Here is a 288358-nt window from a genome sequence, read left to right on the forward strand (position 1 = left end):
CTGACCAAAGTAAGTCAAATAAAGGCACTTTATTATATTATTTTGTTTCTTAAACTATGTCTTAGGTTTAGGTTCCCAGCAATAATTTAAAGAATAACTTAATTTAAATATTTTTGACTTACTTTAACCATACTTAGTTATTTTCTGTAGTAAGTCAAAAATAGCACCACCATTACAACTTTCAAACTTATCAATCAATTTATATAGGCTGCTTCTATCTGTGATAAAAAATTTTAAACTAAAGTAACCAGGTAAGTCAATTTTATGCACGTATTTTAATTTTTAGGGTCTTGAATAATTGTTGAAAAGTAAGTCAAGAAAAAGCACAATTGCCTCCAAAAATTTGGTCACCTTTATATATTTGCACATATGTCAAGGTATAAGGTTTAAGTTTCCATGAATATTTTAAAGAAATATGTAATGTGAATGTTTTTGACTTACTTTAACTATACCTAGTCATTTTCTGTAGTAAGTCAAAAATAGCACCTCTATCGCAATTTTTAAGCACCAATTTAAATAGGCTATTTCTACCAGTGATAAAAATTTTAGGCTAAAATAACCAAGTAAGTCAATTTTATGCACATTTTCAATTTTTTGGCCCTTTTTAAGAAAAAAAAATGTCACACTATTTTTTGAACTGATCATATACGGGCATTTTCGGCTTTTCAGCACCCTTTTGTCCTGATACACGAATAGAACACGTTAGGGATCGTCTCCAAGATTGTTTAAAAAAAATCGTTTTAAATCGTTTCATTTTTTAATTAGCATAGCATGTGATACGAATTTGAAACAATTTTAAAGTAATTTTAATTTTTTGAAATCGTTTCAGATCGTATGGAAATCTTTTCACTATTTTGTAAATTGTTTCATTAAAAAATAAAATCGTTTCATAATTGTTTTAAGATTGTTTTGTTATATTTACTTGAAATTGTTTCACATACCATAATTCGTTTCAAAATCGTATCAGCATAATTGTTTCAGCACATATTTATTTTAGATCGTTTCAAAATCGTTTCAAGGTGTTTCTTTTACATTCTTTTAACATAAAATTATTATTAATTTAGTAAAGGTCTATTAATAAAGCCTATGACCTGTCACATAGGTAAATTTCTATGTCATAAAAAATCGCGTATATAAAAAAAATTACTTATAAAGATTTGCTTTCGGAAATTATTGAAAATGATCTCAAAAAAAATTTGTATCACCATTTCTATCTATCACCGCATTTCGTTCTTAAATTTTTAAAATGCAATCTAAAAAACCATTCCTATTGTCGCATTTTGTTCTTAAAGTTTTAAAATGCAATCTCAAAAAGTTTTTCTATCACCTTTCCGAGTTTGTAAATTTTTAAAACGGGATCTAAGAAAGCATTTCTATCGCTGCATTTCGTTCTTAAATTTTTAAGAAGCGAGCTAAAAAAGCATTTCAATCACCACTTTTCGATCTTAAATTTTTTTTCATTGCAATTTTTTTCATTTTAAAGGAAATTGTTAGTTTGTTTGTTTATTTTTAGTTTTGAAAAACTGTTTTACAATATTTACGATAAAAGATATATTGTTGATGATGTGTCGATATTGTGTTGAATAAAAGAAAGAGAAACAATAATTTTACATTTATATATAAAAGTTTAATTGGTTTATAATTACATTCCAGTCCAGATGAAAGCGTACATGTACACTTAAGTTTCACACCTTTTTTCCCGGAGGCGGTAGTTGTTTGTCTTTTGTTCTTATTAATTATTTTGCGAGTCTTGTAAGTCATTAACTTGCGCGTAATAAACAAAAGATTATTGAAGAAAAAATAGCTTATTATAACTGTGTGTAACTATTGTTAAATAGTGTTAACATAACTATTCCCAACAGCATAATTGCAAATGTTATCAACTCTATCAATGTGACACAAACCGCCATTGTTTAATAGTTTTATTAAATAAAAGTTTTGCGTGGAAACTATAAATAAACTAGGGAGAAGGCATTGTTGGTTGCGCAGGTTGAATAAAGCTTCTAAGCGATAGAAATTATTATATTTGAACAAAGATTAAAACTTTAATTTTAATAGAAAAGCTTTTTTAGATCTCGCGTTTTAGAAGTTTAAGAACGAAAAACGGCGATAGAAATGTTTCTTTAGATCGCCTTTTAAAAATTTAGGAACGAAAAGCAGCGATAGAAATGTTTTTTTAGATCGCATTTTAAAAGTTTAAAAACGAAAAACCGCTATAGAAAAGCTTTTTTCGATCATGTTTTAAAAATTTTAGAACTCTTTCTTCGGTATTAAAATTTAAAACAAAATGTTCTCACAATGAGTGTTTTGATCTTTCCAGAATGTCAAAAGTTATATTTTCAGATTTTTTCTTTCTTCGGTATTAAAATTTAATTTGTTTTCAAAATCTTATCGCGAAGGGAAAAGTCCCGAACGTAGGGTTTTTCCATTTGCGTTGCTTAACGTTGCTTTTTATAAAATGAATTTTTAAAAGTTTCACATGTAAAAAAATATGTTTCGACGATAAAGAAATATTACTAAAAGTTTTAAAAGTAGCATTAGTTTTTTTTTAAATATTTGATCATTGGATTTGTTGTTTTTTGTTGTTAAAAGAGCTTGTTTTTAAACAATGTTTCTTGCTATGCTTTTGTTTTTAACACGAAGCAATTATTTTCGCGCAATTTGAAAGGAACTTGCTATTCTATTGTTTTTTGAATGAAAGCAATTATTTTTGCAAGTTGAGCGTACGTGTACGCTTACATCTGGACTGTACTGTAGTTCAACATCGTTTCAAAATCCTTTCAATAACTTCAAAGACATTTACGTCATATCACAAATAATATTTCTAATCGTTTCAAAGTTTCAAAATCGTATCACAATTTCATTTTTACGTAGTTTATACAAAATCGTATCGCAAATAAAATATGAAACATTTAATTTGTTTCATGATACGATTATGAAACGATGTAAAAAAAATATTGAAATGATTTATTAAAACTGAAACAATCTTGGAGATGATCCCTTAGTCACACAGGTCGCATAGGTTTCTTTTGTAGGAATTCCATTGTTATAATACATAGCACACATATAGGTTACTTTTATAGGAATTCTTACATATTGCAGGGGTATTCTAAAGTCGCTTCCTTAGTGCTAACTTCAGACTTCAGTTTTAGTTAGCTAACACTTTTCATGTGACACAATGCTCTAATTACGATGCATTAAGAACAATATGGAAGTGCACACTCGCTCATGTTAGTACAAAATTTAGCTTAACAACAGACCACACAAGTCAAAATAATCCATTATCCAAATATTCTGTTAAATTAGTATATAAATTTTTTGAAAAAACTTTCAATAATGTCACAAAGTTGTGACCCTTTTTTAAAGGGATTCCAAGGTACTTTTACAAGTTGTACTCATCTGAAAGATTTGCATGAGAAATGCTGAATAATATATTCACTTTTTGTTAAAACTTCATGTAACTCCAGATATAGCTTTTTCAATATTTATTTTTCTTGTCGCTCGACCGCCATTTTGGTTATCTTCGACCTTCTTCTTCGTTAAAAATTTTCATTCTTGCTCCAGTCTTTTTAGTGGCACGTGACCCTGTTACGTATTATTTTGGTAGCGCTTTAATTATTACTGACTGCATAGCCAGAACATATACCTTTGTGCGGCAAAGTGAAACGAAAGCTCTCTACGAACAATTATTTTTTTAAAAAAAAAATTAAAATAATTCTGCATAAAGTTCTTTACGAAAAAAATAGAAATAATTCTGCATATGTTCTCACATAGCTGAGCAATCAAACAAAAAATAAAATATGCATAGTTTTTATTTCACAGGACTTTTTATTTGAGATGCAAGTTGTGCATGATTTTTATTTCAAAGGACTTTTTATTTGAGACGCAAGTTGTGCATGATTTTTATTTCAAAGGACTTTTATTTGAGACACAGGTTGTGAAAGTTACTGATTATTCAACATGTCACACATTTGTGTATGGTTTTTATTTCAAAAGGATATATTTTGGAAGGCAAATAAAATATCAAGGTGTGACTATAAGCCCATAAAAAGTTATGGAAAAAGTTGAAGAGGGAAGGGAGAGGGGGCTGCATCACCCCTCCCCCTCCAACATGAATAGGATTAATGGCGGTAACAATTTTTGTAATTTGATACGGCACTCAGCATTTGCAGAGGTAACTACCGACATATTTTCAAACCAAGTACCTTTGCGTTGGCAATTATTTGACGTGGTAAAATCGCACTTAAAAAGTCCCTAGGCATGGTGCGATTAGACGTGTAAAAAATAGCGGAAGATATAACAGCGGAAAAAAGTATTTGTTTTTGCGCTTCAACTACATCATTAAAAACAGTTTGTCACCAATGTAGTTTGATTAAATTTAGAAGCTGCCATGAGTATTCTAATAAAGTGTGAATATAGCTATATATTTCGACGCTAAAAATGGCGAATTATGGGGGTTTGTGGAGGTGCAGAGCAGCGTTGACGAAGACAGGATACCTGTCTCTCTTTTCTGATCTCGCGCTTCAATCTCTGTCCTGCTTTTCTAACCCTGCTTATTTCAGCGTGCTTTCGCAAAAGGGAAAAATGATGAGTTTAGTTTACTATACTACGTTGATGTTTGCACTACATATTGAAAAAAAAATATCATAAAAACAAACTTTAATTAGACAGTAAATTCTGGCCTTTTTCTTATCGTAGGATGAATTAAAGTAGTATTCTTTGCTATTGATTTTTTAATATTTTTTATTAAATCCATCTACTGAGTAACTTAGGCAACCTCGTCCCCAAGGATTGTTGAGAACAAGGTTGGCAATATACTCACTTGAGCATCATACCCCGCCTAGGTCAACAGGTTATAGATCAGTAATTTTTACAACCTGTTTGTTGAAATAAATTCTTTGAATTTCCGCGCCCGAAGGCGTAGGAAATTCTTTAAAACCGTCGTTTTTTTCTTTCGGAGCATTTTTTGATAAAAAATCGACCCTGGGATTTCACGTTCCTCTGAGAGAAGGATAGTATTGGGATACCTGACTAACTAACTAACCCTGTCCCAAATGGTCAATTGCAACGTCATAGATTTAAACTTCGTACTTTTCCCAAGCTCCCTAACTACTAGTAAATGACGTTTCAGGCCAAAATTGGTATTTGTTTTCGACAAAATTTGGCACAGTAAACAAATAAAGTATGCTGAACATGATGGTGAGACCAAAATTTTGATTTTTTGCCACCTAAATGCCATTTTTGGCCAAATTTGGTACAGTTAACAAATAAAGTATGCTGAAAATGATGATGATACAAAAGTTTGATTTTTTGTCAATTAAATTTCATTTCAGGCCAAAATTTGTCCAAAAATCAAAACTACTTTATTTTTGACAAAAATTGGCACAGTTAATAAAAAAACTATGCTGAAAATGACGGTCACATCAAAATTTTGTTTTTTTGTTAACTAATTGTCGTTTAAGACCATAAACGTTTCAATCGCAAGACTTTCAACCATGAATGATAGGCTCTTTTTTTTTGTTAGCAATTTCTTTAAAAATGTGAGTTTATTAAGACACGTTTCGTTTTGTTTGCGTTTGTTGTAAGATATAATGTCACTTGTGTGCTTTATCTTCAGAGCTTCATGCACCAAACCTCTTCGAATGTTTGGCACAATAACACAACAAATTAGCAGGTTGTCATCAAATATTTTGGTAGCGAGCGGAAATTCTTAGAGCCCCCAGGGCTTCTTGTTTAAATTTGAAATAAAAGAAATCATGCAAACACCTGCTGCTAATATATTATTTCTTTGTTTTATTGCTTAGACGGCTAGTATATTATGTTCAATTATTTTTTAAAAAAACACAATCATTAGTACAGAGATCGATGTGGAAAGTTTGTTGAATTTTTTTAACTTGGTTGCGACAGTTATTAATTGTTTTTGGCTATGAAAGTCATTAATAAAAGCGAGTAAAAGTCATTAATTTTAAATCAAAAATATTTTTGTTGCCGTAAGCTTTTTTCTTGTTCAGACTCTAACTTATTTAGTTGCTCTACGGACCCGCCTGGCCCTAACTTTCACGATAAAAAAAAATATTAAAATATCAACAAACAAACATTTTCTTATCCAATCTCGTGAAAAAACGATTATGAATGTTGTAACGCTGCTTGCTAATATCTTAAATTTCTTAGTCGATATCATTTAGGAAATATATTCAATATCAATAAATCTTTTTCAATGATATTAGAAATATAAGTAAAACAACGTAAAATAAGCATGTCATAACACCTTCCTCCGTTATGAAATAAATGAATAATTTTAATGTCGCGAAAGACTTTAAATATTGTCAACTACATAAACTATAGTCCGTTAAAATTTTTGCACCTAATTGTTAATTTTCTTTCATTAAATCGTACATTCGCTAATTTAACATTTGCTAATACAAGCAAAACATACATAAAAAAATATGCATGTTGTAACACCCTCCTCCATTGTTGTTTTTTAAATTTTTTTGTTGACCATTTATATATTCTCGATAAAATTATTTTTATTTCCCCGACCGACAGACTGTAAACTATTATCTACTTTGCGCATAGAACAAGTAATTAAGTTGAAGTCACTTTATTTCTAAAATCCAATTTTCTAATAAAAATACAAGATGCAAAAGAATTTTTAAATGTAAAAAAAACAAAAACAAAGACACAAGATTAGCTATACAAACCTATTGATTAATATTTTAATGTTATTCACAATCCATCGCGACAATCACAATTAATAGTGACGAACGCGATAGCATCGTTATTTTTTTATACATTGCGACTATCATGAAGCTCTTTGTTAACATTTTTTCTATCGCGATGGTCAGTAGGATCGTGGATCGTTCGTGTCGCGCATGATACACGCTTACGATGTTAGGTGTCCCGATTCCAGTACTGTACCTTTGACAAACCGTTACGTTAATATTGTATATTTAAAGGATTTTTTAATGATGGCATCAACCCGTTCATTTCGAATCGGATTCAGGGACCCAGGTTTATGCAACTTACCCAAATTGGTCTCAGGTGATCCCTAGTTACCCACGCGGTGAAAAATGACTGATGTCATCAACCCCGTTTCCAAGTTATTTTGCCTCAAAGTTTTACGTGCTCTGTAATGACTTCACTAATCTTGATATATATACTTTTCTTTGTCGTCAATATTATTTTATCAATATTTTGGTAAATTACAGAAGAAATTTATAGGTAATGTTTTATAGACTTTATCAAAGAAAATTATGAAAACTAAAATTCACTTTGCAAAAGTCACATAAAGACACACGGAAGCTCTGTATTATTTTAAAAAAAATTCCCCCACCATGCCAATTAAGGGGAGAGTAATAGCTCCTGCTCATGCACAAACTCACCCAATTCTGAGAAATGAGAAACTAGCTGAACCATTAATTGCTTCCCCAATTCCACAAAAAGTTTTCCTGTCTGAGGAATATTAATTCATCCCACAAGGATACATAAAAAATATGATAAAATAGATGAAAATTATTTTATAATTAAATACGGATTTATAAAAAGTTATTTATATATTCAGTGAAGTATTCACCCAGTCCAAATTATTGTAACTTCGGGAGAGCAATTTATTGCTTGGGTGTTATTTTCTTATTGGTAGACTTACCTCACAATAATAACATTTATACTCAACTTGAGCTATTTTCTTTGTTGCCCTTGTGAAAGTCATTGAAAAAACACTTTTTTAACTGCTAAGATAAGAACCTTGCGAGTTGTGTGTCCTGGACATTGTTTTATTTTTCTCTTACTGCATCTACCCCTTAAAATTATCTATTAGCCTTCGTGTAGAACTTCCCACTTTTTTGTATCAATTTTTTTGTTATATAATATATAGAGTAAAAAACATGATTGGGAAAAATTCAGTTAAAGCTGTGATATTGGTGGCTGGACCACAGAAAGGTAAGCAGATCTTATGTTTATTTAAAACTTAAAAATATTTTGAAAATTTTGGGCATGTACAAATTATATTTATTTCAACCTGTACAATATCACAAGAAAATTCACACACAAAGTTATGTTGCAATGAAATACCACAAATAACTCCTTTTTGTTTGATTTCTGAGAAAATGAGGCTCATATACCTTTTGCCCATTTTTCGATTATATTTTTTCATATTTCATATATATATATTTTTTTTCTTACTTAATAAATTGTGAACGCGTTTTCTTTTATCAAGTTCTTTCGTCAAAAATTTTGGTGTTCAATGCAGTAATATCTGTTCTTTAAGGTCAAAAGTTACCGCCACATGAAATATAACACTTGAAATGTAAGCTGGTTCACAGCTTACCGCAAGCATTATTTTGCCTGTCAATTTGCGTAAAAGGTCTGGGGAATTCAAATAAAACCACATGATAAAAATCGTTTATATCAGTTTTTTGGGATAATTTTTTTAGTAAAAATTTTTATTGAGACTTTATTTTTTAGCTGGTTAGTTTTAATTTCAAAATAATGGTAAGAATTATAGCTGACTCTTGTGATGTTATTAAGTTATAAGATTATTTTATATTCTTTTTTTAATCTTTCCCTTTTTTTAGGTACAAGGTTTAGACCATTGTCACTAGAAGTGCCCAAACCATTATTTCCTGTTGCAGGTTGTCCACTAGTTGAGCACCATATTGCTGCATGCAAAAAGGTTTGAAGAGACATTTACTTAGACCAATGTATTTAAACATGACCCAACAATAGTAAATTTATAACAAAGTTCATTATTCTCTCTAACCATGATTTGTTGTTAAAAAATTACACCACAGGATCAAACTATACCGTCCACCATAAGGTCCTAAAATATGAAATAAAAGCAGACTGCTTAGCACCATTTTTATTAAGCTTTTTGTCTAGATATTTTCATGAATTTACGTTGACTGTGCTTTATCACTATTTACTTCCATAAGAAACAGACCATTAGCCCTTAGAAAATGTATTCAAGAAGTTGTTGAGTTAATTTAAACATGCAATGATTAACAACGCACCCAAAAGACATTTTCCAAATCTACTAATGTTTCTAAACAATGATTTCCTAATAAATAATTTTCTTCTTGTAATGAACACAGTTTTGATGCCTTAAGTTGATAATCACACAGTTTAGGGATATATGGTTTTTACACACCATCATAGACTATATATGATTGTCAAGTACGTTGCAAAGTTCCTCCTCTATTGGCAGTGTTGGATGTGCATATGATAAGTTCGCAAATGCTACAAATAGTCAACGTGTTGACCAGTCTATGCGTCTGTTTCATGATTTATTTATTTTACATTAAGCACTATGCTCTTTGCATTAGGTTGAAGAAATTGATGAAGTTATCTTACTGGGGTTTTATCAGTCTAATGAGAGAATATCGAGATTTATTGATGATATGCGTAGGAAGTACTCAATGAAGATACGGTAACATAACTTTGTCATTGCTGCTTTGGTTACTAGTAGGAAGCGGCTTGAACCTCAGGGAATTGGAGTTGTGGGTTTTCCTACTCTGAACTATCATTAATTTTCTAGCAGGTTTTTGGTAATTTTTCTTGGAACTTTATGAAAGCGGTATAAGTTACAGGAAAGTGCTGAAAATTATTGTGCTTAACTCAACTAAACAACTATATATGTTTTAATTTTCACTACCAAAACAAACTTGTTAATTTTAATAAAATCCAAAGAAACCAAATTAATCTTTTCATAACTTTCTCAAAAAAATTACTGTGGTAAAATTAAGCTGTTATTCCAATGCAACGAAAGTTGCATACATCTATTGGGATTTCTTTAATGGCTAGCCTTTCATATCTTCTAAATTAGCAAATGAAACCTGTAAGAGCTGCGTTTTTTTGACTTGCAGAAAATCAATGGCTTCAAGGCTTACTCCACTGTGAGAGTGGGGTTATAAAAATTTCTTATTTAATTTTTGTTTTTTTGCATTTCCCTGTACACATTCATTGTTACAATAACTAAATTTGTTACCAAATTATGTGAGATTTGTGGCACATTTTCATTTGTTTTTTTTGTTATATTTTGTTTGTTCTGTTTTGAACTAAGTCATCCAAATTACCTTTTCTAGTTACTTACAAGAATATCAACCTTTGGGTACGGCTGGCGGCTTGTATCATTTTCGTGATCAAATATCAAGTGTCGATTCATCTGCCATTATTGTTATTCATGCTGATATATTTTGTGTACTTCCATTAAAAGAATTGCTGGATTTGTATAGTGTGAAGAATGAATCCTCGCCAGGCTCACATGTTGTTTTGGGTACACAGGTCCATAAGGTAAATATTAGTCCTTCCACCTGATGATCTATTTTCTGTAACAATCATGGTTTTCAATTAACATCCACCAGTTTGTGTTTTTACTAAAGACTTAAAAATCAGGAACTTTGACAGGAAGCTAAGAAGTGTTAAAAATGATTATTAACAAGTAGTAGTATCAGTTGTTTTTATGTGTGCTGACTCTAATGCTGATCTTGCAAAAAGATTTTTTGGAACATAATACGAGAAAAAAGTATGAAAAAGGAGTGCCTTATCAGTCATTTTTGCCAATTCATGTAAAATATGAAGTTTTGTGTAAGAAACCGATTACATGTGACATTAAAATTGTTTCGTTTTAATCCTGAAACAGTATAAAAAATTGATTCTCTAGCTTGTAAGGGTAATACCTGTTTTTAGACACCATTATCCCAATCTGAACATGGTAATATGGTTATCAACAAAACAACTTCAGAAGTATGTTTGTTATTGTAAATTTTAGTACCCTAAACCGTGTTTATAGCTGCAGACTATGCAGCTCTTCCTATCAGTTAATTTTTTTGAATATATTCATCTGTTTAGGTAACACATTATGTTGAGAAACCAGAAAACTATGTAAGTGGCGTTATCAATTGTGGAGTATATGCGTTCCATCCTTCTGTTCTCGATTCATTAGCTGAAATATACCGCAATAATCAAGTTAGATTACGGTATGTTCGCCTCCACAATCTTTTCACATTTTATACGAATTGGAAAGATTATGATCGTTTCGAGATCGTATCATCATTTTTTAAAATCGTTTCATGAAATGAAGGTGAAACGATTTGAAACGATTGTGAAACGATTGAATTTTATTTCAAACTCAAAGCTTAAAAATGATACGAAGAGGAAGCGAATGGGATACGAAGGGGAAACGATTCCGAATCTATTTTGAAATGAATGTAGAAAAACCTTTTGAACTGAATTTCGGAATGAATTCTGAAACAATAAAAAACGTGATAAATTAACTGCTTGAAACTATTTTTTAACATTCCTTTCTCACTTCCATTGAATGGGGTGACAAAACTACTTAGTTTCGAAACCAACTATGGCTATATTTGATCCCGTTTTTATAATTTTTAAACGTTCTGCGGCGATGTTTTAGCTTCCTTCGACCCCGTTTTTATAATTTTTAAACGATCTACAGTGGTGTTTTCGCTTCCTACGATCCCGTTTTTATAATTTTCAAACGATCTACGGCAATGTTTTCGCTTGATACGATCGTGTTTTGATAATTTTTAAACGATCTACTACGATATTTTTCTTAGTTGTTTTTGCGCAAAAACCTTCAAAGTAGCAGTCTATAGTTAAATGTGTGCAAAGAAAGTGGCCATGTAGTAAACTCACATTTTGCGCCATTTTTGACATGCAGTTTTCACCGCTGGAAAGCATTAGACTTGTAGTTTTCCAAAATGGTATGATTTGTAATCAGATACCGAGTGAATGCAGGTTTGTCTGTATAGTTAAATGCATACAAAGAAAGTAATCGCGGGGTAAACTCACGTCAATTAAGTACTTAACTTAAATCGTCTACCACCTGTATGATTTGAGCCAGCAACACTGCCTTTTATAGAACTCTAATTTTACTTTCATATCAGAAGTCTATAACATTTCTTTTTTTATGTTAAGGGAGGAAGTTGACGGTAATGCTTCCAACCCAGAGATGATGTTCATCGAAAAACATTTATTTTCACACATTGCTGGCAGTGGTAAATTGTACTGTTTAATGTTATCGAATTCTTTTTGGGGATCGATGAAGAGCGCAGGGTATGGTATGTTTTTTGTTATCTGTATATGTTTCTCAATTCTAAGCCGTGTAGTAGCCTTCACCCAAAAAAAGGTTCACCAAAACGAGGGGAGGAAATTTTTGTGTATGGAAAGGAAAATGAGGCTGTAAGAACCTCCCCTACTAATGGAACCTTAGAGAATTAGATAGCTTTTAGGTATATCTCTTATAATAATACGGGGCTTCTGTCTGTCTTTGGGTAATTTTCCCAAACCTGGGTCTCCGAATCCGTTTCGGAATGGACGGGTTAACAACGTCATAAAAAACCTTTCAACCCTAATATCTCTGCAACCGTTTGTCTCAAGTACATGATCCTATACATTTTCTCGATCAGCGTTTGAAGATGTATACGATAAAGGCAAAGTGTATACAAATTTCTAAAACATTTTTTGTGGGTTTTACGGGCCATTTTTAAACCCTTATATTTTATTAATCGCTCATCAAAACCACACGATTATATATTTTTATTTCATCAGCAGTGTAATCATTAGCAAAAAATCTAAAACAACTTATTTTTACATTGTCATTACTCCACGGGCCCTATCGACTAGTAGCAATATAATGGTCTTCGATAAGTAATAAAGTGTGTACAAGCTAATATTTATATGTTTGTTTATTTGTTTACTGGAAACACTAGATTTCATTTTTTGGCTACTTGTTCATATAGAACTAATAAAAAAGATTTGTAATAGTTCACTTCTAAATGCATCAAACCCTTCCTCCTTCGCAACATGATTTTTCCTAATGAGTTTACGTCGTCGAGTTTGTATCATAGGTCTGCCATATTTGCAAATCGACAATATTTAGCCTCCTACAAAAAAGACAATTTTATCCAGTTAGCAGAAAATAGTGACGGGACTGCTGAAATTGTTGGTGAGTTTTTTTTCTTGTAGTTCGAAAAAAAAACCTTTTCTGGTATACAATACATATAAGGTTCTTTGCTTTTATTTGATACATAAATAACATAGAATTTCAAATTTGTAATAAAAGGCGGGGAAATTTTGACATCTTAAGGCATTGATAAATAACTCGATAGTCCGATTCGAGAAATTGAATCGTGTATCTAAACGAAACATCAAATATTATCATGTTTGAATTTGATTTTTAAAAGTCGGACCGGTTTAACCTTTTTAATTAAGCTGAAGATTTTATACATGTAAGACATTTTAAAACATGTTATATAAAGGAAGAATTTAACGAATCTTTTATAAGGGAATGGAAACAGGAATGTGTTTTTTCAAAAGTCAAGGCGACAAAAGTAGTGGTCAAATTTATGTAAGAAAGCAATAATGTTCTTGTCACTGTGTCTTGTTTCGAAACAACTTCTTCTTCAAAGTTACCAAAAGACGTCCGAAGAGAACTATAATAGTATTTTGCAGCTCTAATCTCAATTGGGCAATTGCATACCCTTAATGTACTCCTTTTTGGAGCCATTTCTTCGTCCACATAGCTATGACGTTTCTTGCGTTGTTTTGATTCTGTAGCAGTTGGCAGTATAACTGCAAAAGCAGCGGATTTGCAACCGATTTCACTCTCTGATGACATTTTGTTTAAAAAGTAATATTAAAAATCTATTTTCGTATTTCAACTGCCAAGATTCGATTTGTCGAATCGCGTATCACTGCCTCTAGAAATGCTGCACATTGCTACCTCTGCAAATTTTAAGTTAGTTTTGATGTTTTAGCATTTGTTTAATATTAAGTCAGTTAACATTTGTGACCACTATTTGTTTAATGTGTCTTATGCTTCAGGCGACGTTTATATTCACCCCTCAGCAATTGTTGATCCTACTGCGAAAATAGGTCCTAATGTATCAATTGGAAGCAACTGCGTGATTGGTCCAGGTGCCCGTGTACGCGAATCTATAGTTTTAGACAACGCTGAACTAAGGGTGAGTTTGTTTACGTGGTTGTTTGTCTTAACACTTTACTTTTTTTTAACAATTTTTGAGTCCTCCCCTTCCCCTTCCCAAAAAAAAAAGATTTTTTCCATTGAGATCATTTTTTATTATAGGAGAACTGCTGCGTGTTGAACAGTATAATTGGTTGGAAGTGTTTAGTAGGGGCGTGGTCACGTATAGAAGGTACAGCGCATGATCCAAACCCTAATCATCCTCATGCTCTTATATCCAACGAATCACTTTTTCATCCAGACGGACACTTGATCCCTTCAATTACTGTGTTAGGTGAGAATGATCATTGTCTGTTTGCAGAAATTGATATTTTACTTGACGAAGTAAAGAGGTTATTATGTTCGACGTAACTTTATAAAGCTTGACGAAATTCTACTATTTTTTCCATTCGCATATTTCTTCGGCTCGGCAGAGAAACTATGAAGAAAATCCCGGGTAAAAAAGTTAATTAGTTCGCTCTCAAAAATTTATCTGTAGAACTTTTTCCATACCTATATACTATACGCAAAAGTGGTACAAGTCACTAGGTAATAAGGGCCAAATAAATACCATAGAGTTGTTGTTTGATAATGTTGCATTTTTTATGTTTTTTTCAGGTTGCAATGTTGTCATCCCAAGAGAGGTGATCGTTCTAAATTCGATTGTACTGCCTCACAAAGAACTCAACGGTAGCCATAAAAATCAAATTATTTTGTAAATAAAATATGTCCTTGCTGATAAGCGTTTCAGCTACTTGTTAATTGGTGGAAGAATGTTTTAGTTATGGATAAATATATTAATTCAGATCGTTCAATTTTGGTGTTGCGGTGGTGATGGAATAATGGTTATTTTCCTTGAATTTGTCACTAAATTGAGTCTTCTATGTACATTTTAATCTTTTTTTTTTCTTTCTCACCAACCACTACAATAGAAAAAACAAGTTAGGACGTACAGTCGGCGCTTGATATCTCGAACTCTCACGGAACCGACGCAAATGTTCGAGATTTCGAAAGTTTGAGATAAAAGGATAGTCGAGACTTCACGCGTGAAAGGCCTTAAAAGTTCGAGATGGCGAAGTACATGTACTTGTTTACGAAAGTTTATCTTCTAGATTAGTTTGTTTAGCCGAAAACAAGTTCGAGATTACAAGATAATGGATATCTAGCGTCGACTATAGTTACATTTCCTAATTGAGGAAAACGTCCGAAAGAATTACGCCTTCCTTGTAAAAATGTACTGTACATGCTGTTCATACGATGTTAGTTATTCTGATTGGTCGGACTGGTTCGCTCTCGGAAAACCGTACATTTTGCCATGAATAAGCAGTACTTTTATATTGGTGTACGTATTGTCGTTTAAATGATTATATTGTAATATTTATTTATATATTTTGGTAAAATAAAAAAATTATAAAAATATCCTCATAGTAAATCATATCTCGCCAATATTCGATCTATCATTTTTTGGGTCGTTTTGTAACATCACCGGAGTTATTTTCTTGTGTTATTTCCCTATGTGTATGTGCGCATGCATTTTTCTTTATAAGCATAACGCTTCTAAGCAAACCAGACTCAGATAGGGAAATTTTTTTAAGCTTATGCTACGCCATGGTAAATCCTTCTAATGTGTTTTTCTTGTGTTATAGGTATTGCAATTAAACTCAGACTTTTCTGATTCCTTATACACAATAAGATTTTAATTAACACCACTACTGTCTCAACTAGGTCTAAGCCTGATTGCGTTTTTCGTATAAACATATCCCAGCAAAAAAACTTTCTCGATGCAAAATCAAACAATTTCGTCACGCCGGAACTATATGGAGACCAACCTAGTGGACTGTTTGAAATAAAGGCTGCGGTGCGAGACAACCGCAGCGCCGATGAGAGACAAAAAAAACCCTGGGGATGAGGTTAAAAGTGTACCTTAACTATATTTATAATAACTTAAGTTTTGGAAAGGAGAGTGACCGTTCTCAGCCTTTCTTTTCCTATCATAAATGGAACACGGAAACAAGGCAGGATAAGATGTACGAGATTATCTGTCTTCACGAGGAAAGGTACGGAAGTTCACTCTGAGAAAGTACGACGGTAAGGAGAAAAAAAAAAGAAAGTAGAGTCGAGGAAATAAAAAATTGAAAGTAAGGGCTAAAAAATTAATTTTCAAAGAAAGAGATCCGGTAAGGGGGATTTTCACGAAGCGAATTGAACGGCGAATTCGCTTTTTAATTTTCACGACAAAATAAATTAGACGCTAAATTCATTGTTTACATTGGTTAACCGCGTTCTGATTGGTCTAAAACTAGCAGCGAAACCTTTAGCAGCGAAAAAGTAGGAACTGTTTCTACTTTTCAGCGAAGCGAACATTTCGATGCAAAATCATAACAAACAAAACTGTGCATGCCCAGATACAATTCGTCGTCGAATTCGCCGCTCAATTCGCTTCGTGAAAATCTCCATTTACTCAATAACGGTGTAAACGCCTCTACAGAACTTTGTCTGTCTTAGATTTTTTATGAATTTAGATTAACGCTTCTGTAGTATCACTTTTAAGCACTTTAACTTGTATATAAACTCATTTGTTTTTTCAGACTATATATTTTACTTGTCTTGCTTAATGATTTCGAAATAAATCTATAGCAACCTTGCACCAAGGGTCTTGTGGCCCCTGAGCCGTTATACGGACGGCAAGAGCAAAGAATCTGCCGCTGCTCCGAGTACCGTTTTGCGTTACAGACAGAGAACGGGAAGGCAAAATGCTTTAAAATCAATGTGTTATTCTTCTTTGCTTACTTCTTCTTTGCACGTAGTCCCGATAACTGTCGTCTTGTAGCTTTTGAAGAAAAAACACCAAATAAATTTAAAACTGGAGAAATAGATCTCAACAATGGAATATAATAAAACATCTCATGATCTCAAAGAACTCTGTGGAGGAGAATGGATAAAAACAAAAAGTACTGATCGAAATAGGATTTATGACCACACTCTTTTCACTTTTGCCGGTGCCTATATTTCGTGCATCGCCCATAATCAACATTAAGGCTACCATTTTGGAATGATTAGTAATTCTTTCCGGTAAACGGTGACGAGAGAATATTTGCTTGACCTAATTAAAATCTTTTGGAGAATTTTATTGTTGTTGTTACCTTTTAAAACTTTTGTTTTGGCGATTAAAGTTGTGATCAGCTGATATGGTTACTTCAGCTGCATAACCAATTAATATTCTCCTTTTGGTTTGAGTTTAGTATTCGTTATGAAATAAAATATCGCTGTTGATTAAGTTTGGTTTGCTTTGATGGATTTTCAGCACCTGATTTTTAAATTGATTGGTAACCTTTTGATAATTATATTTTACCTTATTTATTTGTTTATCTGTTTGTTTGTTTGTTTGTTTTCTGTTTGTTTGCTTGTTTTTCTTCGGCTTATGAAAATATGCGAGAATCAACCACATCTGATTTCCAATGCCGAAGTCTAATTGGTATTATACTTCAGTCTACACGATAACGCATTGCAGAGGAATGTAACAAAATTTAACTCAGAGAAAGAAGTAACAGTCTGTATTCATAAACATAAAGAGAATTGGTTTTGCGCATTTTGTTCTACATCCACGCGGAATGCTTGCTTCCTCGCAAGCATAGAGTTCATCGCTGGTTCTTACTTCGTGGTAGAGCGTTTGGAAAGCCCGTGGAAATGTGTACCAATAAGTTAAGTTACCTAGGGTGTGACATGGTAACCTAGCAACAGGATTACACGAAAAACAAAAATGATCACTATCTGTAATGATTACATTCCATTTATAATAACATTCAACCTCATACCCAGGGCTCTTTTTTTTACTTTTTGATAACGGGATGTCTCAGGAATAAAAAATGAGTAAGAGCCATGGAGACGAGGTTGAGCAACGCTCTTTTATTTTATGCAGATAAATTTTCCTAAAAAACCTAATGCACATACTTTACCAAGTCAACAACAAATTGAGGTTCAGTGATTTTTTTTACCCATCAACCAGTTTAGTGATTTTTTTGCTATTTATTTTCTTATTTCTTTTAATAACTGAACTTTAATAACTGAGTGTATGTTGAAAATAAAATACTAACGTTACGTATTTTCAGTTTTACTTTTTTTAGTTTGAATTATTAAATAAAAAGTGAATTTGTAATAATCCTTTTTTATATATTTTTATAAAATTTTGCATTTTACATTGTACATTTTTTAACTCACTAAGTATTTACAAAAATTAGCCAACAAAGACGGTGTCATCTTTACAATAAAATTAAGTCGACAAAAAGTGACTAAATTTTTTGTGCAAGTGACTTGTTACATGTCAATCTTTCTTATCCTGTGAGGTTGGCTAACGTTTTTGAGTACTAGAAGCATTAGAATATATAGAGCATCAATTTTGATGGGTTTAAACCAAACAGTTGACTCCTGAAAACAAAAATCGTTTCATTTGAATTCTTATTAATCTCTTATACATATTTCGAACACAATTTATTTCTCCCTTTCTTACAACCCCTTCCCCAAGGTCTTATCGCCCTGAGCTGTTAATATATTTTGCCTCTTTCAGCTTATTCAACAAGGCAAAATAAATGCTCTGAAAACGAGGTTGACTTTCTAATATACTTTTAGCATTCTCCTTTAAAACAATCTTCTTTACCCAAGCTAAAAATCACTGTATTAGGAACCTCTATTGACAAACCATATCCGGATGTTTTTCTCAGCATCACGTCGAAATCAAAAACACAACAAAGATTGTAATAAAGAAAAAACAACAATATTAAGCAAAAAACCCAGGGTTCCAAACACGTTTTTAAGTGCTCTTTAATTTATAGCTAGTTCTTTATACTTATTTTTAAGGAACACACGTATTGTTAATAAACAACCAATGTATAGTATACAAAATAAGTCAAAAACTTTAATGTAAGTCACTTTATTATTTGTGATTTTATAGCGGTGGATAGTGGATTTTTTGCGAAGAAAAAAAGGTTTTTACAAATAGAAGTCAACGAACTTTTTGTGAAAGAAGCGCTTTATAAAAATAATTATTAGCTAATTTTATGGGAAAACATAGCACAAGTTTTATTACACGGTATGAAACGTCCTTGTACTTATTTTAACCTCCTCCGTCGTAGTGCTTCTTCTAATTTTTTTTAAAGCTACAAAAAGTCTTGCTAAATAGATTTTTTGCGTCTTCTCTACATTTTTATTGCAGTAAAAATCTCCTCTTTATGTGTATCGTAACATCCTGTTCTGTTGTGCTTATTTTAATTAAAAAAGTCGTAATCCATCAGAGATTTTTTTCCTTAGCTGGTTTGTCCGAATTTTCATGACATGTTGACGACTAAACTCAGTATGTATGGCCATCTTCTGTTAGCCACATTGAAGGAGCTTTTGAATCCAGTTTGAGGCAAATTTTTTTAAGTAGCTCAAGTGCTAGATGGAAAGGTTTCATTGCACAAATAACATTACAAAAAAAAGCAAAAGTGAAAGATAATACACGACGTTGAAAATGTTTACTGAAACAACATGGTTAAATTAACACTAATTTAAACTGTCTTGTAAAACTGTTTATACGAAAATATCCAAGATTTTTGACTCACTTTAACATTTTATCATTTTTATACTTGCGTGATGGTTCATTGGGTTCGGCTTCCAGTTCGAAAGCATTTATTGAAATGCAAAGTGAGACTTGACTTAGGATCGTATGAAAGGTTTCAGGCAAAGAAAACTCACTAAAGGGTTTTATGTAAACACTATGGTTTTTATAAAAAAACTTGAGATGAAAGTTTAAGTCATGGTTATACTATGTATTCAGCTTGCTACTGTGGTTTTTTAAAACATAAACATTTTTATTATAACTAAAATAACATAAAATACAGCCCTCTCAGTGCTGTTGTCATGATGGTAGACAGTTGATGACAAGATGAACTCCGGAGCAGAAGACTTACAGCTCAATACCGTTTGTGTCACTAGGGTGATTAAGTAACCTCGAATTAAATTTGGTGACGGAAAAAACATCTGTAATTTTTGTACTGTAAAATGAAGAAACAAACAAAATGTCAAAGAAATATGCTACCAGGATGCGTCTTGAAATATAGTGGACTGGGTACGAAGTTTACTTAACCACGTGACGTCGCATATTAAATTTTTAAAAACATGTAAATAATTTGAAGTTGTAAAATAACTCAAACAAATACAGTCCTCCTGATTCTGGACCAGACTTCTAGTCCATCGATCCGGCTTTAATTTTATATCGGATAGAAAAATAAAATAATGGATGCGTTAAGAAGGAATAAAATTATAATAATGTTAGAAATTATTGTGGAAAGTTTAACATTTCTTGAACAGGATAGTTTAGTAGGCGACGCTTTGAGAGATCCTTTCTTATTATCAGGCAAATTAAAATAATGTTGAGCATCTATTTGTATAATTGCAGAGGATCGAAATCGTATAAATTAACCAATCAGAAACAAGCTGTTAATACAGTTGAATACGGTAATTAACATTTTTTCGGATCTAGATGGAAGACAAACCAAAAAATATCTGAAAAAAATAGAGATGTTTTGAAAAACGTTATAAGCAGATAAGTAGATCACAGTGAGCAGAAGTGTTACTGCCAAAAAAGGAAAGAGCAACGGAAGAAAAGGAATGTTTGGATTTTTGCAGAGAAATTATAAAAAAAATTTGCTGCTTTAAAAGCGTTTAAAAGAAGAAATTATTGACATCGAAGATGTCGAAGAAAATATTGCACATATTTTAGAAGAAGGAACAAATTTTTGAAGCAAGCTGTAAAGCGAAGGTTAACTTGATTACTAATAAATGTAGCGAAGGAATTTATGAGAATAAAGTTAAAGACAGAAAGGAAACGAAAACCAGTTTTGTGAAACTTCCAAAGTTGGAAATAGCGAAATCGTTTTCAGAAAGTTGCAGCCCGTTATTGTCATGTTTGTTTTGTTTGTTTGTTTGTTTCAAATAATTTAAATTGCATTTCCGCAGAAGGACATAAATTTCTGAACAGAAGATTTACAGAACAGCTCAAGATCGCTTTTTATCATGTTTCTGCCACTGTTGTGTCACTAGGTGATCAGCTGACCGAGAATTAAATTTAGATGCGGAAAAAACAAATCCGATATTGATATTTGTATTTCTTGCGTCCAATCAAACTACTGCAGGTTAAAAAAAACCGCCTGACAAATTAATATGGTACCAGGATGTGTCTTGAAATACAAAGTGACTCGTGTTATACTTTAAAAAATTACAATTAAGTTGATTTGTTTGTTTCTTAAATATATTTCCACCAACCTACATTGTGGGTAGGTAGGTGAGTGCTTTTTTATTGATCGACTTATAATTCTAGTTATCACGCGAAAAACCAGTAGTAAAACTTAAAATTATAAAGTAGCTAAATTTTTAACAAAGGCCCAAAGCATTACAATACCTCTGATAGAAGAATTATGAAACACCGACAATACAAAATAAGGGATTTTCTGATCATGATGTTATATATCTTATTTGTTTTTATGTTTTACATGTTGACAGCAAGCGTGACCAGGATGTTCATTTGTTTTTTTATTTCACACTGTGTTTTAATCTATATGCTCTCCTCCTTATTATTTTACTTTTAATTTTAAATTCTTATGTAGATAAAATGAATATTAAATCTATCTTACCATGGATTCTATTGGCTATTGTTTTCTTTTGTATTGGCATTGGAATTGGATTTGCAGTTGGGAAGAATAAATACGACAAGGACGAAGAAAAAACAACGACACCGACAATAAAACTGACGTCGAAACAACTGGAAAAAGAAAGATTTAAAAAGCATAAAACCATTTTTGATCAAATGAAAGCAGAGAATATTAAGGAAAATTTGAGGTTTGTAGAATTCCAAAATAACAAGATTTGATGTTGTATGGGTTTAATTAAAAACACATAATCTCCGGTATTTTTTTAATACCAGGATTTTGAAAATGCATTCAATATGATTTAATTCTTACTAAAATCCAATTAGCTCTTGTACACGTTTAGAAATACGTCCTAATTAAGTAATTTAAGTACGGCATTAAAAAATGTTAAAAAAGGCTGATTTTTATCTAATATGATGATCAAGGTCATATTTCTTTTTTTTTTGTTTGTCTTAGGTACCTAACCAAATTACCTCATTCTCCTGGAAGCGAAAGGAACAAGGAGTTAGGAGAAAATCTTTTAAAAAAATGGAAAGAGCAGGGTTTTGACAAAGCTGAGTCTTTCAAATACAACATATATCTTTCTAATCCAAAAGCGCCAGGTGAGATATCGATATGGAATGGTTCAGCACTGGAAAGGAAGTTGGTAATCAACACAGAACCACCTTATGATAAGTCTGAAAGGGATGGAACCGTTTTATATCCGTTTAACGCATTTTCTGGAGCTGGAAGCGCTACGGTAAGTATTTTTCTGCTTGTCCTGCAGAATAAATGACGGTTAAAGAAAAATTTGGAAGATGTTTAGAAGAAAGTTGGACAAATTTTTTTTTGTATTATTTTCAATATAGGGTGAACTGGTCTATGGGAATTATGGCAGAGATTCAGATTTCAAAGATTTAGAAGATGCAGGAATTGACGTTGCTGGAAAAATAATGATTTTTCGATATGGAAAGACATCACGCTCACTAAAGGTTGTGTTTTCATTAGAATATATTTAAGTTACACGAAGATAGGAGAGAACACATTATTGATGCAATAAAAAACCAACTATATTTGAAAAAGCAAGATACATGAGATTTTATCAGAAATATTCCTTGTAGGTAAAAAGATCAGAATTGCGAGGTGTACTTGGTGTTATTATATATTCGGATCCCTACGATCATACATACCCAGGAGAAGAGTACCCACATGGTTGGATGTTAAACAGATATGCTGTTCAAAGAGGAACCATAAACAGACTACCTGGCGACGCCTTGTCTTTGGGATATCCATCGAAAGGTTTGTAACAATGATTGCTTATATTGGATGGCTTCCAGACTTGTGTAATTATTTGAGTAAGACGTGATGTGTAACTAGATTGCCTTCTATCACGTTTAAAATGTGAGAATATATATTTCCTGGTGGGTTAACCCTCTCAAGAGAAAGTAGCTAAGACAAAATCAGTGTGTAGCTAGTACACTAGACTGCTGCAGTATAAATGTATCTTTTGTTCGCTTTAGATGGTTATTTTCGGAAGAGTGAATCCAAATACAGTGGAAATCCAAAGATTCCATCACAACCTATTTCGTACGCACATGCGTATGAGATTTTAAGGTGATGTCACAATATTTTTAGTCTTACTATTCCTGGTCTGAATCCTGCTTTCTTATTTTTCCTAGAGTTTTAAGCCCTACCCACCCTGCTCCTGTATAAATGACTGAGCAGAACAGGTGTAATGAAACAAAATCAAATGTATTATGGGTAAACCCAGTTCAAAAATCAATAAAATAATATCATACCATAAGTTTTGATTGAAGAATTCTAAGCTTAAATTTTTTAGATCTGTTTTAAGTTTCGGCCAACTTAATTATTCCTTTCTGATATATTTACTAATTTCTTATCAATGCTCACTTAAAACTGTTCAAATTTTTTTAGGTCAATGAAGAATACAAGTATACCTCTACCATCAGGTTTTCAAGGTGGATTAAATTTTACATATGCTTTGACATCAGGCGAAGGAAGGTATATAAATAATAATTGTTATTTTTGTTGGTAGCCTTATCCTTAATTCCTTTTGAAGCGCTAGAAACAACGTATATGTATTTTTGTATGAAAAACAAAATCGATAATTGAAAACAATTATCAAACATTTTATCCACATAGGAATGTAACAGTGAAAGTATCAACAGAACTAGAAACTAAAGAATCATACACCATTTGTGCTACTCTTTATGGAAGTGAGGAACCAGGTAGGGGAGATATTTTAATTCTGTTGAAACTCGTTTATGCAAGCGCAGTGGCAATGTGTATTGATTACGTATTTCATTCACGAATTGTATTTTCTGCGTTTGAAATAAACCCTATCAAAGAAAATGGCAATACACAAAAGACTTTGTAGTCCAATTGGATTTTAAATATAAAGCCAAATCTATACCAATTTTTGTGAACAGATTTTTTCACTTATTTTTATTAGATAGATACGTGCTCATTGGCAATCATCGCGATGCTTGGACATATGGTGCATCAGATCCATCAAGCGGTACAGCTACCATGATGGAGATAGTAAGAATCTTAGGAAATTACAAGAAAACTACAGGTTATAAAATTTTTAGACTTGTCTTATAATTTCTGAATTTAATTGCAAAATTTAGCATGTATCCTACCTTATTCTTAAGCTCTTCTTCTTGTTAGAATAAATGTAGTCACATTGCTAATTACGTTGTGAAAATATGCATGCTTATTTGTTGAATATCATGCCAAAGTAAGAAGTATGTTAATTCTTAGAGTCCAATTGCCTCATTTACCACGTTTATAAGGTCAAAGTCCAAAATCAGTTCAATTTCTTCCTACGGTGGTCAATCGTTTCACTGTCAAAAGCAATGCAAGACTAGAGTAAAGACTGGGGGCAAAGCAAATTAAAGACTGGGGTAAAGCGAATTGTACAAGGTGCCCATAAATGTGATATTTGACGAGAAACGGGCACACTGTTTTAAATTATTTTGGTTATAATCATAATCGGGATCATTTCTTCCTATCCATGTAGCTCATAAGACAACGTTTCAGTTTTTAATTTGTTTCTGCAATAAACATAACGCATACATACTCTGAGCCTGATTGCGTTTTTCGCATGAGCATATCCCAGCCTAATTTCGAATTTTCACTTGTTTTTAAAAAAACATGTATATTTACCATTTAATAATCTTTGATGCCTTTCGAATTGAATCTCTATGTTTTCGGAAATAAAAATGTATTTGTAGATGCTTATAGTGGCTACTTAATTTATAAACAGAAGAAATTAATGCTTGAATGATTTGAATATTTGAAATCAGCATGATATGGATTACTTCTGCGGAATAACAGGGGTTTTAAAATTCTTTAAAAAAACTCTGTAGATATAATCAAATAAAAGAAGAAAACACACAAAAAATAATAGACCTTTCTCGAATTTCTTAATTATGCTAAACTCAATTAAAGGGGTTGATACTAAAAATTATTCATATCCCTAAATTCCTTAGCAAAAGGTAGAACAAATAACCTAATTTCGTAAATATTTCTGCTCGTTAAGTGCCTCAATTGCGAGCTGAAATCTACGATCAATCTCTTCATATAGCCTAGCTTCCTAAGAATAGCCTCGCTTTCAAAATAATTTTATTCTTTATTTAGAAATAAAACCAAACAGAAAATTATAGTGCTATAAAAAATTCAGTTTTTTTCATAATAATTTGATGTTCTATCTAAGTATCCTTATTTGAGAGCATAGAATCATTATAAAATGCTGATGACGTCATAATTGTTATAATTTATGAACTTCGGGAAAGGTGTATTTACTGGGTAACATTCCCGAATTAGGACATTTACTAAAACGCGAATTGCCATGTTGAAAACATTCGCTAGAAAAACTTTCACAAAGAAAAGCCGTTTTCCGCGAAACTTTTTTTATCTGAAAAGTTACTTCCTTTAAATGCACCAGAGGCATGGTTTCTGTGGAAACCAGTACGCGATTAAGAATATTTTCTCTTTCCGTAAAAGAGAAAACTAGATCCTATCTTTAATATGTAAAACGTTTGTTAAAAGCAAAATATAAAACTTGTTGCAGGTTGGAGACCTAAACGAAGCATTATGGCATGCAGCTGGGGCACAGAAGAACCAGGCATTCTTGGATCAACAGAGTGGGCAGATGTATGTTTTCAACGTCTATTTAAATCACTTCATTATTTTAGCTATCTCAACGTTAAAAAAGTTGCATCTTTTTAGGAGAATCACAAGTTTCTGACACACAAGGTTGCGCTTTATATAAATGTTGACATGGCTGTTGAGGGTAAGTGAATATAATGTTTTAGGTGTTGGTGTGGTGGAGGCCGCGGGTAGTTGTAGATGCTACGGAAGTGCTACCTGTTAACATGCAAAGTTTAATTAAGCAGCTTTTAAATTGCGGTAGCTGTATTTGTTAACATGGCTGGAATAATTAATCCTCGTCGGAGCCCAAAAAGTTCCCAAAATTGAAATCTCACCATGTTGACAGTAGCGACAATTAATATATTTTTAGCGTCTTCGCTGTAAACATTAACAAGCATAGAACAGCATAGAATATCTAGCATACAAATAGCCTATATACGTTCTTGTAAGGACGAACTTCTACATGTTCCACTTTGTCTCGAAATATTATTGGGGGTTGTGATATAGTACAGTGATCAGTGCATTTAATTTATAATTACTAAGTGACAGACCTTTGACTCTGCAGTAATTTAAGTAAAGGACAACTAGCTTGTGTGCTGATAAGACCTACCACCTTAGTTAAACTTTTTGTTACATCATAATTTACAACATTGTTGTTTCAGGAAATTTTACACTTCGTATAAAAGCCTTAAAGATGGTCAGTGACAGCATATACAGCGTCACAAAAGAAGTAATATGAATTATTTAAGGTCTTTTCTGCATCAATGAGCATTGATCATAACAAAAATTGAGACTTCGTTAATATGACATGTTTAGATAGAAGCACCAGATGATGCATCTAAAACGTTGTATGAAGATTGGCTAATAAAATCAGCACGGTTGAAGAATACCACTGTTGAAAAGTTGAAAAAACCGTCGTGAGTACCTTTCCATAATCTTGCGACGCTTGTCTCATTCATTCAAACCATCGCTTCGACTGTATAAGTACCTTAATAGTCCAAACCTTGTCGACCCGAAGTGACATACTTTAAGGTGACGAAAATTAGCGACGAAAGAAGATTAAGGTCGACTATAATATGGACAGGCTGCTAGTGAAAGTTTGAAAACGAAAATTATGGCCGAAATCTAGGCATGACAAAAGCGTAGTCCAACAAAGTCTTGGCTATTAGGGGACCCACTCCGTCATAAAGGAGGCGATTTCTCGACATAAAAATATGATATTAATACTCGATTTACACCCGCCTTGTGTATTTTATTGACGTTGTTTTACATGAGCCTTGTGTATTCAATGCAATGTCCCAATTGTTTTTTTTTTTTAACTTCAGATTGTCTGTCCCCGCTAGTGGAAGCGACTATAAAGCACTTTGGCATACCTATGGTACAACTATGACAGACTTGAGGTATCTCTTCAGTAAGGTAAGAGGGGTAACAAATGTTGCTTTCTTTGGCTAGTATGTCAGGGCTAGCAATGTTAAAGTAAGTCGTGTGGCAATTATTGTTTAATGACACTACTTCGAACATAATGTTTTACCTAAAAAAGATCATGTATTTACAGAAAACAAACAAACAGGCATTTGCCTTATCTAAACAGAGCATGCAGTCTGTACCAATATTCTTCCTATTAAGTAAAAACTTTTTTCTTTGTGAGTAAGAACTCGATACCGTGCGTGCATTTAGATTGATTATCCAAGATTACCACAGAATCCTCATTACCATACAATGTACGAAAGTTTTGGATGGATGTCAAAATTCGTCGACCCTGAATACAAATACCATTTGACGATTGGAAAACTTTGGATGGGACAAGCATTGCGTTTTGCTGACGCCGATATAATCCCGTTTGATTTACAAGCCTATATGGAGCAAGTAAAGGAATATTTTGATAGGTTTGAAAAAAAGTACAGAACTATGTTGAAGCCTAGAAGTATCTCTTTAGGTAACATGTAACTGTCTTTTTTCTTTTGTTATTGAAACTTCTAGTTATTAGCCCGTGGAAAAACACACGGGAATTCACCCATTGCTACTGGCAGCTACGAGACTTACATACTGCCTCATAAGCAGACAAACAGACGCACAACGAGCATTATAACATAGATTTCCAGAAAAGAATTTTTTTTCATTTAAACCGTGTTATACGATAACACTTTTTTCTAACATTTTTTTCACATTTCTCTTGTTTATAAAACGTTATACAGTGTCACACGATAACATTTGGTTTAATAGAATTTGTTTTTTAAAAAAAGATTTTATACATTTGAGACAGTTTGTGAGTGTTGTATAGGTTGTTAGGTCAAATCAGAGATCAGAGAAATGGAAGCACAATACACTCAAATTATCGAAGGAGATACCACATATGCCTCTCTGGTTATTTGTTCTTTCTCTGTTTTTTCTTCTCCGTTTTAATTTTCAGGGTCGGTGTACATAAGGGGCGGAATGAGATAGTTCTCGGGACAGGACGTTTGCCGGAATTCTATTTTGATCAATAATTATGTTAAAAATCACTTTTGTCCTGGAACAATTTTGTCCTGTCGCAGTTTAGCGGAATTCCGCTTGGACAGAGGGGGCTTAGGTAGGTTTTAATTTCTGTAATTTCTGTAATTTTAATCAAAAGAACAAAAAATATGCTCCATGTAAAGGCAGGCCAAAATCGTCCCAGCAAACGTCCCGTCCCGGCAATCGTCCTCTCCCAACTCTCACATAAACAGCCACTTAGCCGCTTTTTATTTCCATAATCTACGGTACAAATGTTTTTAAATCAAATGATTTTTTTGAACAGCTAACATTCAGGTTCTTTTTTCCTTCCCAGCGCGTGAGTATGTATGTGCTTGAGAGAAATGTTAGCAAAAATGTAAACTAAATGATGTTATCGTATGACAGGTCCAGCAAATTTTCAATTTTTATGCAATCCCACTATACATTTTGAGTTTATTATATTTTACATCTTACAGAATAAGTTAAGCCTGCAATCCATTTTCATATTATATCTGGCGATATTCATCATGGGCGTGAGAGAGGTAAATATATAGAAATAATGTATGTCTGCTTGTAAACTTATATCTTTTCGTTTTTATTCCAGCGATCGCAAATCAAAGTCTCAACGCTTTGATAGCAAAAACCAAACAATTTCATGAGATGTTGAGTGGGATGAAGAACAGTGACTACAAGTAAGGAACTTAAGTTCAACGTCCCATAAGTGAGACATCGTCATGCGTTTAGAAAATTCTATTATAAATACGCAACAATCTTAGTAAACACTTTAACCAAAAGATGGAAAGCAATAGACAATGACAGGCACAACATAATTTCATTCTCATTTCTTAATTTGTTTTATTAAAGTCAAACTTAATTATCGCGTACTAGTCGTTAGTCCGTGGAAAGGGTTCGGCGGTCCTTAGATTTTTGCCTATTGTTTATATTTCCCACATTCTTTTTAAGAAAATAGATTCAAGTAAAGAAGTAGATCGAAATAAAGCTGCGCGCAACAATTTGAACAGAAAACGCCTGAACAGAAAACGGCTATTATTATAGATAAAAACATTAGAGGGATGTTTTTGAGATACGCTGGCCCGGTTGCCCATAATGGCTTGGCTATTGTATTACATCTGTACTCGGTTGAATTTGCTTGGTTCTGACAAAGCGCGGTGAATTTTCCCAAATATATCATTTTTGCCGAGTTAGTCAACCTAGGCGAGGTGGTTTAGATGCTTACGTGTTTAATTTTTGTTGTTCGCATTGGGCATTATTTCATGTTTTTAATTCTTATGTTTACTTACAAACACAAGTTAAAACTAGTCCTGCAAGTGATCCAGCTCGGTTTGACGAGCCAGCTCTCCTAAACAGAAAATACATAGCAAAGTTTTCTACACAATACCAAATGTTGTAGGCGTATTTCAAATGTTCTATTTAGGCCTTACAAGCTTCGAGCCATCAATGATAAAATTATGAATTTTGAAAAGAATTTCATCCTGAGTACATTATCATCAGAAACGCTATCGGCAAGGTAATATTGTTCACGTACCACAGAACCTGCATACCCAATACATCCCCCTTGTGTAAATATGCTGCGCAGAGGGGCAAAATATTTACCCGAAAAGCTTTTTCAACTGGCATTGTAACCTACTTAACAAGGCTGGTTAGTATCTCTGTCGAGACAAAAAAACATATGACACGTATTGGAATGAAGTCTACCATTCTGTTTCAAATCTACAAGTCTTGGATTTAAATGACTAATACAAAATTTGAAAAGTAGTAACAATCTTCTGTATTATTTTATTTTGTTATTTTTTGTAGACATGTTGTTTTTGCAACAACCGGCAACAAACTCTACTCAGAAAAATTTCCTGGCATTAGCGAAGCAATTTTTTTCGCATCAAAAGATCCGGCAAACGATTGGGACGAAGTTCGAAAACAAATTACGTTAGTCGCATGGTGTTTCGACACAGCTAACCGATCTCTAAATTTAGACGAATCGACCATGTCAGCGTAGGCGATTGGGCGTTACTTCATTGAAAAGGGCGTTTTTTTAAGGAATGGGGTGGCATACTCTTAATCACATTACATATATAAACTTATTTTTTACGGACACAAGATGGTGCACCATATACTGTAAATATTGCACATACGAGTTAAGAAAGAAATGGATACTGATGCTAATGTATGATATGGGAAAGACATTGTGTCAAGTCTCACCACAATTGAGTCACAAAACATATATTTCCATCATGCGTGACGACCGTGTTTGCATGCTTAAAGGATAATAATATTGCTATAACAATGTAATAATTGTTTGACATGTTTAACATAACATGTAAAAATATTTTTGTTAGCATACCTTGTAGGTAAAGAAGTGACTACATTAGCTCAGTTTTTTCGCCAGTTTTACTTTTCCTATTCATAATGCATTGAGAGGTAAAATGCCTGAAAAAATCCAGCCTAAAGTTGAAATTGTTATATAAGCAGGAGAAGTTTCTAATTTTATCATTCAATTTTGTCTTAAAACAGTTCATTCTTTGAAAAAAGAATGATTCGCCATTAATTTTTCCAAAAAATCAGTTGGAAAAAGGTGATTATATCCGTTGCAGTTGATTAACATTTTTGTTGACAAAACATTTTTTTTAACTCTTTTACAACGCCCTTTTTCATTGATAAGGTGGCAAAGAAAACTTTTCAAAAAACAGTTTGGCCTAAAGAAATAAAGTTATCCTAACCTGAGACGTAGTAGGGTTTCATAGAGGTAAATTTTGGGAGAAATAACCGTGGGGACCGGAAAGAAGTGTCCGCTATAGACTGTCCGCTTTGGAGAGCTTTTATTTGAAGAGTTTTTTTAAGAAACCGTCCGGAACAAATTTTTATCCGGCTTAAGACGGTTTCCGCTTTAGATGATGTCCGCTTTGAGGAGGTTTCACTAGTGAAAAATGCTATATGTTGACACGAAATGCTGTATGCTAGGTATTTAACAACTTAAAAGAAAAGATTAGGGATATTATCAAATACTCTGTGACAAATTGCTCGATTTCACTCTCCTTGTTTTTATTTAATGTTAAGTTCTTACTTAGCTTACACAGCAATTAACTATTTGATTTCAGCAGGAAGATAAGAAAACGTGTTCCACCACGAATGAATATAAACGATCATCAATGAAGAAATGGAACCTTTGAGCTTCATGCGTCCTCAAAACCCGTTTTTTCAACTAAAATTGTGAAAGTATACTCGGCAAAAAAATACTGAACCTTTCAATATAAGGCTCACTTTTACCAGATTGTTGCGAGTTCCTCGTTGAATTTCCGTGTTTCAGTTGAATTTGAATTCAAAACAACAACAATAGACGAACTACATCTGTTCATACAATCCACTAAATATTTTTCAGTATTTTTATGTCTGAAATTTTTAAGATCGTATGTTGGAGGAACTTAAACTCAGTTAACTAACTCTCTGGTACAACACTGACGCAAGCTATTATGTTAAATCATGCTAAAGACAAGTTGAAGTACAAATTCGGCATGAATACATAAGATGAACTCGTTCTTGCCTCACTTTCGGTACAATTTAATCGCACTTTGTTGTTAGCCGGCCAATACGAGGCTGTTATCAAAAGAACCAAATGACTTGTGTCAAATGATGTGATACTTGCAAATAAAATATGTTTTGCTATGCTCTATTAATAATCATTTCTGAATACCTCACATGAGTTGATTTGTTTGCTTAGACGTATGAATGGAAAACAGCTAACCGAAATGAATTCTTGTGACAGCGATAAAGTATGTACAAAGTTTTGCTTAGTTTGTAGTAAAGGATCGAACCTTTAAGAACGTTTGCGGTTGTATAAGAAGTATCGCAACTTCTTTTTTAGTTACTTTTAAGAATTTTTCTTCCAAATAAAATTGTGTTTTATTTGCGTAAGAAACATACGTAACAACGGACAGTTTGTCTGAATTCCGCACCGAAAATTATGCAAGGTGTATATTAGCTTAATCTATGTCCTGCATATTAATATGCGGACGTAGCGTATAAAGGTGGTCCCTTACGCCTTATTAAAAAAGCTAGTTGTACGCCCATTGAAAAAAAACAATCTTAGGCATCAAAGTATTAAAGGGGCTACGAAATGGCTGTTAGTTTTTGACTTTAGTAATATACACGAAAGTCGAGCTGATGGCGGCAAAAAACAAACTGGCTATTTTTCCGGTATTTATGTAATTTACAGACTCGAACATATAGATATATCTAGAATTTCTATCTTCTTGAGCCATGGTAATGTTTTTATCCAAAATGAGTCTCGCTGAAATATTTCTTTGTAATATACTTTTCAAAAAAATATTAAACCAAAAAGCAAAGTGCGCTGGTCTGTTCATTGCACAAAATGCGTTTGCAGGATTTTTATTATGTGCGCAAGATATACAGAATGTAAGCATTTTAACGGTTCGTAGCCCCTTTAAAAACTAAACCTTCCCTTTATTCGAACATACTTTGTAAAAAGCTTCAGGCTGACATTTGACGCTTTGCTAAATTGAAAAAGAAAACTGGACGAATATCAGGCTGGTGAACAGGGCATGCATCATCAAAAAATACAATGCTATCGTCAGGTATGGTTTAACTAAAAAGGATTAAAGGGACTAGTAGCGTCATTCACATCATATGCATCACATGTATATGTTACATGTATATGTATTTAATTTGTATAATAATTTGCAAAATAGCTAGCCCTGACCCTGTATAATACCTGACCAAATTGCTTTAAATTGAATTTTTAATTGAGCATATTCCCTGTAACATATATACATAATGTGTAATTTATAGTTTTTCTTCACTTATGAGCAGCAACTGTCTCTCAACTAACTCAAGCTGCTGACAACATGCATTCAAAAATCATAAATCAAGCTAAGGAGAATCTGGCAACGTCAAGTTAGCATTTTTTCTCTATTTGAATGCTGTTGATACACTGTACAAAAAGCAGGCCAATTTCACTTCTTAAGTTGCTGTATATACCGACTGGTGATAGAGCGTTCGCTTCCAGTGCAGGAGGTTTTGAGTTCAAACCCCGGCGGAGTCATGCCAGAGACTATAAAAGTGCGAATCTATCCTTTCTGATTAGCGCTTAGCATGAAGGTAGGATTGATATCTTAGGCAGTTGTCTAGTTGAGCGATTGCTGTGCTTGTACGACTTTCGTATCTCAAATGAGAGCTTCAAATGCACTAGGACCCCCTTCGCAGGACCCTCGTTGATAGCAATGCCAAAAAGGAACTGAAGAGGCTGTCCTGGGTAAATAATTTCTATTAATTGAAAAAATAAAATATAAAATACGCAAGACAGCAGCAGATGAGCCTTTGTAAACAAAAATAACAGTTATGTATAAGGAAGTTGATTATTTTCAAACTAAATCTGCACCAAATACTTTTTGCAATAACTTAAATATTTGAGAAAACTCCACAAATCTAGGTAACAGCTTGACAGCTGTCGTAGCGGAGCATAATATTTTTTTAACTATTTTGTGAATTCCACCACATTAATTTCTTTTAAAAGACGCAAATAATTAAATTTTTTTTAAAGAAGAAAGGAAACGGATTTTTAGTTTTCGGCTTGTCCGCGTTTGTCCGCGCACGTATTTACAACAAAAGAAATGCATTGAGATAACAATAAAAGTTATTGACCCGTAACATTCGGAAAATCTTTAAAAGATTTTTGTAACACCACGCAAAAAAAGAATAATAAATAAAAGTGTCCAATCTTTAAAAACAAACAAAAGTTAATGGACACACAGATACAATTCTATCAGTTTTCATAATTTCATTATGAAAATAAACAGAACTGGTTTCAAATCAATTAAAACATCCATTTAGTTATATGTTGAAAACACTCGGAGTAATTACTTCTATATCTATGTATCTAGAAATACCAACGACGTCTTTGAGTTAACTAAACTAAAATTACAAAATCTCACTCTTTTCCACTTCACTTTTCTTGAAGAATCTAGAATAGCATTATTCTCGCATTCAGTCATGTGGAAAGACTTCAGTTTATGGCGTTACTAGGAAACCACGTGATCAAAATTAAATTAAATTAAATAACGAAAGGAGCACCACTTCTGTTAAACTACCGTAAATAGTAATTTTAATATCGCATAATATACGCTACATTGTAATAATTTAGATGTTGAGAAATCTAAATTACATTTATAGAACGAGAAAACATCCAGTCGGAGTCACAAAATAACCTGGGGCATTATCTCGTTTATCTTTTTGTTACAAGGAGTCGCAATTGGTTTTTTTGTGGGAAGATATGTTTATCATACTAGTGAAAAAACAGAACAACTGAAAATGTCAATGCAGGCATATGCCAGAGATGATAGATTAGACAGTAGGAACATCATAGCATCCATGAAAGCAGACGCTATAGAACGAAATCTCAGGTATGAGGACGGAAAAGTTCACTTAGAAAGAAAATAATCGTAAAATAGATTATCTCTGTTTGAAATAACGTGTTACATTATTTCGTTAATCCTATTCAGGCTGATTTCAACTTAGGCATCGTATATTTTGGAAGTTTCAGAAAATTATTAGGTGCAGTTTTTTGTCCCACCCATAGTTTAAATGATGTTTAATTTTTATTTCTTATTGGAAGTGTAAAAAAAGCACAAAAACACAAGCTAACCATTGACAAAATACAAAGGAACACAACATGTTATTTTTAATTTTTTGTTTTCATTTCTAATACTTTATCTATTCTCTCATTGCAAGCACGATACAAATCGCGAGGAGAGAAGGTGAAAAATTTTTTCGTCGAGATGAAATAAATTAATATAATCACACTTAGGTATTTTACGGAATACCCACACATGTCAACAAGTGAGAGAAGTAATATATTGGCGGAACAAATTACTCGAACATGGAGCGAAGATGGACTTGATAAAATTGAAGAATTTAAATACAATATTTATCTTTCGTACCCAAAAGCACCGGCAGAGATCATCATATGGGATGGTTCAAGCGTGGAAAAAAAGTTGGTCATAAGTAGTGAGCCACCAATCGATGCAACAGAAAACACTGGACGACCTGAAGAACTTTGGCCGTATTTTTCTTTCTCTCCTGCTGGTGATGTAAAGGTAGGTAGAAGCAATGCGTGTCGGTAAGATTCTCCAAAATTTCTTGCAAAACTCATCAGTCACCAAACAAAAGACAAATATACATGTCTTTATTTTATTTTCTCCTGACGAGGTTTCTGAAAAAACATCACAAAAACTGCCTCTGGTATTAAAAAAAAAAATAAAGATATTGAAAATTTAAACTTAACTTTAACTGATTGAAAATTTGTTGCTGTGACAGGAGTTTCTTGTTGAAGCATTAAATTTCGTTGACAATTCTTTGCTTCAGGGAGAGTTAGTTTATGCGAACTATGGGAGACACGATGACTTTGAAGTGTTGAGAAAACTTGGAGTCAACGTCAGTGGAAAGGTAGTCATTGTAAAAGATGGCAAGGTTTCAAGATCAAACCAGGTAACTAGAAAAAGTTGTTTTTTATCAAAATAGACTACAAGTTTCGAATTTTACTCCACCGGTGATTATGTAGGCTATTACTGTATTACATGTACACATTCAGAACTTGTCAACGTGTACTTGTCCGTGTTTAAAGAAGAATTAAATAAAAAATTTAACTCTTTCTGCTAATTAAAATCTTTAATGATTATACATACTCGTAATAATTTTAGACTATTGAAAATAAGCAACGTGTCAGCAATAAAAAAAGCAAAATAAAGAAAACTCTAACCTTAATTAAAAAAAGACGTACCATTTCCATATATTTATACTGAGAAGACACTTGGAATTTTTTTTACGCAGTAGTCACAAATTTACGCTAATTACGTTCGCCTAACAACACAAAACTGTGTCATCAGGAAAGCTTTTCTTATACAGGTACGGGAAGCAGAAAATTTTGGTGCTGTGGCAGTGATAATTTACCCCGATCCATATGATGTGGCTTATCCTGGACAAGAATATCCAAACGGCTGGATGATGAATAAACACGCCGTGACAAGAGGAACTGTAAACAGATTGATTGGAGATGCATTATCGACTGGTTATCCTTCAAAAGGTAAAAATCCTTTAAATCATAATACAGTACTTAAGAAACGATATATAATAGAAAAGAGACGATTCTCTTATGAGGAAAGACTTGAGGAAACTTGCTTACCCGCTAAAAAATAGCAGTCCTAAATGATGAATTATTTTGTAGATAATTACGCTCGCCTAAATGAGAGTAAATATAATGGTAACCCACGCATTCCATGTCAACCAATATCGTATTCGGATGCCTATATTATATTGAGGTAAGATTACATTTTTTTTATATTTACCGAGTTGTTTTATGGCATAAAAGTGACAAGAGTTAGTTATAGTAACTTGCACAACCTTAGTAACACTAATCAGATGTGAATGCACTCCTTAAATTTGCATTTCGTCTTGTCAAATAACAATGACGTGCCCAGGAATTTTTCAAGCAGCTTTTCTACGAAATGAAGGAATCAATCTTGAGAAAATAATATATTATTGATGACTTCTTCATTGGTAAACATAAACCAGAAACAATACTTCGAGAATATCGATTCTAAGCTTGGTCTTTTAAAAAGCAAAGAGGTCTTTACAGGACTTAAAAGAGTGTGTGTAACACAACCTTTGGATACTGTAATTAACAATTATTTCATCTTAGTTCGATGTGGAACAACACAATACCTTTACCTGAAGGGTTTCAAGGTGGTCTGAATTTCTCTTACTCGCTTTTGTCAGGAAAAGGGCGGTAAGAATGACAATATTTCTTTGTGTAGTCTTTACCAACTTGTTTTTTTTTAAAAAAATATTTTTTATCTTTCTAACAGCCACGTATCAGTTGTAGTCAACAGTGTCTTTGAAACCAAACCATGTCTAACTGTCTGTGGAACGTTGTACGGAGCAAGTGAGCCAGGCAAGTTGAGTGTTTTTGATACAATACTAATGCTTACTTACGAAAAATCAAAACTGACTACCATAAACGCTTAATTAAAACCTATTTGTTAGATATAGTTTTGAAAGTGGGGGCTTATTAAACGAATTAAAATTGTTTATTAGATGCAAAAATTCGAAACAAAATTAAAACCGAAAGGAAACTTTTCCCCTTAAAACGTTTAAATGTTTTTTGAATTAAAAATATGCGAACGAGGAATTAAACTCAGGCAAGCTGCCATAGAGGATTTTTTTGTTAGACATCGTTTGAACTTGCCTTTATATTACATTTCTTGTTTATTGTTCAACAGTTGAACTGGAAAAAATAGTATAACTTTTAATGTTTAATCCATTTGGTTGGAACGGCAGACCTCAAATGAAAAGTCACAGCTTTTTACCAAACCAGAAGCTATCAAATATTATTTCAAACAATATAAGTTGTTTTTTATTTTGCTTTCTCGATATTACGTTTAGATAGATACGTGCTCATTGGCAATCATCGCGATGCTTGGACATATGGTGCATCAGATCCATCAAGCGGTACAGCTACCATGATGGAGATAGTAAAAGCCTTAGGAAAATACAAGAAGGCAAAAGGTATGACTGAAACCACTATCAATGCCAAGACATAATCAAGTAATTTCTTACATCCATAGCTGTCTCTATCCCTGAACGTTTAATATTAAAAACTAGTCGTTAAGCCGTGGAAAAATAGACGGGGTCGTCCGTCTTTAAATTGCACGCTATGTCGTGTGTCCGTTGTGCATCATTTTTTTGCGGACAGACCGACAAAATACGGCTATGATTATAGAGAAGTTGATCATGAATAGAAAAGATGAAATTACATTGATCAAACAGGTATTCTAATTTAATCACATCTCTTTTTAACGCGATCGATGTAACAACAAAACCGAGGTGTTTTAACACTGTAAGACGGGTGAATAAATAAAGTGTCCTACCTTCAGGAAAATAACATTTAGGATGGAGACCACAACGAAGTATTATGATCTGTAGCTGGGGTGGAGAAGAAATTGGGACATTAGGATCAACTGAATGGGCTTATGTAAGACAGTTTGTGGTTTAAAAGGAAGTATAGTTTAGACACAAGTGCCTAACAACCCGACTCTATATTTTCACGCAGCACTGGATTACTAATAATGTTTTTTCTTTATATTATTCAACACTATCTTGTTTCTGTAATCGTTATATTTTTTATAGGAAAATCACAAATTCCTTACAGAAAAAGTTGTTCTATATTTAAATGTTGACTTAGCTGTTCAAGGTATGCATACAGTTGCATTTCATACTGTTGCATTTCTAGTTGATCAATTTTTGTTTGTTTTTATCGTTTTTACTATTTTTACTGTTTTTACTGCTTTTTTCCATTTTTATTCTCAGACAGGACGGACATTGATAGCAGTTTTTTTGTATTTATGTATATATTTGCAAATTACTGAAGTCCTCATCCTGTATAAATATTTTTAAATAAATAAATAAATAAATAAATAAATAAATAAATAAATAAATAAATAAATAAATAAATAAATAAATAAATAAATAAATAAATAAATAAATAAATAAATAAATAAATAAATAAATAAATAAATAAATAAATAAATAAATAAATAAATAAATAAATAAATAAATAAATAAATAAATAAATAAATAAATAAATAAATAAATAAATAAATAAATAAATAAATAAATAAATAAATAAATAAATAAATAAATAAATAAATAAATAAATAAATAAATAAATAAATAAATAAATAAATAAATAAATAAATAAATAAATAAATAAATAAATACGTATTACTTAAGAAAATAAAAGCACTGACAACAACAAAAACAACAGAACAATAACATCGCCAACAGCAACGACAACAACACATTTTGAAGAAAATACGACAAAAATGAAAAGCTCACTGTTGTCGATTTGAGCCATAATGTTTCCAAGTGAAAACGTTTTGGTGGCCAAATCATATCGTTTTTAAAATTTCTTTTTAAAGTACATCTGACAAGAGTTATAAAACAGTTTATGTATTTTCATGTAAATGAATTTATTGTTAAATATAAAAATTGTAAAATAAAAAAATTGTTTATAGGAAATTTTACATTTCGACTAAAAGCACAAGATATGGTGGCAGAAGCTATTAGGGAAGAAGCGAAATACGTAAGAAAAATATATGTTTCGATAATTTCGATATAACTTATTTTTGCCTACCAATTCGATCTTGAAAGGCCATGTCCAAGTCTAGAACAATACTCTGTAAACTAACTCTCTGGAGTATAATTATTTCTCCATTTAACCAAGAATATAACTTTTCATGAGATAAAGTGATGTATCTTCATATAACGTTCGTGATTCTGTTGAAAAGTGTACGCAAAAAATTTAATATGTAGATTCCTGCGCCTGATAAAGAAAACAAAACATTATACGATGATTGGCTGATGAAATCTGCCATCTTGAATAATACTCACGTGGATAAACTGGAGAAACCATCGTATGTTTTAATGTCACGCTGTTTTAATCAATCAGTTGCCTTCAAAATGTTTTATTGAATTAAATAGTGCATGTTACATAGTAAAAATTAGAATTACAATATCGATCATATCTTGTTTGTTTTTATTTTAAGGGTCACCCCTCTGGCATTTGGAAGTGATTACACAACACTTTGGTTCACCTACGGAATACCATCAGCAGATTTTCGCTACACATTTAATTCGGTAAGGATTTTTTGAGTTTAGCATATAAAATAAACATTTCAAAGATCCTCTAATTGCTAGACTTTGAACTAAACCACGCTGTTTCGTCGCCCTATTTGTGTTTCTTTACGCCGACCACAAAAAAAGTTAATGCTAACGCAACGTAAAAAAGGGCTTGGCGTAAGAGAATATGATATTGCAGTTTACATTTGAAAAAAGAACGATGTAAGACCGAAGTGGTGGAGGAAGCAACAGCGTTTTGTTTTTACAGGAGGAACGGTTGAGTATCTTAACAAAACTTGTGATACAAATAAATAATGAGAACATGCTTTACAGACATTTTTTTAGCACTACAATTAAAGTAGGTTTCGTTGGCAACCGTAGTTGAAAATAACATTTGCTTTTCATATTCCTTCATTACAAACATAAATAAACCATTTACTATGCACGGATTCATGACTATTTTTAGCTCAATTTCGTATCATTTTTAGCTTGATTTTCCAACACTACAGCACAGTCCTACATACCACACATTGTACGACAGCTTTGGATGGATGAAAAAATTTATTGACCCGAAATTCCACTACCATTTGACAGTTGGCAAAATGTGGATGGCTTCCGCTTTAAAGGTAGCCAACGCAGACATTATCCCTTACGATTTAACTGCATATACGCAGCAGATAAAGATCTACTTGGATGAGTTTGAAGTAAAGTGTATTGGTGTGCTGGCAAAGAACGGCATATCTTTAGGTATGAGTTATTATTTAAGGACTCGAATCTAATAATCTCATTTTTTAAGTGGTGTATGTAAAGTCCAATGTTATAAACTTCAACTTCTGCTGTGCCATCTCTAAAAGAAGAGGATGCTATCTTTAGCTAGACAATAGTTTGATGGTAGCTTCCATCTGAGATTCATTTTTCGGCAACAAAAGTGTCATTTTAAGATATGACCACACTCTCAATAATGTTTTCTACATTTTTGTTATTCTAGACTTTTCTTAAAGAAAGATTAGATGCTTTACTTTCGAAAACGAAGATGTTCCACCAACACATAAAAAATGGAGAAAATTTAAGGTAATTGAGCACTTTTGCTTACTAAGAATAGGTCAGGTTTAGTTTGCCTTTCAGAAAAAGACGTACACAAGTAACTGTGACCTGCCGTTAAACGCGCTTAATAAGAGTCGCAAACTGTGGCACACATTTAGGTGGACCGTTTTAGTACAGGTATGCAGTATGTCGTAAATCAAGTGAAAAAAGGGACACAACAGTGTTTTGGGTGTAATATATTTTTCAAAAAATAACTTTACTGTAACTTTAGGGGAAATAAAAACACAGTAACCTGTTGTTACCCAGTCATAGGCTATTATTTATCAATATTTTTTGTGAGAATAAGTTTCCGTGAAAGTTTAAAAATCAATCGCTACACCAGGTTTAAGCGTTTAGTACAGGTAAACCATGTCGCACATGCGTACAGACGTAATAACCTTTTTAAAAAATGCTTTATCAGCATCAGTTTAAATAACTAAACTGCATTTTGCTACTTTCACCTTTTAGCCAGAGGTAAAGAGCTAGCTGGATAGCAACAACCCTAACATGAAAATAAATAATGTTGGCTAGGATAAAAAGCTCTTTACCAAACTGAACAAAAACCATAAATGCAAAAAATAAAGCCAACTATAGCTAGCTAGCTGGCTTTAGGATTCTCCCTCAAAATCAGCGTTTGTAGCCAAAATCTTAAAATGGGTGGTTTAAGAGTTTTTATGTGGTTAAAAAACGAGACAATGTATTTTGTCTGAACAATTGAAAACATACTGAAAACGAATATTACAAAAACCAAAAGTGAATTTGTTTTTAAATAGGTGGCGTACAGCTTTTATTTCTTCAATGTTTCCCCAATTTTATAGTAACTAAGAGAGTTATTATTTTAGTATGTAATTGTAGTTTTATGTTTATATTTACGCCGAAATGATGTACCTAATACAATTTTACCCGTAAAATAAAATTGCTGGGAGATTTTTTTCTTTCTTAAAAAAAAATTAAACTTGAAAAGAAGCTGTGAAGACGTTCCGCACGGATGTGAGACATGTTCTACATCGTGTTGCTGTCAATTATCTTTTGAACTTACTGGCAAATTAAAAATATTGGGCGACTTTTTTTGCTATGATTGTGGCCTGTGTTTTTATTTCAGCTATTGTTCTCGAGCAAAGAGGATTTCCGTCCAACATAACGCAACACCACAAACGTTTTTACCGATATTTGACACATTCTCTACCTCTTTTTAATTTATGTAACTAGATTTCTCCACGGGTTTTAACAACTCGCCTCCACTCTATTAATAAAATTTGTATTCAAAATGGTACCCAAATTTCTACCCTGTGCTAGGCTTACACGAAATAACGATGTATGAACGAAATAAAGATGAAGGTCCAAAACCTGAAGAACCCGTAGATTTTTTACTGCCTTAGGACTAGGAAATAATAATTTCCTCTCTCTATGTCAGAAAAAGTAGATGTGTCGCAATCCCTGAAAAAATACTCGCAGGATTTAATAATTTTTTTATTTTTGTTTGTCTTTATACTACTAATAAGAAATTGTTACACAATAAATTTTTTTTCAGCTGTAACAAACGTCGTGCTATTAATGACAAGCTGATGAAATTTGAACAAAATTTTCTTGTCGAAAATATCTTATCATCAGAAAAGGCTCCCAGAGCAAGGTAAAGGTTTTGTCGTACTTTTTTCGTCATATATTTTAAATTATATTATTAATTATATTATATACTTTTAGTTTTCTGGATCTATAAGACACGATTCTGTTTTGTGCATTCATATTTACTTTTCCTATTTAAATATCTTTTTGGAGAATAAAAAAGTGTTTGCTATACATTTTATGGACGCCGAAAAAACCCGCTAAAAAAACAATTGTACAAGTGAAGGAAATTACGGCCAAGGCAAAAACAATAAGTTATTATTATTTTTCTTTCCTTAGACATGTTGTGTACTCAAAAACATATTATAAGATACATAACACAAAGTTTCCAGGAATCACCGAGGCAATATATTTCGCATCAAATGATCCGACGAAAAATTGGGACGAAGTTCGACGTCAAATCACATTGGTTGTATGGTGTTTCGACACAGCTAACAGGTCTCTGAATTTAGATGAGTTGACTCTTAGCTAGCAGATTACTTAGGGAATCATATCTATGAAATAATTCGTGATATAATGCAATTAAAGTTATGTCAGAACATAACCCTTGATCTTTTAAGAAAAAAGTAGAAACAAAATTATTAATTAAACTTATAGACATATTTTTACAATATTTTAAGATGCACACTCTTATATAGACCTTTTCGTAATCATCAATATTTTTTACTATATTTAATATATATATATTTAATATTATTTCAACTCTCTTTCTTTTTGCCTTAAAAACGAAGCTTGGTTACTATACACTTTCACCAGCAACAAGTAATAAAATAGATGTGATTTTTTTTCTGAGACCTCTTAGATGAGGGATAGAAGTGTTGTAAGCACACACCTTCTGAGATTATTAATGAAATTAAAAGAGTTAACAATAACTGATAGCGAAGTTATAAAATTAATATTAGTTATGATGTTTAAAAATACAGCTGTTTTTCGTTCTGCATTCACAGAAACAGGTTTTTTCTAAATAAGATTTTTGTCTGTCTCCAATCACTGATTGCGTACTTTAAAATCAAGAAGAATTTTTAACATTGCAAAGAATGTTGGAAAATAATGCATAACTCCACCCCACCCCTTGCGCTCCTTAGAATCCCCTGGATAATTGATTTGTTATACAATCATACAGTGTCCAAAAGTTGTCATGGTGTTTTCCTTTATATGTGTCCATCAGTTTTTTTGATAATTTGTATAAAGTTGTTTAACTCACATTTTATTGTAAGTCCTTTACCTTCTGGTAATTGGGCAATTTGAAAGACTTTTTAATATTTTAAAGACATTAACCATTGTTGGAACTTATTCCAAGTTATTTATTCAATAATTTAATCTCAGGGCACTCCAAAAAAAGTAATATCCGCAACTCGCATGAAATAAATGTATAACATGATCAGCTGAAATATTACTTTGTTTTTTAGTAAGTTAGTTAGAGAACCTTTTTTAAACAATCCACCTTTAAATCTTAACAATCTTGCTTTGAAATAATCTTACATACATTTTTTATAACAATACCCTAGAAAAATACTAAAGACTAGTCGGTGGCTCGTGGAAAAATCCCCGGGTTCGCCCATCAATGGTCTATACAAATAATATATGTTATAATGAAAAGACCTTTGGGCTTAACCGGGATTTGAACCCGGGGCCTCTCGCACCCAAAGCGAGAATCATACCACTAGACCATTGAGCCACACTGTCTAGATGTTACTAATGGTACTTCAACAAAAATATTTACTCATAATCGGTATTAACATTTTCATAAATCATACAGAAATTTTCGAATATAGTCAACTGCCTCAGGATTTTCATTTACGATGAATTTGTGTATATATATTTTCACTAGGATTTGTTCGATCAGGTAAACTGATAAAGCCAAACATGTGGGTCAAATCTGGTGATCGAGAGGGACTTAAATATACCACTTTACTTACCATATAATTGCTCAAATCTCACTCCTAAGAGTTGAAGTCTAAAGAAAAAATTTATTTGCTTTAAACCAATCAAATTAATTTACTCAGTTTGGTGTTAGTAGTTTCAGACAGGACGTTCAATCTTTATAAGTTTATCAGCAAATGAAATTGAATTTACGACTCTAAATGTATTATTGGTGTAAATAAAAACAATAGTGATCTTAAAATTGACCCTTTGAGGTACTTCACATGTTAATAATCTGTATTAAATATTCCTTTATCATAAGAAATAAATACTTTTCTTCCAAAGGTAATTCTTAAACCATTAAAAGTTATCGTTACTTACTCAGCTACCTTCAGGTATTTCTTATGTCATAATATTTTTTCTGATAGAATCACATGGTTGACTGTATTAAATGCCTTGCTGAGATCAATAAAGACCCCACTTGTAAAGTTATTGTCATCAAAGGCTTGAAGTATCTCTTGACTCGACTGAATGATTGCGTGATCAGTTAAAATGACCTGCTTGTAAACCAAATTGCTTAGTTATCATACAAATAATTTTTGCTCATAAAATAATATGCTCTGTTGTACACAATTCTATCTAAAATCTTCGAGAAGTAGGGGAGTATTGAAATTGGTATGTAATTAGATACTTTATAAACATATCCCGCTTTAAAGACTGGAACAACTCTAGCATTTTTCACTTTTTAGGAACAATACCTGTAATTAGAGATGAATTTAATATATGCAGTGGTGGAGATTTTAGATAAGTGAAACAGCCTTTTAAGACAGTACTGCTGATTAAATCAAAACCAGGACTTTTGTTGATTTGCAGAAAAGGAAATTCTGCCTCTAATTCCTCCTCACTTAGCTGTTTTTTTCTCCATTTCATTATCGAGATATGACAAATACGATTTGAAAGATATTGCACCATGACCTACTTTAGTGAAAAAATTGTTAAATTGTTTAGCTATTAAAAATGGATTCACAACCTCATTTTTGTCGTTTACAGGTTTTGAAGAGTTATTACTTCTAAGTTTTATTTTACCAATCACTTCTTTGATTATATTCCATGTCTAATGCAGCATTCATTATGGATTTGTTCACTAAAATAAAAAATTTTTCAAGGGTATTAATCGCCAGCAATAGAAGCTAGTAATCAACTGACGATCTCTTCTTTTAGTTAGCCCAACGAGTTATTAAATTAAGCAACATGTGATAACTTTACCAAGTGTTAGCCATCGTGCTTTAATATATCAAAGTTTGGTAACAAGTTCAATGTTGAAGTTACAAGTATCGACAAAAACGCAAATATTTGTAAACGTACGATCGTATAATCAATAAAACGTCACATGTAAAGGATTATCACAACCCTAGCACTTTGCTAATTACATTCCTTCTAATACAGAGCATTGTGCATGATTTCCACGTGTGCATATGATCAATCTAATTTGTGTTCAATTAGATTTAATACTTTCTCTTAGGTATCGCCCCAACTGTCTGACTTGCCTTCTTCCCACCCATATATACGTAAATTGTTTCGTTTTTGTCTATCTTATTTTTTTCTCAATCAAATTGTTTTTTACGATTCAGCTTTCATTTTTTTTTTGAAATTTTCTTCTTCATATTTTGTGTCACTGTCACGCTTTCCACTATATCTTTGTTCGTTAAAATAACCTGTTTTTGATTTTAAAACATCATGCTGAAATTATCACGTACCATTTTCAAAAAATTATATTGACTTTGTTATATTCCATTATGCTTTTTTGTTTCCATTTGCCTGAATTTTTAATTCATGATAAATTTCTAACCTTATTATATTTTTAATTATACATATAATTGTAATAAATAGTAATTAGAAAGGTAAATATAACATGGGTAAAATATTCCCAAATGAATAATTACAATTTATCATAGAAATAACAATTATTATAGATATCAGAATTCTCATTATAGAACGACAAGCTCTACTTATTTTCTGAAAAAAAAATTTATGACCTGACGTGACAACACTTAGATCATTGATGTGTTAGGTTTTTTGACAAACTTAACATTTCTAGATGTTCAAGACGCCCTTAACTGTCAAAAGTCAGTAAATTTTTCCAAATTAAGTAGCATTTTCTTTATTATACTTAAATTGGCAAACTAAGTTTGAAAACAAATCTTGGAAACACCTTAGACTTAAAAAAAGATGACAAGCTAATTTGTGAAATAAGTTGATCAGTCTGCGTTCCGCGTAATTGTAAATGCAAAAAAATTACATTTTTTTTTACTGTACAAGATTCAGATTTTTCAAAATGAACTTCTTAAACACATCTACTGATAAATATATCAGAATATTTATTCTTAGGTAAAAAGTTAATTATATTAAAATTGGTAGCAATACAATATATCCGATTAAAGAGCCCCACGGGGGCAATATAGTCCAATTTATATTCAACAGCAATAAAGCTATCAAAATTAGTGGAAGCACAACTAAAATTTTCTTTTCCCGGAAACTGAAACAGAAAATATTTTAGAACTAATAAAGCCATATGTTGAAAGTCAAGCATTTGGGTGGGTGATCATTTCTGAATGTGTTTCTGCATGATATTTGAAACAGCAAATGCCTATTGTGAGTAAATGTTTTTGTTTAAGTAATATCAGCAACTTCTATATAGTGTGGCTCAATGGTCTAGTGGTATGATTCTCGCTTTGGGTGCGAGAGGCCCCGGGTTCAAATCCCGGTTGAGCCCGAATATATTTTCATATGATTAAATCTAATTTGTAAAATGACACATAAAATAAGTGGCGTATCATTATCAGAAAAATATCCCCAACATAAGAGAAGAGACGTGAATACAATATATCACAATAATATCATAAAATCAAGCTTGCAGCAGTCTGGGTAGTGAAAGAACAATAAAAAAAGTAAATAATTTCGAATGTTATCAAAACAAAACTTTTGATAAGAAAGCTCTTGTATTTGTAAACAAACGTTTTTTTTCTCTCCAATTTTTTATATTTGTTTATGACATGCGAATCTAATCTTACTGTCTGCAATTTTGTGACGACGACCACGATGTGTAAAGTGTTCTGCATTTTGTAAGCTTGAATATTTGAAAGAAATAACCTACCACAAACTGTTTTAATTTATTATGTAATAGTCGTGCTAAATTAACTTTTATCACATAGTTGAGTTCTTCCCGTATTTTGATTGGCTAATCTATACGAAATATATGCTATATTTTTGTTTTCTACCGATAAAAGATATTTATTTCTATAATCCAAAGACCTTATACTTTTCCTCTCAGTGGCTATAGAATGCAAAAAGCTATTATTTCTCTGATTCGCTATAGCATGCAAAAAGCTATTTTTTCTCTGATTAGTTACTAGTTTGTTCATTGTTGTCCCTGAAAAACAAGAAATTTTTAGATAATTTATTCCATCATTGTCTCATATAAAAAGAGTAATTTTATGATATCAACAACATTTAATCATAAATATTTACTATTTTTCTTTTCTTTTTTATATTGTCATTAGAAGTTTTTCTGTGAATTTAGATGAGCAAGCTTAAACTTATAGCACATTAAAGGAGTTTTTTTTGAATTTAATTATCTGTTTTGTTATGTTCGGAAGATAATTTAAAAGCCTCTTTGTGTTTGTGTTCTTCTTAAGATATTTTAACCATTAGCGAATTTGTAAACGTATTTTGCAAATGATTATTTAAACGCATGATCCAGCTCTTTATGTTCTTTCAAAGGTTTAAGACAGACAAACAATTACTTCGGTACGTCGTAAAGTTGCTAAATACATTTTAAATTGTTTCTTAAAGCCCTGTTACTTTTTAATTTATCCAAAAGAAATACTAAACTTCCAATTAGCCAAAAAGACACATACATTTGCGAGTTCAGAAGACTCTTTGGAAAAAATTTGCAGTTTCTGTCTCCCAACACCATGCACTCTCTCAAACATTCTCAAAATTATCCTTCACAGACAAGAAAACATTCTTAATTTCGTTGACCTGCAAAGAGAAAGAAAAGTACTGTTTAGGCTATCAACTTGAATTGGTTGGTTATTGTTTCTCCGCAGCTTAGTATTTCTTAGCCTGGATTAAAACTATTGCATTTAATTTCGATCCACATTTTAATATCCCCCCCCCCCCCTCGGCTTCCCTAAAATGTCAAAAAAATTTAAACCATTGCTGAAAAAATTGACAGAAACGAATATCGTTCTTAGATTTTTCTAACTTTAGGAGAAAAGTCTATTTGAAGTGGGCGTCTTAAAAGGGAGCGTTTATTAAAGTTTCCTAATATGTCTTTATTTCAATAAATATCGTATTACAAGAAAAATAATTTACGTTACACCAAGCCCGTCATTGTCGTTGTCGTCCATTATGTCAAATTCAAAACTGAAAGACTTTTGAAATATGCCTTAACTTTCGAGATAATCGCAGAAGAATCTCCTATCTAGGGAATTGACACCAACAATACACGCCAATTACGTTACGGAGCTCACAGTTATACTGCCCCTATCATTTTTATGTTGACATAGATTTTAATATAAAATGTGGCTCCAAAATATTGATGAAATACAACAAAAAAATACATTTTTAAATTTAGTTATGAGAATGAGATATTTCAAGGCTATATTTGAATTGTTTTATAAGGAAAACCCTATAAACTCTTCTGAAAACCACCAAGACGCTTTATTACATGTGTGTTAATTATCACCATCCTCAGAAGAAATTCTCGAAACTGCCCGACGAATTCATAAAATTGTTTTTGAAGTTGGTCAGTGAAGTACTTAAACGTTTTGCCAAATTTTAAAATGCTTTGCAATCCTGTATTTACCAGCCGTTGTAAGAACACCTGAAGATGACATCCCAAAGTAGGACTTTTCCTAACACTTCTTTATACAAAATAGCGTAGTATATGCTGAAGAAAATTTGAAATTTAAGCAGCTGGGTGGGTGATCATTTTTGAATGTATTTCTGTATGATATTTAAAACAGCAAATGCCCATTGTGGGTAAATGTTTTTGTTCAAGTAACATCAGTAAACCCTATAGAGCGTGGCTCAATGGTCTAGTGGTATGATTCTCGCTTTGGGTGCGAGAGGCCCCGGGTTCAAATCCCGGTTGAGCCCAAATACATTTTCATTGAAGATTATTTTTCTGATAATAATAAGCCATTCTTATCAGAAAAAATATGTCCAATGTGGCTAAGACAAGAGACGCAAATACAATATCTCATATTTTTCAGGAGTCTGGATAGTGAGAGAAAAAGCAAAGAATGTTTAACAGAAGATATCCAATTTTTGAAAACAATTTCGAATGTTAAACACTTTTGAAAACAAAACTCTTGCACATGGAAACAACGATTTTTCCCCAAATTTCATCTTTTTTACTCTGACATGGAAATGTATTCTTATTGTACATAATTGTTTGACGATCACAATGCGTAAACTGTGGCGATATCTGTGCTTGCATGACCTTCGTAGCTCAGATGGGAGCTTTAAATGCACTAGGACCGCCTTTTGCAAGACCCTCTTGGAAGGCAACACCAATAGGAACTGAAGATGCTATCCTGGGTAAAAATTTTCAATAAAAATAATAATAATAAAAGTAAAATGTTCTGTATTTGATAAACTGGATTTTAAACCACCTATTCGAACTAAATTTATTATGCAATAGTCACGGTAAATTAACTTTTATCAGACAGTTTTGTTTGCATTTTGATTAGCTAAAATTTATCTATGTTCACCTTCTTACTTCTATATTGGGAAAAGAACTTAAATTTTCTGTGGAGCGTTTAAACTAAAATACGTCTGACTTACACCTTTACTTTTAGCTCTAAAAAACATATTACACAAGACCTGATGACGCAAATAGACGTAGTAAAGTCGAGACAATCGCAAAAGGTAATCCTATATAAGTGATGCGTACCAACGATACGCGCCTGCTACGTTACAGAACTCACTGTTATACTACCCTTTCCACTTTTTTGTTAACATATTATAATATATTATAATGGATGAATTAATATTGATAAAATATTACAAAAATATATTTTTGAATTTTTGATATAAGTATGGGATTTTTCAGGCGAATAATTAAAATGTTTTATAAGGAACCTCTATAAAACCACCAAGACAGTTTATCACGTGTGTTGATTATCAGCATGCTTAGAGATAATTCTCAAATCTGCCCGACGAATTCTCTAAAATTGGTTTTGAAGTTGGTTGGTGGAATACTTGAATACAAGTATTTCCAAAATATATCTAGCGTCTGTTAGACATTCATGCATTTTTATAAATTTTGATCAAAATTTATCGTTTTCTAGGCTTATTATTTTTTTTAATTATATGTATAATTGCAATATATAGTAATTAAACATGGGCATGTCACATGTGTTAAACTTCCTAGGCAAATAATTGCAATTAATCGAAGAAATAACAGATATGACGCGATGTTGTTGTAAGGTTCAGAAAAATTTCCAGATGTTCAGAAGCCGGTAACTCTCGAACGTCAGTTAATTTTTCCAAAATAAGTAGCATTGTTGTTATTGTTCTTGGCAAACTTCGTTTGAAAATAAGTCTTGGGAACACCTTAAAATTTAAAAAATGATGATAAACGAGTCTGTGAAACGAATTTACCAGTCTGCAGTTATAATTAAATACAAAAAAAGTTACACGATTTATTTTTTACTACTCCAGATTCTGATTTCTCTAAATGAACATTTTTAATAAAATGCTCATTGTAAATAAATATTTTTGTTTAGGTAACATCAAGAACACCTATAGAGTGGCTAAGAGAAGAGACATAAATACAATTTCCGTTCTATTTTAAAAGTAGCGGTATTATAAAACTACAAATATCGGAGATAATTGTTATACATCGGTTTTTAGAGCACATCTAAAAACATCAGTACAGTACAGTTAGTCTCAATATATCTAACTCGTACGATGCTCCTAATTTACAAAAGCATATATAATATCTGGGCTAAGAATCCAACTGTTTTCAGCTTGGCAACCATTTTTTCAGTTAAAAACACTTTATGAATAAAACGACGCCTACCAACGATTCTTGCGGTATATCTAATGAGTACCTGACTTCCAGATTATATTTCTGAAAATAAATCTTTACCTTTAAGAATAATGAAAAGTTAGGTAGCTAGAGCTACTTTGTAACTTGGTGATCATTTCTAAAAATCATAGTTGTATGATATTTAAAACAGCAAATGCCTATTGTGAGTAAATATTTTTGTTCAAGTAACATCAGTTACTTCTATATAGCGTGGCTCATTGGTCTAGTGGTATGATTCTCGCTTTGGGTGCGAGATGCCCCGGTTGAGCCCCTTCATATTTTCCAAAGATCAGGTCACATTAGTATAATAGGTAACACACATATATAAAATTGTCTGGCTAAACAATGATGTAAATGTGGTGACGAATACTTTAAGAGCAAAAACAATCGTGGGCTAAAATGTTCGCGTTTTTTGTGTTTTTGTTTTTGAAATTTCCGACAAAAGTAAATCCAACGAATATTTTAAAATAAGTAAAACGCGCAAGTTTTTAACGCGAAAATAAGGCTTTATATCCAAACACGAAAGTCTTTTCACCTAAAAGGAAATGAAAATGAAGATAAAAAAGACTGACTTAAAGGCTAAAGAAGTCAGATCTATCTATTATCTCAAAAATTTATCGTAAATGTCAGAAATGTATTGTAAATGTCCCGCTAAAATGACTAAACTTTAGCGGGGACACTTGAGCTAAATGTTGGTGATGATAATGTTGTGGATGATGTTAGAGTTGGGTGACAATACTATTGGAAGTAACACTATTGGATGAACTATAACAGATGATCACCTTTTGGAAGTCTGCGATGTCACATTAAAGGAGTTCCAATTGTTGTGTGAAGGCAGAACATCGAGAATGGGAATGCAATGACGGTGACTGACAATGAGACAGATTCTGAGTGAAAGGAAGTGGGAGGTGAACCAATTTTTAATTTTAATTTCCTCTTTTGTTTTAATATGTTTTGAAAAAATATCTTACGATCGTTTACAAAAGTTTTTTCCTGATGAATTAGTTTTTTAGGTGTTCGCGAAAATCAACACGCAAAGTATGCGACACATGTACGGTGTATAAGTAGCTAAAATTAACCAACGAAATTCAGAATGCGATGCAGTAAGCGACCTTAAGAAGAAGCAATTACATTTTTTTTGTTGACGCCGGTAACAAGAAAGTAAATATTTCAAAAACACCTATGACTTGTACATCTTTGGCTTCTAATTTGGTCTTTTTGCATTGAACCTTCCTCCCTTTATTTTACGTTCTACATTTTTTTGGTAAATAGTAGTACAGACTATTTGGGGGAATATAATTTGTGAGTCAAGTGCTCACTGTATATGCTGCAGGAATTGTTGGTAGACGTTGTTTTATTATTTTTAATCAATAGAAAAAAAGCACTTATACAAAACTAACAAAAAATCTTAATTGTATTCAAGATAAGAAAAACTAGCTATTACTATGAAAATTGGTACAGTAACTGGGAAGACAGAAAATTTATTGTTGCCGTCAAGTATAAGTTACAGTTTTGAATTGGACATGACTGTGTCCATAGTTGTAAGCGCTTCAAACCGGTTTGCGGCATAATTCTGAAACTTTCACAAGGACAAAATAAAAAAGTTTTGTGTGACTAATTTTGCTGTGGCAGGGTAAGAACAGTCTTTATTTTAGCAGATGTTTTATTTAACTTATTTTACAAAAAATATATATAACCCGAAATGCTGCAGCGCTGGAAGTACTTTAATAAATTTACGTCACATCGTGTATTGGCACTACAGCAATCCACTCATAGCTTACCAGCACTTAGGCGCTCAACCTGTCGTTCAACTAATTCTAGTTTTAAGTTTATAAGTTTTAATTATTCCTAAATGTATTGACAGAGGCAAAGTTATTTTTTGTTAATAAACTCTAATTTCTGATAGTAGTAACAACTCGGAGGGATCAGAAATAAGTGTTCTATAGTTACGTCCGCTCCACTGAATTAAGCGAGGAATTGGGATGATTAATGAAACTGACAAAGCCATACGTTGTCATCACAAGTTGACCAAGCCTGGTGGATCCAAACAATATTCAAAATCCAACTCAAAAATCATAAAAAGCTAGCTGGTTCAACAATTTACTTAATCATGATCTCACACAGACTTTGTTGTTTTTATACGTCTTAATTAACGCCAAGATAAACGCCATAACACATTTGGACTCAACTGGTATTTGAACCCGAATCCTCTTGCACCCAAAGCGAGAATCATACCACTAGGCCATACTCTCCTGCCGTTGCTGAAATTACTAGAACAAAAATATTTACTAACAATAGGCATTTGCCTTTTCAAATATCATAGAGAAATGATTTTTAGAAATGATCACGTACCCAGCCGCTTGAATTAAAGATATTATTAAAGACTTGTTTCTGCATAATTATATCTCCTTAGGTTTAATAAAAGTGTGAAAGATGTAAAAAATATATAAAAAGCAGGTCTCAAAGGCTTTTATAATTAGATTTTAACAACAGAAAATGTAAATTATATAATAATATTGCACAAAATATAATTAGCGGGTTACAGTCAATGACAGCAATTAAAAAAGAAAAATTATTATTGAGGCACACAAAAGATTTGTACATTTACTGGGTGTATAATAAACCGTATTCTTATATTACAGAGTTTTAAGGCATTTTGATTTGCTTCATTATTCAAAATTTTCTCCGACTTGTCTCATATCACGAAGACGGGATAGCCTAATAAAAAGATAACCTAGAAAATATTTTTCTGTTTAATATTTATGGTTGTTAAGATTAAAAAGTATAAAATGTGATTAATTCATGAATTTGTCGAGTCTAATTGAAATTAATGTTTAATTTTTTTGTCAAGTTGTTATAACAAGGGTTTCCTGACACTTCTTTTAATCAACTGGGTGGGTCATTTTTTCTAAAAATTATAGTTGGATGATTTTTGAAACAGCAAATGCCTATTGTGAGTAAATTTTTTTGTTCAAGTAACATCAGTAACTTTTATATAGCGTGGCTCAATGGTCTAGTGGTATGATTCTCGCTTTGGGTGCGAGAGGCCCCGGGTTCAAATTCCGGTTGAGCCCGCTCATATTTTCCAAATATCAGGTCATATTGGTATAATAGGTAACACACATATATAAAATTGTGTGGCTGAACAATCATGTAAAGGTGGTGGTGAATACTTTAAGAGCAAAAACAAGCGTGACTAAAACGTTCGCGTTTTTTGCGTTTTTGTTTTTAAATTTTACGCGAAAGGTAAATCCAATGATTATTTCAAAATAAGGTTTTTAAGCGAAAATAAGGCTTTTTTTCCAAACGCAAAAGTCTTTTCACCTAAAAAGAAATAAAAATAAAGATAAAAAAGACTGACTTAAGGGCAAAAGAAGTCAAAACAATCTTTCTCTTTTTTAATTCATCTATTACAATGATATTCTCCTTCTTTCCTTCTGCCATCGGTTTTCTGATAGCTCAATGTCCTGTGACGTTACATGATGTTGCAGCATTTTTCTTGCTTTTACCGGTGAAAATGTTATTAAACAATCGGTCAAAAGAATGCTTTTACTTACGTATCGTAAATGTCCCTGTTAACCTGGATAAATTTTTTGAACAACTTGATCTAATTGTTGATGACAGTGTCACTGGAATTTTTAACTCCCTTAAATAATGACTTTCCAGTCATAATAAACTAGTTTATAATGACTCCCCTCCCAGTTAAGATAAACTAGTTAATAATAACTCCCCAGTCATAATAAACTAGTGAATTGTTACCCCCTAGATTCAACATTTTCTAGGAAATAATAACTCCATAAGTTTATTTCGACTCCCTTATATTTCTTTTTTGATAGATCGGTAGAAAGTCGGTTTGGTTACTAAATATATATGACCAAAATTTTACCCGACTTTATCACACGACCAAGATCTCTCCCCGAAATTTTTGCTTTAACTAAAACATTAGTTAACAAATATTTTTTGCATCTTTTGACGTAAATTTGCACTTTGAACTGAAAATAATAAAGAGAGGGTAAAATGATTTGAAATATCTAGTTGAATTTAATAATTATCAAAGTTAATCGGCGAGAAGTGAGAAAACTTATTGTAAAAAGCACATGACTACAGAATATGAAGTACAGTACATAAGAATTTTTTCTCGAAATCCTAGCAAAGTTACAAATTAATACAAATAGAAAAGAATAAAGACACTGTAGTCGTAAGGTAAAGTTAAGATGTTTTTTTTATAAATGCTAAAAACGTCAAAAAATGATAGAAATAGTAGAAAACATAACAAAGGTTTTTTAGAATGAGGCTAAGATCAAAATGAAATAAAAATCTGTTGGAAATTTGTGATGCCTTTCATGAAAGAGTTGTTAAGTGTGTATTTTTAGTATAAAAGTAATATGAGAAAAATCCTTCAGTTTGCTTACTTTTAATGACATGAAAAAAGTTCTTTTTCTGATAAATAAAAGAGGTCAAGAAATATTGTAGAATACAAAAGCATGAAAACTAAAATAACGTCAAAGTGGATTAACCCTAAGAAAAAGTACATTCCATCTGGATAGTTTTTTTGTTTCAAGTATACTTTAATTTCACTAAGTGGCTTTGCCTTTGAACTTTTCCTTAAAAAATAAGGGAAGTGTTTATTAACTGGGGGAGTCATTATTCACTAGCTTATTTCTACTCTAGGGGAATTATCACTCTCTAGCTTATTTTAACCCCGGGAGTCATCTTCTACAGGAAGTTAAGATAATCTGCTACAACGGTACTGGGGTGGACCACATTCAAGTCGGATTATATGGGACGTGGCTTAAGCCTATTAAAGTTAGTTGGCTAGTAAAATCACTTGACCGTTTCAAAAGGAAAATCGATCATTGGCAGTGCATAGAAAACTTTTATTTTGATGTTAGTATGCTTGTGTGAGTGTAAATTTCACTGATTAATCCGTTACACAGAATAGACGTAATACTATTCGATGAACTATAACGGATGATCACATGTTGGAAGTCTGCGATGTCACGTTAAAAGAATTCGAATTGTTATTTGGAGGCAGCATATTTAGAGAATAGGAAAGCAATGACGATGACTGACAGTGAGACAGACTTTGGATGAAAGGAATCAACCAATATTTTATTTTTAAGTTCCCTTTCTTGTTTTAAGATGTTTTGAAAAAGACCTATGATCTTGTTGAGCGCCAAAGCTTTTTCCCCATAGTTTAGCTTTAGGTGGTCGGGAAAAATCTTTCAGCAGAATTTTTGCCTTAAATAAAAATTCTGTTTCAACACACGTGTATAAATAGGCACTAAAATTAACTAACGACATTCAGAAGAAGTACGGTAACCGAGGTTAAGAGGAAGCAATTTCATTTTTTTGTGTTTTTGCATGTTCATTTAAACTAAGAAAAGATGATTTTGACACTGCTAACAAAAAAATAAATATTACAAAAAAACTTATACTTGTACATATTTTAATATGCTCTTTTTGCATTGTACCTTCCTCTCTTTATTTTACGTTTTCGAAGTTTCTTATTAAATGCCTTATTGCTGCTATATTTTGTACCTTGTAGCTCTAGCTACCTAACTTTTTATTATTCTTAAAGGTAAAGATTTATTTTCAGAAATATAATCTGGAAGTCAGGTGCTCATTATACATACCGCAAGAATCGTTGGTAGGCGTCGTTTTATTCATAAAGTTTTTTAACTGAAAAAATGGCTGCCAAGCTGAAAACAGTTGGTTTCTTAGCCCAGATATTATATATGCTGTTGTAAATTAGGAGCATCGTACGAGTTAAATATATTGAGACTAACTGTACTGTACTGATGTTTTTAAATGTGCTCTAAAAACCGATGTGTAACAATTATCTCCGATATTTGTAGTTTTGTGTTACTGCTACTTTTAAAATAGAAAGGAAATTGTATTTATGTCTCTTCTCTCAGCCACTCTATAGGTGTTATTGATGTCTATTAAACAAAAATATTTATTTAAAATGAGCATTTTATTAAAAATGTTCATTTAGAGAAATCAGAATCTGGAGTACTAAAAAATAAATCGTGTAATTTTTTTTGTATTTAATTATAACTGCAGACTGGTCAATTCGTTTCACAGACTCGTTTATCATCATTTTTTAAATTTTAAGGTGTTCCCAAGACTTATTCTCACACAAAGTTTGCCAAGAACAATAACAACAATGCTACTTATTTTGGAAAAATTAACTGACGTTCGAGAGTTACCGGCCACTGAACATCTGGAAATTTTTCTGATCCTTACAATAACATCTCGTCATATCTGTTATTTCTTCGATTGATTGCAATTATTTGCCTAGGAATTTTTACACATGTGACATGCCCATGTTTAATTACTATATATTGTAATTATACATATAATTAAAAAAATAATAAGCTTAGAAGGCAATAAATTTTGATCAAAATTTATAAAAATGCATGAATGTCTAACAGACGCTAGATATATTTTGGAAATACTTGTATTCAAGTATTCCATCGACCAACTTCAAAACCAATTTTAGAGAATTCGTCGGGCAGCTTTGAGAATTATCTCTAAGCATGCTGATAATCAACACACGTGATAAACTGTCTTGGTGGTTTTTTAGAGGTTCCTTATAAAACATTTCAATTATTCGCCTGAAAAATCCCATACTTATATCAAAAATTCAAAAATATATTTTTGCAATATTTCATCAATATTAATTCATCCATTATAATATATTATAATATGTTAACAAAAAAGTGGAAAGGGTAGTATAACAGTGAGTTCTGTAACGTTGCAGGCGCGTATGGTTGGTATGCATCACTTATATAGGATTACCTTTTGCGATTGTCTCGACTTTATTACATCTATTTGCGTCATCAGGTCTTGTGTAATATGTTTTTTGGAGCTAAAAGTAAAGGTGTAAGTCAGACGTATTTTAGTTTAAACGCTCCACAAAAAATTTAAGTTCTTTTCCCAATGTAGAAGTAAGAAGGCGAACATAGATAAATTTTAGCTAATCAAAATGCAAACAAAACTGTCTGATGAAAGTTAATTTACCGTGACTATTACATAATAAATTTAGTTCGAATAGGTTGTTTAAAATCCAGTTTATTAAATACAGAACATTTTACTTTTATTACTATTATTGCTATTGAAATTATTTACCCAGGATAGCCTCTTCAGTTCCTATTGGTATTGCTTTCCAAGAGGGTCTTGCGAAGGTGGTCCTAGTGTATTTAAAGCTCCCATCTGAGCTACGAAGGTTATGCAAGCACAGATATCGCCACAGTTTACGCATTGTTATCGTCAAACAATTATGTACGATAAGAATTATATTTCCATGTCAGAGTAAAAAAGATGAAAATTGGGGAAAAATCGTTGTTTCCATGTGCAAGAGTTTTGTTTTCAAAAGTGTTTAACATTCGAAATTGTTTTCAAAAATTGGATATCTTCTGTTAAACATTCATTGCTTTTTCTCTCACTATCCAGACGATAAGAGTGGCTTATTATTATCAGAAAAATTATCTCCAATGAAAATGTATTTGGGCTCAACCGGGATTTGAACCCGGGGCCTCTCGCACCCAAAGCGAGAATCATACCACTAGACCATTGAGCCACACTCTATAGGGTTTACTGATGTTACTTGAACAACAACATTTACCCACAATGGGCATTTGCTGTTTTAAATATCATACAGAAATACATTCAAAAATGATCACCGTCCCAGCTGCTTAAATTTCAAATTTTCTTCAGCATATACTACGCTATTTTTTAAAAAGAAGTGTTAGGAAAAGTCCTACTTCGGCATGTCATCTTCAGATGTTCGTACAACGGCTGGTAAATACAGAATTGTAAAGAATTTTAAAATTAGGCAAAGCGTTTAAGTACTGCACTGACCAACTTCAAAAACAATTTTATGAATACGTCGGGCAATTTCGAGAATTACTTCTGAGGATAGTGATAATTAACACACATGTAATAAAACGTCTTGGTGGTTTCCAGAAGAGTTTATAGGGTTTTCCTTATAAAACAATTCAGATACAGCCTTGAAATATCTCATGCTCATAACTAAATTTAAAAATGTTTTATTTTTGTTGTATTTCATCAGTACTTTGGAACCACATTTTATATTAAAATTTATGTCAACATAAAAATGATAAGCGCAGTATAACTGTGAGCTCCGTAACGTAATTGGCGTGTATTGTTGGTGTCAATTCCCTAGATAGGAGATTCTTCTGCGATTATCTCGAAAGTTTCATATTTCAAAAGTCTTTCAGTTTTGAATTTGACATAATGGACGACAACGACAATGACGGGTTTGGTGTAATGTAAATTATTTTTCTTGTAATACGACATTTATTGAAATAAAGACATATTAGGCAACTTTAATAAACGCTCCATTTTAAGACGCCCACTTCAAATAGACTTTTCTCCTAAAGTTAGAAAAATCTAAGAACGATATTCGTTTCTGTCAATTTTTTCAGTAATTGTTTAAAATTTTTGACATATTAGGGAAGCGAAGGGGGGGGGGAGAGATTAAAATATGGATTGTTTACAAAAATTATTTTTAGCGTATCGAAATTAAATGCAATAGTTTTAATCCAGGCTAAGATATACTAAGCTGTGGAGAAACAACAACCAACAAATCCAAGTTGATAGCCTAAACAGTACTTTTCTTTCTCTTGGCAAGTTAACGAAATTAAGAATGTTTTGTTGTCTGTGACGGATAATTTTGAGAATGTTTGAGAGAAAATGTCTTCTGAACTTGCAAATGTATATGAATTTTTGGCTAATTGGCACTTTAGTATTTCTTTAGGTACATTAAAAGGTAAGAGGACTTTAAGAAACAATTTAAAATGTATTAAGCAACTTTACGACGTTCCGAAGCATATGGTCTTAAATCTTTGAGAGAACATAAAAAGCTACAATGCTGGACATAATATTATTAAAAAAGGCTGATATTTGGCTATTTCTCGAACTGGCTAAATGGTATCGCTTGTCAAAACTATGCAGCCGGCAGGCTGCAAAATCTGCGCATTGGGAGATGTGTAGGCCAGGTAAATAGCGTTGAAAATGCGCTACTGGCATTTTTTGCCATGTTTGCGATTCGGAACAATCAACACTACGAACCTCTAAGGTGCTAAAATCCGGGGTAATGAGATGTGCTGACGTCAGCAAAAATTAGTATGGGTTAAGAATTTGAAACTAACCAAATAACCTAAGTCCGTTGCGATCATTAACAAGTGAACCTTGACAAGTTCGTAATGCCTTTGTCTTTTGTAGAAACAGTGTTTATAACTGCTTGTGGGACGATAAATTAAGTCTGGGGTTGTAGATCTAGTGCTAGTTTATATGATCATTTGCAAAATACGTTTTCAAATTCGCTAATGGTTAAAATATCTTGAGAAGAACACAAAGTACGTACAAGAGGCTTTTAAATTATCTTCCGAACATAACAAAACAGATAATCAAATTCAAAAAAAAAAAAATTCCTTCGATGTTCTTCAAGATTAAGTTTGCTCATCTAAATTCACAGAAAAAACTTCTAATGACACTATAAAAAAAAAGAAAAGGAAAAATAGTGACTATTTATGATTAATTGTTGTTGATATCATAAAATTACTCTTTTCATATGAAAAAATGATGGAATAAATTGTCTAAAAATTTCTTGTTTTTCAAGGACAACACTTAACAAACTAGTAACTAATCAGAGAAAAAATAGCTTTTTGCATTCTAGCTATAGCCAATAAGAGAAAGTATAGCTTTTTGCATTCTATAGCCAATGAGAGGAAAAATATAAGCTCTTTGTTTTATAGAAGTAAAAATCTTTTATCGGTAGAAAACAAAAGTATAGCATATATTTCGTATAAATTAGCCAATCAAAATACGAGAAGAACTCAACTATGGGATAAAAGTTAATTTAGCACGACTATTACATAATAAATCAAGACAGTTTGTGGTAGGTTGTTTCTTTTAAAAATTCAAGTTTATAAAATGTAGAACACTTTACACATCGTGGTCGTCATCACAAAATTGCGGACAGTAAGATTACATTCGCATGTCACAAACAAATATACGAAATTGGAGAGAAAAAAAACGTTTGATTACAAATAAAAGAGCTTTCTTATCAAAAGTTTTGTTTTGATAACATTCGAAATTATTTACTTTTTCTATTGTTCTTCACTACCCAGACTTCTGCAACCTTGATTTTATGATATTAATATGAGATATACGTCTCTTCCCTTATGTTGGGGATATTTTTCTGATATGATAAGCCACTTTATTTTATGCGTCATTTTACAATTTAGATTTAATCATATGAAAATATATTCGGGCTCAACCAGGATTTGAACCCGGGGCCTCTCGCACCCAAAGCGAGAATCATACCACTAGACCATTGAGCCACACTACATAGAAGTTGCTGATATTACTTAAACAGAAACATTTACTCACAATAGGCATTTGCTGTTTCAAATATCATACAGAAATACATTCAGAAATGATCACCCACCCAAATGCTTTAATTTCAAATCTTCTTCAGCATATGTTACGCTAATTTGTAGAAGAAAGTGTGAGAAGACCATTAAGGTCATGTTTCGACATGCTCATATCATCGTCAAGTGTTTTAATCCTAATAATATATACACAAAAGTGTTAAAATATTTTAATTACAACAGCAAGTAGATGCAAAAACTTTTCTAAGGTAATTTATAAAATAAAAAAAAGAGTAACCATCTAAAATATATGTAACAACACTCCCTCAAATAATGTAATTATCCGGTGGTTAAAATGATAATGTAACAAATGCTTTCTCGTATAATCCTTTTATTTGTTAAGATCAAGCAGTTCTTAATATAATTATTCAAGCATGGCTTTATTAGTTCCAAAATATTTTTTGCTTTAGTTTCCGGGAAAAGAAAATTTTAGTTGTGCTTCCTCTAATTTTGATAGCTTTATTGCTGTTGAATATAAACTGGACTATAATGCCCCCGTGAGGCTCTTTAATCGGATATATTGTATTGTTACCAACTTAAATATATTTAACGTTCTACCTAAGAATAAGTATTCTGATATATTTATCAGTAGAAGTGTTTAAGAAGTTCATTTTGAAAAATCTGAATCTTGTACAGTAAAAAAAAATCGTGTAATTTTTTTGCATTTACAATTACGCAGAACGCAGACTACGCAGACTTGTCAACTCATTTCACAAATTCGCTTTTCATCATATTTTAAGTCTAAGGTGTTCCCAAGACTTGTTTTCAAACTTAGTTTGCCAATTTAAGTATAATAAAGAAAATGCTACTTAATTTGAAAAAAATTACATACATTTGACAGTTAAGGGCGTCTTAAACATCTGGAAATTTTTCCTGTGATTGATAAGTTTGTCAAAAAACCTAGCACATCAATAATCTAAGTGTTGTCGCGTCGGGTCCTAAAAATTTTTTTCAGAAAATAAGTAGAGCTTGACGTTCTATAATGAGAATTCTGATATCTATAATAAAATTTCGTCATGTTTGTTATTTCTATGATAAATTGTAATTGTTCTTTTGGGAATATTTTACACATGTTATATTTCCCCTTCTAATTAATATATATTATAATTATATATATAATTAAAGAAATATTAAGGCTAGAAATTTATAATTTTTTATGAAAAATTTATAAGAAATGCATGAAGGTCTAACACACGCTAGATATGATTTGAGAGTACTTGTATTCAAGCACTTCGGCGACCAAGTTTAAAAGCAATTTTAGGTGCGTATCTTTGGTACGGCTTAATCTATTTAGGAGATTCTTCTGCGACTATCTCGAGTTTGCCACGTCTAGTCGCGTAATCGAGTTTTGTGTAATATGATTTTTGGAACTAAAGGTAAAGTTTTATGTCAAAAGTCTTTCAGTTTCAATAAACCACAAAAAATTTAAGTCCTTTTCCAATTGTTGTCCTGGCCGTAAAAGAAAGAAGGCGTACATAGAGTAATATTAGCTAATCAAAATGCAAAAAAAACCATATGATAAAAGGTAATTTGCCATGACTATTACATAATAAATTTAGTTTGTGTAGGTTGTTTCTTTTCAAAATTCAAATTATATAATACAGAACACATTACACATTGCGGTCGCTGTCAAAAAATTGTGGACAATAAGATTACATTTCCATGTCACAAACAAACAGTCGAAATTGGAAAAAAAATATTTGTTTACATGTGAGTGTGTTTTGCTTGCAAAAGTGTTTAACGTTCGAAGTTGTTTTTAGACACCTTCTGTCAAACATTCGTTACTTTTTCTTTCATTACCCAGACTCCTGAAAGTTTTGCGAGTTATATTTTACATGAAAAATATGAGATGTCGTATTTGCCTCTTTTCTTTTAGCCACATTGGACATATTTTGTCTCATAATAATAAGCTACTTTATTTTTTTGTGTTATTTTACAAATTAAATTTAATCATATGAAAATATATTCGGGCTCAACCGGGATTTGAACCCGGGGCCTCTCGCACCCAAAGCGAGAATCATACCACTAGACCATTGAGCCACACTATTTAGAAGATACTGATATTACTTAAACAAAAACATTTACTCACAATAGGCATTTGCTGTTTCAAGTATCATACAGAAATGATTTTTACAAGTGATCACCCACCCAGCTGCTTAAATTTCAAATTTTCTTCAGCATATACTACGCTATTTTGTAAAAAGAAGTGTTAGGAAAAATCCTGCTTTGTCATGTCATCTTCAGGTGTTTTTACAACAGCTGGTAAATACAAGACTGAACGAATTTTGAAATTTGAAGTAGATTCACACCTTCAACATGCAACAATATCGCGAAAAGTATAATTAGCCAGTTGTAGTTAATGAAAGAAATTATAGAGAAATAAAATATTATTGTGCTCCGCAAAGCAAGCGAAGGATAAGTCGGTATATAGTGCATTTTCATACTTTATAGTTTTTTTTTAGATTCTTTTTTTTGCTTCATTATTTAATATAGATCCGTATGTGTCTTTCTACTATTATTGGATATTTGTTACGATTAAGCAATAATAATTATTTAATAGGTGTTTGATTATTGCGCAACTCAGTTATTTTTTGCCAATAGCTAATGCCCACTGAAACATTATTGATAGTTCGAGTATCAAAATTAAATATGGTAACCTTAAATGTAAAGAAGAACAAAGCTAAAGAGGAAAACATCAAAAATGAAAAAAAAAGATGTGTAAAGAGAAAAGAACATGACATTCATCTTTGGGATTGTTTACCCAGATAAGTAAAAACAAGGTTGCAAAGCTTGCGAGAAATCTAAAATTTATAATAACATCTCCTGGAGATAAAAAAAAAGCATGAAAGTCTTAGAAAGTAGATATGTTTTGGAGGCATTTGTTGCTTTGGTAAAGTGCTTAAGTACTTCACTGACCAACTTCATAAACATTTTTATGAATTCGTCGGGCAGTTTCGAGAATTACTTCTGAGGATGGTGATAATTAACACACATGTAATAAAACGTCTTGGTGGTTTTCAGAAGAGTTTATAGGGTTTTCTTTATAGAACAATTCAAATATAGTCTTGTAATATCTCATTTTCATAACTAAATTTAAAAATGTATTTTTTTGTTGTATTTCATCAATATTTTGGAGCCACATTTTATATTAAAATTCATGTCAACATAAGAATGATAAGCGCAGTATAACCGTGAGCTGCGCAACGTAATTGACGTGTATTGTTGGTGTCAATTCCCCAGATGGGAGATTCTTCTGCGATTATCTCGAAAGTTAAGGCATATGTCAAAAGTCTTACAGTTTTGAATTTGACATAATCGACGACAACGACAATGACGGGCTTGGTGTAACGTAAATTATTCTTCTTGTAATACGACATTTATTGAAATAAAGACATATTAGGAAACTTTAATAAACGGTCCCTTTTAAGACGCCCACTTCAAATAGACTTTTCTCCTAAAGTTAGAAAAATCTAAGAACGATATTCGTTCCTGACAATTTTTTCAGCAATTTTTGACATTTTAGGGAAGCGGAGAGGGGGGGGGGGTAGATTAAAGTATGGATCGAAATTAAATGCAATAATTTTAATCCAGGCTAAGAAATACTAAGCTGCGGAGAAACAATAACCAAAAAATCCAAGTTGATAGCCTAAACAGTACTTTTCTTTCTCTTTGCAGGTCAACGAAATTAAGAATGTTTTCTTGTCTGTGAAGGATAGTTTTGAGAATCTTTGAGAGAGTGCATGGTGTTTGCAGACAGAAAATGCAAATTTTGTCCAAAGAGTCTTCTGAACTCGCAAATGTATGTGACTTTTTGGCTAATTGGCACTTTAGTATTTCTTTCAGGTAAATTAAAAGGTAAGAGGCCTTTAAGAAACAATTTAAAATGTATTAAGCAATTTTACGACGTACTGAAGCATATTGTTAGTCTGTCTTAAACCTTTGAGAGAACATAAAGAGCTGGATCATGCGTTTAAATGATCATTTGCAAAATACGTTTACAACTTCGCTAATGGTTAGAATATCTTAAAAAGAACACAAAGTACGTACAAGAGGCTTTTAAATTATCTTCCGAACATAACAAAACAGATAATCAAATTAAAAAAAACTCCTTCAATGTGCTATAAGTTTAAGCTTGCTCATCTAAATTCACAGAAAAAAACTTGACAATATAAAAAAGAGAAGAAAAATAGTGAATATTTACGATTAAATGTTGTTGATATCATAAAATTACTATATTTATATGACACAATAATGGAATAAATTATTTAAAAATTTCTTGTTTTTCAAGGACAACAATCAACAAACTAGTAGCTAACTAATCAGAGAAAAAATAGCTCTTTGCATGCTATAGCGAATCAGAGAAAGAATAGCTTTTTGCATTCTATATCCACTGAGAGGAAAAGTATAAGCTCTTTGGATTATAAAAATAAATATCTTTTATCGGTAGAAAACAAAAATATAGCATGTACTTCGTATAGATTAGCCAATCAAAATACGAGAAGAACTCAACTATGTGATAAAAGTTAATTTAGCACGACTATTACATAATAAATTAAGACAGGTTATTTCTTTCAAAAATTCAAGTTTACAAAATGCAGAACACTTTACACATCGTGGTCGTCGTCACAAAATTGCGGACAGTAAGATTACATTCGCATGTCACAAACAAATATAAAGAATTGCAGAGAAAAAAAGCGTTTGTTTACAAATACAAGAGCTTTCTTATCAAAAGTTTTGTTTTGATAACATTCGAAATTATTTACTTTTTCTATTGTTCTTTCACCACCCAGGCTTCTGCAAGCTTGATTTTATGATATTAATATGAGATATTGTATTCACGTCTCTTCTCTTATGTTGGGGATATTTTTCTGATAATGATAAGCCACTTTATTTTATGTGTCATTTTACCAATTAGATTTAGTTATATGAACATATATTCCGGCTCAACCGGAATTTGAACCCGGGGCCTCTCGCACCCAAAGCGAGAATCACACCACTAGACCATTGCGCCACACTATATAGGAGTTACTGATATTACTTAAACAAAAATATATTTCAAATATCAAATAATGTAATTACACGGCGGTGGTTAAAATGCTTTCTTGTTTAATCCTTCTATTTGCATTACTACATACGGCTTTATTAGTTCTAAAATATTTTCCGTTTCAGTTTCCGGGAAAAGAAAATTTTAGTTGTGCTTCCTCTAATTTTGATAGCTTTATTGCTGTTGAATATAAATTGGACTATATTGCCCCCGTGGGCTCTTTAATCGGATATTTTGAATTGTTACCAACTTTAATATAATTAACTTTTTACCTAAGAATAAATATTCTGATATATTTATCAGTAGATGTGTTTAAAAAGTTGATTAGGAAAATTTATATATTATAATTATATGCATAATTAAAAAAACAATAAGGCTAGAAATTTATAATTTTTTATGAGAAATTTACAAAATATGTATGAATGTCTAACAGACGCTAGATATGATTTGAGAGTACTTGTATTCAAGCACTTCGGCGACCAAGTTTAAAAGCAATTTTAGGTGCGTATTTTTGGGACGGCTTATTCTATTTAGGAGATTCTTCTGCGACTATTTCGAGTTTACCACGTCAAGTCACGTAATCCAGTTTTGTGTAATATGATTTTTGGAACTAAAAGTAAAGTTTTATGTCAAAGGTCTTTTAGTTTGAATAAACCACAGAAAATTTAAGTCCTTTTCCAATTTTTGTCCTGGCCGTAAGAGAAAGAAGGCGTACATAGAGTAAAATTAGCTAATCAAAATGCAAGAAAAACCACATGATAAAAGGTAATTTGCCATGACTATTACATAATAAATTTAGTTTATGTAGGCCGTTTGTTTTTAAAATTCTGATTAAAAAATACAAAACACTTTGCACATTGCGGTCGCCGTCAAAAAATTGTAGACAATAAGATTACATTTTCATGTCACAAACAAACAGTCGAAATCGGAAAAAACATCTTTGTTTACATAGGAATGAGTTTTGTTTTCAAAAGTGTTTAACAGTCGAAGTTGTTTTCAAAATTTATATACCTTCTGTCAAACATTGGTTACTTTTCTTTCATTACCCAGACTCCTGAAAATTTTGCGAGTCATTATTTACATGTAAAGTATATGAGATATCGTATTTGCCTCTTTTGTCTTGCCACATTGGACATAATTTGTCTCATAATAATAAGCTACTTTATTTTTATGAGTTATTTTACAAATTAGATTTGATCATATGGAAATATATTCGGGCTCAACCGGGATTTGAACCCGGGGCCTCTCGCACCCAAAGCGAGAATCATACCACTAGACCATTGAGCCACACTATTTAGAAGTTACTGATATTACTTAAACAAAAATATTTACTCACAATAGGCATTTGCTGTTTCAAATATCATACAGAAATGATTATTTGAAATGATCACCCACCCAGCTGCTTTAATTTCAAATCTTCTTCAGCATATGTTACACTAATTTGTAAAAAAAAGTGTAACAAAATTCCTAAGGACATGTTTCGGCATGCTATGTCATCTAGCTACAGGTGTGTAGCCATTCACAAATTAAGTATGCAACAATATCCCCCCAAAATAATGTAATTAGCCGGGCGTAGTTAATGACAAAAAGAAGAATTTTTATATTGCACTCTGCGAGGCAGGCGAACACTATTCAAAATAATATCGACATGTCCTTTTCTTGTCTTGTATAACAAAGACAAAAGATGATAACGTAAAAAATGTTTTTTCGTTTAATCCTTGTTCAAAAGCTTTAATATTGAATGTGGATTACTGCAACATGGCACCCCCTTTACAAAGTATTCACTAAAAATTCTTTCTTTTTGATTATTCCAAACGATTAGCTAAGTAACAATTGGTACCAGAATAGCAAAACAGGTTGAGGTATCTTGCTCTGTGCCATTACCACTTTCAACTTGCCTTGTGTCATTCATTCGCCCAACAACAGCACAATAGTCAGAAGTACAATACCAAATACGACAAATAAATTTAATCTTAGCAGCGAAATTACACTTCATTGACTGGCTGCCAGTTAGCTAGCGTGTTTTTTTTGTAGGCTTGATATTCTTAAAAAAATATGCCAGCCGCTACGTCGAATTGGTGTATCGCCAAGCGTCAATTGTAACAAAAGAAACAACAGAATTAAAATTTTAAAAATATTTATGAAATTAAAGACACTCAAAGAAGTCGTCTTTTATTAGCCATGTGAACAACTTAAAGGAACTGCAAAACAGCCTAAGAAAGATATCTATCATTGATGCTACGGTCCATCCACCTACATTCTGATTAACATTGTGTAATATAACCAGACAACTATATGTTGAAATATGTGACGCTCACTTGCTATCTTTTATTTAGTTGTGAACCGGTGGTTCTATTATTTTATGTTAGAACTGTCACGTGCATTATATTACGCACATTTTTTTTATTCTCTACGTTTTTCTGTGATCAGCTTGTTCTTTATGAGAAAAAAAGTACTCTATGAGTGAGAAACTCTGTGTGTCTGTTTTTATCAGGTTATGGGCCCAGACACTTTTTAATGTTATATCGAGTACTGAAATATTTTGTTTTGTTGAATTTGATTTTTTACGATGGCAACCGAAGACGCAACTTTCAAAATTGAGAAGCTGACTGCTGAAAATTATCATTCATGGAAATTCAACATGAAAATGTATTTAATCGGAAAAGATCTTTGGGAGATTGTAACCGGTGATGAAACCACAGAGGATGATATGCAGGAGGCTGAGAAACGTCGAATCAAGAAACGCGAGAACCAAGCGTTTGCCGCCATTTGTTTGGGAATTTCAACAAACTTACAAATTTACGTTCGCTCCACGAAATCGCCTAAGGAAGCATGGGAAAATCTTGAAAAACATTTTCAGCAAAAAACACTTTCAAAAAGGATTTTCTATCGGAGAAAATTATATTCAGCAAAGATGGCTAGAGGTCAAAATGTGACTGAACACATAAACAACATTAAGACATTGTCAGAACACCTGGAAGCGATTGATGATGCTATTGCAGAAAAGAACCTAGTTATTCTTCTTATTAGTAGTTTACCCGAAGAGTATAACTATTTAATAATGGCGCTTGAAACAATTGCTGAGGACAATCTAACCTGGGATTATGTTAGGGACAGGCTTATTCACGAAAGCGAAAAGAAAATGCCTGCTGAAGCTGAAACTTCTGGTGATGCCCTTTTTTCGTCAAAGCCCAACAACAAGAAATCCGGTAAATGTCATTACTGCAAGAAACCAGGACATTATGCTCGTGACTGTTTTAAGAAGAAAAGTGACCAGAAGAAAGAAAACGCAAATCTCGCTAACGATGATCACGATAATGAACTAGCTCTGAAATCCTCTGAAGTAAACGAGGATGAGTGGTGGATTGACTCTGGTGCTTCTTCTCACATGACCCATAATTTGAAAAGCTTAAGAGACTATTCCAGTTTTGAAACGCCTATGAAGGTAAAACTCGCCGATGATCACGTGATGAATGTTTTTGGGAAAGGAAATGTACATTTGATTATTTTGAGCAAAAATGAAAAGGTCAAAACTGTGCTACACGACGTACTTTACGTGCCGAAGATCCAAAACAAACTGTTCTCTCTATCTTACCTAACCGATAAGGGAGTCGATGTGCAGTTCAAAGGCAAGGATTGCGATATCACCAAGGAGGGGAAGCAGTATACTATTGGACATAAGTACGGTAAACTTTACAAACTTAACACGATAAAGCCACGAAACGAGGAAGCGTGCTGTATCGGGAAAACAATCAAACAGGATTCAATCGAGCTGTGGCACCAACGATACGGTCATCTGGGATACGACAATCTCAAACTCTTAAACGATAAAGAGATGGTAAATCGCTTGAATATCGATACCAAGGAAGCCGTCGATCGAATCTGCGAAGGATGTGCAATGGGGAAACAGCATCGCAAATCATTCCCAGAGACATCGCAAAGCACCACAACCAGATTGCTCGAACTGATTCACAGTGACGTGTGTGGACCGATGGATGTACCTTCAGTGGGAGGTTCCAGGTACTTTGTGACTTTTATAGACGATTTCTCAAGATACACTACTGTCTAAATGATGAAGCAAAAGTCTGAAGTGCTTGAAAAGTTTGGGCAGTTTGTAAACCTTGTTGAAAATCGCACTGGATTGAAAGTCAAACAAATACACGTGGAGAACGTAACTATAAAACGCCTTCGCTCAGATAATGGTGGTGAATACTTCTCAAAGGACTTTGACGAATTCTGCAACAATCGAGGAATTCAACGTGAACCGACCATTCCATACTCTCCACAACAAAACGGAGTTGCTGAACATATGAACCGCACCCTACTGGAAACTGCACGATCAATGCTCCATCACACAAAGTAACCCCTTAAACTATGGGCTGAAGCTGTATCTACCGCATCCTACACACGGAACCGAAGTCCTACTGCTGCACTGAAGGGAGCAACGCCTTATGAACTTTGGCACGGTAAAAAGCCTGAAGTTAGTGGCCTGAAAGTGTTTGGCTGCAAAACGTACGTGCATATTCCTGAATCAAAACGTAATGGAAAACTTGGATACCCTGCGAACGAAAACGGGTACAAACTGTACAATCCTGAAACGAGACAGATGCTTCGAAGTCGTGATGTCATCTTCGTAGAGAACGCTTTTGACATCGAAAAATCGGACAACGTAACTCACGAATTTTTCACTAGAACATTCAGAAAGCTGAGGCAGAAGCTGAGGCAGAAGCTGAAACGGAACAACCAGGAAACAACATCGGTGAACCGCAAGTCGCTGTCGAAGAAGATGCCAGACCACAACGAGCAAGGAGACCACCTGACAGACTGAACGTTCTGACAGGTAATTGGTGGAACCTGATGGAGGCGGCATCGGTCGCAGCTATGGACACCGAGGAGGCAACGACCATTGAAGAAGCTTTAAGCGGTGTGAGCTCAAAGCTATGGTCTGAAGCACTTCGTAATGAATTTGATTCGCTGAAACAGAACCAAACCTGGGACTTGGTTGACTTACCCCCCGGTAAGAACATTGTTGGCAGTAAATGGGTCTTTAAGCACAAACGTGATGCTAAAGGCGAGATCACCCGGTGTAAAGCTCGTCTTGTTGCACAGGGATACTCTCAAAAACCCGGTGTCGACTATGACGAAGTTTTCTCACCTGTCGCAAAGTATAGTTCTATTCGTACTGTACTAGCCTTTGCCAATCAACTTGATTTAAACCTCCACCAAATGGATGTTAAAACAGCATTCCTTAATGGAGATCTCGAGGAAGAGATTTTCGTTAAGCAACCGGAAGGCTTCATCGACAAGAAACATCCGAACAAGGTTTGTCGATTGCGAAAGAGTCTCTATGGCTTGAAACAGTCTGCACGGTGCTGGAACAAAACCATCGACGAATACCTCAAGGAATCAGGATACATACAAAACGATGCTGACCCTTGCATCTATCTCAAACAATTCATCAAAAACGGACAGGAAGTTATCCTCCTTATTGCTGTATACGTCGACGACCTGCTGATTGCATCAAACAACGACAAAGAACTCCTCTCCGAAAAGAAACAGATAGGTGAACGTTTCGAAATGGGTGACGAAGGGGAAATTCACTACATTCTTGGGATGGCCGTCAAACGAAACCGTAAGGATGGGGTACTTACAATCGACCAACACGCGTTCTTATCATCTGTGCTGAAACGATTTGGAATGGAAGATTGCAGGCCAGTAGCTACTCCACTCGAACCCAACACAAAGTTCAAAAAGCTGAGAGATGACGAAGAACCAGTCAATCTGAAAGAATACCAATCTGTCATTGGATGCCTGACGTACGCATCGATTGGGACCAGACCAGACTTGTCCGCTGCAGTGGGAGTGCTTAGTCAACACATGTCGAAACCTGGAAAGCAACATTGGGTTGGTGTTAAACGAGTTCTCTGATACGTTAAAGGAACCATCGACTATGGTTTGGTGTACATGGGGAGTAAAGCTTACGAAACGATGAACTGTTTACGTGGCTTCGCCGACGCTGATTGGGCTGGAGATGTGGTAACACGAAAATCGACTTCCGGTTACGTATTCCAAATCGGAAATTCCACGATTTCATGGAAATCGAAACGTCAGTCAATCGTTGCACTTTCTTCGACCGAAGCTGAATACGTTTCATTATGCAGTGCAACACAAGAGGCAGTATGGTTGCAAGTCCTGCTTGATGGTATGGGGTTCAAACAGGCAAATGCTACTACGATTTTTGAAGACAACCAAGGTGCAATCGCTCTTGCGAAAAACCCCGCACATCACTCACGAACAAAACACATTGACATCAAGTACTATTACATACGCGACGCTGTCTCGACCAAGGAGATTAAGCTGAAATACTGTCCAACACAGGAAATGATTGCCGATTTATTGACAAAGGGACTCCCTCGACCACAGTTCGAGAAGCTTCGCTTAGAACTTGGAGTGACCAAGATACATTGAATTTGACATTGACGAAATGACTATCGTGACGGAGTGACCGTCAAGTGGGAGTGTTGAAATATGTGACGCTCACTTGCTATCTTTTATTTAGTTGTGAACCGGTGGTTCTATTATTTTATGTTAGAACTGTCACGTGCATTATATTACGCACATTTTTTTTATTCTCTACGTTTTTCTGTGATCATCTTGCTATACCAAATAGCCTTGAAGGCGCTACAAAACAAGGTGTTGATTTTTGACTTTAGTGACGAACACGAAAGTGGAGCTGATGGCGGGGGAAGAGTTTACGAACAATGAGGACCAAAGCAACATCTTAAATCATCTTAAGTATCATGTTAACGCTAATATAACTGAAAACCATAGAAAATTACCTTACAAATATTCAAAGTTGTTTTGTAAAAGAACCTTTGAATTTTTTTGACCTAGCAAGCCAGCTTTTTTTCACAATTATGCACAATTTATCAGAAAACTTGATTTAGATCATGGTAAGTACTTTATGTTGAATAAATTATAGATATAAAAAATTTGTAAGGTACTTTTCTTTCTATTTTAGTTTTTTTTCTTATTGCTTATACACTTCTCCCCGCCATCAGTGCGACTTTCGTGTAAGTCACTAAAACAGTATTCGTAGCTACTGCTTGAAATGATGGAGTTTTTTTTATAGTCGACTCCTGTATTTGGTGCAAAGATCCATGTCGATTATAATGAAGATCCGGCTTTAACAGCGCACATTTTTATTTTTGGCAATAAATTACTTTTCCTTCGTCGCATAGCTACGTATTCATTGAACATTGTTCTATTGTCCATTCTTGTAGGTTAAGTAGCGTGCAAACAAATTTGAAGAAGATTCATGAGTTTTTCATGCATAACACTCACCCTGATGGTTTTTATAAAAGAGCACGTGTTAACGTTATTAATAAAGCGAAGGAAATGACACTGGTGCGGAGTGTAGCATTCTTGCGCTATAATTGTTTTGTTTATAAATCTTTTTGTGTTTATATATGCTATTTGATTAACGCGCAGGTATATCTACAATCGTAAGAATAAAACTTTTATAAAACTTGTTTCGTCTTTGTAAACTGTTGATCATATGTAAATGGAGTAATTTGAAAGGTAAAATAACAACTTATTAATAAATTCAGAACTCGATGCAACATCTTAGCGTAAGGCGTAGTGCTCTATAGTTATGGTAGTTTTGTCTAATTGCATTGGCTGTTTGAATATGCTATTTATATTGTCTAAAAATGATATATGACTGGGATTAATTGTCTCTTTAATAATAGTCGTTGTCTCTCTGTCGGTAAAATTAGGTCGTGCTAAACCGCGCACGAAATCTTCAAGTTGCAAATAGCAAATATGTTATATTCTTATTGAGTTTTGTACGACCGACGAATTCCCGTCGATTGTCAATGGGCTAACGACTAGTCACTTTTATAAAACCTGCACTTTGCCTGTCTGCCTGCGAGAAAAAACAATTCGTGCTACAAACTCACAAAATAGAAAATGCAATATATATTTTATCAAATTTATAGCTACAGGCGAAATTTCGTGGATTTCTTCACGATCTTAGGACTGCTTTCTTTTTTAAAAAAAAATGTGTATATCACAAACCATTGGGCTCAACCGGGATTTGAACCCGGGGCCTCTCGCACCCAAAGCGAGAATCATACCACTAGACCATTGAGCCACACTTATAACGTGCCACTAATATTACTTATAAAAAATATCTTACTTATAGTAGGTATATTTTTGACCAAATATACGCTTGATCGCTTATCATTCAAATTTGTTTTGTTTTAACGCAGCCGATCAAATTATTTTCGGCATTATCAACTCACCTTGTGCAATAGTTAATAAAGCAGAAAATTTGCAGAAGGCAGGGTTGCGCAGACGAGATAAATGTTAGCGTAATTTTTCGCAAACTACTCGAAGTAGCTTTTACCGGATCTTTTACAATATGTTAACGTTCTCCGAAGTTACTTTACGATCTTTTTTTCGAATTGCGGTCGTACGACTCGAAATAAAATAAACAGTAAAAATAATGTCATAACGCTATGATGGACATGTTAAGAACACTAAGTGGAAGTACTTAAATTCTAAACAACCTTAACATTCTAAAACATTAAGCTATAATCTTTCATATACACTATTTACCCTTTTTAACAAATTGCCACTTAAGAATCGCATTGTAAAGAATAAACAACGTTTTGGTGGTAAAGTCCACCCATAGCACTCCACATTTATATGTCTTCAGAACTTTGACGCGCATTGACTATTTTTAATTGAAGTTAGCAGAAGTAAATTATACATCTCATTAAAATTATCCAAAGACTATTTAATTGGTTTTGTATTAGGAATACGTAAATGATTTCAAAAGTCAAAAGTGTTTGTTGAGAAATTGGACCTTGCCAAAAAATAAAATAAAATAGACTTTAGCTACTAAATTAGATCTTTTACTAGCTATGTACAAACCAAAGCTAAAGGAGAGGAGTTTAGAATTTATAGCATAAAGAAAATCTTGTTCATTCTGTCTGTTGGTTTATTTTCGTACGTATCCATATTATCCACATGGCCGGTGCTGAACATCAAAGGAACACAGAAACCACAAAAGTTATATCATAAGAGGTTTATAATTGCTCTTAGTCAGAGTTGAAGTATCTGCCGTTTGGACAATAGAAAGTAATTGATAAAAAACTGCAATTTGGATGGTGTTCTCGCATGAAAAAAGTTGTTCTTAAAACTAGAATGTTTTGAGAAGAAAACGAAAGATGTAAAAGTTTGATGTTTTAGATTTGATTCTTAGTGTTTTATTTATTGTTATCTTTACTCAATTCTCTATTTACTTGTTATTTCGTTGTTTACTACTTTATTCATACATCAGTTCATATAAATAGCAACATTCCTGACCTTTCATTTTATTTCTTTTCCAGAATCTTATTTTTTTCGTGTCAGTTCGTATCATTTTTAATGGGCTACCGACTGGTAACCTTGTGTTAGAGCGTTCCACTTTCAAGAGGCTTGTTGATAGGTCATATTTGACCAATCAACAAGCCTCTTGAAAGTGGATGTCAAATCCTATGATTCCATTAATCCAAACAGAAAGATGGAGCGAAATATTTGAATGTTTTTGACAAAGATGAAGGATGTACTAATGTTTAACTTTTAAATCTTTGAATAAAAATGCATTAATGAACATTAAAGAAAGCACTGTATGAATATGAAAAAATGACAGAAAAGCTTTACTATGAAGCACAGCTAAAGTTTACTGTTGTTAAAGGCTCTATAATGACAAAAAATAAATAAACAACATTTGGTTGAAAGAACAAAAAAAGGTTTAGTTATGTTTTTCTTAACAATAATTCTTTCGCTTTCTTATCTTTGTCGTTGCTTTGAATGCAGAGTAGTATTTCCAAAGCAACTGGCTCTTCCCAATCTGCAAAGATATCGTATCTATCACATACATTTTTGCGCTATTTCTTTAATAGCTACCTTGAAGTCTTTCTAAAAAATTATTTGTTGTTGTTGTTTGTTTAATCATGTGTAACTAAGTATTGTCTGCACACAGTCATATATAAAGTCTCTCTTGAATGAACACGCATATTAATTAGTGCGAAATTGACATGTACATGCAAATGATATAGAGTGATTAATCAGTCCTCCATTGTTGATGTTTTTTTCAGCGTAATACGCAATGAAACTATTATGTTTTTAAAAAGGATACCCGTAGGAGAGCTGCTTTGCTTTGATTCACTGTGACAATAAAAACGTTTATAAATTGACTCGACAATGAGTTATTAATTGTTAGGACAAACTTTCACATTTTATTATCTTGTCTTTTGATGTTATAGATGAGATGAAATGAGAAAACAAGATGTCTTTCCGCCGTCAAAATTTGTGGCCGAATTCGACAACAAAGACAGAAGATGCTGTATATACAATAGTGCTCCATCCTGATGTTATTTTGTTTAAAGCTGGTGGCAAAATACAGGGTGATGTGTATATTTGCTTTAAAGACACTAAGGAGAAGATCAGCTTCGACGTTTTAAAAATATACATCAAACAGAATGTGAATTTACCTGAGGGGACTAGTTCTAAGAAAAATGTGACGTCAAAGGTACTTGATGAACAAATTTTGGTTGATCGAGGCAAAAGTAGAGACGATTACGACCTTTACATCAAAGAAATCAACAATTCAAACGAAATAAGAGTCCCATTTGAGTTCTATTTGCCTAAAGATATCGCTGCCTCGTTTAACTCGAAACAGCTAACGACGTGTTATGAGTTAAGGGCGGAAATCACGGAATTGCATCTTTGTGGAGATATTTGTGATATGAGTACGAACCAGCCAATTGAAATCAAGGAATTCTTAAGTGAAAATTTCGGGGACAAACTTCCATCTGCGCAGGTTCAGCAGACGTTAAATTCTCGATTAGTCACTTTTTCTGCCAACACAAATAAAGCAGTCTATCACACTGATGATGAAATGAAAATAGATATTTTGCTCGATGTCCCAAATTTGATTGAAGTGATGGTGCAGTTCGAAATAGTTCAGATGATCGAGTTAAAACAACATTCGCAATGGGAGACTATTACTAACAAACTAAGAGAAACTTATCCAAATGATAAGTATGAAATAATCAAGGCTTCGCAGGTGATGTTTTTAGAAAATTCCGTTTTTAGTTCCCAACCATCTGTGTATCATAGTGATTTTATACAAGTAACTTACGCAGTCAGGATCACAGCATATATTTATAATGACCAAATAGAAATTGAGATTCCAATAATGATAGAACGGGAACATGCTCTTGGAAATTTATATCAAAAAGCTGTTTCCACAGCTAATCTGCCATTATTACCATTAAGCGTAACGGTTAACGAGCTTAAATCAGATGGCTTGCAGTCGTATATCCCACTGAAACAAAGTTATGAAAATCGGAGACTATCAGTACGAAAAGGGAATTTGGATGGATTGAACGCCATTTTAACTATCGTTTCAGAGTCGTATAAACCGTACACGAAAGAGGATAAAATCAAAGGTTATGTTTATCTAAAGATTAAAGACTATGAAAAAGATTTGGAATTTAGTAATTTACTTATTATCTTAGTAGGGGTAAAGAAAAATAAAAATGGTAGCACGTTGCGTTCAAGAAATGGCGAAATGTTCTTGTACCAACGAAAAGTCTTGAAAGGCGATAAAAATGAGAATGTTTCTTTGATAAAATTATCAGGTAAATCAGGCCTATTAGTTGTTGAGTTTGAGTTTGATCTGAGTACTGTTGCCAAACACCTACCCCCGTCTTTTAATTCTAATGACGTCAGCATTTCGTATGAGTTAAAAGCCGACGTATTTAACCTATCCATCGGAAAATCAAAAGCATCAATGTACACTACTTTGCCGATTATAATCAAAGAGGATAGAAGCAAAATGGAGATTGATGTTTCCGGTCTTCGAAGCCTGTTAAAGCTTAACGGGAAAGAAATCTCTATCTTTTTAAGTACCGATAAATCGATTTATCAACATAATGACGTCATTCAAGCTAGAATTAATATTGACAACAAATCTAAGAAACAACTGGCTGTAAAAGTTCAACTTATTCAAGTTATAGAAAATGTGGGTTTAAGCCGAGTTGTCAAGGAAACTGTAGTTTCCAATCCTATTATTTTGTTAATTCTTCCAAGAAGTAAACTATTGTCCACTGAAGCAATATCGTTAAAAAATTCTGTCTTCCACTACCAACCTACTCTTTCACAGTACGACAACATGCAAGTAAGTTACAGGATAACAGTTGAAGTCCCACTGTTGAATGTAACGGGCACAAAAGATGGTGTGCCTATAAAAATAATTCGGAGGTATGGTCACGCAGTTAAAGAGTTAACAAGAGAAGGTTACCCATTACTTCCTATCACTTTGGAATATTATGGCCGGGAGAGAGAGCGCCTACCAACTTTCTTAACTGAATATTCAAATAGAGGTATAGTGAAGGTCATGAACAGTTCAACTTGTGTGGACCGATGGAAAGGATGGAAGGTGAAATAATTCTAATTTATTGCAGAAGTATCGTATCACGTTAACGCGATTTGAAACTGAACCAAGACGAAAGCTAAAGTTTCTGTCTTTTGACATGATTTGTTTAGCAGGTAAAAACATTGGGAAAAGAACATAACGATTACATGGTAATTCGTAATTATCAACAAAAGAAGATATTTAGTATTAATGAATTCCACCATTGATTTTCCATATTGGATTGTATTTCATTTTTTGAACATAACGTGAAGTGTGTGTTTAAGAGCAATTTTTAGAAATAATAATCGCAGCTGAGTGAGCTTTACAGAAACAAAAACTACCAACAATTTGAGATTAGATTAATATTTCCTACATAACTTTTCCTATTCATAGTTAGAAACAAGAGATCTGTAAATGTAATGTTCGGAGAGGCTTTGATACGCTAGAAATTACTACTTTTGTACACTGTAACTGAAAGTTTGTGAACAGCAAAATTTCTAGTGTTTTTTTTTTATGTTTAAAAAACTAGTTTTCCTACAATTTTTCATAAAAAAAAAACACTAAACTGAATAAACAGCTTTTTGGACCTGTCAATGCTTCTAGTGATTTTGTGAAATAGCACCGATATGTGCTGACGTAAGCATGCCTCGCTTTTCCAAAATTTTAGGCCTTTTCAAGTCACACTGTAGATGTTTCGTATTCCGAACGAGCAACGTGCGCATCTTAAAAGTTGTTTACCTGGCTTTCGCATGTGTCAAAATAGTAATAGAGAATTGATGCGAGTTTCGAATTTAGGGAATTTGAAAAAATGCCGTTTTTTTCACATTTTTACCGAGGATTGTAGTTTTTCAAAAGAAGTATTAAATAAGTCATGTTGTTTTTAAATTTGAATATTTTTTTAACAATGACATGGAAAGTCAAAAAGGTTGGAATAAAATAACTCACTAAAGAATGGAGACGTAACTTGAAAAATATCAGATAGACACAATTTTTTCTGTATAAAAATAAAGACTCTAAACTTAACGTCAACAATATACAACAGCTACAAAAAGAATTTTTTTGCCTTTTGTTTTTACATTACTTACTTTTACATTACTTTACATTTCGTTTCTTTGTTTTTGTTTTTGTTTTTGTTTTTATTGTTCAGTTTATTGAATTAAAAATGATATTAATTGTGTATTGTAAATAATAGAAATATGATTTGTATCAACAATTATTTCTTTTTCATAAACACGTAGTAACAATCACGAACCTAAACCACGTCTGTATCGCGCGGAAATTAAAAATTGGCTGACCATTTGGAAAACTAAAGAAAGCTGGGTACTAATCATAAACTTACTGCGTATAATCGTCCTCTTTTTCACCTGTACTGACATGCTTTTTGACTTTTAAATTTGGCATTCCCAACAAAGATCTTATTTTTAGCATTAGATTATTCCTAAGTACCTACAACCAGTGATGATAATTGGCCAAAACTAGTTTTGGGGCATTTTTTAATGTTAGCCAGCACACTAAAGCCCATAGGGTGCGAAAATACAACTTCTGTAAATGCGTAGGCTTTCTTAGAATTACGATATGATCCACATCAGGTCCCACTAATTACCGAAATATCGGGGAAAAGGCGTCATGGTAAAGTGAGCAAAAATTTGAGTTTGGATTTAACCAATTATCCTAAGCCCTAACTTCGCTGTGAACATTGACAAATAAACGTTAACGAGTTCAAATTGTGCAACATAGAAATAGTTTCAATTACTCCGTGTAAGAAGGACTTACTGCATGAGATTATAGCAATAGAAAATGTGTTTGGAATGCTGAAATATGGTAAAAAGGCAATTTTGAAGATTGGTAGAAAGAAATATACAGTCCCACTGGTCGTCTTAACTTGCTAAAAACCAATCAATGTTTAACGAAGCATATATTTTCTTCTTTTAAAATAATGTCCAATCTGTCCATTCTGTCCATCGGTTGTATAAGGTAGACATAAAGCTAGATTACGGTGTACAGGTAAGTCAGGACGACATTTCATCCTGTTTTACTGTTTCCCGCCTCCCTTCACAAATTTTCATTAATTTAAATGCAAGATTGCTAGCCGTGATTGCGTTTTCAGCGGGATGGAATTTCTTTATGTAACAGCTTCATCAAGCTAGCCTGGGCGGAATGCAGCATCCACGCATGCGCATTTTTCGGATCGTTTTTGAAAAACTTTAACTAAAATATGGCGAAAAAAGTAGGTTTATGAAATATATTTTGGGATATATCTAAAAAATGATATAAGCAATACGTCAATTTAATTTTTCCGTACATCATTTTTGTTGTAAACAATTACATAATTCTTAGGAGCAAATTAAAAAACTTTATGTTACTTTGATAATTCAGTTTAAAAACATAATACATTCTCCGTCTTTCACCAAACGGGTGCCTATTCTTAAAAAAATGGTATTTGAAGCCCTTTTTTGTTAAAAAAACTTTTTCTCTGTTGTCTTTTACTTGTCAATACATTCAAGAAAATTTATTTTGAGCAAAAAAAAAGCTTTTATTTGTTTAAAGGTAAGCTTCAGAAAAACAAAAAAACATGAATAATTGTCATCAGATTTGTTTTCGATATCGGAAATCAACAGGGAAGTCTTTAATCATAAAACTGACCTTAACAGATTTTTTCTGATAGAAGAAGAGAACGCTTTCAGATGTCAGAGTTTCTGTAAATAGAGTTTTTAATGACTTCATACTATTTAACTATATTTATTCTTTATTACAACTAAAAAAAACTTAAAACATGCAAACCAATGTCTTAGCAGAGGCACAAAGAAAGCGAGCAGCTTTGGTCACATGGGCCAGGATAGTCAACTCTTTGTCGCGAGGTAAAGATAAGCTTTTGGATATAAGTTTTGTTGTTGTGGCGAAGCCTTTCGTCAATTTTGTAACATGATAAAAATTAGACAGCATTTTAGAAACAGGAATCACACTTGCTTGTATAATGCCTTTGATCACCCCATAGATTGCAAAAAGATGGATGTCGACAGGATAGTTATTGTAAGATTTTGCAGAATCCTTAAAGAAGAACTAGGAAAAACCAATGCAACCTAAGCGTAAAGAATGCACTGGATAAAAGATTTCTAATAATATTTTTTGAAATCGTTTAAGGATTAAACAGGAAGCATTATGTTAACAGAAAGAACATTTTAATGTAAGCAACACAAGATTTTTTGAACTAGAATTAGTTTTTGGGAGTCCGGTGGTCCAAATCATGATGCTGTATGGTTGCAATCAATTAATCTCGCCTTCACTGATCAACGATTCGTGTATGTGAAAAAGTAAAAGCAAATATCTGGTCTGATCCCACCGATAGTTCGTTTGTGAAAGCCAGTAAATAACCAAGTCCATTTACATTGGATGTGATTCTATCCTTAGGTTGCCATTTTACAGGGTTAGAAATTAAAGGAGCAACAGCGTGGTGGTTGTCCTTTTTTTAAATTTAATAATTTTGACCAAACAGAAAGATGTTTATCAACAAAAAAATTATCTCCAGGATAAGTTATTTTATATTCTTAAGCATATTCCACTTGATCCACAGACAAAAAAAGAAAGAAAACTGCCAATATTTTTATCAATACTGCGATGCTATTTATGCTTGAAGAAATATCTGAGGCCTTGCTAGTAAAACCAACATCTAGCCGTTTCAAACCCAGCCTTGCTGCACAGCTGACTAAACTGTGCCGCACGCCTCTGCACTTCTCGACTGTGTAAAACCAAATACCCAGACATATGGGTACTGCCATTTATTTGTACCTAACAAAGTTCAACTATACCTCTTGAGTATCAGAACCTAGGCATTCTAAATGAGGGTGATAGGTTTTTTGTAAAGAAAATTATAGAAAATAATAATAGCCAGGCATTTTCTTGGAAAAATTTATTTTAATAATTCTTTTAAAAGCTAAGAGAACTAAAGTAAATATAATCACTCTTTTATGGTGGATTTTCACTCAGAAATAAGGTAGACCGGATTGCAATAGAACGGAACAAGAACAATACTTTCTAAATTTGATTAGCAATTCTGTTGATCATTCTTCAGTTATCATTTCAGTTTAGAACGGAAAAGAAAATTTTATGAACCAATCAGGGTCCAGAAATTACAGATATACAATCTGATCCATTCCATTCGTGAAGCACAGAATAATTCTTAATTCTCTTGTTTATCTTTATATTTATTTTCTTTCACAATCAAGCATCCGTTGTCTTAAACTCATTCAAGTAAATAATTAACCTAAAAAAATTTTAAACGATCTGCTTAAAACAATGACTGATTACTATCATAAATCAGAGAGTAGTATTTTTTTTCCTCTATTTTACTACTGAACCGGTAAAAAGCATTGTAATAAAGTTGGTAAGCATCAGGGCAAAGCCAAAAGGACAGTCTACTGTCAATTTTATGAGGATTTGTCTGCTTTTCTTGAGCATTACTTCCGTTTTCACATCAAAAACTGTTTGTTTGAGAGAAAAAAAAAATCAAACTTAACAAACAGAGAGAAATTAAATTACTACTATAGAAATGTAAGAAAATATGTACAGTCGACCCTCGATATCTCGAATACCTGTGATCTCGAACTTTCGCTGTCTCGAACTTTTTTCCGGTCTGCATTCTCTTGTAAGCAAAATAACGTTCTATATCTCGAACTCCGTTTTCGCAAACTTTTGCTTTGTCGGACAATTTTTTCAGTCCCTCTAGCTCATTTCATCACGTTATCTAGAAATTTCCCTTATTTTTCGAACAAAAGCATTCGATCATATAAAAAGTTCAATTGATACATAAAAGAACTTTCAAATATTTGCAGTTTGGGATTTTTGAAATTTATTTCAAAAATAGATACCAAGCGGAAGCTTATGCTAAAAACGTTGGCTGAGAAATTCGTCTTTTTTCGGCTCCCCATCTTTGGGTATTTCGCTATCTTGAACTTTAAAGACCTTCGACGCTCGAAGGTCTTTAAAGTTCTCAACTATCCGTTATCTCAAGCTTTTGATATCTTCAACTTTTTCGGTCATCTGAGAGTGTGAAATATATTTTGACTTTGCGGTGAAAACATATCTTCTTGTATCGACTGTTGATAAAAAATGTTTATAAAATGCGAAATTTTGAAAACAATTTTGGGCTCAACCGGGATTTGAACCCGGGGCCTCTCGCACCCAAAGCGAGAATCATACCACTAGACCATTGAGCCACAATTATCTAGTGCTATTGCTGTTACTTACAAAAAAATTCTTTACTCATAATGGGTACAAGCATTTTTGTTAATCGAATACGCTTGATCGCTTATCATTCAGAATTTTTTTCAATTAAACTTAGGCTATTAACTCACTTAAGGCATTAACACTCCGTCTTGTTCGCCCTGCGCTTAAATGCCTGCAACGTTACTAGGTTACTGCTACAGATTGACTACCGCCCCATACTTGGACATTGCGTTATCTGTTTTAATGGGTTATTATACCTATTTGAATAAGTATGCTGGGATTTGTAACAATGCAAATGGAATTTAAATTCAACATTTGCGATTTATCGCAAATATTGAATTAATAATAAAACTCAATCGAATTATCTGAAAAAGATAAGGTTAATGCTGTACCTTCTTTTTGCATAACTGACAAGGACTATATGCATGATGATGTATATATAGTGGGAAAATTATATTCCATTGAGAAAAAAAATGCAATAGTTTATTAAGACTACAGCATGTTTCTTCAACGTTGTTTTAAAACACCACGACGATTAAATGGGCGATATCCAACCTATTTTGTCAAATATGATTTATTGAATCGGCAATTTTTTTTGTGTAGCTAGCTGCATAACACATTTTTTTGATTCTAGCTAGCTACTTGCTTTATTTGAAGTTTTTAACAACTTTTGAAATCTGGAATGTAATAAATTGCAACAAAACTACAGCTTGTTGTTGCCACACTGTTAGAGCTAAAACACTCATCCAACCCTTTTATTTTACTGAACCCGCTCATAAATCAAGTTTATGTGTAGAAAAGTAAAAATTTCTGTTGCGGATATATATCACTTTACAGTCAAACATTTTTGTGTCTGAAAAACCTCTTGACTTTGCTCACAAATTATATACCCTAAGTACTCACACTAATTACATACCCGTTACTGTCATAACCCACATAACAGTTGAAACGTGCTCTACATAAGTATGTACAGTCGATGCTTGATATTTCGAATACCCGTTATCTCAAACTTTCACTGTCTCGAAATTTTTTCCTTTTATTTCGAACAAAAACATTCGATTTTATAAAAAGTTTGATTGATACATAAAAGAGACTTTCGAGAATATTTGCAATTTGGCATTTTTGAAATCCTCCTCAATTTAAAAATGGCTAAGAAATAGAAGCTCATGGTAAAAATGTTGGCTGAAAAATTCATATATTATATCTTTTTTTTGTTCCTCGTTTTCGGCTAAACAATTTAGCAAGAACGTAAACTTTCGTAGACAAGTACAAATAACTGACTTTAACGGGCTTTGACGCTCGATATTTCGAATTTTTTCGTCGGTCCCCTGAGAGTTCGAGATCTCGAGAGTCAACTGTATGTACCTATAGATATTTTTTATTCCAATGAACATGTTCAATTTTATTTGGGACAAAGCATATCTACGTTCTATATCGAGTGTTCATATAAAAGTGTTTATAAAATGTGCAATTCCGAAAACAATTTGGGGCTCAACCGGGATTTGAACCCGGGGCCTCTCGCACCCAAAGCGAGAATCATACCACTAGACCATTGAGCCACAATTATCCAGTACTATTGCTTTTACTTATAAAAAATATTTTACTCATAATGGGTACAAGCATTTTTGTTGATTGAAAACGCTTGATCGTTTATTATTCAGAATGTTTTCATTTAAACTCAGCCGATTAACTCACTTAAGGCATTAACAACCCGTCTTTCTCATAACAAAAATTGTTCCCCGAGCGCCCACTGCCCTGCAATTCTAAAGTTCATAAAAACTCAATCGAAACATCTGAAAAAGATATGGTTAATGCTACATCTTTTTTGTATAACTGATAATGAGTAATATACTCATTATCAGTAGATGATGTGATATGTGTGAGAATTACGTTCCATTAAAAAAAGAAATATACAATAGTTTATTAAAAATCACGGCATGTTTTTTCATGTTCTTTGAACGGCGATTAAACGGGCGATACACAACCTATTTTGCCAAATATGATCCATTGATTCAAACTTTTTTTTTGATTCTAGCTACTTTGTCAAATTTAAATTTTATCTCGAACAGTGTGATTTGAATTTTTAAACAACTTTTGAAATAACAAATTAAATTCGACAAATTATATCAAGAAAGGGTGATACACGATTTAATTTGTTGAATTCGACAATTTGAATTTATGAACAAATTTATCGGGTATCGCCCGCCCTCGCCTATGTTTTTTTTTCACAAGATAACTCTATCGCCACTTCTAATTACATTAAACAACGCAAACTACAGCCTGTTGTTACACTGTCAGAGCTGAAACAGCCTTTTTAATTTTACTGAATCCGCTCATAAATTAAGCTTAAGTGTAAAAAAATAAATACTTCAGTTCCGGGCAATCAAACAATGTTGTAAAAAATCTAGCTTGCTAGTACACCTTGATAAACGCATTCTGAATTTCAATGTTACTTAAAGTATTTACAAACTAGTATTTAGTCCCGTGGAAGAATCTACTTAAGACACCGAATAAAAAAAACAACGAAATTCATTGCTCTTTTCGTCAAAAACGCTTTGTTGTTAATTCCATCCAAGAGGAAATAAATAAAATCAATATGTTTTTCATATAACAGTAAACATTAGACACGCGCTTTAAGGAATAATAAAAATTAATTACCCGTGACTTTTGTGTAATAAAGTTTTACATCATTACACAAAGGTTTTTATGAAAACAATAAAATAAATTAACCGTGATTTTTTAAAACAAAAATTTTAAATCAATTTGAAGAAGCACATAAAAGACAGAATAAAAATAAAATTTTAGCAAAAGTGACATGTTACCAAAAAAAACACATCCACTTTGCCCGTTAAAGACACACGGAACTGGCGTATTATTATTATGTAGATCCTTGAAGATGTAATATTCTTGCAACACAAGGTAAAGAATCAACTGTTCGAAAGCTGATACCAACAGCTATACGATACACATACCCGGTTATATGGGGAATAAAATCAATACAAAAACCTGTCTCGATTTTTGAAATAATTAAAGTTGTGAGACTCATGTCGGCCTTATCCTTTGATTACGGAAGCGTGGAAAGCAAAATCAAATTGCGAGATCTGTTCTTTTCTTTAGGACGTAAGTATCTGGTGCAATCACATAAATTTTGTCAAAATAATCCAAATAATTAGAAGTAAATCAAAAACATAAGGTATTAATTTCTTTCAACATCGAAAGCGACTTTCATCAGTTGAATGTCCGAGGTATTGCGCTTCAATTGTGACATTGTTTTTTACTTGATTTTCAACAGTGTATCTACATGATGCGTCGTCCAAGGCAAGTTAAATTCTAATTATTTTGATGATTTCCATCAGTAGTAACTACTAAAAGATTAATTGTGTTACCAGATGTTTAAAATATAGATAAGTATCAGCTAAGCACCAGCAAATTTGTATGTTTTTAGTCTCATTTTTTCAATGTATGCAACTTTACAACAACGTTTTCTAACATTTGATACATACATCTTTTTGTTGCAGAAATGAAACTACCATGTTAAAAAACACATGGTAGCATTCAAGTAATGATGAAGAAAAATATATCACAAAAGTTACTCATTTCTTTATTCTGGAATATATAGCCATTGCCAATTATAAACAAACACGTAAACAATAAGAAAGGTTAGATTATTTAGAAAAGCTATTCTTTTTTTGCATTTTCCTTTTGACAGTGTTTGTTCTCCAGCAAAAAGGAGATGGATACAATATTAAAAATTGATCTCCCTTTCCTTGTTTCAATCACAGGCATATCGACTCCATATTATTATAACGATTATCTGTCTGTAGTGAAAAGATGGCAGCTGTGAGTAGCGAGAGTGAAATGTTTCAAATCTTTTTAAAAATCTTAGAACTTTTCCAAGTTCTAGTACAATCCTGCTGTGCTACAGCAGGACCTCAATATTAGACGAAGTACGAGAAAAGTCAACAAAAACAATCATGTCACCAAACATGGAATTTGAAACGCTGGATTTTGGCATATCGACTCGCTATTATAATAACGATTATCTGTCTGTAGTCAAAAGATGGCAGCTGTGAGTAGCGAGAGTGAAATGTTTCAAATCTTTTTAAAAATCTTAGAACTTTTCCAAGTTCTAGTACAATCCAGAGTATAATGAATAATTGCCTCTGTTACACACATTTGTATATTACCTGCTATTGAAAACTTTGCTGCGTGCACCCTTGAGATCAACTTAAATAAGAAATTTTAAAAAAATTAAGAAATTCTGCACAAACAAAAGCATAACTGCGCTCTGATGTGTTTATGAAACAAATGGTTATTGATTTTCAAAACAATTTGGGGCTCAACCGGGATTTGAACCCGGGGCCTCTCGCACCCAAAGCGAGAATCATACCACTAGACCATTGAGCCACACTTATCTAGGGCTATTGCTTGCTTATAAGAAATATTTTTCTCATAATGTGTACAAGTTATTTCATTAATTGAATACGCTTGATCGCTTATCATTCAGAATTTTCTCTGTTTTAACTCAGCCGATCAACTCACTTTAAGCATTACCATTTTTGCGCTTCCCTAAACTTATTCCCCTCCTGCTGTCCCTACAATGTTACAAGATTATAGTTACAAACTAACTGCCGCCTCATACTTAAACATTGAGTTACTTGTTCGTATTGGTTATTGTATTTATCTGTTAAAGTATGCTGTGATTCAAAACAATGCAAATGTTGAGTTTCATGGAAATTTTAGACAGAAATGTTTATTTCATATTACCCAATCGAAATATCTAAAACAAGATATGCTTCCCTTTTTCCTTTGTATGGCTAATCGACAATGACTATATTGATAATTATGTTGAAATATGTAAAAATTAGGTTCCATTGACAAGAAAAGAGAAAAAAATTCAATAGTTTATTAAAAAATTACGGCATGTTTGTCCCACTTTCTTATGAAAAACACGGCAATTATACCGGCGATACACAATTTATTTTGTCAAATATGATTTATTGAATCGAAAACTTTATTGTGTTGTATTCTTTGATTTTACTTGTGAAAAACACATTTTATCTCGAACAGTGCAAATTGCAAATTTTTTGAAAAAAAAATAAAAGGATTGGTGTTTCTTCGACAAATGTATTGAAATCTTGAATTTAATAATTAAACTCGACAAACTATATCAAGAAATGATAGTTTAATGGGATGATCAAAGAAGGTGAAGAGGAAACTGTAAGATCAATATGGGTACTATTTAACAAAATACTAAGAACGCTAGAGATACCTCAACAGTGGGAGAACATGCGAATAAGGTCAGTGTGTAAGAATAAGGGCCTAAAGAGACTGTTGAAAAACAGAAAGGGAATACCTTTTCAGGGGAAAAAAATTCAGAGAAAAGTGACTAAATTTTGTGCAAGTGACTTAATTTTTTGCCGACCAAAATTTTCCTCCATTATTTTTTCCCAACCAGTACTTTTCCCCGATTTATTTATACCCAACTAAGAATTTACCCCGACATTTTTCTTTTATCCTAAATTTTTTTTATTCTTACCGCCTTAATAAATTGCAAGGAAGATTACAAAAAAGAATCGGGGACATAAAAAACATAATGGAAACAAAAAGAAACAATATTTTGTGTTTAAACAAACATGAAACAATCATACAACTCAACATCAGTAAATCGTTTAAGTCAAACAACGAATGTTCTTTTAGTTCTTTTCATTTCAAGAGGCGAGGAGTGGGTTGTCAATTCTATGATAGAATTAGTTAGCCTCTTCTACGACTTCAGTGATACCTGCTACTTTAAAGCCATTAAAAACCAAATCATTACGCCCTTGCAAGTACTGGTACATCTCAATGATCCACTTGACATGTAAGGGTTTGACTTGTGACAAATTTATTCTTGTTTTTTATAACTATCGTAGGGAAAGATTTGAAAAGATTGTACTACAAAAGATACAGGACACAATGGAAATAAATAAGCATTAAAAAGAATGATCCACAAAACAATAATGGACAAAAATAGGTTGCAAAAAAGGAAGACATATGCTGTTTGCTGATGCAGAGAAGTGCGCTTTGATAAACTTTGGCTATAGTACTGTATCATACACCTGATAAAGGATTGATTAGGAAAAAAGAGGAAGTGTTAATATATGGACTTAACCAAAACTTAACCAAAAAGTAACGATAATTGTTACACCACTTGGAAAAACAGAAGAAATAAATGTTGGAAGCGTGGTGAAACAAGAAACATTATTCAGAATATAGCTGTGCTGCAGCAAGACCTCAATATTAGACGAAGTACGAGAAAAGTCAACAAAAACAATCATGTCACCAAACATGGAATTTGAAACGCTGGATTTTGTAGATGATAGAGGACCAGTTAAGATAACGAGACAATAGAGGAAGTAGGAAAGAACCTTGCAGAGATGAAAATAAAAAAAAAATTTAACATAGAAAAGATTCATGATTCATGAAATAAGAACCGATAGAAAGGGAAAAAAAAGAAGCAGTAATATACAGCAAAAAGGGTGGATCGACAAAATAGAAAAGTATAAATACCTGGGGAAATAAATTGGAGGGAATGGAAAAATTAAGGCACAGATAGATGAAATCGAAACACAAGGTGAAACTAATATAAAGGAAGGAAGCAAAATTGGAAAGAAAGAACTAGTTGGGAGTATGACAACAGAAACCGTACTGCTACTGCATGAAAAAACTGTAGTAGGTTCCATAACATACAATTTAGACTGTTGGACGAAAAAAACAGAAAAGCAGAGAAAGATACTGACAGCAATGCAGGGAAAAAAAGTGAAAAGGTACTAAAACCTCCAAAAACAATACCATACATGGGGCTGACGAAAGAACTTAGCTTATGAACCACCGAGAGAAAAATTTATCTATTAAAGATTTATGCTGTATCAAAATCTGATGCGGTCTGATGATAAAAGGGCTTGATATTTGATGACCAAAAGGAAAGTGAACAGAAAGAATGGCATAAGGAGACGGAAAGGTTACGATGGAGCTTGACAATGTGAATACAATGACGAAAGCAGAATAAAAGAACTAGGTCACGGAAAAAAGATTGAGGAAGAACTATATCTCTTGTTACCTGTTTTCATCGCTGATCGTCTCTATATTATAATGATGGCCATCTCTTTATGATCCAAAGATGGTAGCTGTGGATAGCAAGAGTGGAATTCTTTCCGAATTTGCCATGGGTTAGCGACTAGTACGGTAACACACGTAAAAAAATATGGAATAGCATACAAGTACTTGCACAAATTTTAAACTTACATATCTATCGTATCAGTTTTATCTTTAATTCGCTTCTTTATATTACCAGTATTTATTTTCTTTATGATTTTACGAAAAAAATTTAACGATTCATTAACATTAATTGGACAATTGAGTTCAATCATTAAATTTAATTTTAATGAAAATAATTTCGTACATTTAAAAATTTTTATTGCTTAAATGCTACAGCAAACGTTGATTCTCTTAAATTGTTCAAAAAAAATTACAACTTGTACAAGTCTTGCAAAAGCGTGCGCCCAATGAATAATTGCGACTGTTACACACAAACTAAGTAGACTAAGTAGAATAATTTAAGTGGGGATATTTTTAAAGAAAGCAGCAACAATATTGAATAACTCGACTTGAACGCTAAAGAAATCGTTTAATCGTTTATAGAAAAGTGATCAATCAAAAAGAAAAACAGACTGAAGTGAATGTTGTTTTGTGTTAAAAGCGACTCTGAAAATTTTATTTTAATATATAACGGCAGTATTGATCGTCCATTGAATGGAAAAAGTATGAAGAAGATCCGAGAAATATTGAATTACTATTATAGAAATGTTAGACCATGTATAGAGCCTATATTTGTTTTTTATTCTCATTAATTTGCACATTTATTTTGTATAAACACAAAAGCATCTTATATTAAGTGTTTAGATAAAAAAATGTTTGTAAAATATGCAATTTTGAAAATAATTAGGGGCTCAACCGGGATTTGAACCCGGGGCCTCTCGCACCCAAAGCGAGAATCATACCACTAGACCATTGAGTCACAATTACCTACTGCTATTGCTGTTACTTATAAAAAATATTTTACTCATAATAGGTACAAGCATTTTCGTTGATCAAATACGCTTGATCGTTTATCATTCAGATTTTTATTTGTTATAATTCAGCCGATCAACTCACTTTAAACATTATCATCACGTCTTTCTACACTTCTCTAAAAATTTTCCAGTTCCCCTTACCATTACATTAAGACTATCCCTGCAAGTGCCTTCCCCTACTCAAACATTGAGTTATCTATTTTAACTGGTTACTGTCTTAGTCGATTTAGCATCCTAGTTTTATTCGAGACAGAAGAAAAATGTTAAATTTCATGCAAATTTAAGACAAATGGTGAATTAGGAATAAAAATTAAAGTGACACAATATAAAAAAAACCAGATTGGTGGACGTTTTTTTCGGCAAATCTTAGAAGTTAAATATATTTAAAATCGCGACTTTAACAAATTAAAATCGACAAATTAAATCAAAAAAGCATCACTCTCTTTAGGCATTTTTGTAAAACAAACTTTGGTGTCATTTCAGTCAAGTAACACTATCGCAACCAAAGCAGTCATCTCAAGCATGAGATCGTGATTTCTTTTTTGTCTGCAATATCCGAAAAATGTCAAAGTACTTGAAACTGTGTCGTTGCTCGTCGAGATAGACGTAAATTCAGATTTTCGTGTTCGCAAGGTTTGTTGCAATTGTAAAAATTGTTAGCAATCTCATCTGGAATTTTTAATGATTTCGAGATCTCGTCTTTACAGACAAACGGCGACGAGAATTAACTGGCATTTATTGTTATCGGCACCCATGTGGTTCTTGTTCTTTTGGGGCTCATAAATAGATACATGGATGGGTTTTGCATATCTATTTCGTAGGTGCTAAAAGCTAGCCAGCAAAACAACAATTATATGTATGAGAACGTGTTCAAAAAGTAGAGTTGCCTTGTTTCTAGGTTAACACTAGTAATATTATATATTGCAATCTAAACACGCTACGTAATATACTATCGCATTCGAAAGACAAAGAATGTCTATGGAATCAAGGTAATATTGTCTGCAAAATTCTTTCTCAGAATTGTGATGCTCTTTATGTCTGTAAAATGAAACGAATGCTCAAACAACGTGTATAAGAGCACAAAAAGTACACACAAAGAAGTCATTGTGGACCATAAATGGAAGAATAATCATATTATTGACTGAGGTAATAAAAAGATCATAGACCGAAAGTTTGGTTGGACAGGAAGAAAGGTGAAAGAAATCATGTATAGACAGAAGTACTCATTTATATCAATAGTATTTCTTATTAACTTTCAGAAATATATGGTTATCCGCATTTCGCAAAGGGAATATTAAAAAAAAGTGGAAAAGGCTTCGAGGCAAACGTAACAGAGAGCAAACTTTTAACAAAAGTAAAGATTTTAATTTAATTCTATTGTTTCCATCCAATTTCGTAAAATGTTACTTTAAATGCTGCAATATGATTGATTGATTTCGATCCTTTAATTATCCCCTCAACTAATAAATAGTCATGAGATGATTTTTATCATTGCCCGTCGATGACATCTATAGTTGTTGCAACATACCCTAGTTCGCTTGTTCATGACATGATATATCTGTTATTGGTTGAACAGATAATTGGTATTATTCTAAAGTCACTTATTGTTGTATAAAATGTTTACTGTTGATGATTGTAATGTCGTAAAGACATGGACGATGAAGAGGACTTGGGCAGAAGAAGAGGGACAATTTTGATGACACGAGAGTTATGATAGTGAATAGAGAGAAAGAGATAAACAGAGATATATTGTAAACACGTGTTCTTATTTAACCTATTTTCCCGATATTAAAATGGCTAATATTTCATCATAAGCTCTAATCGCTTTTGGGACGGCTTTTGTCAGATTTAACAACAGAGCATAAACGGTATAAGTCCAATTTCCCTACATTTTGCCTGTAGTTTTCGAATTTAGGTATCCCACTTTCCATTAAAAATGATCAAGTACTGGGTAAGTGGAGTATTGCATATTGCAAATATACATATTGAAGGGACTTTTAAATCAATTTCCAGCTACGCACGATTCGGTTCCTTAAATTTTAGGAAAGAATGACTGGACTATTATTTTCGTTGCTGTACCGTCTAATAGTGATCCTCGGAAAAGAACTGTCCGTTTTGTTGATGGGTATAATAACATCAGTATTCAATACACATGTTACAAAATGAAATTTCAAGTAACTGCAAGTACCCTTAATAAACTACTATCTATTTGTACAGTGCATAATTTCAATGATTGTGACGTGTTGAATGTTTACGTGCAAATCTGTGAAAGCAACTACGGTAACTAATTGGATTTTCAAACGTTTAAATATCCCAACCAAAAAAGAGGTGGTCAGAGCTTCGTTTTATGGTTAGAACCGAAAGATGTAATAAATATTCTAAAAAAATAAACAAAAAAATACAAAATATTTATATATCAAGAACTAATACCAAGGAAGGTGATGACAACATATTACCAATTGAGGATCGTGTCACTGGAATAACAAACGTAAAGATAAAAAAGACAATAAAGATAGAAAAAAGGTTCTTCCAGAAATATTGACGCACGTGTCATTAAATTTGGTACTTTTTTGTAAAACGTTGCATTTAAATATGCTCCAAGTAAAGAAAAAAAATAGTGAAGTCATTGGTATCAGAAGTGCAAAATATCGGATATATGAGGTTGAAACATTTTAAAGGTTGTTTGTTTACCAAAAAAGAAGCTATATGTAGTAGGTGAAATCTTTCTGGCCGTAATAAAAAAACAATAGTTGGCCAATTCATTTTAGCTAACGAGGACAGTATTTTTTTAATTCAGAGAATACAGGTGGTTTATATAATAACAGTTTAATTTTGGTTTATTATTTACGGCGTATGATTTGAAAATTATCGCGAGAAAAAACAAATGAAATTTCTTTATTTGGAATATTTTGAAATATAAATTTGCGACCTAGCATAATTTGAGATAATTACGTAGGATAATTTGAGAACATAAAACTAATTTAGTTGTGTTTCTATGTATTCTCTTAAGTGGATGTCCTTAGTTTATTTATTTGTTGTTCAAGTTGTGTTTAAATATAGATTTATGCTCTATGTCAATTAACTTAATTAGTTCATGTTGTGTATGTAGTTTTATTTAGTCTATCGTGTTTTATTTCCACTGTGTACCTAAGTGTTCCCTTAGGGAGTTTATGTAGTGTGTATTTTTTGTATTTCCTCAGGGTATTCATGTATTGTGGTGTACAGTTTTTTTGTTACAATTTTAGTTGTTTTACGTTAGAGTGTTTTGTATTATGCCTTTTTGTGTCAGTATACAGTAGACGTCCGTTAATTCGAATGCCGCTTCATTCGAACTTTCCGTTATTTCGAACAAATTCCCAAAGTCCCTTGAGTTTGGTTTAATAAAGTCTTATATTTTGAGCTGCTTAATTCGAACTCCGCTAATTCGAACATTTTGCTAATTCGAACAATTTTTTAGTCCCAAAGATGCATTATGCTCCCTAATTCGAAATTTTGTGTATCGATAAATAAAATCTTAAGGGAAGATAAAAAAAAAACGTTTTCATTTTTATTCATTTTTATTGCATCAATGGTGGCAAAATTTCTTTTAATTTATCAATTAAATGAAGTGTACAAGGAATTTGGAGGCCTTGCCCATCACCAAGCAAACAACGTTAAAAGATTTTCATAAAAAGTTGTAGTAAAGTTATGATAAAGTTTTATTAGCATAACACCTTCAAACGTTTATTAAAATTCTTGTTTTTTCTGAACTTCCGATAATCTGAACATTCGTTAATTCGAACAAAAAATTTAGTCCCCTGCGTGTTCGAATTATATAGTATCATGGCATTTTGTTTTATACTCTGCCTGCTTTTTTTTGTTGGTTTTTATATTTAATAAAAAAATTAACGCTTAGTTAAAATGTAAATAATGAAGCAAAAAGACGTCTAACGAGATATGAAGAAGTTTTATTGCATCGCCATATTGTGGAAAGGGGATGGATACGATGTAAAATGATTTTTTTTGTTTTTGTCTCGATTCAACTTTTTTATGTCGATATGCTGGATTGAATTTCTGACTTAGTTACGTATTCTAGTGTTCTGTAACACTAGGATAGTTAACTTAAGAATTGGTAGGATAACAAGAAGAATGCAAGGTGCTTTTAATTCCAAAAATAAAACAGACATTTACAAAAAGTGAAACAAAGTAAAGACACTAATAAATAACAAGAAAAACAACAACAACAGCGCAAAAACAATTTTCTATTTTTAATAAAAGCTTTTTGCAAAGAAGAAAAAGAAAAGAAGTCAAACATTGCAATTTATGATCACGTTCTCGGCTTTTTAATGGCTGAATATTTTTACTTCGTTAACATAGACTTTCTAATATCCCACGTCGTAAAAATTACAATTTATTTTAATTTAAAAATTACAAAACATTTAATTATTATGAAATATGATATTGTCAATGCAGAATATATTATTCCAGGACTTTTTAATACTTCCCTGTGCCGAAAGTGACTTGTTTTCGTATGTACTCCACGATTGCAGCTTTGACATCGTTTGCTTGCTCTTCTGTCATGAAATGATTCAGTAAACAGGTCATCATTGTCGAGAAATTTCTTTTCGCACCATAAGCGCACTCTCTTAAAAATTTCACATACGCTTTATGCAACGTTGCTACAATAGTAAAACCATCTGGACTTTGGTGCATAAATCGATACATCTTTGCCATTTTTTTGATAGTATCATAATCTCTCAGATTCAAATGTGTGTTAGATTGGATGACATTGTCAAGCTCTACAGATGCTAAGCATTTGTTGGGATTGTCTGTTGGAAATAGACCAATTTCACTGATGTCAAAGTTAGCAGCGTTTACGTTTCTCTGCGACTCTTTTATTGCTTTCATCAAGTTGACGATATCAATGTTGAAACAAACATTGTATTTATGCTTGGAAGATTTGTTTTGGTGCAGCAATAAGCAATAAAATAGTTGACCAATTAAGTCAGAATCAAACGCTGCAATTTTTCCTTCGTATACATCACCCTTAAGGGCAGATTCTGGGTTTGGACAGGAAACATATTGCATTGAACGGAATGATATGTTATCAACAAGAACTTCAATGGTAACCTTATGGTCAGTATCCTTGTAAAAGAATTCTCGGGCTACAAAAAAACCATCATCCTCGTCTAAAAATATAGGACCTCCTTCCTCCTTGATATTTATTTGGTGTAAGTCGTATTTCCTTGTTGTTGTTAATACTCTCACCGTTTGCTGCTTTTTGTATTTAAGGAATTCCACAATATAGAAATTACAATCAGAATACATGCTGAGGTCAAAGCTCGTGAACTGGACGTTACCTTTTGAATTCTTTGCAGCTTGTCCCAAACCAAACGTTGGAGAGACAACTAATACACCTTCGTTATGTAAAGGATGCAATTTCTGCTCTTTTACAACTGAGAAGGTAGTTAATGGCTCATAGGTAATTCCATTGTTTAGGATTAGAAAGGCATTTTCAATGGTTGTGATGTAGGAAAAGCCTTTAAATGGTTTGTATTTCCTAAAGGTTATAGTTGGCTCCATCCAAGTGTAATATGAAGGGCAAGGTTGTTTCTGGTCATATACATCAGGGATTTCAAACAATTCATACCATTCCCAATTTATTCTAAAAAATTAGGGAAAATTTTTAGAAATATAAATGTAGATGAATAGTTAAAATATAAATATGGATAATTCTCATCACCAATTTATTTGCTCCTATGATGTGATTTAAGGAGAAATGTTATCCTGTTGTTCTTTTGGTTAAACACAAGAATTATTTATTAGCAATGTGAAAGCTACATTTAATAAACATACTTGTTATTCTTTTCCTGTACTTTCTTGTTAGCTTTTTTTGACATTTCTTCTTTCTCACAATTTGCCTAAAAATATAAATATATGAAAAATGGTGAACAATTACTATGTTGGTTATTTGTTGCAAAAACGTTTTTTTTTTTTTTCAACGAATATTCTTGCATTTAACGAATTAAAATTTTTATAATTCAATGAATATTTTTGCGTTCAACGGATTATTTTTACAAGTTATTTTTGCACATAAAAAATTGAAAGTTGGTAAATTACTGAAAATGCAAAATCTGTTCCGCGGTATACAAAACAAAATATTTACTTATTTATATTTGACGTCATTGTCGCGGAAAAGCACGTTATACCTACCAACAGTGACGTAAGTGATGGACTGGAGTTTGCTGCTTCATCAGTTTGTAGAACAAATAAAAGAGCAAAAAAGCAACTGCAACTATGATAAATTATGGAATATGAAGGCGAATTTAGAAGATGTATTCTTCTGTCATGCCTTTTGCATATTCAATATTTAAAAAATAGAAACATGGACCAAAATATATGTCTTTTCGTGCATAATCTTTAGATGGTGTTTTCTTGATACACAAAGTATGATGAGACACAAAAATCAAACGAAGGTGGAAATATATACTGTTCGTACTGAGTTTGAGGATTCTATTCGTGGAAGAGCAAAGATAAAAATGGAAGAGGAGATTTTAGTGTGTTTTTGAAGCTTGAGTTTTAAGTGGAGAGATATAGCGTTAATGTTGTTGGACTGCATGGTGACGCGTGAGGGAACTAGGTATCAGTGACATAACAGGTTATTTTTATATTAGTGAAACAGAACTTGACTTGAGGGAGTCTAATGCAGCATTTCATCAACTATTTACAGCACTACTCTTCAAAACAGCTGGAGCTATTTATGGTGTCTGCCACAGGAGCACCTGCTATTCTTGGCTTTGGGCTTGGAAAAATAACTATTATATTTGATAATACTATGACATTGTTTTCATTAGAGTGCACTGAAGCGATAACATGGCTCATAAATTTTGGGAATGTCGGACTGTGTTTAACTAGTTTTTTAGTTTATAGAGACAAACACATTTATTTGTTTCTACTGTATTTTTTCTTTTGATCGCTGAACAGGAAGAGAGAGAGGAGCTTTTCAAATATTGACATTTGTTTTGGAATTTTGACTTGCCATTCTAAGGTCCATTTTTGTGTTAACTTAGGCAGTTTTTTTCTTGAATTACTTTAAGTAGGAATAGATTTTTCTAGCAGAGCTTTTTGTACTGTTTTATTTTTTTTGCTTAAGAAATGTGAAATTCTGTAACCATACGTTTTCTTGACCCTGTTGAATGTTATAAATACAAGAAGTTAATCATGCTAGTTTTTAAGGGTGTGTCCTAAACAACTTCGTTTAATAAAAAGGGACGAGAAATGTTGATTCCAAATCTTGACTAGAGGAATAATATTGTGGCAGGAAAAAATAGATTTTGTATTGACTAGAGATTAAATTTCACTTCGAAAAATTGAGATTTGATTTAATTTCTCAAGATAATTTGTTGAATATAAATAATTAGTTGAATATAAATAATTTGTTGAATGTTAAAAAAAGCCGTTGAATTCAAAAAAATAATTCGTTGAATTTAAAAGTATGATTCGTTGAATGCAAAAATATTATTTTTGCAACAAATAACTAACCATAAAATACATATAATCGTTACTTCCTAGAAATGCAATTTCACGGTTCTAAAAACTAAAGATATAGAAATCCTTTGCTCTCTTTATTTATTTATATATTATCAATACAGGATATTTACATTTTAGATAACAATCTGCTTTACAAATGTGTCCTGTAGATCTTTGGACAGCTAAATCAGCGTGTGTAATTGTTGTTGTTTTTTTAATTTGGTTTTAGGGAGTAAGTGGTGATTGTCACATTAAATTAATTTCTGAGTTCTAATGTTATGCTTCAGTTTAAAACAGAAGTCAAAATGACATGAATTGCCAGGTTATTTCTGGAGGATTGCCTTTTAAATTTCAAAGTCGACCTAGTTATAAGTGCAGATTTTGAAAAATAAATCATTTTCATAACTGTTTTTGTTTTACGAAATACACATGCGAAAACACAGAATAACATAAAAACAATTAAGATGTTTTGAGCTGATTTTTACTTTGCGGCGAAGTAGTTCAAATATGGCGTGTTTACTTGCATTATCTGCAGAATTAATTTGTCACAAGGTCTAATTATTTATTAACATTTTCTTGGTATAAAACTAGCTAGAAAACTAACTTAAATATGACATGTATAGGGAAGTATCTCCCTTTTATATAAGAATTAAAAAATAGAATACTGTCTTTAACTTCTTATCGTGATTGGGCAAGTTGGACCCTTGTTGAACGAGGAAAAAAGAAACCTTGGGAAAGTCTGATGACAAATAAAAATTAAGAATTCTTTTTGTGATAATCATTCCAACAGAACAGGATTCGCAAGCAATTGTCGAACTCATATTTTTATATAGCCATGATAGAGAAACACTTACAATGTTGACTATTTAAATATTTCTACAAAAAATGTTACTGACCTGCCGCTTATGTCATATCTTCTTAATCTTTTCTTCCTTTAATCAATATTAAATATTTTATGTTTTAATTCTTTTATCACTGTTATATAGTTGGAAGCGTGTAAAACACAGATCTATATTAACTTTTAATGCACGAATAAAAACATCACCGAATCACATTTTTGTTTATGCGACAACTTGTTGGAACTATTTTGTTTGATTTAATACCAAAAGATTTCTCACAAGTGTTTTCATTCAAAACCTTGGAGAGATGTCGTATTTGTTAAATTAACCGTTTTTTATCGATCGATAAATAAACTTAAATAGATTCAATTATAAAAAGGATTTGAAATATTTATGGATTAAAAAAAAAACTATATTAAAAATTCTAAGGTCAGGAAAAAATCTTGTTGTTTTTGTCATTGGTGCCTGACTGCAGGTTATTTTCGTAAATTGAGCTTTCTCTTCACCATCTAATCAAAATCCTAGATAGAGTACTGGGAATCTTGTTCGCTTTCATTTGCAGGGTCGACACTAGAAAAGGTCTAGAACTTTTCTGCCCAATAATATTTTTTTAGAAATCAGATATCACTGAATGGTAAAAAAATAAGGGTTTGCATTTAGTGTTAAAACGGCCTACTATAGCTCATGCTGTAAAATGCCGTAATCAAGCGCACTTGGTTATAAGGGCACCCGTAATTAAGCGCATCAAAGCTTTATCAAATTTTTATTCTCGTTTAGAGAAAGTAGATATCGAAAACAATGAAAATAAAGCATTTTAGACTCCGTAAAACGCAATGAAAGTCAATCAAGTCGACGCAACGAATTAGTTTTAAATGGGAGATGAAACGATAAACTACTTTTCATCATTTTTATCATCACAATTTTTACATTATGTTTTTCGTTTTTACAAGCAAATAATGACTGGAGCAAGTAGAAGACATACTTTGTCTTATCATCAAGCCCCATATATAGCTGAGATGGACTAAAGAGAGCAGGTTACAATTAATGTAAGGAAAATATATTTGCATTTCTGTTTCCAAGACAGGTTTCGTCAATAAAAACACTTCTTCAATTCTTTGTTTACCGTAGTATAGAATGTTTTGATATCTTTATAAGCGTAGAATTAGTATCAACTGCAAAATGATTAAGGTGTCGTTGCACACGGAAAATCAGGAGAAGTCCTACTATAGAACGCGCGAGCCGTATTTGACGTTTTGACCGCGTGATTTGTTGATGGACCGTTTTGAAACTTAAATTACTTTGTGTATAACATCATTATCAACAAAACATATGTAAATTCTATTTCACATATGTGTGTAGTACTGAGATGGACCTATAGTAAGTAAAATTCTTGCGATGCAAAGTTCTTAATTAAATCAAACGCATTATTTTCGACATTGACAGTAGTTTCATTTTATTCCGTATCCATGGAGCCCACCGTGAGTTGTCTAATACTATCGAATTACATGGAACTGTTGTCCATACTGTCTGCACCAACTTTTGGTTTTGTGGTTGAATGTTAGCCTCCAGTGCGCAATCTTGGTTTTAAACCTCATGTCAGAGACTATATAAATGGTAATTGATCCTTTCTGCTCAACGTTCAGTATGAGAATATGGTTGATATCTTATGCAGTTGTCTAGTTGAGCGACTGTTGTGCTTGCACGACATCTGTAGATAAAACAGGAGTTTTGTTGTGGGATTTTTTTTTTTAATTTTACATATGCTAGGATGGACCTATTCTACAGGAATCACACGTCTAGAATTCGAATGAAAAAGATAGTCACACTTTAATACGTTAGAACTATTCGAAGGAATAAAATATGCACATGTATTTCCTGTTGTATAAAACTTTCAAACAAAAACTATTTTGATATTCATTAATAAGTAAATTCATCAAAAGCTTCATTAATAATTTACCAAACTTTAAATTTGGCTCACTAGTGAAATCTTAATACTAAATTTCACTACAAACATACGTGCTGTGTTGATTATTGATCTTGAACACGCGAAATAGCAGTGTCCTTGTCAAGATATATTATGCCTGACTTTCATTTTTTTGTTGTTTAGCACGCTCGATTTCTGCCAGCACCACACGGATCACTATCTTTTAAATAAAAAATAAAGATGGAGGCTAGATTAGAGACAGTGTGTACAGTCCAAAAACATTTGCCAAATTTTTTATATAAATTTCTTATATATGTATCATTATCTTTGTTTAGCTTTAATGTTGTTTTTACAACCGTACGCCGTACGCAGGTCATACTGATGTTCTATAGTTTGAGTTCGAGGGAATATTGCGTAATGTCGCGCTTAAGCGGCCTCTTTCATATTTGATCTTCAATTTTTATTTTTACCGAAGCGCCTTTAGCAAATAATAACAGAACCTGTGAAATCTGATAAAGTATTTGTAAGAAATTACCAAATATTTGCTACACTGTGGTATTAACTGATTTAACAAATTATAAACGAAAATGAGACAAGTCAATAAGGTTTTTTGTTCTGGTGTATTCTTTAACGGGCTAGCGCGTTTTGTTTTCATTTTTCTCCACCACTGTTCTACGGAAAACATGTGTGCTTAGCCGCTCATTCATGCGGAATTATTCAGACAAAATGGCAGTCAAATGCTTCACAAGGGAAATGAAAAAAAGAAAACAACTTATATGAGTGTAATAATATTATAAAAAAATCCACTCAGGCAGGATAAAAAATTTTAATGACGTCAGCAACCCATCCACTAAAATAAATTTAGGATTTTGTTTCACGTTGCCTCTATTGTGGAGAGCTTAAAGCGCTGATCAAGAAAATGTATATGATCATGTGCTTTTGATGAGCGGTTAATGAGATATAAGGGTTTAAAAATTTTGCTGACGTCAGCAATGGCCCCGTCCAAACCGAAATTTTTTTTTTAGAAATTTGTATACCTGTTGCCTTCATCGTATAGATCTTAAAACCCTGATCAAAAAAATGTATTGGATTATGTACTTTTTACAAACGGTTGCAGAGATATTAAGGTTTAAAGGTCTTTTAATGACGTCATCAACCCGTCTATTCCGAAATGGATTTGGGGACCGAGGTTTGGGAAACTTACCCAAATTGGTCCTAGGTGGTCCCTAGTTACCCACCTGGCGAAAAATGACTTCACCACTTCGTTACCAAGTTCTTTGGCCTCAAAGTTTTAGGTACAATGTAATGCCTTCATTAATTTAATATAGGATATTGTCGCTAAAGTAGTATTATTGACATCGCGCTGTAACGTCATAAAATTTAACATTTTAGACATTTTTCGGCGACATTAAAGGAATATATCCAATATCCACTATGACCGTCACATACACTTCGTATTATTATATAAGATATTATTTTTTAAAAGATGCAGATATTCTTAAATAATAAGTACTAATTAGTTGATATAATAAAAATTATTTTTTTATTGGACAGTCCTTTTAAGGGTAACGCATTGGACATGCTCACGGTAAAGTATGTGATAACGTGGATCAATATGGCAACGTTTTGAAAAGTATGATTGTTTTTCTTTCTGTTATTCTTGGTTTGTTTTTCTTTCTGTTTTTGATATGTTGAGTGTAACTTTTTTATTACACTTGCGTGACTTGTTAGCTTTCTTGATTTTTTGATTTTATTTTACTTTAAATCAAAATTCCTCAAGTAATCCAATATAAATATAAATAAGTAAAAAGGGTATTTTATTCTAATGGTTAACAACTTATAATATGCGTAAATGATATATTGTAACATTGCGCAGAAAAAAAATGCTTCTTAAAAAAGCAAAAACAAATGACAAAAAAATACAGTCTATATGTGTGGTTTTACTTTCAACGCATGCATCGCAATAAAGCAGCTCTCATTCGTCTGATATGATGAGAAGGAAAAAGATGAGAAGCGAATACAGTTGTTGGCGCTTTTATTCCACACATGGTGGAGGTGGTTCGACTTAAGTATTGTTTGTGAAGATGGAGAAATCTCATTCTAGCAGTGGCGTGTTGATACTTGTTTGGTCAGGAACAGTCGCAGCAGTGTTTAACATCTGAACTGTAGTTGCTAAAATAAGAAGTAGAGAGGAACTGATCATATATTAGATTAACGTTTACGAATTGTTGAGATTTTAGTGTTTCCTGCGAAAGTAAATCCGCGAGGAAATAAAAATATTGATACCCGAAAAATCGAGCTTGCACCAATATTTTTTTTACTTATTGTCTAGTCGTTAGCCCATGGAAGAATCAATGGATCCTCAGATGATTTTTGCCTGCCATACGTTTTCCTGCATAGCAATCTCGTGCATCGTAGCACAAAATTACGATTCAATGCCGTTTTGCTAGTATTAAATGGACTAGTTGGGGACCTGTGAAAAATCTACTGGTTCATCTATCCGTTATAAATCGCATTTGATGTTCGTGTTTCCGTAGCACAATTTACTAACTCAGCGGGGGTCTGCGCAGAGACAGACAGACGACGGCTATTATTAAAGAGACTAGTTGTTGCCCGTGGAAAAATCCACGGGTTCGCCCGTCCTTTATATATCGCACTAGACGGAATACAGCTATTATTAAAGAGATACAGAATAAGAAATAACAGTAGCATTTTAATAATAAATATACTTAGCAAATACTTTTTTTGAGCATCGACAGCTAACATTGTTCAGGCAACATAACACGCTTGCGATTACCGACGATACAAAGATAACTGTATCGGCTATATTATTGGCAATCACTATACAGCCTACACGAACGGAGTCACAAAGGTACTGTTCGGAAGCATCAGCGCGATCATTGGTAAGGCGTAAATTGCAGTTGTTATGGAATATCCCATGAAAGTTGTATTCAAACAAGTTAAATGCATACGAAATGACAGCACTAATCCAATGATGCCTGTAGCAATGGAGACTATTCCAAACGATGACGTAATATATCCAAGAAGAGTAATGCAGATAGAAGAAGTTTGTGCAAATATTCCAGCGACCATTTGTAATACCACTGTAATAAAAATCAAGAAAGATTTCAAGTAATAAAAATTAAATAATACTATTTAACTTGTTCAGGAAAAAATTGTTCAGTTCCATTTAAAGAAATGACAATGTCGTTGTAGCGAAAACTTGTTCGTGGTCCCAACTCTCAGTGTCCGTAAGTTTAACCTCTATGTAGCTACATTACACAGGTGCACGTCACTACATGCGACTTTATTTTCCTGATACTTATACAAGGTAACCATTTCACCATTTTAACTTTTCTGGAAATTTTCGAAAGCTAAGTTACGGATACATCACAAATAAAAATAAAAAATAAGAATATGCTAAAGTCAGTTAAATTTTAGAAAATATTTGGGAGACATAAGAACTGCTGAAATTGAATGACTCACCGCATACTCGAATAATGATCACATGACGTCACAAAATGACGATTTCGTTATTGTGCGTCGAATATACATTGGCGCACCATCTTTAAGCCCCTATTCCTTCGGTGTGATTGGTTGCATGTTTATCAATTTCCGTAGCTTTCGGTGCGACTAACAAGCAACAAGCAAGCATAATTGTTTTATTTTTTTATAATAAATTGCACATCAACTTGAATGTTAATAAAATTATGATAACTGAAATTTTACAGCGAAGTGTGTTTCTATTTATGGAAAGTCGTACGATGACGTACAAAAGGGAAAACCCGATGTTGTGAAAATGATTAAAACATAACAAAGGGGAAAACCCGATGTGTTGAATTTGATTAAAACAAAGTATTTTTATAATGCATGGCTTTTTTTTATTTCTTTGACTATTTATAGTAAAACAAAAAACTTGTAAAGTTTGTGTATTTTACATTAATAAGTTTGAATATGTTTAGAGGAAAATTTAACTTCGCCCATTAAGCAGGGACCAATATTTGAACTGCTTTCAAACAAGTCACTCTTAAAAAGATGCAAAAATAATCACTTATTTAGTTGATCCAAAATACCTGCTTTTTGACAAAGACAATTTTTTTTAACAAATGCATTTGTTAATGTCACAAGGAGCAGTTTTTACGTTTCAAGGTACTAAGAATAACTATGAGAAACAAAAATCTAAAAAACTAACTGTTATAGCCAGATCTTACAAGTGATGGTAGATGTAGGAAACTGGTGGCTTGTGAACTGTTGTAACAGATGACCAGTGGCGGATCTTCAGGGATTTTTTCTGGTTAGGCAAAATTTGATAGATTTTTTGGCAAAGTAATATCAAGGGTTGTGGTGTTGTACGAGGTGAAGCAGGCGTTTTGTGTTTTTGATGTAAAAGTTGCTAAAATCTTTCCAAAAGTGAGATTTTTAGTTATTAAAAATCCTTCCTAGATTAGAAACGAAAGTTTCTTTACAGCCCAATAAATAAAAGCATTGTTTTCATTTGAAAAGTACAAATTGTATTTAAAAATTTGCCCAAGCTTGTTCTCGTACTTATGGCTTTTTTGGCCAGTTGATAAATTCATAACAATCAAATCATTTTATTTTCCCTTTAGCAAGGTGAACATGACAAATGTTTGATGTTCAAGTCATTTAGGCCTGCTGCAAGTGAGAAAACGGCAAGTGAGAAAATTAAAAAATTTGGTAATTTTACTAGGCAATTTTACCAAGAAACGTGATGAAAGTTTTCGAATCTGGCCAAATCATTCCAAAAGTGTTTCCAAAAGAATTTGATTGATGCAAGGCCAAGAGAAAATAAATCACAGTTTCCAGTCCTAGCCATAAAAACACATACCGGAAAATGTCATTATCTTATATGTTATTTTTCCAACCAATAATCAGGTAGGAGAAATTTTACATGTCTTGCATAATTCAGTTACCTTGAATTAGGGTGAAAAAACAAAATTTTAAAAGCTTCATAACACTAAGTACACAAATACAAAAATATTACACGTCCTTAACTCATCTTAGGGCTTAATTATCTTCTTTGGTAAGACAAACCAGGTCAAGCATATTTTGCAATCAGATCATTTTAAAAACTGTGCTGAAACATGTCTTTCATTATAGTAATAGTACCTTGGATAAAAAGAGGATTCTGCGTTTAGGTGAAAAAGATGATGATGACTTTTGATTGGCTAATAGGAAACAAAATGGAAATTTTTACATGTAATTTTGCATAACTTTAAAAATAACAAACTATATGTTGCTTAAACATGTGAGTGAACAAGAAACTGTGGTGTAATTTTCCTTGAACTAATATTGCTGAGAAAATTCCAAAGTGTCAAAAATTAGAAATTACTGAACACAAAAGTTACGAAAAACACGAAATTTAGTTAAGGTCAAGACACCCTAAGAAGCACTTTGTCTAAACCAAAAGAAAAAATAAACCTGAAAGAACAATGCAATATAGGCGAAACAAGAAGAAAGGTTAAGCAATGAGTACAAGAACATATGCGCACAGTGAGAAACGGAGATGTGAAGAAAAACGAAATTGCGGACCACAGCTGAAGCAGAAGTCATCAATTTAATTGGGATGAGAAGAAAATCATTGACAGAGAATCCAGAACAACGGCCAGGAAGATTAAAAAACCATCAACAGTGTAGCACGTAACAAACACATAAACAGCATCTCGTATCAACTTCCTGAGATTTGATTACCAGCCCACAGAAGAAGTAGTTACCTACATCTAGGTCCGAAAATGTTAATTACCGTAATTAACTGTAACTATCAGCTCGTTTCTGATTGGTTAATTTTTATGAATTTCGATCCTCTGCAATTATATAAATACATGCTCAAAATCATTTTACTTTGCCTGATGATGAGAGAAGGATCTCCCGAAACGTCGCCTACTAAACTATCAAAACTGTTCAAGAAATGATAAACTTTCCACAGTAATATGAACACTGAACAGACAAACTGAAATAATATCTTCAATAGTTAAGGTCTATTATGTGGTTTTACATTCTTAAAGCGTCATTCAAGAGTAGTTTTTATGTATCATAACTTAACTATACCACATTATAAGCTCATGAAACACAATACAAAAACATAGGGTTGTAAAGAAAATGATGAAGCCCTAAATTTTTTTACCTTTTTAAATATTTTTATATATGTCCAAACTTAACCTCCCAAAAACAGTAATTACATTTACGGTCACCACCAAGTCCACTTGGTCATTCGTGACTTCACACGGCGTACATAGATCACTTCTTGAAAAATTTTTTGAGAGGTTTAAATGTTGAAAATTTAACAACATGCGAAAGTAGGTAAACAAAGTAAAACTTCTAGGTAAAGACACTGTTTGATAAAATAGTTCAGATTTAGAAGTAAAAAGACGCTAGCAAAAACAGTACAAACGTTTTTAACCACAAATGAGTAAATGAAGAGGTGTATTTTCCCCTTTTAGTTTTGGATTGGCAACTTAAATTTATTTCCACGATGCAACAAAAAAGAAGCAACTGGAGTTTTAGGAAATATTTAAGAATAGCATAATAAAATTTAAAAAGAAAGAGTTTTGTTAATACTTGTGGATTGAGTTTTCCTCTTCTGACTTGGGGCCGATTCAATATGGGCAATTGAATATTGGATAGATATTTATTTAGTTAACAGTAACATAATATATACAAGAAATAGTTATACAGATGTCAAGTGATCCTACCGTTGGGAGACCGCCATTATTAGCTAAAAGCTATGATTGCTAATATGCTATGCTATTATCATAGCCCCGGGTTAACCCAAGCCAGGTGAGGGAAATTGGGAAGATGGCGCACTGTGTGGGTCGTTGGATGTTGCGGAGAGTTGTCTGGCAGAGCGCTGACCCTAATTGAGTTTGTGTAGTTCAAGGAGAGCATTAAATACTCCAGGACTCCCCGTCAAATCCATGGCTCCTCCTGGAAAAAATAGACAGGTTATATCCCTCGATATTTGTGAGGCTAGCTATGTAAAATATGCGCATCTATCTATCTATCTGACTGTAGCTAGCTACATCAAACCAAGAAAAAAATAACATTTCAAATCATCAATACCTTCGCAACTCACTTTTTTTCAGCTGCATGAAAAGGATACCACAACATGCCAATTTTAAGCTGATAATTTGGTACTTTAAAATTTTGTTAATGAAGCATTAAATATGCCATAATAATCCGATTAAGCGCCCAGCATTTTTTAGTCGCCCCCTCGAATAAACGTCCTGCACTTATTAGGCGCCCCCCCCCCCCCCCCCTCGAATAAGCGGCCACCTTTGAAAATTTTACTTTCTTATATTGAGAACCCTAGAAAGACTAAACTTTATATTGTTACATCTCTTGGTTATTTTTATTTTCATGAATGAAAAACAAATTGAAAATTACCGTTGTCTTTAATTTGTACAAAATTAGGAAAAATTTATAAGCGCCCAGCTTTTTTTACGCAACCCCTCCCCCTCGATTAAGCGCCCATGCAAAAAATCCCAAAATTTGATAAGCACCCAGGGCGCTTGTTCGGATCTTTACGGTAACACGTTTTTGCGCATTATAAACGTTCTGGGGTACGAAAGACGGGGGGTAGGGGGTACAAAGCCTTTTTATTGCCATTTTTAGCTAACTTTTATTACAGCTGCTCGGTCCAAAACTTATTTTTTCTAGTAGACAAAAAAACTACTTTTTCGTAAAAAAATATTTCCTTACGCTGATTTTATATGATTTTTTTTCTATCGAAATTTTGAGAATCCCAATAATTCTCTTGGTACACTTCGTGTAGCAAACGTGCTCTACAATTTCTCTTTGCAATAAACGTAATCAAATAATGAAGATGATCAAGAAGGAAGTGAAAGCTCGCAGAAAAGAAAATAGACAAGATAGCAAACAGTATTCGAAACGATAATCAATCAATAGCAATGTTCAAAGCAATAAAATATCTAAGAAATCCTCACAACAAAAATAAAAACACTGAAACATGCTGAAAATCAGAAAGTGATTAACAAAAATGATCAATATAACACTTTTGGAATGACCAACATGAAATGGTAAATCAATTTGAAGGACCACCTAGACCTCTTAATAATCCAATAAGTAAAGAAGAAGTAGAAAAGCATGAAATAAGATGAACAATAATAAGGCACCTGGAGAAGATCATATACCTGCAGAATTATTAAAACACAGCCTTGAAGCAGTAAAACAAAAAATTAGCGAAATATTCAACGAAATATTAACAACACATCAAGAATACATCAACATAGGAAAATCAAATCTGATACCAATGCAGAAACAAGGTAAAGAAGAAGGCCCAGTAAAATGTAAAACCAATAAACTTGCTGAATACCATCAGAAAACTGTTCCCCCTTACAACCCTCAACAGAATCCAGCCCAAAGTTGAGCAATACCTTTCACAATCACAAAAAGTGTAAAGCCTAACAGATCAACAGGAGACAGCATATGGGCCCACTATTATTATTATTATTATTATTAACAATTTCTTTTACATTGACGTGTAAAAAAAAAAAAAATTCTAGCTTCTCGGGAAAAGTCGCTAATTAAAGTCAATGAAGAAGGCAATTAATTTAGTTAATTTGACAGATTTCTAACAGCAAAAGCACAGCTCTGCCAAGATCTTGAAATAAATATACTTGTAATAGATATATCCCCCGCCTTCAATACCATCAACAGAAATGAACTAATGAAAGAATTGAAAACCTTCCTTGATGAAGATGAATGTAGAATGAGCCAACTACTACTCCGCAATACAAGCATTAATGTGCAGTTTGCAGATAGTCCTCCAGAAGACATCAGCACAAACGTAGGAGCACCACAAGGAGATGCAATTAGTGGAACATTTTTAAATATAGCGTTTAAAAAAAGCCTTAGAACACTACAAAGGAAATATGAAATACTACTTCGAAATTCCCAAAGATGCAAAGAACTTTCCAGGAAACAAACGAATTACTTTACCAACTTCTATAGATCAAGATATCAAAACCACTCTCAAAAATAACCCAACACTCCCTGTTAAGCAATATACAACAACTGATGACCTTCACACACTTAAACAGATTGCACAAGGTAGAAAATGATGGAGTGATTTATCTCAAGTCATTTTCCTCGCCTAAGATAAATAAAACACTGTCTTTACAAATCGAAAAGGCATAGAAGAAGAAGAAAGAAGCAGCAGCATAATCTACCAACTTCTTGTTGTCGGGTCGTTTTAGGCGTTTTTGAATAAACTATACGCCGCATCGTCATGAAGTCGAAATTGGCGGATGCCAAAACCAATTTGCAAAAATAATTCTGTTTTTTATAGATTATTCCATCTATCGAATTTCTTTTCTAGAAAACAAAATTAGGCAAATGCCTAGCCTGCCTTCTAATGACGTCACTAAATACAGGTGCTTAGCCTTGAAAACAAAGATGTATGCTTTTCAAAATGGTTGCTAAGTACTTTTCAAATGGTGACTAAAGGTAGGTTTTCATACGACTGCATTTTTGGAAAGCCACGAGCAGGCGCAGCAAAGTAAAATGATCGCTGACTTGATGAAATAAAAACATACTCTCTAGCTTATTTCAAAAAAGTTGAACTCTTTCGACAAGAGAACAATTGCGCATTCTATTTTATTCAAAAAGAATATCAAGAAAAACAAAAATCTTTTCCGCCCTAACTTTTTTTTATAATAGTTCTCAAAATAAACATTACCTATTCAGAGAAAGTGGACGCAACCTGGATCTAAAGTCTTCTCGTCTCTCTACCAGGACATAGAAGAAAGCTCTGGGAGGTTGAGCAAGAGGCCTGTTAACATTAAGCTAAAATCTTGGTCAAAATATATTGACACAAGACAGCTAATTTCGAAGTCAGGCACTACAAGTAATTGCGTAGGCTATTACTATATTAGAGTTACACTCACGTTGAACTTGTAGAGGGAAGGTTCAGAGTGCACTTAGGACTTAGTTTATTTCGTTAAATCTGAATTACTATAATGTGCTAATTGTTGCTGACGTCAGCATAGTCATTTTTTACTATTTTGTGAATAATTTTAATAAGCGGGCGTAATAGAGAATGTGATTAGCAACTTTTCAACGCCGGGCTGGCCAACGTATGTCAAAAGTAGCCAGCCTGCTACAAAGCGTTGACTATTTTACACTCCTGTCCATATTTGAAAAATGAGAAAACACTGCCTTTGTGTAAAACTCAAAACGACTACTCTTGGGGAACATTAATAGATATTGAAAGAAAAAATATTCTGCGCGCACACACAAAAAAGGCGGGAGACTTTTTCCCGACTTTTTTATGAAGGAAAGTGTTCCGGGATCCCTGCAAAATTTCCGTTTCGCCTCTCATGTAAACAGCTTTTAGTATTTTGGTTAGTTTGGAGATTTTGTTTGAGAAAGGTTGCTGTTTCTCGTTGAGCAAAAAGGATGATTTTTTAAAGGTGGAAGTGTTGTATGCGAGACAGCAAAAGACTGGAAGAAAGGAATAAATACATGGAAAAAAGTAGCAGGATCAAAGTCTTTCTCCTGAAACTCGAGAATTAGACAATAATGTTTCGGGAGATTACTTTATTCCCATAAAAAATGCTTCTTTTCGTGAGCAATTCATTAGAAGTTAGGTTATTTACATCTGGGAAAAAAGATAGCAGATATAGTGAAATAAAAACGCATGGAATAATCAAAGCAACCAATTTTTTGCCTCGTGTAACCCTAACTCTAAATCAAAGGTTTACATCAGAGGGTTTAATAATGTCAAGTTTGTTAAACTATATGACAAAAACATAAAGTCTATATGTGTGGTTCTACTTTTAGCGCATGCACCACTATAAAGCAGCTCTTCTTTGTCTAATATCAATGCAGTTGTTGGCGCTTTCATTCCACATATGGTGGAGGTGGTTCGACATCGCTATTGTTTATGGAGATGGAGAAATATGATTGTGGTAGTTGCGTGTTGATACTTGTTTGGTCAGTAGCAGTATTTAACATCTGAACTGTAGTTGCTAAAAAACGAAGTAGAGAGGAATTGATTAGATGGTGTTAGTTTGAATAAATTAACTTTTACTAATTGTTGGCATTTTAGTGTTTTCTGCGAAAGTAAATCCCCGAGTAAATACAAAATATTGATGCTGAATATTGAGCATGCGCAATTTTTTTTTAACCTATTGACTAGTTAGCCCATGGAAGAATCAACGGAACCTTAGATATGAATAAATCCACGGATCACCCGTCCTTTATTTACCGCATTTCGCGGTACAATTTTGCGCAGGGAAAGAGAGACGACAGCTATAATTATAAAGACTAGTCATTAACCCGTGGAAAAATCCACTGGGTCGCCCTTTCTTTATATATCGCATTATGTGTTTCCGTAAAAGATTTCCAAACAACAACAGACGGCGGCGATTATTGTAGAGATACAGAATGAGAAATAGAAATAGTATTCTTTAATCATAAATATACTTAGCAAATACTTTTTTTTGAGCATCGACAGCAAACATTTGTCAGGCAACATAACACGCTTGTGATTACCGACGATACAAAGATAACTATACCGGCTACACCAACGGCGGTAAAAAAGCTACCAATCGGAAGCATCAGCGCGATCATTGGTAATGCGTAAATTGCTGTTGCTATGGAGAATCCCATAAAAGTTGTATTCAAACAAGTTAAATGCATACGAAATGACAGCACTAATCCAATGATGCCTGTAGCAATGGAGACTATTCCAAACGGTGACGTAATATATCCAAGAATAGTATTGCTAATAAAAGCAGTTTGTACAAATACACCAGCCACAAATTGTAATCCCGCTAAAAAAAACAAGAAAGATTTACATGTATGTATATATATTTTTCGTCAGAATAATTTTTTTTGTACATGTTTGTTCGTGTTTACAATCAAATAATGACTGGAGCAAGTAGAAGACATATTTTGTCTTATCATCTAGCCCCATCTAGTTGAGAGAGGTTAAAGGGAGAAGGTTGAAATTAACTTAAGGAAAAAATATTTACAATACCTCTAGAGTTGTGAAAAATTACAAAAATGCGATACTAGAAATATCACGATAATCTAAATCATAAAGTAACGAGAAACTTTTTGTGGTTTTCTTAAAATGCGTCAACAAGCAAATAGTTTTTTTGTCTTCATCTAAAATAATAATGGCCCACGACAAGATATTGAGCATCGAGTGGTCACTAGAAAGGTCTTTGGAATGTTAGTTTGTTCAATATCTTGTGTCATACCTGTGTTTTATTTCTAGAAACTGATTTGTGAAGGCCTTGGGTGCAATGCCATATGTAATTTTATACATAAATAACAAAATCTGGTTTATGTTCAATTTATAGATACTCAAGCCGTAAAAAGAAAATAATACTGTTTAAATTTGCTCATGAGAAATATGTTCGTTCCATTTAAAGAAATGACATTGTCGTTATAGCAAAAACGTCTTTATGGTTCCAATCCTCGGTGTCAGTAAGTTTAACTTCTAAGTAACTAGATTACAGATCCACGTCACTACACGCGGCTTTCTTTCTGATACTTCACAGGGTAACCATTTTAGTCTATGAAACACTGTTATCAATGTAAGGTTGGTATTCTGAATATGTTAGATATACACCTGCGTTGGCTTGCTCTATTTGCCCAACATGGCATATATTGACTGTAGCTGTTGTTGTGGCGTTTGCTATACATGCATGTGTTGTGAGCTGAACTGATAGAGTTATGATTATTCGACCACGCTCCGCTAACGCAAACAATTGTCCGTTCAGGTAAAGGAAATTAGATAAACTTTATTTCTTAGTTTTGCTAAACGGTTTCTGCTTTTTATTCGCATATTAGCTACTACGCCCAGGTAATCAGTAGGTTGCCCAGGAGTACAGGGAGAGACAAGCAGCTGTTTTATTGTTGAAGTACACCTCTTGAAACTTAAAACCACATGTTCTTTCAGAAGTGCAATTGAAAACATTCAGAAATTTCGACTAAATAGTCGCAGGGTGTTGTTGAATGATGTCATATTTTAGATTTTAAATACCTTGAATTTCTATATCTGGTCTTTAAAATAGACATGAATAGACATAAATGCAAGATAGTGACATTAAGAAGCTTCTGTTATTAAATTACATTATTAAAAAGCATTTTAGCTTGTCTGGACATTTCAAGTTAAGGATACATCACAAATAAAAACTAAATAAGAATATGATAAAGTCGGCTAAATTTTAGAAAAAGTTTAGGAGCTATTAGGACTGATAAAATTGAATGACTTACCGCATACTTGAATAATGGTCACATGACTTCGCAAAATGACGGATTTTGTTATTGTGCGTCGAATATATGTTTGCGCACCATCTTCAAGCACCTTCTCCTTCGGTGTGATTGGTTGCATGTTTATCAAGGTTGGTAGCTTTCGATGGGACGAACAAGCAAAACTATCGTTAAGTGGTTTTTCTGAAATAATGTATAACTTTGAATTCGCAGAAAGTTTTGGTGTAAGTATGTATTTGTTGTGTGCTAAAACATTTTTTATATCAAACTATGCATCACCTTCAACGTTATTGAGGTTATGATAACTGAATAATTACCGTGGAATGACTTTCTATTTATAGAAAGTCGTACGATGACGTAACAAAAGGGAAAACCCGATGCGTTGAATTTGATTAAAACATAACAAAGGGGAAAACCCGATGTGTTGAATTTAATTAAAACAAAGTATTTTTATAATGCATGGCTTTTGTTTATTTCTTCGACTACTTTATAGTAAAACAAAAAACTTTTAAAGTGTGTTTTTTTTTCAAATCAATGAGTTTAAAAAGCTTTAGAGGAAAATTTAACTTCGCCCATTAAGCAGGGAACAATATTTAAACTGCTTTCAAACAAGTCACTCTTAAAAAGATGCAAAAATAATCACTTTTTAGTTTATTCAAATTACCTGCTTTTTGACAAAGACAAGTTTTTTTTAAAAAGTGGTATGTTCAAAATAATTTTAATTTTACGAGAAGCAGTTTTTACTTTAACAGAACTAGAAATAACTATAAAAACAAAAATCTAAAAAACTAAATGTTATAGCCAGCCACCCAGTCGATAATTTTTGTAAATATTATAAACGGGGGTGTTAATAAATGGAACGAGGTGCATTTTTGTAGAAATCCATAAAATGGGGGGGGGGGTCATTAGCGGGGGAGGAGGGGAAAGGGGGTATTTTGGTTAGATTTGTTTTTCTTACGCTAATTTCGAACAATTATCTCAAGTGGAAAATGTGTTCGAAATGGCTTGAAAATGATACCCTTGCATGTTTGTGATCATAATTATAAATGTTGAAAAATAATAGCAGCACTGTGTCCTCACGTGGTACATGTGATGATAAATCTATATCTTTAGATGGAATATAGGGAAAAAATACCTGCTGAAAGTAATATTTTCTTTCAAAATCCTTAAACTGGAGGGGTTGCTAATAAATGGAAATGGGTGGTGATATTTTCAAAAATTGCAAACGCCCTCCCCCCCCCCCCCCCCCTTACAATTACCTGCCGAAGAGTATTCAGAGAAAGTGGACGAAACCTGGATTCAAATTTATACACCGGGAGATAGAAGAAAGCCCGGGGATCAAGGTTGAATTTTATGGTGTTAGGTTGAGCGTAAGGGCTTGTTAACATTAAGCTACAATCTTGGTCAAAATATGTTGAGACACGACAGCTAATTTCGAAGTCCGCCACCACAAGTATTTGTGTAGGTTATTACTATATTAGAGTCACACATTTTAAATTCTTATATATTCAGAGCGGCCTCTGACTTAGGTTATTTGGTTAAGTCCGAATTTATAAAAGGTGGTAATTATTGCTGAGCTTTTCGCACCTTTTTTTTATGAAGGAAAGTGTGCCGGGATCCCTGAAAACGTCCCGCTTCGCTTCTCATGTAAACAGCTTAATATTTTGGTTAGTTTCGAGATTTTGTTTGAGAAAGGTTGTTGCTTCTCGCCAAGCAAAAAGGATTTTTTTGAACGTGGTGTTGTTGTATGACAAGACAGAAAGAGACTACAAGAAAGAATCACAAAATAAATGCATGGAATCAAGTGACAGGATCAAAGTTCTTCCTCCTGAATCTCGAGAATTAAGATTATGTTTCCTGAGATTTCCTTTTTCCATAGAAATACTTCTTTTCGTGAGCAATTCATTAGAGGTTAGGTTATTTACATTTAGAAAAAAAGAGACATCGTGCCTGGCACTGACTTGTTGTCACTTCTCAATTTGCGTAAAAAAAGCTCGTTTAAAATGTAGACAGCACCCATTGCGGACTTAGTTAGTTGGATAGTTAGGAGTTGGAATGCAATATTATCCTCGCAAGCGAGATAGTAATAATAAACCCGAAAGGAAAAAATTATTTCTAACAATGCGCAGAAAAAAAATGCTTCTTAAACAAAGTTTTGCCCTATTAATATACCTTCAAGAATGCAACCTCGTTCTCAGCATCTCACCGTAACGGTGGCATTCTGATAAAGGACAAAACAATAGGCGCTTAAAATGAGGTTGCTAAGATAGCAGGTATAGCAAAAATATAAAGATAAACAGCAAAAGAGACAGCAAAAGACTGGAAGAAAAGAATAAATCCATGGAATCAAGTGGCAGGATCAAAGTCTTTCTCCTGAAACTCGAGAATTAGGCGATAATGTTTCGGGAGATTACTTTTTTTCCATAAAAAATGCTTCTTTTCGTGAGCAATTCATTAGAGGTTAGGTTATTTACATCTGAAAAAATGAACATCGTGCCTGGCACTGATTTTTTGTTGTCATTTCTCATGGTTATTTCAAGGGGCTTGTAGTCGGGGTAAGGGGGTTTACGGTACCTTCTATAATTCGTCAGTGCTACCTCTTTCCTATATTTTCAATATTGATATAGTAAGATAGTGGCTTCATGACTTGTAAGCTTCGTATCTTTACAGCTTCGCGGCTGCAAGTACATATAATTATGTACAACGAGGGTGCCGACTCACCGAAAACATAAGATATGAATAGCCTATTTAAGCTTTTCGATAAGGTTGTCTTCTGTTACCACCTGGAAATCCCGTTAGATACTGTCTGGGCAACCTCGTTCGCAGGGCATTTTGCTATTGGTTGATCCGAAATAACGACTCGGCGACCATAAGATCATGGGGATGGAGTTGACTGTCCCGGACTATTCCCACAATGCATGATTCGATTGGATTAATACCAAATCGCTAATGAACTTTTATGTCAAACCTTTAAATATAAATATAAAAAAATACTGATTTTTGGTATAATCCCCATGATCTTCAGAGCTAGCAGTTCTTACAAAATCATTCGTGATAGTTTTTAGCAAGCCAAATAGCTTGATGGAAAATAATATTTTTTGTTGATTCTGTCATTGTTAGAGATACTTTGAGCAAATTTGAATTTGAAAGAGAGCCCATCGAGGATTCTGCTAAATTACGTGCCTGCGTGCCTATATGCCTTAATTTTTTACCATATGTCCAGAAATGCAGAAGAAATACAGTGATAGAAACTAGAAAAAACGTAAAAAAAGCAGACAGACAGACAAGCATTTTTCGACAGACCTCTATCTTCATAATAATTTTAAAAAATAACGACAAGCACGCAATGACGTCATCGCAAAAATAAGAACAGATTGATTGGTATTTGATTTAAAAAACCTAAATTTAGATTTAGAATGCAAAATCATAAACTGGCCTCATACGATATCTCTCATTTGAGTAAGGTGGAAATTATCTTGAAATTTTGCTTGCATCCTAAACGTATAAACTGGAATCCTTCATTGATGTAAAATGTCTTTTTTCGGATTTCATTCGATGAATTTTTTTCTAACAAAATTTTGTTCTCTGTCAGTCGAGTTAAACTGATTAAACAGCATATTCTAACTTGATCAGCATGACAAGCGGAGTAGTCTAGCATCTGTTTAGCTATTTTATGCTTGCCCTTCATGTTCTTCTAGCATGTTCCAGGTTGTTCTTAGGTTGTTTCAGCCTGTCTTAGGTTGTTACTATTTTTAGTATGCACAAACTAGCCTTTGGTTAATCTTCTGGCGATTAAAGGCCAAAATTTAAGAATGCTTAATTGGAAAATTTATTTATTTTGTTGTAAACTCCTCGTTATTGCTAAAAATTCCAATTCTAAATCGATGAAACATTACGCGTTTTTATTGTTGTTGACATTTCAATGGTAACTTCACACTCCACACTCTGAAAGTTTTGAACAAAAAATTATCGCCACCTACGCCTATCATCAAAATTAATTCTCGAAAGAAATTTGCCGCGCAATTTTAAGAGGCGTCTTTTGCAAAAGTTATTCTTTTAAAGTATTTATACTTTATCAATCCATCCTTTTTATCATAATTGTTTGCATAAATAATAACATGAAAAGATTATGATCATGAAGTTGTTCACAATCTATATTATAATGCCCGTATACGTCTGTCCGTCCGTCCGTCCGTCTGTCTGTCACGCAAAATGGTAGCTTAGCTGCAACGGGCGAACCCGTGGATTTTTCCACGGGCTAACGACTAGTTTACTAAAATTATTCTGTTCATATAATATAATAAATTTAATATCGACATGAACTAGAAAAAAATATTACAAGATATCTTTTTTCTTCATCTTCCTGATAAATGTAAATGATTATAATTTTTTCGACAGAATAAATAAAATGCATGGTTTTCAAAAAAAGTGTCTGAAAATAGATATACAAATTATTCAAACTACATCAAACGCATTATGTAGAAATATAGAGGTACAAGGTTTTTAAATTGAAGCAAAAATTGGCTAAAGCAAATGTTAAAATATTTTGAATCTCGGTGTGCACCCATAGATAATATCTCTATGGGTACCTTAAATCCAGGGGTTTGTCTTATATATTTACCCTTGTTTATATTACCAAACTTAGGTGGTACCAAGGCACGTAAAAAACTAAAACACGTAGACACGAAGGTACGAGAAGCACGTGGGCACACACGTAATTTAGCAAACTTCTCGTTGATTCTGAGGAAAAGGGGGAATTATTTTTAATACCTATTAAAAAAATTTCAAACAAAATTGAACCTTTCATGTCAGGCTATTTTTACTTTGAAGAAATCAACTGCTTTACCGTCACTAAAGTCTTCCAAGGAGAAAACTTTAAATAGTGGTGTTGTCTATAAAATTACAATAATCACCTTCAGTTGATTAGCAATGTCTTTGCGCAATAAAAGAGAAGAAAACCAAACTGTCTAGATAAACTTCTTCGTTGTATTTCTTGAACAAACTGGCAAAGCTTAAAAAAATGCAACTAAGAAAAACTTTTGTTCGAATTATAGAGAGATTCGAATTAATAGAAAGACTCTGTAATTCGAACTTTAGCTTCAGAGAGTGAAAATTCGAATTACAGAGAAAAATTACGTTAACTTTAAAATCAAGAAAACATAATTCAAGTTTCATTCAATCTTTATTCTCATAGTTTACACAAAAAGAAACTTTATTTGAAAAACTGTTGAATATTTGATTGCTTTAAATTGGAGAGACGATCTCGTTCGATAATACGAGTTGCATCACCAAGTGCTTTTCTCAGGTCGACACCAAACGACACTCTAAAATTCGAATTAGGGAGAGAGCCATGCTACAAGGACTGAAAACCTGTTTGAATTATAGAAATGTAGAAATTTTTTTCTAAGAGTTTCTTAAGGAAAATTGACGGTGACTGAGCACTCGTTCGAATTATAGAAATATTCGAAATATAGACATTCGAATTAGAGGGAGTCAACTGTAAAATGTGTAATTCTGTGCTGTGAACTAAAGCTGAATTTCCCATCAAGCATAAAAAGGCGGAACAAAAAAATACTTTGTCTATCTGTTAATTCTTTTGTTTATATATATTTTTTTTCGGTCCTGTCAGTATGAATCAAACGGAAAATTTTATCTTTTTTTCGACTTAAAGTTATTATTTTGATATTCAAAAATGAAAACTAAAATAATAGCAGTTTTCTTTTTATTTAACTGCAGGAAGTGCTTCTTTGTTAGCGCTATGGTAATGTAATTTTGCGTCGAGAACAATGGACATGCGCACGCAAACAGACAGGAACAATATATAAACAAGAGATTGCATCGATCGAAAAAAAATAAAAAAACAACTCGCAATGAAATAACATAACCTCTTTTAAAAAGAAAAATGATAGTTAAGAAAAACTAAATCAGTTCCTCAATTTTCTGCAAAAGTAAAAGAATTTGAAAAATATACGCCATATTGCACTCGGCAACGCGCGACTTTTTTCACGAGTTAACGGCTAGTTAAAAAGTCGTTGACCAGCAAGTAAGGTAAAAGTAAAATAAAACCAGGACCCGCCCCTATTTGTTGACTTAAGTGTAGTTATTCTTCACGATTAGAAACGAAGCTTAACTCTCGCCCATGTAAATACCATATTCCTCTTCATCCGTAACAACAAAGAATGTCTTGACCACCTTCTTCTTCTCATAGTACGGATACAGAGAAGCTGCTGGAGTTGTACCACCACAAGCTTTCACTTCATCGCATAAACGTAATACCTACAAAACATTTGAAAAATTGAAGTTTTGGATGACAAGAAAAGTCGTAAATAAGTAACGGAAAGTTTAAATGTCTTTGGGGATTTAATCCTAACGGCTGGCAAGTAACAAACCTCTTCAACGTTAGAAGGAATTAAAGATGGGATCAAATTTTTAGAGTCAAAGAAGACAAGGTCAGCATCAGTGAGAGATGTCAAGGAGCTCGCTATAATGTTACGGCAACACCCATCGAGCCGGACTTGCCGCCCATTACTACGACCGGTGGCTCAAGGTTGAAACTAAAACAAAAATAAAAAAAATAATACAGCATTAAATCAGGCGCAAAATGAAACAACGTCCGTCATTCGAAGTTTTACCTGATCCTTTTGGCCCTTTTTTACGTTTCGGCAATTAGGAATTTCAAATATTCATCCATCTTTCTTTTAAGTATTTTTCCATTCTCACTGTCAAAAATTGACAATGAGAATGGAAAACATCATTTTGATGTAACCTTCTTGTACATCAAACATCATCTTTTGATCTACAAGAAAGTTACTTTTTGTATAAACAAAAAGTAACTTTCTCGGTAATCTGGATGAATTATTATGAAATTTTAAATTTTTGGACTTTCTGGAGGAAAGATGGAAAGTGTTGTTCTTTTCTCCAAGGTTGTATGAATATTTTTATGCACATAGTAAAAATGTACTGGGCTTTTCGATTAGCATTTGAGGCATTCATTTTACAGCTACTTCAAAGAAAAATGAACATATCCACTATGCACAATACAGATGAAATTAGTCTATATAAGAGGTTTTTTTACATCTAACTCGTTTGCAAGATTTTTTACCATTTCCAACGTTTATGTTTCACCATATGGCTTGTCATCAGGTTAGGAAACATAAATATGTCATCTTGGACTAAATAATGTCATTTTTTATTCTAGCTGTACTCTACTGTGTTAATACACATTTGCGCCACATTTTGTGTCCAGCATTCCAAAAAGGGTTTGCAATTTGTGCTTCACAAATCTTTTTTTTGGAAGTTGGGAATCCAATTATCAAACTATCAGTAAAAATCGCAAGCTCATAAACACTAATATTATATATTTTATCAGTTTTTTGTGTCATGATGCCACATTTGTTAGTCTAGCTTGTATTTTACTAAATATTGCAAATATGTCAAGCGTAAATATAAATACAGCTGGTATGATTTTGTTCATTAGTTCAGAAATTTGCAAAACTAAACTGATTGGTTTAAAAAACAATTGAATTAAAAGATTTAATCCACCCAGCTGCTACACATGTTGTAGTATAAAAAAAATATGACACATCGCAACTTTGACTTAATCAGATATGGACAATAACTGACATTCTTTTTATAATGCATACCCAACCTCTCCCATGGCCTGGTTGTGCTTGTATATAACTTGTATGAATGCATTTTTCTTGTAGTGTGCAAAAGGGATTGGAAGGTTGAAGTCTCGCTTTTTTGAAAATTGTTTAAGCTGTTACATGGTCAGTAAATTTAATAGTGGAATTAATATATACTAGTAAGTAAGTAAGTAAGTAATAATTGAGTTTGTATTCTTGATTTAAAATTGTGGTTAATTAAACTCCAGTTAATCAAAATTCAGTGAATTAAGGCCTGAATATGCACAGGTTTATTCCAACATATTCCGAGGACTCATCTAAGTAGGTAGCAACTGTGATGATGAAGACAGAAGATTTTGTTTACTTACTGCTAAAGCTTGTGCTTTCAGTGTGCCTATACGAGACTTAAAAGCCGCCAATTTCTTTTTCTTGTTGCATCCTTGAGCTTCTAGACGGCACAAAAGTTTCTCTTAGGCTCTTCCCTCCCGTCTTAAATCCAGCATGGTAATTGCACGCAAGACTTCCTTGATGTGAAACATTTCATTAGGTATCTTCAGCAAAAAATTAGCCATGGGGTAATCCTTTCGAGCCCAAGCAGCAGCAAGAGCTAACCATTTACAATTCTCCAATAATTGAATGTTACTCGTACACAGTACATGTAAACATGCAAAGTACCTTTGTGGGAACTTATTTTGAGCTTCATATATAAAGTGTGATATAAAGTTTGAAGGCCAAGTAAAAAGATTTTTTATAGCAACATCAGCATTTTCATCATCTCCTACACAAACATAAAATGTAGAATAGGCAACAGACTGCAAACAACAATGTACAATGTTAAGATTGCTTTTTCAAAAAGGTTTAGACCTTTTTTGGTCTGGTGTATATCACTGGGAGGGGGGGGGGGGGGGGGGTGTCTGCACAACATAAATTAGAAATTACTTATGCTTAGGTGGCAAATTTGTAGAAAGACCTAATACCAACTACAAACAATTTCCAGGTCAAATTTAATTCTTTACCAGGATTCCAGCCAACATAATTGCCTTCCTCAGTGTTCACTTCTGTAAGATTAGGTTCATCACTAGGTACTGTATGTGGTCTTCTTCTTTTTCTTCCTTGCTTTTTGACACGTACCATGTTGATAAAACTATAAAATTTGTTAATAGATGACTTGCCAATGGATACAAAGGTGCATGAAATGTACACGTGCTTGTATAGGTATAAAGCAGAGCCATATGGTGTAAAATATCTTCTATTGGAATACATGCATACCTCTTAGAAGCACAAAATCCAAAAGGCACAGATATCCGTTTTTCTAACAATTAGAAGCGAATACTGAACTGCTGTTTACATTTTCTACCCACAGGAACAAGTGAAAATGTCCACTGTTAACAACAAATCAAAAGGGAAAGTGGTCTATACTACCTTTTTAACTTTTTTAGTGATTGACAATCTGATGTTAATTTGTATTTTATTCATTATCGCCCTTTCAAACTTGAGATACTTACGCCTTTAGATGGCAGAATAATAGAGACAAAATTCCATATTTATGTTATCCGAAACAAACCATGGTTGAGTATATAGTATAGCTGTTTGGTATCAGCTTATTAAAGTTTTGTCTTATATATATGTTCCGTAAGTATACATACTTGAGTGCAGGGGTGTAATAAGTTTCTTTCCTTTTTTTTAGGTTACAAATCGCCAAGACTAACTAGGTGATTTGTTAACTAATTATGCTACTAAAAACTATGATTTCTTTGATTATTTTTAAAGAATCTACAGCAATGCTCTCACTTTCTACAATCCCAGTAATGGTTTTTACAAGATCTATGCTGATGTATTTGCTTACTGCAATCCTCTTTTAATTATTCTTATAGGATCTATGGTGATAATATCGCTTCTTACAATGCGATTTTGAGATTTATAATACAATTTGCAGCAATATTTTGGTTTCATGCGATCCCATGTTGCATGACCATGCATGTGCACAGGCAAAAAGTTCAAAAGTAACGATTAAATATATTAATTAAAAAACAACTGAGATTTTGAGATTTATAATACAATTTGCAGCAATATTTTGGTTTCATGCGATCCCATGTTGCATGCCCATGCATGTGCACAGGCAAAAAGTTCAAAAGTAACGATTAAATGTAACGATTAAATGTTATTAACGACTGTTTTTTGTTAACAAAAGCATCACAAGGAATGGCAAAAAACGCCTTATGTAAAACTGTTTTCATGGTCTTGCCTATCGACCCCCGTGTGGTTTAGCCTGTTGCGCCATCACGCGTAATACTTTCGATAGATGCTTAGAAGTGTAAAAATAGGACTTAATAACCTTAAAAATATGACCAATGTATACATCTAAATATATTATTCGAAATATCTGTTAAATTGGAATAAAATAATAAACTTAAGATTAGCTAAAAAATTTATAGAAAATTTATATTACGCTTGTTCTAATAATAGCTACTGCATGCTTTGTAGTCAGTAATTTTCACTGGATTTTCTTAGAACAGAAAGAAAAATGGCTCAGGCTTTATTTAGCAGCATTATAGGGTATATATGTATTTTAAGTGGATAATTTTGTTTTATTTTAACAAAGACACAGCCTAATAGCTAGGTAGTAACGAAACAATCACAAATAAAACAGTAATTTTGAAATTTCGTTTAAGGGGATATTCTGTACGCAGTCTTTTACGTTGTAATAAGACTATATAAAGTTCAAGCCGTGGAGGTTTGAAACGAGGCTGTTTTTCATTCAATGAAAAGATATAACTGTTCTGCCCAATCTTAGGACGCTACCCAATTTTTGGACATAAAATTGCCCAGTCTTAAGACTGGCCGGCCAGTCTTAAGACTGGGCAGGGCGTCACAAGATTGGGCAAAAGAACATGTTAGGCCCATCTTTGGCGGCGTTTAGATTTTAAGGAAGGGATGCACCACACGAGCTCTGTTTTTTGCGACTCCCAACAAACATTCTTAGGCACATTAAAACATCATATTTTGGGTACTGTTGAATTGACCTGGCCTGTTTTTGGACACATTAGAGTGAAAATCGTAGCTAGCTAGCTAGGTAGCTGGTAGAGGAGCATGTGTTATACATTTAGCATTTATATACAGCTTAAAGTAGTGGCTAAATTTTAAAAATAAAATGTTTATATTTATGAAGTATCAGAAAAATCGTATTCAACCATATTATTAGTTAGCTAGATGTAATATCATAGTCTATAGAAGAAAAACTATGCTAAAATGGTTGAGTAGTTTCAATTTTTTATACATAAAATACATGGTATATATAAATTTTTGGCTTTTGATTTTCCAAGAAAAGTTTCAATTTAAAGTTCCTATTAAGAGGTAAATTCTAAAAATTTTATTGTTCTGTTTGTCTTCCACAATTGTTCTAAGATTGGGCATGTACGTCCATAGATTGGGCAGTCCAGTCTTAAGACGGGGCGCGTTTCAAGATTGGGCAGAACATAACCATCACTTTTTTATGACAACATCACTTGTTGTTTACTGCTGTTTATGTTGGACCACCAGTGCACGTTTTTATTAACTTGTAATGGATGTTTTTATGTAAGAAATCATTGATTAGTCGTCTTTCAAAGGCTAGCTACCTCCCACTTTTTCTCATATTCTAGATAATGTTAAACCACTACAGAATTTAATAATTATTTTGCATAATTTGTTAATAATCACTTAGCTAGAAATATGGCTTTCTTTTTTGTCATTTTTTATGAAATTTGCTACCTTCTTCCGTAATGGTGACTTTTTCTCCAAAATGATCTAGTTCAGCGGACACAAGAAAAATGTAAACAAATGACGCATATAGATTTCAACCTCTTTTCCAGACCCTGTTGTCTTTTTCTTCATTTATACACAGCAAGATAAACCTACCAATCATTTCCTAATTTGCTGTAAGAAGTAGGATCTTAAAAATCGCTGTTTGGAACAAGAAAGCAATCCTGTGAAGGTTATAACTTGCCATGTTTTGTCTCAAAATGACCAAAAATGATACCACCAAACTTCAAAAATGGCGTATTTCTTTCTAACTTGCAAGTAGGCCTTGCTTTAAAGGTTAAAAATTGCTGTTTCGTTCAAAAAAAGACCAAAAAATGATACTATGAAACTTAAAATTGTCGTATTTTGTTTGAAAATAAGAAGAAAACAATCCTACAAAGCTTAAAAGTCCCTGATAACTCTACGAAGCCTAAAAATTACCTTAATTTTGTTCTAAAATGGTAAGGAAACCATACCAAGGTGTTTAAAAATTGCTGTATTTTATGACAGAAAAAACGTCCCTTTTAAGCATAATGTCATAAATGAGAGCAATCGAAGCTGCTATTTTTAATTACAGTAAACATGTGTTGAATACGGTGCTAAATGAAGATTTTAATACCGTAGCAAAACTTTGCCACCTTACATGTGATATTGTGCATGAGATTCCAATTTGAAGCCAAAATTTAGTTTTCTGTCAAGTTTTCTGCAAAATAAAGGATATTCTTTTTTTAAAAAAAAGGATTTCAACTTTTAAAAATTATTGGCTTTCATATTTTTTCCACTAACTTACCATGCTGACAAAGCAGCACAAGTTTACTTCTTGAATTATTCTGACTTTTGATGAAATAAAATTTATCAAAACTTCAAAAATCAAGTCTTTTAAAAGAAAAGGTTCAGAAAACAATAAAGTCTAAAAAGTTTAACAAACAAATTTTTGTTGTCCTTTTTGCCCAAATTTTTCCTGCCATTTTTTTTTTTTTTTTTTTGGTTTTTAATGTGGTGATAGTAAAACAATTCAAATACTATTATTTTTTCTCTAGGGAAACAACACAGTAACAAAATTACCATTTCTACTAAATTTTTAGGCCTGAAAATAAATTATTTTTGAGTTTTGCATTCTTCACACTTTCAAGGTTGTTGTAATGGCAGTGACATCTTGCTTTGTAAAATGTAAACATAAGTAATTTAAATGATGTTTCTGATCAAGTTGATAAAAATAGTTTGATGGTTTAAATGAAATATCCAAAGCCTTGATTATTTTTAGGGTTTTAATTTTCTAACCATTGCTTCGAATACATGTTTTTATTGTTATGGAAAAAAGCATAGTTGAATATTTTGGAAGCCGTGGCTTGAACAGATGTGGATATTGCAAATCAGACAATACAAAAGCTAACCATGGTAAACTTTTTATTGTAGGACCTGGGTTTAAGTGAACAAGCTGAGACAGAAATATTTTTTTTTTTTAAAAACCAACTTACAAAAAATATTTTTGCAAATTAAATTGTTTACTTTATATAAGTACTCATCTGCCAAAAGATGTTAAGTGGATAAATTTTGGCGAGGATTAAATTTGTCGAATTTTAGAGAAATTCGCAAAATTAAATACCTGCCAAAATTTTGATAAATGACTATTCACCAAATTAAATACTCGCCAAATTTAACATAATTTACCATTCACCAAATTAAATCCCCACCAAATTTTTAAAAAATCCGTTTTTTTTTAATTAAGAAAAGAAAATGCTTCTTTCCCCCAAAAAGAACTCTTTTTATATTCACAACAAGTTTCATAAATAAAAGTATTTTTTTACTATGCCAAATCTTGTGTCTTAGATATACGTTTATTTTTATTTTTTATAAAACATTTCAAGACATAAAAATTGATTTCTTTGTGTCATTCGCCAAAATAAATCCTCCGTCAAAATATACACTTTTTAGTACTTGCCAAGTTAAATCCTCACCAAATTTTGTAAAATTTATCATTTGCCAAATTACATCCCCGCCAAATATTTCATTTTGTTCATTCGCCAAATTAATATATACACCTTTGGAGATGAAATTTTCATAGGAATTTAATTTCCCAAATCAGAAAAAAAAAAGATTTTGTGCGAGAATTTATTTTCGCAAGTTTGGAAAATGCAAACTTTTTACAAGAATTTAATTGGATAAAATGCTGAAAGTCAAATTTTTCGCAAAAATTTAATTTCACTAATTCAAGCTTACTTGGCGAAAAACTCACAAGAATTTTTTCCCTTAAAGTATATATATATATATAGATTATAAAACATGGAACTGGTGAAATGGTTTTTACTTTTTAATTCTGGTGCTATGTCTTTTATTTTTTTATGTATATGTAATATATTAGAAAAGAATATTTTTAAAATAACTTCGTAATGAACAAGAGCATCGTTGAGTATTTTGGGAATGATGGGGGTCATTCTTGTGGTTATTGTAAAAAAGATGACAGTAGCCTATCTAATGGTGAGTACCAAAAATATTTTGCAGAACTATAAACATGAGTGGTCTCGGAAAGCAGAAAGCACTTTAGAAAAATTTATTTTCATTTGATTTTAAGCTGTTTTGATTTATCCAGTTTGAGAGTATATACATTAAATAATCAAATAATTCTTTTCATGATTAAAAAATTTAAAAAATTGTGGCCAATCAGTTTTAAGACATTTTTTGCCATATTTGTGTTTTTTGTAACATTGTATGTGTTTATATTGTATAGGAATGTGGGCACATCAGTTGACCTGTCAAGATTATCAAGATCTCCTTAACAGAGGTTGGAGAAGGTATAAAATTGTATGTTATAAATATTTTTAAAGATTACGGTTAAATGAGTATAACAGTGACAGTTTCCTTTGACAAAAATGTTCATTGACAGTAATTGTAACATCATATTTGTCATTTTAAGGCTGAATTTTTCAAAACATTGCTATTGTACAGGATTTTGCTAACATAGTCAAAACCAAAATCAATTGTAGTTTTTATTGTGCTCTAAATGAATTTTACGAATTAACCTTTAATTATAGTGATGAATATTGTAAAATCAATCTGAGGTTTTCAAATAGAGTTCTTATACATGTGGGGTTCTTTTAAAATTCCTGTTAAAATAAATGTATAATCTGTTTTTAATGTTCATAAAGGGTTTATGTATTGTATTATTCATAGGAGTGGCAAATACTGTTACAAACCAACAATGAATAAAACTTGTTGTCCACAGTATACAATTAGGTTTGAATGTTGCTAGCTTTTGTTTGTTTGTCATTTTGTTATGTGCTTTTGGGTGTGCATACTAGTCCTTTAAACCCCCTAAAACCAACCTAATTAAATTTAGGCACTTAAAATAAGGGCCAATGGTCACTGACTGCCAAAATTTGACATTTGACCATCAGGTTACAAAAGTGCACAGTTGAATTTACTGGAAACTAATTATGCCTTTCCTGAGCAAAGAGACAGAAATTTAAGCAAGCATAAAAGTAATGCTTTAAACTTCTATATAACACAACTTATGGGTTATGTTAAGTTTATAAAAGACAGGAGTGTTTGTTTACACTAATTTTTCAACCAACCAGTGAGGCAAAATAAGCATGAAAGTGAAGGCACAAAGCTATATTATCTATCTTGTTGACCTTTATTGATATTAGTCATTATTAATAATTTTTGAAGTCTCGCTGGCTAACATCTTCCACCCTTATTATACAAAAAAAATTCATCCTTATCAGACAAAAGTATGTGGTAAAGTTTTCATCAAACTAAATTTAATTTACTTTCATAAATTGTTGCTTTTTTCTGACATTTTTTCCCCGATAATTATATGATTATGATATATAGTACCTTCCTTTATTTATTGAAACAAAAAACCTTTGGTTACAACATGTTAGTTTTTGTACAATTTTCTTACCGGTGTGATTTTTTGATCATTTAGAGGTTGCTATAAGATACTTAATCATTTTAGTTTTTATGTTAGCGTTATTCTGTAAAGCCATTATAGACACTGCATGATTTTTATTGTTAATACATCGAATATATCAAAATACCATTAGTGCTGTAAATAGCTTTGTTGAAATGTTTACATATTGGTCATTACACTATGCCCAGTATCTTAATTGCAGACAAAAAATCTTCCTACTTTTTTGTTAGCCATCTATCATATAGGTACCACATCCATTTAATAAACTCCACTAATCCTCTAAACGTTATTAAAAAAAATTCACCTAAAAGAGTTGTTGAAAGGTTGTCTAGGAATTTGAATATATATTTAAAAATTCTTGATTGGTTCTTTAGAACTTGGAGTAAGAAGATTCACTAATTATGCATGATGTCACAATTATGCTTTGCAAAGTGTTATATTTAACATTTTTAACAAGCCATATAGAGTTAAAAAATGTTTTCTGGCTGTTTAATTTGACGTGTTTTAAACATTTTACATAAATTTCAATATTTAGTTACCATAATTATGCTCAATGCTAACTCATGACTCCACAATTTTGCATAATTAGCGCAACTTTTAAAACAATTATCTCGAGAACGGATAAAGATTTTTCAAAAAAATAAAAAGATTTTTAGAGAACTTTCAAAGATCCTTCATATTTGCTCAACTTGATTTTTCGCAGAAGGTAACCGTTAAAGTTCCACTAATCATGTGTATTTAAAGTTATATAAGTAAGGTGTCAATATGGGTGTATTTTTTACCTCTTGGCATTTTAAGGGTAACAAAATCACCAAATGTTGTCTCCTGTGTAAGAAAGCCCTTTATATTATTCCTAACTCGTGATACTATAAATAGTTATCAGCTTTATTACTTTCTTATTATATATAGCATTATATCAAACTTTTTTTTTTTTTGCTTTTTTAACCCCACCTGACTATCAACATTATTTTTTCATTCAGATGTGAAGTGTCTAAAGTTAAACTCTCAAAATCACAGAAAAAAGTTATCAAGCGATTAAATACATACTTAATAACTGGAAAAAAGCCAGCTGAACCAGTTCAACTTGAAAATAGTGACATCATTCCTGACAACCAATCATCTTCATCTAAGTTAGGTGGGCACAGTGAATCTGTTGAATGCTCTCAAAACAGAATAACAGCTGGTGGGACGAAATCAGAGAATCCTGTCTCAAAAAATATTCAAGGTTTGAATTATAAATGATTTGGAAATGTTAAAGGAGAAGTTAATTGAAAATTGTTTTTTTGATACTTGATTCAATTAATAAAAATTAAGAAGAATTGTCGATTTTTTTACTAAACACGTCTTGTACAGATGGTTTGTGATGTAATGTTTTCCGAAACAAAAATTCCAAGAACAAGTATAAGTAAAAACAAGAAAACCGTCCGGTTTGATCACATTCGTATTGTACACAAACTTTATACTTAAATATTGCATTGATATGTTTACATATATTGTATCTATGGCAGCGTTCTTGTTTATATAGACCTGTTGTTTTAATTTGTACACATTCACATGATATCCAAGTTTTAACATAAAATATTGTCAATCTAGTTTTAAGTCTCATGTAAAAACAACAAGAACTAAAGCGGTTTAAACACTCACACAACACTATAATGATAAATAATTAAAATGTATTTATTAAAATATACAATGATAAAATTTGGTATTAAATATTAAGGCACAAACTTGGAGAAAGAGATGATGATAAATTGAATCATATTAAAAGTTGTGACTATTTTTTGATAACTGAGATATGGCTGGATAGCACACAGCTTGAGTCAATCTCGAACATTATAACATTGTCAACATACAGTAAATCAAAACAATCATTTCAAGACAATTAACACCCTCATTTGATGTGAGATTTCTCGAAATTCGAATAAAATATATATCTACTGGTTTCATTATTTTGGGTATACTATATAAAGCTACACGATAATAAGAAAGCAACAAAAAAACACCTGTTATTTGCAAAAAAACAATACATAAACAAAAACTTTTGGTCAATATAGCACACTATTTGGAGTGGATTTCATTTTGATATTATTCGCGTCCCTTTCAAGTTTTTTAGCAACAAAAGTGTCTGATTACACACTTTGAACATCAGAGTGATTTTTAAAGTGTTCTTTAAGATTTTGAGCCTTTTAAAAAGAATTCTTAAAAACCACAACAGTGTATACCAAGTTTTAGATATTATAAAACATACTTGTTATTTATTTATTATAAGTAGCAACAGCGACAAAATAACACTGATTTATCCAGTGGAAATTCGATACAGGTATGGGAGCCCAAACTCAGACACCCAAAAAATGAATTCCAATTGAATTTTTGAGATGAAGTTTTCATTTTCTACTTAACGCTGTTGTTAAATTAAATCCAAAAAGCAAGAAAAGAAAATGATCAAATTCTTAACAGTTTTGCCACCATGTTTATTTCATTAGATAAATCAAGTTTAGCCTTGGTCATATGCGTAAAGAAAAAACCCAGAGCCATTAGTGCTTTTCTTAGAACATCATATCATGTGCATATAAGTGTAAGTTACGCAACACGTTACGAAATAGGAACAACATCAAGACGGGGGTATCCTAATTTAGTACAAAAGTCAAGACTTACAATGTAGTGCCATATTTTTTTTCATATTGCTTTGGGACAAGTGGAAATCATTATTACAAAAATCGAGTCATTTTTTATTTACAAATAATGACGGTTACATGTTCTCAGAATGTTGCGACTTGAATCTCTTCACCCCCTAGCCCTTCTTTGAGCATAATAGCAGCATGATAATCGAAATTAAAACTTAAAGCAGGCTCTAGAAAAAGGAAATAAGGAGAGATATATATGAATGTTTTTCGCAACATTTTAAAGGTAGCTATCACACTATTTTTTGCTATTTAAGGCACTGAAAATTGCTAAAATCGGACACACATGAGGCGTTACAGCCGCCCATAGACCCCCGCTGTTTTGTTTCAGCAGTTTGCTTTCCCCTAACGTTGCTGGATAATAAAAATAATTTTTTTGATAACTTCTCCCTTATAAAATTGTTCTGTCTTTTGACTTTTGTTGTGATTAGTGCTTGAAATTGAGTTTTATTTTTATTAGGAGCAGACCCAAATAAACCGCGTTGTAGAAAGGCGAAAGATCTAAGAAAAGAGAGGAAGCTCAGCAAACAGCTAAAGGGAAAATCCGATGGGGTGGAGGTGATTAACTTTTGTTTTGTTTTGTAGTATCCTTATGGTGCAGCTGGTGTCAAAGAAACTTGCAGGGCAATAATGTTATACACCCCTAAATAATGATGACTTAAGCTAATGGTCTAAGTATGCATGTTGTGGTAATAACTAAAACAGGTAACCACCAGTCTTCGCAGAACTACCACAGAACCAGCAGAAAACTACCAGTCTCTTTGTATGTTGTGTGATAATAAGTCTCAAACAAGAGAGAATAAAATACACTTAGCTTATTGTAGGTTTCCTTAGTAACAATTCGGATAACCAGGTTATGTTGTATTTATTCACTAGGCTAATGCATCAACAGTTGCTAAAGGAAAGAACAATGAGAAAAATATTGAGCAACTGATTGAAGACCTTCCATCTGAATTAGCTCACAATTTAGAGGTAGTTATGCTTTTGTTGCTACTACCTAGTTTTAAATTGAGTTAGGTCTATGTATGTTATATTTATATACTTTTATGCAGCAGTGTGACGGATATTTGCTTGTTGAAAAATATTGTTTTAATAAAAGTTTCAAAAAGAAGGCAGTTCTGTTTTTGTTTTTAAAAAATGTCTATTATCCCTATTTATACTGAAAGGTGCAGTTACTTTTTTCATAAATCAATCATGGTTGGCACTAAAAAACGTGCCATCAGCATCATTGTAGAAAGATGCTGATGTTAGAAAAATTTTCAATTTTATACACGCTATACTATATTTTTATCAACAGAGTCTAACCCATCTGAAACTATTCCTGTTTATAAAGAAAATGCGTGCGTAACCGTGTGTATATTCTTTTTCATCATTCATAAATTCTTGAACGCATTTGTACATTAGCTGGTAACTCAAATTACTTAAAAAATGATAAACGTGTATATAGCTCAACTAACCTAACAAGATATAACCCTTACTATCAGATAACGTGAATAAGTCTATTATTTTTTTGAGTGACATTGGCAAACTGAAACCTCCATCGCTATATATCATACATACTATCTTTAACTAAAAACAGCCCTGTTTTGTTATATTCATTTTTTTTACTAAGGTAACTCAGAAAGTTTAGACCTACAAAAAGTTTCAAACTATCAACAAAAGTTAATACCACAGTTTGTCCTCCAAAATAAAAAAATTTTATCCTACATGGTGTGTGCTTGATTTTTATACACTTTCCACAACGTGGTTCTCCTGTTATTTTTTTTCTCATGAGAATCCTTACAAAAAAACAATTTATGCATCTTGTAAACAAACTTCTTGTATACATACAGTAAAAATAAACAATTTAGATCTCACTGGTAGCTGTATGTAATAACACAGCATTTGATGCTTACTTTGAAGCTGGCTTTGAATTATTTTGCAAGTATCAAAAAGATGTCCATCATGATCCTCCACATAAGTTGAGTAAGAAGAGGGTAAGGTGCAACCAAAAAAAGGGATGATGTTGTAAAGGCTACTCAGGTCTGCCAGTCCTGATTTACCTAAAAAAGAAAATTGTTCAAATTATTCTAAAGTTCCTAAATTTTCATGATTTCTTTTTTAATACGTTTCATATTTTACCTTTATAATATCAAAACATGTTCTTTCAGCTTTGTTGTGTTATTTAAATCGACTTTGTGTATTCAAGATTGTTACATTCAAAATTAATATTACGTTTTCGCACTGATTATTTTTTTTTATTTATGAAAGACTTAATTTACTAAACATATAAGAAAAAGCCTTCGAAATATTTCTAATTTTCCAAAGTTTCTACCAAAGTTTGTCCTTATTTCCAAAATTTTCCTTTTTGGTAGTCCTATATCATGAATGAGTATTATCCTTGCTTCATCATTACTTTTGGTTTTTATATTTTACCTTAACATTTACCTGCTTTTCGTTTTGCTTTCGTTCAGGTGACTCTTGTTTGCTGTAGTCCAATATCACCAGAGTTTCAAAGTGTGTACGAAAATGAATGTAAACTTTTTAAGAAATACCAAATGAACATACATAAAGAGGCACCCGAAGATTGTGAGGAAAAGCAGGTAACTTGTGCTGTTTTGAAAAATAAAAAATGTTGTAAAATGTGATGTCAACATTACCAAATTTTTTTATGACTTCTCATAGGTGCTGTTCTACATTTTGTAAATCGTACTTTGTCTTTCATTTCAGTTTAAAAGATTTCTCGTGGATGGCCCCTTAGTGGTATTATGTTTATACATTTAAATTGTGTTTGTTTGAATTTGTGTCGCATGAGGCTACTGTCTGAAAAGTTCTGAATGACCCCAACTTTATCGTTAACTTCCCCGTCATTTTTGTCAATTAGTTGCATTGGTCAGGCCAAAAACAAGCAACAATGCTTGCCTGCAATGTTTCTTCGACCTGAATGATATTCTCTTGCTTGCTTGTCCGGTGTATATTTGTGTAACCACACAAAGCTTTTTTAAAGAAAACAAAAGATGTTTAAACTTTTGTTGTGGATCCCAAAAATTGGTTAGCAAGTCTTTTGAAAATTTGAAGCTGTAGAGTGCTCAACAAAAATATAAAGAGCCTGGTACGAGTAAAGTATCAGCATTTTGAGAAGTTTCTTAACGTTCTCCACCTTTTTTCTGTAACTCTTGAATCTCTACGTTGGAATAACATTCAAAAATCTTTAATTTTGTAAACTTGTAAATATAAGATTTTTGAGGCTAGTCCAACATGGTCGACTAATACAACAATATACAACGCACTTACATAGATGTCCGCTATTATCAAAATTGAAAAAAAACCTGCCCAAGAAATCCAGTACCTCTAAAAACGTCACAAAATCACATGCACAAAAATGCTAGTCCATGTTACACATATGTCCATTTGCTTTTATAGCAATTTTATTTTAAATTTAGCCTGTACAAAAGGGTACCAGGGAAGATATTCCAACACCGGGTTTAGGAGCGTTTCATCAGCTTTATCACCTTGATGGTAAGTCATTGCTAGACTCATTTTCACAACATGGATACGTAAATAGTTAATTTTATGGCGAATTTAAAACCGTAGATGCAATTGAAAAGCTTACTTGTTTTAAGTTCACATATCAATAACATTTTTGCAAAAATTAACAACTTTTACTGCGTTTTAACTGGCATTATTGAGCTACGAAAGTAGTTTGACTTATTTGCATGAATCCAAAAAAGAATCAAAACAAAAAAGCAAAACTAGCGACATTCGCTTTGTAAGATATGTTGTTGTTAAATTCTTCTTGTAGAAATCCACTGTAGAGGTATTTTTTCGGTGTTTGCATTCTCTGATTTCAAAGACAGGGTTCAAATTCTGCAAATCTGGCGAAATGTTTGGCTTCTATAATAGTCGCATGTTAGAATTTGGGATTGACGCTGTTTACCAGCTTTATATTTTCTTAAGAATAGTCATGTAAAGAGTTTTAGCCGATCAGTTTTCTGATAAAGCCGATAAACTTTTATTTTCTGTAGCATCACACTATGATAAAACATTCGGCTAAAGTTGTAGTTACGCCGCAATGAAGATATTTTCTTCTTGTGTATTTCTAGGGAAATTGATTGCTGTTGGAGTGTTGGATATTTTACCAAACTGTGTTTCGTCAAAGTATTTTTTTTACGATCCTGAGTACAGCTTTTTGTCACTTGGTACATATTCTGCTTTAAGGTTTGTGGTTTGCAGATGTTTTGGCGCATTTGATCAACATAACGCGAAAAGTATTTTCGTAACTTTTACATCTCTTGTATATTACATATCTTGTATAACGATTTCTAGTGCAATGTATTTCATGTTCACGTCATCGAATTTCAGTGTTTCTTCAGCCATTAATTTCTTCTTTGTTTTTTAAGACCATAACATAGGCAAAACGCTGATTTTTTTTCTATTGAAATTACTGAGTTTTTTGGCATCTGCGAAAAAAAATACCGCAAATTTCGGGATGATTGTAGTCATAATATATATTTTGCCATATAAAACATTTTGTGACCACTTTGTTCCTTAATAATTAGATAACAACTTATCTGTGAATGTTTAAGTTTCAGAAACTTAAATAGAACACATGTCTTTTGTGTCTTCCCTAAGCTTTGGTCCATCATTCTTACGTTTTGATGTTTTTATTATTGACAAGCAAAAAAATTAAAATTTCGCTAAGGAAAAATTTTGCGCTTACGCTCACGTCATTTTAGGAGAGATTTGCGTATTTAATCCAATGGCGTTGTTGGTCGTGGCGATCGAATATCAATAACAGACGTCACATTTTTGTATCATTTTTACATGCATGATAGTGGGAATTGTCTTCTTAACCTAAACAAAGTCTGGTGTCATTTTATAAACTAAACCAACTTATTTTCTTTGTGCTTTTCGTTTAGGGAGATTTATTTTATTCGTTCGTTACAAAGAGACTGCGCTGCTATAAAGTATTATTACATGGGTTATTACATCCACTCGTGTCCAAAGATGAGATATAAGGTGAGTCGTGTGGTAGCTTGCGTTACATCAAACACATACGGTTAAGCTCTGTTTCCACTGGTGACCTACGTGAGGTAACGTGAAAAAACATTTTTGAACATATTTTTTTATTTTACACAACAATCGAATTTATTGACGCGTGAGTGAACTTAATTTTTGTTTTTTTCTAATTCGCCATGTTGTACTTCATTTTAAGTCCGATTCAGCTGTGAAACAAATCTTAGGAGGTTTTGATATTGCGTGTGAAGTTTTAGATTTTTTTGCTAATGTGAACTCCCAAATTGGGAGTTAAACGTAACCATAAACTGTTTTTGATGCTAAAACACGTCTATCCAAGTCTTTGGCACCTGGAGTTAAGCTGACGATAACCCGAGTGCTAGTCCGTAGCACATGGATAAATGCACGGGTTCGCTGGTCCTTGAGATATCGCATTTAGCGTTTCCGTAACACGACGTTTTTCTGATAATACGGCTATTACTAATATAGGGATTTAAGTTTTACTGATTTTGTGTCACTGTGTTTGAAGTTTTTGTTTTTCCAAATTCGGAATATTGTTTTCAACTAAAGCCGCTGTGCACCAAAGCTAAAGAGGAGTCTCTATTGAGTCTTTCACTCGTATACGTTCGTAAAAATGTAAAATACAGTGAAATTTGAAAAATGAAACAAAAAGAAATTTACATACAATCCAGTATCTATCAACTATTATAGCCTCGTTACGCTTCCCATACAGTATATTCCTGAGTCCTTAAGAATGAATAAAAATTATTTTTTCATCATGGATGAAGTTCAATTTACTTTTTCTATTTTATTGCTTGTTTTTTAAATCAACAAACAGAAAAAATGTGTCAGAAAAGTAAGCGTTTAGGGAACAAAAAAATCACAACCAAATCACCAATGAATTTTTGGAGCCACATTGTTGGCGTGGTGTGCGAAAATGTAGACTATTTACAGCAACAGAATCAACTTCATAAGGCTATACATCTTCTCTCTTATAGGGTCGTTATGATCCGTCCTATCTACTCTGTCCAGAAGCATATACTTGGCAGCCTTACCCGTCATGTGTTCCCAAGTTAGATGCCAACAAATATTCCAGGTTGGAAGAAGATGAAAGCAAAAGTAGGTGACATGTAGCCTGTCTTTTTTAAGAAAACAAATTGAAGTGTGATTATTGTAATTGTCTTAGTTGTGTTTAATTGATGTTTCAAGATTTACGTAAATTGTATTTTTTATATTTTTCTGAAGTGACACCCAAACCTGAATGGATGTCCTATTGCCTTAACACCCTGCTACCTGTTAATATTAAGCGTCTTTTCAATTGCAATGAAAGATGTCATTCTGTTTATTACAATTTTTCTGTTTTTAATTCTTCAAAAATACATTAGCCCCTCTTTGTTTTTTACCAGTGCAAGTTGTCACTTTAGCTTACAATTCATCTTTTTTAGAACCAGTAACCATAGATGTGAACAGCACGCTTATTCTACATCAATCACAGGCAATGCCATTTTTTGTAAGAATCGTTTTTTTCTTTCTGGTACACGAGTAAGGGTCCTGATATATCAGTTACGTGTTTCATTTTTTGTTTCTTTAAAAGAATATTTATCAAGTTTTCCAGACGTCATGACTTCGTAACACTGAAATAAAATCATGTTGTTACTAGAAACGTAAACTTCTTTCTCTGTCCAACTCATTTTTTCTAAGATTCTTTTTTGTTTAGATTTATTTATCAATGGTGAAACCTCGTGATAAAAAAGAACAAACCAAAGAGGTTACAGAATATTCGAATCTTGCTGGGATCACGGCTAGTAGCATGTTGTTGTATCGCAGCTAAAATTATTGCTGTTTTTTCATGGACGGGTTTTTTCGCAGTGCTCTCTTCTTTACAAGTATGAGGATTTCGTTCGTTGAATTATAGAAAAATGAATGATAGTAAATATTGCTTTCAAGAAGTTGTTCACCCTCAGCAGAACCAATTTAAGGCTATAACCGGTCAGCGTTTGTACACGCTGTAGTTTTGTGTGTAGTTTTGTGGGGAACGGCGAGTTGCAACACATTTCAAGTGTAGTTTTGTGGCGACGTGTTGCAACAGATTTAGTGTAGTTTTGTTGGTAACGGCTTGTTGCATCACATTTCGAGTGTAGTTTTGTCGGTAACGGCGAGTTACAACACATTTCGAGTTCGAATTGTGTAGCTGACGACGGGTTGTATCTTGGCAACAGGATTTATACGCACAAGTTCGCAAAGGGGAACATAGAACACATTAAGTTAAACGTATGATTTTTTTCGATACAATAAACTTTTTAAATACGTAAATAGATAATTTGTAATTATTTGTACAAGCTTATTGTAAAAGTAAAAATACGCTTCACTTACTTCCCTGTTACCTCTAAGATTTTACTTAACACATTGTAGGCTGTAAAAAACCCATATAAGTACTGCACCACAACAAATGACGTAAAATATGATAAAATCTGAGAGCAAGTGATGAAAGCGGGAAACACAATCGTTCGGGTTAAATTTCATATTTTTACGATACGTATAAGCGAATCGAAGCTTTTTTGTTTTGTATGAAAACCCGCTAAAGCGGACATTGTCTAAAAAATCAGACAGCTCTATAAGACGGATAGTGGTACTTGGAACGGATAAGGTACTCAATAAACCGTCAATTTTTTGTACTAAATGAAATTTCTCACTATAAATGCTTCCTATAAAGCAGTAAATTTAAAAAAGAATGACAAAAAATGTTCATAATATAGATCCTACCGTAATATTTTTGGAACTTTTTGTAATTAACTTACTTGGGCAGTGGAAGAGATACTGTTAAGTTTAGAATTATTTGGTGGAGGTATTTTGTTAACGATATTAAGATTTTAACTTTTGAAATTTAAATGAAAAGCCCTTGCAGGCTAAATGATTTCGGATTCTTATTCGTGTGTAATTTTGTTCCCTATACCTATGTCGCCAGTAGCCTGTTTTGTACAGAACTTCTACAATGTTATTCGGTTATTTGAAATAAATAGGTATTATCCCATGGTATTATCTTGAACTTGCAAAATGTTTCATCTATTTTATAATGCCCGTATACGTCTGTCCGTCCGTTCGTCCATCTGTCTGTCACGCAAAATGGTAGCTTAGCTGCGACGGGCGAAGCCGTGGATTTTTCCACCGGGTAACGACAAGTGTAGTACAAATATACAAAAAGTGATTTGTGAAAATTAATACTTTAACAATACTGCACTACACTTAACAATCATAAGAAAGAAATAAAGACGTTTAAGAATATCAATTTATTAAATATCATTGCTTGGGGTGTAGCTATATTTTGGAAATGTTTTATTATACCTGTGACATGACTAAAATCTTTATCAAGTTTTAGCTATCTAAGAATTGACCATAAAGTTGGATCCTACAAGTGAAAGGTTAAGACTGCGTTCATTAGTATAAAATTAACAATAAAGACTAAATCCAAAATGCGATTTCGTGGTATTATTATTTAGACTTGCCGGGGGACCCGGAGTCGAAACGTGGGCTTAAACCACAAGTACCTGTGTTACCTGGCGTTGAACGCCTGAAAGGGCGATTGATAAGAACTGTTAACTGTGCCACACATTCAGGTGAAGCGCTTTAGTATAAGTATTTCATAAATTGAGTGAGGTGCAGGACATTATGGTGTTTCAGGTGTAGCGCACAACATTATGGTCTTTTCATTGTAATATATTTTTCAAAACAACTTTTCACAACTTTAGCTGAAATAAAGACACAGTTTACAACTCGTTGCTACCCTGTTATAGCAAAAACTGTTGGCCAACCTTTTTTTCACAGAACGTTACCGCTAAAAGTTCAAAATAAAAATTACTCTGGAATGAGGATTAGTACAGGCAAACAATGTCACATATCCATATAGACATATTATAACCATTTTTGAAAAAAAAACTACTTCGGCTAAACAGAAACTCAGGAGACATCTATCGTTAACATTGGCTAAGCGCTTAGTACAGGTAAACTGTGTCAATGCGTCTAGGTTTAATACCCTTTTCAAAACAACTTTATTGCAACTCACGGTTTAAATTAAGAACACGGGAAAACAGACTGTCGTTACCCTGTGCTGCTAAAAAAATCACTCAGCAATTCTATTTTGCGGAGTAAGTTTTCATACACTAATAAAAGGTGTCGCTACCTACCTACTGCATTTAGCATAAGAAATATTGATTAAGAATTTTGTTGTAGCTAGCCAAAAACTGCATTTGGCTACTTTTACTCTTCAGCCAGAAGTAGGTAAAGAGCTACCTAGAAGAGAGCCACAACCCCTACATAAAGATAAATAATAATATACCAAACTTTAAAATAGTAACAATCAATAAGGCTAGCTGCTGCCTTTAGCGAGATGCTGCCTTGAAATCTACGTTAGCTAGCTAAAATTGGGAAACTGGTTAATTTCAGATTTACGCATGGCTAGAAAACGTGATGATATTTTCATCTTAATATGTGAAAACATAGACACAATGAAGAGAATATCTTAAACGTCGATAGAACTGAAATTTAGACAGTTAAATAATTATATTAACCCAACCAAATATTCTTTCCAACTAAGACTTAGCCTATAGCAGCACTGTAAGGCTTTGTTATAGTGAACTTTTCGGTTTTACTAGTTGAATTCAGAATTTCCTAAGCCAAGGCTGAAGTTCCATGAGCCTGGAGGCATTACGTCGAGTTTGAGAAGACTTGTGGTGCGAGTTTGTGAATTTTTTTTGTCAAAAATCGAAAAGTCTCAATATTTATGTGGGTGATTGTCGGTTTAATTGAACAAAATCCGCCTCGTTAAAAACATAACTGGAAACGAAAATTTAAGGAGTATCCCGCATAGCTCATCAAATAATATTAAAATAACAGTCTATAACAATAGTTGTGATCAAATTCGTAACGCAGTTTTCATTCTTTTCCCAATTTAACGAATATTAAGATACGCACACAGCCGGAGTAGCGCTCGGTCACGGGGTCAGATAGGACTTTAAATGTCGTGACGTTACGGCAATCGGTTAAAAAATCGGCCGAAGAAGGAGGAAAAAAAAAAGACCGCCCGTTTTAATAAGATCTCGGATGTTATCCGAAATCTTAATGACTTTTCTGCAAATGAAATTTTGACAATGTCAATGTGATGAATTTCATCTTCACAGTGTCGTGACGTGTATTAGAATATTCTCGGTTGAATCGAACATTGCGACGGACTTTTAACGTAAACTGTTTTGTCTGGATTGCAAGCGTCAGTACCCACACAACAACTGAAAAAAAAACATTTGATTTACAATTGACCACTGTACAATGCATTTTCGTTTTTGCCTGACGATTTCCAATACCGCCAGTGACAAAGGCGCAAAACATTTGAAGCCCCTATTTATTGAGTTGTTTTTTAAAAAAAACAGAACTCATGTGATCAGCATCATATTTCTAACAATTTCTTCAGATAAGCATGGTTTGGAACTTTTATAAGATTACAGGCAACCTCGTTCCCGAAACCTATACCATTTTTTATATGTGAATCAAATGCGTTTCCATTCTCGACCCCGGAGCTCTTTGAGATAAACCTACTTTCGAGGTTTTAATATCAAAGAGGTCTGGGGATGAGAATGATAATAAGAATTTTTTTATTATAAAGATATTTTTGGTTTTAGGGTCCTTTTCATTACTTTGGGTATTTTGATAGGCTGATTGGCTATTCGAAATTTCTGCCAATCAAAAGCAGAACTGATTTCTACTTTTGAAGGTCCAGTAAGCTCTCAACCAATGAAAACCTGTTACAATCCCTCCCTAAATTGGATACATCACTTGTGACGTTCTTAGAAGATAAGTATGTCATTTCGACAAATTAAAATGACAATAGTAAAACTACGAATAATTTTGTCACCCTCTTTTCGGGGTTGTTGGGTTTTTGTTATATTTGGGTCCTAAGTACGAGCTACAAATGCGCATGCTCAAAGACGTACAGTAAAAATGTCAACTTACTTGCATGTTTTGTCACAATATGTTTTTGATTCTCCTCCACAACATTTAATTGCAGACCGACATTGAATCGCTAAAGTGTTTAAAAAATAAAAGTTTTGAATAAGCTTCACAGTTACTGCTTTTTAGTTATTTTTTCGTTAAATCACTTCCTTTAGGGTCAACCCCTTTGCAGCTTAAATAAATATGATGGAACGTCAAAACTTGCACAAATGTGGTCCAACCACATTCTTAGTGTCTTATTCCTCGATCCCATGATCGATATTGGTGAGAGGTGCAACCTCGTTCCAAAGGATATTCGAGCTTTTCGAAATCGGAAAAGAAGATAGAAGGTCATGGGAACGAGCTCGTTGGGAGATGCTGATTAAATGGGCTTCTTTCATTGAAACCCTGGATAAAATTTCCAGAGTAACACTAAAGAAAACACATAAAATGCTCTTCTTCCAACATCGAACGGGGATACGAAATTTTCTTCCTAGCTGTTCTGATATTAAAAAGAGAAAAAGTCCCGGAATCGAGGTTGTTTTCCTACTTAGCCAGTTTGTGATTCTAGCTAACCTAACAACATTTAACCGCATTAGAAAAGAGTTGGAAACTGCAAGTCTGATACAGCTATCTCTGTTGTACTAGTTCGTTTCATTTTTGATTATTGTATAGTTGTTACAAAAATAAATGTTTTTTTCTATTTTGTCTTATATCTATATTCTCATAAAGCAACTACGTTTAAACACCATTTTCGTCCTCAACCTCCTCAAAGAGCTCTGGGGGCAAGAATACTTCAGGCTTCAGTGACAAAAAGTTACCTCGCTGCTGTCGTTTTAAACTTTGCAAGTATTTAAGTTACTAACCTTAAATTATTTCAAATGTCTATACGAGACTAAGTGATCCTAAATCACCCTTCATGCAGTTGTGAATAACCTCCTTTTTAGGACTTTTTGCCTATCTATTACCAAAGCGAAAAAAACGCCTTAGATGCGAAGTTGAGTTGTCAAGAGAACTTTAGCAGTTTTGAAAAAATGTCGCGGTTACATTTCATTATATCAGGAGCCACCCCCAGAAAGGCAGGTATAAATGCTAAAAGACATAGCCACCTCGTCCCAGTAACCCTTTTTTCTTTTTTATATTCTGGCCGTGTCCAATATAAGAAAGGCAAAAAGGGGTCCTTGGGAAGAGGTTGATGGCATGACTCATCATAGTAGTTCATACATACCTTCACAAACATGGGAACAACTTTCGTTGCAAAAATAAGGTACACATCTGTATCCAACGTTACACCTGATACCATAACAAGCGTTTGAACACGGATTATTTGATATAGCTAAAAAAAAAGGTTTGAATTGCTAGATATATATAAGCGTTACAGTAATCACCCAGTCTGGGGCAATCTCATACCCAGGGTTCTTCTAAGCAGATGATATTCTTACGGGAGTCGCTTCGTCGTCCGAGTATCATGGCGTAGAAGAGCTGTAGGGACGAGGTTGCGAAGAAGGCTAATCTTTTGTTGTCAAGCTGGAAGGTGTAGTCTTGCTTCTTGCATCCAATCTCGTCCCCAGAGCTGATTTTAACTTTCTGACATGCGCGCTAGGAACATATCAGCAAGATAAAAAAAGAATACATAAATAGCATATGATGTTGCGAAACTGTATGCTTCGCTTTGCGAAGCACCGTTGCGTGACGGAATCAGAACTTTAACTTATTTGCCTCTTCCATCTTCTATCACCGAAACAAAGCTAATTTTTGCAGTTCAAATTTAAGAGATAAGTGATCTTCTTGTCATAAGAGAGTGGCTGAAAACATTCGAAAAATAACTAGATCCACGCAAAAGAAAGAGTAACCAACAATATTTACCTTGTTGAAACGCAGCACACCAAAACAATACTGTAAAAAGCATGGTGGACATTCTATCTTCTCGCAAGTGACAACAATCCTGTTTTAAGGACTTCTTTCTATTTACTAACCTCGTAAATATATTTTTGTTGCCCAGAATTAAATTGCGAATAAATTCTATTTGAAAAAAAATTATGCAGGTGTAAAACATGCCACCTTAGTTCAACATTTACACCTTAAGTGAAATGTTCACTCGAGTGATTTGGTTTTTTTGGAGATCCTCGGCCCAAACCTCACCGCTGCTATCAAATTCGTCAAAAAGCCCGGGGACAAGGTTACCTTTCTCCCATCTTTGATGTCTGATGCGAGAGCCGTTATCGCTTACTTGACAGTTTCTTCTCCTCCAGCCTCAATGCCGAAAAGGATAAGGCTAGAAATCTTTGAGATTTTCAAAGGGTAAGGGTGGAATATTTGCGAGAAATTTTTGATTGTACAATTTCCGCAAAGTTATTAGTCATCAAAATTAAAGTTTTAATATTTATTAGATATAATTTTTTCTCTAAAACATATAGGTTGAACTAAACTACAGTTAAAAACAAGGAAGCATTTACAAATATGTATATACTTTAAAAGAATTGTTCAAGGAGATTAAAGTGCAGAAAAATCTTCCCCTCTGGATTGCAAATTGTTGAAATATTTTCTAACCCCCCTCATTATCCGATACCCCATGTTCTCCATAATTTAATACCAAAGAAAACCGAAAATAACAAGGTCTTGTATTAGTGAAGATACAAATTTTAAATTTCTACGTAAAATAACCGAATAATAAATAAGCGTGAAGCTATCTCAGATAACTCCGTAGAATGGCTGCAGCCTCTTGACGCCCACTTGAGGCGTAACACTATAAGGCGTAGCGGGTTTGCGAACAGCGGTCGATATCGATCTCTGAATCGTTTTACCTTCCGGCGTAACTGGGGAGTTTTCATCTGTTTGTTTTCGCGTGCAAGAACTAATATTTTTTCTCCCGTGTAAACTCGACTTCGATGTAGAAGAATCGTTCGACACATCTGCATTTGGTGACGTGTCAAGTGGAGAAGACGTCTTTTCCAGAAAGGCAGTGTTAATTTCTTCTTCGTTAGTAGTAGTTACTAAATTCTACAAAAAAAAAATCCAGTGAATACACTGAAGCACATATTAACGTTGTGCAACAGCATTAAAAAAATCCTGACTTTAGTCCACAATAACATAAACCCTGAAATCTCACCACTGATTTCAACTAATACACAAACACAAAGACACTAAAATCATAGCACAGAAAACTATTTCGTTTTTGACAACATATACTTTCAAATGGTTGCATTTACCGTCATGTATCAAGTACTCAGAAAACCAGAACCAATTTTTTTTATTTTATAAAAGTAGCCCCATAACCTTCCTTATAAAAACGATCACAATCCCGTTCCGGATTTTGATCGTGAAGAAATTTGGGAACAATAGAAAATTCTTTAAACTGAGTAGCAACCCTGAAAAACACAAATGGAAAAAAACACACTGGTAAAAAATAAATACACGAAACTATAACAATAGAATAGTGAAAACAATGATGAAATGAGCAAACCTTAGACGCCTCTGCTGCCAGTTCTATTGGCGTTTTCGGTAACACACGACGAATTCTGTTTGAGCTGAACAAAAAAGAAGAATTTAAATGATTCCCGGTTTTAACCTCGTAGTTTCATGTAAACATAACACATAATTTGATATTGGTACTTTGGGTCGTTCACAGCTGACGTTAATGTAACTACGGAACAGAAAAATGTTGTGAAATAAAAAACTGATGTTCCTTTTCTATTCACGTGAAAACAAAAACTTCCATTATTAACGAATTTGACAACAAGTGGAGTTTCAGAAAAATACATATAATAAAGGGGTGGGTGCGGAACACAGTAGCGTCAATTGTGATCAACCCTTCCGTTTGTCAGTGTGTAAAATATATACCGTATTTTCTCAAAAATAAACTGCGGCTCATTTTCTTTTATGAAATGACATTTTTCAACCTACTTTTGAATCAGCTTTTTTTTGGAAGTGTTTTTTGAAAAGAAGAAAACAGTTTGAACAACAAGATTTTTTTGTAGAACAATACCAATGTATATAGTATTTCAAATATTTTATTATAGGACTCTATCAGCTTTAAACTACCACTGTAATTTACCTGCTTTTTTAAAAAATTTTTTAAATAGATTCGAATATTTTAATTCGAAGATTTATTCGAGTGACATAAAGAAGCGTGCGATGCAATGACTTTACTCAATCTCGGCTTATATTCGAGGTCGGCTAATATTTCTTGAATTTTTTAAAAAACTTTAGCCTACTTTCATAGTTCGGCCAATTTTCGAGAAAATACGGTATTATATAAAAACAGGTTAAGAAAAAACAAGTTGCCCAGAATCGAAGCGTGAAACGTCGTGGCGACTGTCAACTGAACTTACAAGTGTGTCAAGATGAATTTCTGCTTATTATTATAAATCAGTATGTATCGTGAAGGTCAAAATTAAAAAGGGTTCGCTCCTATCTACGACAAACATATTCTTGTGAGAAATTCTTTCGAAAACATTTTTTTTTTTAACTACCACGGTCATTTTTATAAGCCCGTTATAAAATACTTAGATCATTAGGAGTATCCAAAGATATTAGCGAACCGTTTCGTTCTGCATGTTAAAGGAGAAATTCACCTTAAAACTGCCGAATGTGAAAAAACACAGTGCGTTCGAAAAAAGATTTGTGCAGTTGCCAAGAGTGCATTCCTTAAACTCTGACCTTGCGTATCGCGCTCGTCTTCTGTCCATGGAGGAAGCTCGTCGAGACTTCCTAACATGCGGTTTCTGCGTAGAGCGGCTGATTTTAGGTTGAGGTATAGTAAGTTCAGTCGTGTTCTGTGTGGATGGCATATATGTGTTACTAGACTTTGACCTGGACAACTTTATGTTAGATTGTGAGGCCTTTACTTTCTCAGACGTTGCACGAGTGAATTCAAATTTGGATGGCAGCACTGGTCCTTTTAATTTCTCCTTGGTCTCCCTCTGTTGATTGTTTCCTACAAGTGATTGATAATCAAAATTTTACACTATTTTCTCTATACTAACGTGGATTGATTCATGCAATTCGTCTACACATGTGTAAATTCTAATTGACAGTTAACATATCGAGAACAAGTAACGAACATTTCTTATCACCATAAAAATTCGTTTAAATGATATTAAAAAACAGTTCTAACTCAGTACACCTTTTTGCAAGAAAACTCGTGATAGTATAATTGCAGAAGTACTTCAAACAGACCTAGACAGACACCTTTCAAAACACCTGGCATCCTGCATAATACTCGTCAACTAAGTTAAATCAACTAATAGTGTATTTTTAAGAAACCTATTTTGCAGGAAGTTTCAAATCGCGATCCACAGATTCCAATTTTTGCTAAAGTATTTTAAAACGTCTATTTAAACAAAGGGATAGATCAAAAAAGGAAAAACACTGTTCTTACTTTGTGAATTCTCTACAGGATGAAGATGGCGTCTTGGAGTTATATGTACTTGGTGCGGCATTGATTTCAACGTGGGTGGTGAAATAACCAGTTTGTGAGCAAGTCTTGGACTATAAAGAACGCGTCAACTGTATATATATTTTTTTTGCGAGGTTCAACCATGAAGTTATAAAATATTAGGCCACAACTAACTACAATCACACACGTAGAAAGCACTTCTACATACCTTTTTCTTACCGGACTAATGTTCGTCTTTGTGTTGCTAGGTCTTTTGGTGGGTCGATCTATTCTCCATGGTTGATCTTTAGATCCTAAATAATAAAACCGTATTGCTTTTTCTTTATCTCGGATTACAAACAAAAGCAGTTTAATGCAACAGCATGCGTTTTTTTTGAAAGCATGACGTTTATAAGCATATTGCTCAATCTAGGAAATTCCTTCTAATGAGTTTTTTTCTTGTGTTGCAAATATTTTAATAAGACACAAGACTTGCTTATAAAAACAAAAATCGGAAAAAGGGGGTCAGTAAAAATTTTTAGTCGACTACACATTACTGGATAACACACTCACGCATTAAGGAAGATAAAACAAAAAAAAACAATATTTTGATTTTGCCATGCTTTTTTGTTTGTTTGTTATGCATTTTGGCATCTATGAGGCAAAAACAAAATTTTAATCTCACAGTCATGAAGCATATTTTTTTTGTTCTCTGTGCCAATTTTTTGTCAAAAATTAACTACTAAGTCAGATCTATAAACCACTCAACACACATGTCACAATAAAAAATGATGCTATGTTTAAAAAAGCATATGACTGAAAGTAGGGCAAGAATATTTTTTTACCATGATCGCAGAAGCCGGTCTCTATTTTGGGGGTCCATTCATAGTGAATGATAAAGTCCCGCTCGTTGACAGGCAGTATGTTAGCAATGCCCACATTAATATCTGATCGGGGTGAAACATTCTCATTGAAGAATGAGAAGATGGAATGAGAAGAGGTAATCAAAAGCCTCACATCACTAGAAATATAAGGAAGGCCATCATGAAACGCTCTTACTACAAAAATAAAGCTAATAAATCAGGTGACTCTAAATATATAAAGCTTTATAAAAAACAAAGAAACATTATTGTAAATATGAACAGAGCAGCAAAGAGATCATATTTTCATTCCCACGGGACCAATTCCAAAGACTTTTGGAGCTCTTGTAAACCTTTTTTTTCGAACAAATCTCGCGGTAGTGAAAAGATTTCTTTGTTAGATGATGTTAAAAATGAATTCATCTCTGATGAAGGTGAAGTAGCGACAATGTTTAATAAATATTTCATAGATCTAATAAGGAAACTTGATTTAAAACCCTGGAAATCCAAAGTGGTCTCTTCAGTATCTCTAAATGAACTTGATTCTATCCTTCTCCATTATGCTGATCACCCTAGTGTTTTAAAGATCCGTTCAAAAACGAAGAGAAACTTTTCCTTTTTACCTGTTAATCCTGAGGAAGTTCATAAAGTGATACTGAGCCTAAATGCAAAAAAGGCAGTCAGTGGCCCAATTCCAACGAGAATAATTCAGATAGTTGCAGACAAAATTTGCTTGCCACTTACTAACTGCATAAATTCTTGCATCACTAACGGTATATTTCCATCAGTACTAAAACTATCTGAAGTTATTCCCGTTTTCAAAAAGGGTGACAACTCTCGGAAAGAAAATTATCGACCAATTAGTATTTTAAATAGTTTTTCTAAAATTTTGGAACGGCTTCTATTTAATCAGATTTCTAGCTATTTTCAATCAATATTTTCATCATTATTATGTGGTTTTAGAAGTAAATATAGCACCCAAAATGCTCTATTTCGCCTAATTGGTAAATGGCATCAGTGCTTAGATAAGTCTGGGGTGGTGGGAACTGTCTTAATGGACTTGTCCAAAGCATTTGATTCCATAGATCATGGCCTTTTAATCTCAAAATTGGCTGCTTATGGTTTTGATAGAAAAAGTCTTTACCTTATGAAAAGTTATCTCTCTGGACGTTTTCAAAGAACCAAAATCTGCAGTTCTTTTAGTGAGTGGCTCTCAATTGTTTTCGGCGTTCCACAAGGTTCTATTCTCGGTCCACTTCTGTTTAATGTATTTATAAATGACTTATTATTATTTATTGAAAAAACTGATATTTGCAACTTTGCTGATGATAATACAATCTACACTTGTGGATCTCAATTAAATGAAGTCATTGCTGACCTTCAGCATGACTTAAATAACGTATTAGCTTGGTTTGAAAACAACCAATTGGTTGCTAATCCAGCAAAGTTTCAGATGATGTTTTTAGGTTGTCCACACAGTGATACTTTATCGCTAAGAATAAACAATAACTTCCTAGTCGCATCGGAATCTGTAAAATTATTAGGCATTACTATTGATAGATGTCTCACTTTTAATGAGCACATATCTAATCTATGTAAAAAAGGAAATAGCAATGTCAGATGTCTTTACAGAATAAGACGATTCATTAGTTTTGAACAATCAAAGTTATTGCTTAATTCTTATATTTTATCAATATTTACCTATTGTCCCATTATATGGATGTATTGCAGTGCTGTGCAGTATAAATTAATCATTTCAACACACAAACGTGCATTGAGAGCTGTAACAAAAGACTATCATTCCAGTTATCAGGACTTGTTGGTAAATTGTAAGTGTGTGCAAATTCACGAACTGCATTTACGTATAATCTGCGTAGAGATTTATAAAACATTAACAGACGAAAATCCGTCATTTATGCAGTCTTTTTACGCTATAAGACGTATCAGTTACAATTTGCGCAGCAAAAATAGTCTACTTTTACCATCCACAAGTTCAACACGCTTTGGTACTAGATCTTTTTTGTTTCGAAGTTGTTTGTTATAGAACTCTTTGCCTGACAGAGTGAAGAGTTCTCTCTCCATCAAGAGATTTAAAAAGAACTCATCTCACTTAATCTTTCAGATCTCTGCACATGTAGGCTACATAAGTCGGCTATTCTCGTCTCTTATTTTTAATGTTTGGTACATCTTTGTGTTTTTTGTTTATTTATTTTTTACTTTAGTTGGTGTAAATTAGTATTTACCATTTACTATGTAAAACCAACTTTAAATAAATGAAATAATAATAATGCATTTACACAATGTTAACATTGGAAGATCGCAGCTTGAATACTCCCTTTAAAGAAATCTAACCTTTTACATTGGACAGCATGTCATTTTCAGAATTTCTTTTCGTCAGACTGTTCTTTCGTGATGTTTTTCGCAGTGATACAGCCTTCTCGCTTCTTGATCGAGCATGCGGTTTAGGAGTCCCTCTCTCGTTTTGTTTAAAATTACGCTTTAGAAAACCTGAAACATTAAAACTAAACTTCTTAGAAGATATAACAGCAAAACTAGTTATATATATGAAATAGCGTCTGTGGAAGATTTAAAAACTGTTTGGTTGACACACACTTATTATCGTGTTTGTAATTTGTTGTCTAATTTTCTAATTTTCTTTCCTAATTTAAATTCTATTGATCTACAACAAAAATTGCTTTCTGGATCAATAAAGACTCTTGAAATTGGGATTTTTTTTGCATTGCTGTGTTAAGCACAAACCTGAATGCAAACGGACAAAATAACATACAAAACTGAGAAAAGATATCGCTTGATAATCAAACTATTTGATCAGACAAATTGATAATTTGAATTCTACAGTTGACTCTCCCTAATTCGAAATGCCACGGGAAAAAATTTTTGTCCGAATTATAAAAAAGTCTCTGTAATTTGAAGTTTTCAAATTAAAATCTTTAATTATAAAATCAAGGAAACATAATTCAGGTTTCATTCAATCTTTACTTTCATATTCTACATAAAAAATAAACTTTATTTGAAAAACTGTTTAATATTTGATTGCTTTACATTGGAGAGACAATATTTTTCAACAATACGAGTTGCATCACCAAGTGCTTTTCTCAGGTCGACACCAAGCAACACTTTAAAATTCGAAATAGGGAGAGAATCAGGCTGAAGGGACTGAAAAACTGTAGAAAGTTTTTTATAAGAGAATTTCAAGGAAAATTGACAGTGACCGAGCACTCGTTCGAATTACGGGATATTCAAAATATACAGATTCGAATTAGAGGGAGTCAACTGTATTTAAACCACAGTGTTTAAACAGAATGAAAACAGTCAAGATGGAAGAGAATTATTTTTCGCAGAAATTAAATGAGTTTCTCTCAATTTCGTAAAAATTAGTTCCAGCTAGTTAGAAAATTCGCTATTTGGTAATTATTAGGAATTTCTAACTTTCCCAAAATTACTTTGTTTTTGTTTTCTTAAAAAATTCTTAACGAAATTAATTCCATTGGTATAAAATATAATTACCGGTAATTGATTTGCTACGGTCTCTTTTCTTATCTGACCTTGCTAATGTTCGTCCTTGTCTTCCACCTTCATCTGCAGTATCAAGTTCATCTCCGGAGGAACTGTAAAAGCCACCTTCAGTATTTACATTTACTGCTTTTGTATACAAGGCATCTGGTACCATTCCAATTAAATGAGAATTTTTGAATAATAAGTCAACTATTTGCGTGGCTTCTTTCATAGACTTCTCGCTATTTCGATCTTTTGCAGCAGTACACATTAAATTCGGTGCAAACACTATAGCAAGATTATTTAACGTCATTTTTGATTCAACAGAGTGGTTGGCAACTTCAGCAATAAACTTAGTAAAATACTTCAACACACGCAAATTTTCGTCTGGCAGCAATAAACAGCACAATGCAATAGCTGATATTGCGTCGTTCATATTATTTAGTGATAAACATTTGATAAATAAAGGCGAATACCGCCCTGTTAATAAAGAGTCTGGAAGTTCCCGAAAGAACTGCTTTACAAGAGCAGCTACATCATGTGGCTGGACAAAATCACACGAACAACAAGTTCCATCGCGCTCTAATATCTCCTAAAAATTAAAGGGAATATTTAGATTTTTCATGAGAATTATGCAAAAGTGAACTTTTAACAATAACATTCACTAAATCACATTGACTGCATTGCAAATCTAAGATTTGCAGTTTTAGTGATCCTGACATTTAGTTAGCCTATGATTTTGTAATATTTATAACTTAGAATTTGCATGAAACCACATGTTCCGTAAAACTGTATTGTATTTTCCTGTATCAATTGTTTCTCGAAAAAAATTAAACAAAACAAACTTACTCGTAACATTCTTTGTCGACCAACAGATCCAGATTTTCGAAACAGTCCTTCAACTTTGACATGTTCATTTAGGTACTCAAAGGCATCAATCAAAAACCTAAAAAAATCATTAATAGATTTTTATTAAAGTAAAATTGCGAAAAAGGTTGACATATTGGAAGAAAAAAAGAAAAATAATCTTGCTTTCTTTCGTTTCTTACGGATAAAAATTAATACACACAAAAAGCCATAATGACTGACAATGGGGAAATCTTTGTGCAATATAACAACAGTCTGGAAAATGGCGTAACTACTTTTGCGATTACAAAATTTATCGCATCGCTCATTTTAGCTTTATCGCAACAAATTACAATGAAAATCAACTTCCAGTGGCCTTACCATTGGTGGTCCTAAAGTAACGTTACTGATTCACCTTGTTTAGTATAATTGTAGATTGACATTCAACCAACAAAAAATGACATCATTGATTATCTTCGCATCATTATATTTTCACGAGATGGGATGAGAAAATTTTTGGTTTTTTTTCATTGTTTTTTTCTTTAAAACTTTTTTGCTTGATATTATTATTTTTTTCGTTTTTGTGAAAATTAGGGTCAGTAGGGCCCATAGAACAACTAATTAAATAGGAGTTGCCTTAGAAAAAAAATTAGGTGGCAGAGTAAAGCTAGTGTCAAGCCAACATTATTTTAGGGCCAGCAATAATATCTTTGTTTGGTTTTAGAACAAAGCAAATATAAAATGTGTGATAAATGAAATCAATAAACATTCTTTGTACCAACACTTTAAGTAGGTAAGAAGAAAGAAAAATATATCAGCGTATATTACTAAGATATGCGGACAATATCAAAATATTTTTTCAGTAAAAAACAGGTAAATAAAACACATAAGGTCATGCAGATTCTCTTTTATAACAATCCACCAGTATTTGAAATAATACAGTACTTACATAGGCACTGAAAAGTATTGGTCGTCTTTTATGCTTTTTGATGGTATTTTGTCAAGGGGTACACCAAACAACTTACTTTCATTTTCCCCATCCTTCAATCAAATAAAACATAACATTTATCAAGTGGAGTTGGAGCTGTGAAATCTAATCATTGAAACATAGGTGTTACTTTTCACTAATTTATACCTGACATTTGTTAAGCTTCTCTTTGGGAGGCTTTATTGCAAATTTCTCTTTTAGTTCCGTTCTTACAACTTTTCGAATGGCATCACGGAAGTCTATGCTGAATATGTCTTTCATATTATATCATTTCTAAAAAAAAAAATAGATAGGAATATATATGCAACATAATTTTTGAAGGACACATATTTGTGTCCCCAATGTGTTTTATGGTCATTTCCTACTGTATGAAAAGGACAACTGTCTAACATGACCAACAAACACTATTTGTCATCCAGCCATACAACATAATCTAGTCAATCACATTTTTCAAAAACAGAAAAAAAGGGCAATTTTTTGTGATCACCTGTTGGTTGAAAGTATTGAAGATAATAAGAAGAATATTATCCAAATTTAATTTTAACATTTTTTTTATATTTTAAACGCATTTATTAATTCAGTGCTGGGCATTAGGTTGTGAAAAACATGTCAATAACAGCTAAAACTATCAGAGGCAAATCATTTCAATATGCTGAATGTAATTGCTAAGATATAAAGAAATTAGAATAACATTCCACACAAAAGAAAAAAATGATCTTCAGGAGTGTGTTCTAGAGAGAGCATAGGAATCGCAATTAAAAGAAAAAATCGTATGTTTGTATGTTTTTGTACCAAAAGAATAACATCAGTGCAGTGTACCGGGGTAACGGAATCTTGTTCTTCTGCTTTTTTAAAATTTAATTTTTAAGATTGCACATACACTGAATGTGCGGAATTGAGGCGTGTAATTCATCGCACACATACCTAAAATATTACGAAATTGCCTGCATACTTGTCTACGTATTACTTCCTTTATATGATTTATATGATCCTATATATTGCACTGTATAACAACGAAACAAAATCTTTACTACACTACACTATATTCTACTACAGAGAAATATGCTTTACTACGCTCTACTGCAGCCTACTTCGTTCCACTACAGGCTACTACGCTTTACTACAGCCCACTACACTCTTACTACAGGCTACTACGGAGAAATACGTTTTATTACAGCCTGCTACAGAAAATAACGTACTGCTACAGAACCAGATCAATTCGGTCACACAGTCAATTGTTTCACTGTTAAAACCACTGCAGCCTAGTAATATCGGAAAATATCACTAAATACATGTTGGTACGAATATGTACTGCGATCGTTGTAACTCAAGCGGACTGATACCGTTAGAAAATCAATGAAATGTAGTTTTAGAAACTGTGTCTATTTCTTCGGCGCACGCTAACGGCTTGGATTAGTCCCACTGTCTATATAGGTGCTTGAGTTGCTGTATTTGAAGACAATTATATTAAAACTCAAACATCTAAGACATTCCAATGACATTATTAACCTGCCATTACTAGCCTCCTAAATTTGTAAGAAAAAAAATTAAAAAACAATTATTTCATGCCAAATGAGTTACAGTAGTCTTTACAGCTCCCTCCAACAAGAGCAAACTTGCTAAATAACGTACTACTACACATCACTTCTTAAAATTACGCTGTACTACAATCTACTACAGGGAAAGGAAAGTCCTGCTACACTGTAAAACATACATTGATGCGCCTCACTAGTGTGCTAGGCTATTGTGTGGTGAAATTGAAGCATATGGAGAATGGGAAATCATTATCTCAACAAGGTTTGGGAAAGTACATAGGTCTAAAGCATGTTGAATGTGTGATCTCCTTCATATTCAGGAAGTAATACGTGGATGACTTACCAGAGTTTACTGGATAAACTTTTTTTGCGACTTGAAAAATTAACAAAATTTCTTGAGATAAACTTTTGTGAATAAACGATTTCAAATTTTTTGTGAGATAAACTTTTGTGAAAAAGGTCGAATTCATGAAAGTTTCTCTGATTCAAGTAGTCATCCTCTATGTGGTGAGACGTTACAGTCAATTGCTTTGTTATTAAAACCAAAATCTGGGATAGTCTTCAAAATTTTCCATATGTAAATCAGTTAGTATCTTTTACTACGTCGTTTAGTATGATTTTTAACGAAAAAAATTTAGCAAGTTTTTAAAAAAAGTCACAGAATTATGATGCGTAAAATCCAATTTATAAATTTAGTGTGAATCAGTCCCCATGTAATAAAAAACGAAACTTTTGAAATTATTATAAAATGCTAGTTACATTGAAATGCGGCAGAAACATTGGAAAATGTACAGACCCGAAAGAAATTACAGCAATCTTGATGTGGATTTACTAGAAGCAGGATTAGTAGAGATGCAGGAATAATAGAGTTTAGGGATCGTCTCAAAATGTTCGTACGTAGTTCGTATAAAAAACTTCGTATCGATTTATTAAATTTTTCGTATCATTTTATTTTTATTACGAACTTTTTCGTATCATCAAAATTACAAGTTCGTATAAAGTTCGTATCATTTAAAATAAAGTTCGTATGTAGTTTGTATCATTTAAAGAAGTTTGTATAAAAATTTGCTTATACGAAGTTCGTTTAAATATCATGAAAACAGGATCGTAGAAAGCGAAAAGATCGCCGTAGATTGTTTAAAAATCATGAAAACGAGATCGTAGAAAGCGAAAAGGTCGCCGTAGATCGTTTAAAAATCATGAAAACGGGATCGTAGAAAGCGAAAAGATCGCCGTAGATCGTTTAAAAATCATGCAAACGGGATCATAGAAAACGAAAAGATCCCCGTAGATCGTTTAAAAATCATGAAAACGGGATCGTAGTAAACGAAAAGATTGCTGTAGATCGTTTAAATATCATGAAAACGGGATCATAGAAAACGAAAAGATCCCCGTAGATCGTTTAAAAATCATGAAAACAAGATCGTAGAAAGCGAAAAGATAGCCATAGATCGTTTAAATATGATGCAAACGGGATCGTAGAAAGCGAAAAGATCGTCGTAGATCGTTTAAAAATAATGAAAACGAGATCGTAAAAAGCGAAAAGGTCGCCGTAGATTGTTTAAAAATCATGAAAACAGGATCGTAGAAAACGAAAAGATCGCGTAGATTGTTTAAAAATCATGAAAACAGGATCGTAGAAAACGAAAAGATCGCATAGATCGTTTAAATATCATGAAACAGGATCGTAGAAAGCGAAAAGATCGCCGTAGATCGTTTAAAAATAATGAAAACAAGATCATAGAAAGCAAAAAGATCGCTGCAGATCGTTTAAAAATCATGAAAACGGGATCCTAGAACGGGATCCTAGAAAGCGAAAAGATCGCCCTAGATCGTTTAAAAATCATGAAAACGGGATCGTAGAAAACGAAAAGATTGCTGTAGATCGTTTAAATATCATGAAAACGGGATCATAGAACGGGATCCTAGAAAGCGAAAAGATCGCCCTAGATCGTTTAAAAATCATGAAAACAAGATCATAGAAAGCGAAAAGATCGCCGTAGATCGTTTAAATAACATGAAAACGGCATCGTAGAAAACGAAAAGATCGCCGTAAATTGTTTAAAAATCATGAAAGCGGGATTGTATAAAGCGAAAAGATCGCCCTAGATTGAACCTATGAATATGCAATTTTTTTTCAATATTATACTTTTTTTATTTCTGGTTTTGTTTAAAGTTCGTATCACTTCTTTACGTCTTTTAAAAAAAAATCGTTTATTTTTTGTTTTTGGTTTCGTATTGAAATAATTATGCACAATTACGCCGGTACTTTTGAAGTTCGTTTCAAGATTGTATAGCAATTTAATTTATTCAAAGTTTGTATCATTTCATTTTGTACGATAAAAAAACTTTGTTTAAGTTCGTATCATATATTAAAAAAGTTCGTATAAACTTTGTTTACATTTTGTATTTTAAACGAAGCACTTCGTATGACATTCGTTTCACGAAACGAAGTTCTTCGTAGCGTTCGTATAATTATACAAAAAAACATACAAACATTTTGAGACGATCCCTTATACAGTAACAGCTGTAGCAACAAAGAGCAATTGTACCAAATGTTACACTGAGTGTGCTCCTTATTTTTTTTGTGCATATTTTAAAATTTAATTCTCTACCTAGTCTAACAAACTAAACTTGTATTTGGGTTGTGAAAAACATGTCAATAACACCTAAAAATGGTACCTGTCATACTGCTCCATTATCAGAACCACCATTCTCGGGGCAAAAAAGTCACATGACGATTACGTAATTTTTCGGCAACATTATCTACCATCTTAAAGGGGGGCGAACAAAACATAAATGGCTAAAAAAAAGAAATGTTTAAGTGGCTCATCACATGTGGAGTTTACAAACGTAAATGTGTTTTGATTCAGACCACTTGTGACCACAACTTATCTGTTGAAGAATCTTCTTTTCTTCTGATAGCCTTTAACCATAATATTCTTCGTTTTTCATTAGCAGGCAGTATATAAAATTTCAACGTTGGATTAAGATTTGCTAAGCAGCCATAAACACAACAGCTTTTAACCATGTTTACCTACTAGCGCAGTGGCTGTTTCGTGAATGTCGCCCCCATGTCAAAATAGTAGACTTTCAGACAAATTTGATGACGTGGCATTTGCCACAAGAATGGCTTAGTGGTTGTAACTCTTACACTTTGTGCAGGAGACCAGGATTTGATTCCCTTTGATGGCAATAATTTACTATGGGCAAGTGGATGTTAACGTAGCCCAAAGTTAATCCAAGACATGTGAAGGAAATTGGGGACAGTGGGTCGTTGCGTGTTGCAGGTAGTTGTCTGGTAAAGCATGGGCCCTAATTTGGTCTGCGTAGCTCAAAACGAGCATTAAATACTCTTGGACTTCCCATCTAAGCCATGGCCCCTCCTGGAAATAATAGACATGGTATACCCCTCGATATTTGTGTAAAATAATATCATCTAGCTAGCTAGAATTATCAGCATTTCTTATTAAAAACAAGTAACAGAAATACAGACACGGGTATAACTATCACTTCTTATTTTAGTTAACAGTTTTCATATCATATAAAAGAATATATATAAAATACAGAAAGCACGCAGATTTGTAGGATTGAAATCGAAATCATTTTCTACCACCAACAACACACACCACAACATTCTTAAATTTTGGCTCCAAATTATATGATTGGCTTTGCTGGTTTAAATCGACTTTGTTTTGCTGTCCAAGCTGGGCATCAGGCGAAGTACGTACATATACGCTAATTTGAGCAAATTCCTCATAGGTACGGCTTGGCTAACTCGGGGGAGAAAATTCAAAACATTCTACATGACAAATATATAGAAGTTGTTTTCGACCGCAAAAAAGTAAGCATGGTTGAAGTGAAGAAGTAAATGATTTACATGCGTGGGTCTTTTAGTAATTTGTTTTGTATTTTTTGATATCATCATAAGGTTACAGTGAAGGAAGGAGGTTGAAGACCTTGCTTATGCCAGGTAATTTCCGTTATGTCCTCCCAACTATATTACGACCACAAAAACATACAAAAACTAAGTTCGAAGTTCAAATCAGTTATAAAATAAAATCTTTAAGATATATAGTTTACACGACATTATAGTGGTATTTGAAAGAAAAATTTTTAATTATGGTTAGTGTATTTTTGGGTCTAAATATTTTACAAATAATAGTTACATAAACAGGTAAAGATTTTCGTGAGAAAAGGAGAATTAATTTTTGCAAAATTACACAATTTAATTAAATATTTTTCATTTTATACTGTTTTTATGCAAGACCCATTCATTTGGGGACATATGATAGGGCCACTATTGCAAATCTGTCAAGTTCACGTCCTGTGAATTACTTGCAAAAATGAGTTGGTCAGTCAGCTTAATTTTTCGTTTTTTCATTTTTTCCGACTTTTGGTTGCGAACATAACACATTTTTGATGGTGGTCTTGAAATATGATAAAGATTGAAATACACATGTCTATTGTATTAGTGAATAGCCATTGTCTGTCTGTCTTTCCGCAGACCCCCTGCTGAGTTAAAAAATGATGTTACGGAAACACTAATATCAAATGCGATATATTTTTTTCCACTTTGTTGCGACGGGTAAATATAAAGGTCGGGCGAACCCATGGATTTTTCCACAGGCAACAACTAGTCTATTATATTAATAATATCTAGCTATTTCAGACCATCAACCCTTCCAGTCTAATAAATATAAAAAACAAATGGGAAGGAAAAAACATATTTGTGTTATATTTTTTAATTTTGGTTTATCCACTGAGTAAGAAAATATCTAACTGTTCTGGCCTGAATGCCGAATTATAGACAGGCAAAAAGTAAGGTTTATAATTTCTTGTCAGAATTCCATTTGGTTCTGTTCTCCCAGGAGATCCTGTTTCAACTAAAAAAAAAAATTTTTCTATCTTCTGATCATGTAATTTACCCAAATCTGGGAAATTGTTAAAGTTGATGAAAGTACTGATTAAAAACAAATTTATTCTAGTGTTATTAAAGTGGATGTGTGTGTGAAAGGGTTTCATGTCTTTAAAAGAGAAACCAATTGTTGACACCACCACTAATTTAGATTTCAACTTCGAACTTTCCACTTGTTTTCTAAAAAATGATTGTGTACTTTCTTTTTTAGGCTTTTATTTTCTTACAGAAGGTTGGAAGAAATCAATTTAGCTATAAATAATTTTTGGGGGAAAAGGGACCCATGTTTAACTGTAGAATTTTATACAATGTTCTGTTTGTTATGTTTCACTTTCAAGGAAAAAAAAGAAACTTAGTTTAAACTAGGACATTTTTGTCCATGTTTGTATTTATTTGTATATACTTGTGTTTATATAAAGAGAAATTGAAAAATAAATAAATAAATAAAGCTAGTGTAGAACCACCATCGCCTTGAGAAATGTGTGAAAAAATTGTTTAATAATAAGAGTTTGCAACCATGTAAAATTTGCTACTTAGTTAATGTTAACTTTTTAGAAATTTTATGTTCAAATGGATGATATACTATTTGAGGAGGAACCATTTAACGATGTTACAGTAAAAGCTGCTACAATTGACAAGCTCATACAACATTGCCTAGAAAAATTTGGTAAGTTTATCTTCTTGTAGTATATTTTTACTTTGTAGCCCAAAAGCATTCTATTAATGTTGGCATATGTGTAAACAGAAGAAATTTGTATTAAACTGGTGTAACTACTTTATAGACAATGCAAATAAATTAAATTTGCCAAATTGTAATATATTTTATCTACAAATTTCATTTCCCCCTTTCTTAATTGCTGTTTTATGAAGAAAAATTAATAACTTCTTTAAACTGTGTTATCACAAAGAACATACTAACTACCCTTTTAATTAAAAAACATTTATTTTAATGAAATGTTTTTAACACACTTTGAATAAAATTGTATAAATTTTTTTTACTATAGCAACTAGGATCTAGCCCAACACTCAAAGTTGCTTATGTTTTTCCCAATCATTTCAGCAGTAAAAGTTTCTTACCAGTTGATTATGATAAGAATTTTTTGAATAAACTAAAAGTTCACAAAATTGTATATGAAATTATTTATTATGCCAGTGTTTTTATTCTCTATTTATTGACTTATTCTGTAATATTTGTAGTTTGTTGTTCAGAAAGTTTTTCAGGTCTAGATAACTTTTTTATCATTCCAAAGCCTAAATTCATTTAGTTAAATTTTTCAATACAATTTGCCCTATGAATTTGACCATATAGTCTTTTCAAATTATGTATTTTTACATCTTACAATAGGCAAATATGACATGTTTTCAATTTACCTGTATTTGGAACAGGAACGTCTGGCCCCAACACAGGTGTATAAGACCTATTTCAAACATAACTTGTTTAATCATACTTTTTATGTTTTATAACATTTCATTAACTTGTTTTTTTAGAGGGAAAGTATGGAAACCGTGAATCTGATGCATTTGTTAACGTCTTCTTTCTTACATATCATTGGTATATGAAAACTGAGGAATTATTATCCCGGTTAATGAAACTGTATCTTTTTATTGTCTAGCATTTATGAGTCAGAGAGGCTTTTGCAATGTTAAAGTGACTTAATTTGTGTTTAAAAACAATCTTCTGAACTGTGTTATAGTGAAATGAGGAAAAGTTTGAACAATCAGCTTATAATTACATAATAAACCACATTTTTCCTGCTATCAGAGACTGTGAAATATTCTCATAATAGGAATATATTAATTGCAAAAGTGTTTTATATTCCTTAATGCACACATAGCTATGAAGAGGCAGAGGACAAAAATGTGGCATATTGCACCCAAATTTACAAAGCTCTTAAGTATGTATTTTTTTCTAATATACATGCAAAAGCTCAGACAAAATCTTTACGCCTGAACATTTTTCATCACAAAAATTTTTTTACATTTTCTGTACTTAATAATGGTATGCAATTGCTCTCCGTTTTATTAATTTCTTCACTTTGTATGCAAAATAGCTGATCAGTTTGTATGACAGGCTATGCTTGTAACACCAAGGATGTATCAACAGTGATTTAAAAATACCTAAAAAGTCATTATAGCGGACATTAAAATTTTAACAAAAAAATAAATAAAAAGATATTTAAAATTCTTTAAATTTTCAGATAGATAATATTTTTTCCGTATTATTTTTTCTGAATTTTATGTCAAATCTTTCATTGTGTAAAGTGTTGAATAAACCAAAATGCTGTACAGGAATGGGTGTCATCAATGGGAGCCATTTCTTTCATGGATTTACCTCATTGCAACTGTGACGATCCGAATCGTTAAATGATTACAAAGCTATGTTTGTAAGACCACATATTCACAGATAAACTAGAACTTTTATTAAAAATGGTACAAAGTCCTTTTAATAGTAATGTAATAACATCTGTGGCCACTAGGAAAATATAGTTGCAATATGATTGTTCTTTGCTGTCATATTAAATGACAAAATACAGAAAGTGATGACAGATGTGTTTTTAGTTAAAATAGGTTTAGGGATAATCTTAAACTCTGCTTTTAAATATTTAGCTATGATGAAGTTTAACATTATTATAATTTTAAAGTAAGCGTCTTATAATTTCCTGTGTTATGACTCTGTAACACTCTGCAACACTCTGTAACACAAAAAACACTTTTTACAATACATTCAAAGCAATCCAGATTGCCTTAAGAACTAATGATGTTTTTTCCCATGATGTGAGTTAATTACTATGTTTAAAGTTTCAAGGAAAAAAAATGTGTTGAGATCCCTCTTTTTGTCACAAATTTTCATTTCAAAAGGACTAAGGTTCTGCTATTTTTTCCCACTGTTTTTGCAATGAAAATTATTTCTATAAGAACAGGAAATAATTATTCCTCTGCATAGTGAATACTTTTCAAAGAGTTTTAAATTATTACTATAGCAACTATCACCCCACAGGTTACATTCACAAATATTTTAAAGTTTTCTTTGAAAAAAAACATTCAAGGTGTATTACCCAAATGCCAGTGTTTCATTTCCCATTTTTTTGTGTTCCTAAGAGATATTTTATAAATTTCAAAATTTGACATTGTTGATAAGTTGATGTATATGTCAGAAATTAGTGTCTAATAATTATGTATGTATATATGTGCATATGTACTATATATGCTACATTGGCTAAATTGATTTTTGATCTGAGTCTTTTGCCTTTCTTTTTTGCACACTGATCTATAGCATAGCTATTTTTTATTAGGTATTGGCTAGATAGCTATGGCTGTGATTTTGAAAAAAATGAAGACGCAAAGTCCATGGTTAACATAATGAATACGAAAATTCAAAAAGACATTGGAGGAAATGGGCACTCTGTAGCACTTAACTTGGACGACTGGTAATACTTTCAATCTCTTTGTTGTATTCAAATCTTTTTGTACTGAAAGTAACTAGCTATATGAGTTTTGCAAACCAATATTTCTTAAAGCTATTATGCATTATACTGTTACTGTTACTATAGGAATGCTGCAAAGAGATCTTCAAAGATTCGTCTAGAAAGTGATAAAAGAAGAGAATCTCTAAATTTTAATGACATGTCCGGAGAGGATATTGGGGAGCAATTATTATACTTGAATTGGAAGAGCTTGAAAAAAATACCAGTATGCATAATTTGAATTTGTTAAGATAATTAGTTATTGTTCTGCAGCCAAATTGCAACAAAGATCCTGATAGATTTTCCTGTTTCTGTGTCTAATGGACATTACCATTTTTATTATTTTTACCATTCCAATACAAGGTTTTTGAATTTGCGAATAGAATTAATAATCATCATCTTCGCTATGTCTACTATAGGTTGCAGAATGGATGCACTATGGGAAAACTGCAAAAACAGATGATACACCATTCTTAAAAGAACAGATTGGAATTTTTAATGATATCTCAAAATACGTCATGGCAATGATTTTAAATAAATTGTCTCCTGAAAACCGAGCCAAATCAATGGAGAAATTTGTCAAAATGTCAAAAGTATTTTATTCTGATTTGTTTGCAGTATGCAATGATCATTTCAATGATGACACAAAAATGTTAAGTATGGCTTGGTTTTAAATTAATATAATTTTTTTTATTTCAGCGATTACTTGAGTTAAATGATTTTAACACATTGCTTGCAATTTTGGGAGGTATGGTGCACAGTACTATCAGTCGACTGCAAAAATCAAAAGAATTTTTGTCTAACGAGGCAAAATTGGTATGTTGTGTTGGGAACTCCACTTTTAGTTAACATCATTGTTAAGCATTCGACACACCAGCAAATAGTTAAATACAAAGAAAATGTTTTGACAATTTTAGCAAAACATTATTTTAGCTTCTGGTTTCTTAATTTGTTTACTAATCAGAGCACTTTAAAGTAAATGATGAAAAAAAGAAAGTTTGATCTAAATAAAAAAATGCCTAACCCTTTAAGCGACATTTGGTATAAACAATAAAGGCAGGAAGCTTGGAAATAATGTTGCATGAACCATGTGATTTATATTTTAGTTTATCAACGAAACAAATGAGTTATTGTCATCAGATAAGAACTATAATAAATACAGGACCAAGGCTGACGCAACCTATGGATTTGTGATTCCTATTTTGTAAGTGATGCTTTTTATGTGAAGAATTTGATGTCTAACATCTTTAAAGTATAAAAAATTTTCACAATTATCTCAATGTTAATAACCTAGAAAATTTCTCTCTTCATTGCAAGGTAAATTTGCTAACATTGTGTAACCTATAGAATGTTTGTGATATTTTAGCTATGTTTTTATCGGAATGGCTTTAAAATCACGAAATTTTCTAGATCATCACAAATTTTGACATTTTTTTGCACAAAATCTCTCTAAATTGTCTGATTTTACCCCCTTACATAGTTACTCCTGCAACTTAATTACACACATTTCCGACTTCTGGACTAATTCCAAAAAAATTAATGCACCAAAGTTGATGTAACGAAAGCCTTTATACTTGTCACTTGACAAAAGTTTTTTTCAATAAAAAATTCTGCATAATTGTGTCAAAATTGCTCAAATGTTTGTCACATGTTTTGATTTTTAGTTTTACTTCTTGACATTTGCATGACATTTGCATTTGCACTTATATTTACAAATTAACATGTTTATATAATAACATTCCTAATACCTTTCTTTTCTTTTTTTTTTATATTAATTGTATTATCCTTCATTTCTAACAGAGGTGAGTTCTCGAAAGTTTAATTTTGTAATCTTTTGTTATTTTGTTCTTCATGTAACTCATTTTGTTGTTAACATGTGCATTGTAATAATTAGGTTGTTTTTGGTACTAAGTATCTTTCTTTGGTTAGGTTACGCTTGCTTTACCTGAGTTTATGGAATATTTCTCAGACTCGTTTTAAGATTTCTTAGAAAAATGGGTTTTTACTAGTAAAAGTTTATTTGAACTCCAAAACACAGCGCCTGAATGTTGTTTTCAGTAAATACAGTTTTCTAGCCTAACAACTTAATAGTTTACTTTCAATTAACTCATCTCTTCTTTCCTGTTTTACTTTTAACAAATTTAAAAAATAATAATGGTTTTGTAGAACCCTGACCAAAGTAACCTGTGTACAAATTTTTTTGTATACAACTGATCAACTGATTTTATGTGTTGTTGTGGGGTTTAGATTTCCTTTATACTGAGATATTCCTTTGCTTATTGACAGCAACTACTTTTTGAATAATGTTGTAACTTTCTTTTACGTTCCAATAAGCCCGATCAGTATATATATAATATAATTCTGGTTACTGCTTTGTAGAGCACTAAAGAAAAATCCTGTTTTCGCTTTTTTTTATTATTACATTCTGTGCTGTGAGGTATATTATTGTAATTCAAACATTTAAATTTTATCTTAAGGTGTTGTGATGAAAGATTTAGTGGCTTTGGAAACTGCTGTGAAAGACTATGTAGATAATAATGGTGTCAAATTAGTCAATTTTCATAAAATGGTACAGGTAGCGGGAATTTTGGAACAAACATTGCGGTCAAGACACATTGTCCCCTTAGTACATCCAAAGAAGGAAGTGTTCAATGTTATTCGTGTAAGTAACGCAATATTTATAGTTTGGCTTATGATTTGCAAGAAGAAGGTTATAAATTTGTAAGTGTCTAGTTTTGCTTAATTGTCTACGTTTCTAAATTCTTTTCTTCTTAGCAAATAGGGGTAATTTATGAAATATTAAATATTAAGTCTGCAAGTGTCATTTTGTACGTATTCTAACAAACAAGTAACAAACAGTTAAAATTTGCGGTATAACTAATGCTTTCTTCAAAATCGTGCGAGGGAAATTTTAATGTTAAAGCAGTGCATAATTCCAAGGTCCCCAAAAGTATCCTGGTCTATGTTTCAGTATATTTCTTAGTACTCGTTGTTTTATAAATTAGCTTCTTATAAATACAGCATCTGCCAATTTGGACTTTTCATAAAGCAGCATTCACACTCTCTTCAACTAGATAAATCATGTAAACACTGCCTAATGTACTGTTTCTGCTTTTGTTTTTGTTTTCTCTCTATCTCTATTCAAAAGATCTCGCTAAAAATAGAAGATTTAGATTTACCCAGAAAGTCTCAAGAAATTTAATTGGTTATCTGTCCACGACATGTAAAAACCTTTCATATCACTTTCTGTTCTTTTGTGTGTTTTTATTCATCAATGTTGCAACTAAAAAACGCTGAATTCAAAAAAAATATATTAAAATTAAATAAATTTAAAAGAAATAGTAAACAAGGCAACCCTAACATCTTTTCCTTGTCTGTTTGTCTGTCTGTCTGTCTGTCTGTCTGTCTGTCTGTCTGTCTGTCTGTCTGTCTGTCTGTCTGTCTGTCTGTCTGTCTGTCTGTCTGTCTGTCTGTCTGTCTGTCTGTCTGTCTGTCTGTCTGTCTGTCTGTCTGTCTGTCTGTCTATCTGTCTGTCTCTTACATTATATATTATAGTGTAAGCAGACTTTCTAATGTTTTTTTTCCGTGAGCTTTGTAATTAGAAAGTGGGTTTTGTAATCAGAAATGCCATAATAATCGCACCTATAATGATATTTAAAACTCCCTTTCAATTAAATTTCACTACTTTATCAACACAACCAATTTTCCACAAACAAATGACCAGTTATTTAACATTATTTATCTCTGGCTAATGATAAATGGCAAACTCGTCAACTTCATTTAAGATCTTATCACGCGGTATGGTTTATTGAAGTTGTCATAAGTACACACATGCTAGATCATGTGGTTTCGCCAGTTAGCACGACTTGTGTTTTATCTGTATTAAATTGAGAGTCATTTGACGTAATAAGGATTATATGCTGACATTAAGTTTGTGGTTTGGCAACAGTAATTAAAAGCCGTTTCGATGTGTCACTGATTTTTGTGTTCATTTTAGATAAAGATGAAAATTGTTAACTTGATGAATTTTTCTAGGTCTCTAGAAATAACATGCCTCGATAAAAAACATTTCCTTACCATAACAAACTTTAGAGAACTTATAGGCATTAAATGTATTTTTTATTCTTAAATTCTTGTAGTTATCGTTGAGGTCGCGCTACTCTGAAGATGATTTGTATGAAATGTCTCTGCAACGTGAACCACGGTCCTCTCCTGTAAGTAATCCTAGTACAGCAAAAACATTATCATTTTTCTTTTATTCCACATGATTCATTTCTGTTAAAATAATATTCCCATTTTAATTTGTTTTTCTTAAATTTATATTTAACCAGGGATCTACAAAAACACCCCTACCTAAAGAGAGGCCTGTGTTTGCGGATTGGGCGTCTGGTATTTCACAAGTTGCACCCGATCGTGAAACAGTGGAACGCCATGTCACAGACATGGTGGAGGTAGGATAAACATTGAAGTATTTTTGCAGCTCCTGTCTGTACCTATATGTAGTTCTTACCAGAGTCTTTTTTTTCTATTTTAGGCTGTCTTTAAAACTTACGACCTCGATAAGAATGGTTCTATTAACAAGAATGAGTTTGATGCGTTAGCCTCGAATTTCGCATTTGTGGATAGCTTTGCTGTACTCGATGTTAACGGGTATGTACACACGCTATTTACAATGGATGCGAATTTGTGTGATTTTTTAAAACTGAAAATCTCTTTTAATATGTCATGGTTAGTTCTTTGTTTACACACATACTTTTGTAAAAACGTGGTAAGAAAATGCGGTAGAAAAATCAGGATACTTTAAAGAACTAAATTTTTAGTATTTTAATTGCAATAGGCTTAAAAGTTTTTGTGGCGCTGTAAATTTTTCTTGTTTTGAAATTGAAGTGCTTTTTTCCTTTTTACTTTTTTTAATAAGAAGCACAAAATTTCGACTCTGACGTGTCTTATTTTGTTCTTAAATTTTTAACCCTTCGTTTATTTATTTTACCGTACATTACAAAATTGATTCAGAGAAAAATTCTGTCTCAAAAGATATTTCTCCATTTTTTCGTGTTTTTCAAAAACGGGGGGTATTTATTCTTATTTGTTCATCCAATGTCAGCCTATTTGTTTTTATATTTAAAATAGTTTATTCCAATTTTTATTACTTTGATTATGAAAGTAGCTTGAAAAGAGAAGCGGTAACATCGTAGATACTTTCCCGCCAAATATATTGTAGATACTTCCTGCCAAATATGAAGTCATAGATGAATTCCCGCCAAATATAAAGTCGTAGATACTTTCCCGCCAAATATGACTATGTTGACATCCTTTATAGTGACGGTAGTATCAGTCGTCAAGAAATGGTGAATTACTTCATGAACGCAAGCTCACAAGAGATGACAAAAGAATTTCTACACGACTTTCAAGAGCAAAGTTTTTATTCGCCACACTACTGCGTCTATTGTATGGGATTTGTAAGTCGCCTTTGCTTTGTTTTGGTTGGTTGTAGTTTATATCAAAGAAGAACTACTTTGCTCATCACTAACACACTGCCTGGCAGTGAGCGGCATTCAAACCGTGGTCCCCAAAACTGGGAACCACAGGCAAGCCCACTACACTACGTGCGGCAATATGTTAGTGTTGCACGCGATAATTTATTCGGATGGCGTATCATATTTTTTATCATTGTGCACATATTGTGTGTGTGCATTCTCAACAGAGAATGTTTCACCCTGATCAGACCCTCGATCATGACATGCGAGTATAATCGCTTCGAATCATATTGGATTAGTTCGTTTGTAGCCATTTATTTTTATAACAAATTATTTATTGCCTAAAAAGACAGTTTGAGGGTTTTCTATTTTATCTTGCTTCTGGATTTCTATCAATATTTATTTTCATGTCATTATTAAGAATACAAGGCAGCAGATTAAAAGACATTTACGCTGGTGCTTGTGCTTTTAATTCGTAGAAGAATGTAGAGGGATTCTATAATAAGTAAGATAATATTTATATGTTGGTAACATTTTTGTTAATGCCGTCTAAACCAGTTGCTATCACTTTTGTGTTGCATTTTCATAACAAATAAAAAGCATTGTGAAATAAACCTCAATTCACAATACATCTCGATATTAAGGTGGAATTCGGGAAATCAAATCAACTAACCACAACTATTTTTACGAAGGTCTACTTTCGATTTAAGGAGCAAACGCCAACATCTCTGTGTGCTAATTGATTCTCTACCGGAAGTTTAATATATCAAGGGTGACAAGATGACAGGTAATAGTGGGATGACATAATTAGGATTGTCGTTAATGCCTTCTCTTAAAATTGATCAATGTTTTAATTTTTTTGGCATGATTCGCATTAGAAAATATGAACTATTGGAATTGCTTTGTGTCGTTAAGATCTGAACTGTTCCTCTATTGCATTTTAACAGTTTTGGACCAGGCTAGTTGTCCTCAATTTTTTAATAAAATGACGCCGATATTAAAAGGGCTGCATCACGAAATTCTAAGTACCAGTTTTTCTTGCAGAGGAATGTAAAATTAATAACATTTGAATTATTTTTTTTTTACAGTTATATAAAGGAAACTTCTTCCCAGAATGTTGAGGTACCCTGCAACCATAGGACTTGCAAAAGTTTCACTTATATCCAAATTCGAATCCTCGGGATATTTTGTTTCAATCAACCTTTTTGCTTTGAAGAGAAATCTGTGCCAAGTTTCGCAAGTGTTGTAGAAACACGTCCAATAAACAAATACACGGCGGTTATTTTTAGCAGACTGGTTTTTTTTTAAACATAGATGTATTTTTACTTTGTGTTTGTGTTTCCTGTTTTTCCGCTTTTTTTTATGTGTCGTGAAGGTGTTTTTCCGTAGACGTTTTGATCGACGTTGTCGGCCTTTGTTGTCAATGTGTATTGACGGCGTATTCAGCCTCTGTCGTCATGTCTTTGTCGGTGTTGCACTCTGTGCTTGCTGTGTCAAGTTTTGCAAGTGTTGTAGAAACACGTCCAATAAACAAATACACGGCGGTTTGATCGACGTTGTCGGCCTTTGTTGTCAATGTGTATTGACGGCGTATTCAGCTTCTGTCGTCATGTCTTTGTCGGTGTTGCACCCTGTGCTTGCTGTGCCAAGTTTTGCAAGTGTTGTAGAATCACGTCCAATAAACAAATACACGGCGGTTTGATCGACGTTGTCGGCCTTTGTTGTCAATGTGTATTGACGGCGTATTCAGCTTCTGTCGTCATGTCTTTGTCGGTGTTGCACTCTGTGCTTGCTTTTGATCAACTTAATTTTAGTAATAATAATAGAATTGTTGACATGTAGCTGCGATAATTGTCTCAAAGAAAAGGCTTTCCTCGTATTTTTAAACTGTAATAAGTATAAATATTTGTTTGAACTTTTAAGGTCATATCTTGAGAACTAATCGTGCATATAGCTAAGGAGAAGTTCCAGCCTATCTTCCTCTATGAGTGGCACAGCTCTAAGAGAACAAACGCAGGAAGATTGTACGCTAATCCAATAAAATATACTTAACCACCCTTCAATACATCCATCAACATTGCTCAGTTATCAAAACAATACGCTTCTATTGACACATACATAAGAGAGTTAATCCTATATAAACTTTCTACATCTATACTCTTTTTGTATGCTGTACATAATAACGCATCGTGATATATTAAACAGCGATAAAGATTTTATACAAAACCCATAGGTACACAACAACAGAGCAGTGGAATTCGATTGAACTTTGTATAGTCTCAAGGCGCAATTTAAAGCTACAGTTTTTGTTAAAGCTTACTTTGGGTCAGCCTGCTTGGAGCGTGTAGTGTAAAAGTTTCGCACGGGTTATTGATTGTATAGTATCGTAAAGCGTATTTAGTTGCGACGAAAATTTCATTGCGGAACATTCCATGCATTGAATTCTCTAGAGGGTAGTTTTGAATTGAATTTAAGCAAATCTTTATTCGGCACGATTTTGATGAAAATTGGAATATTGACGTGGATATTCAATTTGCGAAAAGTCCTTGGAACTTACATAGCTAGCTACCGACGTATGCGTGCTTATGGTATAAAGGCTTTTTGCGTTATGTATGCACGATGCAACAACTATGAATGTGTAAATAACAGATCTCTTTATTACATCGCTTAAAGAATGATTAGGAAATGGGCTTCGGAACGTAGTCATTTGCAGGTAACGGAGAACGTTTTATTAATTACGTATTTAACTGGAGGAAAACGTCATTTTCAAATTCCGTAATTTTTGGATATCTTCATTACTTATTATCAATGTTGTTATTGATTTTTTTATTTTTTTTGTCAACTATGTTTATCCGTGACCCTTTGTGTTTTAACTATATTTCGTGCTTCTGGTACGTTTCCTGTCCACCAGGATTTTCTCAGCGTTCGGCATGTCCGCAATAAATTCGTGCCTATCCTGTTCATTTAGCTAGTTGAGTTAGGTAAGATAAAGAAATTTCATAGTTAGTTATCACGTATGTATCGCTACTGTGAATGATAATGTAGTAACATTGTTCCTATTTATTTTTTAAAACACTTGTGGCATTGACGTGATAAAGTGAAAAGCATTTGAATAAAAATTCATAATAAAAAAAGCACGATCCATCCTTCCTTTAACCTTGTATCTAAAAATCGTGCACGAAATACGTCGCAAGGATGTTCCTTAAAACTGGAGATAATTTTGTGATACGCGCTTATACGTTATTTTGCACGATCTGTTCTCTTCAACTCTCCTCCGCAGCTGTCAATTATTGCAGCACGCAATGAGCATGTGAAATCATCCATTTGCAACCATAATGAGTGATTAACAACCACGAAATGTCTTGTGATGTTTGTACTCCACATTACAATTAAAAGCTGGGAAAAACACGTCACACACACCTGGAAACCACAAACACACTATTTATCGATAATCTTATATCAGAACATGAGAACATCTTAAAAGCAACAGCAAAGTTGATATTTTGATGTTTAGTATTCCTGGAGTATAATTTAGTTCTCACATTCTATAGGGTATTAGCTACAGAGTTTCTGCGCAGTGCTATTACATAACGTCAAATTTTTTAAAACGTTGGACTGTACAAAAAGTGTAACTAGTGGATATTCCTCTTACGTCTGCATCCCTTGAATCAATCCAGCTTGATTTAAAATAATTAATCTCTACGGTGGAGTGTTTGTTTTGTTATTTACTCCACCGTCCCAATAACATGTTTACAGACACTATGGATATCTATGGATTAATACCATGCTAATGTAAGGTTTTGTTTCTAACAAGACTGAAAATGTCGGTTTTTATCCGCGAGACTTAACATCAACGAATCTCAGTGATGTTTCTATGTATGTTTTAGAACGATAGAAAGACCCCCCCCCCAAAAAAAAAAAAAAAATAATTTTAGATGTTTGTCTCCGCAGCCCTGAGCTACTTACATAAAATGGATCCGTTGGGATCCCGTTACCTGTCTTTGCTTGTGCCTGTTAATTTTAGCGTTCTGTGCTTATCGAGGCGTGATCTTAATGTTAGTGTCGAAATCTGTGCTTATCGAGGCGTGATGTTAATGTTGGTGTCGAAATCTGTGCTTATCGAGGCGTGTTGTTAATGTTAATCCACTAGACTGTTTAAACTAAAGTGCAACTGGAACGTCAATAGCATCGAAAAACTTCCATATGAGGATTGTGTGAAGACTTACAGCTGTGTATAGCTTACACGCAGGATAGTCTGTGTATAGCTTACACGCAGGATAGTCTGTGTATAGCTTACACGCAGGATAGTTTTACAACAGATACAAGAGCCCTGTGTTGGCGAAGGTTGTATGTTTGGTTGTTGCATGAAAAGGCTCTGATTACTCTCTCTCGAGAGAGAAAAGATAACTAAAGGCGCATTGTTAAGATAGAGAGACTATTAAAGAATTTTAAAAAGGGTTCCTCTTCTTTTTGTCTCGTCTAACAACTCCCCTGTTATCTTACAATCGGTACCGTAATATTGTCTTTCTATTTTTAACCCGACTTGGTTTGCTTGGGGAATTGCAATAAAGGTACTAAGTGTTCTGTTGTGTCATCTTGATGAGAGATTAGTCAATCAATCATGCTATTATGAGCTCAAGTAATTATGTTCAAATGATGGGGATTTAAGTTATTATTAGCGGTTCCGTTTTTTGTGTGTTGATATTACATTTTTATTGTGAATTATTTTAATGTCTAACAAGAAGTTGGGAGCTTGTTTGGAGACGTTTCGTTTACGGATATTTTGTTCGTTTTACTGAGTGTTATTGCAGTGCAGCAGAAATGAGGGAAAGGCTTATGGTACATTTACATTTCTGTGTTATTGTGTGTTTTTTATTTCGTTGTTTTCATATATATATAATATATATTGGTGTGTCATTTCTTTATTGTTGATTTTGTAAAACATTTTCATTGCAATATTGTGTCATGCTTTTGTCATGATGGATTTATGGTTTGCTCATTAAAAGTATATTTTGATCTTTGCTTACTGTATCTTTTCTCACTTTCTTTCGTATCTTGTTTAAAGGCCTATTTACACAAGGCGGATTTCTTTTGTGATGAATTTTATCAATTTTTTCTCTTTTATGTTGATTTTTTAAATATTTTTTCCTGCCAAAACAGACCCTTTTTGATTTCTGCCACTAAGAGCGCACTGACCGCATGACCGTTCTAAAAAGATCTTAAAACTCGCTTTTTTTGTAACAGGAAAAAACGAAACTAAAAGTTGTCATGTTGTGTTTGCATGTGTAATAATTACCTTTTGACGAAAGTGCTATTTTTGTCGGTTTGTAATAAGCATGACGTGCGACAAATTGGATTAAAAATTGCCATAACTTCGACGGTGACGCATACTGTGACGTGACTTCGTTTAAAAGAAATGACGGCATTTTTTTTCGAAGAAAATATATTGAATGCAACTCTTAAGAATTCGGAACACGCGAATAAAAGAATTTCTACCATGATGTTATTTTTGCACCAAACAAATCAATATGTTGTATTCAGGAAGTTCTAATTATGTTCCACATTGTTTTTCTTAGTTCGTGTATATATTATACTTGATTGTAAAATCGTTGTGGTGTTGTTATCATAAACACTTTGAAAAATCACAGCTTTTTGTAACAGAAAAAAGTTAACATGTTTTGAATCAGTATACTTAAGAACATCATCACGTTTAATTAGCTGGTCTATTCATTCTAAGCGAGTGTGACAGTTATACTACGCTAACGAATGGTTTTGTTATTAACGATTTGGTTTCGTGTAAATAACGTGCTGTAGTTTAATTATTTTACGTGGGGTGCCAACACACAGCTAGTCTGCCATTATGAGTTTTAAAAAATTCCTTAAAGAAGTAAGTAATTCTGTTTTATGCGATATGAGGTGTACATGTTTTTTTATAAGTCTGTTGAAGAGTCTAGGATCCAAAGTTTCGTTCATCACTACTTTAGTTTCAAAACGTTTAACGAGCATCTGATTATATATTTGTTTGTGTAATTTTGTGTATAATATACGGCAAACTTTAGTTGTTTTCTATTCTCCAGGTTATAACATTTGGCACGGTCTAGTACTAAAATTGCATATAGACCAGATTTTTATTTAAAATTGTAAAATTTAGGTGTTTTGAAAATTACTTGTGTTGTTTTAAGATTCACTGTAAGTGAAAGATTGAAGATAATATTAAGGACATCACAAAGTGAAAAAATGGTAGTTGTTTGCTCGTCCCAGGCTCTATAATTAAGCAGGAGTGACTTAAAATTAAACATTTCTAAATGGACCCCATAAATGAATGAATACTTTGTGAAAATATATAAACCTTTCTTGCGTCAGTTAACGACAGCTCGTGTGAAATTCACACCGATCTTAAAACGATTATATAGACTAGCACGTTACTATCTTGCAGCAAACCTCTTTAGAGAAATGTAGGATATGATTTTGGGAGTCAGTAACGATTAAAAATCACCTTATTCGTGTTAAAATAACCTGACATTTTTTTGTAGTGTGTTGTGTGTTTTTTTTTTCTTATCTTTTCACTCTATTCACTCTTTTTTGTATCAGCATATTTATTGGATTAATAAAAATTATCGTTTCTCGCTCTTATCTTAATAACTTTTGATTGAAGCGTGTGTGGTTTCTCTAGCAATTTGTATAACTGAGATGGCGTAACGAGTCTGTCGCGGTACTTATCGTGTAATAGGTTAAACGCGATATGTTACGGTATCTGCAAGGCAAGCATTTTATCCGAATCATGGTTGTCTGATTTGCGTGTTTAACTCATAGATATGCTGCAGGGTCTTGGTAACTAAGTTTTCACTTACAGCATCTTTCATGTTTTACTTTATTTTTTAGTTATGGGGAATCGGAAAGTCTGGTTATCGATGCAAAGGTAAATAGTTGACATTCTTTACATTCTCTACATATGTTTTTGCGATGACGTCATCACTTTGAATGTTTTTGATTTGGGTACGCTTGTTCATTTCTCCTTATATGGAGATATCATCGCATTGTAAAATAACAACTGCCGGAATTAATCGAAAGCAAATATGATATCGAAAAATAACTTTACTATAGCCTGTATCACTTGAGATGTGGTTTCCCTCAAAAATTCTATATTTCATCGGATATCCGATTCGAATATGTATTTATTAAAAATAATAATATTGAGAAAGAAAACACTATTTTGTTAATTATCTAATTAAGAGAGGCAATTACTTTTAAAGAGGTATTTAACAATATGCTGATGATGTGATTGCAGTGATTTTGGGATTGAAACAGGTGTAAACACTCCCTCCATCGCAGCTGTTTGTTTTTTTTATTTCTAGCGTTTTTTTTTTTCACATATTGTTTTTCTCTATAGTTTGCCAGATTTCGTGTCATAAAGATTGTAAAAACCATGTTGTTATGGAGTGTCGACCGAATCGCACGCTGTCACTTAGAGGTAAGACAGCTGTGGATAATAAATATTTTATATTTTTTTCGAGTTGCTTTTCTTTATTTTCACTAAAACCTGTACAAAGTATTTTATTTCTGTCTTCGTCCATCAACTTAAACATAGCTAATTTGAAATGTAGGCTCGACCTATTACTGTTGAAACTGTTTTAAGTCCTTAAGACTTTTGTTTTGTTGACAACATATCTATATATAGTCATTTTTTAACAATAATATGAGAAATTGAATTTTGCGAGTGTTTTACTTAATGTCTCTTGGAATTTTCTTTATTTTTTCCCTTTTTTAAACGTTTTTCCCCTGGATTTCTATTTGTTTCGTTACTATTGTAACTGTTTCTTTTTCCACCGAGAATAGAATAGAATAGAACTGCTATTAGCTAATTAACAAGAGTGTTTCAACAGACTCTCTGATCACTTTTCCTTTTTATTCCCAATTTAGAAAAACCAAGTAAAAGTCAACGAAAGAGATTAAAATATGTCGACATGGACTGGCAAGGCTCGACAGACTCTCAAATTTCAGCAAGTGATACAGACACTGCCGCTTCTCCGTCGATTTCTCGCAATTCGCTAATAATGACGGACGTCTTCTCGCATTCTTTTGATGTCGCCGACACTACTCCGTCGTATGTGGGAAGGTTAAAGGACAAAATAGCAAGACTTGAAATGGTACGTGTGTTTTTGTTGTTGTTGAATGATCGTGTAATTCGGGCCTAATCATGTACCTCTACTTTGTGCTTTTTAACAACATCTGGTTTCCTGTAAAGTTGTTAGCATTTATTGTACAAATATTCAGCGAAAATAAACACATTACACCGGGTTGTGTTAGGTTGCGTCCATCTATTTTACTTCGCGTTTATCTGCGCACGCTTTTTAGCAATCCTATACAACCTAACGAGTTCCCCGTCAGCAACCCCCTAACAAAGTCAGTGCTTTTATCTGAGGGTAATACTTATGCTTATCGTAGGAAAAAGAAGCATTGAAGAAAGAAAACGGCTCTTTAAAGAACAAACTCACGTCAGCCGAATCACAAGTGACGGTGCTACAGTCACAGTTAGGTCTCGTACGTCAACAGTCCGTCCGATTCATGTTGGAACAAATGGAACGCTTGAACACGTGCAAGGAAACGGATGTGTGATATGATACCAGCTGTTCGTCGTCACATTTTGACGTAATGTCATTCTAACTTCCGGAAGAATCTCATGCAGTTGTGTGTGTGAGTGAAATCAAAACGCACTGAATAAAATGGTGGTCATGAAGCAATACATACCCTCTTGGAGTCACAACCTCATGAGATTAATGTAAACAAAAACTGAATACAGGTATAAATAAACGGCATCAACCAGCACAAGCGACTGGAATCCAGTACAGTATATATGTACAAAGTATGCAAAAAGCATTTTAAGCGACATTTAATTTTATTTATATTTCGATTAAGTTGTGTGTATTTATATGGAGGATTAGAATTCATGTTTTATAAGGATTATATCTTAACATTTTAACAATTGTATATATGTCTTAACTTCTTTTACTTACGGATTTTGTAATGCTTCCGTTAAACGCCCAGGGCGCTTTTATAAATTTAACCATTTGTGGGGCGTTCATTTTTAAGGTAACATCTCAATAATATTATTGTTAATTCTGATATTGAGTTAATTCTTCACTAAAAAGACTCCGTTTTAGACTTTTTGGGGCGTTTAAGAGAAGCGGGCGTTTAATGGAAGTATGGCGGGAACTAGTATTGGAGAAAGTACATCCTTGTACACTGCACATAAAAAATTGACAGTGAATATTTTTTAGTAGATGTGCATAGAGATTAGTCCGGAGATCAAAAAATTTATTTTTGAAGGAATTCGACAGAATGCAAAGAAGATCAAATGTTTTTTTATGCGTCAAGTTAATAAAAATAGTGTTTCACCAGTACTTCCTGGCGTTAAAACGAGCCCTTATGTTAAACTGCAAGCTAAAAGGATTCATCACAAACTCTTATGAAAAAAGCTCGTTTTTGATTTGTTATTGGATGAAGATAACATGTTATAACTAATTTTTGTAATAGCTTTTAGAAAGTTATAACGTTTCAAGTACGCCATTTTGAATTCCGGTTTTAGAGCACGTGTTTTACTGTTGTAGATTGTTTTACATATTGTACAGTATTATATGAATTGACAAAAAATTATAGTTCTTTTCTTGGCGTAGTTAGTTGTAATAATGATAAAATTCTACCGGGATACGCAGTCAATCTGGAAAGTTTTAGAGGATTTTAGAAACAGATCATTGTTTGGTGAATTTCGGGTAGTTTTAAGGATTGATAGAAGCAAGGGAATTCTGTTTGGTGTGGACATATCTTGAAAACTATGACATCAATACAGTTCTGGATGCCATCTTGAGCACATACAAAAATCCATTCGATCTGCTAGAAGCTATGGTATGACAAAACAACATGATGAAGACGAAGTTAACTTGACAATGATGCGTGATTTGCTAGAAGCTATGGTATGACAAAAAACATGATGAAGACGAAGTTAACTTTGACAATGATGCGTGAGCTAATTCTATTTGTTGTGGAATAAATAATGAAAGAAGTATGCTGAAAATAATACAGAATGGCAACAGGGCTAGAAAAGTTTAAAAAACATTAATTTTGTTTGTTTCTTTAATGTTTATCAGACATTTAGCATAATGTAAAGGGAAGAAAAATTTGCGCAATAAAAGATTGCGGAATTACAGATTGCGAATTGGAGAATCATGATCGCTTGATAATTTTTTTTTCATTTCAGTCGTTAAGATTCATTCTTTTGAAAATTTCTTTCGATGTAAATAATTGAGGGATTTCCTTCACATAGCAAAACAACGACAGAAATAACTTCCTTATTCATAGAAATTGACAAAATTAGATTTCGAATTTTATTTTATTTTTTGAATTGCAAAATTTTGGCCAAATTTGCAATCTTTAATTCCGCAATTGAAGTATATTCATGTATAAATTGTATATGTGTTCATATGTGTATGAAACCTGTATAATATAATTACTTTATAATAATAATAATAAAATAATAATAATAATAATAATAATAATAATAATCTAATTTTGTCAATTTTCAAGAAAAAGACGAGTTATTTCTTCCCTTAGGGTATTCTATCTAATTTAATTCTTTCAGGTAAAACCCAGATCTTTCACTCATGCATATATTTTGATACCTTTTTATATCTTTCTTCTACAGGCGATTTCTATTAGTTTGATTAACCTCACCTATTATGTTAGATGAATACACTACTTTTTTAAAATAAGCATAACGTTTATAGGGATTTATTGAGGCTGATAAAATCCCTAAAAATTTAGCAAAGTGAAGCGCAATCTCTGCTTGGGGCACAAGCATTGAGCGTGAAAATTTCCAAAAAATCTTCATAGAGATCGTTCGAAAATTCACATTGTAAGTACATTTTAGACTAAAATAAGAAGAAAGTATATTTTAATCCCATGATTAGCGATGACCAGACTATTTAATCGGTGTGGAGTTTTCACAGATTCTCTTAGCTGGTGAACCCGCTTGAAAACTGGATTGAGCGAACCAATCCGGTTTATGTAATCTCCCGCTTGAGCTACATGGCTGTTACATGATATAGCTGCTTTGTTTCCATATGAAAAACAGTGCATTGTTGAGCAAGTTTTGTGTCTACTTTGGTACATCAATAGTAAGCTAGAAACTCCAAATAACTACCCTTGTCGATTATGTAGAAACTACATAGAGGGTGTTGGTTTCCTTTAATTTTTTTCTTTTTGGATTACGTAACGGAGTCGCTCTTTCTGTTTTTGTTTCTTAGTATTTAAACCAGAGGGGAAAAAATAGAAGGAAAAAATCCTTTTTTTCTGTTTTAACTTGTCTTCTTGCATTTAATTTTTTATGTTTAATATCTACTTTTCTATGATGTGTATATATAGTTGACGTAAATTAGCGCACTTACTGAGTACAGCTATGTATAATGTACAAGAATGTATATATTTGCAGTATTTGTCAACTGAAAATAAAGTTTTAATAATAATAATAGTTGTGTTTATGATTCAACGGAGTGAAAAGGTAAAAAAATTCAAAGTACATTAGGAACCAAAAATTGCCGAAATTTGTAATTTTTAAGAGATTTTTATAAAAAACCATATGAAACATTGGAAAAAGAAATGATCAATCGGTGACCTAAAAGGGGCATTCAATTTTCATTTTAAAATGAAAACAAATTTTAATATTTTTATCAATTTTTCTTTTTTAATTCAATACAAAAAGGAAATTTCAACTCAATTTTCGTTTTTCGTTTTCAAATCAAAAAACAGAAAAGGAACTTCATATTTTGGCAAAACAGTACGCTTTCCTTCGCAGATTTTTTTCTTCTACAAACACAAAAAATACTTTGGGTCATTTGGTGCTAAAAATCCCAAATGTAATATCAATTTCCATATTTTTGATTTTTAATAGAATTTCAAATTTGAAAATTAAATTCATTTTTTGATGTGTAATGAAACGTGTACTATTAAACGTTATCATTAGAGGAACTTCTAAATCCCCTTGGCGTATGGAGATGGCCGATATTTTGTACTTTGGACTGATCCTTCGATTTTCCCATTTTCTACTTTCAAAAAGAGAAATGTGTGTCTGAATATCTTTCTAAGAATATGTCATACTGTTGTTAGTTGTGAAGGCTGTTCAACAAATGCTTTGATCGCACAGCTATATGGATCACTTTTGTGGAGTCATCCCTTTACAGAAGTATGGTGGCTCCTTAAATTTAACGGAAAGATGGGCGACAAATATATTGACAAAAATAAGTTGGGCAAAACACAAGGGAACAACAGGGAAGGTTAAACCATCACCTTTCTCGCTGAAGAGAAATTTTCGTTTCAGCGAGCAATATCAGCCGCCCTCTTGGAACATGACATCCCAACACCACTGGTTATAAATCTAGATCAAACACCGTTGAGCTATGTTTTTCCAAGAAAGTAATTCTTTCTCAGTCACATTCACCAATAATCATTGGTCAAAGACCGAAAAATCGGTGGAGTTTTTTGAGGAAATCATCTTTTCATACCTTAATAAAGTTAAAATGGGAAATTGGTATCTCCAATTTGCAAAACTAATGCATTTTCACGTCGACAGTTATCATGGTATACTTTGGCTGTTGAATTTGGAAGATACATCAATTTGACGTGCTTATTACTAGCAGGCGCGGGAATGAACACTGACAGTGCGGTATTAATAGGACGGTTATACAGCAGATTTACTGGTGAAAATTCACTGGAGCTGTTAGTATCACCCGATGTGATAACGATTAACAACCTCTCTGGGCTCAACTTGGTCCACTACTGCAGTGTGGGCCACTGTCAGGAGCATGAAAAGAGCATACTCCATATTTTCATATCCATTAAAAGGAGGTCCATTCTCTGATTTGATACTTTTGGATATGCCACAAGTGTACATTATTCGGTCAACTTTTAGCAAGACAGTGGCTGAAAGGGAAGGAAGTAGTACTGGTTTCCGAGCGGACCTTAAAATCCATAGCCAAATTTTATCATGATCTATCAGTCATTAGTTTCATTAGTGGGCTCATATCGACGACTTGGTGTTGCAGCCAGAGATAGAAGGTAGAATTTCACATAATCCTTAATGATCTTGTCCATACAAACGAGAGCGAATGTACTTCTTCATTTTAGTTTCTCCCTGGTGTTTTTTGTGTGCTGTTCCTGGGACTTCTGGAATCAGTGCCTGCGTAATGATAATACGTTATCCTTTCATCAACAACTGCTCTGACATATTAAATTCTCCAAAGACATGAAATCGCATTAGTTGGTAGTTTTCTGTACCATATTCACTGCCATTGCATCGGAATCGGAATTCCCGCTGGTACAATCAGGAACGGAGTTTTATATAAATGACCAATCAGAAACTAAAGCTCTTTATATTTCTTAGCAACGATTTTTACGTTATCGGTCCGACATTTGGCAAGCAGATTGAACCAACTCATTGCTGGAGAAAGAAAAGTTTCTTACCTGTTTGCTTTATTTTTTTTTTCTGATACTTTCATTTTTGTAACATTTGTTTTCTATATGTTTTTACATGTTAAGATAAATATATTGTCACGTTTTCTAGCCATGTACAAATCTTAAACGCACCATTTTTAGGGTTTTTGGCTAGAAACGAAGATTTTGAAGGCCAGCTAGCTAGAGCCTTACTTATTACTATTCCGTATAGTATAAGAGGTTTTTATCCTCGCCAACATTTATTTTGGTGTTGAGGCTCCTGCTATTTAGCTACTTCCTTAGCTATATCTTTGACTAAACAGTGAAAGTATAAAAATGCTGTTTGACTACAACAATAATCTTGAGCAATAATTTTTATGCTAAATGCAGTACATATATTATTATTTTCCTGCAAACTTTTTCTTCAAACTTTTTCTTCAAATGAAATGGCTGAGCGATTGTTTTGGCTGGAAGGGTAACGACAGGCTGTTCCCTGTGTTTTTATTTAAACCGAAGTTGCAATGAAGATTTTTGGAAAAGGGTAATACGCCTATACGCCTGTTAAACTATGTTTACCTGTACTAAGCCCTTAGCCCAGTGTTAACTACAGACTGTTTTTTTGGAAAAGGTTGTTACACCTATGCGCATGTGCAATGTGCCCACTGTAACAATTATTTCTTAAACTTTCTCGGTAATCACCCCTATACGGATGTGCAACACTTTACCTAGACTAACCGCTCAGCCCTGTGGCAATGGACTGTTTATTGTGTTTTTAAAAAAGGTATTATTCTTATATGTCTGTACAACACTGTTTAACTGTACTAAGCGCTCCGCCCGGTGTCCCGATTAATTTTTGAACTTCTAAAAAAAAAATTCCACAAAATAAAATAATATTGACCAATTGTTTTGTCTATGACAGGGTAACAACGGCTTGTAAACTCTGTTTCTATTTCAGCTATCGTTGCGGGAAAGTTATTTTTTGAAAAATATGTTACAGTCGCAACACTATAATGGTGTATGCGCTTCACTTGATTTACGACATACTGTGTACCATGCTGTATACCAGTACTAAAGCGCTTCACCTGATTGTGTGCAACTGTTTACGACTACTATTAATTGTTCCACCGGTGTGTTCAAAGCTGTTTGCCTGTACTAGGAGTTCAACCTGGTCGCACAAATAATTTTAAATTTACGTTGAAACTTATTCTGCGAAATAAAATAATATTGACCGATTGTTTTTGTTATGACGGAGTAAAAATGGTTTGTAGAACTCTGTTTTTATTTCAGCTATTGTTGCGGGAAAGTCTGAGGAATATGTTACAGTCGCGACACTGCAACGGTGTATGTGTTGCAATTGATTTATAACATACTGCATACCTCTACTAAAGCGCTTCACCTGATCGTATGAAACAGTCTACAACTCTTATTAAGCGCTTCACAGAATGTTCAACGCCGGGTCTTACCTTAATTTGTTCCTTCCCCGGCGTTCGACTTCAATAATATACTTCATAAAACATTCTAATGTGGTAACTGTGTCGATATCTTTGTGTCCGAGCGCTTCATATATACTAGCAGCCACAGTAGCCAGAATTAAATCAAAGTAAACGTGAACGGTAAGAATCTAACGTACGGTTTGCAAGATCACATAGCGGATTCGATTAGTGTCTATCAAAAACAAAAAACAAGGTCGACCTCCTCTTCCTGATATCTCAACATGCGCAATTTTTCAGCAAATAAACGAGTCTATACTCGTCGCCAATGTTTTCTGGGGCGTCTGCGGCCGTAGGGCATGTAACGCCGGTATAATCTGTTCTTCAGTTTCGTACTTTACTTCAATAAGCTATGACCAAAAACTACGATGATAAATGAATCACAAAATTCTATCATCAAAGAAAGCTATTTATGTTGGGAAAACTTGAAACCACGGAACTGGCCATTTTTCCATCAATTATAAAAATGTTTTTTTCTGGTCGAACAACGTCAGTGGTTGGAATAAAATGCTCATTGTCGATCTAAGTAGCGTAGTTACGTGATTCTTTTTGTTACATGCCAGTTAGGGCTCCGCAATGGTCCTTCTTTCGAGACCACAGAAGCAGTTAAATTAAGTGGTTGCAACAAGTCCAGCAACCAGCAACGTATTTCACGCAGTATGGTAATGATATCGTCACATTGATGTCCAGGCCTTTAGATATATTCTTTTAGTTTTGTCTCCCTTTTTAGGCCAAAAACCGTCTTAGCCACCATACAAAAATTCATTTGACAAAAAATCATTTGACAAAGTTGACAAAGCCAAAGCGTTCCTTCTCTGCAGGATGAGTCTTCACGCCGCGCATACAATATCCAGCTGGTACCACGCAAATAGACACAAGTCCAAATCCCAAAACGTATTTGGTCGGGCCAATATCCAATTTGCTTCGCCTAATCGCTCGGTATTTTCGTCATTGCTTAAATCTTACCTTAATGAGGAAATTTTCGCCAATCAAGAGTCCGAAAATTGCGATTTTCACGAAAGAAACTTTTGCGATTTTGAACTAAAAGTCAAATTTCGCGGAAGAAATTTTTGGGAATCGAGGCTATAAGAAAATTTCAGGACAGCAAGTGTGGACATTTTTCAAAAATTTATTAGATCTTTTCGTTTTCAAAAGTAGGTTTCCAAAAATTTCTTGGGCTATTTCTTTAATATATTTTTACTCAAAAATAATATTTTCTTCGTCTCATGAGAGATAGCAAAATGTTCGTTCTGGCACAGTCGACGGACGACAAGGGAAATTTTCGAAATCCCGAAATCCGAAATCCCAATTCCGACAAATCCGAAAACAAATCCGATTCCGATAAAATCCTACGCATGCGCAATAGCGACTAGCGGGAATAATGCTGACATCAACAAAAAATAGAGATTGCGCAATTGAGTAGGGGAAAGTCCCACAGAGTTGTGACTGCTAATTGATGCTAGGATGTAATACAAATATGATACTGTTCAAAAAAATTTATGACATCGTATCAGCTCTACTATCGGCAATTCGCGAACATATCAAGACGCAAGAAATGTGGGTCATGGAGGTTGAACGGGATCCTATGGCATTCAGATTTGTTCCGGACCATTTCAAGACCCAGGAAATGTGTACGGGGGCCGTGGATGATGATCCCGAGATACTCAGGCTTACTCCGGAGCATCTCATGACCCGGGAAATGTGCATCGGGGTCGTTGGGCGGATCCCGTATAAGCTCCGGTTTGTTCCGGACGCTTTCATGACCCGGGAAATATACGCAATGCTTGTTGAAGGGTATCCCTGGTCGCTCCAGTTTGTTCCAGAGCATCTCATGACTCTGGAAATGTGCACTATGGTAGTTGAAAAGGATTCTGGGGTATTCGAGTTTGTTCCGGACTGGTTTATTACCCGAGAAATGTGTACCAGGGTGGTTGAAGAGGATCCCTCGCTGCTCGAGGCTTATCGTCAGCGGAAAGCGGTGAAGTATAGGATTAACAAGGAGTTGCTACCAGTGGCCTGTCATCCCGACAGAGCTATAGACCGGTGTTTTTCGGAGGATGAAAAGGCGGACCTTAGGCTCTTGTGGAGTAAATAAACGATGAAGGAACACTGCGATGAGTGTGAACGCATGCTCGATGGGTATGACAGATGCTCCTGTGGACAGAGATTCCTCATAAAAAGTAAGATGCTCTGTTGGTACTGCTGGCAGGAGTATATCACGTATAATGGTGGAAGCTGTCCTTGTACTAAACCCTAGTTGAACTCCCTTATCACAAAAAAAGGATGTTCAAATTCGGCAATGAGAATGTTAACTCAAGAGACTTTTATGCCAAAGCGACTCCACTAAATATCGAAGATGTAAACATTGAAAATATCGTGCTAAGCGACCCTATTCCAACAAGCAAGGGCAAAGATGAACGCTTCGTCATTGGCTATAATAATGACAATAAACTATCCCCTCTATTGATCAAAACACCTAAAAAGCTGTATTCCAATGGTGCCTCGCGTTACGATGAGGGCTGCTCTCTTACCATGTCGTTCGAAATCTATAACTACCCCGAGTGGTTAGAGAAGTATGAGAGCATCCTGTCCAAGGTACAGTCCTTGGAGGGTTATTGCTTCACCACCCCACCTGTGAAAAAAGGGAAATACATCACCATCAAGGTGAAGGAGTGGGAGGGCAAAGTCAGAACCGACTTCCATCCCAAAAAAGTACCACTAAAACAAAGCTGCGAATGCAAGGCCATCATCAAGCTATATGGCATCTACAGGCAAGGCTCAAATTACTACATGCAAACCTACTTGGAGGAGTGTAAGTATAAGGTTGTCGAGTTTTATGGCTCCCGCTACCTTAGCGATTCCGACGACGATGACGAATTCTTCGTCATGCTAGAGTAGATATGAGAGGTTTTGATGTGCTTTGAACAGTACTTCAAAACAAACATGAACGACGTTAAAGCACTGAAAAAGGAAGCGAAAACACTAAAGGTCCGTAACCACTCAACTATGAAAAAAGCTGAGCTCCTCAAAACGATCCGCAAGGTCAAGTACAAGGACGCTTCGACACAAACAGACGGCCCCTACTGCGAACCTTGCGTCACGATCGCTTGGCAGAAGAATCTCGAAGAATACTCGAGAGAGCTCTCCGAAAAGCAGCGACGTGTCGTACATGATGGTGACCGCATCATCGATCGAGACACTGGAGAAGTACTCGAAATCAAGTAAGTGATATAGTATGTTGTTCAACACACTAGACCCTATGAATAAGCTGGCGGCTCCTCCAAGTAACGCTGACATACTGTACAGACTGCAAGTTTTTTATCAGCTCCTGTTTACCCTCTTTAAGCCCTTGCGCGATCAGCTGCTGTCGCTCCCGTTCATTAATAGAATCCACGTTTTTGCGTGTTCGTTGTCGGGCTTGCTCCTTCAAAGCCATGTAGTTTTGCTTCTCCTGCATGATTAGGCTGAACTCCTAGTCGCTAATCACACCATTCTCCACAGCTTTCGAGATCAAGTCAACGATAGAGTTGAGCTTGGTCTCTGCTAATAGTCTGATGCTCTCATGCTTCTTATTCTTGGCATCTAGTCTCTTCCCGGCGTTCCGTAGGCCCGCTTGTCCCAACCCTACATCAATCGTAATTCCACCCATAGCCACGGCTAGTGGTACACCGATCCCAGATAGCATGCTACCAATACCAACGCCAGAAGTTATCACGCTTACCGATAGAAACCCGTGATCCGTGTATCTAACCCAGGTACCATATGTGTCGTTCCACGTGCCCCTCCTTTGCAAATCTGTTAAACGCCTGAATACTATTGGCGTTATCGATCACCACAATCTCCTTAGACTTGGGGTATTGATCCTTGAACCATCTTCTTTTAGTGGGCAAAGCACGTCTTTGAACGCGTGCGCAGTAATATGGGAGGTGGTGAAACTCATCCTCATCAGGAGTCGTATGTTTATTATAAATCATGATCACATTATCCTTTCGGGGATCTTTAGCATGTGGCACATACTTTTCACGAAGTCTCGCATTTTCTTGGCACTGTACTTCAAGCTGGCGATCCTTTTCCTCAAAATCGTCATTCAACACCACAAGCTGCCTATCCCTGTCCTCTAGATCATCATTAAGCAGTGCTAGGGCCATATCTCTTTCTTCGATGGTCACGTCCTTTTCCTCAATGGATTGACGCTGTTTTTCAACGGTTTCCGTAAGTTTTCGCATTTCTCTGGAGAGAATGGGTCTGCTTCAGGTCTGCCACACCTCAGGAGGAAGCAATAAAGGCCTGCTTCCGTCAGTAAAACCGTGTTTGGTTGGGTGTACTTCCATCGAAGTATACCCCCGAGGTCTGTCTCGAGGTTTGTAATAACGTCACCAAGCCGTATTTTATACTTGCCAGGCACATGTCTCTGAATGGCTTGCACCCCGTCCCTTCGTTCATACCCTACAGCCCTCCAAACATCAGAGGCCACGATGCATTGACCCTTGCCCTGGAGGGGAATGATTGCACTTGTTTTCCTTCAAAAAATAATCAACCACAACAGACATATCTACTTTTAATTTTTTTGATCCGGGGGGGGGGGGTCGTGTTGCGAGGACGGTGATTGTAATTTTTGCTGACAGCTAAGGTGAACCTGTGGCTCACCTTAATACTTACCTTACCCCAGGGTACCATCTAATGGGACGTCGTGTTATATGCATCTATAAGTGTCCGCAGTCTACCCTGAATATCGGGGTCCCTTGTATTACCCTCCATCCACTTGAGTCCTTCGAGGGAGATGAAGATGTCGTTAGGATTGTCGTTGTTACTTCCGAGCTGCTGGCGGATGTTTTGAAAACGAGCTGCAAGGGCTCTAAAAAGACGATTTATCTTGGACTCAACGGTATTTTTCATCTTGTACTTTTTAGAGTCATTCCAACCAGTTGGATGTGGACGGTGCCCACACTTCTAGCGCCGTAACACCCGGGTCTTAATATTTCATCATATAGTGGATCATGGTAAGAGCCAGCGACGAGACGCAGGCGATTAAAGCGATCCGGTCGTCGTGTTTATCCCTCTGCCACATCTTATACAGCGACTGATCGATTTCCTCATGTCTCACTTCCAAGTTCTCGATTGTTTCCTCCAATTTCCGGATCTCTCCCTCAAACTCCTCTCGTAAATTTTCGATACAAGACATATTTATTTAGTTGAAAGTCGAGGCAAAAATGCTCTAAATTTCAGTTGTACCTCATCCACCAGCTTTATGTCGCTCCTTTCGTGGGGTACTATATAAACAATTGCTTCTTTTGACGCCTTAGGTTCTTTGGCAAGGCCGTATAACACTGCGTTAATAACCACAAGCTGTGCTTCCTGTGCCTCCCGCTGATGGCAAGCTCGAGCAAGGGTTGACGCTTCTTATCCAGGCTCTTGTCCGCTATAAGATCATCAACAATGAACAGAGTCCCGCTAACAGCTTCGATAGTTGCTCGAACCAGTAAAAGAGTTGACCATCCGGCTCTATCAGGAACACGTTGTCATCCTTCCAAAGCGATTCTCTATCGAGATAGGTCTTGTTCCAGCGGATAGTGGGACAGAGTATGACAACTTTGTGGAAATGGTGCTTGTACTCGTTCTCTAGTAGGTCGAGCACTCGTTGGATCTTGCTTCTCCCTCTCTCCTCTCCTTCTCTTTGGGTGAGTCATTAGGTGCCTCCAGAAGAGGTTTTGACTGTAGATTCTACAGCACCCTCTTGTTGCTGCAGATCTTCCTTCCTCTTCTTCATAAGTGCCGCCAACTTTTGACCTTGCGCGACTCTCCCTGGGTGCTTTACTGGCTTTGTTATGACTGTTACTTCTTGCGTTTGAACTTCGTCCATTTCTTGTAAGTCATGAGACTTACCTTTGGGGACATCTACCTGTATATACGTTCACGTTCCTATATGCTCTCCTCTCTAAAATACACACATGCGCTGGAAAGCGATCAGCTGCCAGTGTCAGGATTTCCAAGTCGTGCACACCGAGGTCCCCAACCATGCCGCACCAAGACGAATAGCTCATGGTCGGGAATTTGCATGAAGTGGCAGCCACGTCAGCCATACTATCCCTGATAATGGGATCCTCCTTGATGTCTTGCCTCAAGCCTTCGGGGCTATCGAGGTGAACTACGTTACTTATAGCCTTGGTGTACATGCTTATCGCATGTCAGGAGAGTGCCTTTGGTGTTTTCTCGCCTTTCTCTTGGATTTCGCGCTGGGTGTAGTCAGCATGCATCTTGACGATTACTTCATCCGATGATTTGTCTATGAAAGCTTTGGTGCACTTTTTCGGCAAGAGGTGGGCCTTGCCTTTGTGTATTGCATCTTTCAAAGCCTGGCGTTTGCCTATAGGATTTTCACGTTGCTCAAATGCTTCTGCGGGAGTATCAACAACATCAAAAATTTCAGCTAATTCAGACATCTTTCAACCGAAGATGATCAAGACGTATGGCAAAATTATGGCGATCAGTAACAGTACGTCCAACATTTATTGACATCATGTGTTCAAAAGTGGTGCTTGACAACACCTTTGGAATCAGTAGATACAATGCTTGGGCATGATACAAGCTCTCCTTAGACGCTAAGCGATGATGACCCCTGGTGATCGTTGTGATCTGGTCCGCTTGTACGATCCGCTTGGCATCTGCCCTATTGAGTGCCAGCTTGTTCACTTCCTGAGTACAGATTTGATACAGACCCAGGTTTTGTATATATCAATACCCTCCTCTAGACAGCGCTGATAGTCTTCGAAGGTGATGGATTTCTTTGTGACACACTTCTTCACACCATTCGCTTTGCAATCCCCACCCTCTTTCGTGATACTCTTGTAAGCATACAGCTTTGCTCTCAGGGTGATGAATTCTGCCATGATTTTACCGCTTAATTCATCCTTCATCAAGCCCACGACTTTCTTGTTTTTGCCAATGGGGAGAGGTCTGCCATCATCTTTGCCATAGGCACTCGTGTCAAAACGTGCTTCTACATCGTCGGCAATGTCGTGATAAAAATCCTCCGTTTTGATGTGATAGACGAAGGAATCCGTGTCCATATAGCATAAGCGCAGCTTGCTACCATACTTTGGCTGCATGTAATCATAGTGGAAGTTGTACATTACGATTTTCGAGTTGTCTAAAATGGCTTGGCCAATATACACGGGCTTGTTCACCTTTACCTCTGTTTTACACATTTCCACGCCCATGAGGTGGCTGCTGAAGTAGTTCCCGCCCTTGAAATTGAGCTTTGTGTACTTCTCTTCGTTGGTAACCAACTGGATGTTGTGATGGTTCCTCAAGTTCTCCATGGTCTTGCCGAATACGGAAAGGTTCATTAGCTTGTAGAAGTTCTTTTCAAACTCGTTTTTGACGGCTGTTCTAAGCCTCGTGTTATGATTTAACCAGAAGCCCTGGCTCTCAGCCAGGGCTTCTGGTTAAACTGGATCACTCTGTATACCTTCCTGATCTCGAGCCCATGCTTTAAAGCTTGATGAAGGACTCTGATATGCACCATGTATCTCCGCTTGTGCTCGAGATTTGGTACCAGTTTCTCGACCCTGTGAATCATCTTGCGCTTCGGCAGGAAAGGGAGCTCATTGTGCTTGTCGTGCAGGCTCTTTGGATAATCGATGTCAAACTCCAGGATGTATCCATGCTTGTTGTCAGCGACGAGTTTCTCGATCCTCTTCTCTGTAAAGGTCTCAACGTTCGACAGCTATTTGCACCCGTGCGTTGGTAGGTCTTGACGCATGGCCCAGCCATACAAATTGTTGGCATCGAGGTACTGCAAGTATGACAACTCAACCTCTGGATCGTATTGATCCCCCATGTACTTGTTGTTGACTTTGGCATATCTGTGCACAGCTTGAGTTATACCTCCACGGATACCTCTTTCAAACATCAGGAGCATGTCGGGATACGTTAGTAGCTCTAGCTTGATTTCTGTGTACTTCAACGCTGCTTTCCATGCCAGGCCTGGTGCGCTGTAGAAATGGGCAGGATCAAGTATAAAGCTTGTAGTTCTTCTGGCACACTCCTCGAAAGCTCTCGAATACGTCTGCTAATCCCCTTCATGTTCAGCTTGCTATAGAAGACCTCCTTGGGAGGTAGCTCCATCTCCTCAAATCGCTTCCGACCATCCATATACTCATAGGGGTAGACACCCTTTCGAAGCATCAGCCTGAGGACATCATCTCTGTCGATGAATTTGGTCATGGATGGTACGTTTGTCTTTAACTGCTCCATATCTAGCTGCTTCGTTGTATTTGAGTCGCAGTTTTTACACCAAAACCTTGCCATATACTTGGCGTCGATGCTCTGAAATTCCAGACATGTATCCGCACACTGCTGACATTTCATACCTGCCGTGTTTGTACCAATGAGGTTGCTTGCCAATTTGTCTAACGAGGATCCATAAAGCGACAGCTGTCGATGAATCTGATTTCTATAGTCTTGTACGTATCACAATCATCGTGCCCCATGTCTACAATGGGTACCCCGATTTAAACGTTGAAAGAGATGTACTTTTTGGTGTTTTCAGCGATGCAACCAATATCCTGGGTATCATACTTCTCTCCGAGTCCTCGAATGAACAAGTGTGCATCTTTCCATGATTCTTTGATGTCTCGCTACCCAGGAGCCTTGAGAGATTTTTGATGGCTATATAATGATTCTTTTTATCATCCGTGAGGAGTAGCAGATTAACCTGTTTCTCGCGTCCGCTGTATGTAGATCAACGCAGGATATTGAAAGTCTTCCCCGCCACGTACAAGACGTTCACCGCGATGTCAGGGCTGTTCTTCTCAAATTTGGATATGTCCTTGATGCCTGCCAGCTGTACTGTTCCATGTAGGGTCTTAACTTGCTGATTCTTTGCGGGTTCGTCCCTATCTCCTCGTGATGCAGAGCAGCTATGATGCTCCACTTGAAGCACTCCTCGTCTTCATTCATAGGATTAATGATGGTCTTTTTTGTGGCTATCCACTTGGGTGCTTTGATATATGATGAACCCCTTGTTAGCCGTAGCTTATGGAAGTCCACGTCGAGATGCATAATTCGACTGATTGTAAAGCCACTCTTGGGCAGCGTGGGATTCTCTACGTGCGTCCTGACCTGGGCAAACATCGTATCCAGCACCTCATCCACGACGGCACCCTGGAAGAGCGATGCATGTTGCTGTGGAAGACCTTATCAACTTCGATAAACTCGCTTGTGCTGTCCACTGCTTCTTCCATAAAATCCAGAGGGAACACAGCACCTTAGCAGACCCCATGTCTTTAACCTGCTTCTCAACCAAGGTTTTCACGTCTGATTGCACCATGTCCAAGTACCCATCAACATCCGTACCGTCTATGCCAGGGATGCGGAAACTTCGGAAGGTTCTATGATGAGCATGCTTATGTTCCTGGGGAGGGAAGTCTTGGTTCGGTTGCTGCTTATCTTCAGCATGATCCTCCTTTGTCTCTTGTTCAACTTCACCTATCAGGGTCTTTCTTGCCCCATCATAAAGAGCAAGGATGCGATTTTTTACTGATGCATATATACTTTGCACCGGCTTTCTAATACCCTCTGGTACATAGTTCACAAGCCAGTCATACCACATAGGACACCTTTCAAAGTAGAAATTTTATCAGAATCAATTTTTGAAATTCTTTCAAATCTGCACTTGTAATAGATGTTATGATAGAATAAGTTACACTTTATAAATAAAAGATATAAGAATAAAATAAGAACAATTTTAAGCTGTGAAAAATAATAAGAACACCTCAAGGTTAAAGTCAAAATTCATGGTTCTTATACAAACTGTATGTATCTTTCAAAGTATCTTGGGACACATTACTAAGTCCTCGCTGTAGCTACATGCTAAGCGTAAAGGTAAAAAAATAATTTATGTTTAGGGCACCTAAAACACCATGTATGGTTATGAATGCAGTATACACAGATAAAATAGGCTTCTAGAACACAAAACACGGAGAAAATTGTTTCCATTCACCTTGCCACGTAGTGAATTTCGTACTCTTGTTTCCAGGGCTTTATAGCTAAAACATATCATCCATTATGACTTGCATTGCGCATGAGCCAAGGTGATAACGTTGTCGAAACTAGATTTAAATACAAGAGAAACAGACGCTAAAATTTTGTTTTCGATTTGAACGAAACAAAAAGTAAATATACTTGAAAAATTAAATAAAAACACATTTGAAATAAGACAAATTTACACCGCAGAATCGACGTCATTAAAAAATCAATATTTAGAAAGAAATAAGAAAACTAATATAAACAAATCGATTCGTGTTGATTGAATTCAATTCACCAATTCACCAAGTTCAATGTTGCTTTGTTACTTCGATTTACTAACTAAACACAAGGCTATAGCTACTACAAAGGAGGGAGAGAAGAGGGTTTTCAGTACAGGAGGGGGGGGGGAGGGGGGGGGTGCAGGAGCGATTTTGCACCTACGAAAACCAATTGAAATGTGTACATATGCCACTACTTTGTATTCTTTATAGCTATTGATAAAACCCAGGTTCTGTTTACAAATATTTCTCGTCGCTACACATGTTTGAAATAATATCATTCTTTAGAAACATGACCCCATGGCCCTTTACCGCTTTGTGGAGATATTATCTGCACCTGCAGAGAGAACAAACCATATTTTTATAAAACATATCTTGATCTATCTATCTCTTATTAATATTTATTGTATGCCTGTCTATGCGATTTGTAGTAGTGATACAAAACACACGAAATAAGAAAAGCGAAATACCTTTATTGACTTTGTTGCGACTGGTTTTTAATAATTTTTCATTCCAGCACATCATAGCCCTGGGCGTAAACCAATTAGATTTAGCAAAAATTGTTTTTGTTTTTTTAAACCAATCACTCTCCACGTTTCTTAATCATCAAAATAAAGCACCTGCTTCAGTAACTCGGAAAGTACAATAGAAAATATAGTCTCTTTCCAGGTTTTGATTATAATACATCTTGTTGTAGTCGGAAACATAATTACGTTCTTCGTCTTCTGCGAAAGATAGATGTATAAAAGGATACGTGTACATGTGGCAATTTCTACGTTTTGATCAGTTGTTGAGTTGTATTAACGCGACATTAACTTCAATTATCCTTCATTCCCATGTATTAGCTTAGAACTATGAAAAGTCTACGTTGAGTGATAAGCTTCTTTTCATGTGAGAGACTATATTATATTTACAGGTAGTTAAAGGAATCATTGACAAATGAACAATTATTAAATGAAACGAAGCCGTAAAGTACTATAGACAACACGTGTGTAAAGGCGAAAATCCACTTCGATCGCAAAGCATGCCGTACTTAGCGCTGCGTGTTCGTGCGTCGAAACATCACAATATCCACCGGGAATAGAAATGCGCGCACAAACTCCAAATGGCGGCAATTCCAGCAAGCTCATTGGTCTTTGATGCGTGTGTCTTGAAGCGATGTATTATTGCTAGCTGTTTCTTGTTGTATTACCTTTACGGTCTGCTGCAACACAATTTTAAATATCTTTTTTTGTGAATGTTAATGCAACTTGGGAGTTACTCCATTTACTGTAATTAGGACAAAAACGTTTATTAAACGCTTATTGAACATTTTAATAATGGATAAAAATAATTATTTTGGAAATTTCACGAGAACTTATTCAGCACAACAAAATTACTGGGCGACTGTTTTGCTACCACGGAAGTGTCAGAATTTTTTTTTTTCGAAAAAGACAATACGTCTGAAAAGGTGCGCTGTTAAAATGTTGACACGACGTATTATCATAATACGTACAAAGAGAGGATTTTATTCATTATTTACATTACTGAAGCAAAACATACAGTTGGTAGCTAGCGTTTACATAGCTGCAAACATGGCCGAAGAAACGCTAATTTCACGTTCGTCGCCACGAATAATTAAAAAGTCTATTTCTACATTAAATTAAAGCCCGGGTCAAATCGATCAACATTCTCGATCAACATCCTCAGTCAACATTCTCGTAAACGTTTTGAGCAACATGTTGATACCATTTGCTATACCCTCGTCAACATTCTCCTCAACATTTTGAACAATTACATTCTACTGAAACGTGGCCATTCATTCTCTTTTTTCATAATGGCGGAGTAGAAAGCTACAGCATGTTTATTGCTGGCATTTGTGATAGATGACGATGAAAAAAGAAATAATTCAGCGTTCCATTTAAATTCAGCCATTTTCAAAATGAATATATCTCTACTAGTCGTTAGCCCGTGGAAAAGTCCACGGGGTCGCCCGTCCTTCAAATTAACCCGTTGCAACAAAGTGGACAAAAACATATCGCATTTGGTATTGATGCGCATTTTAAAAATTTCGTGTTTCTGTTACGTAACACGGCTTTCCTGGACACACAGACAGACAGACGACGGCTATTATTAAAGAGATTTTTTGATCTTATTTTCATGCAAGTCGAGTATGCACTCGAACAAAAACATTCGAATTCGTGCTGGAACATTCGTATTTGCAATTAAATCAACATACAAAACTCATCAACAATGTTGATCAACATTTATAAAAAAGTTAATAAATGTTGATCAACATATTTAGAGGTTTTTTTCTTCGCCAACATGTTGATAACCATAGCAAATCGAGTCAACATGTTCGTCAACAAATGTTGACGGGTAAAGTTGCACAAAAACTTGCGTCAATTTGCCCCGGCCTTAACGCCTTTTGAAATCATGAAACTTGGCACGAGTGACCAACATATTCATGTGAAACTTTATTATGAAACACGTTTGAAAAAGAAATGTGTAAGTTTCTACATTCTACAAATGTGTAGATGTGAGGCGGCAGTTCATGTGACTCTATACTTGTTCTTCCTTAACATAGGAATACTTCAATTCACAGTAGTTGTGAAGAACGAAGCATGCATATATATTTGTAATAATTCTGTCAGTTTCATATCCATTTTTTAGTTAAAATTAACTACCTAGCTTTCTAAGCACATTTAACTGGATTCCTGGCGAACCCAGCATGTTGTTAAAAAACTTCCTCGTTAGTATTAAAGTCGTCAACCTCCTTCAAGCAATATAGAGCCATTGGTAACAAGGGTCTCCAATTAGGCAATTACTCTAAGGTCCCGAATAACCGCCCCTGCCCTGTTTTTTGAGGGAGGGGGGGGGATTTTTCGGACTCCCCCGATGTTTTTAGAATCCCGTTTATTAATTTTTTACTTTTAGTGACAGTACAAACAACTTTAGCGAACAAGCAAACTTTATTTTTCGAATATTTTTGCAATCGAACATGCTAATACCTATTTTTGAATGTTTTTTTGAAAGTTTATTTCGAATGAATGCTTCAAATATTTTAATTTTTTGGAAATAAGGTTCGACCACCATTGTTTAGTTCGCCCTGGTGATTTTACACCCAATACAACTTCTTCTTTCCATGGTGTCTTCTTTGTTGAGCATTGATAGCTTTTTCTAATATAATTTCTGTTTTCGCAAGATCATATTGGTGATCAGTTCGTAAATTTTAGCTTGGTGCAGGTTTTATAGCATCAGAATTACATACATCTGCATTGACACAATATACCGCAGAAAGTAGGCGCCATATTTGTTACAGCGCAAAACATAAACAAAGTCACGTGACTCAATTTCAACACAACGTCTTCTTGCAGAAATTCGAAAACAGAAAAAGATAAAATATCGAAAAATGTCTGTGAGGTGAGGTAAGGATAAACTCTATTTATTTTTTTCTGAAAAACTAATTAACAAATAAACATTGTTGGTTTTTGTATCAGCAGCTGGATAGTTAGCTTGGTAGAAAATGAGTGAAAAGTAACTACATATTTTGTATTTTTTTACTAGTATTGTAGCTAGCTAGCTAGCCGCAATACTAGTAAAAAAATTGTGTGTTCAAGCACCGATAGGTTTTCTTGTTCTTTTTGCTCTACCGCTTTGGAAGGCTAAACACCATTTGCGGTAAGAAAAAATATATTTGAATTGCAACTTGAGCTTCCAGGCATACATTTGATGAAGTTAGATCCATTAAAAGGTCGCTGGCGAGGGTTAATGAGACGGAACAAAAGTCAACCCTAAACAATAAAAACCTTGTTCAATGTTACATAATCTGATGATCGAAGCAAAAGGCCAACGTCTTTGAATTTCAACTGTGACATCAGTACTATGAAGTTATGCAAAATTTATGTAAAAATAATACAATCCTTTTTTGAAAGTCTTCAACCACCTCACTATTAAATAAGCATCATTTAAAAAATTTTGATTTTGCAATAAACGCCATCATTACCAGGACCCCTTGTTGGTTTTCATATCAGGGACAACGTCCAATTAAAAAGCGCAAAGGAAACCTGAGGATGACGTTTTGAATAATCGCGTCATTTCCAAGTGAGTTGCACAAAGACTAAACTTATTGTCTAGAATAGACTTTCTTTTTCATACTTATTTCAAGATGTTATATGATGAGTAGCCAACTCCCCGAATACCGAGTCAACAACCACTGAACTTCGTAACTCAAGATACTTCGAATCTCAGCATGTCAGCATGACATTGATTGTGACTATGCTGGAAAATCTAGAATCTCATTGAAACGTTTTTATTGCCAAATTCTCAATACCAACATTTAAAATTACCATCTACACGCAGTTTGTTTTTTGTGAACACATCATATAAGAACATATGGCTTTAGAGGTCCTAAACTTGTACATGTAAGAAACATATAGGACTTAGTCAATACCAAGAGGTACTGAAATGTTCCTTAAAACTTTAAAACTGACAAAATTTGAAGGCTTCCTTTAAGTAAAGCGTTCATTTTAGAAAATAAAGCAACTACAATCTTTTAAACAGACATAATGAAGAACTTCGTCAAGGGCTAGTGTAATACTCTTCTATAAAATGCTGTTATATAGCTAACCAAGTGAGCTCAAAAAACAATAATTATTTTTGTACATTTTTTTTGGAAAAAATGTTTTTGATTTTTTTTATAAACGCAAGAAAAGCACTTTCTTCCTTCACATGTAACTTGATCATTTTTGCCCTTATTTTTTAGGTATCCAATTTGTTTTGTTCTGTGGGAATCAAGTTAGCACTTCTAGTATGCATTTAATTTGAAGCAATCGAAGTGGATTAATAAATGGTAAAAAGATACGATTTCTTTGACAGAAATGTTTTTACTAGAACTGGAATTGATTTAGCAAAAACCATAAATCTTGGGTATCATTGTTCTGTATATGCTGTATAAGTGTCCTGGGTTGCTGCACAATTTAGAAAATAAAATTCCAGGAGATTTTGCAGGTTTGCAGGTAAAAATAAAAAAAACAATTTTTCAGGAGATTCTAGATGGAACTTAAAATTTCAGGTGGCAACCCTGGTATTGGTAAGTGATAAGGAAAGCCATAAACTTGTTTAAATTGTTTTTTTGCTTCCCCACAGATTCTATTTTAACAAGGTTGATTTGTTGTCATGTTTTGTTTCCATAGTTCATTTGGAGAAAAGCCTAAAACTTTAATACCAATTAATATTGACAAAAACTGGACACCATTTTTTGGTCATTTTAATGATATATCCATGTTTTTAAGCTAATTTGTGTTTTATAGGCCAGGCCAAAAATATGAGTAGCATTTTGTACTGCATTTTCCACTTTCTGTTACTGGTAAGCATCATCACGAGGTATTTGAGAACCATCAGACGCATTCCTCTATCAGAGTTCCACGTCACCAATGACCTAATATAATCTAATTTAACTTAATTATCTGGATAAGAATCTTTTTTGCCAAAGAAAGGACAATATAAGCAACTACTGTTGATATCAAATGTATTTAAAGGAGAAATTACATTGGAATTTTATTCATCTGAAACACGATTTTGTTATATAAGAAACATTTTCTATGAATATTCAAGATGAAATTCGACAATAAGATAAAAATATCCAAACGTTTGCGTTTTTTTATTCTTTTTAAACTTATATAAACTTGTATCCTATCATTGATGCAAATGTGAAGTATTTTTTTCAACAAAACCTTGCTGTCGGTCTGTCAGTTGAATTAGGTTGCATAAACAACAGCATCGTACCCAGTTTGCATTTTCAGATCTTTTAATCTTAACTACTTAGAGTATGTAAAGAATATATCAGCGTGTTTTTGCCCAAAAGTCAGGTATATTTATGTTGACACGAAAAAAACATTATTCTTGTAAAAAAAGCCTAAATTAGAAAGAAAATTGCTGAAATATCCCTATGTTTTGCGTCCGCCCTTTCAAGTTCAACAGAAACCAATTCATTCAAACTTGTTATTATATATTACACAACTGATGCGATTACGAAGCATGATAGAAAAAAACTTGTTAATTAAGAGCTTTCCTTAATAAATTACATCCACAATTAACTTGTATCTCCTCTCTACTGTCATCTAATGGGAGCAATTACCAATACTAGAATAGGATTTGTAGTTTACATAATTAAGGCTTACGTAAGTGAATGAATCGAACTTGTTGGTCATCTTACAAGTAAGAGAGAAGAAAAGAATTAAAATAAATTTACCAATTTATTTTAAATTGTAAAAAATGCTACATGTCATTGTTGAAAACAACATCTTAATATCATAGTTTTGCATAGCAAAAAAGGAAAATTAACAAAGAGAGGACAGTTGAATTATAAAATTTTTGCACAACTTAGACCTTGAAATGAAATTCAACACAAGAGTAAAAAAAATTAGCTTATACAGAGAAATAAAAACTTGTTGTTTTCTAGAACAGAAGAACCACCGATAGTCAAATTCTTTTTACTGTGTATATAAAAATGTTTCAGAAAAGCTGGCTGGTAAACTTAAAATTTCTATCATAAATTCTTATTTTTTTTAAAATATAAACTAAAAAGAGAGAAATAAAATAATAAATATATAACTTTATCGCTTATTTTCGCATAAATTATCATAACTATATTACATGTATAAATTATTTAATTTTTTCTTCTTTTAATAATTGTAAATATTGTCAGCCGTCAATTACATGTTTTGGTATAAAGGCCAGCATGGGGGAGTGTAGGATCTTGTTAAAACGAGCAAAAAGTATTACAAATTTATCTTGCATTGTAATTTCCCCTGTCTGACCTCGTGGTTGGCCGATAGCAACTATTACGGTAACGAAAGAAGTTCAACGTTATTTGTTGTGTTGACATAATTAGTTCATTAGAATGATTGATTCTCGACGACAACATGAAAAGCAATTATACGCAGGATGAAATTTCAATAAATGTTGAAATCTCGCTTCCGCACATCTCCGATCTCAGACCATAACGATTCAATAACAACTTTTGTCATCTCGCCGACAATCTCAACTGCTTGTCTGTTACGCGTAATGGTTTACCCACGGTTTGGTTTATGTGATGGTGATTACCCTCGTCATGTGTATGATGGGGAATCTCCACTCACACTGATTACCTGGCTCACATGGGATGGTTGAACACTTTACCATTTGTACACCAGGTATTGTCGAAGTTGGCGTGGAATATTAAAACTGTCTAACGTTTCTTGAGTGAGGTGTTCTTTGCCGACCGTCTGCCGTATTTTTAGACGACACAAGTCCATTAAGGGTAAAGGTTCAGCTAGAAAAAAAGAACGAAAACATTTAATTATAGGGTACATAAAAAATTTAGTTTATATCCGGGGGAACAGAAATGAATTAACATCGAGAGCTTAAATGCTTTGCATAGTATCCGGTTTATTGTGACGTGATTATACCGATCAAAAGAACTGATCTCAACAAAAAACAAAATGTTTGAACAAACAACTGAAGTAAATTTCACTTTTCTGCGTTTCCGGAAAAATAAAACCAAAATTGCTTGTAACTTTATCCAGAAAAAAAAACATACACGGAGAAAATTTTAATATCGGACTTTAAATTTAACGACCGACGTTCTCGCGCTTTTCGTTGATATTCAAGCCAGCTGTTTCAGAAGAAGATTATTTCTGTTCGTCATACAAAAAAGTAAGGAAAAAAAAACATGGCGAGATTTAAGATGTTTTAATATCTATTGAAATGTGTTAATAGCCACGTGCTTAAAAAGGTGTCTTTTTGACAAAAGGTAAGGAGAGTAAAACGCTTGCCGTCACAATAAAAAAATATTGAAAGCAGAACATGTTGCTTTTTCAAAAACACAAATAAAGACATTCAACTTTGAAAGTTTTCCCTCGCCAAATTTACCCGCCAAAAGTTTTTTTTGAAAAACAAGCGCGCCATAAAACATGAATCCTGAATAACCAGTTTTAAACAAAGGTCTACTTAACAACTTAGGTTTGTGACGCACAGAAAAAAAAAATCACCAATTTTGATTTAATTTACGTGTGAATCTTCCGTTAGAAAGCGTCTACGTAATAAAAACGTCTATTGACTTTTTGAAAAACAGTATGACGTCATCAACATTAAATATACCGAGCTAGCACAGTAAACCGTATGAAAACGCAGGCAAAGCATCACCGGGTTTCCGAAAGACTATCATATCATATCAATTGTTATTAATCTAAACGTCGGACGCATGTTTTCTTGCCATCTCATTTGATTGAAAACAAGCACAAGAAAAACCCACGCGTTGTAAATTAATAATTTATGAGTAACAATTTTGACGTCGTTGGATGATCATGGAGGAAAATGTCGAGGCGACAAAAAATGTAAACAAAAAACATGAGAGGCTATAACTCTGTTTTTATGAATCTAAAAACTTTTTTTTTAGGACACAAAATATTTAAAATGCGTTTTAATAATATGTTTATTTCAGATTGATTCAGATTCAGTTTCTTTCTGTTTGGTAAAAAAAAAGTAAAAAATAAAAATAGGAAATAAAGAAACAAAAAAAGGAAAATAGGGAATTTTTAAAAAAATACTTACGATCTAAGCTTCCAATATAATTTAATTTTACTTCACAGTGTCCCCAAACAGCTGAAATTATAGGGTAAACAGTTTTTCCTTTTAGTCCAGTAAATGCAACCCCTAAATATTGCCCATCTACTTCATAACTTAGGTCGCCACGGTCCATGTCTAAAATACATCTGATTGTGTCAGGAACTATAAAACTAGCATCAGAACCTAAATTTTTGGGATAAGTCTGTGAAGATACAACTTTTTCATTGTGAAATAACTTATTTCGTCCTAAGTCCCATCCCCAACTTTCCGAATTTGCACCAACTAAACAGTGGTATCCAGCACAATGAAGTCCAGCTTTTTTCGTGGCAACACCAACAACAGCATGTGTACCCCGTTGGCGAGTTGACCAAGTAAAATCCCAAACATGAAGTCCTTTAGAAAAACCAACTTTTGCTCTTATACCATCTGTACTTTGAGCAACTGGGTGTCTATGAGAAATTCTACAATCATCTTCCTTTACATATACATTCATACTTCTATCCTCATTGTTCCAGCCATGAGCTTCCTGTACAGTTCTAGATGCTGGTGGACGATCCAGTAATATTTCGAGTTTAGTTGGACGAGGAAAACAATTTTCATTGTGATTTAATACATCTCTTTTTCCCACATGTTTACCAAGACGTCTTTTAATTTTTGTTTCTTTTCCGTTATTAAGAGTTTCAGTTGTTCTTTTTACAGAACTTATTCTGGAACCCATTCTAATGTAGTCTCTGTTTATGCGAAAACTGTGTAGGCGCGTTATCGTGGCGAATTTCTATTACAAAATATATACTCTAAAGGCTTTTAACTGATAAGCCTTTTTTCTAACACATTTAAATTGACCAAGCAATAATACTCCAGTAATCAATTCGACAAGTAGTAAAAAAAATTCAAAATATTACGACTGTATTTCTTTCTTTAAACTTTTTTCTTCACCGTGGCTTAATATTTTTCTTCTTGTTTATCACGACTATCGGCAGATCTTCTCTCAGTAACTTGCCTCATTGGTTTACAGTTTTATTCTGTGTGCAAGCTCACTGAACCATGTCTTCTTATATTCTCGTAAGTGAATCATAAAAGCGTCGTGAATAAAGTCGTCATTAAGAAATCTGTAACAATAAGAACAATTCAAATATTCATAAATTTAAACAATAGAATTAAACGCATAATTAGACCGATTGTTTTCGTTGTCGTTATTATATACATATTGTGAAACGACCGAGAACGATATGTCGGTAAAACGAGGCTTGCTTAACAAAAGAAAAAAATATAAAAACACGACACGACGAGAAAAAAGGCAATTGCATAACCGTTTCCATGGGAAACTTTAATTTAAATTTCTCAATGTGCGCGTTAAGACGGGGGTAAAATCGATAGTTGCTCTGGCATAAAATAACTATTTGGAAGAAAATAACAATTCACAAGAGAATTAAAGTCTATATTTTTAACGTATTTAACGAGTGGTTTTTGTGGTAACAGCCTATTCTTTTCTATAAATTTAAGTGAATTTCAAAATTTTTAATCAGCCTTCAAGGTTTAAGCTTTTTGGGCAAAAGAACGAAAAAAAACTACTTGTTTTTTAACGATCCAAGCGAGATGTTTGTGGTAAAATAACTATTTATTTCTGTAAAAGTTTTGTTTGAATCCAATTTTTGTTCAATTTAGATTTTATAGATAACCTCAAAAGAATGGAAGCAATATACTTCTTTTTATTTTTCACAAGCCTTTCATTATTTATTTAAAAGGTAAATATATATTTCATTTAACGAAAAAATCCCCCTGTTCCGCGCAAATATATTCGCAAAAAAACACGCGTAAAATGCGCGGGAATTTTACTGAAGTTGCAGAAAAATTGCTGCTTCACGGTGGTTGCTTTTCGTATGGTGGTCAGATGATCATGAAGGCAAAAGATGTTTCGGGTGGCTGATCATAGCAATTATTTGATCATATTTTCTTTCGAAGAGTAAACGGGGCGCGTTATTTGCCTGCTCAAAGAAATCAACATGCGTGAATAAACTCTGATAATCATTTCTTAATGAAGAAGTTTAGCTTAAGAATCAAGTTTACATGGCATTGTGATTTTCTTCATGAGCGCATAGTAAAGAATTTGACAAATTGTTGTTTTGATCTTCATGTTTATTATTCATGATCAGAGAGATTCAAAAAGCATGCATTCGTTCTAAAGAAATGTTTTGAATTGATATTCTTTAAAGTGAAAACAGTAGATAGAGCAGTGTTATTCAAAGAGTATTTTGATGTATTACAGCTTTATCATTTAACGAAATAGTAATAATAATATTACCCCCATTTCATTGAATACGCATTGGAACCTAGGTTTATTCAATCCCCCGGCTGAATGACATTAATTACTTAATTGTCTCACGTATATTTTGAAATAGTAATTACAAAATTTTGTAATGACAATAAAAAAAATTTACACATCCATATTTATTTTAGCGAAAATATAATTTACCAACAACAACTATTTTCAAATGATTTATATATTAATTTTCCCAGTATATAATAAATAAAAAAGGGACAAAAGAAATTGAAAGTTTAAACGCATTGATTTTGTCTGTATACATATGGGGAAATATTTGGTGAAATGTCTTATTTTTAACTAGAGGCTGCAACACATGGAACTTGCTCATACAAACCGGTACAGCGCTGTACCATTCAATTGGTATAACAAAAAACTAATAAAAATAATTGCCCCTTGGGACTATAAAGTGAAATTAATTTCAACACGATTGCAAATAAACCACACGTAATAATAATCGCGCAAAGCCGTTATCGCTAATTTCGATTTCAATAAAATAATTTCAACACTTCCTTATATCTCCCAAAGGTAAACATATTAAAGCGTGCTTAACAAATAAGCGGAAATTATTATTTTTCTTTTTTTTCATTTATTTAATCACGTGGTATGAAGATGTATTATATCTAAATTTGTGTGAAATACCATTAAACACGCTGTCAGACACGGTGGAACAAAAAGACATGTATAAGCAAATAAAAACAGACGCCATGTTGATTACAGAAATAATTTTTTTTTAAAATGTCTGTCGGCACACAGTGATTTTAGAAAATAAAATTTATAGGCTTAAACTAAAGTCGAACGCAGAGGTCTTTCCCGACAAAGGGTATAAAAACACGTGGTCGTTTTAAAGAATTTTTCAAGGACCTGGCAGGAAAGTATTTTTACAAACTGTCAAAAATCTTTTATTATACAAAAGGACGCACTTAGCAACATGTTAACACTTTTTGACACCAGAATATCAGGTCCCTAGGGAGAGAAATAACACGCGGCAAGTAAGTGTAACACGTGTGCAACCAATCAGATCAACTTGTATCCAACCTCCTTCCCAGCACATTTTTATTTTATGATCAACTTGACTGCGCCTTGCTTCCGCATCCCCAAGATTTATTCCGTGATGGCAAAGCGCCAATGTTAGAAAAGGCAAGAACCCCTGGGGACGAGGAGGCCCGTGATGGTTCTGGGCGAATGACCTGGGAACGAAAATAACTTGATGAAAGTGATAGCTAGCGACAATTCTTCCATGAGTGTTTGTTATGTTTTTGTTCTGGTAAAATACCTCCAATTCTTAAGTACAAGTGGAAAATAAATTCTAAAAGTAGTCGAACAATTACCACTTTGTCTCCGGTCCCCTTTATCTTTTTAATCGAGATAGATCTAAACACTGGGTCCTAGGTTGCAGCAAAAGTCCTACAGATGTCACAAGAGGTTATGCTTGAAGAGAAAAGAAAGAAAAACAAATAAGAAATTCTAGACCGTTATATTTTTCTATAAATTGTTGGGCAAATAGCTAAACACATAACGTCCGGTATAGATAAAGTGAAAATTACAAATCCAATTACAAGTCATGTCAACAATAAATATTATTTTGTCACTTTCTTTCTTTACGTCTCTTCGTCATCGTCGTAAAAACAAAGTGGTTAAAATACAGCGCTAAAAAGAAACACAACTGGATTATAATTTCGAAACGGAAGCGTCATGAAATTTTTGTTTACTCTCTGTAATAACTTTTATATGCACGATAAAAAAAGATTTAATGAAACATTGTCTGCTTACTGAAGGAAAACTTAAATTCGCGTAACAACGAAAACCACAATTGTTCTACAACCACATCTTTTTTCGTGGTGTATCAGTGACAAAAAAATTTCTAAGATGAAGAGTGTTTTTGCAAAGACCCTCCCATAACGGTCTTTATCACATTATGTAAATGACGTCACGAAACAGCATTTGAGCTGGCGTTAGATACCTTTTGTTTTCTTGCATCTGACAACACAAAGTTTATATTGGTATTCTGTTTAACCGAGATGATAACATCTCATCAAAAGCGGATTATTAGAAAAAGCATGCATCATCAAGAGGAGACGTCAAGACAGAATTAATTCTTAAAATATAGCTGTTGTATATAAATAGAATCTTTATGTTTTTTTAACGATTAATAGGGAAAGTTAAAATGACTATTTATTTGATGTTATGTGATGTGACGAATTCAATCTTTTTATAAACATGTTGATTAAATTAATAATAGTCATCTGACTGATAAGACTTGATTTGTATTCCCCTTGGGCAATGTTGACAAATGCGGATCCCCTTTAACTGTAGCGCCTTTATCGTCATGGTTATGCTCAATCACACGTATGATATTTTCTGTGTGTTGGTGTGCGATATAAAAGTGGTAATGTTAGGGGTTTTGACCAATTATTCCTAAAAAGTGCTTTTAAGAAACTTTATTGAGCCGTGTTCCTTTTTAAGAAACACGAATTTAAGTAGATTATTATAGATACCTTTTAACGAAATACTAAAAAAAATACATCTATACATTGACGGGGCTCATTGTTAAAATCATAAGTATGAAATTGATTTTCATATTTTTAGAAAATGTTTATCAAAGTTAAGAAATATTCTGGCAAAAGGTACGTAACGTTACAGTTTTTCTCTGCCAATTTTCGTTTGAATAAATAACAGAGAAAAAAATTCAGCTAATCAAAACACTATTAAAAAAATTCATATCCAACACATCCTTATTCATGCCATTCATCCGTATCCTATCAATTATTTATCATGAATAAAAGTTATTAACCCTAACCCTAACGAGGGTTTCATTCAATTAAAACACGTAAGCATAAGTGAGAAAGTTTGGTGACGTTCCAATAAAGCAGGAAGTAGGCAATATCATACGGATGTGACGAAACAAACCAGTGACTTTTCGTAGGAGGCAGTTTCGTTCTTTCTTCATTTTTCCCCACATGTTTTAAATAATTACCATGCATCATTATGAATCGGTAATAATTAGGGCAACAGTAATAATTATGACGCCATGCATTAATTATTATCACCTATGCATCCATTGAAAGAAAGATATAGGATTTTTAATTTCCTGTTTGTTGGGTTGTATAAGGTTTAACATGACCATGTAGGGAATGTAACGATACAGTAAAAAGATTATTTATACTTTGTGAAAGAATAAAGAGGAAATAATCAATGTCATTTTTATAACAAATACTCTTTCATTAAAAGTCTTCGTGGTGACTTGGTGGAGATAGGATATCCACCGCATGTGAAGGAAATCAAAAAAACACTTTGAATATTTATAGACATTACGCTGAAACTCGGCATGCTTGTGTACAGAATCAATTTAGAACACCAGGTTAAATCATAAATTCTTTCTTTCTCTCATGCCATGATGGTTTTTTGATTACTCGACAAGATGGTGAAGCAGCTGGGCTCTAAAGTTTATTAAAAGACAAGTATGGAGCAATAACAGCGAAAATCATCAAAGGTAGGAAATGAGAAACAAAAGTTTTTTCAATACACTAGCCATATGTAGATAAATTTATTCAAAGGATGTTATATTACTTTTTGTGACGAGACTTTTCACATGACGATCGTATCCTTTATTTCAACTATCATTTAACCAAAGCATCAAAACTATCTTACTTCGTTTTCTTGGCACAAACGGCTTCAGTAAATATAATGGGGAATAGTTCAATTTTCTAATATTTTTTTGACATTGTTTTTGTTTACAAAGAATTGTTTTCAGTCCCTTTGATACATTCCGATAGATTTTCGACTGTAATCTAATAATTCTAAAAAAAAAAACACCCAAATCGGAGAATTGTTCTATTTCAATTTCTTAACCTCCCCTTTAATCCAGATTAAAAAAGATTTTTGGTTGAATTGGGAAATGAAAGAAAATGTCGTGTATTTTTACCATAAGAACACACGCATACATGCTATGCAAGAAATAATCTAATTTTTGACAAAGAAACGAGATTCAATTGATTGGGACATATTTCGCGAAAATACCCAATGAGATACACAATTTTGTGCTCATTTAACGTTATTTTTTCTTTTTCTTGCAGCCGACATTGCTTTAAACTCAGATTAGCTAAGAAGAATCAAAAATTATTAAATAGAGCAAAGTCTCACATCAATTTTTCTAATTAAGTTAGGCCGCCTAAATTTGACAATCTGCTCCAAGTCACATGATTATAGCCACAGAGTCGCAATAACCTTGTGTTTAAAAACAAACAGTTTAAAGACTCCCCCGTTTGAAGGAAATAATGTACTGTGACTAGCCAACTGTTTCTAGTCGAAGATGTTGTTTCGTAGCGCCCACACTAGCAGAGGGACAGTAAGCGCATTGATATGTTGGAAAACAAAATAGAACAGGGAAAACTAAACCTAAAGCAAAACAAGTATAATTGGTATATGAAAGTATGAGAAGATATAGAAACTGACAATTAGTTTTGCAGACTAGTTTTCACACCACAGTTTTTATCAATTAGACTTGCATCATTTTTGAAAGAAATTTAATTTAGTAGTTTTGATGCATTGATGATAAATAAACTAAGTGTCGTTGGCTACACAAACAACATGGCAGATAAAAAATATTTTAACAAGTATAAGACCACAAATTAGTGCTTCAAATTTGTGTTCATTTCGGCAAGAACACCGCAGATGAATCATCCTTTTTATAAAAAAATGTCAGATAAAACCTCCGAGACGACATGGTAAAACAAAAAACACGTTTTGAAGCGGAAACAACAAAGCCCGTCAAATTTTTGATTGCAGATCGAATCAAATATCAAAACCATAAAAACAAAACAGTACTTCAGCAAGATAAACGTAAACAGATCGAATGGCGACAAAGGAAACCGCAAGAACAGTGTCACTGAGAGATCTAAAAGATAATTCAGAACGGGTGATAATTAGTTTAAAAGAGACAAAGGGATTATCATCGGCAGCATAACACAATGAAAAGAAACATAGATATAATAAATGGAATGTCTTAAGAAGGTTTAACTCTGTTACTATTTGGATTGTCTGTGCTGCAAACCTGTTTTCTACACTCTGGTGTTTATTTGAGAAAAGATAAGCGAGTGAACTTTCCGACATCTTCAACCGCTGCTAACTTAAAATTTATTATGTTCAGATCTGACCATTTGTATTCTAAGTACCTAAAACACATTTTTGCGGGTTTGGAGTATCTTCTAACTCAATTGAAAAATTTCCTTGCCTTGTTCTTGCTCTCAACTTAAACATAAAACAAGAATGATGCTAGTCAAACCCCTTATATTCTGATATGGTTAAGCTCTGTAACAAGATTCAATAAAAAATTACATAGCTTTTACAGTGGTAGTTCATTGGACGAAATTTAACATTTTCCCCTTTCTGACATTAGTAATCTGGCATTGATGTTAGACGCGAAAAAGGATGTAGCGGGGGTTTCAAATAAGGGATAGCAGACAACGAGGCTGGTTTTCTTTCAATTATTTAAAAAGCTTCTTACCTGCTTAAAAAGTAAGCTAAAATTATTATATGAGAGCCTTCTCAGTCAGCAAATGATGATTTTTTTAAATTCAGTAAATCTTAAGGACATAAATTATTGTGGCATAAATTATTGCGAACATAAATTATTGCAAACATAAATTATTGAAGACATAGCTAGTATTGCAATCTTTGTCCGTGAATTGCAATACTTAGTATTGCTAAGTCGATTTTTGACACTTTAAGGCCCACTTTTTTTAAAAAAAATTTAATAATTGCCCAATAGGAATTGTCTAATTTCGTTAGTTCTTAATTTGATATATTTTCTGCAAGGAAAATATGTAGCTGTCTCACAACCTTGCAGATGTGCTCATAAATGAAAATACAGGGTTTTGCTTTGATAAGAAACCTAAGCATTCAGCTGAGCCTGAAGCTTCTTAAAATTTTCATAATTTGAGCTTCAAATGTTTCTTAATTTTCCTTATTTTTACCCTGAAAATTTGCTTAAAAAAATCTATTATCTACAAGTTGTTTTTTCGTGAGGTTTGGACTATGTTTTTCACATTTATGAACAACGCAATGTACATTATGATTTTATTTCTCTAAAAACCTTCTTTATTTTTTGTGACTCTCCTCCTCTTTTGTATGTATAAGTTTCTTAATGTTAAAATGGGTGTACTTAGGCCGACGCAAATGCATCCAACATAACATTCAACGAAAATTTTCGATGTTAGATGGAATATTCGATGCATTTGTGTGCTTATTAAAAATTCTGTGGGGGACTATGTTGAAAGAAATTTGCTCACGATTAAGGCTGAAGCAAACAAGTTATCATGGATAAGTATTACGTGGTTTCATATCACGAATTTTCTGGCTTGCGCACGTTAATTCAACAAATCAATTTCATTCATTATTCAAAATGGCGGAAAAACATTTGCAGTGCTTGTTTTGGTTTTCAAAAAACTCTCATTTGACCTTTCTTTGCAGTACCTACCCTTTTCTTTCAAATGGGCTTTATCTGTCATATTTGGTGTATCTTGTTCGTCACTGCTGTAATACATGGTCTTGTACTATGAGCCTCTCTACCTCCGCTTTGTTCATAAATAAATGTTTTTTTTTATAGTTTTTCCCTATCAAACCCTGGGGTCTTATCGTGAGATGTACAAAAAGAAACAACTGGTCCTGGCATCGAGGTTGAAGGACCAACCAACTGCACAACCTCGAACCCAGGGCCTGTACCGTTTTTTGATATGAAGATGAACCTCGTACGCATTCATCTTTATATCAAAAAACGCTACAGACCTTGGGTTCGAGGTTGACCGGCAGCATAAAAACATCAGATCAAAATCGAAATAAAAATTCAACCTGCTTTCTATAACTTAAGGTGGTTGTGCATATTGATTGTAGGAATCTTATTTAAAAGATTCCCATTCAATGAGAGTTTCCCCGCCGTACATTATGTCCGGGTTGGAAGCATTAAGTAATGAAGTTACTCTGCGGGAGGTCTCAAATAAAGGTGCTGTGCACCCATTTTGAACAGACAGACTGAACACGGCAGACACAACCTCGTTCCCAGGACTTTTCTCTCTCATGGGCGCTGCGCTTATCGAGTCTTGCCTTCTGATATGCAAAAAGAGACAACAGGTCCTGGGTTCAAGGTTGAGAACACGGGTATTATTATGTAGGTTCTTTTGCTAGGTCCTAAATAAATTGTCCAAAGCTGCATGGCTTCTACCTAATAAGATATAGTGTCTATTATGTGTGAACGCCATCGGCTAAAGATCTAAGAATGAAGAAAACTTCCCAACTGCTGGGAGGAGAAAGGGTGGATTTCATTGTCAAATCCAGCCAAAAAGGCTTATTGTTAATTAAATCAAAGAAAAGTTAACGATTTGAAGCATCGATTTTTCTTGTGGGTCAAAACCAAGGTTTAAGTCCTCGTGCGGTTGTTGGATTTACTAAAAGCAGCGTCACCTTAAAAAAGCCCTCCCTCCCACTTACCCCGGGTTTCGCCGACCCTGTAATTGTGGTAGTGACAGTAGATATAGGTTGTAATACGTTGTGTCAAGTGCGATTCTCTTGCATCTTTGTTTTGCTAAGCTTTGTTAACTTGCTCATATTCATTTATAGTCCTTTTTCAAATACCCTTTTATGTTAAATGTTAATACTGTTTCTGATCATTTGCAAACACCCTCAGATTTCAACCTCGATCCCAGCACCTGTAGCATATTTTGATATGACGCCTCATATCAAAAAACGCTATAGGCCCTGGGATCTGCGTATCGTCCTCATATTAAAAAATGCTACAGGCCCTTGAATCGAGGTTGCTTCAGCTTTGTAAGTGGTATACGTTTGAATTATTTGTTAAAATGTAACCTAATCTAAAATATTGCGAACAGGTGGTTTATTTTGCAGACCAGAATTTGAGAAAATGCTGACCATATTTCGTTACGTGCTGCTAAAACGAATTTCACATTTTATGAAACACTTGAAAAAAGATTGCACTCGTTTGACGTTGTTTTACATTTTTAACATTCGTTTTGGACGCTAAAAAAAGTATTTTTTGAAGATGGAACCGGACAAGATAAAACGTTGTGCTCCTAAACTGAGTGCGAAGGGATAGCTCTTTTAGTTGTAGATCCACCCCTTTGCTGTAATCTCCACAAAAGATGTCCCAGAGACAAGACAAATAAAAGAGTCATAAACGTTTAAGCAACACGCTAGATGAAATATTGTGTGAGTGTGAAAAAAACGCTCTGTAGTTTCCATGGATATCATTTAACGCTCTTTGTTTGACATCTTTTTGACTGTAATCTATTTTTGTCCCCAGGGCTCTTTGAGATTAAAACCTTTGAGGTTTATCTCAAAGATCTCTGCTGTCGAGAATGATTGTAATCTTTACAAAACGTCCCGCAGACAACACAGGACTTTGTACAAGTCAATAAAAAGGGTTAAATCATTTTCGTTTTAATTTTGCTTCTATTAATATCATTGTTTGCAATGCAAACAACTTCATTTTATTTTGACTGACTTTCAACAAGGCAAACTTGTTGCAAAAATTGTTGCGCAAGTATGGCAAACATATGCAACAAAGGGGACAATATGTTGGATAGATGTTGTACACGTTGTATGGCTATGCAACATCATGCAACATGCAAGTCAAAAGACAGGAACACTTTACCAACCTCGTTCCCAGGATAGATTGTATGTATGTATATTGTACAGGGATGTCAGGGATGTTAGATTGATACAAGATACCCTGGGGGTGAGGTTGACATTTTACGAAACATTGTCACATAAAACGTTATGCACCGTAAAAATACGGTATATTTATCATCATGATAACTAGACTATATTTTAGTCGAACATTATAACATTTATTTTAGTCGAACTAAAACTTATAAATAATATTTGATTATTTTATTTTGATAAAGATATCCATTAACGTCATAGCTTTTTTCTTTACAAATTTTATTAAAATAGAACGAAACTAACCACTGTGATGAAGTTTGACGTTCTACTTCAACCTCGTTTCCACGGCAATCTTTCGTTTTTCGACATCCAGGACAACGCGAAGAAAAAAGCGAAAAATTGTCCTGGAAACGAGGTGTCTTCTAATTCTCAGCCACTCAAACAGGATCTCTCTTTTTCCAACTTGCGTAACTTATGTTGACATGTGTCCTTCACAAAAAAATTGATTGATGTTAAATATTTTATTAAATGTTTTTTTTTGTTGCCCAACTGATGGCAAAACATGTCAAAATAATCTTTAAATTTAGAATAGTTTATTTCAATTTCGTGAATCAAAATTTAATGTAGGAAAGAAAATTTAATAATATTTAAAACAATAAAATAACAATGTTTTTATATCTACACCAGCCATGCGTTATTGAAAAATATTTTAAAAGAAATATCTTACAAAATATTGTATGTGACCAATATTTTATTCAGAGATAGCTTACAATCTGCTCTCTCTCGTTACAGTCTTTCACACGTAGAATCACACGTCGCGTTGTAGCCAAATTTTCATGCTCGTCTTATCACGGAGAGATAAAATACCAATTTAAATTCCCAATGTATCAACCATCTTGGTCAAAATATATGTCACCACAAGTAGTCGCATAGGCTATTTCTATATTAGATTCACACATTTTGAACTTGCCAAAGTTCACCTGCCAGTAGGCTATTTGGTTAAGTCCAAACTCTTAAGATGTGCTAATTGACCATTTTTCAAAATGGGGATTATTTCGGTGTGCGAGTGTGTTAGAGAATGTTACTATCAACTTTTCAACACTTTCTGCTTGCTCTAAGTGTGTGCAGAAGTAGCGACTTTGCAGCCTGCCGGCTCCAGCGCATTGACTGTTTGGCAATTTTGTCAATAATTTAAAAATGAGGAAAAAACTGCCTTCGTCTCAATATTTTTTTCCAAGATTGAAGGTTTTCTTTTTATGAGTAGTTTTCACAAGAAAACAAGCAAACGGCCAACTAGTAAAATTTTCTAAATCCTAAGGTTATTTTACTAGAAAAAATTTCTTAATTTTGTTGGGACACAGCAAATAGACTTATCAACGTGTATACAAGAAAAGATGAAATAATTAATCGTCATCCAAAATGGTGTCTGTTTCTAGAACTTGTAGAAGTGTAATTTTTACTAAGATAAAGGGAATGTGTGAAAAAAATTCCTTACTTAAAAAATTACATATTTACTAAAAGTTTGGAAGGTAACTAAGAAAACGTATAGATGACATCCCAATTCGACAATCTTTAACCAACTAACCAAGTCCTGCCATCACAAAAGTAATTCTGCTAAGTAGAAGAATAAACATGCAATAGCGGTTTCTAACCATACTAATTATAGACCAGGCTCCAAACTGCGTCAAAAATCATAATGGCAGAATGACAATGTCGCATGTAACATTTGGGGAAAAACAACAAAAAAATCATTTTTTGCGAATGTGCAAAACGTCACAAATGTCTAAAATGCACAGTAAAATAAATGAAAAATATATGAGAACAAAATATAAGAACAAAATAAAAATTATATTTTTGCGCCAACCTTTGAAGCTATAAAATATCATGAAAGCCAAGTTTCTCTTTAACGCCAGTCCTATTAAATACCGACGCTACTAAAAGGAAGAGGAGCTTTGTGGGTAAATTGAGAACAATCCCCATATAGTCAGTGGTAAAACACCCAAATTTACAAAACATAGCTAATACAATTCTATCAGAAATTTTAATCTTTTAAATCTGATTGGGTTTATGACCCATTTTTTGTGTGTTGTTTATATTGCCTATTCTCGTTATTAATATTCCTAAATAACACAAATTTCCCTGTCTCCTTTTCATTTTCTTTTATCATAATTAGAAGTAACAACAACTCCTAATTCCCCTGTTAAAGTCGATGATTTCCCATTTCCATCCCCAGAGGTATTTGAGATAAAATTTATCTCAGAGTTTTTCTCGCGTGTCGGACATGATGTTAACCAAAATATATGTCCCCGCCCTCCCAAGAGTTCTTGCTAAGAAGCATTTTTTTGGGGTGCCTTTAGGTCTAACAAAGAATACTTTTTTGAGAGTAACGAATTATATTCCACGAATTATGCTTTAGAATTCTCATTACACATACGTAGTATAAATCAACCTCGAGTTTAAGGTATTCTAGCCGAATAAGACTTCTCTTTTTGTTGTTGTGACGTTGTGTTGCGACCAAAAGAAATTATTAGATGGCGAGGAATAATTAGTTGAAAGAAGGGAGTAATATTTCAAAGGTCGTAACCACAAGCAATCGGGAACGCTGTTTCTGTCTAATTCACAAGCATTCCGAATGTGCACCCTCATCCCCAGAGTTTTATTCGTCGTCTTCCCTCATATGAAAAAGACCTGGGGACGAGGGTTTTTTAACGTGAGCATCTTCACAATTTAGTAAGGATTTTAAGTTCCGTCCAAAACCTTAAATAGTGCTAATTTTTACTGAAGTCAGAAGTCCCAATCTTCCGATCCCTTGACCGTTGGGAGAAAACTTAGGAAATTTAAAAATGCTACGAAATTATTCAATAAGCTCAATGCCCGCACATTCTGAAGAATGGTGTGTAGGAAAGCTGTAGCTGCAGGGATGGTTAAAAACATTCAAGTATAACTAGTGTAGTGTAAACACGTGGGTAGGCGAACGGGCTGTACACGAAATTCTGAATGTATATCTGTATGTATATTCAAAACCCCGAAATTCGCGCAAGTTTTTTCGCGAAACTCCGTAAGAATTGTCTACCTGACAAGTTTCAACTTTTGCAGTTACAAAATTTCACGAATAAAGCTTTATTTTACATTCCGCTGGTTCGGCAAATATGTTTTTTCTTTACTGGCGTTCCATCGGACCAAGCGTACGCGTGAGTTGATGGAGACAATGCTTTTTTATGGAGTTAATTATCTCCGTCATTTTTCGCCACTTATTTCCAAAATGGTAAACGTATGCAGCAAGTCGAGATTTCAGACGGCCTTCAGGCGGTCGATAAAATAAAGATTCTAACGGCAATGCTAATGCTAAAGCCTAAAATCGGTATTTAGACGACAATAAACTAAATTTTATTGCCGTTATCATGTGTAGTGTGATTTTTGTTCAGTGTGCTAACTTTTGTAGAAAACAAAACATTTCAAATTTTTGGACAATTTTGCTCTAAAACCCAAATTTTATTATCACTATCGTGTTAGCATTTTTTTTCTATTCAGTGCGCAATTTTGTAAAAACGAAGTATTTCTAATTTTTGGACCAATTTTATCATCATCATTTTTAGCATGCTTGCTTGTTTACTATGTCAAATTTTACCGAAAACGGAAACAAGTCCTAGTCAATACATCCACGAAACCACCCACAGGCACATGCTACTAGAAAAACGGCGCCCCATACAAACAAGACATTTGAAAAGTGAGGCCGACAAAGTGACCTTTCTATGATTCTGCTTTAATAAATCACTATTTTTCGGGTGTGAGTGTTGAAAAATAATTTTTTTTTATTTGCGTTCATAGCTTTACCACACTTTCTCTGATGATAAAACCAGACCAGTCTAAGAAATGTTCCAATAAAACAAAGGCACCTAATACTGGTAGCTTTAAGTAAGGAAAGAAAATCCAACATTTAAACTTCTAGTTCCTGCATCAGTAGCAAAGTATAAAAAATACAAATGTGTAATAAAATTGTTTTAAAAACATTTCAAAATTTTTAGAAGAAAAAAAAGGACAAATACGAAAATTTCTCACATGTAAAGTTACTGTGTCATTTTAAATCTGTCTATACTCAACGCTAATAACGAGAAGAACGACTGAATCAAAAGAGAACTAGATGGTATAGGCTCACATGTAGCAATTAATCATTTAAGAGATACATGCAAACAAACAAACACACGAGTAATTGTTTGCTGCATTTCAATGGATAAATATTTTAGTCAAAATGTTTGTGGTCGTCAAATTTAAAATACATTAGATATTGATAATAAAAAAATATCACTTTCGGCTTATAGCTCCATTAATCTGCTGACATATCTTATGTATGTTTGTTATAAAAATAAGTCCACTGGGTGCAACATTAAGTTGTCCCCATATTCTAGTCCTCCTACAAGAATTGTTATAAAAACATATATATAAAAAATTGAATTCAACGACTCTTTCTAGCTATTTACAAATTCTAATATTCATTGAAAAAAAAAATGAAATGTATATAAATATTTTGGCTGTCACTTTAACGTCGTCGTGCCGGTACGATTTGACGTCTGACGTCTATGGTTTCACTTACTATAAGTTAACTTAGTTGCATTTTTGTAGAATTCACTGCTCCTTTTGCTGGAGACGGTGTATACGAAGTAGTTCTTTTCAGCTCTCTTTTGTTCCAATGTAAACATTCAGCTAGACTGTTGAACCAGTCGCTTAAATGATCTTGATGGCTGATACATGGTATCGGGTATACGGACGTTGTAACTCGAAGACTAAAATAAAAGGGACAACGAACTGATTAAGAGCGCTGGAGGGAAGCAACAGCACAAGGAAAGTACCAGCTACTTTGTAAAGAAATACCAGACTAAAGTGAAATGAAAATTTCTTGGGTTCCCTATATAGAATTTAACAAACGTTCTTAACATTTCACTTAATGCTGAAACACAATAGTTAAAACATTATGAAATTTGCACCGATCTAGTTACCAAACTTTCCTTCTTCGTAACTTAAATTTTTTACTACCCTTTCTCCCCCCCCTGACTTACGAACCAATTTTGAGATTCTCTGACTTATCCAACTATTGGTCGCCTTTTTAAAGCGATGCCTTCCTTCTCAGCATTTTCACTCGAATCGACTTCCACACCAGTCTTATGTCAACATACGTCCCTATTTTTTGTTCAGCTTCCGTAGAGCATAAATTGACATTTTAAATTTTTTAAATTATTAACTTACTATTTCGTCCTGTTCATACAACTTGGATATCTGCCATCAAACGAACACATTGGAGAAGAATTACGACTTTCGCTTGAAACAATAATCTATAAAAAATAAAAAAATTAAAACTATGAAAAATCAAATCACATTCGACTCGGGTCCTTAGTATGTCTTGAATTTCACCTCAATTTGACCCATTGTAGTGGTATTATTGTCACGTCCGTAGATTTATTAATTTGTGCCACAATTTTAAGCAGAGAGGTCATTCATGACATAATTAATAGATCATTGTGCCAGCTCATTTTTTTGTGTGAACAATTTAGAAATTTTCCGACTTCCGCAAATTTTAGATGGAGATTTGGGGTATCTAATTTCTGCAAAATTTTAAGAGTTGATAGATTTTAAAGATTATAAATTCAAGCGTATTTACAGTTTGGCGATATTAATTCACTCCAGATTTTTATACAATAAAAACAAACCTTCAATTCAACACCAGCTGGTAATACTATTGGTCGAAACGACAGTGAATGTGCGCAGATGGGCGTGACGACTATTCCAGGTACGCTTGGGTGTACCATGGACGCACCTGCAGACATTGAATATGCAGTACTCCCTGTGGGCGTCGAAATGATCAAACCTAAAATTGAAATTGACAGAACGTCAGAGCATGCGAAAATAAAATGATAAAACTTTAACAAAGAGCAAAAAAGAAGAAAAAAAAATATACAAAAAGTATACAAGCATATTAAGAGCAATGATTGTCACAGACAGACTTACCGTCACCGAGCAGGGTGGTCAGGTAGCGGCCGTTGCAATGTATCTCTACATGCGTCACTGATGATGAAGTTCCACGATCAACAACAACTTCGTTCAAAACCTGAAATGTTGAAAAACGTTTTTTATTGCAAGCTATAAGAAAAGCGCACGACAAAAAATGGGATGCTTTCCTAGCCTGTCTTTGTCATCCACAAGATCATTTGATGACATTGCTTCTATTTTGTTATATTTCTGTTTTTAAAATATTTATTAGGAAAAAAATTAAACACCAAATCCTCGTTACTGAGTAATAAATTTTCATATAAACAACATACCAGATATTCCGACAGGACTTCATCCTTTCCGTTCTCATGCATCTGACGCACTTGACATTTTAACCGGTTACGCAGTGTCAGTCCAACATTAGCTAAAAAACAGAAAGGATGGAGAGTGAAAAAGAAGATCGGAGAGTAAGCAGGGGTAAAAGAAACAAAAGAGGTGGGAATAGAAAACAGAGGCGGAGAGTGAAAATAAAGCTGGGGAAAGGAAGGGTGGTAAATGAAGGGCGGAAAGTCAAAAAAAAGACTCGTATAATTGGTGTCAATATTGTTCTCTCTCCACCCGGCTTCCTATTTATGTATTACAAATTCTTACCATCGATCACTGAATTGATGTCGTTAGAAAAGTTTTTCATACTGAACGGCGTTAAGAAACCCAACGATCCCATGTGGAATGCAATGACGGGTGGGCACGCAGACTACAAACACAAAATAAACAGAAATACAATAATTGTGAAATATAAAAAAGCACAAAGAAGACAAAAAAAAATTCGCAGTCTCGTTGGTGATATCTGTGAGCGTAAAAAAATAATGGCTGCAACTTTAAATTTGCGCAACCGCGATACAAAATTAGCTTTTTTTATGTAGTTGGTAGCTACTTTGCAGAATAGGAACACGTAAATAATTTAATGCACCAAAAAACGACACAGCTATTTCAACATCGATGCAATGACTTTTGGATAGACTCAACCAAAAACAATAAACAATAGAATATAAACTTACTTGAAACAAGGAGCAAACATGAATGAGAGTTCCATCTCCACCGAGACATACGACCAAATCCACAGCTTTTTTCTCACTCTCTAAACAAAAAAATATAAAATCTTAAAATACCTGAAATACATGTTTTTTTATAAGCATAACGCTTATAAGCATATTTAAAAGGCAATTTTTTAGGCATATGCCAAGCATAATTGCTCAGCTTTGGTGAATCCTTCTAATGTATGTTTTTAGGTATCTATATTAGAATACCCGTATACGTCTGTCTGTCTGTCACGCAAAATGGTAAGTAGCAAGTAGCGAGAAGCACGCAATGCGGTACAAAAAGGATAGGTGAACCCGTGAATTTCCACGGGCTAACGACTAGTTGTAATTAAACACAGACTTTCCTGATTCCTTATACACAATAAGACTTTAATTAACACCAATGTACTGTCTGAACTTGCTTTGTGTAATTGTACCCTTAGTTTTGTTCTTCATTTTATCTTACCCATATAGCATAACGCAAACGTAATCTAAGCCTGATTTCGAATTCCCACTTGTTTATAAAAAAACATGTATGGAATAATAATCTGGTTTATAAAAATACGACAAAGTAAGCAATGTAAATTAGCCAACATCGGGATTATTTTGTTATGACAACGATAACAGCTGAAATTTAGGCTTAATTTTTATAGCACAGATAAGATCTTTAATTAGAAAAACAACTCACGAAAAGCCTGCATCAGCCGAGTTAAGTTGGAATTAAAGAAATATATGAAAGATTTTTTTATGAGCAAGTAACAGATCGAAAAAAATATTTCAAAGACCGCAGCTCTTGTTCGAAAAGAAGAACTTTAAATCAGCATAGAATACAATATATGTAAAAAAATAACCATCCATACCTTTGAGAGGTTTCAACTGCTCCAAAAAATCATTCGCAAAATCGTCATCCAATTCCATACTGTTCTGAATGACATTTTCCTCAACGAAAATTGTCATTTCCTTTTCCTGGAAGATAAAACAAAACACACATTAATATTATCCGCCATATTGCAAAAAAAGCAAACTTGATTATTTGTGTATGTAAAAATTTAAAAAAAAGCAAGAAAAACAAACTCTTAATTTAGCCAAATAAAAAAACACGTGAAAAACGAAAATTCCCCAAGGGTATTACTCCAAAGAAAATGTCAATACAGATTAACATTAGCTAGACAACCATACTTTCCCGTCTAATACTTATTCAACCAGGCTTTTTTTCACAAAACTACATAATTTAAACACGAAATAAAATGTCTCTCACCTGTATCAACCATTTTGTTAATGTTTTAAAATGGTCTGTGACTGCTTGGTCGTGATGTTTCTTTATGATGAGTACATTCTTCGGAGGAGAGTGCCATTCCAATCGTTGAACTGAAGGATCAATCATTCCACTAAAACCGTTAAAACGCATTATTTCTTTCAACTATTATTTTTGTTATAATACATAGATATAAAAATATAGCATTAAAAGAATTTACAAAAAAAGTTTCAAAAAAATATATTGAGATACGAGCCACCTAATTTCAATAGACCATTCTATCCTCTATCAATGTATAATATGTTAATAATTAAAATCAAAAACATAAATATTGTATGGTGTTTTTAACATGAAAAAAATCAATTCAACACTTACAAATAATCAGCATCGTGGTTTTCGGAGATCGTAGCTTTTGGTCCAAGTTGTTGAAACGGAGTAGGGCCGAATAAAAATCTCCCTTTACCACTGTTTGCCCTTAAGTTGAAAGTGAAGTTGAATCACAAAAAATAATTTGTAAAGAAAAGAGGTTCTGATTCGAACAAGTAACACGACTCAAAAAAAATATTACTTTGACTTCCATAATTACTTTTTCCTACTTACATGTAAAAAAGAAACATTTTTCAAACGTTTATGAGCAATGCTCAGTATGCGTTTCTATAGACATTTCTTTTTTTATCTTTAAATGTAAATAAATTTGCATATTCCCAATGGAAGCAGATTTATTTTAAAACACATGTAATCCTCACAGCTTTAATGACCTTTTAATTGTTATTAATAGAGTAATTAGTTATAACTTTAATAGTCATATATATAAATCCATTTATATAAAATTAAACAAATATACATGAAATTTTACATGATTTTGAATAACGGAGTTTATATTGCAGGAATAGCCTAATAAGTTGCTTTAACTTTTTTTAGAAGGTGCAGCATAAATAATGTCATTTTTTGAGCTGCCAAGAGTGTTACGAATAGTTATAAAACTATGAGTGTTAACATTTCAAATATTTTAAAGCTTGTTAATTCCATTTATAAATTTTGAATATTTTATATCCTTACAAAATGAGATTTTAAAATCATGAAATTAAATTCTATAGCTCCAACACTTCTCGTCTGACAGTGCATAAGCTCATTATGATCTTAAATTTTAACCATTGACAGTGTTAACAGTGTAACTTTTTTTAAAAAAAAAGTCACACAAGAAGCAACCAAAAAAATATTGAAAACACTGCATAGTGAAGACTAAAAAAAAAACACCAATAAACTTTATGTAACATACCATTCCATCGATCGTGAAAACAATGATGTACTTCTGTTGAGTTGGGTGCAATTATTACCTTTATGGTGGTCATTCTTTAGGCTTTTAACTCGTTGTGGTGGATCAAATGGCTAAAAATATCAAAGTTTAAAAACATAATCCTCAAAAAAAGTAAAACGACATTTTCAATACTGAAAAAATTTAATGCTTTCGACTAGTTTAATCATACTTTAGAAAATTTTGCACAAAAGTATAGATAAATCCAAAAGAAGATAATTGTTATTATATTGCCAACTTAACCATTAAGCCTGTCATAATAAGTTAGCTGCAAACTTAACCTTTGAAATGCATAGTGAATAGACAATGTTGGATTCTATAACACTCAAAATTTCACTTAAAATGTAGAACATTTTTAATGACTGGAAATGTTGCACATGTATATCTTTGGAAATGACCATCTTTCCTTTTCCTGTCACCCGGCTTTTTCCCAATGTAATACCCACTGCCTACACTTCCTTCCTTATACTTCCTGGAAAGGTTTTAAAATAACTTCCAGACACTCAGTGACATCATATCTGTTATAAGGAAGTCAGGTCAGAATGTAACGTAGGATGTGTGTTGTGTTTTACTTTGACTTCCATAATTACTTTTTCCTACTTACATGTAAAAAAGAAACATTTTTCAAACGTTCATGAGTAATGCTCAGTATGCGTTTCTAGACAGTCAGTGACATCATATCTGTTATAAGGAAGTCAGGTCAGAATGTAACTTAGGATGTGTGTTGTGTTTTAACAGACATCGAAAAGTCATGAATCATTTAGCATACTGCACAACTTTGGTTGCTATGGTATCTCTCTCTTGTATATTGAACTTGAATAAACTTAGTAAAATAAATTCAATACCACTTGATGCCAATTTCAAATCCAAAAAAAAATGTTATTTAAATGGAGAGAAAAGGTTTCATCGTCATTAATTTGATTACCTTGACAATGTTAAGGTTTTACGATGGTGTAAAACTGAGAATTGTGTGGAGTTCTATATATAACTAAAATATTAAGGACATGCAAAAAAATAGCTTAACAAACTTGCACAATGAAAACCACAATAAATGGTAGACAAAATAAACACTAGAAGCTGTAAAAACTGATATGTGTAACTGACTCCAAACAGCCATGTTTCAAGTGTTTGTATAACGGTTTTTTGTTGTTGTCTATAAGAGTAAGGAATCAAAACAAGTAGTAGTAAGGGGCGTGAACTAGTCTCAATAGAAAGAAATAAAAACATAAACTGAAGACGAAAATTCAAAGTCTTCACCTTTGAACTTTTTTAAACTTTAACATACTTACATTTCGTTGTGGTAATTTGACTTCTGGAGTTTTGGGCTGTGCAAAATCAACTTCATCCATAATTGAGATTGTGGGGTACTCCACAAAGTTATAACTGTGAATGAAAAAGAAAAAAATACACTCACTCTTATGTTAATTCAAATTTGAAAGATCAGCAAATTCTCAAGAATATTGTACAGAGCTTTATATTTGTGGTAATTTTTATTCTCCACATTTACTGTCGAGTCATCAACTTTCTACTAAATGTATAAATAAAAATCTAAATAAAACCATTTACTGAGAACTATCCTTTGAGTTTCTCACCGTGATAGGAAGTGCAATTATGACTTCATAGCTTTTCTATCTGTTGCTAAAACTACAATGGCATAACATGACCTAATCTTAAAAGCTTGTAGTAATCACAGACAATGACCTACTTAAATAAACAATAGCCGGGACATTTAAGAAACAATTAACTATTAACAGAAGAAAAATAAAGTTTCTATACTTTCCTACTTTTTTGTTTTTAATTCATTTTAATTATGTAGTTTACAGGAGCTGGGAGGAGTTAATTAATAATAAGAAAAAACAAGATAAGTAACAAACAGCCTGCCAGATTTGTTTGTTTTTCAAAAATTTACCCTAATTTGTTATTTGACATTATTTATCCTGAAATTATTAGGTTATGTTACTTTACTTTTTACAAAAACGCCTTTCAAATATAACATCAAGAATAAAAAAAAGAATAAAGCTTAAGAGGATTAGGATTTAATTTACTTTCCCGACACAATGATGATTAATTCAAAACCGAATCAACAATTACATTCAAGTTTAAGTTTTGCATATTTACACATACATAGTTTTGCCTTTGCATTTTCCATTTTCACGTTCCTCGAAGAAGAAAAAATTTACATTAATACAATTTTATTACATCATCTATATTATAATACCCGTATCTGTCTGTCTGTTACACAAAATGGTAGCTTAGCTGCGCGAGTAGCAAGAAGCACGCAATGCGGTATAAGAAGGACAGGCGACCTGTGGATTTTCCACGGGCTAACAACTAGTTTTGTAATTATTTCATCATCTCAAATTCCAACAATTACAACTTGCAGAAGCAGGCTCATACAAACCTACATATTCTACCCACATACTGCAGCTTAAATCAGATTGAAATTATAGCTGCTTTTCATAGCCACAAGCTGTTTAGTGGCCACAATAATAAGTAATTCTTACCCAGGATAAAAAATGTATCTTGGCATTTCGCACTCTAATCTTTAAACATGTTACATACATTTGATCGTGATTTTTTTTTGCTTGTTGGAATTTATAGTGTAAAAAGTGCTTATCTTTTATTGTCTTTTCAGGAAACTTTTAATTATTCGAGTCATTTCATCCTGTAAAAGGGCGTATCCTCTCACCTTGCCATTGGAAAATATGGAAGGAAATGCCTGCATGGGATCCTAGATAGTGACGTTATTGTAACAATTTCTCCTTTGCATTATCACTCATTAAAAAAACCATTTTACCTGTATTTTTTCAATATTTTAATATGTAGTTTTGTCTTTTTTATATGAAACATGATTGATTTAAGATCATATAAACTTAGGCCACTGAAACTTAATTATATACTTCTTCTACGGGTTTGACTGACTCTAATTTTCACGTAAACAAAAAAATAATATCAAGCAAAAGTTTTAAAGAAAAAAAACCCCACATTATCTCTTCCCATTTCGTGAAAATATTATGAGCATAGAAGATAATCATTAATGTTATTTTTTGTTGGTTGAATGTAAATCTACAATTATACTAAACAAGGTCAATCGATATCTTTACTTTAAGACCACTGTTTTTGTGTTCCAGCCACATATTTTTAATAAAAGCTATTATTGAATTTGTCAGTAGAACAACTAAAGTTGGAGTTGCATTATTTTAAAAAATAAAAGTAAATTAATAGATTTAACATGAAAGGGCTCAGGCTCTGTAAAATTTAGGAAAAAATGCATAGAATCACACAAAGAGTAAGCGTTTTAATAAAAAAATATGGCATATCCAGGCTATAGTGAAAATATTGCTATTAAAATCATTACTTTCATGAAAGTAATTACAATCATTAGTATTAATAAAACCTAAATGTTAATTGACATGTGGGTGTTGATGCTTATGATATGTGTTTTATGGCACCCCAAGTTTACATAATTAACATGTACTTCATCATCATTCATCATCATTCTCGGCTTAACGTCCATCTTAAGAAAGTTTTTATATTCCACTGAAAACTAACCTGAAATTTTGTACACATTCTCTCTTGTATTCTTTGCATATTGAATACCAAATGCAGAAATTAAACTAAGTTACCTGAAAACAAAAGAATATATGTCATAATTTTACTTTGCAAGAAAAATCATTTTAACCTGTTGAAAAGAGTTAAAAAATTAATTAAACTTTATTCATCATCATTAGCATTATCATTCTTGGCTTAACGGTCGTTTTCCATGCTAGCATGGGTTGGACGGGGTATATTAATGACCCTCTTCCAATCTGATCTAGACTACCTAAACTCAACTTCCTCTGTATCAAGTATGTTCTTATAACCTCCTGCCAAGTCTTTCTCGGTCTGCCTCTGGAATTTGCCCCAGGAACTATCAAGTCTCTACACTTTCTTACCCAATTATTCCCCTCCGTTCTTTCCAAGTGCCCCAGCCAATTCAATCTTCCTATCTGGATAACATCTTTAATTCTACGGATACTTAGCCTGCTTCTTAGCTCATCTGAACTCTTTCTGTCTCTCAGACTGGCGTTATCTTACCTACAACATCTTGATTAGTCTTCTTCATTTGCTTTGCTATCTTAAATACCTCATTGCGCTGGTCTTCCCTTCTAAACACATCTGCAAATCTGTTTCTCTATGCTTCTGAGCACGACACTTAGCTTCTAAGTAAATATTTTTACTACCACATGATTTCCACTCTTTCCAAAGTTTCCTCTTTTCCTTTATACACTGGTCAACCTCATTATTCAGCCACCAGGTCTGTCTATGTCTAGCTGGTCCTTTCTTCCACCCACAGGTATCATCAGAAGCTTCTAGAACGCAATTCTTCAAAGTAGTCCAAGTACTTTCAACATTGTCACTATCACACTGACCATTGTGGGCTAACTGCTGAACTTTTCACTAAATTGTCTTGCTTCAATCTCTTCCTTCGTTATTATTTCAGAAATTGCAACCCAAACACCAAAAAATGAAATTTAATATATGACACTTATTACCGAATTAAATCATCAATTCCACATGAAATTGGGGCGTAAAATAACAGTGTAAATATTATGGTACAAAAAAACGCTGTGAAATAAAGAAGTAATTTCATGATAAATTATTGCGCTCAGAATAGATCCGAATTCAAAGGGTTTGGTAATATATTGATTTTATAAACATAAAAATGGTATCATAATTGTTTCAAAAAGCTAAGAAACATTTCTTGTTGCCAGTATAATTCATGAAATGGCATAATAATTACCTTCCCTGGCCATAGATAAAAAATTAATATTAGAAGACGCAATGGTTTAGTTAAACTTAAATGTAAAAAAATGGAAGAAACCTCACCATAAGGGTAGTACTGAAGAAGAAATTAAAAGAACAATAAGGTAAAACTCTGGGTATGTTATACGAACTTTGGTAATATGAAGTAAATTACTTTTTTACGAAATGTTTGCTGAATCTTTAAAAAAATGTGTAAAAATGTTCAGAAAGGTTTTTGATGCCGTCATCAACCTGTTCATTTCAAAACGGATTAGGGGACCCAGGTTTGGAAAACTTAACCAAATTGGTCCCATGTGGTCCCTAGTTACCTGCGTTGTGAAAAATCAATGACATTGCCACCTCGTTTCTAAGTTATTTGGCTTCAAAGTTTAAGGTGAACTGTAATGGCTTCATTAAGTTAATATAGGATATTGACGTTTAAAGTAGTGATATTGATATCACGCCGTAACGTCAAAAAATTTAACATTTCAGACATACATTTTTTGGCAACATCCAAGGAAAATGAAGATATCTACTTTGCCTGTTACAGACACACAGAGACAGACACACTCCCCATATATAAGAGATAAGATGAAATTTTTTTAATATACACTATACTATATGATCATGAGAATAGGATTTATTGTATTTATTGTCTTTTCTCGCTAAGAAAAATAAAAGACAAAGAACCCACTTTACACGTCGATACCAGTAAGTACAAAACTAGTGAAAGGAATATTACTTTGATGGCCTCTGATTGCTGTCTTTTGATTAGGAAAAGCCAGAAGACAATAGACGACCTTCTTCTACTAGTTCTTCTTAAAAGATCTCAATAATTTTACGCAAATATCCCTTTTCTTGGATGGATCTTTTTTATTATTGTGGTCTGTTGTTTATATTCTCTACCTAGCTACAGAAATGCTCGCTCATGTGCAAAAAGCCATCTTCCTTCTGTTGACAAAGTTCAGAAGGTTAATCATATAGCTAAACAACTAGATGTATAGGATGCAAATCGTAAAAAATTTCTGTCAAATATAGCTATAAAATTACTTTTTTTAGCAGCGCTGCACGGATGACGTATGACATCTTGGGCTTCGTATTAACTTGAACTAACGCCCTGGGCGCCAATTAGATATTTCGCTTTTTTCTACGAGCGCTTCGATTTTTTTTTACTAGGCCCCCACCCTCCCCTCCACCCCTAGGCTGTTACGACCCTGTAATTTTATTAGGGTTTCCGTTTGCATCGTGTCCATTTATTGAAGGCCTTAACAGGGACTCTACAGCGAGATGTGCCCTGAAGAAATATTCAATAATGCGTCTATTCTACAAAATAAACACAATCATTATGCTTTTCATCAATCCTGAGACGTGCTTATTTACTTTTCTAGCCCAACCTTGTCCCCAGAGCTTTTTATCCCTTTACCAGCGCTGCAATTATTGACAGGTTTGACCTCGCCGTTACATGTACAAAAAAAGACAACAGGTCCTGGCATCGTGGTTGTTTTTTTATATCACGCACTCCCATATGCAACATGTTCTGACATTTCCTAGATCACTGTTAACCTTCTCCAACCTCGTCTCTAGGGTCTCATGTCCCCTTAGCGTTATTACAGAGCGGTCGAAAGCTATCAAAAAGGCAAAATGCCCTGTGATCAAGATTGATTCTTCTTCCACCACCACGTTCACAAACAGCGAGAATAAACTCGCTGTGTAATACAGACTTTTTACGCTTGTTATCAATCACTTTAACCTAACAAATCTCTTATCAAAACAACACTATATGCGAATCCCTCCCTATCGTCCGCATTTTCCAATATCACTTGCAAATATGCTTTGTGAGACTTGGAAACATTATTCAAGCATTAAGATATTCAAACACTTTTTTAAAAGCTTTATATCAGGGTAAACATGGAGGTAAAATAACTATTAGCGCTATTAAAAAATGTTGAGAAGTCACAAGATCCAAAAAGCACTAGAATATGTATAAGTATATGTATATTTAGACTAGTTTCAGCATTTTAAGCAGATATTTCTTTTTTTAAGTGTATTTTTTCTAGAAGAATTAAATTTCTCCGTTGTTGTTTACCCTAACGGTAAATAATTTCGGTAAACAGTGACCAATTTTTTTAATCAGTGACTAATATTTTGTATTGACCAAAAATCTTTTACAGACCAATTTTTTTATATAAAATTTTGCTTCTGCTTTGTTACTAACACAAAATATAAAGTGTTACAAGCGTTCAATATTTTCTGTTTATATTTATAGCACCTTCGTTCCCAGGAGTACACTAGGTACTATTACTATATCCAGTGACAGCACAAATTAGCAGGACCCATAAAGGTGGGGGCAAACAAAGTCCAACATTACATCCAACATGCAATTTTTGTGATGTTACATGAAATGTTGGACTGGTTTGTGTCACTTCAAAATCTTGAAAAAATTTGTAATTTTTAAAAAAGAAGAAAAAAATCCTGTTGGACGATGTGTTGGATGGGTCCAGTAATTACAGTTGTGACACGCTTAAACTTCCTTCCTTCTCTCGAAAAAACACTTAAGTTCGCGACAAATTACAGACGCTTTCTTCTGAGTGAGTGAAAATGTGTGTCATAGAATCCAGCTAATCATGAGCATTATTCTTTGCGCGTTGGCACGTTATTTAAGCATCTCTCTGTATCTCTCTCGAAAGAATTTTTTTTGACATCCTTTTTATCCTGAGTTAACTCATCAAAAAAATTGCACCTGCTGTCTCGAATTTTCTCCTAGTGTGTTCTGTGTACACGAAGTAGCGCTAACTTTTTGTCCGGTCCATTTAAGAGTTCGAGAACGCGGGACACGACTGTACTTTTTTCGCGCGAGCGTTTCACCGTGTGCTCTTGTTTGCATAATGGCGGACAAAGAAGTGTTAATGCGAGGAAACGACGATAAAGTTTTACATGCAATATTTCATCCACATCTTCCACTTCAGCCAGAAAGTGAGTTGCTCGTGGACGAGGCAGCAAACGATAAAACAGATCAAGAAATACCGGATGCTTTTAAAAAAATCGAGGTTGATGCAGTTAACCAAGCCCAAGATGGAAATCTTCTTTACAGTTTAGATCTGTTTAATAGGCTTGTTAAAGAACTTCCTAACTATGCTTCCGGTTATAACAACAGAGCACAACTATTTAGAATTCAAGGTGTGATTTTATTTGTTTAAAAACTGGATTATTTGGGCTAGCTATTCAGGCTATTTAGGGTGTTAGCTAAAGCTATAATACATAGACGTATTTCAATGTTTACGTTTTACGGCACTTATGCGCATGCGCAAACTTGTGAAAAAATCGACAGGCAAAACATTGAGGGCGCCCAGTGTCATTTGTTAGAGATTATTGAAGAGAAGAGACGTTTTTGTACTGTTTGGATATATTTATTTTTTAAATACTTTAAAAACTATTATTTTCATAACAATGCCTGATAGCTGTTGCGTACCTAATTGTACAAATCGTCGGAAGACGGGTGAAGAAGGTGGATTTTACAAAATTCCTAACAAGAAGCATCCTGTGTTGAGGGAGAGATGGCTGACTGCAATTGGCAGAATTGAATGGTCAGAAGAGTTAATAAAGAATGCCAAAGTGTGTCATTTACATTTTGTGTCTGGTAAGTGACTTTGTTCACTCATTTTTAAAAGTTTTTTTGTAAAGTAGTGTGAGCCATATTGTGTTTTGTGTCCCCTCACCCACATGAACTTTTTCTCTGGAATTTTTAAAATTTTATAGATTTTTTATTGTTTGCTTTTTTAGGAAAAAAGTCCAAAGATTCTTCTCATCCAGACTGGGTACCCTCAGTATTTGAACGTTGTGGAAAATGAGTGAGTGAGAAAAGAAAGCTGGAAAAGCAACATAGACATTCTCGACTCACAAAACGAAGGAAATTAACATCTGAACTAGTAGCTGAAAGTGAATCTGACAATGATTTTAAACTCCCAGAAGATCAAGGTCCTTCCATGTCAGAATTATGTCAGAAAGTACAAGAACTTGAGGAGAAAGTTAAATTCTTAGAAAAGGATTTAAAAAATGAGGTGGATGAAAAACAGAACATTTCAAACAAATACACTGGATTGAATAGCGAATATGCAAATAGATTAAATGAAATTCATGGACTTAGAAACAAAAACAAAACACTTTCATTGAATAAATTTTGTTATAAGTCATGACTGTGTCCACTAATGTTTTTGTCCGTTCTAAATCACATGTGAAGGCAGATTTTGAAACTGATGCTGTTATACGCCCAGCCCTGTGCAACATCCATTTGTTACTAATACTTTGAAGTGCTATTTTTTACCTCTGCATCAGTTTCATTAATTGCTGTTGGCTCATAAATAAATGTAAGAGGTTCAGGAAGGCTGTTTTGTTCATTTTCGTTTGCACTATCTGTGTCACTGTTTAGGTTTTGATCATCGTCAAGCCATAAACTGATGCTTTTAAAGATAACTGCATCTGGAGCAATCTGCCTTAATTCATCAAGATGTTCTTGATCCTTTCCAGTAATAAATTTTATTGGATCAGGTGATACAAAACCTTTTATTGTGTCTCCAAAAGGATCATCAACTTTTGGCAGTGTCTCTGTCTTTTTTGGTCTTCTAAAGTCAATTTTACTTAAGGGTGCAGGATGAGCTCTTTTTCTTGCCTTTTTCCAAGAGCATAAAACACTAGTACATGCTGTTTTGTTCAGCTCTAATGTAGCACATGCCACTAATTTAAATAATAATGCAGCAACATGACTGCAAGCTGAACCAAGTCTAAAAAAATATTGCCATTATTTATAATATTCGTTTGATCACTATAATAAAAATACGATAAATAAACTTACCCTGCAACACAAGTACAATTTGCCGAATGTATCCAACCGGTTTTATGCATTATAATCCAAGTGTCATATAATTTTTGCGTTTTCCCCTGCCTTTGACTTGGTAACACAGACGATTTTATATAACAGAAATCTACTTCTTTTAAGTGGTGACAATACACTTCTTGTACGTGTCCTGATAGATAAAAGTTGTAAGCTTCCAAGGATTTGTGTGCTTTAAGCGACTCGTGTATGAACTCGCTAGGAGTGTGAACCAAATACACATACAGATCAACATAAGTTATATCTGGAAGTAGTAAAACGTCATCGCTCCAATGGCTAGTCTGCAGCGAGTAAGGATCTGCAAGCATAGTCCCATCTGCGAGTGTAAGTTTTCCAGTATAGTGGGATTTATCTGCATTTGAAAGATTTTGAAAATAGTCAGCATTTTTCGACATGTTGAAATATAAATAAACGCACGTGCCTTCTAAATGTTTGTTTTTATCAGCAAAGAGGAAGTGCTTCACACAATGAGTACATTTTTGGCTACGTTTATATGTTGGTTTATTTAAACTGTTATATCTTATCGGAAACGTACGTAGTCTGTGGCTCGGCCTAACTTTGTTGTATATAGTCACCCATAGTTTAAAAAATATGATTGACAGCTGTTCTCGCTTTCATGAACATGATTTTCAAATACTAACAGAAGGGATGTATAATAAACGAGTAAATACCCCACGGGCAAGGACTTTTTTGTTGAGCAAGCAGACATTATAAGATGGCAACAAGAGCTTCGATCGATAAGCGAAACGACTTTCCTTTTTCAGTTTTTTCAGTAATTATAGTAATATTTTATGCTCTTTTCGCATGTTGTTTACCATTTCTGCTGCCATCTTTTGCCTGTCGAAATGCGCAGAAGTCTGGGAGCCACTCATACCGCGTCATAGTGAAATACGTCTATAGAATCACAGTCCCAGATATGTGAACTAACTCGCATCGAGTGGGTGACACCCACAATCAGGGTATCCTCACCCGACTGAAAATTTATAGTAGATTCACCCGCATCCAGCAGTTTCACACGCATTTAGAATAATACTTGGTCGAAGTTACGATTAGATGTGGCGCCGTAGATTAGTGGTTATAGCTCTCGTACTCTGTGCGGGAAACCGGGGTTCAATTCCTCTTGACAGCGATTCAACATGGGCGAGTGAATGTTACCATAGCCCCAGGTTAACCCAAGCCATGTGAGGGGATTTTGGGAGATGGCACACTGTGTGTGCGGATGTTGCCGGGAGTTGTCTGGTAGAGCGTTGGCCCTAATTATGCCTGCGTAGCTCAAAATGAGCATTAAATACTCTAGTCTCCCCATCTAAGCCATGGCCCCTCCTGAAAATTATAGACAGTGTATATCCCTTGATATTGGTGAGGCTAGCCATGTAAAATATACACATCTATCTATCTATCTAGAAAGTCTAAGGTTTTCCTACTAATTTTTTATAATAAAAACAAAAAAATTAAAAATCCTTGTAATTTCTTGTATTAGGTCGCCCTTAGCCCCCAAGAACTTCTAAGGGTGTGAGTGTTTTCGCTCTCACCCTTCTTCTTGCGCAGATTGTCAAACTCACTTTGCTTCCTCCGTGTATTGACCTTGCATCGATAGATGGAAGACTTACCAAATTTACGAAATGTGTGACCGCAAGATTTTGAGAAATATGCCAGGGAAAGATGTTTTCCGCAAATCTAGAAGTCTTAAATGCGTATTATTTCACCTCGCAACGAACCAAGGTCGCATCTCACTGAGTCGCTATTCTCAGAATAACACCCGCAAAGCATATCAGTAGATAGATAGATAGATGTGCATATTTTACATGGCTAGCCTCACAAATATCGAGGGATATACCCTGTCTATTATTTCCAGGAGGGGCCATGGCGTAGATGGAGAGTCCTAGAGTATTTAATGCTCATTTTGAGCTACGCAGACCCAATTAGAGCCTGCGCTCTACTAGACAACTCCCGGCAACATCCAACGGCCCACACAGTGTGCCATCTTTCCAATTTCCCTCACATGGCTTGGGTTAACCCGGGGCTATGGTAACATTCACTCGCCCATGTTGAATCGCCGTCAAGAGGAATCGAACCCCGGTCTCCCGCACAGAGTACGAGAGCTATAACCACTAATCTACGGCGCCACAAAATCTACGGCGCCACGAAGTAGGGTAGTAGGGTTAACATCTTTGCAGTCCCGATTTTTACTTGCGCACACATCTGAAAGTCATTATGTAATGCCTCTTACGCACACGTATATTCGAAGGTAATAATATAAACACACTGACCTTCATTCTTGCACACACATCTTTTTGGAATAGCATTACATAATGTTATATGATGCACACACAGAGGAAAAACGTGGCTCTGATTGAGTTTATTCGTTGTGGGTAGGGTTATATAGCTAGCTATATTTGACGATTCGGTTTGACGTCATAACAATTTCTTTGGAGGTGAAAAGTTTCCCTATTGTAGGTGAAGAGAGTGCAGAGCTAGGCAGATTTTGGGGTGTTAAGAACAATGTTAGAAATTTTGATAGCAGATTTTTATTGTGATCACCTTTCATTATTCTTCCATTTCCACATTTTTTTTACCATTCTTCCCCCTATGAACTAGGTTTGTTTTCAACCAGCGAAAATTTAATAATGGCGGATGTAGCACAAATGCGATTCATCAATTAAGCCAAATGTCAATCATCACTACGGCAACAAAGCTGAAGTAGGATGACTAGCTAGCTAGGATGACTTGACAACTATTTGGTGTTAGAGTCACCTGACCGACCCTATTTGCAGATAACCATTTTTGAAATTCTGAGTCAGAAGAACTAGCTAGAGCGAAAAATAATATTCTATGCTCCAACAACCAATATCTCCATTATTATCGCTTTAAAATCCTAGCCGTGAGTGCCCAAGGTTCTGAGGACTAGTTTAATATGGCAAGCTCCAAATAAACAAGGCATGCAAGAGCTCATTAAATATTGGTGTAATTACAGGGATTTATGGCTGGATACAATTTTTTTAAGTTTTTATTCTGGGACTGACCCTATTTTTAGGATTAGAATGACTTTATTACCACATATTGTGACACTCGCCCAATGTTTACAAAAGTTTAAAAGTTTACAGGTTTTTTCCACATGTGCAAGCATTTCTGTAGGTAGAAAATATAAACAACAGACCACAGTAATCAAAGAAACTCACCAAAAAAATGAAATAAATATTCGCTTAAAATTAGTGGAATTTTTTAGCAAAAATTACACAAATATATATAGTTATATATAGTTAGTTATATATAGTCTTTGATCTTATGCTATCTATCTGAAAAAATCTTTAATCTTCATTAATAGCCATTTTACTCCGTGTGAATCCTGCTTTTTTATTTACACAATAGTGTGAGTATTTCTATTGGTCTCAAAAATAAAATAAAAACAACCACATCACGCAGAAAGTGATTTTTAACTAGCTAACATCATTAATTTTATAAGTTAGGCTCAATCTACAAATCAGGGATCCCGTGATCCAAGCATCAGATTCCTTGAACCAGAGATGTTGATGTTTTCCCAGAGATATTGATGTTTTCTGTTTTGTTCTTGAGTGGAAATTTACCTTAAGGTGGCAGTAACCCTTTTAAAAATCGGATTTTTTTTTTTTTTTTACATAATTAGTCACGAAAGGTTATTTTCAGATTATATAACCACATTTTTCCTGTTATAACACACTTGTCACGATTTTATGGCTAAAATACTATTATCTTTCACCAAAAATATTCCGCCTCAGCAATTCCTCTTTAAAATAAAATTCATGAATAATTAATTATTAATATTTACCTATACACCTATATCACTAAAATTTTGCCGTACGTAGTGTAGTGGGTTCGTCTGCGGCTCCCAGTTCTGGGGACCGAGGATCGAATCCCGGTCACTGCTTGGCAGTATGTTAGTGATGAACAAAGTAGTTCTTCAATATAATTAATTAGATCTGCCCAATATAGTTTAAAGGGGATTTTCACGAAGCGAACTCGATGGCGAATTCGCTTTTTAATTTTCACGACAAAATAAATTAGATGCCAAATTCATTGTTTACATAGGTTAACCACATTCTGATTGGTCTAAACCTAGCAGCGAAACCTTTAGCCGCGAAAAAGTAGGAACTGTTTCTACTTTTTAGCGAAGCGAATATTTTGATGCAAAATCATAACAAACAAAACTGCTCATGCTCGGATACAATTTGCCGTCGAATTCGCTGTTCAATTCGCTTCGTGAAAATCCCCCAAGTCTACGTGCTTGCAAAATTGTATAGAAAGAAATGACGTAATCATTAAAGAGAAACATTACTAACAACAAAGATGGTGCATTATGTAGAAATTTAAGACGATCTTTGTTATGCTACACTGCACGAGCTTTAACTTTCGATAGCATTTTCGTTTTGCTTTAAATTTTTTAGACATGCTTGGTGAATCATGCAGCGGTGTGCGGAAATCTTTTTATTCGTAATATTTTTCTTTTAACAGCGTTCAATGCAGCAGGGGATTTATAGAATCTTTTGAAAAAAACAAAAGGATATTGTTAAAAAAATAAGAATCAACAAAAAAATCAACACCGTTTTAACAGGGTTAACCCGAGGCTCATTTAAAAACAGAAGCTGATGAAAAATAACGAGATTGTAAAAAGTTGGAGCTCGTAGGAGGCGATTTTTTTCTTGATTTTGATGCATTTTTAAAAAGAAATATCTGCTGACTCAGCAATTTTAGTGTTAGTTAAAATCATTTTATTATGTATTAAGGCCTATATTTCTAGGAAATAGTAAAAAAATGGTATAAATAAAAGACTGAGTAAATAATTCAGCTGTTTGAACAGGTTACTCCCACCTTAAGGTAATTTTTGGTTCGAATTTTATGAAAAATTATTTGCATCTTCCAAAGGCTTTGTTTTTAGGGGATAACGATTCTGCATATGAAGATTTAAACAAAGCCATTTTGCTAAGCAGAGGAAAAGGTCGTGTGGCATCACAAGCCTTCGTACAAAGAGGACTATTATATAAACTGAATAATGAAAACGAAAAAGCCACAAAGGATTTTCAGTCAGCAGCAAAACTTGGAAATACTTTTGCTAAGCAGCAGATAACAGCAATGAATCCTTACGCTGCATTGTGTAACCAAATGTTAGGTGAGATGTTTTCAAAAATATACAACGGTGAGCCTGACATGTGATTTTGTCCAATAAGTTTCGCAGTAAATACTCAATATTTTTTGTTACTTGTGTTAATTGAAGGTGTAAATATTTTTAACTTTCTGAGAATTGGGTCGGATTTTAGGTCTTATTTTTTCACTTTCCTGTACCACGAAGTTTAACTCACTTAGTTGTAAAACATTTTTGTACGACAAAACAAAGTGCATTTGTAATTTCATATTTAGTAGTATAATAGTACATTATATTTAAGTTTTGTTATTTTTTATATTTAATTTTATGGATATCTGCCTTGTAAATTTCGCCAAACTGTATAAATATTTTGTAATCAAACTCGCAGTTGTAGTAAACAGTGTGTATCATAAAATAAAGGGGCATACAGAACTTACTGTTTTTTTTGTTTTTTTAGAAAAGACTCACAAAAACTTGGATTGACTATAATAAACTAATAAGGCTGGAAATATAATGCCTAAATCTTGGCATTAACTTAAGGAAATTAATTTTAGCGGCAACTTTTGGATTTTAGGGTTTTGTTAAAATCTGCAAAGTTAAATTTACGCAAAATGTTTTAAATCTGGTCATTGGCAAAATCAAGTTAGCTAAATATTTAAAATCAGGCATCCAGTGTCTTCATTGAACGAGTTTTTTAAAATCCTAGCTTGGGGATGCTAGGATTTTAGAAAACTTACACAACTTATATTTAACATTTCAGTGCATCTGGTGTTTTTTTGTAGAAACCATGTAATCTGTTTTGTATTGATTAATATCAACAAGGAGGTTTAGGGTTTCAAGAAAATCGTTACGACAAAAAATTTCGGGAAGAAACTTACGCAAAAGGCATGATTTTTTAATACTTAGCGAGAATTTTCGGGGAGCCGAATTGCTAATTTGTGCTACGGTTGCACGAAATAGCGATGCTCGAGATATGCAATGCGGGCGAAAATGTGAAGTCCAGAATATGTAGGACGAGTGAACCTGTGAATTTTTACACGAACTGACGATCAATTTATCAGAAATAAAATTGTGCTAATGTACCCTAGTCCTTTTTTAGATAAGGTATAGGACATTTATAACTTAAATTTATATTTAAATTTATAACAAATTTATAACTTTCACTTTTTTGTTTATCATTGTTTTTTTTATAACATGGATGACATAGATTCTTTAAAACTAAATTCCCGCGAAATCCATTAAGTTTTGTCATCTGAGGTTAATAATTACTTTTTTTTGAACCGTGAAATTTTCTACTTGCACAAAATTTCTGACAATAGTTTAAACACATAAATCGTTGACTAATAACAGAATTGGAGCACAAATAGACTTAAATTTGTCGTAGATAAAGCAATATTCTGCAATGTTCAATAGGTTTCGAATAAAATAAATCTCTTCTCTATCTCTTTAATAATAGCCGTCGTCTGTCTGTCTGTGTGTCCGCGAAAGCCTTGTCCCGTAACGAAAACACGAATTTTTTAAAATGCGCATCAATACCAATGCGATATATTTCTGTCCACTTTGTTGCAACGGGTTAATTTAAAGGACGGACGACCCCGTGGATTTTCCACGGGCTAACGACTAGTCTCTATCAATAATAGCCGTATTCCGTCTGTCTGTCAGCAAGAAAACGTCGTGCAAATGCGATATAAAAAGGACGCGCGAACCTGTGAATTTGTCCACCACCCAACGACTAATTTATTTTTTGTATTAGGAGTGACTCAAGTAGTAGAAAGCAGTCACACAAATGTCATAATCGTTTCAATAACTTGCCCTGCTCCATCCTCTCACACGCCATCATACTGTTTCAAAACTCGAAGCATATATTGATAGCAGCTTATGCTTTTGCACACTCATGTACGCGTAAATATGAAATTTCGCGAAAATTGTTGAAAGAATTCTCGCGAAATTTGGATTTTTTTTTTTTGTGAGAAGCGATTTACACTAATATTTTTTCTACCGATTTTCTTGACACCATAGATTTCAATGTATCCTCCCATGAATCATGGTTAGCCAATGAAGACAGAGAAATCGATACTACCATTTTATCTTCGAAACATCTTAGATTCTTTCATCTGAATGCGCAATTATTGGTTGCCAGTTTCGACGAATTTCGTTATATGTTAGACACGTATCGCTTTGACATTGTTGCTCTAACAGAGACGTGGCTAAAAGAAAACAATGCTCTTATTGACTATGTAACCATCCCAGATTACGATCTACATTTTAAAAACCGCCTTAACATGAAAGGTGGTGGTGTTGCATACTATGTTAGTTCAAGGCTTAATGTCAAAAGGCGAAAAGACCTTGAAAACTTTGACAGTCAACTGGAACATATATGGTTGGAAGTACCAGGAAAAAATAAACATAGTAAACTCTTAATCGGCGTTGTTTATCGCTCCCAGTCGTTATTAACGTTTGCAGAGTGGTTAGAACACTTCGAAGATATCTTAGTTCGTGTAAAATCTACCTGGAATGGGCCGTTGATGTTAACTGGAGATTTTAATATCGATCTCTTGAAATCCAGCCCAGAAAAATCGCTATATCTATCGACTTTGGATCAATTCGATTTAACACAAATTATAACAACCGAAATATCTAGCACACTCATAGACCATATTTCAGTAGATAATGTTGACATTGTTTCCAAGTCAGGTGTTCTACCTTGTTCCGCATTTAGTGATCACGATGGAACCTTCGCATTGCTTAATATCAAAGTACCGAGATATGAACCGAGGTTGAAATTAATCAGATCAAAAAAAACGTTCGACCTACCAGCTTACATATCTGATGTTGCAAGCCTTCCATTCAGCATAATCTATGGAGTTGACGATCCCTCCCTGAAACTCGAGTTATTCAATAAATTGATTCTATCGTGTATTGACAGTCATGCTCCATTGAGGAAGATGAAACTTACAAGACCTCCTGCTCCGTGGATGAACAATACTGAGCTGAAGTCACTGATGCATAAACGTGATACTTTACGCCTACAAGCACATGAAACTAAGGACCCAACAATCTGGAAGGAATTTAGAGAACTGAGAAATCTTTCCAAAAAGAAAATACGCCATTCAAAAATGTCATATTATCGAAAATCATTATCATCTTCAAACTCTAAAGACGTCTGGAAAATCATACACAGTATTTTACATCCGCCGCCTAAAAGGAACACGATGAAATGGATTCACTGAACTCGTTTTTTTCCGCTACCGCATCGCGTACTGTTGGTAAGGATCCAATATCACCGACAGAAACAAAAGCATTCATAGACACTCTACCAAATGACAACGAGAGTAAATTTACTTTCCGTTGTGTTACATATAGCGAAGTTATAAAAGAATTGCGCAATCTTAAAAATGACTGCTCTACTGGTCCCGACGCAATCCCTGTTCGTTTTTTGAAACCAGTTGCCGAGTTTATTTGCTCCCCATTAACACATATTCTTAACGAATTCATTCACATCAATGAATTTCCACGTATTTGGAAATCTGCAAGAATCGTGCCTATAAATAAAGTGCCGAATGCTGTCGAAATTTCAGATTTTCGACCGATATCAATACTGCCCTCTTTATCCAAAGTATACGAAAAAATTGTGTTTTATAGAATTCATCGAATCAAACAACATCTACAAGGATACTGTTAATGGATTTCGTAAAGGTTGCAGCACAAGTACAGCACTTATGAAATTGAAAGACGATATCAAAAAAGCTATGAAAGCCAATGAAGTCACATTAATGGTCTTGATAGACTTCTCGAAAGCTTTTGATACTATCTGTCACAACAAACTTATCAAGAAAATGGCTTCACAAGGTTTTCTGCAGATTTCCTTACTTGGACACTTTCTTATCTTTCGGATAGACAACAATTTGTGCAAATTGATAGCAATAATTCAAATCAATTACCATCATTATTCGGAGTACCGCAAGGTTCAATCCTTGGCCCCGTATTATTCAATTTATACGTCAACGATTTACAGGACGCTTTTGATGCTTCCACTATTCAATACGCAGATGATACAACGATTTATAGATCATGTAAACCAGCAAATATTGTGAATACAGAAATTTCCATTAACGATACACTAAATGAGCTTGACAAATGGGCCGAAGAAAATTCTCTTGCGGCTAATGCAGCAAAAACTAAATTCATGTTGATTTCGACCAAACGCTTGTCCAATATTCATATTCTTAATGAACACAGTTCGACGATCAAGCTAGGGAGTACTCCACTCAATCGTGTTGGGACTTGTTCACTATTGAGACTAACAATTGATGAACACTTTAAATGGAACGCACAAATCGACAAAACTTTGAAAATATGTTATGGGAAAATATCTGTGCTACGAAAGTTGAAGAACTTCACAAGCTTCAGACTACGAAAACAGTTAATTGAAACCTTAATTTTTTCTCAAATTGATTATAACGACTTTATCATGTCGCTGACTGAAGCACAAATGAAAAGATTACAAAAACTTCAAAAAGTTGCATGTAGTTTTGTTATTGGACGTTATGCCAAAATTCAAGATATCATAAAATTAAAATGGCTCCCCATAAAGGAACGTCGTGAATTCAACTTATCGAAACTAACGTACAAAGTCATTTAATACTTAATATATATATATATTTAAAATTTTATTGTTGATAACATTTGAATTTATTTTATATTATTTTTAACGGGTTGAAGAGCCATTGTAATATATGGATACCCTGAAATACATTTTACTTACTTTTACTTACTTACTTACCATGTTTAGAAATGTAAATTTTAATATCACCTAAAGTTCCTACTATTTGCAATTTTTTTGCTAAATTCGCGAAATTTAATTCAAAATAACAGGACTTGCTTAATTCGCAATTTTCAACTATTTTTTTAAATATCTCGCAAAAATTATTTCTAGTGAAAATTTATTCCCATGTGGAAGCTGGCTAATAAAACAATTTTCACTAGAAAAACTGAAAAAAATAGTTAAAAATCTTTGACCTTTATCTGGCTTACTGGATAAAAGCAAATGACAACATAAATGACGCTGTGCTGCAAAACAAAAATAAGTCCCATGCGACACTCCCAGCGATTGTGAATCAAATCCTGAATCCGAATCTCTTTAAAAGTACCGCAAACTTCCACTGTTAACAAATTATCTAAGAATCTTCCCCACCTGTGTAAATACAAATATTGGTTGGAGAAAAAAAAAACAAAAAAATAAAATTGATTATAAATTTATTTTTTTGATACTTAAAAATATTACACTGCATTTTTATTAGAGTTAGTCTTTCACAATATCAAAAAGTAAAATTCTGAAAATTCTCAGCTAGACATTTTTTACATAAAACAATTAAACGAGACGTGAATGTAAAGCTTAGATGAACAAAAATTAATTATTATTTTTTTCATTTTTCTAAAATCGCGGATGATTAGAGGGAGGCGCAATAAATTTTGGATTACCAATTCAAATTATTTCGGTAAGGCAAATTCAGAAGAATGGTTATGTGAAACCTTCATTTTTAAAGACGGTAAAACGCAAGATCACTCGCAACGTATTTCTTAACGTGCTATGCGTATTTAAAGATGTCGCAGTTCAATGCTCTTATATAAAAAAACGTGTACAAGTCAATTTTATACATATCAAAAATAATAACATCTTCATGATCCACAGTCAACAGTAACAACGAACGAATGGCACAAGGCTATATTTCAGAAAGGTCTCCTACACTACTCTTGATAACTTAATTGTTGAGGGTGTTCATTCTTCAGTCTGTAGTATGGAAACGGGGTCAACAATAGTTTCGGGGAGGTTCGTAGTTTTTTATGTAAGTCTTCCTTTGTTATAAATTTTCCCAATAATTAAGCGGACCTCCAAAAAAAATAATATGAAGTATTAATAAATCATTTAAAAACAGAAGCTGATGAAAAATAACGAGATTGTAAAAAGTTGGAGCTCGTAGGAGGCGATTTTTTTCTTGATTTTGATGCATTTTTAAAAAGAAATATCTGCTGACTCAGCAATTTTAGTGTTAGTTAAAATCATTTTATTATGTATTAAGGCCTATATTTCTAGGAAATAGTAAAAAAATGGTATAAATAAAAGACTGAGTAAATAATTCAGCTGTTTGAACAGGTTACTCCCACCTTAAGGTAATTTTTGGTTCGAATTTTATGAAAAATTATTTGCATCTTCCAAAGGCTTTGTTTTTAGGGGATAACGATTCTGCATATGAAGATTTAAACAAAGCCATTTTGCTAAGCAGAGGAAAAGGTCGTGTGGCATCACAAGCCTTCGTACAAAGAGGACTATTATATAAACTGAATAATGAAAACGAAAAAGCCACAAAGGATTTTCAGTCAGCAGCAAAACTTGGAAATACTTTTGCTAAGCAGCAGATAACAGCAATGAATCCTTACGCTGCATTGTGTAACCAAATGTTAGGTGAGATGTTTTCAAAAATATACAACGGTGAGCCTGACATGTGATTTTGTCCAATAAGTTTCGCAGTAAATACTCAATATTTTTTGTTACTTGTGTTAATTGAAGGTGTAAATATTTTTAACTTTCTGAGAATTGGGTCGGATTTTAGGTCTTATTTTTTCACTTTCCTGTACCACGAAGTTTAACTCACTTAGTTGTAAAACATTTTTGTACGACAAAACAAAGTGCATTTGTAATTTCATATTTAGTAGTATAATAGTACATTATATTTAAGTTTTGTTATTTTTTATATTTAATTTTATGGATATCTGCCTTGTAAATTTCGCCAAACTGTATAAATATTTTGTAATCAAACTCGCAGTTGTAGTAAACAGTGTGTATCATAAAATAAAGGGGCATACAGAACTTACTGTTTTTTTTGTTTTTTTAGAAAAGACTCACAAAAACTTGGATTGACTATAATAAACTAATAAGGCTGGAAATATAATGCCTAAATCTTGGCATTAACTTAAGGAAATTAATTTTAGCGGCAACTTTTGGATTTTAGGGTTTTGTTAAAATCTGCAAAGTTAAATTTACGCAAAATGTTTTAAATCTGGTCATTGGCAAAATCAAGTTAGCTAAATATTTAAAATCAGGCATCCAGTGTCTTCATTGAACGAGTTTTTTAAAATCCTAGCTTGGGGATGCTAGGATTTTAGAAAACTTACACAACTTATATTTAACATTTCAGTGCATCTGGTGTTTTTTTGTAGAAACCATGTAATCTGTTTTGTATTGATTAATATCAACAAGGAGGTTTAGGGTTTCAAGAAAATCGTTACGACAAAAAATTTCGGGAAGAAACTTACGCAAAAGGCATGATTTTTTAATACTTAGCGAGAATTTTCGGGGAGCCGAATTGCTAATTTGTGCTACGGTTGCACGAAATAGCGATGCTCGAGATATGCAATGCGGGCGAAAATGTGAAGTCCAGAATATGTAGGACGAGTGAACCTGTGAATTTTTACACGAACTGACGATCAATTTATCAGAAATAAAATTGTGCTAATGTACCCTAGTCCTTTTTTAGATAAGGTATAGGACATTTATAACTTAAATTTATATTTAAATTTATAACAAATTTATAACTTTCACTTTTTTGTTTATCATTGTTTTTTTTATAACATGGATGACATAGATTCTTTAAAACTAAATTCCCGCGAAATCCATTAAGTTTTGTCATCTGAGGTTAATAATTACTTTTTTTTGAACCGTGAAATTTTCTACTTGCACAAAATTTCTGACAATAGTTTAAACACATAAATCGTTGACTAATAACAGAATTGGAGCACAAATAGACTTAAATTTGTCGTAGATAAAGCAATATTCTGCAATGTTCAATAGGTTTCGAATAAAATAAATCTCTTCTCTATCTCTTTAATAATAGCCGTCGTCTGTCTGTCTGTGTGTCCGCGAAAGCCTTGTCCCGTAACGAAAACACGAATTTTTTAAAATGCGCATCAATACCAATGCGATATATTTCTGTCCACTTTGTTGCAACGGGTTAATTTAAAGGACGGACGACCCCGTGGATTTTCCACGGGCTAACGACTAGTCTCTATCAATAATAGCCGTATTCCGTCTGTCTGTCAGCAAGAAAACGTCGTGCAAATGCGATATAAAAAGGACGCGCGAACCTGTGAATTTGTCCACCACCCAACGACTAATTTATTTTTTGTATTAGGAGTGACTCAAGTAGTAGAAAGCAGTCACACAAATGTCATAATCGTTTCAATAACTTGCCCTGCTCCATCCTCTCACACGCCATCATACTGTTTCAAAACTCGAAGCATATATTGATAGCAGCTTATGCTTTTGCACACTCATGTACGCGTAAATATGAAATTTCGCGAAAATTGTTGAAAGAATTCTCGCGAAATTTGGATTTTTTTTTTTTGTGAGAAGCGATTTACACTAATATTTTTTCTACCGATTTTCTTGACACCATAGATTTCAATGTATCCTCCCATGAATCATGGTTAGCCAATGAAGACAGAGAAATCGATACTACCATTTTATCTTCGAAACATCTTAGATTCTTTCATCTGAATGCGCAATTATTGGTTGCCAGTTTCGACGAATTTCGTTATATGTTAGACACGTATCGCTTTGACATTGTTGCTCTAACAGAGACGTGGCTAAAAGAAAACAATGCTCTTATTGACTATGTAACCATCCCAGATTACGATCTACATTTTAAAAACCGCCTTAACATGAAAGGTGGTGGTGTTGCATACTATGTTAGTTCAAGGCTTAATGTCAAAAGGCGAAAAGACCTTGAAAACTTTGACAGTCAACTGGAACATATATGGTTGGAAGTACCAGGAAAAAATAAACATAGTAAACTCTTAATCGGCGTTGTTTATCGCTCCCAGTCGTTATTAACGTTTGCAGAGTGGTTAGAACACTTCGAAGATATCTTAGTTCGTGTAAAATCTACCTGGAATGGGCCGTTGATGTTAACTGGAGATTTTAATATCGATCTCTTGAAATCCAGCCCAGAAAAATCGCTATATCTATCGACTTTGGATCAATTCGATTTAACACAAATTATAACAACCGAAATATCTAGCACACTCATAGACCATATTTCAGTAGATAATGTTGACATTGTTTCCAAGTCAGGTGTTCTACCTTGTTCCGCATTTAGTGATCACGATGGAACCTTCGCATTGCTTAATATCAAAGTACCGAGATATGAACCGAGGTTGAAATTAATCAGATCAAAAAAAACGTTCGACCTACCAGCTTACATATCTGATGTTGCAAGCCTTCCATTCAGCATAATCTATGGAGTTGACGATCCCTCCCTGAAACTCGAGTTATTCAATAAATTGATTCTATCGTGTATTGACAGTCATGCTCCATTGAGGAAGATGAAACTTACAAGACCTCCTGCTCCGTGGATGAACAATACTGAGCTGAAGTCACTGATGCATAAACGTGATACTTTACGCCTACAAGCACATGAAACTAAGGACCCAACAATCTGGAAGGAATTTAGAGAACTGAGAAATCTTTCCAAAAAGAAAATACGCCATTCAAAAATGTCATATTATCGAAAATCATTATCATCTTCAAACTCTAAAGACGTCTGGAAAATCATACACAGTATTTTACATCCGCCGCCTAAAAGGAACACGATGAAATGGATTCACTGAACTCGTTTTTTTCCGCTACCGCATCGCGTACTGTTGGTAAGGATCCAATATCACCGACAGAAACAAAAGCATTCATAGACACTCTACCAAATGACAACGAGAGTAAATTTACTTTCCGTTGTGTTACATATAGCGAAGTTATAAAAGAATTGCGCAATCTTAAAAATGACTGCTCTACTGGTCCCGACGCAATCCCTGTTCGTTTTTTGAAACCAGTTGCCGAGTTTATTTGCTCCCCATTAACACATATTCTTAACGAATTCATTCACATCAATGAATTTCCACGTATTTGGAAATCTGCAAGAATCGTGCCTATAAATAAAGTGCCGAATGCTGTCGAAATTTCAGATTTTCGACCGATATCAATACTGCCCTCTTTATCCAAAGTATACGAAAAAATTGTGTTTTATAGAATTCATCGAATCAAACAACATCTACAAGGATACTGTTAATGGATTTCGTAAAGGTTGCAGCACAAGTACAGCACTTATGAAATTGAAAGACGATATCAAAAAAGCTATGAAAGCCAATGAAGTCACATTAATGGTCTTGATAGACTTCTCGAAAGCTTTTGATACTATCTGTCACAACAAACTTATCAAGAAAATGGCTTCACAAGGTTTTCTGCAGATTTCCTTACTTGGACACTTTCTTATCTTTCGGATAGACAACAATTTGTGCAAATTGATAGCAATAATTCAAATCAATTACCATCATTATTCGGAGTACCGCAAGGTTCAATCCTTGGCCCCGTATTATTCAATTTATACGTCAACGATTTACAGGACGCTTTTGATGCTTCCACTATTCAATACGCAGATGATACAACGATTTATAGATCATGTAAACCAGCAAATATTGTGAATACAGAAATTTCCATTAACGATACACTAAATGAGCTTGACAAATGGGCCGAAGAAAATTCTCTTGCGGCTAATGCAGCAAAAACTAAATTCATGTTGATTTCGACCAAACGCTTGTCCAATATTCATATTCTTAATGAACACAGTTCGACGATCAAGCTAGGGAGTACTCCACTCAATCGTGTTGGGACTTGTTCACTATTGAGACTAACAATTGATGAACACTTTAAATGGAACGCACAAATCGACAAAACTTTGAAAATATGTTATGGGAAAATATCTGTGCTACGAAAGTTGAAGAACTTCACAAGCTTCAGACTACGAAAACAGTTAATTGAAACCTTAATTTTTTCTCAAATTGATTATAACGACTTTATCATGTCGCTGACTGAAGCACAAATGAAAAGATTACAAAAACTTCAAAAAGTTGCATGTAGTTTTGTTATTGGACGTTATGCCAAAATTCAAGATATCATAAAATTAAAATGGCTCCCCATAAAGGAACGTCGTGAATTCAACTTATCGAAACTAACGTACAAAGTCATTTAATACTTAATATATATATATATTTAAAATTTTATTGTTGATAACATTTGAATTTATTTTATATTATTTTTAACGGGTTGAAGAGCCATTGTAATATATGGATACCCTGAAATACATTTTACTTACTTTTACTTACTTACTTACCATGTTTAGAAATGTAAATTTTAATATCACCTAAAGTTCCTACTATTTGCAATTTTTTTGCTAAATTCGCGAAATTTAATTCAAAATAACAGGACTTGCTTAATTCGCAATTTTCAACTATTTTTTTAAATATCTCGCAAAAATTATTTCTAGTGAAAATTTATTCCCATGTGGAAGCTGGCTAATAAAACAATTTTCACTAGAAAAACTGAAAAAAATAGTTAAAAATCTTTGACCTTTATCTGGCTTACTGGATAAAAGCAAATGACAACATAAATGACGCTGTGCTGCAAAACAAAAATAAGTCCCATGCGACACTCCCAGCGATTGTGAATCAAATCCTGAATCCGAATCTCTTTAAAAGTACCGCAAACTTCCACTGTTAACAAATTATCTAAGAATCTTCCCCACCTGTGTAAATACAAATATTGGTTGGAGAAAAAAAAAACAAAAAAATAAAATTGATTATAAATTTATTTTTTTGATACTTAAAAATATTACACTGCATTTTTATTAGAGTTAGTCTTTCACAATATCAAAAAGTAAAATTCTGAAAATTCTCAGCTAGACATTTTTTACATAAAACAATTAAACGAGACGTGAATGTAAAGCTTAGATGAACAAAAATTAATTATTATTTTTTTCATTTTTCTAAAATCGCGGATGATTAGAGGGAGGCGCAATAAATTTTGGATTACCAATTCAAATTATTTCGGTAAGGCAAATTCAGAAGAATGGTTATGTGAAACCTTCATTTTTAAAGACGGTAAAACGCAAGATCACTCGCAACGTATTTCTTAACGTGCTATGCGTATTTAAAGATGTCGCAGTTCAATGCTCTTATATAAAAAAACGTGTACAAGTCAATTTTATACATATCAAAAATAATAACATCTTCATGATCCACAGTCAACAGTAACAACGAACGAATGGCACAAGGCTATATTTCAGAAAGGTCTCCTACACTACTCTTGATAACTTAATTGTTGAGGGTGTTCATTCTTCAGTCTGTAGTATGGAAACGGGGTCAACAATAGTTTCGGGGAGGTTCGTAGTTTTTTATGTAAGTCTTCCTTTGTTATAAATTTTCCCAATAATTAAGCGGACCTCCAAAAAAAATAATATGAAGTATTAATAAATCGAAATGGGTGGCAAAATATCCGGAAATTTGGTGCTACCCCTGTTTAAAATTAGGTTACCAGAGTAATGATATCTACTAAATTTTATCGACTTTAAATAATTACTTAAAATAAATTTCTATATAGGTAAAACCTTTCCTTTGTGGCGTTTTTCTTCCATCATCCTGACTCTCTGCGATGTTTCTTTCATTCGCGCTCTCTGGTATAGAAACACTCCGGCGACAACCATGAGCGTACCAAATGCATTTAATATAGTCACCTCATTTCCAAACACTAAGATGGAGAACCAAATCAATCCAGCTCTTTTCACAGTGTTCGACACGCTAAGAAAAATAAACGAAATAAAAATTTACGTCAGAATTGTATCAAAGCGGTTTAGACCATAAATATGATCAGTCACCGTGTATTAATTTGTGTATCTTCGCGCGAGTTTAAACTCACACATCTTTCCCCACATTTAATTTTCGCGCGCCTGAGTTTACCGTATTATTATGAGCGTATATATTTAATTTTCTATTAATATCCAGTCCAAAAAAATTGGGTGTGTACTTTTACGTACAGCACCGGAATGTTTAACTTTAAATAACGGTGACGACGACTACGGTTTAACTGATAAAATGTTTGTTTTTCTTTAGTTTGTTACCAATTAAATAATGTTCGAGAAAAAAGAAATTCGTAGAACATGCAGTTACGAAAATTTGTGCGAAAAAAAAGTATTATCTACAATACTTTCGAATTTCGTTATTCGTATTTTTCTATTTCGCGCTATTTAATTTTCGCGCAACCACTTATTTGCGCAGCGACTCTGCAAAAAAAAATTAGAATTACGGCTGCTTTATCATCATGTGGCATTATTGAGCTGATAGTAACACAAAGACAATAATAACAAATAAGCTTGCTAATACAAGCTTTTTGGTCAGTGTAAACAGAGAAATAAGTGAGGATACGAGTATTCGATTAGTTTAACAAGACACTTAAAGAAAATTTCAAAACAATACGAGAAAGTTTTTTGGTTCCACCAGGTAAAATTTCTAAAATCTTTGCTGCGTCAGACCCAACCGTGGTGGTTGCCCTATGGAACTAAAATAGGGCCCCTCCACTTTTGCACCCGTATCGACGACCCTGCTATTAAAATATTTTGTTCATCGCGGTGTCCTAATGAAGAGCGAAAAGTTAAAAACCAACTATTGTTACGCGCTTACCTGAAAGTGACCGGCGAAATAAGCGACATCAACAAGTAGGCGAATAAACTTTGCGCGTAAAATATAACGCTGTTTAACAGCAACATTAAAACTGTGTATTGATCCAACTGATACAACTTCGCTTGCGCATCCTAACAACAACAAAAACAACAAGTAAGATCAATAAAACATCACTGCAGTTATAAAATGTACATTAACTTGCTAATTTTCGCCACCTTCGCAAAGTTAAATACACACGAAAAATATTATTCTCCTGAATTCTCAAGAACTGATACACGTAAAACAAAAACGTTTCAGTTTTAATTTCAGCTTTAACGGCCTATAAACAGACTTATGGCGAAATGCTGATGTTGCGATGCATACAGTATGGCTTGATAATCGTAGGACTGACCAAGATCAACATCGGTATGCTTCAAGCGATGCATAATCATGTTATTACATAAACAATGAAAAATTGGCAATCATCATTTAACATGGTTTAAAGATTACATGATCACGTGTTATAAATGTTACTTCTGTTATTCAATCAAGTACTTATAAAACAAAGTCAAGATTTTCCTGATAAATAAAAAATAACAGATTTTCCAAACATTACTAATATCATTTATCGATTCTTTGATGTCAAATCATATTTCAAATTGTAACATCGAAAGTAGATTTAAGTCACTTTTCCTTAATTTTTTTAACCCTGTTGTTATTAATTTTTATTTATATTGAAGGTAATACAAAGCCGTTATTTTTTAAAATAATAAAACTTCGCTTACCATAAAGAAGAACCATAGTGGCATTTGTATAACTGTGGCAGCGACACTCGTATAAAACTGCAACTCTAGCGGACTGATGTAACAACAAAGAATAATATCATAAATCAATATAATCAAATACAGAAACAAAATTTACTTTCCAAATAAATAAAAATATTTTCCTGGCGTTTCCTGAGTTTCACCATAAACACTATGAAGACAGTGTGAATTTCATTTAAAAGACACACAGGTTAGTTAATAATGGCATACCTAAATTTGTTCTCTGTTCCAGACAGCAACTTCTTTGAAAATACATTTTGAATACTAAAACATTCAAAATATGTGTAAACAAAAAAAACCAGACAGATAGACAGACAAAAACAAAACAAATGAACAAACAAAAATAAACAAACAACATCTAAATAATCGTAACACAAAATAAGAGTTTCAGGGCTTACCAATCTAATATGTTGTTACTGATAGCAGCCAAAAAGCCAGTCATATTAAAACTGAGCTCCGTTGATGTGGAAATAGCCAAACCAAACATAATTGGCATTAGTGACAGGTTCACATACAAACCAGAATATTCACCTATTGGAAAAAGTAGCATGGTTAGTTTCTTTTCCTGGTTAAACAGTGCACAGACCTCCAGCACATCAGACTGTCATCACATCACAATATTATTACTTGTCAAATTATATCTATGGTCAGAACGTCATCACTTCATCGCATCAGGATTCTACCGTCTCTTAGATTCTTTATAATTAGCTCACATTTATAATCAAACAATTTAAACTGATGGCAAATTCTTCTAGCAGTACTGATAAGCAGTATTGGTTTACGAACATTGACATTGTCAAATAGAGGTATGTTACCTTCACTCCAACATTTTCAACTGCACCTGTTCCTCAATATTTAAAGAACAAACTAAGTGAATTACCTAGCAACAAATATGCTACCACTGCTGTGAATAATGGAGCAGAAGACTTGATCGTTTCAGAAAACGAAACAGCAACGTATTTTAATCCCACCACTGAGCAGATGACAGCTCCACAGCTACAAGACACAAAAAAAATACAAATGCATGACATGAAACAGAAAATCAATCCTTAAAAAATGTTTTATTTTCTATCGTCAAAGTTAGTTTCGTTTCCGTACAAAATCAGGCATGTACCCAACATAATTTTAAACCAAATTCAACTTTCATAATTTAGTGAAATGACAGCTTGTAACGAAATTTATAGGTTTAAGGCTTACGAAATCTTTTCAACATGAAATATTGCGATGTGAGGTTTCAAACGACGTACGAAGCTTTGACACCTGATCCGTTAAATTTATATCCCCAGTCTCTTCGTTATACATTTTCGGACTACTAGCGGACAGGAAACAAAATACTTTTTTAGGACGATACATTTTAATAGAATAACATAAAAATGCACCACACAGATATTTCGTTTTTGTTTAAAAATTCAAATAGCCATTTCCATTATACTCTCTCTATTTAGAAGATACAAGAATCTCTTTAAAAGTATAAAAAAACGTGTCGCAGATTTCACAAAAATGGCCACGAAAAACTCAAATGCTTCATAAACAGTTATATAAAACATCAAAATGTCCAAAAAATATTCAAAACCCTTTTTCAGGGGCTCCAAGAATTTAGCTATTACAAGAAATATCGTTTCGTCTCCACTGATAAACATAATCAACAGATAGAATAGAAACATTACCGTAGCCATCCCAGCAGTGAAATTGTTTTAAAAAAATGTCTTTTATTCATGTGCGTTTGTTTACCAGTGTGTTTAATGGACCTGCATATTGGAAGGTACATCATTATTCCACCGAAGAATGTTGTCATCAGAATTTGACATTCACCTAATATAAAAAACAAAATAGTCTACAATCAAGCTTCTGAATTTTGAGTACATTTAACCAGTATTTTTTTGAAATAGGAACAGGTAACAGGGTGTAATCCAGCGTTCTCAGTAACTGTTAAACGGCTATTTACCAATTGAAATTTATCCCCCTCCAAATTTTCCTATTTATTAGAGTAGTTAACTGTATTTACTACAAAATATGGGACTTATCGCCCATTTTATGCAAGTTGTGAAGGAATAAGATTTCAATAATACCCAAGATCATCCCAATTTGGGATTTCGCGGCCCTTATTTTACATTTCTGAATTACACCCTGGTTAAACCCAATTTTGGACCTAAAAGGAATTGCACAGAATCAGATTTTTGTGAAAACATTATAGTTAGTTCATATTGACCAGGAACCTGCTGTATGAACATAATAACACTAAGTGAAATAAAATTATTTTCTTGCAAAGATAAAATTTCACCAAAAAGAGGTTACACCACCTACCTAGGATTCCTGCATCAACATTGAGATAGGACAAAATATATTTGTTCAGTACAATCGATGTAAAACTGCAGAGAAACCACAATGACATTACTGTTGCTCGCCTCACAAACAGAGACGAACAAATCCCTCCTTCGCGATGCACATCCTTTTCATGTACCAGAGCATATTTTCCAGAAATATCGTCTTTTAGCTGTAAATTTTGCTTTTCCTCTTCTGGAACTAAAGCAAATAACAAGAAACTTGAGTAAGCAAAAAAATAGAAGTAGACATTCTGTATAAAATGGTGGATTTCACAATAAGTAAATGCAGTACGGTAACTATTTTTAAAATAGAGGTCAAAAGTAAGCATATTAAAAAATTAATTAATTAATGTTTTAATTACATCATACTATGCCGCATTTTTCGTCACTATGCAGGTCACAAAACTTGGGGGTAACAATCGTTCCATTTCCTTGTTGTTACTGTAACATTTTTTATTAGTCAAGAGTATTGATATTTTTTAAATACATGTTTAGCCAAAATTTTTATAGTAAAAAAAATTTTAGAAAAGACATTGGTATTTAAACCATTCCATATTTTATGAGTTTTTGAAAAAATATCAGGAGGAAGTGATTTTCTAACAATTAGTTAATATTTATTAGTTAAGCCTCCGTTTTTTTAATTGCGAGAGAGGTTGTTTACTTTGACCTACCATGCAGTAATTAAGTATAATTCATACCAATCAGTCTGATGCAAATTAAATATATGGTTTATTTGTTTTTATATTGGCATCTTAACGTTTTCTAAAAAACTTATAGCTGCCACAAGCAATAGTGGTTTTAAGTTCATCATTTAAAAACCTTTTTCATAAAAGTAAGAAGAAAAATTGTGCTGATGGATACTGTAGTCACTCCAATAAACACTTATTCTCTTTTAGGGATACTGTAAGGCATTTGGGTATGATTGTTATAACAGCAAAATTATTTAGAATTTAAAAGTTAAACAAATCCAGTTTGTTATGGCATAACATTTTTCGTGACCTTCTTTCTTTTTAAGACAATTAAGAAAAAATGACAAAGCAAGTTCAAGTGCTGGAAACTAAGTTATCAAATTTATACCCTCCTGTTCAGCACAGTCTTGCGTTAAATATGTTGTTTTTGTTAAAAAAAAAATGCATTTTTAGATTTTAAAGTCAAAAAACCTTTTTTTTAACATCCTATTTTCGAGTTCTGGGAGCAATAACTTTGGAATAAACAACAACAAGTGGTAGCATGTTTTATCCTCAGGTGTCAGCAATGCTTTAACTCTCTTTATCAAAGCTTCATTAAAAACACATTTAAACATTTATAAAACCTTTGGCGCCCTAGCATATTTTTACAACTATGGGCGAAAAGTCCTTTCTCCTATTGCAATGCTCGAACACATACAGATTTTTCTTGAATACAATGCTTTTTTGCACAATCATTCATGATTGGTTTGTTGGGAGAAATATTTTCTTAATTTTAAAGGGAACCCAAGGTAGATGATGATGTTGAACTTATATTATACAGTTTAAAAAGTTGGTTAACAAGTCTCAAGAGGCCTAGGATGAGCAAATGAGTGTCATTTTGACAAAAAAAATTATGTTAATCAATTCACCTTTTATCTATACTATGATAAAGTTTGATTGCACATCCCGTAACAGGTCTAAAATTACTGATAACAGAAAATGTCAATATTTGCTATTACTTAAATATGACATTATAATTTACAAAGCATAATTGAATCTGAAATTCTTTAAATGTAAATATCTTGAGAATAAAAAGAGATTTTTAAAAAATTGAAGAAGACTTGTTAGCCAACTTTTTTAACTCTATAATATAAGTCCAACTGAATTTTTTTACCTTGGGATCCCTTTAATGCATTTGGGATGAGGATTTCACTGCATTCTGTTATATAATTCTGTTATATAATATATAATTATTAATTAATATATAATTAATTTTTCTTTGGAAAAATATAATACATTTTTGCCAAAAAAGACCGTAAACACCCTTCACCAGTGAATGTCCATCTAAACTCGTTAGAATATTGGTCAGAGGATGCGATGAGTTTCCTGTCACTGACCTGCACGGCTCTTACACACTACTAACTCTGACACTAATGAAGCCAATGAAGAACACAATCTGACTGATCCTAGTAACGACGAAGATGATTTTATATATCAAGAATAAACTGGATTTATTGTAACAGTGAAGAGGTACTTCTTAGAGCGTAATATCATTGTTTTGAATAAACGTCACTTTCCAACAAAATGTCCAGCTTAAAATAAAATATTTTGAGTCAGGGGAAGATACAGAAATATTTTTTGCAGTCAACTATATCGTAGAGACTTGAGAATGCTTGTGTTAAAGATGCACCAGGGCCTAGACTGAAGTTTTGTACAAGCGTTTACTTATGACCAACTTGTAGTTGGCATCAACCATTATTGTCATGCCACAACATATTACACAAGTTATGTAAAATAAAATAAAGCATATAAAAAGCTTTTTGCATGCTTAAAATTTTAATTTAGCATATTCCGCTCTCCAAAAGTGTATCTTATTTGAAAATCCACCATTTGCTAGTTTACATATAAAACAAATCAAATTCTATGTTCATTGGAGAACATATTTTAAAACATTTCTGGACGCATACACACAAAATGAAAACTATGGTAAAGTACATGCTTTTGTAGAAGTAAAACATAATTGATGTGAGAAAAGAGAAAAAATATTTTAAAGTTACTTTGACATTTAAAGGACAAAGTTTATCAGCTAACTACTAGAAATTTCACCAATGAAAAACAACAAATAAGATTTCATTTCTCCTTCATGCAAAGGCAATAAAGCATTAAACAAAACACATATTGAAATGTAGTAGTTATCACCTCACTGATAAACCAAGATGAGGAAAGATTTGTCTTGCTACACCGAAAATAAAACATGCATTTTATGCCTTAGTTTGTGTTTTCCTGCTGAGAATAAGTTATGGTAAATTTCTTTCCAACGTCTTTTAAGGCTATTCTTTGACGTTTTTCGCTATTACATTGTGGATTTGATATAAATACTTCTTGAAAAATAACGAATATGGTCTGACTCCGAACTGTAAAAGCTCTGCATGTGTTTGTTTGGTCTGGAAAAGCTATTTTAGTTGCTTTCGTTTAATCCACAATATGAATTACATGGTGTAAATTTTTAAAAACTGTAACAAGTATTTGGGAAGTATAAACCATACCACAAAAATAAGCAAAAGTGCCGCCAACCCATCAAAACAAGTTACCTTGGCCAAATTAACTTGCAATAAAATCAATTAAATCCCAGTTGCTTTTGCTGTACCCATCAAATAGGTCACAGCAGATCTGCAAAGTTTAATGGTTATGAGTTGATGAAAGATGGTACCCTGTTTTTTTCCTGTCCGTTACCAAAATTATGTGTCTGATGGTGCTGACCATAACATTGTTACATTGAAAGACCTGGAAATCAAGTGTAACAATCATACTTTTCTAGCCAACATGATGATCATGCACCTACGGTTAATAAAATTAACCAAAGAACGTCTGCTTAAAGCGAACCTGCCTATCCTAGCTAATCAACTAACTCCTGACCCAGATACAGAATTTCATGGACTAAGATATCATCAACACAGCCCCTTTGTAGTTGATAACCACAGATTACAGCTGAGACCTAGCTGTGATTCTTTACTGTTATTCGCAGGGATGTATAACCTTTAACAACTTGGTTACTTATAAAACAGGCTTACTTAATTCGGGTAACTTCTGCAAGTACAAAAATTAGCTCAAATTATGGAAATCTATAAGTTAGAGAGTATAAATATAAAATAAAATAAATGGATTAAATAGGCTTTATAAAATATGATTTGTTTTAAACCATGATAAACCATTAAAACACAATGTTCTCTGACTTGGCATTTCCCTTTTTTGCAATTTGGAAAAGCTTTTAGACTTGAAAAAGCATTGGTTTGCACAAGCAATGTATAGCATGCCTAAACTAATCTATGTGCAATCACATGCATCTAAGGAAATGGTATGCATGCATATGCAATTACATGCCTAAAGTAAGCATAGATACATCTTCCCTTTTTCTTCTAAAATGTTGTACAATTGTGCTATTATAATCCAAAACACGATAGAATAAATAATCAAACCATTATTTATAAAACGTTGGCTATTTACAGAAGTTGCCTTTATTTGCATTTAAAAGAGGCATTAAAGTAAGGTATTAGGTATAAGCTATCTAAAAGCACATTTGCAATGTGTAGATGTTATGATTAATTTTTTTTGAAAAGCGGTTATTATTATATATACCTGTCAATTCTTTTTTATATACAATAAATCTAAATTTTCTGTACAACTGTGCAATAACTGAAGCAATATTCCACGCTTCTTTTGTTTTTTTCAATTTGCAATACAACAACTTCTGTAAAACGTTCGAATCATCAAATCGATTTTTTTTGTTTAAGTTCGTTAAAAAAATAAACAAAAAAAACATAACAGATCAAAAAAAATTCTTGCTTGAGTGAATAAATCTTGATATTCAATGAATGGTCCCGCAATATCTGCTCAATATATTAACCTTTAAGTATTCAACTTTTCAAGACCTTTAATTAAAGTCAGAATTATTCAAAATTTAGTTTTGCAAAAATTATTACTTTATTGTAATTGTGTGTACAAAATTTATATTTCAGAAAAGGGTGTATTACTCATGAAATAAGAATTCAAAAACATTTAAATTTGTCATTAATCAGCACAAATACTTTGTTCTCAATAGTAACAAATATTGCTGATGACAGTTTCTTTCATAGTCATGACTTACGGTAACCAAAACACTGACGTTGGCTCACACATGGTACTTTACTAAAATTCCAGATACCTTTTAAATTTTGAATAAAAGATTGTGAGTCAAAAAATAAGCATAAATCACTTACTGTTGTTAGTTGCAATAAAATATTCGCTGCTTGGTAAAGATGCAACATATCCTTGATGCATATGAATAGAAGAGCCGTAAGAACGAGACAGATCATGCTCAATAAAACTATTAGAGCGGGATACAACTCGCTTAGAATTCTCTGGAGCAAACTGCTAAACAAAAAATATATTACATTAACATAAATAAAAAAATGGGACCTCAGAAAGCAAATGTGAAATATTACCTGGACATATGTTCCCTCCTCAGGCGTGTTGCCACTACCATTCCTGTGTGAATCATATGATGAGGAGGGACGCCTAATCCTGTCAGTTTCTATAATTGGCTGTTCATCCCATGTTTCGCCCCCCACTTGTTTGTGGGAAGGCCGAATTGGCGTCATATTTGTTTCAACATTTTCTATTATTTCTAGACAATAATATATAAAACTTTTTTCCCAAAGTAATAAAGTAAAACATTAGCATTATTTATATATTAATTTTTAAATTACCAGACTCTTTTCAGTTTAAATTTAATGTTATTACTTGAGTTATATTAGTTGCATGGCCTGCAGAAAAACATCCTTTTGTACACATTAAATTAAATGGGTAAATAAGTCAAAATGGTTGCCTCCCCATATATACCGATCTAAATAAAAAAAAGAGATTTTAGTTAACAGGAGATAACAAATTAAAAAAATATATTTCAGATTAAACCAATAACCTCTGTGAGCATGCTTTTAAATAAAGTCAAAGTTGATTCATAGTATCGCCTTTGGAATTTTTTTAGCCACGCTTCCCACAAATTAAAATGTCATAATTTGGCTTAATAAACACTTGGCAAAAGGGATACGGAGTTAAATGTAACCTTTCTATCCAATCAACTTAATGGGCGATTAAATAAAAAGAAATACAGGGATCATGTGAGCCAAGAAATGCACATGCATTATTTAGAAGACAATACCAAAACATAAGCAAAAGTTTGAACAAATATTTTTTTTTTACACATTATATTTATATTTATTTGATTATCACTTTAATAATAACAATATTTTTGCAACAGTATAACATATAACGGAAAAAAAGGTAGATAAAAAAATATATTCATTAAGAAACTAATTATCTTGCTTTTCTAAGGACAGGAAACACAATATAGCATAATGCAACACAAAGACATGCTTAATTGACACATACACACATTAAAATACCATTACACTAATTGGTATAGCAAGCTATATTTTGATGACAACATAGATACGCATGAGAAGAAAAAAAAGATACTGTGATACTTACAACTTATGTAAGACAATATTTTGTTTCATCCTTTTTATTTTTGAAGATAAATTGTGTGTTTTTTTTTCTTTCATAAGAGGTGGCTGTATAAACAAATTATTTTATTTATTTATTTGCAATTTTTTTAATTCAAGATCACAAAAATAATCAGTCAATTATATTAAATGAATTTTGACACAAAAAACACTGTTGTCTTATATGGTAAAAAGAGATCCCAACAAAAATATAGAAAATAAAATGTAGAAATTTCTAAAAATGTATAAAGGAGAATGAATGAAATTAATCTGTTTGATCTTTTTGTTAAAAACATATTTTTTGTTGACATTAATGCATCAAACATTACTTAAAAAAATTGATAAAATCATTAAAAAGGGTTTAATTCTAAAATTTTAGTTTTAATATTTCATGTAAACTATTAGTTATTATTATTATTATTATTATTATTATTATTATTGAGATGGGACTAGAGAGTGGTCATCTTCTTCATTGATGTCTTACATAACAAAAATGCTTTTAAGCTGTTAAAACTTTACATTATAGTGTTTTTTTTAAATATTTTTGTGTAACACAAAAAAGATGTTTTTTGTCCCACATGGTAGTTGTCTTGAAATGAATTTGTACTCTAAATCATAAAACATTTCAATGTTAATTTTATTAGACAATAATAATGACTGTGACATTACTTGTACACTAATTTATAACAAAGTAATAGCATCCTTGTGGAGTAATATCTGTGAAACTTAGTATTTTGGTGAATGATCTAAAAAATCAAGTTCGGTTGTCATTCAGCAAGACAATCAAGAAACAAAAACCCCTTATTAAGGCCAATATAACTTCAACAAACACAACACAGGGAGGCAGGGGGGGGGATAAAAACTCAATTTTTTCTTGAAGCTTTATTTAAAACAACGATGAAAAGTTAATATTATCAAACAAACTATAAGCTATCCCACTTGATTTCATAAAATTAGGGGGTAGCATAAATATCATATTTCGCTAATAGGTAAGCTTCAATAGAATTTAATAGAAAAGGGGGTAAAATAAATTTGACACTATAATCAAAATCATGGCAAACTAAACCTTGTAACTAGATAACTGATACCTTAAAAATTTTTAATTAAGTGTCTTCGTATTATTGGCAAAACAAAGAAACGGTACCGGCATGGAAATTAAAGACTGTCTTCATCAATGACTTTGCACTTTCAGTTGCGTTGGCAAACATAATGCTGTTGTGACTTTTTTCTAGCTTTTTGCATAAAATGAGTTGTTCAGAACATCAATCAATTAACTTTTTTTCTCATGATGTTAACAGACCTACAACAACTCTGCCATCGTTTCAGAACAAAATACAGAAATCCTCTTCATACAGTTGTGTTTCAGAAGAAAAATTATTTCATACATTAAAATTAAAATATGGGTGAATTTTAAGTCATTACAAAGATTTAAAACAGTGCCAAAACGTCAAAAAAAAAATTGAACAGCTTCTGCCTTAACAAAATAAATTTATATCAGTAATTGTTGTTGCTGGTACTGATACCAAGGGTAACTCATCAGTTTTAGAATTAGTGTGATTAAGTATATGAAATTCATTAATAAAATAAGCACTAAACTTTGTCCCAAGAGCCTTTATTTATTTTATTAGCTACAGCAAACCAGATCATTATGCAAAATCAGACTATTCAGCAAAACATGTTGATCATGTCTTTTCTTCGAGCGCTTTGTTAAAGAACAGTACTTTGCTGAGAAAAACGGTTTCGTGACAAAATGATAAAGGAATAAAAAATGGTTGTATAAAAAATGGTTGTATCAATAAAATATAAATTTTTACATAATTAATAATTCTGTGGAAATAATGAACTTTGGTAATAATGCTCCTTCATATTTCTTCCTGCCAAACAGTTGTTAGGGCCAGGAAAATGTAAACATTCAAAACGGTCTATATATTATAAATGAAGGATGTTAATCTTGGCAAAATTGTCCGTATTAATTGCCAGTTATAGCTAATCACAGCTACTAGATTTCTAACTGGCTATAGCCGTATGATGATGACCATTTCTGCAAAATATTTAGGTAAATAAACAACTAAAGTCAAGTCACTTGCATTAGAGTCAAGAAAAATCCGTTTCATATAGCGCTAGCTAGCTGTTTATTAAGATTTTAGAAATTAAAACCTCTTTCAAAATAATAAATTATACAAGTTCGTTCCTTAGCCTAGACTCAACAGACTACTTGACCTATCTGCAAACCAGTTTTACGTCTCTATTCATCCATTTGGTTGGTTTTGCTTTTACCTTTCTCGGTTACCGTGTTTTTTATAGGTTCCGTAAAGCACGTGGTAAAAATTATGGGGCATTATATTGTAAACAAAGCAGTTAAACTTTTTAGAGAGACAGCTCAAAGCGAGTGAAAAATATTGAAGTTGAGGTTGCAACGTAATATTTTCCAATTTAAGTGCTAGAATAAGTTATACACGTGTTGTTTTGTAATAATTAGGAGTTGGTTAACGCTTCTCCCGTCTAAGGAACTCCCTCTCGATCCATCATCTTTGCACCTGGGAAGTTAAAATGTCCAGGCTTACTTACAATATATATCTCACACATGTTTCCTGTAGTATTTTCTAGAAATCTTTTTACTTCTTTGAAAAATATTTATGAGTTGCAGGTTTTAATTATTATGCAAAACAACAACTAAAATTTAATTCATAATTTTTTTCTAAAACATCAAACTAAACATACTTTCTATGATACAAAATATATATACCCACTATGCCATAGTAAAACTGTTAAAAACAACACTTCATCTAGAGCTGATTAATGATGCAGGATGATTATGTGCATATAGAATATGATTATGTGGAGTATGTAAAGGACTTTTCTAAATGTAAATTTTCATTACAGGCCGATGTGGCATCTCATAAAGATAATGGCTAAACTAGGCATTCTTCCCATTTAACATTTTTTGGACTGCAAACCTTGAAAATTGCACAAGTGTTCCTTGTTTTTTTTTCAAATATGTGTTGGCATACAAATTCCTGGACAACTTTAGAAGTTTCTTCATTTAAGTTTAAACTAGTTTTAAAGCATTGTATGGGCGTTGGATGCTGCAGGGATTTGGTGCTTAAATAGCTTAGTAGTGAGACTAGGGTACAATATTTGTGCAGCTAGCCATGTAAAATATGCACACACCTCTATTGTACCACAAGTTAAGCAGATAATATATGCATTAGAATTTCTTTTTTAAACAAATTTAAAAAAGAAAAACGTAGGTAGAAAAAAATAAGACATCAGTGTTTTTTTATATAACCAAAATGCAAGATTATAATCAATACCCTATCACCCAAATTACTTAGTTATATATTTTTGATTTTTATACAAATAAACATATGTCATTGACACACTCAATGAAAATGTGACAAAATCCCTTTTATTGTTGTTATTATTGCTCAGTTTCCTAAATTAAGTCATTAAAAATAATGACATTCTTTCTTAAATGATAGCCGAAGAAACTTTTAAACTGTGACATAAAATAAATATGGTTGTTTTATATATTTTCTGTTTATATTTGTATGTTTTCACTGTTTGTATTTTTACAATGTTAGTCTAATTAACCTGATGTTTCTTTTCTATTTTTAGGAATATAAAATAAGTTATGATTTTTTTCACTTCAATTTTGTTGGGGATGTTAATTTGTGGCAGTACAAATGCTCTGCAAAATGTTCTTGTGATGGAAAGATCATGGGATTGGAATGGATGTCGAAAAAATTTTATTGATATCACTTTTTGCTCTGCAGGAAGTAAGGAGCCTTGTATTGGAAAACCAAAAGGTTCTTATGCAATAAGCGATATAAATATATTGCTTTTAAAATTACCCCTTGTTCCATCATGTAATGCGAGTTGTTTAAATAAATTCCGGTTCACAGTAGAAGACGACAAGGGATCTAATTATTCAGTCATCTTACCAAATAAGCTGAAGCAAGAAGGAAATAGCTCAGAACCTGTTAAGATAACTGAAATCAATATAACCAACTTTAAAAACAATGGAAGATTTACCCTGGAAAGTGATAGTTGTATCGTGGCTTTATTTCCTATAGAAATACACTACTATACTTGTGATCCAAAAAATTCTGAACTATTGAAATTTCCATTACGAAATGCTCCTGGAACTATAGAGCCATTAAAAGTTTTTGGCACATGTGTAGGAAATTCTGTAAACGGTACAACAAGTCCATACATGTTGTGCATGAAAGATGGTACATCACAAGTATTTGGGGAGTGTGTTTGCAAAGAAGGATATGAGAAAGTTGGTAAAAGTTGTCAAGGTATGGGATTACATTATTTTTTGTTTTAATATTGTTGCTTACTGAGTATTTAGTGATGATAATCTAAATTACATATATTTTAACTTTTGTATTCAATATCTGCAAGTAATGTGAAATGTTTAATTGAAATATACTGTATGTGTACACAGACATTCCTATCTAAAGTTGTTCCTCAAGTAAGCGAAATATTGTAATGATTATTAGTTTTATAGTTTATTTTTGGTTTATTTCTTAGATTTAAGATCTGTGTCATTGTTATAAACTACACAGGTTAATTGATATTCAATCAAATTTAGATTTCTGTTACCATTTGTTGTTTGCTGTATAATTTACTGAATATATTGATTTTAAATTTATTTTTATTTAGAATGTAATAGTTTGTCGTACAAGTCTCAAATTGGGAATCAAAAATGTGCACTCTGTGGACTTCATTCAAAAGCCACCAATAAAATGACCCAATGTGCATGTTCCTCTGGTTTTTACCGTATGTTAAATGACAACAGCAACTACTCGTTGCCTTGCTATGGTATGTATTTGCAACAAAAGGATAGTGTTATACCTTGCATACTTAACTTTTAAGTTTTAGCTTTAATTATCCACCTGAATTATTATTTTTTCAGAACCACCTTCCAGACCAAATGTCAAGCATGTTACAGTGACATCAAATGCAGCTACAATACAATGGGAGATACCCAACCCTGGATCAAATGCTTATGGTGTAAACATAATATCCTGTCATAACTGTCCAAGCAGTAAAACATTTAAGACATTCAATACAACAAACTTTCAAGCAAAAATTACAGGACTTGACACCTTTTCTGAGTATACCGTGTCAATTGTCAGGGTAAATAACATAACACGATTAACTGGTAAAAAATTTTCAGTGGAATACAAAATTAGGACTAACACTGCTGGTAAGTTTTTTTAAAAAATTATCTATCCCTTTATATAAAATCTAGTATAAATTAATTGAGAGATTTCTCTAAAAAAAACTTGTGATGACCCACACAAATACTTTCGAAATTGTAAAATCTCTAGAATCTTTAGAACTATGCTTTTTACCAAGTTTACACAAAAATGTGTTAGCCATTTAGTGTGCAAGAACAGTTATATATCTGACAGTTAGTGTTAAAGTTGACTCCCCTTATTCTGACAAAAATTATGTATATTATAAGGGGAAGAATGTGTTTACACACTTTAGCTGTTTGGCTTTACCACAAAAAAAAGTTTTTGTGAGAAAGTGGGTCCGCAATTTTTTTTCTAGTTGCTACTAGTTTTTTGTTTCAAATCTTATGTTATAGAAGCGAAATTCTCTTTTAAGACTATTTTGAATAAAACATTTTCTGGAAAATCTTTTGCGGTTTTGACCTTTTTTTTACAGGAATAAACTTTTAGGAATTTTCCGAAAACAGCAAAAGTTCCTTCTACAAACACTTTCTTTTCCTAACGTAGCAACTTAAGTTTACTTTAGGATTAAAAAATACTACATGTTTGCTTTTAAGCACTTGAACAAATTCGGAATGTTAGAACGGAAAAAGACAACGATGGTGGAGTGATAATAACATGGACTCCACCGTTTAATAAAGGAGCAGAAAAAATTGAATATGAAATTTTTTACAATGGGAAGACTGTTAAAACCGAAAGTACAAGCATCAAGATACAAGCTGCGTCCAACAGTCGAACATTCAAAGTGAAAGTATGTCATTTCAAGTTTTTTATAAGCATGCGCATAAGCATATTAAGGGTCAGATTTATTAAAGCATTATACTAAGCTTAACGTCCAGGGTCAGTTATGTAGTTCATTTTTTGCATTATCTTAAAGTCATATCACAGGCATTTTTTATGAAAAACTTGCAATTGTTCTCACCAGAATGGGATTGTAAAGAAAAATAAAGTTCAACTTCATTTTTCTTTATAATCCCATTCTGTTTTTTGAACTTTAAATAAAAATTTTGTTAGAAAAAGAGAATCGCAATACTTGAAAATAAGCCGTAAGCACATTTTTGAATATAAAAATTGATGTTTGTTAAGCCTTTTTTCAAATTATTCATTCGACTTCGTGTCTAGGGCATGTGAGGTTTTCTTTTATCGGATGTCTCAATATAACAATATAAACTGGGGACGAGGTAGATTTTCGTATGCTTAAAAAAATATTGTATCATCTCTTTGTTAAGTAAAGCCCCTAAATTTTATTAATTATTTTTTTATAACAATCATAATTTTTTGTTGAAGCCTATTTGTTCTCAGAATTTTACTTTTTCAAAATCTGAAATGATTGTTAAAAATACCTTTTAAATTTAACAGTGCTAAGTAAAAAAAAAAAAATGCTTGATAAAATAGTTTGGTTCATAATGTCTTTGATACTAATAAAAAGAGTGTATAATAAAATAGATATATTTTGATCAACAAAATTACTTTTCGCCATGCGATATTCCCCCACACACAACATAGAATTGGTTTTGTATTATTTCTTAGAGGGGCCGGTCATGATTAAGGTTTTAGACCTAACTCTCACATTATTAATTTTGAATGACAAAGGATGAAAAAGGCTAACGAAATTTTAAATACTATTTTGTGGCATGTTAATAAATCCACGGGTTCGCCGTCCTTTATTTACCGCATTTTTGTGCCTTGCTATTGCGGTTACCATCTTGCGGTATTATAATATAGATGTATTCGTGTTTAGATAAAAGTGATAGCAACATACAGTGATGGTAAATTTACCAGTCCAGAACATGTCTTCACTGTCAGCGTGGAGGGTAAGGGAATTCCACTCAATATTGTTCTTGGGGGGACGGGTGGTGCGTTGGTAATCGTCATCATCATCATTGTACTGTGTATTGTGTGGAGACGTAGAAATCCAAGTCACTTAGCAATTTATCGAATGGAAGATGGAACAGGTAAATGGTTTTTTTAAATAAGATGGATTTTAACTCAGAACAAGACGGATTAGACCGAAACGGAACGGAAAATTATTGCCTGATTGCCTGTTTATTATTTTTTCTTTCAACTTTCAGTTTGGAACAGAATCAATCAGATCTTACAAATTACTATTGTCTGTTCCAATATGTTCTATTTCGCTTTTGAGTAGAAGTCCACCAAATATAGCTATAGAAATAAAGCCAAAATCTCGTCTATTGGTCGCATCCGCTGTATCTCATAATCCCAAAATTTAAAATGCGAAATAATTTTTTTATTTTTCTCCCGACTTAAGATTATTTAGCCTTTTCTACATTTTGCACATTGCTCTGAAATCAAGATGGAATTATTTACAATAAAAAAAAAAAATGCTGCGATGTTTTTGAAAATGTTTTTCTTTTTTTTTGTGCTGGAATCATAAAAAGAATTAAATTAAAGCGAGTTCGTGCAAATAAAAACTATAAAAAACTCGACTCGCCAAATTGCAACTCCGCGAAATGCAAATTTAACGCCAGAAGTTAAAACCATTTGGTATTTTCCTTCAAGTTGAATTATTAAAAGATTTCTTTTGCTAATTATTACTTTTCCTAATCTTACAGTTCAACTTCAAAGAAGTCGCTTGTTCAGTCATGGTAGAGTTTATGTTGATCCGACCACCTACTCATTAGTTGATGACGCTGTATACGAATTCACGAACGAGTTAACTCGAAAATCTCTTGATATTGGGGACTTGTTGGGTTGTGGGGAATTCGCTGATGTCCACCATGCTGTTTTAACCACAGATAACAAGAAATTCGATGTTGCAGTTAAAAAGTTGAAGGTTCGATATCTTTTTATTTTGTTTACGCTGTCCACAATGTTGGCAATGTCAAAGTGTCAGGGGTAATATTAATTTAATTGATATGTCACAAAAATGTCAGCCATTTTAGGTTGAAATGGTCAACCTAAACTATTTTAATATTTTAAAATATTGGCTAGAGTTGAAATTGTGTCCTATGGAGTTATAAACTTTGTACATTCTGCATGGTAATTAAATTTACCTTTTTAGGGTAATCTAAGGTTCCAGTAAGTATGAAATGTCGGACAAAAATAGCTTAGAAATGCAGAGAAATGTCAGGAGCCTTAGTCAGAATCAGAAAGAGTGAGGAAGTTGTCATGAGTGTCTTGAAAATAAGGGGGTTATTTATTATGGAGTGAGCTGGTGTTTATCGCTTTTTATTTACGCCAATGTAAACTTTCTTTGTATATAGTATGCAGCATCGAAACGAGATCGAGACGATTTTGTGAGCGAGGCTGCAATATTGGGACAGTTTTCGCATCAAAATGTTATCAAATTAGAGGGTGTTATATTAAATGGTTAGTATTTGATTAATTCGGACGTGTATCTCTTCTTACTTATTTTTTCGCGCGTACTGAATTTCACGCAAAAATTTCACGCGAAATTGTTCTGTGTGTAAATTAACATGCGCAAAAATATTCTCTCTTTTTTGTTTTTTTCTCCTTTTTGATGATTTGGAATTTGGATTTGGAACAAGAACAGCTATGATTAGAATCATAGGATTACAAAATTTTACATCCAAAAAAAGCATAATATTAAGTTTAAAACCCACACTAGTTCTTTCTTGTTATTGATCGTACACGTTGCGAATTTGCGAAACTTAATCCGCGCGAATATTAACACGAATAAGATCTTGCTACCATTCTGTTATGTATATATCTTAGAACATCCGAACCTGATAGTATTGGAATATATGGCAAATGGAGCTCTTGATAAATATCTACAGGTTAGATTGTTTTTTAATTGTAAAGAAAAAATACTACTGCAAATCTTAATCGAAAAAAAGATCTATATTAGTCGCAAGCGCGTGCAAAATTTCACGCGAGCTGACCTGTTACTACTCGCAGCCACCATTTTGACTTACGAACTGATTAGACAGACACAGCTAATTTTGTTTTGATCATTGTAAAACCTCGAAAAATCACTGATCATTGAAAAATTCCATAAAACTCTAGTTACAAAATTAGGAACATAATTTTACCCGGTAAAGTTTCTCGAGTAATCACAGTGTTCTTAAACTTAAATCTCCCTGAAAATGTCAACAATGCGCCATTATTAAATCCCGCCATTAAAAAATCCCGCGAAATTTTTTTTTGTTGACATATACTCGACTAAGCCAGTCGAAAATAAAAATTTCATAGACTTATACCTGGTTCAAGGCACTCTGAGTTTATGAACGAGAGAGAGTTTTCGTTTCTGGAGAAGAAAGTAATAAGGAATCCTTTTAATTAGATAATAATATTAAAAATAAGCTTTAGTTTGATAGTTTTTTTCTTCCCTTGATTTCTAATTTCTTCTTTTAATATCTATAGCGAAACGAAGATAATTTTAGCGTTGTAACGTTACTTGGTATGTCACGTGGTATCGCATGCGGTATGGCGTACCTGTCAGATTTGGGTTACATCCATCGGGTATGTATGCAGTTTGGAAACTCATTATTTTGATAAAAAAAAAAGTAAAAACACATTCTCTCATTCTTTACTTACCATACTTTAAATTTTAGGACTTAGCTGCTAGGAATGTTTTGGTAAATAAACAGGATGTGTGTAAAATTGCAGATTTTGGTATGAGCAGAGAATTAAAAACAGATGAAACATACGATACCAGGGTACGTGAAATTTAAACTATTTTTTCAGACTTGTTTTCTTTAACTGAATTTTTTACAAAAAATACATGCAATGTGTCATGTTATGATAAGTCACATTGGAACTCATATTTTATTTACAGGGTGGAAAAATACCTATAAAATGGACCGCTCCTGAGTCAATTGAATTTAAGAAGTTTACAACAGCTTCTGATGTGTGGTCTTTTGGAATAGTACTTTGGGAAATCTTTTCATTTGGAGAGAGACCTTACTGGACATGGACGAATTACGATGTGAGTAGGCTGATTGAAAAAAAAAGAATCTGATTGTGGTTCACACTGTTAAGGTCTCACGACAATTTTTTTCTTCCACAGGTACTTGAAAGACTAGCCACTGGTTATCGACTTCCTCCCCCAGCTGTAAGTGTTCTCGATTATGTACACTAAATATTATCTATCCTAAAAAGATATTTACATTAAAAAAATATTTACACTAAATTCTCCTATCACTGCTATATGTTCAGAGTAGCTACTGTGAACTCTGTTATCTCCAGCATCTTTTTTTTATCTCCAACACTCTTTATCTTTAACGCGATCTGTCTTTCCCAAAGAGTTCACTGTAATTATGTATTTGGGGAAATCAAACAAAAATTTGCTGCGTCATTTACACTTTCTTTCCTGCATAATGTTCGTGTTACACGCGTTAAGAGTCTTTCACTTTTTGTTTTTAGAATTGCCCAAAAGTTGTTCACGATTTAATGTTACAATGTTGGCACAGAGAGAAGACGAAACGCCCGAAGTTTATCACAATGCGAGACAACATCGAGGAATGGATAAGAATCCCAGACTTGCTCAAAGAAATTGCTTCTGTCGTTACAAAATCGTAAGTTTGTACGTCATTTGTGCAACTTAAAGGCCCCCAATACATGACGTGAATTTCGTCGTACATTTTGTGTATGCGCGTTACGATATGTCATATGCAACAAAAACCGTATCGTGTGTTTAGGCTTTAAACAATTTTTTTATGGGAGGTATGCTGTCGAAAATATATTTAACGATGATTGTGATTACTTCCGGAATAATTTTTGCTTTAATTGCGTTGAAAGCTAGACTGCTGAAAAAGATGATGTATTTCCTAAAATAAACGAGTTTATGTTATAAAAGATTAAATTAATGAGATTGTAGAAATAAAGATACACTATCACGTTAGACACTCCTTAGAAACAAATAATTTACAAACGGATTCTTGATATTTCGTAATTATCTTTAAATTTTTAAAAGTGACTGTAACTTTAGTTTGACTCGTGAGTCTTAATATCTCGCCTTTAAAACAATCAATATAGTCCCCGAGTTCACCCTGAATAACATCTAGAATCCTTTGAACCCAGTAGTCCGTTTTTTTACGTCTAGACCGACTAAGACCTTAATAATAGGGTGTATTGCGTAGTAAACCGAAAGTTTTATTAAGCTAAAGTTTCTTGCAGGTTTTTCTTCAAGCTGACTTCTATTATTTTTAATTAAGATTTCTCATACCTAAAAAGTGACGTCGGGGGGGGGGGGGGGGGGGGGGGATCGTCACATAATCAAAGGACACCCAAAGTGTTGTATCGTGACAACTTCTGTTATGGAAATATACCTTCATGGATACAATACAGAAAACAAAAAACGTTGCTAAGAAGTTATTATAGAAGTGACCTTTTGTAAGATGGTTACACATGAGTGTGAAAAAAATAGGATTAGTCTAATGGGTTAAAATCCGTGTGAAAATATTTTTGCATGTTCGATTAATCCCGTCCATTTGTTAGTTCGAATCTTCTTTTTTTTGTCAATGATGCTTCTAAACTTGTTTCGATGCCGTTAACTTTTGGCTGTAACCAAAGCTGTTCCGCTAGCTTGTGGTTCATGGTTTTCTATGAGTTAAATGTTAACGAAAGTCTATAAAGCTTGGTTTCCATCGGGCGTTAATTGCGTTAAGCAAATGCGCTAATTGGGGTTAACTTTTTAACGTCTAATGGAAACCAACCCTAAACGTTTTCTACTTTTTCAACATCAGGGATGAAAATTTGGATTACTCTCTTATGCAAAACGTTACAAGTTGGTTGGAAGCAATAAAAATGGAACAATACGCACCTGTATTTATCAACAACGGTTTCACTACACCAAAAGATATGTTAGAGCTAACAATGGAAGACTTAAACGACCTTGGCATTGGTCCGATTGGACATAGAAAAAAGATTCTTAAAGCAGTAAAACATACGAGACATCAGGTAAAGTTTTTTTATGATTATTTTTTTTATCTTTTTATTACTTTATTTATTTTTTGAATATCCTACACAGGCAATAATTTCAGATCTTGATAGATTCGTAATAATTAAGCAACTTCGTCTCCTCGTCGCTTGAGGACCATTTTTAAGTAAAGTTAGGTGGCCCTGGCGACAAGGCTGTGTAGTTAAAATACGTCAATAATTGATTTTTTATTGTTTTTGTGCGTGTTTCCATTACAATTCGCGTTTCTAATTGTGGTGTATTTTAAAAAAGTAAATAAAAACATTTCAGAATATATTTTGGGGAATTTCCCTTTTATGCCTTTATAAATCGTAGACGCTTCCTAACTGGACCTCAAAGGAGCAACGAGTTTTATGAAATGTCAACAAATTTAAGATTTTTTTATCTTAAAAAAACAGCACTTTTTGCTAACCTAATTTCAAGGGAAAACGCGATTAACAATTTTAGCAAAATTACAACCGATTCTGTCGCAAGTCTTATTAAAAGTCCCTTTTTAATGTTTTAAAGAAAGAATCTGTTAAAATAAAAGAAATGAATGGATGAATGGATGAATGAATGAATGAATGGATGAGTGAATAAATACGTGAATGAATAAAAATCTTCCTTGTGTAATTCAAGCAAGCGGAACATAATATTGCCTAGTCGTAATGACTCCGTTGATAGATTCTCAATTATGCAATCAATCATGACGTACAGCTAACAAGTTTTTAACATTCTTTTTACAACCACCATATACATTTCGAGCTTAATCACTTGAAAGTTTGTAATTAGTGGATACATTTTACGTGCCCAGACGATGAGTAAAATACTAACTAGAATCGTCAAAATTTTCATGACATATTTCTTCTTTGACTGTATGTGACCTCACTCAGCCCCAGGTTCTCGAAAAAAAAATCTAAAGGAGCGAGAAAAATAATAATAATAAAACAAAAACAAACTTTTTTTTACACAGCCATTCCATTCTTAAACCCTTTGATTTTTTAACTGTATTTTTCCAGATCTTGGCACCATATAGAAAAACTCTATTTCACCACCAGGGACCCTTGTTTCTACTAACACAGGGTGGTGTTTTTCTTTAATAGTGGGAATTATATTTAACACTTTTCAGTCGACCTTCAGTTGGTGGAATTTCGCTTTTTCTTAGTTTTTAGTTATCTTTCAAGGCATTTCTATTTGTACTCGCTCCTCTCTTTGCTAACATTTTTTAAAAGCCCACGGAAAAATCAGATAAGTCCAGGGATTTTTTTTATTATTCCAAACATTTAAACATATAGCCGCTTCAGTGTTGGAAACACTGTTATCAATGTGAGTCCTGTGTTCTGAATGTATACATTAAGTATACACTGGCATTGCCTACCCAATAAGCTAATAAACTCTAGTAGTCATGTGTGGTATAAAGTACTGAGTGGTAATCATGCTAATCTTTGTTTAGGTGGGTGGTGGTAAAGTAAGCCGATCTGCAAGTAACGTTACATCGAAACTTGGAAGAAGTACAAGCTCCGTTGGATTTAACGCTGCCCTCTCGAACAAATTATCATTTTATCGTAAACGAACACCATCTTCATCTGGTACTAAAAACACTTTGGATAGGAGAGAGAAGAAAACTTCGTTTAGTTGCGTGTAATTTAAAAAAAAAAGTTAGACGAAATTTTTGCTTTGTCTTTATAACGTGTACATATTTCTAGATGTATATAACATAAAATATTCTTGTTTTCTCCTCGTCCTGTTTTTATATGATTTTTGACGCGTATTTTTAGCCTTATGTATATATTTAAGTTTATATTTTTTTGCTCGGTGCTAAACACGTGCAAAAATTGCGTTAAAATGAAAAAAAATGATATGATAATTATTTTTAAAAATTTTATCAAACAGGAAAAACTTTTCGACATCAATGAGTCTTTTCGTGCAATATGTTTTACATTTTTCTCAACTAAATTTAAACTTTCTTTAAATCTTTGACGACTAACACTTCCTTAGGTAACATAAAATTTGCTTGATACATTTTTCTAAACACTAACACATATATTCTTATCATCGCCATTTTTTTTATTTATTTTTTTGTGAATCAGCATTATTTTGTAATAACGGCGTTTTTTAATACAGAAGTATTTTTAATTATTTATTTATTTATTTTTATTGGAGATGGAATATATTTATATGAAGGGTTACACAATACATATCTTTTGTTAGCGAAATGCAACTCCTGACAATAAGATTGTTTTCAGTAGTTTATAGTCTGCTGATTGGGCCACCATATAATAAGGTCCTAGGGACGAGGTGGGCTTTCAGTATTTCCTAATTCACCAGTTTACACTAGTTTTTGCAGCAATGTTTCTTCTCAATGTTGAAATTGTGCCAGAGCGGTAAGTTAAATAACACTATTTGTCTTCTTTTAACAAGAATAATCATAAACTAGTCGTTAGCCCGTGGAAAAATCCACGGGTTTGCCCGACGCAGCTAATCTACCATTTTGCGTGACAGACAGACAGACAGACAGACGTATACGGGTATTATAATATAGGCTACCTTATTACACGAAATTAACACTGTGTGGTTATTACCCCGGTTGACTTACAACCGCGTTAATAAAAACCGCCCTTAATTTCTGGTCCGTGTTAATTAAACCGACCTTAATTTCTGGTCCGTGTTAATTAAACCACCCTTAATTTGTGATCTAAAAAAAACGAAAAAAGATTAAAAAATGCCTAGTGTATACATACATTATCATATACATCATATACATACAATTTTTGTCCTCAATTAAAATTTATTTTCGCGCATCGAATAAATTTCATGGCTATTTCTCGCAGAGGTATGTTATCCTGAAAAGAACAAGACGGATACTAGATGTTCAATCAAAGTAGATTTAAAGTTGTCTACGTTGAAACCGTATCATGCCAAAGTGATGGTCGAGGCGTACGAGCTCCTCCAACCAAAGAAAGAAGTTAGTGTTATAAAGAATGGTAGTACCGCCGCCGTTGAAAATACTCGGGAAATGGGTACAAATTATATTCATTTAAACCCATTCGATGCCATGGAGTACACATTTCTACTAACTTTTGCATTGAATTGTTGTTAAATAAAAAATGTTTAGTCACATGAAAATTGTAAAAACTTCTCTTTAACCGCGTTAATTTCCACACACTTAAACTAGGTCTTCTCAAGCAACCGCGTTAATTAATGACCTGTTATTTTTAACCGCGTTAATATCCACATAGCGTTAATTTCGCGTAATAAGGTAGTCTTTAACCCGTGGAAAAATCCACGGGGTCGCCCGTCGCGTCGTTAGTCCTTTAAATTTACCCGTCGCAACTAAGTGGATAAAAATATATCGCATTTGATATTCGTGCGCATTTTCAATATTTTGTGTTTCCGTTACGGGACGCCGCTTTTGCGGACACACAGACAGACGACGGCTATTATTAAAGAGACTAGTCGTTGCCCGTGGAAAAATCCACGGGTTCCCCCGTCCTTTATATTTACCCGTCGCAACAAAGTGGATGAAAATATATCGCATTTGATATTCGTGTTTCCGTAGCATCATTTTTTAACTCAGCGGGGGGTCCGCGCAGACAGACAGACAAAATACGGCTATTATTAAAGAGACTAGTCAGTGACCCGTGGAAAAATCCACAGGTTTGCCCGTCCTTTATATATCGCATTTCGTGTTTCTGTAGCAAAAAGGCAAAAGACGCACGAACAGACAGACGGAATACGGGTATTATTAAAGAGATACAGGTAAGAAATAAAATGTATCTGCCACAAAAAGCACTGGATATGTCGACTTTCTGCATCAAAGTTTCTCACCGTTTTGATTTTGCGCCCTTTAAAGAAGTCTGAGTACTCGAAAATCTAGAAACCCGAGTTGTTTGTCAGAAGCGGAGCGCCATGGCACGAGTTTCCAGCCTATTCTTTTTCTCTGATTATGATACAAACCACAACTCAACTTTTACACACAACTGCCAACAGGACTTGATTTATGTACAACTTTTTAATGTTTGTGGTTTTTTGTTTCCTTGCTTACCCCTTTCCTGTAGTTATGGTTTCTCTACCCATCTACCCATGTTATACCGTCTTAAATGAAATGAAAAAGCTGTGCTCTTGTTGATGTGTCAGGTTAAGCCAAACACACAAATTAGTACCAAATTAGTAGCTTCTGCAGTTACTTAAATCGAAATCTCTTGACACCATTCTGAGACTTAACCGTCTGCGATGGTTTGGGCATGGGGAAAGATTAAACACCTGGTTCAGAGAATGCACCACCATGGAGGTACAAGGACAGAAGAGAAGAGGTAGACCAAGGAAATCATGGTATGAAACTTATTAAAAACGAACTGGTAAAACGGAATATTTGCGGAGAAGATCGGGTGAAATTTTAAAGAATTTAAGTCATACGTACGTTTGACGCTTCCAATGACAATCAATGCTTCTCATGAAGGTCACAACGAAATAACAGCTGTTCAGACACAAACGAAATCCTAGCCATTTTCTCTTGGTCATAAGCATCAACTTTTCCCGCAACTCTTTGCCACGTTATTTGTTTTTATTTTTACTTTTATATAACAAACTTTCAGGATCAAAATGTTTAGTCTTGGACTTAAAAACAAATAATATTGACTGAAAATCAACTTCTATGAATTTGATTATAAGGTCATCTTTTAATACCGCAATAATTAGAGAGGAACTTCATGGAAGCTATATATAATAGTTTGGCTCTATTATGCTTATATGGAGTTTATGTGATCAACAAAAACCATGAACGCAGGTAAAAGATACACTTTCCAATATGAAAGAATTTTTTTATATAGAAAAAAGCATTTAAAGAAGCATTTCGTGATCCTCAGACAAATTGAATACGAGGTTTTTAGATAAAACTGACTAATACATACAGCTAAAGTGCGCGGCAGCCACCTCGTCCTGAGATCATCAGAAAGAGAAAAAAATTTAAAGATGAGGTTGTGTCGAACATGGAGATATTATTAAGTAATATTTCTATATTATATATATTATTATTAATAACATCTCTATGTGTCGAATGAACAATCTTACTGTTTTTACATGAATTAAAGACAAAAGCAAAATTATAAAATATTTGTCTAAAAATCTTCGGAAGACATCAATTTTTACAAAAAAAATATAGTCGAGCAAAAATAGCCCTACCGTCAGAGCCTTATCATTTCTGAGAGTCGGATTGTCATGAAAGGTGCTTCACATGTTTTACAAAGAGGATGAATTGCGCTACTCAACGCTACGAAACATAAATCTTTGTTTTGTCCTTAGCCACTAACCGTAAGTCAAATTTCGTGAAGCTACTTAGTTGTCGACTGAACAAAGAAGTGTATTTTCAATAATGCGCTGCGTACTCTGTAAAAAAAAGAAGAAGAAAAAGACGAAGAAACAAAAAAACTGTGTATTTGATATGGTTATAACTCAAAAAATGTGCTTACAAAATGTCAATATGATCTCCAAAAAAAATTATTGTGAATACTTATTATACTGAGACTTTGATATTATTAGGAGAATTCTTTCTGCTGAAGGCTGCATTTTGCCTTAAACCCCTTCATTAAACTCTAGTTCGGTTTGCCCCGTTCGCCAGGTTTGCCCGGTTCGCCCGGTTTGAGTGTACCTTACAAAATAAAATTAAATAAATAATAGTCGAACTAAATCTATATTATAATTGTGCAATTGCTTATTCAATAATTACATAATACCCAAGTTCGCAATGTTTTACCACCCTCCCCCCACGTCTTGTCATCGTAACAAATCTAGTAACACCCACCCACGAATCTTAAGACCTCATCTATTTATTTCCCATAATATGAAACACCTTCATGTAACAGATAATCAGGCAAACTAGTGTTCTAATATGTAAAAAACATGTAGCAGGGCCATAGCACACAAGATGACATTTTTGGTACTTTTGCGTAAGTCCAGAGGCAAGAAACAAATTCAAGATGTAAAAGAGCTCTAAACCTTACCGCCTCAAAATTTTCATGACAGCTCGTAACAAAAATGACCCCCAACCCTCGGGTGTTACGTAATTATTGAATGGGTACTTATAAAGTTCTTGCGATGCTCTGTTAATTTAAGTCATAAAACATGTTTTCATAGCCGAAAACTTGCATCTCGCAAACATTTAAGTATTCCTCTCTTTTTTTAATTAACTGCACATACCTTCCAGTGGTATATGGTGAGCAATCAAAACTTTGGATTTGATCCAAAGTAGTTATCTTTGGCACCTTAGCGCAAATTTGTTTGCTCTTTAACATATCTGAAGACGCCGCCACTTCAATTTTTGCATTCTTCAGTCGATATGCATGACTTATTAAATTGTATATCTTAACTCTGGTTATGATACAGGATTTTTGCAGATCAACACGAAGCCATACAGGTTGCTGCCAATTTGTATGCGAGCAACTGTTATCACTCAAATATTGGTGCACGTTTCCATCAAAGGCTCTGCTTGCAGCGAAATCGTAAACTGTCGAACTTTGTTCGGCTGGTTTTCCTTCAGACAGGTTACTTTCTAAAACAGAGTAAAATGTTATACTCGCATGAAATACGTAATTAGTAACTGTTAGTTCTGCTATTTTGAGAGAAGAATGCAATTCCAATTATTAAGTTGACAGTAAGCAGGGAATAAGATGAGTAACGAATATTTTCTTTTAATAAAATCAATCATTAGATTTTTTATGTTATTAAAAAAAATTTGACAAAGATATTTTCAATCACAGATCACATAAATGCTCATTGTTGATATAAAATCGTTAAGAAAAGATGGTTTTAAAAGAAGCTTTAAGGATGGTTTTCATACATACAAAAGTCATTTTGTGACTTTAGTAGGTGGTAGTCAAACTGGCTCATGCAGCTGATGAAAAAGTTATAAGTCACTTGAAAAAACAGAAACGCAAGTCAAACTGCTGAAGAAATCATGTATTTAAAGTACTTCTTCCAACTTTTATAATAATTCAAAAGTGCATCCATAATATTTTTGTTGCTATTAATTTTATCAATGTAGCCAATAGCTAAGCTCTAGTTGCGGAGATATTATTTTTAAAAAAACTTACATAGTTAAAACAATTCAAAAAGCTAAAAATAATAATGTTAGAGATATTTTTTGTTATATGAGAATATACCATAGACCAATAGAACAACTTGCTAAATATTTTATAGATACTAGCCCGTGGAATAATCCACGGGTTCGCCTGTCCTTTTTATACCGCACTGTGTGCGTCTCGCTACTTGTGCAGCTAAGTTACCATTTTGCGTGACAGACGGACAGACGTATACGGGTATTATAATATAGACTAGCCGTTAACCCGTGGAAAAATCCACGTGGTCGCCCGTCCTTTATATATCGCATTTCGTGTTTCTGTAACAGGACGCGGTTTCCGCAGACAGACAGACAAAATACGGCTATTATTAAAGAGATTATGAGATAGTTTTGAAACCATAGATTGTGCAACAATTTTGACCTAGTGTACTACTTTGTTTGCTTTTTAGGATTATTTCATAATTTTTAGTACTGGTCACGCTCAGGGCGTGTCAACTAACATTTTGTAAAGGTAATATCTTAAAATCTCGTGACTTTTGGACACTCGAGATCGAATTTTCTGAACGTAGACTGTATTTTCTACAAGATCAAAGGATTTTAGCAACTCCCTTCCCCCATGCCCATAGCAACTCCCTCCCTTCTCCGCTGCGAAATTTTAAATTCTTCAATTCCTTTAATAAAGTAGTTAGTAAGTAAGTAAGTAAGTTAGTGGGGATTCCATCCTAACGGTTGACTCTTCCTCTCTTCCGACTGTAACTATGTTACATTACCGCCAGAGATACGTATATCATTGCTCTAACTTGCTTGCTTGCTAAACAAGCCGGTTAGCGGTCCATAGATGCCAAATGGGCTGACAACACTGCATTTATAGTGCACCGGAGTGGGGATTTAAACCTGAAACCTTATTATTACAAGTCGAATGCGCTACCACTACACGATCTCCGCTACCATCGGAAATGCTTGAAAAGGTAGGGTGACATTTTGTGAAGCATAGAAAATAGAATATAACATGTGGAAATTGAAACAACAAACGAGCAAACAAACAAATAAGCAAGCAAACAAACAAACACACAAACAAACAAAAAACAAACAACAAACAAACTGACCGAATGGCGTGTACATAACATATTTTTCTGTATCAACTAAAGCAGTCGAAAAAAACCCATCGTTTTCTTTCTTTTTGACGCAAATACAATCACTCCGAATATCTTCTTCGTCTTTAGACAACGTTATTGCGTTCAGCTTTGTACAGAAAAGCATGCATTCTGTTAGCAAAACATGATTTTTCTGCGCAACAATCACTAAATTGCTGAAATCTTCATTCATGTCGTAGTACATCGCAACCACTCCACGTAAAAATGAAATCGTAAAAATAAATCTCGAAAAAAGCTCCATTTTTTTTTTTTTTTTTTTTTACTTTTCCAATTGTCAGCTCTTCTTGCTGCCTATTCTGATATAATTTTATCACTAAAAAGGTTTTTTCGTGACCTTAATTTTTCCGCCAAATTTGTCTTTTTAGCATTCAGAGTTGCCGTATTCAAAACCTTTGTTTTATTAATTCTTATTTATGATAACATATTATTTACTTATTCATCATTCAAAGTACATTTATGCAACAAAATCAAAAGTATTTCCGACAAGTTAAATTAAAATTTCGCAACCTCGACCCCAGCACCTTTTTCCTATCAATAAACGCAGCGTCAATGAGAGACGAAAAGTCCCTGGGACGAGATTGTGCAATTCATACAACTGTCTCATTTTAATACGTACAAAACTTTGGGTCAGGCGTTATTAAAAACATTTTTAACTCGAAACATTTTTTTTGGCTTTTTTTTCGTTAAATTGAATTTGTCAAATTTTATCCCTTGCCAAAATCCTTAACCGACAGCCTGCAAAAAACCTTTACCTTATCAGTAAAAAAGTCGGCAAAAAATAAACGTCGGCAAAAAAAAAGTCGGCAAAAAATAAAAGTCGGCAAAAAAATTAGTTACTTTGACATAACTTAGTAACTTTTTGCCGACTAACTTTTAAATAAAAATCTGTCATCTTCAATGATATCTTTCTCTCTTTTGATTCTTTTCTTCTCGGGTGTCTTTTTTTCAGCTACGCTCACTTGAATCGTTATTTAGAAGAAAGATAAGCGCAGAGAGACTAATACAAGGCTTTCTTCGCGTTATTAACGTTATGATTTCGTAGATACACGGATTTGAAAAATAACCAAAAAAGAAAGAGCTGACGAAAAGTAGTGTGATCGGATAAAAAAATGTTGGCAAAATTGTTTGGTCAGATAAGAAAACCCGTCAAAAATTATTTGTCGGCAAAACATATAATTCACCAAGCAAAACATTTAATTTTTACCGACATTTTTTTACTGATAAAGTAGTCTAGTAAATGTACAGGCGGGTAAACAAAATGCAATACTGGTAGTCTGCGATTTATAAAACAGCCAAGTGTCCGCTAGTGTCCGAAAAATCAAAAAAAAAATCAAATTTTAAAACTAATCAAATAACCTAGGTTGGTTTCTGATTATTGACATGTTCATAGTGCGCATGACATTTATTGTTTGAAAAATGTTTATATTTGCCTGTAGAATCACGATCAGGATCACGACACAAGTTTTTCACGATCGAAGTTGTTTATGGAGTTAGTTATGAACGCATGTATAGACCACTCTTTGCGTGACGTAGTTGTTTTGATTTCATTTTGAGAACAATGGGCATGCGCGCACTTTTGTGTAGGCAAAACAACAAAAATTTGAAAGGGTAAAATGGCTATTAATGAAGATTAAAGAATCATTGTGGTAGCATAAGATTTAAGAGGAACTGGAATTAAATTTTAACTATATTCTTCTAATTCTTCTTAAAAAATTTCACTAATTTTGAGCGAATATTTCTTTTTTGGATGGATTTCTTAGATTTCTGTGGTCTTTTGTTTATATTCTCTACCTACAGAAATGCTTGCGCATGTGCAAAAGAACCCAAACTTTTTAACTTTTGTAAACATTGGCAAGTCATCTGTAGTCTTTCTAACATTCAAACAGAAACACTGAAGTAGCTAATTAAATATTAAACTTGTGTTGTTTGAAAATTACATATCTCGTGGTTGGACATATGGTTGGAATTCTCTTTGTGCTGTTTAAAGGACCTGACAGTAGGAATTCAATTTTTGAGGAGGAGTGGCGACCCTGGATAGATCTTAGAAATTTAGAGCTGCACTCTTCTCTTACATACAACACGCCTTACAAAGCTAAGTCCACCATTTTAAATATTGCTTAGAAATATAAACATACAAAATATACACCTAACATAAAAATAGGTATTAATTTTTTATCAAATCTTTTTATACTTGACGTTTCAAGATTTAATATATACCGTATTCTTTCACACATAAAAACCTAGCCGCGTATAAGGTCATCGTTTTTCTTATAAATTTGTTAGGCCCATGGATACTTACAATTCTATTTTTTTGCTTATTCAGTTATATTTTTGAAGGAACTTACTTTTTTATAAAGTTTTATGGCATCAACGTGGTGTACCGAGTTTTTAAGCCCTTTTTTTTATTCAGCCTCCACCGCCTTTTCTTAAAAAAACCTCATACGCATGTTCATCTTCCATTTTTCTGTGAGAAAACACGACTGTCTTTTTGTGATAAGAACTTACAATATAGAAATAAAAAGTTTGATTAGGAATACATGCAACTAGCAACGAATTATCCTGATTACGTTTATATATTCCAACAGCATAATCGTTTGGAAAGAGAGCTTCTTTGCGTATAATCAGCTAACCCTGACGTATCGGATGATAATAAAATCACATGCACTAAGTATCGTGCTTCCACTGGTTTACCTAATCGGTTGCAATGTGCATCACACGCTGTAGATGATAGCGTGGAACAACATCCCAGAGGAGCGGTGCATGGAAGACGTAGAACTTCTTTTGTTAGATGAAGATGCTGGTAAAACAGACAAAAAAGTTAAGTTTTGATTTAAAAAATATATATGGTGTTTAAAAACAAGGCCAAAACAAGGAGTTAGGGTACGTAGGGTATTTTGATACCACTAATGGGAATTCTAATACTTTGCTTGTTCGTCATCATTGTGACAATGTCTGACATGACAACACAGCCAGCCATGTTGTTTACAATATTCGTGTATTTATAGACATGTGTGGCCGACAAAATCAGTGTTAGGAGCGCAATACATGGATGGCGAGAAAAGGGACCAGTGTAAAAAAATAGTGGTTTTCACTCCGCGGACGTCAAGTTTTGAATGTACTTTAATTACAGAAGAGTTCAAATTCTCCAATCACTGGTTAGTTCGATTTAACAAGAGAGTTCAAAGGAAACGAAGAAACTACGCACAACACGTGCTCTTGTTGATAACAACTAAAAGGATGAAGCAAAAGCCTTTGTTTTTTGTCATGGACGATCAACCTCGGCGTCAGGAGATTGGAGACGAAGTTGGGAACATAGAAGAAAGAGAAAACAACCGGGGGTCAGAGTTAATGGACGATA

General features: G+C 33.4%; 17 protein-coding genes, 1 long non-coding RNA gene, 13 other non-coding genes and 1 pseudogene across 41 annotated transcripts; 11 read left to right on the forward strand and 21 right to left on the reverse strand.

Moving 5' to 3' along the window:
- Positions 1 to 7785: 7785 nt before the first annotated feature.
- LOC130641876 (mannose-1-phosphate guanyltransferase alpha-A-like) lies at positions 7786 to 16154 on the forward strand. Its single transcript, XM_057448880.1, has 11 exons — positions 7786 to 7938; positions 8574 to 8671; positions 9321 to 9424; positions 10080 to 10287; positions 10684 to 10740; positions 10846 to 10973; positions 11932 to 12069; positions 12864 to 12961; positions 13840 to 13979; positions 14102 to 14273; positions 14597 to 16154. The coding sequence occupies exons 1-11, from the start codon at positions 7884 to 7886 to the stop codon at positions 14695 to 14697; spliced, it is 1299 nt and encodes a 432-aa protein (XP_057304863.1). The 5' UTR covers positions 7786 to 7883; the 3' UTR covers positions 14698 to 16154.
- A 5360-nt stretch (positions 16155 to 21514) lies between these two features.
- Positions 21515 to 31307, forward strand: LOC130641881 (N-acetylated-alpha-linked acidic dipeptidase 2-like). The gene is made up of 17 exons (XM_057448883.1): positions 21515 to 21850; positions 22117 to 22399; positions 22509 to 22631; positions 22761 to 22938; positions 23160 to 23253; positions 23575 to 23661; positions 23803 to 23888; positions 24113 to 24235; positions 25736 to 25818; positions 25894 to 25957; positions 26478 to 26545; positions 26632 to 26732; positions 27141 to 27231; positions 27493 to 27751; positions 28892 to 28979; positions 29723 to 29815; positions 30106 to 31307. The coding sequence occupies exons 1-17, from the start codon at positions 21624 to 21626 to the stop codon at positions 30299 to 30301; spliced, it is 2244 nt and encodes a 747-aa protein (XP_057304866.1). The 5' UTR covers positions 21515 to 21623; the 3' UTR covers positions 30302 to 31307.
- A 12995-nt stretch (positions 31308 to 44302) lies between these two features.
- On the reverse strand, positions 44303 to 44374 carry Trnap-ugg (transfer RNA proline (anticodon UGG)). Its single transcript has one exon. It is a non-coding gene; the product is annotated as a tRNA-Pro (tRNA).
- A 2886-nt stretch (positions 44375 to 47260) lies between these two features.
- Trnap-ugg (transfer RNA proline (anticodon UGG)) lies at positions 47261 to 47332 on the forward strand. Its single transcript has one exon. It is a non-coding gene; the product is annotated as a tRNA-Pro (tRNA).
- Positions 47333 to 49650: 2318 nt separating this feature from the next.
- Trnap-ugg (transfer RNA proline (anticodon UGG)) lies at positions 49651 to 49722 on the forward strand. Its single transcript has one exon. It is a non-coding gene; the product is annotated as a tRNA-Pro (tRNA).
- A 4941-nt stretch (positions 49723 to 54663) lies between these two features.
- On the forward strand, positions 54664 to 54735 carry Trnap-ugg (transfer RNA proline (anticodon UGG)). Its single transcript has one exon. It is a non-coding gene; the product is annotated as a tRNA-Pro (tRNA).
- A 4439-nt stretch (positions 54736 to 59174) lies between these two features.
- Trnap-ugg (transfer RNA proline (anticodon UGG)) lies at positions 59175 to 59246 on the reverse strand. Its single transcript has one exon. It is a non-coding gene; the product is annotated as a tRNA-Pro (tRNA).
- A 2716-nt stretch (positions 59247 to 61962) lies between these two features.
- Trnap-ugg (transfer RNA proline (anticodon UGG)) lies at positions 61963 to 62034 on the reverse strand. The gene has a single exon. It is a non-coding gene; the product is annotated as a tRNA-Pro (tRNA).
- A 2058-nt stretch (positions 62035 to 64092) lies between these two features.
- Positions 64093 to 64164, reverse strand: Trnap-ugg (transfer RNA proline (anticodon UGG)). Its single transcript has one exon. It is a non-coding gene; the product is annotated as a tRNA-Pro (tRNA).
- A 4219-nt stretch (positions 64165 to 68383) lies between these two features.
- Positions 68384 to 68455, reverse strand: Trnap-ugg (transfer RNA proline (anticodon UGG)). The gene has a single exon. It is a non-coding gene; the product is annotated as a tRNA-Pro (tRNA).
- A 6218-nt stretch (positions 68456 to 74673) lies between these two features.
- Positions 74674 to 80841, forward strand: LOC130641882 (uncharacterized). The gene is made up of 2 exons (XM_057448884.1): positions 74674 to 74749; positions 77485 to 80841. Exon 2 carries the CDS (start codon positions 77508 to 77510, stop codon positions 79671 to 79673), a length of 2166 nt encoding a protein of 721 aa, XP_057304867.1. The 5' UTR covers positions 74674 to 74749; positions 77485 to 77507; the 3' UTR covers positions 79674 to 80841.
- On the reverse strand, positions 75252 to 75323 carry Trnap-ugg (transfer RNA proline (anticodon UGG)). The gene has a single exon. It is a non-coding gene; the product is annotated as a tRNA-Pro (tRNA).
- Positions 80842 to 84781: 3940 nt separating the features above from the next.
- On the reverse strand, positions 84782 to 84853 carry Trnap-ugg (transfer RNA proline (anticodon UGG)). Its single transcript has one exon. It is a non-coding gene; the product is annotated as a tRNA-Pro (tRNA).
- Positions 84854 to 86350: 1497 nt separating this feature from the next.
- On the reverse strand, positions 86351 to 86422 carry Trnap-ugg (transfer RNA proline (anticodon UGG)). The gene has a single exon. It is a non-coding gene; the product is annotated as a tRNA-Pro (tRNA).
- A 2776-nt stretch (positions 86423 to 89198) lies between these two features.
- Trnap-ugg (transfer RNA proline (anticodon UGG)) lies at positions 89199 to 89270 on the reverse strand. Its single transcript has one exon. It is a non-coding gene; the product is annotated as a tRNA-Pro (tRNA).
- Positions 89271 to 92847: 3577 nt separating this feature from the next.
- Trnap-ugg (transfer RNA proline (anticodon UGG)) lies at positions 92848 to 92919 on the reverse strand. The gene has a single exon. It is a non-coding gene; the product is annotated as a tRNA-Pro (tRNA).
- A 3905-nt stretch (positions 92920 to 96824) lies between these two features.
- Positions 96825 to 101304, reverse strand: LOC130642334 (uncharacterized). Its single transcript, XM_057449422.1, has 6 exons — positions 101149 to 101304; positions 100496 to 100521; positions 99690 to 99755; positions 99167 to 99248; positions 98810 to 98874; positions 96825 to 98618 (listed from the first exon to the last, which is right to left on the reverse strand). The coding sequence occupies exons 1-6, from the start codon at positions 101302 to 101304 to the stop codon at positions 97448 to 97450; spliced, it is 1566 nt and encodes a 521-aa protein (XP_057305405.1). The 3' UTR covers positions 96825 to 97447.
- A 3421-nt stretch (positions 101305 to 104725) lies between these two features.
- Positions 104726 to 106960, reverse strand: LOC130640680 (uncharacterized). Of its 2 annotated transcripts, none has more exons than XM_057447197.1 (3): positions 106733 to 106960; positions 105976 to 106350; positions 104726 to 105418 (listed from the first exon to the last, which is right to left on the reverse strand). In XM_057447197.1, the coding sequence occupies exons 1-3, from the start codon at positions 106735 to 106737 to the stop codon at positions 105376 to 105378; spliced, it is 423 nt and encodes a 140-aa protein (XP_057303180.1). In that variant the 5' UTR covers positions 106738 to 106960; the 3' UTR covers positions 104726 to 105375. The 2 variants fall into 2 exon arrangements, with proteins under 2 accessions (XP_057303180.1, XP_057303181.1); XM_057447198.1 differs by having other exon boundaries at positions 104730 to 105418; positions 105987 to 106350; positions 106733 to 106954.
- Positions 106961 to 113927: 6967 nt separating this feature from the next.
- Positions 113928 to 116824, reverse strand: LOC130641883 (uncharacterized). Of its 2 annotated transcripts, none has more exons than XM_057448886.1 (3): positions 116513 to 116824; positions 114802 to 115059; positions 113928 to 114252 (listed from the first exon to the last, which is right to left on the reverse strand). In XM_057448886.1, the coding sequence occupies exons 1-3, from the start codon at positions 116628 to 116630 to the stop codon at positions 114125 to 114127; spliced, it is 504 nt and encodes a 167-aa protein (XP_057304869.1). In that variant the 5' UTR covers positions 116631 to 116824; the 3' UTR covers positions 113928 to 114124. The 2 variants fall into 2 exon arrangements, with proteins under 2 accessions (XP_057304869.1, XP_057304868.1); XM_057448885.1 differs by having other exon boundaries at positions 114721 to 115059; positions 116513 to 116822.
- A 5379-nt stretch (positions 116825 to 122203) lies between these two features.
- On the reverse strand, positions 122204 to 125268 carry LOC130642335 (uncharacterized; annotated as a pseudogene).
- A 2424-nt stretch (positions 125269 to 127692) lies between these two features.
- Positions 127693 to 141886, forward strand: LOC130641884 (arginyl-tRNA--protein transferase 1-like). 5 transcript variants are annotated; one of them, XM_057448890.1, is made up of 15 exons: positions 127693 to 127710; positions 129179 to 129312; positions 130643 to 130706; positions 131086 to 131148; positions 132808 to 133052; positions 134969 to 135066; positions 135385 to 135480; positions 136962 to 137090; positions 137218 to 137250; positions 137931 to 138006; positions 138591 to 138705; positions 139407 to 139506; positions 140502 to 140622; positions 140949 to 141013; positions 141221 to 141886. In XM_057448890.1, exons 2-15 carry the CDS (start codon positions 129225 to 129227, stop codon positions 141332 to 141334), a joined length of 1407 nt encoding a protein of 468 aa, XP_057304873.1. In that variant the 5' UTR covers positions 127693 to 127710; positions 129179 to 129224; the 3' UTR covers positions 141335 to 141886. The 5 variants fall into 5 exon arrangements, with proteins under 5 accessions (XP_057304873.1, XP_057304874.1, XP_057304871.1 ...); XM_057448891.1 differs by lacking the exons at positions 127693 to 127710; positions 136962 to 137090 and adding exons at positions 130277 to 130392; positions 136359 to 136484 and having other exon boundaries at positions 128723 to 129312; XM_057448888.1 differs by lacking the exon at positions 127693 to 127710 and adding an exon at positions 130277 to 130392 and having other exon boundaries at positions 128726 to 129312.
- Positions 141887 to 147850: 5964 nt separating this feature from the next.
- On the reverse strand, positions 147851 to 157806 carry LOC130641885 (rho GTPase-activating protein 11A-like). Of its 3 annotated transcripts, none has more exons than XM_057448893.1 (10): positions 157217 to 157804; positions 157031 to 157122; positions 156085 to 156181; positions 155248 to 155827; positions 154072 to 154227; positions 151089 to 151173; positions 150863 to 150972; positions 150142 to 150418; positions 148946 to 149009; positions 147851 to 148482 (listed from the first exon to the last, which is right to left on the reverse strand). In XM_057448893.1, exons 1-10 carry the CDS (start codon positions 157328 to 157330, stop codon positions 148174 to 148176), a joined length of 1884 nt encoding a protein of 627 aa, XP_057304876.1. In that variant the 5' UTR covers positions 157331 to 157804; the 3' UTR covers positions 147851 to 148173. The 3 variants fall into 3 exon arrangements, with proteins under 3 accessions (XP_057304876.1, XP_057304877.1, XP_057304878.1); XM_057448894.1 differs by having other exon boundaries at positions 148342 to 148482; positions 150057 to 150418; positions 157217 to 157806; XM_057448895.1 differs by having other exon boundaries at positions 148342 to 148482; positions 150330 to 150418.
- Positions 157807 to 162386: 4580 nt separating this feature from the next.
- On the forward strand, positions 162387 to 181586 carry LOC130641886 (RAS guanyl-releasing protein 2-like). Of its 2 annotated transcripts, none has more exons than XM_057448898.1 (18): positions 162387 to 162488; positions 164078 to 164189; positions 165011 to 165116; positions 165358 to 165417; positions 166816 to 166950; positions 167074 to 167212; positions 167406 to 167579; positions 167686 to 167802; positions 168093 to 168190; positions 169462 to 169648; positions 171126 to 171200; positions 171318 to 171437; positions 171521 to 171636; positions 172307 to 172445; positions 179346 to 179382; positions 179854 to 179934; positions 180384 to 180610; positions 180909 to 181586. In XM_057448898.1, exons 2-18 carry the CDS (start codon positions 164093 to 164095, stop codon positions 181077 to 181079), a joined length of 2079 nt encoding a protein of 692 aa, XP_057304881.1. In that variant the 5' UTR covers positions 162387 to 162488; positions 164078 to 164092; the 3' UTR covers positions 181080 to 181586. The 2 variants fall into 2 exon arrangements, with proteins under 2 accessions (XP_057304881.1, XP_057304880.1); XM_057448897.1 differs by having other exon boundaries at positions 162417 to 162577.
- Positions 181587 to 204333: 22747 nt separating this feature from the next.
- On the reverse strand, positions 204334 to 207369 carry LOC130641889 (SPRY domain-containing SOCS box protein 1-like). The gene is made up of 2 exons (XM_057448901.1): positions 206317 to 207369; positions 204334 to 205036 (listed from the first exon to the last, which is right to left on the reverse strand). Exons 1-2 carry the CDS (start codon positions 207047 to 207049, stop codon positions 204900 to 204902), a joined length of 870 nt encoding a protein of 289 aa, XP_057304884.1. The 5' UTR covers positions 207050 to 207369; the 3' UTR covers positions 204334 to 204899.
- Positions 207370 to 210116: 2747 nt separating this feature from the next.
- On the reverse strand, positions 210117 to 211185 carry LOC130641892 (uncharacterized). The gene is made up of 2 exons (XR_008982515.1): positions 210425 to 211185; positions 210117 to 210301 (listed from the first exon to the last, which is right to left on the reverse strand). It is a non-coding gene; the product is annotated as an uncharacterized LOC130641892 (long non-coding RNA).
- A 10576-nt stretch (positions 211186 to 221761) lies between these two features.
- LOC130641887 (NAD kinase-like) lies at positions 221762 to 232849 on the reverse strand. The gene is made up of 14 exons (XM_057448899.1): positions 232794 to 232849; positions 230511 to 230584; positions 228248 to 228341; positions 226923 to 227032; positions 226019 to 226117; positions 225647 to 225776; positions 225249 to 225354; positions 224368 to 224447; positions 223961 to 224063; positions 223642 to 223733; positions 223328 to 223427; positions 223030 to 223187; positions 222569 to 222654; positions 221762 to 222108 (listed from the first exon to the last, which is right to left on the reverse strand). Exons 3-14 carry the CDS (start codon positions 228305 to 228307, stop codon positions 221925 to 221927), a joined length of 1308 nt encoding a protein of 435 aa, XP_057304882.1. The 5' UTR covers positions 228308 to 228341; positions 230511 to 230584; positions 232794 to 232849; the 3' UTR covers positions 221762 to 221924.
- Positions 232850 to 234591: 1742 nt separating this feature from the next.
- On the forward strand, positions 234592 to 242179 carry LOC130641890 (tetratricopeptide repeat protein 36 homolog). The gene is made up of 2 exons (XM_057448902.1): positions 234592 to 234920; positions 241544 to 242179. The coding sequence occupies exons 1-2, from the start codon at positions 234629 to 234631 to the stop codon at positions 241816 to 241818; spliced, it is 567 nt and encodes a 188-aa protein (XP_057304885.1). The 5' UTR covers positions 234592 to 234628; the 3' UTR covers positions 241819 to 242179.
- Positions 235099 to 237494, reverse strand: LOC130641888 (uncharacterized). Its single transcript, XM_057448900.1, has 2 exons — positions 236593 to 237494; positions 235099 to 236521 (listed from the first exon to the last, which is right to left on the reverse strand). Exons 1-2 carry the CDS (start codon positions 237024 to 237026, stop codon positions 236038 to 236040), a joined length of 918 nt encoding a protein of 305 aa, XP_057304883.1. The 5' UTR covers positions 237027 to 237494; the 3' UTR covers positions 235099 to 236037.
- On the forward strand, positions 235191 to 235909 carry LOC130641891 (C-terminal-binding protein 1-like). The gene is made up of 2 exons (XM_057448903.1): positions 235191 to 235380; positions 235524 to 235909. Exons 1-2 carry the CDS (start codon positions 235191 to 235193, stop codon positions 235589 to 235591), a joined length of 258 nt encoding a protein of 85 aa, XP_057304886.1. The 3' UTR covers positions 235592 to 235909.
- Positions 242180 to 253422: 11243 nt separating the features above from the next.
- Positions 253423 to 263789, reverse strand: LOC130641893 (solute carrier family 35 member E2A-like). 2 transcript variants are annotated; one of them, XM_057448906.1, is made up of 10 exons: positions 263584 to 263789; positions 263359 to 263509; positions 258415 to 258633; positions 257778 to 257922; positions 256991 to 257106; positions 256509 to 256641; positions 256321 to 256374; positions 256072 to 256144; positions 255308 to 255438; positions 253423 to 254428 (listed from the first exon to the last, which is right to left on the reverse strand). In XM_057448906.1, the coding sequence occupies exons 1-10, from the start codon at positions 263737 to 263739 to the stop codon at positions 254224 to 254226; spliced, it is 1383 nt and encodes a 460-aa protein (XP_057304889.1). In that variant the 5' UTR covers positions 263740 to 263789; the 3' UTR covers positions 253423 to 254223. The 2 variants fall into 2 exon arrangements, with proteins under 2 accessions (XP_057304889.1, XP_057304888.1); XM_057448905.1 differs by having other exon boundaries at positions 263359 to 263512.
- A 4471-nt stretch (positions 263790 to 268260) lies between these two features.
- Positions 268261 to 279192, forward strand: LOC130641894 (ephrin type-B receptor 1-B-like). The gene is made up of 15 exons (XM_057448907.1): positions 268261 to 268946; positions 269314 to 269472; positions 269567 to 269860; positions 270449 to 270642; positions 271633 to 271846; positions 272465 to 272685; positions 273116 to 273221; positions 273588 to 273649; positions 274236 to 274334; positions 274427 to 274531; positions 274651 to 274800; positions 274882 to 274926; positions 275238 to 275389; positions 276560 to 276773; positions 278225 to 279192. Exons 1-15 carry the CDS (start codon positions 268277 to 268279, stop codon positions 278414 to 278416), a joined length of 2877 nt encoding a protein of 958 aa, XP_057304890.1. The 5' UTR covers positions 268261 to 268276; the 3' UTR covers positions 278417 to 279192.
- A 2662-nt stretch (positions 279193 to 281854) lies between these two features.
- On the reverse strand, positions 281855 to 285383 carry LOC130640682 (uncharacterized). Its single transcript, XM_057447199.1, has 2 exons — positions 284953 to 285383; positions 281855 to 283318 (listed from the first exon to the last, which is right to left on the reverse strand). The coding sequence occupies exons 1-2, from the start codon at positions 285239 to 285241 to the stop codon at positions 282873 to 282875; spliced, it is 735 nt and encodes a 244-aa protein (XP_057303182.1). The 5' UTR covers positions 285242 to 285383; the 3' UTR covers positions 281855 to 282872.
- Between the last annotated feature and the right edge of the window lie 2975 nt (positions 285384 to 288358).

This window comes from Hydractinia symbiolongicarpus, chromosome 4 (assembly GCF_029227915.1).
Source record: "Hydractinia symbiolongicarpus strain clone_291-10 chromosome 4, HSymV2.1, whole genome shotgun sequence".
Classification (NCBI taxonomy): domain Eukaryota; kingdom Metazoa; phylum Cnidaria; class Hydrozoa; order Anthoathecata; family Hydractiniidae; genus Hydractinia; species Hydractinia symbiolongicarpus.

Coding starts and splice junctions, on each gene's coding strand:
- LOC130641876 (XM_057448880.1), top strand. CDS start 7,884: ATGATTGGGAAAAATTCAGTTAAAGCTGTGATATTGGTGGCTGGACCA. Junction 10,741..10,845: donor TCAACAAAACAACTTCAGAA/GTATGTTTGTTA, acceptor TCATCTGTTTAG/GTAACACATTATGTTGAGAA. Junction 14,274..14,596: donor CCCTTCAATTACTGTGTTAG/GTGAGAATGATC, acceptor TGTTTTTTTCAG/GTTGCAATGTTGTCATCCCA.
- LOC130641881 (XM_057448883.1), top strand. CDS start 21,624: ATGAATATTAAATCTATCTTACCATGGATTCTATTGGCTATTGTTTTC. Junction 23,254..23,574: donor CATGCGTATGAGATTTTAAG/GTGATGTCACAA, acceptor AAATTTTTTTAG/GTCAATGAAGAATACAAGTA. Junction 23,889..24,112: donor TTATGGAAGTGAGGAACCAG/GTAGGGGAGATA, acceptor TATTTTTATTAG/ATAGATACGTGCTCATTGGC.
- LOC130641882 (XM_057448884.1), top strand. CDS start 77,508: ATGTCTTTCCGCCGTCAAAATTTGTGGCCGAATTCGACAACAAAGACA.
- LOC130642334 (XM_057449422.1), bottom strand. CDS start 101,304: ATGAGTTCGACAATTGCTTGCGAATCCTGTTCTGTTGGAATGATTATC. Junction 100,522..101,148: donor ACGATAAGAAGTTAAAGACA/GTATTCTATTTT, acceptor TTGCATTTCTAG/GAAGTAACGATTATATGTAT. Junction 98,875..99,166: donor CATCACTTACGTCACTGTTG/GTAGGTATAACG, acceptor TTATATTTTTAG/GCAAATTGTGAGAAAGAAGA.
- LOC130640680 (XM_057447197.1), bottom strand. Junction 105,419..105,975: donor TCAAAAAAAGTATTTGCTAA/GTATATTTATTA, acceptor TTCTTATTTTAG/CAACTACAGTTCAGATGTTA.
- LOC130641883 (XM_057448885.1), bottom strand. CDS start 116,630: ATGCAACCAATCACACCGAAGGAGAAGGTGCTTGAAGATGGTGCGCAA. Junction 115,060..116,512: donor GACCATTATTCAAGTATGCG/GTAAGTCATTCA, acceptor TGTTTTTTTTAG/CGGGATTACAATTTGTGGCT. Junction 114,253..114,720: donor CTGTCGATGCTCAAAAAAAA/GTATTTGCTAAG, acceptor TTCGTTTTTTAG/CAACTACAGTTCAGATGTTA.
- LOC130641884 (XM_057448890.1), top strand. CDS start 129,225: ATGGAAAAAAGCATAGTTGAATATTTTGGAAGCCGTGGCTTGAACAGA. Junction 129,313..130,642: donor CAATACAAAAGCTAACCATG/GTAAACTTTTTA, acceptor TATATTGTATAG/GAATGTGGGCACATCAGTTG. Junction 137,091..137,217: donor AAGATTGTGAGGAAAAGCAG/GTAACTTGTGCT, acceptor CTTTCATTTCAG/TTTAAAAGATTTCTCGTGGA.
- LOC130641885 (XM_057448893.1), bottom strand. CDS start 157,330: ATGAAAGACATATTCAGCATAGACTTCCGTGATGCCATTCGAAAAGTT. Junction 157,123..157,216: donor AGAAGCTTAACAAATGTCAG/GTATAAATTAGT, acceptor ATTTGATTGAAG/GATGGGGAAAATGAAAGTAA. Junction 155,828..156,084: donor GTCGACAAAGAATGTTACGA/GTAAGTTTGTTT, acceptor TTTAATTTTTAG/GAGATATTAGAGCGCGATGG.
- LOC130641886 (XM_057448898.1), top strand. CDS start 164,093: ATGGATGATATACTATTTGAGGAGGAACCATTTAACGATGTTACAGTA. Junction 171,438..171,520: donor ATGTCACAGACATGGTGGAG/GTAGGATAAACA, acceptor TTTCTATTTTAG/GCTGTCTTTAAAACTTACGA. Junction 171,637..172,306: donor GCTGTACTCGATGTTAACGG/GTATGTACACAC, acceptor CATCCTTTATAG/TGACGGTAGTATCAGTCGTC.
- LOC130641889 (XM_057448901.1), bottom strand. CDS start 207,049: ATGGGTTCCAGAATAAGTTCTGTAAAAAGAACAACTGAAACTCTTAAT. Junction 205,037..206,316: donor TTATATTGGAAGCTTAGATC/GTAAGTATTTTT, acceptor CTTTTTTTCTAG/CTGAACCTTTACCCTTAATG.
- LOC130641887 (XM_057448899.1), bottom strand. CDS start 228,307: ATGGATGAAGTTGATTTTGCACAGCCCAAAACTCCAGAAGTCAAATTA. Junction 225,355..225,646: donor TAACAAAATGGTTGATACAG/GTGAGAGACATT, acceptor TTTATCTTCCAG/GAAAAGGAAATGACAATTTT. Junction 222,109..222,568: donor TGTATGAACAGGACGAAATA/GTAAGTTAATAA, acceptor CTTTTATTTTAG/TCTTCGAGTTACAACGTCCG.
- LOC130641890 (XM_057448902.1), top strand. CDS start 234,629: ATGGCGGACAAAGAAGTGTTAATGCGAGGAAACGACGATAAAGTTTTA. Junction 234,921..241,543: donor ACAACTATTTAGAATTCAAG/GTGTGATTTTAT, acceptor CTTTGTTTTTAG/GGGATAACGATTCTGCATAT.
- LOC130641891 (XM_057448903.1), top strand. CDS start 235,191: ATGCCTGATAGCTGTTGCGTACCTAATTGTACAAATCGTCGGAAGACG. Junction 235,381..235,523: donor TCATTTACATTTTGTGTCTG/GTAAGTGACTTT, acceptor TTGCTTTTTTAG/GAAAAAAGTCCAAAGATTCT.
- LOC130641888 (XM_057448900.1), bottom strand. CDS start 237,026: ATGTCGAAAAATGCTGACTATTTTCAAAATCTTTCAAATGCAGATAAA. Junction 236,522..236,592: donor AATTGTACTTGTGTTGCAGG/GTAAGTTTATTT, acceptor ATATTTTTTTAG/ACTTGGTTCAGCTTGCAGTC.
- LOC130641893 (XM_057448905.1), bottom strand. CDS start 263,739: ATGACGCCAATTCGGCCTTCCCACAAACAAGTGGGGGGCGAAACATGG. Junction 257,107..257,777: donor TCACTGCTGGGATGGCTACG/GTAATGTTTCTA, acceptor TGTGTCTTGTAG/CTGTGGAGCTGTCATCTGCT. Junction 256,375..256,508: donor AGTAACAACATATTAGATTG/GTAAGCCCTGAA, acceptor TGAATGTTTTAG/TATTCAAAATGTATTTTCAA.
- LOC130641894 (XM_057448907.1), top strand. CDS start 268,277: ATGATTTTTTTCACTTCAATTTTGTTGGGGATGTTAATTTGTGGCAGT. Junction 274,532..274,650: donor ATGAAACATACGATACCAGG/GTACGTGAAATT, acceptor TTTTATTTACAG/GGTGGAAAAATACCTATAAA. Junction 274,927..275,237: donor ATCGACTTCCTCCCCCAGCT/GTAAGTGTTCTC, acceptor TTTTGTTTTTAG/AATTGCCCAAAAGTTGTTCA.
- LOC130640682 (XM_057447199.1), bottom strand. CDS start 285,241: ATGGAGCTTTTTTCGAGATTTATTTTTACGATTTCATTTTTACGTGGA. Junction 283,319..284,952: donor TGTTATGTACACGCCATTCG/GTCAGTTTGTTT, acceptor ACTCTGTTTTAG/AAAGTAACCTGTCTGAAGGA.